This window comes from Bos taurus, chromosome 3 (genome assembly GCF_002263795.3).
Source record: "Bos taurus isolate L1 Dominette 01449 registration number 42190680 breed Hereford chromosome 3, ARS-UCD2.0, whole genome shotgun sequence".
Taxonomy (NCBI): domain Eukaryota; kingdom Metazoa; phylum Chordata; class Mammalia; order Artiodactyla; family Bovidae; genus Bos; species Bos taurus.
Genome location: NC_037330.1, coordinates 102,513,222 through 102,746,850, shown reverse-complemented (window position 1 = coordinate 102,746,850; position 233,629 = coordinate 102,513,222). Strand labels below are relative to the sequence as shown.

Sequence of the window (233,629 nt, the reverse complement as noted above, 5' to 3'; positions counted from 1 at the left end):
ATACTTTGGCCACCTGAGGTGAAGAGCTGACTCACTGGAAAAGCCCCTGATGCTGGGAAAGACTGAAGGCAGGAGGATAAGGGGACAACAGAGGATGAGATGGTTGGATGGCATCACCGACTCCATGGACATGAATTTGAGTAAACTCCGGGAGCTGGTGATGAACAGGGAAGCCTGTTGTGCTGCAGTCCATGGGGTCGCAAAGAGTCGGACACGACTGAGCGACTGAACTGAACTGAACTGAACTGAACAGCAGGTTCTGAGGGGAAGCCTCCCCTACCAACCCTTCTCGGTGCTGGGCTCAGAAATGTGGGTGTTAGGTCACTTCAGTCATGTCCAACTCTTTGTGACACCATGGACTATAGCAGCCAGGTTCCTCTGTCCATGGGGTTCTCCAGGCAACAATACTGGAATGGGTTGCCATTTCCTTCTCCAAAGTTCTAATCTGGGGTTGGGTGCTCACCTCTGCCCACATTTCTCAGAGGTTCAATCAAGGCCCTGAGAAGCTGAGATGCTTCCTGGCCCAGAAGTGCAAGACAGGGCAGCCCCTCTGGGTGGGCCCTGGGGATGTATGAGGGGCAGAGGAAAGACCAACCGGCTCCTCCCCCAGAGGCCAGGACACGCTCAGCTACTCAGCATCCTCTCCGGGGTCTCAGGCTGGGGCAGCCAGCGTTGCTGCCTCCCACACAGGGCCTTCCCCGCCTTCGAGGGTCTGGGGGCTGAGGAACAATGAATAGGGTTGGCTCCCCTCCTCCCTGGCTCGTCCCCAGTCTCTCCTGTCTCCTCCTCCTCCACAGACAAACCCTTAGAGGTCAGTGTTTCCCTGCTCTGTCCTCAGTGCCTCCTCTATGCCACCCCGGCCCTGGTGAGCTGATTCACTCCGGAGGGCCTCAGAGACCCTATTGTCAAGGACTCCCAAGGCCACATCTACAGACCAACCGGACTTCACTCTGTGAATGCAGCTGCCCCAGGCATCTACCCGCTGGAAACCCCATGTCCAGCATTGAATCCTTGCTCCCCGAAAACCTGCTCTTCCTCAAGTGCCCAGCCAGTCAGTCAGAAACCAGGGCCTGACTCCCTACTCCGCATGTCCAGTGGCCAAAAGTCCTGTCAACCATCTCCCCATTCCCCCCACCTCACCCCCGTTCTATCACACCCCTGGGATCTCTGTTCCCTGTGCCACACTTTAGTCACATCTTGGTCTCTCCCCTTCCGTCCATCCCTGCACAGCATCCCCTCTTCAGCTTCATCCCTGGCATGGGCACCCTCAACCCAGCCATCCTTGACCTCTGGCCTTTTCTCATTAGGCACATTAGTCACACATTAGTCAGCCCTCACATTAGTCAGCACTCACCTTTCTCCCCTGGCTCTTTCCTCAAAGGCTAACACTGCATGTGGTGGATACATCTTGGCAGCTGCCTGGTTCCCAACTTCCCCCTGCTTGGCTGGGGCTGAACTGGAGCAAATGGGTGGGCTTCTCAAATCACAAGAGGACTACAGGAGCCTGCCCCCACTGGCCGGAGCTAATCAGACCAGTAGTAGATACTTGACCCAAGCTGGACCAATCAGATTCTATCAACTGGGTACTTGAAACCCAGAATCAAGAGTTTGGGAGTCCCAGGCATGGAACCTCATAAGTGCCCATAAATGACAGAGCACTAGAGGTCCCATGCTCGACCTCAGGCAGCTGGGACCACCTGCTTCCTGCCCTTCTGAATTAGCTATCCCCCTTTAATTCACCCCCCAAACTCCTTTCCATTGCTTGCAACCAAAAAGCTTAACTCAAGCCTCTGCTATCTTGAAACTGTCTCCCTTTCCCCAGACTCACCACTAGCAGTCATGACCCTGTCTTTCTCCTCTCCATCAAGGTTCCACAGTCAACTCCACTCCATCATCTCTCATCCACTCACCCCTAGGCCCATGATAATTCAACGAAGTCAATAAATATTTATTGAGCATCTGCTATGTACGAGACTCTGAGTACACAGAACGAAGTGCAGACTGTGGCCTCAGAGAATACACAGTCTGGCCCAGTAAGGGTACGTGCAAACTGTAACAAAGATGAAAACCAAACATGGTAAGAGACCACTAGAGAAACTCACAGGTCTTATAGGAGGCAGCAGCTCTCAGGTGTCCAAAGGAGGGGATGTCTGAGCACTGTAATAGCATTCAGTGACAAGGGACATTTTTATGCACAAGCCTCAGTTCAGGAAAATAAAAAATGAGAGACTTTAGTTTTAATTAAAATGAAAACAGACGTATTAATATCTGTGAAAAACATAATAGAACTATTTAGATTTCCACTTTATTGACAGGAAAAAAATCTCAGTAAGAAATTTGGCACATTGCATTTCCCCTGCTAAAATGTTATCATCAGGTCACATCTGAAATGCTGGCAGGTAGGCAGACCACCTGGAGTCTCCTGGCTGGTGATTTTCATCACTGTCAGACAGGACTTGGGAGAAGAGAAAGGCATCGAGGCAAAAGAGGAGTGTGAGCAAAGGTCCAGGGAGAAACAGCACGGTAGGAGAGGGAGGAATAACAAAGAATTAGCTAAGCAGGAAGTAAAGAAGGGACAGTCAAGAAGGGAAACCAAAGGCCAACAGAGGCATGATTTCAAAGTCAGGCCCTTGATAAACTTTATTCTGAGAACAGGAGGGAGTCATTGAGAGTCATTGAGTAAAAGAGGGTCATAATCACTTTGGTGACTAGAGTCGAGTAAGGGAGGATTGCTCCACCCCTGGTCAGCCCTTAAGCCCTAACTACCAAGTCCCTGAGGCTTGTGGTTCCCATGAAATATCTGCTCTCCTTAAGCTGTCAAGCATAGGGATGGGGGGTGGGGCAGTCCAAAGATGAAGACTCAAAGGGAGAAGTGGTCCCTGCTTGCCCCTGTCTCCAGCCCACCAAACCCAGGCTGAATGTAATTATCCTCAATGAAGCCATCATCGTCCTCATCTTCAACCACCTCGGGGCGACCTCCCTTCCCTGTTTCAGGCAGTGGGTGGTGCTGGTAGCTGGCACGGTGTTTTCGGCAGAGATGGCATTTGGCAGCAACCGCGATGAGGATAGAGAGGACCACAGCCCCCAGGACGACCCCTACCAGCACAAGCCATGTCTGGATCCCGCTGCCTGGTCCAGAGGATACGGTAGATGTTGTGGGGACCTCGGAGGACCCCACGATGGCTGCAGAGAAAGGGACAGTGTTATGGATGGGGCCCAGGATCGGCTCCCAGGGGAAACTGAGAGACATGAGTGCAAGGTCCTCCCCACAATCCAAGGGGAACCCAACCCCCTCCTCAGTCTCCCTCCCACTGTCACTCACTTTGGTTCGCCTCACTCATGGAGGGGCCAGAAGACACTGGTAGCCTCAGCCTCTGCCAGAAGAGCCCTGGTTCTAAGGAGACCCCCGGATGCCAGGCAGCCCTGGGACAGAGTCCTGGAATATACACACGCAGATAGGGGTCAAGGACAGCCACAGACACTCGTTCCGGGCCACACTCACAGCCACAGGAGGGCACTGCGCGAACTCTGGAGACTGGACAACTGGCCATAACTAGCTATCCACAGGAGCAAAACAAGCTGAGCCATGGACATGGGCTGTTTATAAGGGAACACCAGGAAGTAGCTGGAAACATAACTCAGTGATGTAATTTACTGAGCACAACTTATGATTCACCCATAATGTGAGCATAAGCATTATCCCCACTCTTCAGGTGAGGACATTACAGCCCAGAAAGGTGAACTAACTCAGCCAAAGACCCAGGACTTGAACCCAGGTCTCAGATGCCAGGGCCCAGAGCCCAGGCTGCTCCCCTGCTCCGTAAGCTGAGGGTGGGAAGTGGGGCAGAAGCAGTCTCACCTTCCAGAGGATGGACAACAGCAATTCCTTGAAGCTAATGGGCAAAGCAGAGACCACGATGGAGGATGGTGCTGGTCCCCATCCAGGATCGGAGGCCCCAGATACTGCCAGAACAGCCCTGGCCCTCAGCTCTGGAGTCAGGAGCACTGTGTCCCTACCCTGTGTCCTCTACCCTCAGCCCTTCAGGCACATTCCTTGTTCATTCACCTCTGCCTCAGGGGGCGGGGAGCTGTTTTGGGGGAGTAGCCGAATGTAAATCAACTGGATCAGGAAATTACCTGGCTGAGACCCTAGGGCTGGGAAGGGTCTAGAGGAGTAAGAGCATCTGAAGTAAGGGACTATCTGGAGCAAGATCAGCTAGGCTCAGGATACCTGTAGAGAGAGCATCTGGGCCAAAGGAATGTCTGGGGTCAGGGGGCAGCTAGGGGAGGAGCTAAGGGAAGAGCATCTGGGTTAGAGAAGTACCTGGAGGAACAGGAGCTGGGGCTGGAGGTATCTGAATCAGAAGAGGCCCTGGGAGGAGTGTCCAGGCAGAAAAGCACCTAGGAGAGAAGCACCTGGTTTAGGGAGCACTCGGCCATCGTCTTTAGTATCCATACCTTAACGACGCCTTCCCTCCTCAACACCACCGCACTGCCACCAGGCCCCATGAGTTCTTCCTCTCAGTAGCCCTAGAATGCTGACATCCCTCCTCTGCCCCAGTTCGAGCCACCTTCATCTGGTTCCTCAACTCGCAATAACCTCCTGAGATCTCTCCTTACCTCTCATCCATGTCAGTGATGGGCCTATGGACCAAATCTGACCCCATTACCCTCCAGCTTAAAAGTCCTGCACAAGCTCCCTAGGCCCCTACAGCTTTGTGCAGATGCTTCAAGGCTTTGCAATTCAGCACACGGCCCTCAATTCCCTCCCCATGCTACACACACACACACACACACACACACACACACGTCCTGCCTTGCACTCTTGTTTCTCAGGCACTCCCTCCTCAGTTTTTCGAGTCCCTCATCCCTCAAGGCCAAATCTGACCATACCTGCCTGTGAGGCTGTCCCAAGACCCCCCTCATCATCCCCTTCACTGCCCTGCCCACTCGGCCACCAGTCAGAATTCGCCAGTTACTAAATGTGCAGCTCCCTAGGCAGGGACTAGGCTGACAAATGTGCACCCTGCTGTAGGCAGAGAGAGAGCTTGGCAGTCAGCGGTTCAGTGCATGTTTGTGAGATGAGTGATATAGGGGGTGGAGTGGGGGAGTCATTAGAAAGGAGAAGTAAATCCTTCACTCATCCATTCAGCAGCAAAAGTCCACTGCGTGCCTATCTGGGCCCCATACTAAGTCTTGGGTTCTCAAAAAAACATGTTTTGTTCAGTTGAAATGAGTTGTTCAAGAGGGAAGGAACATATGCACAAATATGGCTAATTCATGTTGATTATGGCAGAAACCAGCACAAAATTGTAAAGGAATTTGCCTGCAATTAAAAAAAAAAAAACTGAAATGAGTTCAATTCAACCTGATGTTTCTAAGATTTTACTCCTATTCCTTTCCTTCCTGCCCTATCCCCAGGGACACACACACACACACACACACACACACACACACACACACACACACCCTCAGGCTATCACCCCACCCCTTCTGGTTAAATTTCTTCCAACGACAAACACACACTCCACCCCAATTTGTAGCTCCTTTCCTGCTCCCAGGAACCTTCAGGGATCTGTGACTTCCCCGCCCAGGCCCCCCAATGCCTTCCCATTTGCACCCCACCTGTAGGAACTGTGCCCAGTCCGCAGAGGAGCTTCCGGTTACAGACAGCAGGACCGGGCCAGGTGGGCGGGCCCGAGCTGTCCCATGACTCACCTGGAGACGCTGAGGGCAGGCGGGGCCGGAGGCGCGGGTGAGAGGAGGGCAGCGCCGCCAACAGGGACGACTAATTCTACATCTTCCCAAGCTTTTGCAGAGAACCTTCAGGCACAGGTCTCACCCCCACCCCCAGTGCTGAGCGGGTGGGGGGTTGGTGCAGCTGGGATCCAGAGAGGGGACAGTCTTCAGCGGGCGGCTGCTCAAGCTGGCGGCCTGATAAACAAGTGAATTTCCGGTGACAGGTACAAAGTCCAGAGTTGAAGAGGGTGCTCTGCAGGCCTGTGAAGGCGGTGAGCCAGAACCAAAGGGGAGAGGGGTGGGCATTCTCCAGGCAAATCCAGAGGGACCTAGCACAATCAAAACTGCCTGCAAAAGTGGATGTAAGCGTGTGTGTGTGTGTGTGTGTGTGTGTGTGTGTGTGTGTGTGTGTGTGCGGATGTGGAAGTCGATGGACAGTGTGAGTTTAGAGGCCTTTTGGGAATGTGATGTGGCCTGGGGGTTTATTCTGTGTTTGTGTGTTTACCTGAACAGAGAGTACAAGCCTCTATCTGGATCTCAAGGGTTCTGTGACCCCCACAAAGCTAGGCTCCCCAGGCTTAGTGTACCTCCTTGTCCTTTCAGACCCTCAGGGAGTCACCTTCCCAGTCTACCCTAGCAAGCCCCGCCCCTACCTTGACAGGCCCCGCCTCCACCCGGAAAGCCCCGCCTCCTCTATGCCCAGAGCTCCGCCTATCAGAGCATTTCCGTCATTATTTTGTAATCATTTCTTCCTCAGCTCTCTCCCCAGCTAGACTAGTTGGGGAGCTCTCCCAGGGTGGAAACAAGTTTGACAGTCTCTAGGTTCCCAGCACCTGACACAGGGCAGGCTCTCAGGAAATAACTAAGGGAGGAAGGGTTCCATGAACTAAGTCATGCAGGCATAGCAGTTCACAGGGACCCACAGGGCAGAGAGGGAGCAACGGCTGCGGTCTGGGCTTGTGAATGGGGCACGATTAGAAACGCGGATGGAAAGCGGATGACCAGTTCATGCAGGACGTTGAAGATCTTGGCACGGAGTCTGAACTCCTGCTGCCAGTGGCCCATTCCTCAGTCTCCCACCCACACCTCATGTTCTCTGCTGCAGTCATGCCAAACGATTTTCCATTCCTAGAATTCACCATGTGCTCATCTCCCCGGCTTTGCATGTGCTGTTCCTGGGACCCCTGCTTTCCTCCAACCTTAATCCTCTCCCCCAACATATCCACCTCCCACCTGGCTGACTGTTCCTCCCAGGCCTCCCATCATGTAGGTCCTAGGTGAGGTCCTCTTGATCTAAATGTACCCTAGCCTAGGTCCCTCCTCCCCACTCTGTGCCCCTAGAAGACCCTGGCCCTTCTCCCTCATGGCCCTGACCACACAGTATTGTGATTTTCTCTTTACTTGGCAGAGTCCCCTATGAGTCTATAAACTCTGAGGATAGGGTCTGTGTCTGTCTTGTTCCCCTTCAAATCCCTAACATCTAGAATGACAACAATCCGCACCCCTGAAATAAACAAATGAGAGGAAAGTGAATATTATCCTGGATGAGGCAGTGAAGATCCAAGGAAGGTTTAGAAGTTTTGGTTGATTTTGAAGCAGGGAAATTTCACAGGATTCAAAAGATATTCATTGAACACCTACCATATGCTGGACACTGTGCCAGCACATGGTACATATGGTTTTGATGTTGTTGTTTTCATTGAGGTATTCACATAGCGTAACTTAGTTCACATAACATCTACAACAAATATCACTCTATTCATCCATTTCAGCACACAATTCAGTGGCTTTTAGTACATTCAGAATGTTGGGCAACCATCATGCAGTGTAGTTCTAAAACCTTTTCATCACACCAAGAGAATTCCCCCTGCTTGTTAAATAATCACACTTCGTTTCCTGATCCCTAGCTTCCAGCAACCTCTAATCTTCTCTTGTCTCTATGGATCTGCCTATCCTGGATATGTCCTACAAGTGTAATCATATTTGTGTCAGCTTTTTAATGAACTGCTTTATTTAATCCTCCTAACTGTACTATGAAATTTATGTTAATTACCCTCTTAACAGATGAATAAAATGAGGCCTTAAGAAGGTAATTTCCATGAAGTCCCACAGAAGAAAACAAGTAAAAGTCTGCCCATCCATCAGTCAGCCATTTATTCAATGAATATTTCCTAAATGCCCACCACAGAGCCACAGCCAGCCCATAGGCAAGCATTGTAAAATAGCAGAAGGCAACCTGCTAAATGCCCCCACAGCACGGAGAGCAGAGAGCTGGCTGGATATTAGCACCTACCAGCCTCTCAGCCAGAAGCTTTGGTGCAGGGAACAACCTTTCCAACCTTCCGTGGCAGCCCTGGCAGCCGTATGGTCAGCTCTGTGCTAGCTACTGCAGAGAGTTCCTGCTGCCATACAGCTTTCATTCTGGTGGTGAAGATAGACAATACACAAGTAAAGACATGAATGTGATCATTTCAGATAATGGTTAGTGCTATGAAGAAAGTAAAATACTTCGAGTCATGGAGCTGTGGAAGGGGCTCCTATTTTATATGAGATGGTCGGAAAAGGGAGGTTGACTGAAGGGGAGGTATTTGAGCTGAGATCTGTATAAGAGAGAGACAGCAGTCATGCCTATATCTGGGTGAAGAACATTCCAGAAAAAGGGAACAGCCAGGACAAAGCAAAAGCAGGACTGGCTTGTTCAAGAAACAGATGGAGGCGGGCTAATGGAGTCCATTAAGTCAGGGGAGATGGGAGAAGACCTGGCGATGCCGTGCCAGGTCCTTCCTGTGAGATGGGGAGCCATTGGTGATCAGAGTTGGGCACCCAGGGACTGACCTTCTTCAGCTTCTATGTGAGGAATGGATGAGAGGATGCCAAGGAAGAGGTAGGTAGGCCAGTTAGAGAGCCATGGCTATCACCCAGGAGAAGGGATGTGGCATTAGGGTAGTTAGGTAGAAATGGAGAAAAGTGCTCCATTCTGGATGTAATTTGAGGGTGAAGCCAACACAATTTGCTGATTGGATATGGGAGTTGAGAAAAAGAAAGGGAGCAAGGATAGCTCCAAACCGTTGACCTGAGCAATTAGAAGGATGTAGCTGTGGGGAGACTCTGGAGGGGACAGATTTGGGAGGGCAATCTGGACCTCAGTTTTCAACATGTGACTTGTGAGATACCCATGATTCATCCAAGTAACATACTAAGTAGGCAGTAGATAAACTAGCCTAAAGGCAGCAGAAGGTAGAGGCTAGATATATAAACTGGGGAACCAGCAAAAGACAGACTTTTTTTAAAAAGCTGGTCATCTAGATGAGACCCCATAGAGAAATGCAGAGAGAAAAGAGGGCTGAGGGCTGAGCCCTGGAGCCCTCAGGGAGCAGAGGTGAAGGAGCAGAGGAGAAGCAGGCAAAGGGACTGGGGAGTGACCAGCATGATGGGAGAGAGGTGTCCTGGAGGTCAGAGAAGAAAGTGTTTCAAAGGCAAGAGCTTGACCAGCTACATCAAATGCTGAGGATAGGTCCGCTAAGATGAATGTGAACTGAAAATTGACATTGAACTTGGCCATGTGGAGGCACTGGTGACCTTGACAAGCACAGTTTCACTGCTAAATCAGAGACAAATGCCCAACTGGATCCATGCCTGGGCATGGGAGCAGAGGAGGTAGGGACAACTCCTTCAAGGAATTTTCTATAAAAGGAGCAGAGAAATGGGGCAGACATGGGAGCAGGTGTGGAAGGATTTTTTCAAGACTTTTTTCATGGCTAGGAGCTTTTAGACCATGTGCATATACTGGTCAGAATAATCCAGGAGAGGGAGGAAAGTGATGATGCAGAAGGAAGAGAGAAGAGACAGTGGAGGGGGGGCATCCTTCTAGAATCAAGGGGTGTGGGAGTTGAGTGGCAGGTGAAGGGCTGGCCTTGGGCAGGAGCAAAGGAAGGCAGAGTGTCAGGTGAGTGATGGGAGTCAGGGGGTTTTCTTCCCATGGCTTCTGCTTTTCCAGAGAAATAAGAAGCAGTGTCCTCAGCTGAGAGTGGGGAAGGGGTGCTGAGGTTTGAGGAGAGAAGACGTGAGTTTATCATCCTGGGGCTTTGGAGAGAGAACTGCATGTGGCAGGCTTGCCAGGCAGCATCAGGACCCCCTTGAAGTGAGCAGCATGAGTTTATAGTGAGGTCAGTCAGGATGGCCGAGTGTTTTGTTTTCTAGCCCCTCCAAGTGCAGGTGGAAAGAAGATGGAGCCTGCAACTTAATCAGGGTTGGGAGACACACCAGGCAAGTCTGATAAAGGGGACTGAGCTGTAGACAAGGCCTGAGATGGGGCCAGGTAAAAAGGGAAGTGTGGACAGAGTTGAGGAGGTGGGAGGGACTCAAAAAGTGGCAGAATTGATGGATTTTAGCAGTGATTACTGGCTAGAGTAGTAAGGTGAAAAAATACAAGTAGTGGGCAGATGACAGCATATAGAAGTGGAGGTTACCCAGGGGGTGCCGTTCTTGATACAGGGAAGTCCTAGGACATGAACCATGGAGTGGTCCTGAGGTAGGATCTACAGACTGATAGTGGTTTTACTATTGCCTGCGGCATATTAACTCCTGAAACAGAGGTCAAATGATTATGTACTATAGTTCAATAAGTAAATGGCAGAGGCAGGATTGAACCTAGGTCTTTTGCCTCTAGGTCCAACATATTTCCAGCCAGCTCCATTATGGCGACCTGCAGCTCCAGCATCGTGATTAGTGATGATGAACCAGGTTATGACCTGGATTTATTCTGTATACCTAATCATTATGCAGAGGATTTGGAAAAGGTGTTTATCCCTCATGGACTGATTATGGACAGAACCGAACGGCTCGCTCGAGACGTGATGCATGTGATGGGAGGCCATCACATCGTGGCCCTCTGTGTGCTGAAGGGGGGCTATAAGTTCTTTGCAGACCTACTGGACTACATCAAAGTACTGAACAGAAATAGTGACAGGTCCATTCCTATGACTGTAGATTTCATCCGACTGAAGAGCTACTATAATGACCAGTCAACAGGCGACATAAAAGTGATTGGTGGAGATGATCTCTCAACTCTGACTGGAAAGAATGTCTTGATTGTGGAAGATATCATTGACACTGGCAAAACGATGCAAGCCTTGCTTTCCCTGGTTAAGCGGCATAATCCAAAGATGGTCAAGGTTGCCAGCTTGCTTGTGAAAAGGACCCCTCGAAGTGTTAGCTATAGACCGGACTTTGTTGGATTTGAAATTCCAGACAAGTTTGTTGTGGGATATGCCCTTGACTACAATGAACACTTCAGGGATTTGAATCATGTTTGTGTCATTAGTGAAACTGGAAAAGCAAAATACAAAGCCTAAGATGAGAGTTCCAGTTGAATTTGGAAACAGCTAGTGTCCCATTGATATCACCAGTAAAATCATCAAATGTTCTAGTTCTGTGACCAGCTGCTTAGTAGAGTTTATTATTGCATGTGTCTTCTAAGGATTGTATCTATTTTGTATTTTAGAAATATTAGTTACTGCATTCCTGAACTCTTTATTTGCACTATGAGCCTGTAAACTATCATTTCCCTTTGGGTAAATTGTTGTTTGACTCATGAATAAAAAAATCTCTTAAACTGTACCACTATTGAATGAAAATATTGAAGTTGTATCTGTAAGAAACATTTAAAGAAAAGAATTTATTCGTTTTTGAATTGGTATTTTAACTTTTACACATTCGGGAAAGAACAGAAGTGATAGAACATTGTCCATCGGCACCACTGTGTTTAGAAAAGTAAGAAGCAGTCAGTTTCAGACCAGTGACAGCTCTGAGAGGTATCATTATGTCAGATAAACCACACATCCTGGAATTATTTTAGTAGGTTTCAGTAGTACTAACTGTATTTTCCCACTTGTTCAGATTCTTTCCAGTGAATCTTTGTCAACAGTTCCTTTTATTTGTTTCCCAAATTTTAAACTTTTTATTTTGCATTGGGGTATAGCCGATTAACAACCAATAGTTCCTTTTAAATACAAATCACTAAGTTCCAAAAACCTACCACTTTTTGAATTCTTCAATATAAAAATCCTTAAACTAAAAGCTGTCTCTTTAACAAATAAAAAGGTGATGAGGTTGATGAAAGCCAGAAAATGCACGTGCACACTCAGTTACAAATATGCTCACAGGCCTGACAGGTAAGAGCTGCTCAATAAAAGTTTGTCAAATGACTGAATGGTCAGAATTTGGGGAGCTCACTTGCTCTCTTGGGGTGAAAGCCTGGAATTAACAGAGTGTGCAGGAACCTCTATTCTATTATAAACAGGTACCGCCTTTGACTAGGCAGAGGACATCTTTTTCCTTGTAAGCCTCTGGAGGGTGACTGCCCATTTCCTGCTCCCAGTCACACCCAGCATCCCAGAGGAGGTGGAGGCCCCACCCTGCACCCTTCCGCCCTCATTCAACCCCCATCTTCCCTGGAGGCTGGCCCCTCCTTATTCCTGCTCAGCCAGGGCTGACTTCCTGGACATGCCCCAACATTCAGAGCATCCCTGATGTGGTCCCAGCAGGGATTGAGCTCTCTGACCTGGTCATCAGTGAAGTAAGATCAAAGTGGTGCATCCCAGCAACACTCGGAGAGCACAGCTTCTTGGCTTTCCCCACTTCCTCAAGGCAGACCAGCCTGTCTGGGGCCATGGTGTTCCGCAAAGCCCTGAGCAAGAGCCTACTAAACCTCCTCTATCCCAACCACACCACCATGAAACTCCAGTGTAGTTGCCTCGGATGGTTGCCACAGCCAACATCCAGGTTCACAGGACAGCTTCTTCCCAAGCTACCAGCTCCACCTTGCCAGGCTGGATTTATAATTAGACATCACAGGTGTCCAGAACAATGAAGCAGCAGTCTGGGATCCCCTGTCATCAGCTCTCTCTAGTAACTGGATTGGGAAGAATAAAACTCAGCGGACCTGCCAGAGGATAACCATTCCCTCTCCTGAGGGATGTTACACCCAGGCAAGTGGCAAGAGGTGACAGGACAGCTGGACAGAGTGGCCCCACAGGCTGTGCCTCCCAGCCCCACCTCCGTGGGCTCCTTGCAATAGGAATAGTCATCTTTTCCACATTCTCGCTTTCTCCTGGGGGCTGGAAAGGAGGAGAGTTGGTCCTATCTGAGCTCCTGGGAGTGTTGGGTCATTCCCAAGTGGAAATCCTCTGGTAGTCAACACCACTCATGCCTGGGGAAAGGCAACTCTTCCCACAATGGCATGAAGCCCACTCCTGCCTGCTGTTGCACTCACAGCAGAACAAACGTCCCTTCCTCAGGGTGGGGGCAAGGATTGAGCACCAACATGTCTTCAGGGGAAAAGGATTTAAAAAAGCAGGGGATGTCCCTGTGACATAGTGAATGAATGGGCTGTGTCGTCACTACCCCTTATTCTCAAATAATATTCGAAGTGAGATTGAACAGCCGGGAAGCTATCCCCATGCTTCAGCCAGGCTGTGGATCTCGCAGGAAATTGTGACTGTGGCCGGTGGTGGCAGCTTTCTCCCATGAAATGTGCTTTGTATTCTAAGTAGCCTTGCTGTTGTTTGAGGCCAAGGACAATGAGTCATTTGTGTCCCGAGCCAGTGGTTCTAGGATTTCAGAGTGGAGATGAAGTAAGGACCTGGTGTACCTTAAAGGCAAGATGCTCTGAAAATTCGTGCCTGCCCAGCTCTACCAGTCACGCTTGCCTTTTAAAGGGCCCCTACTCAATTGTGACACAGCACAGAGAAGACAAATTATTTTTCTGGAGTAAAACATCTAATGCTTTCTGAGTACATGCATGTGTGAGTGCCAAGTCATTTCAATTGTGTCCGACTCTGAGACCCTATGGACTATAGCCTGCCAGGCTCCTCTGTCCATGGGATTCTCCAGGCAAGAATACTGGAGTGGGTTGCCATGCCTTCCTCCAGAGGATCTTCCTGACTGAGGATCGAACCTGCATCTCTTGTGTCTCCTGCGGTGCAGTCAGGTTCTTTACCACTAGTGCCACCTAGGAGGCCCTTCTGAGTGCTTAAGGGTTGACTTTTTTTTTTTTCTGTTTTATTTTTATTTTTTTAATATAAATTTTTTTTTATTTTAATTGGAGGTTAGTTACTTTACAATATTATATTGGTTTTGCCATACATCAAGGGTTGACTTTTTAAAATCATTTTTAAGACTTTGGAGATGATGCATGCAGATGGTAGCCACCTCCCTGTAAATGCTGGCAGAGACTTACTTTTACCCTGCTTGCCATCTGGATGGGACCATTTAGCAGACCTGATCCAGAGTTAAGCTCTCTGGTTCTAGATCAAATTGTCTGGGATCAGAGCTGAGCTCCACCACATGACACTCTTAGGAAGCCTCAGTTTCTTCATCTGTTAAATGGGGTAATTATAATTAAACCTGATTCAAGAGATAAGGAGCTAATGGGGAGGTGTCAGTGTATTTTCCTGGCACTCGTAAATGTTCAATAACCATTTGTCACTCTAATGGAGGTTTGTTGCTGTTCTATGTAAGACCTCTACTTGCAGTACTAGATAAATTTTGTTCTAACCAAGGTCAGATATGCTTTAAGAGGGTCCTGAGCTTTGCACTATCTGAACCCTGTATGCGGTGTTGATTCCAGCTTCTGTTCTCCCAGGGCTCCTCAGGGCCAAATGGCCTTTGTCAAGCAGTTTGTATAAAAGGAACTTCATTCAAGCCTTGTTGGATTAACTGGGGCTTCCTTTAAATAAGGGCTTGTTTTCAGAAGGTTTCTTCTTTCTAACAAGGAAAAGAATACAATGGATTCCAAGTAATCTACAGACCTCATCACAGCTTGTCACAGACACCTGGAACATCTTTTCAGCCCAGAGTGCAAACAGGCAGCTCCCTCACTTGCTAACTTCAGGAACCTAGCCCCAGCCTGTCCCCCAAAGCATTTGCTGACAAACTTCCGCTCACTAAAGTTATTTCCTGGAAGAATAGCAAAAACTGGTTTTGAATTAACAGTATGGCTTTAGTTGCTGCAGAAGCTAAGTGAAATTACCATTGTTACCAATTATTTACCTAAAAAAAAAAACTTTCAAGAATTACTTTCTTTTTTTTTTCTTTACTGATCAACATGAAGAATGATTTACTGGTAAGTCATTTTCAAGCAAAGACAGGACTTAGGAATTGGGTTAATGTGTTATTTCAAAAAAAAGGAAATTTCATAATGTTGGTTGGATACCAGTTTACTTGCTCCTTCAAAGAGCAATTGTGATGAATAGTAGAGAGAGTTAAAGCGTTTATGGAATAGATAGACACCAGCATTTGGGGTTGCACCCAACAAAGAAACATCTGAAATATTTTTCAAAATAGTCTAGAAGCCAAGACACAAGGACACGCTTTAAGAGCACATAGGAATGTGGCAGGGGGAGGGGGGGCGGCAGCGCATATTGGAGCTACCCGTTTCCTTTCAAATCAATGAGGAAAACAAAGCAGCATTCAGCCTCGCATACTGACTTGACACAGCTTATATATAATGGTTTGACTTTAATCCAAGAAGCAAAGATGGAGCGCTCTGTTTATTTTGAAAAATAATTGCATGGACACTCAGGTTATCCCCCCTTGTCTGACAGGTTTCCTTGGGAGAAGTCTGTCTCTGTTACTTAGGAAAGTACCAATTTAGCACCCTTATTTAGATGACCTTGGTATCAATTTTGACAAGGGTTTCCCTGGTAGCTTAGATGGCAAAGAATCAATTTTGAGAGGCAAACTGAAGAGATTCATTTTCTTCCCTCTCTGTTGATCCATCCCTAAATTTCTCAAGCAATTGTGTGTGTGTGTGTGCACATAATTTACATAACAATTTCACCCAGATGGGTCTCAACTCTGCCACCATTTCTGCAAGAAGACAGTGGAACTTGTCTACATAAAACATTAAATCAAATCCATGGGCATTTTCAAAAGAGCCTGTCAAGTGTTTCCACAAATATTTACCTGCAAGCTAAGATCATGGAAGACCATGGAAGGGGTATAACTCAGTTCAGTGTCTGAGCCACTTCTCAAGGAAGACTGATGCAGCTTGGACAGTCTAGTTTTTCTGTTCCTCTTAAATGTGAGGATCACTTGGATAAAGGTGAACCCGGACCCAGTAGGGTGACCACAGACAATGGGATTTTACTTTCATAAAACAAAAGAATAATCAAGAAAACAGTGTTTTGGCTGATTTGCAGCTGAGTACTCCCTCCAAAGCGGTACTTAATACCACAACCATTCATGCTCCTGAGTTCTCTCACCGATGTGTGTATGCTCAGTCATGTCTGACTTTTGGTGACCCCATGGACTGTAGCCCGCCTGGCTCCTCTGTCCATGGAATTCTCCAGTCAAGAGTACTGGGATGGGTTGCCATTTCTTATTCCAAGGGATCTTCCTGACTCAGGGATTGAACCCAAGTCTCTTGCATCTCCTGTATTGGCAGGCGAATTCTTTACCACTGAGCAACCTGGGAAGCCCTCTCTGAAGGGTAGTGGAATGTTTTTTGCCTTTTTTTCTTTTTGACTGTGCTGGGGCTTTGTTGCAGTGCAGGGGCGGATGGAAGGCGGGGGGTGTTGCTCTTGTTTCAGTGTTGCTCAGGCTCAGCATTGCTACGCATGGCCTCACCTCCCAGTGGTACTTGGGATCTTAGTTCCCCAACCAGGGAACAAACCTGCGTCCCCTGCATTGGAAGGCAGATTCTGAGCCACTGGGAAGTCCCTTGCCTTTAAAAAAAAATTATTTCTTTATTTTTGGCTGCACTGGGTCTGCCTTGCTTTGTGAGGGCTTTCTCTAGTTGTGGCAAGTGGGGTCCTACGCTTCATTGCAGTGCACAGGCTTCTCACTGCAGTAGCCTCTCTCGTTGCGGAGTACAGGCTCTGTGCAAATGGGCTCCTGTAGTTGCAGCACATGGGCCCTAGAGGGCTGGATCAGTAGTTGTGGCCCACGGCCTTAGTTGCTCCATGGCTTGTGGAATCTTCCTGGACCAGGGATTGAACCTGTGTCCCCTGCATTGGCAGGTGGATTCTTATCCACTGGGCCACCAGGGAAGTCCTCACTTGCCTTTTTTAAACCAAGGACATAAATATGAAGAGCTGAATTACCATTATTTCAAACTTATTTTATTTTATTCTCAAAAAGATAGTATGAGTCAGAGAACAGAAAAAAGATATACAGTGAAAGTTCTCACTCTCACTGCCCCATTCCTATCTACCTTATTCTTCTCACCCCAAGTAATAACATACTTGCACGAATTCCTGTTGTATCTTTTTACTTTCCTTATACAAATACAAGTGCTATCAATATATATTCTTATTTTCTCCTTTCTTAAGCAAAAGCCAACATACTGTTCTGCATCATCTTTCTTTCACTTATTAATTAGTGTGTCTTAAAGAGCTTTTTCAGAGAAAGCAATGGCACCCCACTCCAGTACTCTTGCCTGGAAAATCCCATGAATGGAGGGGCCTGGTAGGCTGCAGTCCATGGGGTCGCGAACAGTCAGACGTGACTGAGTGACTTCACTTTCACTTTTCACTTTCATGCATTGAAGGAAATGGCAACCCACTCCAGTGTTCTTGCCTGGAGAATCCCAGGGACAGGGGAGCCTGGTCGGCTGCCATCTATGGGGTCGCACAGAGTCAGACACGACTGAAGCAACTTAGCAGCAGCAAAGAGCTTTTTAAAATCAATATATAGACTTAGAGATTTTCTCCAATCATTTTTACGGCTGCACAGTATTCCCTTATGTGGTTACATCAAAATTTATGTAACCAGTCCTGTGTTGATTGACACTTGGGCGATTTCCAATCTTCTACCATAAGATACAGCGCTGCAATGAAACATTTTATGCTGTGCAGGTATATCTACAGGATAAATTCCCAAGAATGTGAGTCAAAGAATAAATGCATTTGTGAATTTGAAAATATTCCCAAATTGCCCTTCATGGGAGTTAGACTAACATGCATTATATGTGAGCATACCTGTTTCCCCACAATTCCATCAAGAATGTGTCTTGTAAAATTTCTGGATTTCTTGCCAAATAATGGGTGAAAATAGTAGTTCAGTAGCTCAGCAATGACCAACTCTTTGTGACCCCATGGACTGCGGCACGCCAGGCCTCCCTGTCCATCACCAACTACCAGAGTTTACCCAGACTCATGTCCATTGAGTCGGTGATGCCATCCAACCATCTCATCCTCTGTCATCCCCTTCTCCTCCTGCCTTCAGTCTTTCCCAGCATCAGGCTCTTTTCCAATGAATCAGCTCTTCGCATCAGGTGGCCAAAGTATTGGAGTTTCAGCTTCAACATCAGTCCTTCCAATGAACACTCAGGACTGATCTTCTTTAGGATGGATTGGTTGGGTCTCCTTGCAGTCCAAGGGACTCTGAAGAGTCTTCTCCAACACCACAGTTCAAAAGCATCGTGAACTCCTTATTGCCAAATTCAGACTTAAATTGAAGAAAGTAGGGAAAACCACTAGACCATTCACGTATGACGTAAATCAAATCCCTTATGATTATACAGTGGAAGTGACAAATAGATTCAAAGGATTAGATCTGATAGACAGAGTGCCTGATGAACTATGGACATTGTACAGGAAACAGGGATCAAGACCATCCCCAAGAAAAAGAAATGCAAAAAAGCAAAATGGCTGTCTGAGGAGGCCTTACAAATAGCTGTGAAAAGAAGAGAAGCAAAAAGCAAAGGAGAAAAGGAAAAGTATACCCATTTCAATGCAGAGTTCCAAAGAATAGCAAGGAGAGATAAGAACGCCTTCCTCAGTAATCAGTGCAAAGAAATAGAGGAAAATAATAGAATGGGAAAGACTAGAGATCTCTTCAAGAAAATTAGAGACACCAAGGGAACATTTCATGAAAAGATAAAGGGCTCAATAAAGGACAGAAATGGTATGGACCTAACAGAAGCAGAAGATATTAAGAAGAGGTGGCGAGAATACACAGAAGAACTGTACAAAAAAGATCTTCATGACCCAGATAATCACGATGGTGTGATCATTCACCTAGAGCCAGACATCCTGGAATGTGAAGTCAAGTGGACCTTAGGAAGCATCACTACAAACAAAGCTAGTGGAGGTGATGGAATTCCAGTTGAGCTATTTCAAATCCTGAAAGATGATGCTGTGAAAGTGCTGCATTCAATATGCCAGCAAATTTGGAAAACTCAGCAGTGGCCACAGGACTAGAAAAAGTCAGTTTTCAGTCCAATCCCAAAGAAAGGCAATGCTAAAGAATGTTCAAACTACCATACAATTGTATTCATCTCACACTAGCAAAGTAATGCTCAAAATTCTCCAAGCCAGGCTTCAACAATACATGAACCCTGAATTCCCAGATGTTCAAGCTGGATTTAGAAAAGGCAGAGGAACCAGAGATCAAATTGCCAACATCCACGGGATCATCGAAAAAGCAAGAGAGTTCCAGAAAAACATCTATTTCTGCTTTATTGACTATGCCAAAGCCTTTGACTGTGTGGATCATAATAAACCGTGGAAAATTCTGAAAGAGATGGGAGTACCAGACCACCTGACCTGCCTCTTGAGAAACCTGTATGCAGGTCAGGAAGCAACAGTTAGAACTGGACATAGAACAACAGACTGGTTCCAAATCGGGAAAGGAGTACATCAAGGCTGTATATTGTCACCCTGCTTATTTAACTTCTATGCAGAGTACATCATGAGAAACACTGCGCTGGATGAAGCACAAGCTGGAATCATGATTGCCGGGAGAAATATCAATAACCTCAGATATACAGATGACACCACCCTCATGGCAGAAAGCAAAGAGGAACTAAAGAGCCTCCTGATGAAAGTGAAAGAGGAGAGTGAAAAAGTTGGCTTAAAGCTCAACATTCAGAAAACTAAGATCATGGCATCTGGTCCCATCACTTCATGGGAAATAGATGGGGAAACAGTGGAAACAGTGCCAGACTTTATCTTTTGGGGCTCCAAAATCACTGCAGATGATGACTGCAGCCATGAAATTAAAAGACACTTACTCCTTGGAAGAAAAGTTATGACCAATTTAGATAGCATATTCAAAAGCAGAGACGTTGCTTTGCCAACAAAGGTCCATCTAGTCAAGGCTATGGTTTTTCCAGTGGTCATGTATGGATGTGAGAGTTAGACTGTGAAGAAAGCTGAGCACCAAAGAATTGATGCCTTTGAACTCTAGTGTTGGAGAAGACTCTTGGGAGTCCCTTGAACTGCAAGGAAATCCAACCAGTCCATTCTAAAGGACATCAGCCCTGGGTGTTCTTTGGAAGGAATGATGCTAAAGCTGAAACTCCAGTTCTTTGGCCACCTCATGCGAAGAGTTGACTCATTGGAAAAGACTCTGATGCCGGGAGGGATTGGGGGCAGGAGGAGAAGGGGACACCAGAGGATGAGATGGCTGGATGGCATCACTGACTCGATGGACGTGAGTTTGAGTGAACTCCGGGAGATGGTGATGGATAGGGAGGCCTGGCATGCTGCGATTCATGGGGTTGCAAAGAGTCGGACATGACTGAGCGACTGAACTGAACTGAACTGAAAGCTCAACATTCAGAAAACCAAGATTGTGGCATCCGGTCCCATCACTTCATGACAAATAGATGGGGAGACAGTGGCTGACTTCATTTTGGGGGCTCCAAAATCACTGCAGATGGTGACTGCAGCCATGAAATTAAAAGACACTTACTCCTTGGAAGGAAAATTATGACCAACCTAGACAGCATATTAAAAAGCAGAGGTCCAACTTAGCCAACTTAGCAGAGGTCCAACTTAGCCAACAAAGGTCCATCTAGTCAAGGCTATGGTTTTTCCAGTAGTCATGTATGGATGTGAGAGTTGGACCATAAAGAAAGCTGAGTGCCAAAGAAAATAGTAGTTAGCGAGACTTTTATTTTGTATTACTTTTACTATGAATGAGGTTGAGCATGCCCTCATAAATTAAAGGGCCATTTGTATTTACTTCTCTATAAACTTTCATAATCATGAAATTGTGTGTTAACATGTTATCCTTTTCGTAATCTCTGCCCATTTATATATTTTATGTGTCTTTATTGATTTCCAATCTGTAATAATGAGTTTAAAATATTTTTGACATTTGTCTTATTTTTGCTTTTCAGGTTATTTTATATTTAGTAAATTTGATTAATGTTTTCTTTTAAGGTCCGAAGATTTTTAAAGCTTAGTTATAAAAGTTACCCAATCCAAAATTATAAGAGAATTTACCCATGTTTTCTTTTAGTTATTTTGTGGGTTTGATTTTTTATGTTTAAATCTTAGGCCTATTTGGAGTTTATTTTGATACATGATATTAATCATAAATCCAACTTTATTTTTCCAGACAGTTATCGTTTATTAAAAAGAAACAAGTTTTCCCAGTGATTCAAAATTCCGCTTCTTAAAATTTATCTATTTTGGCTGCACTGGTCAGCATGGGGGAATCTTAGTTCCCTGACCAGGGATCGAACCTGTGCCCCCTGCAGTGGGCACACAGGGTCCTAAACTCTAGGCCAGCAGAGAATTCCCCGTAACAGCACTTCTTTCTGAAATGCCACTTTTTATGCATACTAATTTCCTGTTTGTATTTGGGTCATTTCTGGATTTTGTCTTCTTTTGGTCTATTTGTGTGCTGACAACACATTGTTTTAATTACTGAGACTTATGTATATAACAAAGGTTTGTTTAGTCAAAGCTATAATTTTTCCACTAGTCATGTATGGATGTGAGACCATAAAGACCATTGGACCGTGAAGACAGCTGAGCACCGAAGAACTGATGCTTTTGAACTGTGGTTTTGGAAAAGACTCTTGAGGGTTCCTTGAACTGCAAGGAGATCCAACCAGTCGATCCCAAAGGAAATCAATCCTGAATATTCATTGAAAGGACTGATGCTGAAGCTGAAACTCCAATACTTTGGCCACCTGAGGCAAAGAGCCAATTCATTGGAAAAGACCCTGATGCTGGGAAAGACAGAAGGCAGGAGGAGAAGGGGATGACAGAGGATGAGATGGTTGGATGGCATCACCAACTCAATGGACATGAGTTTGGGTAAACTCTGGAAGTTGGTGATGGACAGGGAGGCTGGCATGTTGCGAAGAGTTGGTCATGCCTGAGTGACTGAACAGACAACACAATATATTATATGTTACATATAAATAGAAAATATTGATGTGAAACAAATCATCCCTAAACTTAGTCATTTAAAACAACTGTTTTATTATATCTTGCAGTCTATAAGTTAGGAATTTGGGAAAGTGTTGACTGGGTGGTTCTGGCTCATTCAGTTATCAGAAAGTAGCCAGAACTGGACGTGTTGGAGGGGAGGAGCTGGAGCAACTGGGAGCTGGTCAGCCATCTTTTTCTCATGCAGCTTCAAGCCTTCTCTTTTATTTAATTTAAAAAATTAATATATTTATTTTTAATGGAAGAATAATTGCTTTACAATATTTCATTGGTTTCTGCCATACCTCAACATGAATCAGTTATAGATATACATGTCCCCACCCTCTTGAACCTGCCTCCCACATCCCACCCCTTCCCACCGCAGTAGGTTGTTACAGAGCCCTGGCTGCAGTTCCCTGAGTCCAACAGCAAATTTCCATTGGTTATCAATTTTACACATGGTAGTGTATATGCTCCCATGCTATTCTCTCTGTTCATCCCGCTGTCTCCTTCCTACCCACCCTCCACCTCCACAAGTTTGTTCTCTATGTCTGTGTCTCCATTGCTGCCCTGCAAATAGGTTTATCAGTACTGCTGCTGCTGCTGCTAAGTCGTGTCCATCGTGTCCAACTCTGTGCAACCCCATAGATGGCAGCCCAACAGGCTCCTCTCTCCCTGGGATTCTGCAGGCAAGAACACTGGAGTGGGTTGCCATTTCCTTCTCCAATGCATGAAAGTGAAAAGTGAAAGTGAAGTCACTCAGTCATGTCCGACTCTTAGCGACCCCATGAACTGCAGCCTACCAGGCTCCTCTGTCCATGGGATTTTCCAAGCAAGAGTACTGGAGTGGGGTGCCATTGCCTTCTCCGTTATAAGTACTATCTTTCGTTAATATACGATATTTGTTTTTCTCTTTCTGACTTACTTCACTCTGTATAATAGGCTCTGGATTCATCCGCCTCATTAGAACTGACTCAATGCATTCGTTTTTATAGCTCAGTAATAGTCCATGTATATATGTATCACCACTTCTTTACCCATTCAACCTAGACAGCATATTCAAAAGCAGAGATGTTACTTTGCCAACAAAGGTCCGTCTAGTCAAGGCTATGGTTTTTCCAGTGGTCATGTATGGATGTGAGAGTTGGACTATAAAGAAAGCTGAGCACCAAAGAATTGATGTTTTTGAACTGTGGTGTTGGAGAAGACTCTTGAGAGTCCCTTGGACTGCAAGGAGATGCAACCAGTCCATCCTAAAGGAGATCAGTCCTGGGTGTTCATTGGAAGGACTGATGTTGAAGCTGAAACTCCAATACTTTGGCCACCTGATGCAAAGAGCTGATTCACTGGAAAAGACCCTGATGCTGGGAATGATTGAGGGCAGGAGAAGGGGACGACAGAGGATGAGATGGTTGCATGGCATCACTGACTCAATGGACATGGGTTTGGGTGGACTCCAGGAGTTGGTGATGGACAGGGAGGCCTGGCGTGCTATGGTTCATGGGGTTACAAAGAGCTGAACACGACTGAGCGACTGAACTGAACTGAACTTACCCATTCATTCAAATTTTCTGGGTTTTTTTTCTTTCAAGCTTTCTTTATGTGGTCTCTCTGTGAGAGGTAGTTCAATCTTCCTCGCAGCATGGTGGCTTCAGAGAAGAGAAGACAGGCTGTTTACATGGCAACTAGAATTATAGTGAAGTGCTTCCAAGAACAAACTAGAAGCTGCCTTATCTTTCTGACCCAGGCAGCATCATATTCTCTGCAATCCTTTTATTACAAGTGGGTCAATCTCATCCAAATCCAGAGAGGTGAAATGACCCCATCTCTCAGTGGGACAAATGTCAAGGTCACACTGTAAGAAAAACAGATGGAGTGGGCGAAAATACTGTGGTCAATTGGGGAAAATACAATCTACCCCATTTTACTTTCTGATCAGACTGGAATACCCTTCATTAATCTTCTATTTCAGAGTTTTTCTGGCTGTTCTTACCAGGCTGTGCCACCATGCAACTTGTGGGATCCTAGTTCTCGACCAGGGATCAAACCCTGACCCTCTGCAATGGAAGTGTGGGAATCATAACCACTGGACCACCAGGGAAGTCCCTAAGGAGCATTTTTAGAAATCTGATATTTGAGGTGAATACACTGATAATCATGTCTTAAAGTTTTATCATTTTCATAATATACATTTAGTTCTAACTATAAATAAGTTCTCTGAAAATACGCTTTTAAAAATTAAATAATAGAGATGAAAATTGTGTTTGGTCAGAGAGAGGGTGTGTGTAAAATAAAAAGCACTGCTCTTGACTCATGTAATAATGGAGAATTGGAGACATCCTTATGAACTGATGCTTCAGTTCAGTTCAGTCGCTCAGTCGTGTCTGACTCTTTGCGGCCCCATGGACTGCAGCACACCAGGCCTCCCTGTCCATCACCAACTTCCAGAGTTTACCCAAATTTATGTCCATTGAGTCGGTGATGCCATCCAACCATCTCATCCTCTGTCATCCCCTTCTCCTCCTGCCCTCAATCTTTCCCAGCATCAGGGTCTTTTCCAATGAGTCAGCTCTTCGCATCAGGTGGCCAAAGTATAGGAGTTTCAGCTTCAACATCAGTCCTTCCAATGAACACCCAGGACTTGTCTCCTTTAGGATGGAGTTGTATCCTTGCAGTTGGATCTCCTTGCAGTCCAAGGGGCTCTCAAGAGTCTTCTCCTGATGCTTAGTTTAATATAAATATAAATTGCTAAACATAGAAATATTTGTAGATATGTATACATGCATTTACTGGCATAAACACATATATTTCCTTGTTCTGCCAGCTGAGAGGGCCCAGAAGCAATGATATGCCAGGAGTGATAAGCACACCTGGCACCCAGATTTTGTTTTCTAATGCCATTCTTAAATAAAATATTAAAAAAATTAAAAAGACCCAGGGCTCCTCAGAGAGGTGACTCATTCTAGAACTGGAGCAGGAAATATATGAGATGAACCTGAAGCATCTTGTTAGAGCCAGGAAGTAAGGAAGTGGAAAAGAACAAACAAATAATAACCAAAAACATACAAAGCCCTATATTGGTGGGAATATATCAAAGGGACATAGAAGCCAACTGAAGCACTGCCAACAGTCAAAGCTGGAACAACTGAGCAACAAAATAAATAAAGCAGAATTGGATTACAATAACCCAAAATATGAAATAAATACCCATGAGGGCATGTTGTCGTAAACAAATAATTGACTAGATAGAGAAACGGAAGAGAAAAGGGACATATCTCCATTTCAGAAGAATTCTAATTAAAAAGTCTCCCAGAGGGGAAGAGTCCTCCTTAAGTGTAAGCTATATATAGTGACTTCAAAGAGGAGTGTCTGGAAAGGGAGGGAAAAAGTAGTAACTTTTGGGACTTCCCTGACAGTCCAGAGGTTAACACATCATGCTTCCACTTCAGGGGACACAGGTTCAATCTCTGGTCAAGGAACTAAGATCCCACATGCCATGCAGTGTGGCTATAAAACAGGGGGGAAAATAGTGACTTTACAGTGGGAAAATGTGACAAATACCACCTCAGGTAGGTGATCACGTTCAATATCAACAGTGACGGAACATATCGGTGATGTGTATCCTTGTTAAGACCTCTTTGGTCTTCCTCCCTAGCACCTAGAACCTCAGTCTAATAGTAAGAAAACATCAGACAAATTCCAATAGAGGGACATCCCACAAAATTCGTGACCAGTAGACTCCTCAAAATTGTCAAGGTCACCAAAAAGAAGAAAAGTCTGAGACATTATCATACCAAGAAGAGCCTGCTGCTGCTGCTGCTGCTGCTAAGTTGCTTCAGTCATGTCCGACTCTGTGCGACCCCATAGACGGCAGCCCACCAGGCCCTGCCGTCCCTGGGATTCTCTAGGCAAGAACACTGGAGTGGGTTGCCATTTCCTCCCCCAATGCGTGAAAGTGAAAAGTGAAAGTGAAGTCGCTCAGTCTTGCCGACTCTTAGCGACCCCATGGACTGCAGCCTACCAGGCTCCTCCGTCCATGGGATTTTCCAGGCAAGAGCCTAAGGAGACACAAAACTAAATGTAATATAGTATCATGGATGGGATGCTGGAGCAGAAAAGTAAAAACTGAAGATTTTTAAATAAACCATAGTCTTTAGCTAATGATAATGTACTAAGTAAGGTTTCTTAATTATAGCTAATATACCCTATTAATATAAGATGTTAATAAGAGGGGAAACTGGCTATGGGGTATATGGGAACTCTGATTACTATAATATCAATTTTCCTATAAATCTAAAATTGTTCTAAGAAATAAAATCACAAAAAATAAAACAAACAAAAAACCCAAAATGAAAATCAAAAACAAAAAACACTGCCCCGCTCCAGCTCAGGAGAAAAGATTCACAGGTCTCCATGAGCTGGAACTGTAAGCAGTACCAGCTATAGCCCACTCCCTGCCCCTCCTCCTCCCCAACCAATGCCTGGGGACTGAGGTGCCAGCCAGGCACCTCCAGCCCCATTCAGGACTTTTCTTTAGACTCAAAGTGAAAAATCAGGCAGTCTCTAAGATGACAGAAAGGGATGTTTCCCCCAAGACCACCTCCAACCAAAGCACAGACTAAATGGGGCCTTAGCAAGTCAGAGCTCATCCCTAGAGTAAGTTCCCACCTAGCCTCAAGCCCTCTACCCGACATGGTCCGCTGCTCCCTAGTCCCCCAATTCTCCCCCTTCCCCTTCCTGAGCCTTCACTCATGGAAGATGGGGGATAGTTCAACATGGAGAAAAGCAGTCCCCAGACCCAAATAAGCAATACAGCAGGTCTTCCAGGGTTTGGGTTCCTCGGAACACCCTGGGATCAAGTAGGACACCCATTGGTCGGAGGAGGCCAGCATACCACCCTAATTCTGTGGTTTAGTCCCTAAGTCGCGTCCAACTCTTGCGACCCCATGGACAGAGGAGCCTGGCAGGCTACAGTCCATGGGATTCTCCAGGCAAGAATACTGGAGTAGGTTGCCATTTCCTTCTCCAACCCTAATTCTGTCCCATAATTTTATTCTTCAACTTGTTGATATGGTATATCACATTGATTGATTTCTGGATGTTGAAAAATCCTTGCTTCCCTGGGATGAATCCCACTTGGTCACAGTGTATGACCTTTTAAATGTATTGTTGGATAAGAATTGCTAGTATTTTGTTGAGGATTTTTGTATCTATGTTCATCAGTTGATATTGTATTTTTCTTTTTTTGTGCTATCTTTGTCTGGTTTGGTTATCAGGGTGATGGTTGCCTCATAAAGTGAAGTTGGAAGTTTTCCTTCCTCTGCAATGTTTTGGAACAGTTTCAGGATAGGTGTTAACTTCTCTAAATATTTGATAAAATTAGCCTGTGAAGCCATCGGGTCCTGAACTTTCATTTGTTTGCCACCCCATGGACTGTAGCCTGCCAGGTTCCTCTATCCATGGAATTTTTTAGACAAGAATACTGGAGTGGGTTGCCATTCCCTTCTCTAGAGTATCTTCCCAACCCAGAAGTCAAACCTGGGGCCTCTCACATTGCAGGCAGATTCTTTACTGTCTGAGCCACCAGGGAAGCCCCATAAAATGTTTGGAAGTGTTCTTTCCTCTGCAATTTTTTGGGAACAGTTTCAGGACAGGTGTTAACTCTTCTCTAAATGTTTGATAAAATTCGCCTGTGAAGCTGTCAGATCCTGAACTTTTGCTTGTTGGGAGGTTTTTAACCATGGTTTCAATTTCAGAGTTTGGGATTGGTCTGTCCTGTCCCATTGTTTTAGAGGAGATCTGTCCTTCCCATCTCCACTCACAGAGTTTAGAACCACTTGTAGGAAAAACAGAATTGATGCATTACAAACAATGTGCAGAAGGTACACAAATCAAGAAGGCCTGTACTGGAAATGTTCAGTACAGAGTTTTTACACGCCTGCATCTATGTAAAAATACAGTGTGTTCTGAATGACAAGGGTGAAAAGGACCACATCCTTATAGATGACCTTTCCAAACCCCTCTTGGACTTCTTCATCTCCTGTGGCCATCACCTCCTTGCCACTCCTACAGTACCACAGACTCCACCATAAGCCAGAAATGCTCTACGGGTCTCCCCACCATCACAGCGTTCCCATGAAACCTTTAAGCTGAGATGGCATAAAGCAAAGAAGCAATTACCTTAGGACACATCTCGTTAACTAACGGTTGCACAAAATAAATCAAGATTAAGCACAGATGCTCACAAACACAGATCAAAGCTCTGGGGGCTTGACGCTGAGATGTTGAGTATAGTTTCTGGGAAGGAGCTTGGCGGTCTACCTCTCTAGCAGCTCAGGGTACAAGCTGCCTCTGTAACAACTCCCTGCAAAACAAACGATGAATGCTATTTTCACTTTTCACCTTTTTTCATAAAATTGAAAATGCTCCTCGGATCTCTTTTGGTCAGCAAAAACAGGTACTAAGGCAGGTATCTCATAAAAGAGAAAAAGTGGGGGATCCCTGTAACTCTCAAATTCAGACATTTATGACTTGAGCCATCTATCCCTCGACCCTCTTTGTCTGTTACCCATTAGACTAATGCTACTCAAAATGTGGCCAGTGGCCCAGAAGTCTGCCAACTGTTACAAAGACAAGGGCTAGAACCTTAGTCTCATTAATCTGCTCCTAGCAAAGGATGACAGTATGGTCTGAATGTCTGTCCCCCTCCAAAATCCATACATTTAAATCTTACTGTCCAATGTGATGGTCTTAGGAGGTGGAGGCCTTTGGGTGATTAGATCATGAGGGTGAAATTATGGGCATACTTCATCTTATGGTGCTTTGCGTTATCATGCTTTGCAGACCATGCTTTTTTTTTACAGATTGAAGGTTTGTGGCAATTCTGCATTGAGCAAAGCTATCAGTGCCATTTCTCCAACAGCATTTGCTCACTTCCTGCCTCTGTGTTGCATTTAGGTAATTCTCATATTTCAAACGTTTTTATTATTATTACATTTGTTATGATGGTCTGTGATCAGTGATCTTTGATGTTATTGTAATTGTTTGGGGGCAGGTGTCCATATAAGATAGCGAAATTAAACGATAAATGTGTGTTCTGACTGCTCCACCCATTGGTCAGTCCCCTGTCACTCCCCATCTCCTCGGGTTTCTCTGAGACACAATAATATTGAAATTAGGTCAGTTAATAACCCTACAATGGCCTCTAAGTGTTCAAAGGAAAGAAAGAGTTAACTGATACAGACTCAACTGCTGTCTTACTTTAAGAAACTGCCACAACCACCCCTTCCTGTAGCAACCATCAACATCAAGGCAAGACCCTCCACCAGCAAAAAATTACAACTTGCTGAAGGTTCGGATAATGGTTAGCATTTTTTAGCAATAAAATATTGTAAATATTTATCTTTATTTACTTGGCTGCACTAGGTCTTAGTTGCATGCGGGATCTAGTTCCCTGACCAGGGATTGAACCTGGGCCCCCTGCCCTGGGAATGAAGGATCTTAGTCACTGGACCACCAGGGAAGTCCCATGTATTTTTTAATTAAAGTACATATATATTTTAGACATGATGGTATTGTACACTTAATAGATACAGTACAGTAAGCCTAACTTTTATATACGCTGGGAAACCCAAAAATATGTGACTTGCTTTATTGGAGACGTTAGAATAGAGCTCACACTATCTCTTAGGGATGCCTGTAATACATTTATAAAAGAGAACTGAGAGAGCTCCTTTGCCTTTTCACCCTGTGAGGACCTGTGACCTGAAAGGACTGGACCACGCTGGCATCCTGATCTTGGACTTCTAGCCTCTGGAACTGTGAGAAATAAATGTTTACTGTTTAGTAGCTAGCCAGTCTATGGTATTTTGTTATGGCATCCCAAAGGGACCACAACAGACTACTTCTACAAAAGTAGCAGCCCCAAAGCTCAGATTAGCTATGAAAAAATACACGACCATTTTCAGTAGCACTCAGTTGATACCAACAGTTGACACAATCATGCAAACACAGAACTCGAGCTCCACAGCCCCACAGTGGAACATGAGGCTGCCCCCATGGACCTTGGACAGTTCCACAATTTCACGTCCTTTTTCAGTTCTTATGGGCAAAGGATAATTACTTTCATTACCTTTTCAGGTCCAACTGCAGGCTTCTTACTAGCAACATTCTAACTGAAGGTAAGTAAAATCTGGCATTGGGAAAGTAAATTGGCATCGGTTGTTTACCAAAAATCTCTGCTTCAGAGTTCCACAGGAGGCCTGGTTGCCCTTAACACCTGGTGACCTGGCAAAACCCCTATATGTGACCATGTGACAAGAGCTGGCATTCCCACTATTTGCAGGAAGGTGGCTTTTGTAGCAGTGAATCATCAGCCTTGTGTGGAGTTGGTCATGCTGCTATTCTTGCTTTTTTAAAAAATAAGTTATCTTTAGCTCTATTATTATCAGCTTTGTTCTGGATTGGAAGGTTGACCTCACAATATGTAGAACTGCGTATCTGCATTAACATTATTCTTGGTCTGTAACTTTCCAGTGACTTTCCAGTGACTGAGACTTTAAGGCATGCATTATGGTTTAAGTATTCCTATTGCAAGAGCAGATGTACACACAACCCACTCAAAATTTGTTGGTGCACAGATAGTTCATTAGTGACATTCTGTTTGTAAACAGATGGTATTTAAGTTGCTTGCAACGTAATCTCAACACATGTAAAAATACACTTTTACACTTATAGGACATTGTTTTATAATACAAATTCTTGTATACAAACTCTGCAAGATGTGCATTGTGTTCATCTACAGATCATTACTACTGAGTTCTGTTTCTCAGTTGAAAGTGGGGCGGCCAGATGGACCTGTAGTCTTTGCCATGTTATAGAGTCACAGAGCTTTAAACCTCATTCAGAGCAAACACCTGTGCCAGTAGCTGTCATTTTCCACAACAGATGCTGCCCAAGTGCTCTCTGTATATATACAAAATGACATTAGGCCTTTCCAGAAACAAGAGAAAAGTTCTGCCTACAACCCTGCCAGACAAACTGCCCCAGCATTTCCCATCTCCTTTCTTATGCCAGAGTCAAACGTCTTGACACCAAGATAAGCTGAAGACTAAAGCATCAACCACCCCTATTCCCACTAGTGTCTTATCCACAAAAAGCCCTTCCCAGCCTCATACCTAGGAATGAGGAATCTGGGGGCCAACATGGTGGGGGTGGGGTGGGGGGTCTTCCCTGATCCATTTTTCAAACTACACCAGGAGTCAACGTCTCTCCTGGGAGTTTTCAGGGATTTTCAGAAGAGTCCCATGCCTAAACCAGCTCAGCTAGACTGCAGAGGCCCAGCTTCCCCCAGACAGTGAATTAGAGCCTTGTGGGTCCAAAAGGGAGGCCAGCTTTCACCTGGTAACAGATTCTGGAAGATGTCCCAGCCCCAAAGGGAAGGTTGATGTCCCAGCCCCAGAGGGAGGGTATGGACTTCCAAACCAGTCCCCTAACCTAGCACCAGGTCTCACCCCACCCCAACCACTCCATTCGAGGCCAGAGGAGTCACAGATTTCACAAGCGCACCCAGCCATCCAATGGCTCCAGGACAGACCCCACCCCCAGCCTGGCAGGCATTCTATGCCCGTGGATGATGTTCTGCTCTGGCAACTGCCAGTGGAGAGCTGGCACCAGAGCAGGGAGAGATGAGGGGCACAGCAGATCCATGGGACTTCAGAGCCTTTGTCAAGGGCTAGGACTGCCTCCAGGCTGCTGTCAGGCTACAGGCACTCTCTGGGCGGGGCTTCTGCTGCCCCAGTGTCCAAGGATAATGACATCAGTCAGACAGTGTGCTGAAGCCTCTGTTAGTGGCTTAAGCCAAGGATTGTAAATGCAGGATATTCACCCCCTGTGCACTCTGTGGGTTGGCTTAGCATGAGCTCTGAGGAATGGCTAAGTCAGAAGCTCAGGTCCCAGCCTCACCCTAACCTCAGAGAGCCCTCAGGCCCTGCAGGCTCAGGCCTCAGTTTTGCTACCTGTAAACTGAGAGAATAACACAAGATTGAAACAAAGGGCTTTTATCCTGAGGGTGTTGTTTTGTTCCTTTGTGTACATTCCGGATCCTTGTGTTACATGCATGAACTGCTCTCTAGAACACCCATGTAACTGTGTCCTGGGGTGCAAACATAAGGAATCGTGTGTTTGTGCTGGGGGAGGAGAGACCCCAGAACAATATCCTCCCCATCCCTTCTCAATAGGAGGAAGCCACCGACTTCCTCCCTTTCCTGTCTCCTGCCTCCTGCCCGCTGGCAGGACTGAGGACCACGGGGAGAGGAGGGGAAGGGAAACGGCCCAACAGTCCCCAGGTCCGTCCTTACCACAACCCTTCCCCCACCCTAAGTGACCCCACTCCAGGACCTTCCAGGCCACACCCATCCCCAGACTAGGGGGGCCTAGAGGCCCAGAAGCAGGATAAGTCCTCCCCACCCCTCTCCCCAGCCACCCCTCCCACCCAAGCTAACTCATTTCCTCTTCCTCCCAAACACCAACACACCTACTGCACAGGCTGAGCAACCAGACCCAGTGAGTGGCCCTGGGCCCCGCTTGTGCTGGCTGGCGCAGTCAGCCTCCGGAGCATGGTCTGGCTGGAGCCCCCTTTGCTACTCCCCATCTTCTTCCTGGCTTCTCATGTTGGTAAGTCTCCCCTGAACCTCCCTGCCCAGGGTCTTGACTACCCCTGCCCCGGAAAACCCTAGCATCATTGCTATCTCTTTCCTCCACACCCTGATTCACTAGAAAGTGGGATCGGGGCCTGGAAAACCCAGGCAGAAGCTAGGGACTGGGGGAGGGAAGCAGCCACAGACTGTGTTGGATTTGAACATCACTGGGGAGCAGCAGAGTCTCCGGGCCCCCTGAAGTTTTCAGGGGTGCTCATACGGTCAGTGTGTGGGACTCAATTCAGTTATTCATTTGACAAACATTTATCGAGTACCAACAATATTCCAAGAGCTATAAGAGGCAGAGCGCTTCTAGAGCTGTACAACAGATTGAATGACGCTGACCTCCTATGGCTGTAATTGGGTTTCAATGAGGTAATTTACAAAGAGCACTTGCTAAGAGTTTCTGAATATGTGGTAGCCAATTCCTTCAGCGTGCTGCCCAAAGAGGATTAGAACACAAAGTCCACCTTGAGAGGCTCGCAGTCTAGTGGGAGACCCGGGACACTGGGTGAGCACGGAACAGACACAGAGGAGCACTGAAGCCTACTCTACTTCAGGGTAGGAGATGAAAAGGGATCAGGACAGACTTCACTCAGAGGAGTAGTCTTCATTCCAGGGCAATCAGAACAATAGACACAAGTCTCAGAGGCATGGAAGTACAGGGGAGTGAGGGATTCGGGAGGGAACGCACAGCAGGAGGGGCAGTGGGAACAGCAAGGGAGCTCTACAGCAAGCTCTGCATCCTGAAGGGCAATAGGGAGCCATGGAAGGTGTAGGCCAGAGAGTCACAAGGTCTTGGATGGGTCAGTTTGGAGGACAAGCTGAGGGAAGAGTGTGGCTATCAGGATGGTCCGTGGAAGCAAGGATGAGGGTTAGCAAGGGAGACTTGAGGGTGGGGATGAAGTCTATAGAGGTTCTGAGGAAACAGAATTATTTTGTGACTAATTGGGGCAGTCAGGATAGTGCTTCAAAGTGTGGACTTTAGAGTCAGACAACCGGGCTCTGCCAGTTACTAATTGTATGCCCTTGGGTAAGTTATTTCTCTGAGCCTTAATTTTCCAGCTATAAAACTGGGGTAATAATACCCACCTCCCAGGAGAGCTGGGATGATAAAACAAGAGAACATAAGTAAAGGATGTGGCATATAACTGATCTCCGATAGACATTCATTATGATAGCAGCAGTATGAAATGTCTCGGAAGTTTGTATCTCAGGTGGGTTTTGCAGTCTACTGAGGCAGGAAGTCCAGAGAGGAGCAAGTCTGGGGAGAGCCAAGAGGCCTGCCCAGGGTTATTGACTCAGAAGTGATGGTGAAAGCCTGGAGAGGGGATGAGCTTGCTAGAGGAAGCCTGGAGAACAACTTCTATGACCCTCCTCTGGAAAGACACCAACTTCTGCAGAGTGTGAGGATCCAAAGGAAAACAGGTGCTCAGCACAGGACAGTCAGCTTCGCTTACTTGTGGCAAGCTTTCAAAGAATATCCATTGACAAGCAAAGCAGCATCTAAACCAACTAACCACTTGGCAAGGACAGTGTTCTTGCTGGAGAATCTCCAAGGACAGAGGAGCCTGGCGGGCTACAGTCCAGGGGTCGCAAAGAGTCAGACACGACTGAAGCAACAGCATGCAACAAGGCGTTGTCCTCTGCCTAGAAGGTCCTTCCCACCAATGACCTCTCCCTGTCCTCATCCTCAATCCCCACCCTGTATCCTGCTCAGCTTTAAGACCCTCAAGCTGTATCTTCCAGGAGGCACCGCTCCAGCCTCTATCTCCCCCCTGCTAGGTCAGCTGTCCCTTCTCTGTGCTCTCTACAGTTTCATGCATTTGATAGGTGTGTCCAGAGGAAGCTCTGTAAAAGGCAAAGGTCAAGGCCCACCTGGTGTCCCTGCATGTTTCAGCCCCAAGTGGGCCCTAGGGCCTGCCCTCCCTGCTTCTGGCCTTTTGCTGGGACCAGAGCTCTCTTCCCTTCTGCCCCATAACCACCTGGCTGCAGAATGCAGCCTCTCCCGCCTTCAATCCCAGCACAGCAAACCGGTCCAGATTCCGGAGCGACCTGGGGACCAGAGCAACCAGAGGGGTCCCTCCAAGACACTTCTGATCTTTAGCGCTCTCCTAGCCGGCAATCTGGTGTTGCGGGGGGCAGAGTGGAGGGGGGCGGGGAGAGCGGCTCCCCTTTGCGGAGCAGCTGTAGAGACAGGTCAGGAAAGGGCACTGCCAGGAATAGAGTGAGGAAACGGTGATGGGGCGCATAGATCATTCTTTCTTTCCGAAGGCTGGGCTGTAAAGGGAAGCCATCTGGCTGGAGAAAGGAGGGGATGGGGAAGCTAGGGAAGGGGCTTTGTTTTTGTTTTTGTTCTGTTAGGATGAAGAGACTTGAGGGAAAGGGGCCGGTGCACCGGGAAGGGGATAGAGACAGGAAGGGAGGCGGATGGACGTGCCTGATGAAGTGCAGTGCCTGGGGGGGAGGGAAGGAGAGGGGAGAGGCTGCGAGGAGAGGGGCGAGAGGTGGAGGGCGGGGCAGGGGGAGGGCCGGGACCCTGCCAGATCGGAGCCCGGTGTCCCGGCCCAGGGGCGGCGGTGGACCTGACGCTGCTGGCCGACCTGCGTCTGACCGAGCCCCAGCGCTTCTTCCTGACCTGCGTGTCCGGGGAGGCGGGGGCGGGCAGGGGCTCGGACGCCTGGGGGCCCCCACTGCTGCTGGAGAAGGACGACCGCATCGTGCGCACGCCGCGGCCCTGGCAGCCCCCGCACATCGCCCGCAACGGCTCGAGCCGAGTGACCGTGCGCGGCTTCTCGCAGCCCTCCGACCTGGTGGGCGTCTTCTCCTGCGTGGGCGGCGCGGGGACGCGGCGCACGCGCGTCCTCTATGTGCACAACAGCCCCGGGGGTGAGTCCGGCCGCCGGTGAGGGTGGGGGTGGGGGAGGGGAGGAGAGGCTGCCCTTGACCCCTGACCCCGCCCTCCATTCGCCTCGCAGCCCACCTGCTCCCGGACAAGGTCACACACACAGTGAACAAGGGCGACACGGCTGTACTTTCCGCGCGAGTGCGCAAGGAGAAACAGACAGATGTGATCTGGAAGAGCAACGGTAAGGGGGGAGGCGTCTGAACTGGGTGGGCAGGTAAACCCTTATTTCTGACACCCCAGCACCTCCATGGCTCTCGAAGCTCCTAGTGCTGACCCCTGACACAGCCATGACTCCGTACACCTGTTACCCGCTCTGGCCAGCCTCCCCGGGCGTATCCTTTCTCCTGCACCAGATGCATGGGAAGCGCCTGCATCCAACTCGTCTCTGGCTGTGAGATGTCCCCCTACTGTGCCTGGAGGACCAGCGGCCTCATGGGCAGCTGCCTCCTTCCCTGTCACCCCCCAGTTAGCTGTGTTAACCCCTCCCAGTTGGGCTCTCCCAGAAGTTAGCAAGTACTATCACAGCAGGTCTGGCAGGGAGCAGAAACCCCCCTGCTGAAAAGAAGGGGTAACAAAGCCCCAGCACAGGCAAGGGACATTTGGCCTCTTCCAGAGATCTGTCCAGACGGGAGCAGGGGCCAGGGCAGGCCTGGGGATCTTAGTCCGGGCCTGCCCCCACCTGGCCCTGTCATCTCCTCTGGCCACCGCAGAGGAGGAAGCCAGTTTTCTGTATGACCCCAAAGATTCCTGCTTCAGCTCTCACACCCGCAGCCCTTTGGCTGCCTCTTGTATCCCTGGACTCTTGTGCCAAAGGTTTTGCCTCTTGAGCTCCAGGGTCCCTGAACTAATAAGAGACGTGGAGTCAGGTAGACCTGTGTTCTCTAGAATCTCTCTTCCATCCTGAGCAAAGAGGAAGTGGAGAGGGATGCAGAGACGAGAACCCTAATATTAGGGTTCACAGATCCTGGAGGGAGAGGCTCCTGGGAATTAACTGCACAAAGAAGAGGGGAGAAGCATTCCAGGAGGATTGATAAGAGCAAAGGCAGGAAGCTGTGAGACACCACATTGTTTCTGGAAGAGATAGAGCAGTTCAGGAATGCTAGAAGTCAAGATGGGAAGAGGTGTGGGGCTAAAGGGCTGCACTGTAGCCAGACTGGTGAAACTGATGTGTTGAGGAGTCCGATGCTGTCCCTGGGGCAGTAAAGAACTATTGAAGAGCTTAAGCAGGGGAGCTATGGTGGGGTCTATTGGAGGAAAATCTCACTGGTCACCCTGAGTGGAGGACAGACAGGAAGCAGGGGGACTGGAGGCAGAGAGACAGCTTGGAAGGCTGTGGGAGGCTGGGAGCAGGGTAGTGGCAGTGAGCGTGGAGAGAAGCCGGCAGCTGTAGGAGACACGGAGGACGTGGACTGAACAGGGCTTGGTGATTTACTGAGTGGTTGGTGGAGCATGGAAAAGACGCTGCCTCCCACATTCCTGGTTCAGGTCCAGACACTCGCTGGTGCCTTCCCCCGGTCTGTTCACTCTGCCTGACCCACACTAATGTGACTCGGGATAAGGTGGGCAGAGGGAGGGGACACCAGCTCTTGTGTGATGCTGAGGCCCCTATCCCGTGTATGCCCGCAGGATCCTATTTCTACACCCTGGACCGGCACGAGGCCCAGGACGGGCAGTTCTTGCTGCAGCTCCCAAACGTGCAGCCATCGTCGAGCGGCATCTACAGTGCCACATACCTGGAAGCCAGCCCACTGGGCAGTGCCTTCTTTCGACTCATCGTGCGGGGTCAGGAGCAGAGGGCAGAGGTGGTGGGTGATATGGGAGGTTGGGACCCCTGTGCATACTTCCTGTGGATCCCCCTGAGCCCCCAGGGCTGCCCCAGTCCTCAGAGGCAGTGGTCCAGTGGGTGAGGGTCAGCTGCTGAGAGTACATTCCTGCAGGCTGTGAGGCAGGGCGCTGGGGACAAGACTGTACCAAGGAATGCCCAGGCTGCCTGCATGGAGGTGTCTGCCATGACCAGGACGGCGAGTGTGTGTGCCCCCCTGGATTCACTGGGACCCGCTGTGAGCAGGGTAAGGAGGAGGGGGCACCAGGACCTGGGCAGGAGAGGATGCCTGGCTGGGAGAAGACTCGCAAACCACGAGGATGGACTTGGAGGGTGAGGATGTTCCAGCAGGTCTTGAACGCTGAGACCCAACAGAGGCTTCTATACCCACATGCCCTCTTTCTAGCCTGCAGGGAAGGCCGTTTTGGGCAGAGCTGCCAGGAGCAGTGCCCAGGCACATCAGGCTGCCGGGGCCTCACCTTCTGCCTCCCAGACCCCTATGGCTGTTCTTGTGGATCTGGATGGAGAGGAAGCCAGTGCCAGGAAGGTACAGACTAACCCACCCTCTGTAGTCTCTGACCAGACAGCTGGCTGCAAGCCTGGCCCCAACTCTTCCTTCTGGCCCTGCTTCACACACCAAGCCCTCCACCGTCCCCTGCTCACTTGACCAGTGCCCTCTCCACCAAGCCTGGCATTCCCCAGGCCCCAGCTGTGCCCTTGTTGCCCCCCGACCTGTGCCCCTCTAACTATACCCTCTCTGTGCCCAGCCTGCGCCCCAGGTCGTTTTGGAGCTGACTGCCACCTCCAGTGCCAGTGTCAGAATGGTGGTACTTGTGACCGCTTCAGCGGCTGTGTCTGTCCCTCCGGGTGGCATGGGATGCACTGTGAGAAGTCAGGTATGAGCACGGGGGGTGGCTCTGAGGAACAGGTCAGCTTCACCAGATGCATCCCCCTGGCTCAAAGCCCCTCCTCCCCCTGGGGATGGGCAGCAGCCCAGGGTGGGTGGGAGCCCCAAGGGGACCCTGACCAAGCCAAGAGATTCAGGAAGGGCTTCTGGAAAGAGGTGTGATCTCAGATGGGGTATGAAGGATGGGAGAAAGATGGCTAGGGAGAGAGCAGGGCAAAGGCCGGGGGATTGAGGACTCAAGCTTTAATACCGGGACAGTGGCATGAGGAGAGGCTCTGGAAGTGTTCAGAAGAGGTCAGCTCTCGGGGCGTTTGAATGACAGGCTGTAGGGTTTGCGCTGAATATGATAGCCCTGCAGGGAAGGGTTGAAGAGGTCCATCAGAACTGCTGTCAGGTGTGGGTTTGAGAGAGGACCCCAGCTGCTGGGGAGGGAGCGGGAGCAGGAGAGCCCAGAGGATCTGTCACGGGGCCCAGAAATGATAGAGGACTGAACCAGGGTTCTGGCGGTGAGGCTGGCGAGGGGTCTGGTCTCGGTGTGGGAGGGTCTGAGGAGGCGGAGGGCACAAGAGGCAGATTTGGGGGCCTGTAGAGGTGGGCACGAGGGCCTGGAGGTGTTGCCCAGACTTTGCTGGCTTGCAGGCCTGCATGACTGGGATGCTGGTGGTACCTCCTCTAAGATGAAAGACTCAGGGGGCAGGGGGATGGAGGCAGGGGGCTCTGTGGCAGTTGTGTGTCTGCCCTTACAGGGCCTCCAGGATGAGTGTCCCCTCTTTCCCCAGACCGGATCCCCCAGATCTTGGACATGGTCTCAGAACTGGAGTTCAACTTAGACACAATGCCCCGGATCAACTGTGCCGCAGCGGGGAACCCCTTCCCAGTCCGGGGCAGCATGGAGCTCCGCAAGCCGGATGGCACGGTGCTCCTGGTGAGCCCCATGACCCCAGGGCCTCTGGCGGTCCGGGGCCTCTGCCCACCCTCAGGCTTCTCCACCCCTCGGGGCTTTCTGCAGGCTCTGCCCACTGGCCTGATCACAGCTCAAATTGGATCAGGCTGATTGTTGAGGGACCACCTCCCAGTCTCTGTCCCCTCGTCAACTTGGACAAACACACAAACCTCTGCCGCATGGCACACTTTCTCTGAGGCCTGCCCCTCTCCCCTGCCTCTCTCAGTCCACCAAGGCCATTGTGGAGCCAGATAGAACCACAGCCGAGTTTGAGGTGCCCCGCTTGGCTCTTGGGGACAGTGGACTCTGGGAATGCCGCGTGTCCACGTCTGGTGGCCAGGATAGTCGACGCTTCAGGATCAATGTCAAAGGTCAGTGATGTCCCGGATCCATGGAGGATAGATGGCAGACAGAGTGGGTGCTAGCCAAGGCTGCTCAGATAGGAGCAGGAAGGGCAAGAGCATGTAAGGTCACAGCCCAGCACCAGGCAGAGAAGAGGGCTTGTGGTCAGCCTGAGGCCTGGACCGGGCACTCTCCAGGCGGGAGCGTAGCTCAGTCCCCCCTGAAAAGGGAACCCATGTCCCAGAAATGGGGCACTCTCCAGCCTTGCCCCGGGCAATGCTTCCTTTCTATCTCCCCCGCCCCGCAGACACACGGTGCCTTTCTCTCCACTTCTGCGATGCTGTGTTCCCTCCAGCCCCAAGTCACACCACCGGGCACCCAGTGCTACAACAGGGGAGTGCCTGGGGCTGTGGACCTGTTTCATTTCCCAGAAGTGCTTCCTGGTGAATAAGGAGGCAGCTGCCAGTGCCCAGGACTGCTGAGAGCCGAGCACCCCCACCCCCATCTAGGTGTCCCCCACCTTCTGCAGCATCATAAGCATCAGACGTTCACACCCCCTCCCGCCCCCTGGTCCTCTTTCCCTGTGCTCCTGACCCCGCCACCACCTCCCCTGACATGAGCCCAGATCTCTTGTCCCTCTCCCTCTTTCTCATTGTACCACTCTGCTTCCCATCCTATCTCTACTTCTCTGTCGCCCCCTCCACCACCCCAGGGTCCCACCTCCAGCCTTCCTCTTCTCACTCTCCCCAGGCCACTTGGCTTTGAATCTTCACTACAAATTCTAGCTCCATCATCTAAGCGAGTTACCTTGCCCCTCATAGCTTGTTTCTCTCTCTGTAAAATGAGGATATCAGCACTCCCTTGATAGGATTGCTGTGAAGATTAAATTAGATGATGCGTTTAAGCATTTGGCACAGTGCCTGACGCAGGGTATGTGGTCAATGTATATTGACATTTATTGCTATTAGTAGTTATAATGTCACCTATTCCTAAGATTTCAGCCGTTCCCTGGCAACTCCCAGATAACGATCTGCAGCCTGGACCCCTCTCCTGGGTTCCAGACCTCTGTGTAATGGGGGTCTGGTTCTGAAGTCAGTGGGGAAGTCACCCGGTGCACGACTCAGGGGCCCCACTCCAGGTCACCTAATCCTCTGCGTGAGCCGCAGGCCCAGGGGCTCCATAGGATCCAAACTGGACCTTCCTCTCCCTCCAGGCCAGCACTTCTTCTGTACATGTGTGTTCCTGCCTGGCAACATTGTTCTTTCCCACCCCTTCTACCACACCCCTGCATCCTCCTTGACCCTCCTCCCTTCCCCCATCCCTCCATTTATCCATGCTTGCAGTCATCCATACATATATCCATTTTCCTTAGAAAATCCATCTGGGAAATGTTTGGACGAGGCCAGGGAACCAGTTGAGACATTAATGTAATAATCTGGACAGAAGAGCTAAGGCAGGAAAGACAGTGACCATGGGGTGAGGAAGCTAAGCAGGAGCACAAAAGCTGTTTGGGATAAGATGGGCTGATTTTAGATGGCCTGGTCAGACAGACTTTGTTTAAACCCTGGCTGCATGTCCTTAAGCAGGTCATTCCATGTCTCTGAGCCTCAGTTTCTTCATTCTTAAGATAGGGATGATAAGCCCTGCCTGAAGGCAGTTGTCAGAATTGGAGGCCATGCACGTGAAGCATCTGGGTTGAGCAGGTGCTTCATCACCTGCTACTTTTTTTTTAATTAAGAGAGTGATGAATGATGGGGGAGGGGCAGAGAGCAGGGTGACACTACCTTGGGCTTTAGCCTTCTTTGTCCTCCCCCACATTGTATGGCGGAGTGCCCTCCCCCAAACCCCTGTCTGGCCATGTCACTTCCTCACTTAACATCTTCTGGGACACCCTCATCTCCTTGTTTCCGAGTCCCTATGCCCTGAATTGTCCTCCCTAGGCCCTGGCCACTTTGATCATCTGTTGCACCTGGTCTCTCCCCAGCCCAGGGGGGTCCCCAGGCCCAACCTGAGACCCAGAGTTATCTTTAATGCCCAGAGCACAGAGTCTGCCTCTGTGTCTGAGGGCTGGGTGGGCTGTGTGGGCCACGCCTTACCCTGAGTCTCCTGGCAGTGCCACCAGTGCCCCTGACTGCCCCGAGGCTTCTGGCCAAGCAGAGCCGCCAGCTCGTGGTCTCCCCGCTGGTCTCCTTCTCTGGGGACGGACCCATCGCCTCCGTTCGCCTGCACTACAGGCCCCAGGACAGCACCATGGCCTGGTCTACCATCGTGGGTGAGGGGGCAAGAGCTAGGGGCAGGATGGGGTGCCGGACAATGAGGGGTCGGAGGAATGGAAGGGAGTGGGGAGTGTGCGGAGAAGAGAGGGGCTGAGGGAGAGCAGAGGCTTCTGGACGGAGTTGGGACTGAATGCTGCGTGCTGTGCACCCCGCCCCCAGTGGACCCCAGTGAGAACGTGACGTTAATGAACCTGAGGCCGAAGACGGGATACAGTGTCCGTGTGCAGCTGAGCCGGCCGGGGGAAGGGGGGGAGGGGGCCTGGGGGCCTCCCACCCTCATGACCACAGACTGTCCTGGTGAGAGGCCCAGAGTCACCCCTTTCTGTCCCCCAGGGGTCACTGTCCCGTGCGCTCTGGGGTTGTCTCAGCTTGTCGGCCCCGGGGGTCCCTGCCTTTCCCACTGGAGGTTGTCCCTGGGGGTTCAGCATCCCGTCCGGCCCCCAGGACCTACCAGACAGTTCTGACCTCTACCTCTGGCCCCAGAGCCCTTGTTGAAGCCGTGGCTGGAGGGCTGGCATGTGGAGGGCCCCGACCGGTTGCGAGTGAGCTGGTCCTTACCCCCCGTGCCGGGGCCGCTGGTGGGCGATGGTTTCCTGCTGCGCCTGTGGGACGGGGCCCGGGGACAGGAGCGGCGGGAGAACGTCTCGTCCCCCCAGGCCCGCACCGCCCTCCTGACCGGACTCACGCCTGGCACCTACTACCAGCTGGACGTGCGGCTCTACCACTGCACCCTCCTGGGCCCGGCCTCGCCCGCAGCACGTGTGCTTCTGCCCCCCAGCGGTACGCTTGGGAGGGGGTGGCGGGCTCGTGACGAGGGAGGGCAGAGCATGCAGGGAACACACGGGGCCCGAAAGGACATGGGAGGTTACAGGAGCCTGGATGGACAGGCAGAGACCACAGGACGTGGAAATGGGCTCAGGGAGGATCTGGATGTCAGGCAGACAGGAGCACAGGGAGGACAGGACACGGGAGGATCCAGGATGCCAGGGCCTCCAGGAGTGACTAGGACAGAGGCAAGCCCAGGGAGGTCAAGGGAGGGGGTGGGGCGTGAGGAGGACATGGGGCCTGGGGGACATGGGGACACTGTGAGGAAGACTTGGGATGTAAGGGGAAGCAGAAGCTCGTTGGTGAAGGAGGCCACAGCGAGAGGAATATACAGCCCAGGAAGAAACAGAAGTCGGCAGCGGATCTCCCATTTTGGGGTCGGTAGAGCTGCGGGCACAGCTAGAGCGGATCTGTCTGACCCCACAGTCACACAGCCTGGTCCCATCTGAGCCCCACCTTCCCACCCCAATCTCCCCAGGGCCCCCAGCCCCCCGACACCTCCATGCCCAGGCCCTTTCAGACTCTGAGATCCAGCTGATGTGGCAGCGCCCCGAGGCTGCAGCCGGGCCTATATCCAAGTACATCGTGGAGGTGCAGGTGGCAGGGGGCTCCGGAGACCCGCTGTGGATGGACGTGGACAGGCCCGAGGAGACGAGCACCATCGTCCGCGGCCTTAACGCCAGCACGCGCTACCTCTTCCGCGTGCGGGCCAGTGTCCAGGGCCCTGGCGACTGGAGCAACGTGGTAGAACAGTCCACCTTGGGCAACGGTGAGATGAGGGGCTGCCCAGGCCGCGGGGTCGGTCTCAGGTGCTCTCCCTGGCACGTGATCCCCTGCCTTGGCTCCAGGGCCTCCTAGGCCCCTCCCAGAGAGTGATATGACACCTGGCAGTGAGGGCCCTGACCCTTCCCTTCTTTCATTTTTTCCGTTTTTCTTTGATGTGGCTCTTCTTCTTTCTTTTTTTTAAATTAATTTGTTTATTTTTGGCTGCACTGGGTCGTCTTTGCTGTGTGCAGGCTTCCTCTAGTTGTGGTGAGGGGGATGACTCTCTAGTTGCCGTGCTCAGGCTTCTTATTGCAGTGGCTTCTCTCTCTTGTTGCGGAGCACAGGCTTTAGAAGTTGTGGTTCGAGGGCTCTGATGTGCAGGCTCAGTAGTTGTAGCACACAGGCTTTGTTGCCCCGAGGTATGTGGAATCTTCCAGAACCAGGGATCGAACCCCTGTCCCCTGCATTGGCAGGCGGATTCTTAACCACTGGATCACCAGGGGAGTCCGACCCTTCCCTTCTTATGACCCATTGTCCGAGTGCTGGGAAACTCATGACATTCCAGCAACCTGCTGGTCCTAGGTCTGACATCCCCGCTCCCTCCCTGGTACTGGGATCTCTGACCTCCACCTCTGTGTGACCCCGTGGTGGCCTCCAGGTTCCCTGACCCAGGCATCTCTGTGATCTGCCCCTCTTCTGGTGTCTAGGGCTGCAGATTGAGGGCCCAGTCCAAGAGATCCATGCAGCTGAAGAGGGCCTGGATCAACAGCTGGTCCTGGCTGTGGTGGGCTCTGTGTCTGCCACCTGCCTCACCATCCTGGCTGCCCTCCTCACCTTGGCGTGCATCCGCAAAAGCTGCCTGCATCGCAGACGCACCTTCACCTACCAGTCAGGATCGGTCAGTCACCTGTACCCGCCACCAGGCATATGTGTGCAGACCCTGCGTATATATGTGTCCCTGTATACACACAAGTATTTGTTCACTGTGAGTGTGTATGTGTGCACGCATGGATGTTTAGGTGTAAGACTATACTCAAAAGCATACAAGGGCACAATGTGTAATTTTATCCATTTCTACAGAATTGAATGCAGCTCATGAGCCCAGGTATATTAGTGATGAAATATTTAGTATTCCCAGTTCAGAATCATTCAGTTATGTCCATATTGCACCAGGGTCAATTTGGGGTTATCCCCCTTCCCATGAGGGGTGATGGATGCTTGGGAAGCCTGATGAGAACATGGAGAATGCCTGGGCTCCATGAGGACCTCTCTCTGGCCAGGCCGTCCTGCACGCATCTGTGGCTCATGTCCTCAGCCCTTCTGTGACCTCCTTTGGGCCAGAAGGGCATTTGCACTTTGAGTTCCTCATCCCAATCTCCATCTTTGCAAATCCCAAGGCCTCCTTGGACTTAAGAACTCCAAGGGCCTTCCCTGATCCTGCAGAGGGCAGCATATTCTGCAGCCCTCAGACCCATTGCTGCAGCTCCTCCTACAACTGTTTCTACTGCTCTCGAGTTGAGCCGAGCCTGCAGCCTCACCTGTCACTCCTTGCGAGAAGCACAGGCCTCCCTACTCTTGTCTTCCCTGTAAACCTGAGCACCAGGCCCCCACTGAGGGGGTAAGGACTTGGGGAGGGTGCTAACTCCCCTTCAGGGACCCCAGCATCACCCCATCTGTCACCGTCCTCCACCTCTCTCTCCTCTGGAATCTTCCCCACTGTTGTCACTTATGATCCGAACTCTGCCCTGGTCCTCTGTGCCTGGACTCGGTATTTACAAAGAAGTTTTGGCATTTCAAAAAAAAAAAAACCCTCTTCTCTCTCAAGGGCTGATCCTTGTGATAGAAAGCCTAGTGTCCAAGGCTGTTGTCTCTACCATGCCTCTAAAATACTCCCTTCAGAGATTCAATCGGCTTCTTTGTTCCAGGCTGCGTTGGCCTCCCTCTGAGGTCAGTGTGTGCAAAAAGCGGCCTGGCTGTGGTGGGGGAGGGTCAGGGGTATGCATGTGAAGGGAAGGAGCAGGAAAGTAGTCTTAAATGGATGTAGCATCCTAACATATATCAAGACATTCCCCTGCCCCAGGCGCCTATGTGCGGGTATCTGTGTGCATGAACGCGTGGCTGGGCGTGCGTGTGCCCATCTGTGAATGCCCCCATCTGCATGCACCTGTATCCCTGACATATGTGTCCCTCTGCTTGTTCTCCTGTATGAGCACATGTCCACATGTACCTCTCATGGATGCCCTGCCTACTGGCCTCCACTAGAACACGCGTGTGTGCGTGCAGGTGTGCGCTTTCAGTTGTCTACGTTTCATGTGAATCCGTGTGACCTGTGTCCTCAGACCTCTCCCATCAAGCTGGGCTGCGGCTCATATGGGGACCCACACCCCAACAGGTCTATCTTAAGCATTCTTTGTATTCTCACATTGGCGGTGCCCATGGTCCCGCTCAGCTATTTCCTTTCCCTGCTCTCAGCCCTTCCCAGGTGGCCCAGGGCCTACTTGGCTAGGGCAAATGGATGGTCTTCTGTGTTATGTTCTTTCTGTCTTCAGGTCCTGGGTGGTTTGAGAGCTATGGGAGCTGCCAAGTGGGTGGACAGGGGTCATCTCTGCTTCTCTGCTATGGAGAAGAAAACCACTCCACTGGCTGCCCGCTGCTCTAGGCTCAGCATGGAGTAGGTACTCACTAAACATACCCCGATCCACTGCCCAAGGCCAGAATCCACTCCAGAACCTCCCTGGTGACAGCACAGCCTGGTTGGGGGATTGGAAGAATAAGGGGACGCTCGTTGCTCCCACCACAGCTCACTCCAGTGCCTCTTGGTTTTAGGGTTAGGAGTATCAACCTTCTGTTGACTCATGCCATGGCTTCCAGCAATTTTACCTACTCCTTGTTCCTTCAGAGCCCACACACTAGATCTCCAGCCTGCGGTCTCTGCATTTCTCTCTGGACATCTGTCTACCCACTGGCCCACCTGTGGCTCCATCTCATATGATTCTGTCTCAGTATGTGTCCTGTGTCTGTCCATGCCTGGCTGGCCACCAGGGTGCCCTCTGTCTGGGTCTCTGTTTGTTTGTCTGATCACTGTTTTGTCTGCCTGTCCCTGTGTCTTGTGTGGACTGTCTGCCTACTTGTCCCATCCTGTGAAGGGCGAGGAGACCATCCTGCAGTTCAGCTCAGGCACCTTGACACTGACCCGGCGGCCAAAACCTCAGCCCGAGCCCCTAAATTACCCAGTGCTGGAGTGGGAGGACATCACCTTTGAGGATCTCATTGGAGAGGGTAACTTTGGCCAGGTCATCCGGGCCATGATCAAGAAGGATGGACTCAAGATGAACGCCGCTATCAAGATGCTGAAAGGTCCGCTGAGAGCAACCCCTGCCCCAGCCCTGACCCTCTCCTTTCTTCCTCAACCCTAGGCCCCACCTAGCTTCCACCAGCAACTGACCCCAGCCCTCAACAGCCCACACCCTTTCTCCAGGATTATTTCTGGCAAAAGTGATATTGGATTCTTTACACAGAGTATGCCTCTGAAAATGACCATCGTGACTTTGCGGGAGAACTGGAAGTTCTGTGCAAATTGGGGCATCATCCGAACATCATCAACCTCTTGGGGGCCTGTGAGAACCGAGGTGAGCCCCCAACTCATCACCTACCCCTTCTTCCAAACCCTCATCATCAGCCAAGACCTCTAATAGCTTATAGGAAGCTTCAGGACACCAAAACATCACTGTTGGTTCTCCTTCATGCGCCAGGTTCTCTATCTAGTACCGTAAGGTGCCTGCTGCCATCCCGGGTTGTCTGAGTATAAATCACCACCCTGTATTCCTCACCTCCCAGGTTACTTGTATATCGCCATTGAATATGCCCCCTATGGGAATCTGCTGGATTTTCTGCGCAAAAGCCGGGTCCTGGAAACTGACCCAGCTTTTGCCCGGGAACACGGAACAGCCTCCACCCTCAGCTCCCGGCAGCTGCTGCGTTTTGCCAGTGATGCTGCCAATGGCATGCAGTACCTGAGTGAGAAGCAGGTGTGTGTGTGTGTGTGTGTGTGTCTTTGGGGAAGGTGGGCTAGCGGGATGAGGGGAGACCATCAAGCACTTCAGAACATCAAATCAGCAGGCTCTAATTGAATATGGAATTGAGGATAGAGAGGATGTGACCCCAAGTTGCTGGCCTGGGTGAGTGGGTGAGACCACCCCCAAAGCAGGTCTGTGTTTGGGGATGTGGCTTAGCATTTTGCAACTGTCAGCCTAGAACCAAGGAGGGAGGCCTGGACCAGGGACAACAGTCTGGAAGCTGTCACTTCAGAAATAGGGGTGCTGGTGGCCAGGGAGTGGGTGAGACTCACCAGGAGAAGGGTGGAACAGACGGGAAGCCTGAGCCCAAGTCCAAGGACACCCCGCTTGAATGAAAGGAGGGAGGGGACAGTTGGAGGAAGGGATGTGAGACTAAGGGAGGCATTTTGAAGTTGTTAATGTATTGAGTATCTTTGAAAGTAGAGGGCAGGGGGCCAGGGCAGAGGGAGGGATGATAGAGCAAGGTCTCTGAGGAAGGTGGAGGGCCCAGTGAGGAGGATCTGGAACTCAAGGGAGAGATCGCTTTGGGCAAGAGAAGGGCCTTTCCACTCTCATCAGTGGAGCAGGGGTCAGGGAGAGGTCAGGGAGAGACGGGGTCAGGGAGCATTCAAAGAGGAGAAGATGCAGTGTGGTCACTGGGGGAAAGTCAACCGTTGTCCCAGGAGAAGGATACAGCCTGAACTTGGCCATGGCCCAGATCACAAGTAGGAAGGGATGACAGTCCCCACTGTGGTTTTTCCCAGGCACGAGTCTCTGAGTCGCTCTGAGTCTCTGAGTCTCAACCTACCTCAGGTTGAGGCCTGGGGTAGGTGGGCAGAAGAGTAAAGGGCTACTAAAGGCCCAGAGGGCCCAGGAAGCCAGCCATGAGGTGGACCCCCTCCCTGGCCCTGGAGTCCCAGGCTCCATCATCCTCCATCGTCCCTGACTTCTAACCATGCCTGCAGTTCATCCACAGGGACTTGGCTGCCCGAAACGTGCTGGTCGGAGAGAACCTGGCCTCCAAGATTGCAGATTTTGGCCTTTCTCGGGGGGAGGAGGTTTATGTAAAGAAGACTATGGTAAGTCTCCTTCAATCCTCCCCTTCAGGGCCGGTGTCTCGCCCTGCCTCCCAAAACCTGCTGAACAGCCCTTTCTCCTTACCCAACCCCTCAAACCCACTCCCTCCCAGGGGCGTCTCCCGGTGCGCTGGATGGCCATTGAGTCTCTGAACTACAGCGTCTACACCACCAAGAGTGATGTGTGAGTGTGGGAGTGCAGACAAGCAGGAGGGTTTGGTCCTCTAAGGATGCATGTAGGTGTGACCTGGACACACCTCAGAGATGTGTCAGGTTGTCCAAGGCATGACTTGGCTGCCCCTAGGGTATATTCCAGGTATGACACAGATGTGACAGATGTGTCTTAAGCATGCCTTGGTCATGCCCAGCATCTTAATGGGAAGGCGGGGTTGGGCGGCGGGGAAAGTAGCTGGAAGGAAGCTTCATCTTGGAAGGTGTTTCAGGGTAGCATTGGAGTAGGAATGGTTTAGGGCTGTGTTTGACTAAGAGACTGGAGGATGCCTTGGAGAGGTATGGGGCTGCTGGCGGATAACGCCTGGGTAAATGGAGAGACCACTCAAAAGAATGCTCTGACCTTCCTCTCTGAGGGGCACGTCATCCCCACTGGAGAACCTAACCAGAGCATGACCCCCAGAGGCCGCTTCTGTGCTCCCTCCTCCAGACAGCCATCCTGGCACACCTCTGCCCCTCTCTTCAACCTGGCCTGCCCAGCACTCCAGCCCTGGTCCTGGCCCTTCCCCAAGCTCTTTGGCCTGGCCTGCCCAGCTCACTATCTACCACACCAACACCCCTCTAACCACTACTCCCCTACTTCCTACTTCTGCCCCAGGTCCCTTGAAATGCCTCCCCCGACTAGAACTCCTACCCTGGCCTCAGCCACCTCTCATCTGCTCAGCTGCTGTTATAATATAAGAGGCAGCTAAGAGCAAGGGCTTTGGAACCAGACTGCCTGAGTTTGAATCCCAGCTCTGCCACTTGCTAAGTGTGTGACCTTGGTGAGCTAGCTAACCTCTCAGTGCCTCAGTGTCTCTGTAAAATGGGGATAATAATAGTGCCTATATCATAGGGTTGGTGTGAGGGGTAGATGAATTAACATATACATTAAATGATGAGTGCCTGGCCCACAGCAAGTACACAGTAAAAATGTTAGCTGTGATTATGTTGAGCCTGGGAGGCTGTGAAGGAATTTCAGTAGCAGAGACCACACCTGGCCAAGGCCCGACCCTTGCAAAGTAGACATAGGTAGGGGCTGGGAGGGGCTGCACACTTGGGGTAGGTAGACATTAAGCTGCTGGGCCCCAGGGCCTAGAAGGTAACTCAGTGCATCCTCCTCATTTCAGTTGGTCTTTTGGGGTCCTCCTCTGGGAGATCGTGAGCCTTGGTGAGTCCCTGAGCCCTGTTCCCCAGAGGGCCCCCACCTTTCCCTGACCCCCACCCCTCTCCTCCTGGGCCCTGGGCTAAGAGAGCATTGCCCTCCCACAGGGGGCACCCCATACTGCGGCATGACGTGTGCCGAGCTATATGAGAAGCTGCCGCAGGGCTACCGCATGGAACAGCCTCGCAACTGTGACGATGAAGTGTGAGTCCCTCAGCCTCGAGCCCTGGGCCCCCTGTCAGTCACCCCAGCAGGCCCTGACCCTCATCTCATCGATCCCCACCCGCAGGTACGAGCTGATGCGGCAGTGCTGGCGGGACCGTCCATACGAGCGACCCCCCTTTGCCCAGATTGCGCTACAGCTGGGCCGAATGCTGGAAGCCAGGAAGGTGAGGAGAGCACCGGGGTGTGGGGAGAGCTGGGCTCACTGAGCTCACAGGATTGCCCCTCACAGTGCCCATAGGAGCCAGAAGGCAGCAGTCTCCATGGCCCTGTCCCCACCAACAGCTGCACCACAGCTAAACTGGGCCCTGGGGCGTAACGCCCTTTCTAGCTCTCACCAAGTTGGACACTGGGCCTTTCTAAAGCCTTCCAAGACCCCTGATTAGCTTCAGCAGCAAGTCCCTGTCCCAGATCCCATGTCCAGGACTCCCTGCTTTCCTCTGCTGGGGTCATCAGTCCTTTCTTATCTTATCTTATGGACACCTCTTCTCACCTGGCACAGAGCCAGGGTGGAATGCACGAATGGTCAGCTCACCAAATGGATGGATGGATGAGTAACACAGTAACTGAATGAATGAATGTATAGAATTAGTGGATGAATGATATAATAATCATACAAATAAACTAATTAAGGGAATTCCTGAATTCCTTGCTGGTCCAGTGGTCAGGACTCCATGATTCCACTACAGGAGGCACAGGTTTGATCCCTCGTCTGGGAACTAAGATCCTGTAAGCCACATGACAAAAAAACGTGTAATTAAATAACTAAATCTAATATAATAATATCATAAGTAAATGATAATAATAATATAAGTAAATGAATTATCAAATAAATCTAAGTGAAGAAGTACATGAAAATGAGTAATGTGAAAAGAGTTCTTAAATATCAATTAATGACTAAATAGTTTTGGGAATTATTAAACTATCTTAAGAATGAAGGAATAATCAAATAACCATGAAAGCAAAAGTTGCTCAGTCATGTCCTACTTTTTGCAATCCCAAGGACTACATTCCATGGAATTCTCCAGGCTAGAATCCTGGAGTGAGTAGCCATTTCCTTCACCAGGGGATCTTCCCAACCCAGGGATCGAACCAGGTCTCCCACATTGCAGGTGGATTCTTTACCAGCTGAGCCACCAGGGAAGCCCAAGAATACTGGAGTGGGTGGCTTATCCCTTCTCCAGGGGATCTTCCTGACCCAGGAATTGAAGTGGGGTCTCCTGCATTGCAGGCAGATTCTTTACCAACTGAGCTAAGTAGTTATAGAAATTATTAAACTATCTTAAGAATGAAGGAATAGTCAAGCAACCATAAAAATGGGTAAATCAGCAGAAATAGCCTTATGAGTACAAGAATAAGTAAATGAATGGATGAATGCACTATCCATCAATTCATTAGCTAAGGGCATGAAAAAACACCTATCCAACATTGTGTCAAGGGTCTCTCATGTGAGCTTCCCAGCTGTGGTCTGATATTCTTGCTGCTCTGGGCTGGTGAGCACCACCCTTGGCCATGGGGTCATCTTGAGTCTCCAGTACGGATCAGTGTCTCTTCCAGTACCCCAACCATATGGAAGTCGAGGACCTCCAGGGCAGGCATACCCCATCCCTGGCCCCCCACTAAAGCTTTCTCTGCTCCCCAGGCCTATGTGAACATGTCGCTGTTTGAGAACTTCACATATGCAGGCATTGACGCTACAGCTGAGGAGGCCTGAGCGACTGTCCAACCAGATCCTGGCTCTGCTGGCCAGAGCACACTCGGCTCTCCAACCTGTGACTGCTGATCCTTGTCGCCTGAGCTGCCTCAAGGAATTGGTTTTTAACTTAAGGAATAAAAATGGGGATCCAGGGATGGGGTGGGCTCAGGGGTGGGGTGGGTCCTCATCCCTTGCAGTTGCTCCCAGTGCCTCCTGCATCACTGATGGCTACCCTCACATCCTTCCTTCTGGCTCAGCTGCTCCAGAGCTGTTTGCGCTCTTCTGCTCCCTCCACTCAAACCCCTGCTTCAACCCCTCCATTCAAGCCAGCACTCACACCACTAACGTGCCGTTTTCAGCTGCGCCCGACTCCCAGCCTCATAATCAGGAAAAATAAATGCTCTAAGAAGCTCCATCCAATGTCTACCTTTTCCTGCTGGTCAACCCCAGGGAAAATTTAAACCAAAGAGGGAGAAACTGGACTTTCCAAGAAAAGAAATGCTCTCCCTTGTTATACTGTCATTATTTCAAGCTCTCCATGGTGGGAGATGTCCTGAAAGACTCATTTTACACATACACTGCCCCCACATCGGGCTTCCCTGATAGCTCAGTTGGCAAAGAATCTGCCTGCAGTGCAGGAGACCCTGGTTCGATCCCTGGATTGGGAAGAGCTTCTGGAGAAGGGAAAGGCTACCCACTCCAGTGTTCTGGCCTGGAGAATTCCATGGATTGTATAGTCCATGGGGTTGCAAAGAGTCAGACACGACTGAGTGACTTTCACTTCATAATCACTCCCTCACGTCACTATCATAATGAGAAGCCCAGTTTTCCCCTAGTCTCTTCCCTGTTCTCCAGCCTATACTACCAATATGTCTCCCTAAACAGCTGCCAGTCTAGGATTCTCTGCTCTGTCCAAACAGTCCCTCCCCGCATCGGCTCTAGCCCAGCCTCAGTTCAGACTGAGCACCAGCAGAGTCTGGCCTGTCTGGAGCGCCCATATTACTTTTGTCTGCAGGCAACCTTCCCTGGCTTGGTACTGCCCACCTTGTGGGCCCCAAAGGAAGAAGCAGAAGTCATTTCCAGCTTCAGTCAATCATAGCAGGATGCCTGTGCCTTCTTCAGAGTCTCTCGGTGTTTGGGGAGGTGCTCCCTGTCCTGAAAGCTAGGCCCACATCACTACCCTCTGCTGTGTGGGCTTCAGGTTTGCCCACCCTTCTGATCTGTCACTGCTGGCCTCAGGTTTCTCTCCCACTGCTCCTTAAAAAACAAGACATCTTGCTTCTCACATGTTTTCAGAGAATCAGATAAAATCAAAGAAGCCATAACATAGCATGACATTGTGGTTAACAGCATAGTTTGTGGAATCACATAGACCATGTCCAAGCCCTGGTTTTATCACTTACTCTCCATGTGACCTTGGTCAACTCACTTAATCTCTCTGAGCTTCAGCTCTCTCCTCTGAAAAATGGAGTTAGTAATAGGTACCTCCCTGTTGTCAGCACTGAATATGATCACAGCACTGAACCTTGGAAGTAGTATTTAGTAAGTGTCGGCTGATAACATTATATACAAATACAGGAGGTTGGGGGAGGGGTGTACTCCAAAAAGACTTGAGTGCTAACAGAGTGCTAAGAGAGACTTTAAGAAGAAGAAATTCACTGGAGTAAATGGGAGGCTATGCATGCTAGGGGAGATGGCATTTACTTAGATGAAATTCCATTTCTGATCTATTGCAGGGCTATTTCCAGGTCCAGGGTGGAAGGATTAAAACGTTATCTCTGATAGGGACCAACATATAGACAAAGATGCCCTTGTGGGATGACAGATCCTGTAAACAAACTAAAATACAGTGGTGTGTGCTATAGGAGCAGGAGGGGGATCTGGGGGATACATAGAAAGGAGATGCAGTCAGGAAAGCTTTTCCAGAAAAAGTGACATTTTAATATGGGCCGTGAAGAAGAAGCAAGAACTTGACAGAAGAAAACCTCTGGCAGAGGAAACAACACCTGTAATATCTGGTATGTTCAAGAGCTGCAAAGAGTTCCCTGTGGCTGGAACAAAGTGAGAACATTGCTCTGTGAGGGTAATGACCCCAGAGAGGTGACACAAGCCAGCCTGTGCTGAACCTTATAAGCACTATTAAGGATATGGATCTTTATCCTTAGGGCAAAGGTCAGCCATAAAAGAACTGGATGTAGGGGTGTGTCATGATCAGTTTTGCATTTTTTAAAAGATCACTAGCAAATATGTACAGAATGGGTTATAGAGGAACACAGTGAAGACATGCCTATAAATTAGAAACCTTCAATAAAATAGACAAATGGAACTTCGCTTGTGGCCCAGTGGTTAAGATTCCAGGTTTCTACTGTAGGGGACACGGGTTCAGTCCTGGTCCAGGAAGATCCCACTTGTTGTGGGGCAACTGAGAGCCTGAGAGCCACATCTACTGAAGCCTGCTCAGCTAGAGCCTGTGCTTCACAGCAAGAGAAGCCGCCGCAGTGAGAAGTCCGCACCGCTACTAGAGAGTAGCCCCCACTCACCACAACTGAGGAAAGCCCGTGCGCGCAGCATCAAGAACCAGTTAGGCCATACACAAATAATTTTTTTTAAATACACAAACTCCTAGAAAGACAGGAATTACCAAAATTGACTCAAGAAAAAATAGGCATTTTGAATAGACTTAGGACAAGTAATAAAGCAGAGACATTACTTTGCCAACAAAGGTCCGTCTAGTCAAGGCTATGGTTTTTCCAGTAGTCATGTATGGATGTGAGAGTTGGACTGTGAAGAAAGCTGAGCGCCAAAGAATTGATGCTTTTGAACTGTGGTGTTAGAGAAGACTCTTGAGAGTCCCTTGGACTGCAAGGAGATGCAACCACTCCATCCTAAAGGAGATCAGTCCTGGGTGTTCTTTGGAAGGAATGATGCTAAAGCTGAAACTCCAGTACTTTGGCCACCTCATGCGAAGAGTTGACTCACTGGAAAAGACTCTGATGCTTGGGGGGATTGGGGGCAGGAGGAGAAGGGGACGACAGAGGATGAGATGGCTGGATGGCATCACTGACTTGATGGACGTGAGTCTGAGTGAACTCCGGGAGTTGGTGATGGACAGGGAGGCCTGGCATGCTGCGATTCATGGGGTCGCAAAGAGTTGGACACGACTAAGCAACTGAACTGAACTGAGGACAAGTAAAGAGATTAAATTAGTAATAAGAAAGCAACCTACAAAGAAAAGCCCATGCCCAGATAACTTCGCTGCTAAATTCTACCAAATGCTTTAAAAATAAATACAAACTATTCACAAACTCTTCAAAAATAGGAGAAAGAATAGCTCCCAATTCATTCTGTAAGACCAGTGTTACCCTGATACCCAAAGCAGACAAAGATATCACAAGAAAACAGTGAGCCAATATAGCTTATGAATATGGACACAAAAATTCTCAAGAAAATAGTAGCAAACAGAATCTAACAACATATAAAAAGGATTATACAACATAACCAAATGGGCTTTATCCCAGGTCTACAAGCTTGGTTTAGCATCCAAAAATTAGTTAGTATAATATGAATGCATGATCATCTTAATAGGCACAGAAAAAGCATTTGACAAAATCCAACACACTTTCATGTTTAAAAAAAGAAACTAAAACTAAGAGTAAACAGAAACCTCATCAACCTTATAGAGGGTATTTACAAAAATCCACGTCATGCTTAATGAATGCTTTCCCCCTAAGAAAAGGAAGAAACAAGACAAATATATCTCTTTTCCTACTTCTATTCAACACTGTACTGGAGGTTCTAGCCAGAGCAGATGTGCAAGAAAAATAAACAGCATGCGAATTGTAAAGGATGAAGTAAACCTGTCCCTAGTTGAGAATAACATGATCATGTATCCAGGAAATCCTAAGGAATCCAATAAAAAAACTATTAGAACCAATAAATGAGTTGAGTGAGGTTGAAGAACACGAGATTTATATACAAAATGCAGTTTTATTTTATACACTTGCAATGAACAAACTGAAAATGAAAATAAGAAACAATTCAATTCCACCTATACTAGCACTAAAAAGAATAAAATACATAGGAGTAAATTTGGCATGCAAAACATACCCTGAAAACTATAAAACATCACTGAAAGAAATCAAGCCACATCTAAATAAATGGAAAAACATCTCATGTTCATGAATTAGAAGACTTAGTATTGTTAAGATAATAATACTGCCCAAATTGATCTATAGATTCAATGCAATCCCCATCAGAATACTAACTGGCTTCTTAGTAGAAATTGACAAGCTGATTCTAAAATTCATATGAGAACCGCAAGGGACACAGATTAGCAAAAACAATGCTGAAAAAGAACAAATTTGGAGGAATAATTCTTCCTAATTTCTAAAAATTACTACAAAGCAAGAAAAATTAATGGTACTGATGTAAGGATAGACAGATCAACAGAATAGAATTGAGAGTCTAGAAAGTAACTCAGGTGTCTATGGTCAACTAGTTTGGGGTTTTTTTTTTCTTTTTTTGTTGTTTTTGTTTTTTTTTCTCAACTAGTTTTTTAACAAAGGTGCTGAAACTATTCAATAGGGAAAGAAAAATCTTCAACAAATACCATTGGAACAACTGAATCAGATCAGATCAGTCGCTCAGTCGTATCCGACTCTTTGCCACCTCATGAATCGCAGCATGCCAGGCCTCCCTGTCCATCACCAACTCCCGGAGTTCACTCAGACTCACGTCCATCGAGTCAGTGATGCCATCCAGCCATCTCATCCTCTGTCGTCCCCTTCTCCTCCTGCCCCCAATCCCTCCCAGCATCAGAGTCTTTTCCAGTGAGTCAACTCTTCGCGTGAGGTGGCCAAAGTGCTGGAGCTTCAGCTTGAGCATCATTCCTTCCAAAGAAATCCCAGGGCTGATCTCCTTCAGAATGGGCTGGTTGGATCTCCTTGCAGTCCAAGGAACTCTCAAGAGTCTTCTCCAACACCACAGTTCAAAAGCATCAATTCTTCGGTGCTCAGCTTTCTTCACAGTCCAACTCTCACATCCATACATGACCACTGGAAAAACCATAGCCTTGACTAGATGAACCTTTGTTGGCAAAGTAATGTCTCTGCTTTTCAATATGCTATCTAGGTTGGTCATAACTTTCCTTCCAAGTGATAGCCACATGCAAAAGAATGAATTGGACCTATACCCAAACACCATAAACAAACTTAAACTGAATCAAATACCTAAATGCAAGAGCTGAAACTATAAAATCCTTAAAAGAAAACATAGGGGTAAATCTTCATTACCTCAAAAAGTATAAGTAACAAAATTAAAAATAAATAGATTAGACTTTATCAAAGTTGAAAACCTTGGGGTATCAAAGGACGTTATCAAGAAGACAACACACACAATGGTGAAAAATATTAGCAAAGCACATAACTGATAAGGAACTTGTATCTAAAATACATTGGCTTGGTCAAAAAGTTCACTCAGATATTTCCATAAGCTCTTATAGAAAAACCCAAATGAACTTTTTGGCCAACCCAATATAAAGAAGTGTGGAACGCTCAGTCGCTCAGTCATGTCCGACTCTTTGTGACCCCATGGACTGTAGCCCACCAGGCTCCTCTCTCCATGGAATTTTCCAGGCAAGAATACTGGAGTGGGTTGCTGTTTCCTACTCCAGGGGCTCTTCCTGACTCACGGAGTGACCCATGGCTTTTGCGTCTTGTGCATTGGCAGGCAGTTTCTTTACCACTGCCACCTGGGCAGCCCCATAAAGAAGTATTACAACTCAACAATAAAGACAAATATTTCAATTTTTTAAGTGAGCAAAGGCTCTGAATGGACATTTGCACATGAAAATATATTCAACATTATTAGTCATCAGGAAAATTCAAATCAAAACTATAAGGAGAGTTGGTGGGGTAGGGGGAGAGAAGGATTAGGAGTTTGGGATTAGCAGATGTAAACTATTATAAATATATAGGATAGATAAACAATAAAATCTTATGTATAGTGCAAGGAACTATATTCAATATCCTGTGAAAACCATAACGGAAAAATTTGAAAAAGAATATGTGCAACTGAGTCACTTTACAGCAGAAATTAACACAACACTATAAATCAACCACACGACAATAAACCTTTTTTTAAAAGCTATAAGGAGATACCACTTCATATCTACTATGATGGCTATAATCAAAAGTCAAACAATAACAAGTTGGCAAGAAGAAGTCAGAACCCTCATACATTGCTGGTAGAAATGTAAAATGGTGCAGCCTCTTTGGAAAATAGTAGTTCCTCAAATAATTAAGCATAAAATTCCCATAGCACCTGACGCTTCCATTTCTAGGTATACACCCAAGAGAAATGAAACACAGGCCTACATGAAACTGTACATGAATGTTTGTAGAAGCATTATTCATATTAGCCCCAAAGTAGAAACAACCCAAATGCCTATCAGCTGATGAAAGGGTAAACAAAATATGATATATCCATAAAGTTGAATATTATTCAGCCATTAAAAGGGAATGAAGTACTGATGTACTCTATAACATGCATGAATGTTGAAAATACCACACTAAGAGAAACCAGTCACAAAAAGACTAACATTGTATTTATTTGTATTCCATTTATTTGAAGAGTCCAGAACAGATAAGTCTTTAGAGACAGTCAGTAAATTGCAAGTTGCTTAGGACTGGGAGAAAGATGGAAGGATATAAAGGCAAGAGCTAAAAGATACAGAATTTCTTTTTGAGGAGATAAAAATGATCTAAAATTGACTACACTTTCATATAAACACTAAAGTATACTAAAAGTCATTGAACTACACGCTTAGTTGGGCAAATTTTATGGTATGTGAATTATATCCCAATAAAGCTATTAAAAAAGAGAGGGAGAGAGTGGAGATGTGATGGTGTGGTGATGAGCTGGAAGAAATTCTCGGGTGAAAGACCGAGCAGGCGGTGAATAAGGGTGTGGAAGGAAAGGGAAGGAGTCTAGGATGGTTGCCACACTTCTGTTTACATGATTGGGTTACTGGAAGTGCCAGTCACTAAAAGAACAAAAAACAGCTTTAAACTCAACATTAAAAAATAACTAAGGACCATGGCATCCTCTTCTTCACTTTAAGGCAAATAGAAGAGGGGAAAGTAAAAGCAGCAACAGATTTTATTTTCTTGGGCTCCAAAATCACTATGGATGATGACTGCAGCCATGAAATTAAGACACTTGCTGCTCAGAAGGAAAGCTAGAACAAACCTAGACAGCATATTAAAAAGCAGAGGTACACTCAATCAAAAAGTGGGGGAAGACCTAAACAGACTTTTTCCAAAGTAGACATACAGATGGCTAACAAACACATGAAAAGATGCTCAACATCACTAATTATTAGAGAAATGCAAATCAAAACTACAATGAGATATCACCTCACACCCAATCAGAATGGCCATCACCTAAAAGTCTACAAATAATAAATGCTGGAGAGGGTGTGGAGAGAAGGGAACTCTCTTGCACTGTTGGTGGGAATGTAACTGATACAGCTAGTATGGAAGACAGTATGGAGATTCCTTTAAAAACCAGGAATAAAACCACCATATGACCCAGCAATCCCACTACTAGGCATATACCCTGAGGAAACCAAAATTGAAAAAGACACATGTACCCCAGTGTACATCGCAGCACTATTTACAATAGCCAGAACACAGAAGCAACCTAGATGTCCATCAACAGATGAATGTATAAAGAAGCTATGGTGTATGTGTATATATATGTATATATATATATACATGATGGAATATTACTCAGCCATAAAAAGAAACACATTTGAGTCAGTTCTAATGAGGTGGATCTTATTATACAGATAAAGTAAGTCAGAAAGAGAAAAACAAATATTGTATACTAACACAACCCACTCCCATATTCTTGCCTGGAGAATCCCAGGGACGGAGGAGCCTAGTGGGCTGCCGTCTATAGGGCTGCACAGAGTCAGACACAACTGAGCGACTTAGCAGCAGTAGCAGCAACACATATATATGGAATCTAGAAAGATGGTACTGATGAAATTATTTGCAGGGCAGCAATGGAATCAAGATTACCAGGAGAAATATCAATAACCTCAGATATGCAGATGACACCACCCTTATGGCAGAAAGCGAAGAGGAACTCAAAAGCCTCTTGATGAAAGTGAAACAGGAGAGTGAAAAAGTTGGCTTAAAGCTCAACATTCAGAAAACTAAGATCATGGCATCTGGTCCCATCACTTCATGGAAAACAGATGGGGAAACAGTGGAAACAGTGTCAGACTTTATTTTTTTGGGCTCCAAAATCACTGCAGATGGTGATTGCAGCCATGAAATTAAAAGACGCTTACTCCTTGGAAGAAAAGTTATGACCAACCTAGATAGCATATTGAAAAGCAAAGACATTACTTTGCCAACAAAGGTCCGTCTTGTCAAGGCTATGGTTTTTCCAGTGGTCATGTATGGATGTGAGAGTTGGACTGTGAAGAAAGCTGAGCACTGAAGAATTGATGCTTTTGAACTGTGGTGTTGGAGAAGACTCTTGAGAGTCCTTTGGACTGCAAGGAGATCCAACCAGTCCATTCTGAAGGAGATCAGCCCTGGGATATCTTTGGAAGGACTGATGCTGAGGCTCAAACTCCAGTACTTTGGCCACCTCATACAAAGAGTTGACTCATTGGAAAAGACTCTGATGCTGGGAGGGATTGGGGGCAGGAGGAGAAGGGGACACCAGAGGATGAGATGGCTGGATGAAATCACTGACTCGATGGACATGAGTTTGAGTGAACTCTGGGAATTGGTGATGGACAGGGAGGCCTGGTGTGCTGCAATTCATGGGGTCGCAGAGTCGGACACAACTGAGCGACTGAACTGAATTGAATGCAGACATAGACAGAGAGAACAGACTTACGGACACACAGGGGAGCAAGGAAGGAAACTTACATTACCATATGTAAAATAGATAGCCAATGGGAATTTGCTGTATGACTCTAGGAACTGAAACCAGAGCTCTGTAACAACCTAGAGGGGTGTGATGGTAAGGGAGATGGGATGAAGGTTCAGGAGGGAGGGGACATATGTATACTTACATTGATGTTTGGCAAAAACCAACACAATTCTGTAAAGCAATTATCCTTCAATTAAAAAATAAATTAATTTTTTAAAAAAAGAAAGAAATTAAAAAAAAAAAAAGCAGAGATATGACTTTGCCAGCAAAGGTCCATATAGTCAAAACTATGTTTTTTCTGGTAGTCATGTACGGATATGAGTGTTGAAACATAAAGAAGGCTGAGTGTCGAAAAATTGATGCTTTTGAACTGTGGTGTTGGAGAAGACTCTTGAGAGTCCCTTGGACTGCAAGGAGATTAAACCAGTCACTCCTAAAGGAAATCAACTCTGAATATTCATTGGAAGGACTGATGCTCAAGCTGAAGCTCCCATACTTTGACTATTTGATGCAAAGAGCCAACTCATTGGAAAAGACTCTGATGCTGGGAAAGATAGAAAGCAGAAGGAGAAGGGGCTGGCAGAGGATGAGATGGTTAGATAACATCACTGACTCAATGGACATGAATTTGAGCAAACTCTGGGAGACAGTGGAGGACAGAGGAGCCTAGCATGCTGCAGTCCATGGGGTCGCAAAGAGTCCAACACAACTTATTGATTGAACAACAACTTACATGATACTTAGTTGCCAGGCACTGTCCCAAGAACTTGGCATATATTAATTCCTTTAATCTTCAACAACCCTATTAGGTTGGTACTATTATTATCATTCCCATTTAACAGAAAAGACAAGTCTGAGAGGTTAAGTAACTTAACCAGAGTCTGGCAGTTAGTAAATGGCAGAGTTAGGATTCCAACTGAGAATTTTGGATCCAGAATCTTTCTGTTAGCCACAGTACTATGGTGCTTCGCTGGCACAGGAGAAAGGGCCCAGCTGAGGTATGATTGTTGTTGTTGTTGTTGAGTAACTAAGTCATCTCCAACTCTTTGCGATCCCATGGACTGCATGCAGCATGCAGGCCTTCCCTGTCCCCTAATACAAGCTTGCAAATCCAACACCAATACTTTGATTCCATACTGCATACCAGGTCCTGGGCTAAGGGCAGGCCCCAAGGGTATCCTCCCCAGCAGGAGAGCTCACATGTCCACTTGGTACCATAGGACCCAGGATGCCACTGCAAATAAGACCTTCAAGCCAAAGTGCCTGGCTTCGCAGCCCCACCTGCCCCAGTCCTGTCTAGCTGTGGTCCTCACCACCTCTGTCAGCAGCTGCATTCCCACAGAGGCTGGCCGGGGTTAGATAAGCATTGGAGCAAGAGACCAGACCAGCAGCATAAACTTGTTTCCAGGGAAATGATGGAAAGCAGAAGAAGGAAGGCCAAGGCATGCCTCTGGCGGCTACGGGGAAGGCAAACCCAAGCGCTTTGCCCAACAGGCTTCGCTGCAGCCTGCCTGGGCTGCAAAAACGGAACTCCCACCCGTCAGCCCTGAGTCATTCCCCTCTCAGCCCCAAGGAAAGGGTGATTTCCTGCCTAGCCCTCTGGGCAGCTCAGGCGCCTCTCATGGGTTGTGCATCTCTTATCTCACCCCAGGCCCTCTCCCAGAGTCTGGCCGGAGTGGTCTGGTCCTCATGTTTCCTGAGCAGGAAAGATGGATTCAGAAAGAACCCAGCAGCTCAGGAGAACAGAGAGCTAAGCAAACTGGGTCTCTGGAAGCTCTCTCGCTTGGAGTCACTGGTGGGTACCTAGGGATCATTTATCCCTTTACTTGAATTAAGTCTCTCCTGATGCCTATTTTCAACCCAGCCTCATCCTGTGGGAGATTCTGGCCTAGTGTGACCCTGTGCCAGGCACAAAATATTAAATACCGTAAGTCCCCTGCATATGAACAAATTCCTTTCCGAGAACACATTCAGAAGTCCAATTTGTTTGTAAGTCCAACAGAGTTAGCCAAGGTGCCCAAGTAAAGCAACCAGCTATATAGCACTGTACTAGAATAGGTTTATAATACTTTTCACACAAATAATACATAAAAACACAAAAAATAAACATGTTTAATCTTACAACACAGTTCCTTGTTGTACTTTAATCAGTACAACAGCTAAGATGCAGTGATTGGCATCAAGTGAACAGGCAAGAAGAGTGACTGACTGGAGGAGGGAAAGGAGGTGGGAGATGGCAGAGCTGAAGGATGGTCAGCAATAGGAGACAGACGGCAAGCTGCACTTTCACTCACGTCTGACGTTGATGGCACAGGTTCTGGTCCCTTGCTGGCACCAGATGCACGTTTGCATCTTTGAAAGTCCTCAAGTTGAAGTTTCCTATGTAGGGGACTTCCTGTAAGTGAATGAAGTGAAGGAAACAGTAGTCCTCGTCAGAGGTGTCCATGTAGAAGTTATAAGAACAGGCTTTGGAGTCAGACAGACCTGAATTCAAATCTCAGCTCTACCCCTGAATCATGACTTTGGACAACTCAGTTAATCCATTTCAGTTTTGGTTTTCTCTTCTGCCAGGTAAGAAAGCGTGAAAGTGAAAATCGCTCAGTCGTGTCTGACTCTTTGTGACCCCATGGACTATACAGTCCATGGAATTATTCAGGCCAGAATATTGAAGTGGGTAGCATTTCCCTTCTCCAGGGGATCTTCCCAAACTAGGGATCAAACCCAGGTCTCCCACATTGCAGACAGATTCTTTACCAGCTGAGCCACCAGGGAATCCCAAGAATACTGGAGTGGGTAGCCTATCCCATCTTTAGTGGATCTTCCCAACCCAGGAATTGAACCGGGATCTCCTGCATTGCAGGTGCATTCTTTACCAGCTGAGCTATCAGGGAAGTCCAAGAAGAAGGGCATATAATCAATTCCTCATGTGATGTAATGAGACAATGCGTTAGGACAGGGCTGGCAAACAGCAAGCACTCTTTAGTGGTAGCTGGTGAGACAGGGAATTAGAGAGGAAGAGGCTGGCCCACCCCATCCAGCTTTTACCCCAGGAAGCACGAGTATAAAATGATGGTACCCTCTAAGCAGGGTTGACATCTTGTCTAGCAAAGGCAAAGGTATGCATGGCTGTTTATATATAAAACAGCCCAATAGAGGCGCAAAATTCTGGGGAGACTCAGAGGAAGGGAGGAATGTGGGTGTAACCCAAATATCCTCAAGGCGTTCTACCCTTTGAGGTCACCTTTTCCCTTTACATCCGATCAGAACAGCCCTGTCCCTACTCCACATCCTCTGGAAAGTCCATACCTGTCTCTATTTTGACTAGGACTTTAGTACATCCTCATGATTGCCTCTCAGTCTGAATTCCTGCTCTTGCTAAATTTTTCATCACTTTTTGCTCACTTTATGTGGCTGCCATTGTCTCTTGATTCCTCAGATATTGTCACCTTTTTCCCTTTGTTTCTAAAACACCATGTAAGTTTTCGTGGATAGAATGCCTGTACCAATTGTATGCTTTAGGGAAGCTAAGCTTTCACAGAAGAGAGAGTATAAACTTAAAACTGAGTATTAGGCATCATTGTTCTAAAATTTTCCTCCAACAGCTGTTCTACTGAAATTTCTCCCTGGTGAAGACGTCTTTTCCTCGGGCTGCTATCTTTCATTTACTAGCCCTCCTTCTTCCTCTCTGGAGTTACTACTATACACTTCAAAATTCTCACGAATTTCATATTTGGCAAATTAGCTCTCTAAATCCTTCCCAGGCCCAAAGGCTCACGCATTGTTTCTGATCACAGAAGAGTTACCAGGCCTCTGAAAGAAATGTGACACTGCATTTTTCTTTTACAGTTAGACTCCCCCCAAACCCCGCCACCACCCATTACATTTAGTTGGGAGAGAAGAGTCCCCAAAAGTAATGACTCAGGACAAATCTTGAATCACAAAGACAGTTCCAATAGGTTGCGAGGTTCTGAAGGGCTTTGTGCTCAGGGAAGCAAGGGCTTGTGGCAGGAAAGGGGATCGCATTTGGGAAAGAGCGAGGCGGGCATCGCGAAGGAGAGAGTCAGGAATGGGACGAAGAGAGGCAAAGGGCTTCTGCTCCAGCATCAAGAGGTGAGCCTTGGTCCAAAGGATCATGAAAGGGTTTTAAGCAGGGAAAGAATAAAAGCAAATTTGAGCTTCAGAAAAGGTTCTGAGTAAGGAGATATCATTTGTTAACAACGGCAATGGCAAACGTAACACTGAAGAAAATATGGGGAAACACTGCTCTGACACGCTGCCCCAGATGCCAGTGCAACAAGGACTCTAGAGAGAAGCTTGGCAAAGCTGCAAAACAGGCAGGGAGATGGAGAAACCAACTGCCCAAAGCTGCCTCTCCCAGGCTTTCTGACTGGATTAAAATGACAATGTTGGGAAATCTGGGAGGGACAGGGCAGGAGCACATCACAGGAGTAGCTTGAAATTAGCTGTTTTGCAGGTCTTGGGTTTTTTGTTTGTTTTTAACCATGTGGCACATGGGACCTTATTTCCCCAACCAGGGATTGAACTCGCACTCTCTGCATTGGAAGTAACCACTGGACCGCCAGGGAAATCCCTGGAGTATTTATACCACGTGCATGCGTGCTAAGTCGCTTCAGTCTTCTCCAACTCTTTGTGACCAACTGGACCCACTGGACCCACTGGACTTTGTGATCCTCTGTCCATGGGATTCTTCAGGCAAGAATACTGGAATGGATTGCTGTCCCCTCCCTCCTCCAGGGGATCTTCCCAACCCAGGGGTTAAACCTAAGTCTCTTACATCTCCTGCATTGGCAGCTGGGTTTTTTACCACTAGCACCAGCTGGGAAGCCCACTTATACCACAAAGGTCAGCAAATGCTACACAACAGGACTCCCACCACCCACCAAAGAGCAGATCAACAGCACATACCTGCCTGAGCCAATCCTCACACAGCAACCCTTTGAGTTCCCTCAGCAACGGCTGTACAGAGAATAAATACAGTTTTGTAGGCCAGGGCTTTGGCTTGATATCCCAACAGGAAAGTCTAGGCCTGCTGACCTGGGCTGGACCCACTGGACTCTGACCAGAGAGTAGCAGACCTAAATGATCTTTCCCCGAGGGCTACCCCAGTCCTTGTTTGATATTCTACAAAAGCAGAGGGCCCAGGAAGGCATCTTTCTTCAGCTGTGTGGAAGCAGAAAAAAATGGGAAGATGAAAGGGACAGATAATTGGACCTCCTTCCATGAAGGAGCAAACAGGCCCCAACTCAACTCTCTGATGGTCATAAACAAGCCCCTTGTCTGGTGGGCTCTGCACCCCTAACTCTCTCTGTAGAATTCACAGGACTTGGTAAGACCTGCATGCAGGAGTGGAGGCAAAATGAAAATTTGAGGGTAACATTCAGGTTCCAAGCTTACACACCCAGGTTGCCTATGGGGAGATGCAAACCTAGAAAGGGAAGATAGGAGGGAGGTAGGAATAGCTCTGTTTGGGACCCGGTGAGCTGGAAGCACCCATGGGACAACAACTCAAGATGTCTAGTAAGTAACTGAAAACTTGAAGTTCAAGAGTGTTAAGATTTGGAAAGTTACTGGTAGATTTTATAAATGGAACTGAAGCCATGAGGCTACTCAGAAACTAGTAACAAAAAGGGGGAAGCAAGGAGATCTTTAGAACAATAACATTTAAGAGAAGGAGCAAAGAAAGAAAGAAACTGGAAGGGAACATTACAGGAGTGGGAAGAAACCTGGTGAATGTGACATATTGCAGAACCCAAGGAAGGAAAGGAGTGCCAAGCACTGCAGAAAGGTTGAGCATGATGAGAATTCAAATGAGAGATACAATGAGGTTACTGTGACCAATACAGAGAGAAGGAGACAGTGGTAGGAGATAGGATCTAAGTAGGCTGAGGTCAGATCAGACAGGATCTTGTCTTTAGGAGGTATGCTAAGTGCAGTAGGAAGCAATAGGGGTTTTAAGCAAGGGAGTGAAGAAATGTGATATGCATTTGGAACATCTCACTTCATTCTATGGAAGATTTGCTGGAGGGATTAATAGTGGAGGCAGTCAGGAAACTTATCAGTGACTCAAACTGGGACTAAAATGGTAGGGGTACAGGTGGTAAAAAGCATTCAGGTTCAGGGTACATTTTGAAAGACTTTCTGGCAAGAGTTGCTAATGACTTGAATGTAGAGTAAAAGGAAGATAGGAATCGAGGAGTACTGAGATTTGGTGCTTAATCAACTGAGTAGATGGTGACACCACTTACAGAGTAGGTAAGACTAGAGGAAACAAAAAAGGTGTAGGGAGGAAGCCAGACTCAAGAGTTTTATTTTGGCCATCATAAGTATAAGATGTCCATTAGACGTGGAAGTAGAGATTCGAAGTAGGCAGTTGGTGATCCAAATCTGGAGCCCAGGAGGGGGAGTCACAGCTAGAGACATTAATTTTGAAATCATCAACACATCCGCAGCATCAAAGCCATGGGACTCCATGAACATTACAGTTATTTCCCCTCTCACTTGACCCGACAAATTTGGTGCCCCTTGCTTGGGGGCTGGGAGAGGCATCCAACGTCATCTCCATTGGGCAGAGGAAGCTGGTCCCATGGAACCTGAGAGACGGATGGGAATCAGGGCAAATCTGGCCTCAGGGACTTCTTCAGAGAAGTGATGCCAGAGAAGCTAAGACCTCACAGGTGAGGCTGAAGGTTTCACATCCTACAATCCTCCTACCCCTCCCTACAGCACTCTGTTAATAACATTAATTCAGGAGGAAGAAAGAAGGATACTCAGTCTGTAAAGCCAATGAGGGGAGCCCCAGGTGAGGTCGGCGGGGCTAAATGTGGGAAGTTACCATGGCCTGCACTGGCCCCACGCGCTGCCAGAGTCAAAGCTCCTGAGAGTCGGCGCAAAAGCCACCACAGTTACAATAGTCGCAGGAGGGGACTTGGGCTTCAGAGAAGGGATTCCACCAACTCTTCCACCACAAATGTGAAGATGAGCTAGAGTTGGAGAGCTGAGACCAACCATCCCTTGATTCTGAGCCAACCAGATAAACGCACTGAAGCCCAGAGCTTCTCAAACTTTAATATGTACTCACATCATCTGGGGATTTGGGGACAGTGCAGATTCTGCTTTAGAAGGTCTGGGGCGGGGCCCAAGAGTCTGCATTTTAATAAACTTCCAGGTAGTGCATTTGCTGATGGTCCATGGACCACACTCTGAGTAGCAACAGGATGAAAGGTAGCTGTGGAGGCTCCCCACGGTGGAGGGGGCTGTCCAGTTCCAAGGAGAACATGTTTATTTGTGCACAAAGTGACAGAACCTATTAAAGTGGAAACAGCCACCATCTTGTCACCACTGCAAGGCAGACAGTCATTTCTTGGTGGATTTCACCTTCCAGAGGCACTGGCATGGTTGTTAAACACTTAGGTTCTAAGCTTGATGTCCTGAGTTTTGCCTCTTAGGAGGTGCGTCACCTTAGGCAAATGTGCAATTCATCTGCGTCTCCAGCTTCCCCATCACTGTAATGGAAATAATAAGACTATTATGAGGATAGGCTGAATCAGGGGATAAAAAGTGCCTAACACGTGTCAGCAGTGAACAACACTCAGTAAGTGTCGCTCTCCGTGCTCACAATACGCCTTCGCCAGCAGTGAACGCGGACCAACACAGAGGCTTACTCTGCTTCTGGTACGTGGTCAAAAAAAAACCAACGCAATCCCCCATCTCTCTCTTGATGAAAGGCCTGTATCCTCCCTTTCAAATTCCCCCTTCCCTCCTGCCCACTCCCACGCCCCCTCCCCTGGCCCCCAGCCCCAGTGTGGTCTGGATGGGCCCCACAAGGGCAGGGACAGGGACAGGACGTGGGGCTGTATCTGACAGGAACCTGAGGGGCTGGCCTGGGAGGGGACTGGGGCCCAGCTTCCTGAAGGGAGGATGGGCTGAGGCAGGCACACAGTGCCGGAGAAGATGCCCTCCTGGGCCCTCTTGGCGGTCATCTCCTACCTCCTCCCGGTCCCCCAATACCTGGCACAAGTCACCAGCCAAGGTGAGGTGTGTGGAGGGTAGCAAACACCCATACCCAGGAAGATGGAGCCCTGGGCGGGCGGAGTGGGGAGGGAAGTGCAAAGTGGGAGGCCCCCACTGGTCCCCTACTCTTGCCCACAAACATGCCGGGGAGGACCAGGAGCCCAACTCACCAGCTGTTCCTCAGATGTCTCCTCGCTGGCCTCGGACTCAGAGTCCCTGAACTGTTTCTCTCGAACCTTTGAGGACCTCACTTGCTTCTGGGATGAGGAAGAGGGAGCGCCCAGTGAAATGTATCAGCTGCTGTATGCCTATCCGGGGTATGTGTTGTATCATATGTATCACATATGTGTATCGTGTATATACCACTCCCCTGTATTTGTCCTGTGCATACTACAGCTGAGCCCTATTCCAGCAGCTTCCCTGCCTTTGGCCCTGTCAGAGGACTAGTCCAAGTACGAGACCGAAGTAGCCACTTAATGAACAGAGGTGCTTTGGATACAGCCAGCTCCAGCCCCTACATACCCCCTAATCCCACCCATCCCAGGCGCTGAGAAGAGAAATGGCGGTAATGGAAACAGCAGTCGGGCTTGGGCCCAGACCTGGGTCCTCAGGGCTGGACAGGTGAGCGTGTAGGTAGCCCAGACTTCTCCTGTGCCCACAGGGAGCAGCCCCGCACCTGCCCCCTGAGTTCCCAGCATGTGATGCCCTTTAGAACCCGCTACGTGTGCCAGTTTCCGGCCCAGGCTGAAGTTCGCCTCTTCTCTCAACTGCACCTCTGGGTGAAGAACGTGTTTCTGAACCAGAATCTGACCCAGCGGGTGCTCTCTGTGGATGCCGTGGGTAAGCAGCATCCTCCTGTCAACCTGGCCCCTCTGTTTGCCACCCTCGGGCCAGCTCTTGGAATCAGACCGAGCTGTGCTCTTTCAAGATGACACGGGTGCCCCCCAACTACCAGACTCCCAGAGGCACCTCGAGCCCCTCTTTCTCATTCCTCTTAGCCTCGGCGTCCAGAGCTAGACTTCGTTTCACACCAGAGACACCCTGACCTTCCCATCATTAACCTATTCATTGGCTTACTCATTCATCAGTTACAGAATTCCTGCCCTGTGCTAGGCACTGGAAATCAGGACAAGGACGCACAGATGAGGAGGGGTCCCTGCTCTTGAGGAGCACTGAGCCTACCCACTGGTGGTGCAGAACAGGATAAGGAGCCTCCCTGCCCCTGCCCCAGGGGCTGCCCTCACCCCAGCCTCCAGCACCCCTCTCCACAGTCCACGGGCTGAGCTGTAGACTGCAGCACCCAAAGAGTTCTGATGTGCTCTGTCTCTCCCTTAGGCCTGCCAACTCCCCCCAGTCTCATCAAGGCCATGGGTGGGAGCCAGCCAGGGGAACTTCAGATCAGCTGGGAGGCCCCAGCTCCCGAAATCAATGAATTTCTGAGGCATGAACTCCGCTATGGCCCCAAGGACCCCAGGAACTCCAGTGGCGCCACAGTCACACAGCTGCTGTCTGCAGAAACCTGCTGCCCAGCTCAGCGGAGGCCAAACCTAGCGGCAGCCCTGGACCCGTCTCCATGTTCACAGCCCATGATGCCTCAACAGACTGGACCGGAGCAGACCTCCCCAACTAGAGAGGTACCCTGGCCTTCTTCTGCTCCACCTCCTATCTCTTACCCTCAATTTTGCCCCAAGAAAGGACAGGCCATGCTTTGGGCATTCCAGACTGGTTTGGCCCTTGGAGAGCTAGCATAGGCTCCGATTAGTTCTCAGAAGCCATGTTTATTTAGGAATCTCCCACTTTAGGTCATTCAGACCAACACAACTGAGCGCTTCAGGTCCCCAAGTTAGTGGGGGTTTCCCTAAAAAGCCCTGAAAGTGAAAGTATCAGTCACTCAGTCGTATCTGACTCTTTGCAACCCTGTGGGCTATAGCCGACCAGGCTCCACTGTCTGTGGAATTCTCCAGGCAAGAATACTGGAATGGGCTGCCATTTCCTTCTCCAGCGGATCTTCCCTGACCCAGGGATCAAACTTGAGTCTCCCACCTTGCAGGCAGATTCTTTACTGTCTGAGCCACTAGGGAAACCTAAAAAACCCTGAACTCCACCTGAAACCCACAGACCTGGCCCCCAGTCTGTGCACGTATCATATCCAGTGAAGAACTGAGTGTCTCTCCACAGGCATGTTGTGGGGCTTCAAATATAAGAGATGGAGGCTATCTTGGCTGAGAGGCAGACCTAGATTGTGAGGCTGGGATTCTTCTCCCAAGGCTCCATCTCTGACAACGAAGGGTGGCAGCTGCCTCATCTCAGGACTCCAGCCTGGTAACTCCTACTGGCTCCAGCTACGCAGCCAACCTGATGGGGTCTCTCTCCGTGGTTCCTGGGGATCTTGGTCCCTCCCAGTGACTGTGGACCTGCCTGGTGATGCAGGTGAGTCAACAGAGGAGTAGAGGAGGAGATAGAAAAGATCTCTAGAGATGCCTGGGCTAGATATAGAAGCTCAGAGAACCATGGTCCTTCCTGATGATCTCAAACTTGCTACTGCGCAGGATGGACTATATTCAAGGAGAGAAGAAAGGATAGGAGCAAACATTCAAGTTATGTGTGTAAAGATGATCTGGATACCCTATGGAGTAGGAGCACGTGGGCTCTGATAGGGCTTCTTTCTCCACATCCATGCTCAGTCTTTGCGATCCTATGGACTGTAGCCCACCCGGCTCCTCTATTCTCCAGCAAGAATACTGGAGTGGGTTGCCACACCCTCCTCCAGGGGATCTCTCCTTCTCTGATCCCAGGGGAAATTGGACTACAATGCTTTACCTTGGACCTGACGAATGTTACCTGTCAGTGGCAACAACAGGACCATGCCAGCTCCCAAGGTTTCTTCTACCACAGCAGGGCACGGTGCTGCCCCAGAGACAGGTGAGAAGAGAACCGCTGATTGATGTCATGGGAGAGAGGCACAACTCTGCAGAAAGAAAGGAGAGATTGTTCTTGATCCTCTTCAGTCCCCTTCCTTATTCTCCAAACCAAAGGCCCTCCATGCTCTCATCCGCCAATGGGTATTGTATCCTTTCAACATCTCTTCACCCCCTGGGAATGCATTGGTTTGATTTGGTGTAATCATATCACCTGGACCATTACAACAGCCTACATTCTCTATTACTTCCAATTTACCCGCCCCTGCATGCTGTTGACAAACTGAGCTTTCTTAAATGTTGCATGGCTTTCTCCTACTCAAATATGTATTGCTATTTCTGCTGCTGCTACTAAGTCACTTCAGTTGTTTCCAACTCTGTGCAACCCCATAGACGGCAGCCCACCAGGCTCCCCTGTCCCTGGGATTCTCCAGGCAAAACACTGGAGTGGGTTGCCATTTCCTTCTCCAAATATGTACTGCAACTTTTCACTATCTGTTGGATCCAATCAAAACTTCACCTGGTCGTCAAGCATTCCCACCAAACACCTCACTGATCCGTCACCTCCTTCACATCTAATATATAACCAAGTCTTGTTGATTTTACCTATTAAACATCTCTAGGATCTGTCCATGTTTGTTCATCACAGCTATCACCCTAGTACAAGCTGTCTTCTTCTCTGAGTTTGGTTACTGAGAAGACTTACTAACTGATCACCTCTTGGATCCTCCAAAACATTCTCCACACAGGAGCTGAAGTGAGTTTTTGAAAGCAGAAAAATAAATGCAACATTCTCTGCTTAAAACTCATCCAAGATCCATAGCTTTCACTGATCTTAGGACAAAGAAAAGAATTCTATTGTGACTGTGTAAAGTTCTAAAAGACTCAGCCCGTATCTGTGCCTTCAACTTTATCTTATTCCATGCTGCCTTCTGTGCTCTTTGCTCCAATACTGGCCTACTTTCATTCCCTCTCACCTACCACAATCCCTCCTGCCTCTGAATCTTTGCACATGTTGTTTACCCAGCCTGTTTATCTTGACCTAAACTCTACTTATCCTTCAGATCGAAACTCACATGTCACCTCCCCTGACCTGCCTTCTTAGATCCAGTGGCACTATTATATATCCTTGTTGCACCGTGTACCTCTCCTTCTTAAATACTTAACATAGTTATAATTTTACATTTATACCTCACATGGTTATTTGATTGATAACAAAATTCTCTCTCAGAGCTCCGTTGAGAAAGGCTGATCTTAACTAAACATGATCCATCAGGGCAAAGTCAGTGTCTGCTTTTACTCACCAATGTATTCTCACTTACCATGGGGCCTAGAACAGAGTAAGTGCTCAGTTAAAAATAAAAAATGATTGAATGATGAAAAAAAACCATTAACAGTTTTAGTGTATTCTTCCAGTTTTCTATGCATTTACATCCCATGGACGGGGGAGCCTGGTGGGCTGCAGTCCATGGAGTCGCAAAGAGTCGGACATGACTGAGCGACTTCACTTTCACTTTTCACTTTCATGCACTGGAGAAGGAAATGGCGACCCACTCCAGTGTTCTTGCCTGGAGAATCCCAGGGACGGGGGAGCCTGATGGGCTGCCGTCTATGGGGTCGCACAGAGTCAGACACAACTGAAGCGACTTAGCAGCAGCAAACATAATATTTAATTTTCAATATAAATTGGATCACATTATATGTATGATTCATTTTAACTTACTTCTTTTTAACTTACTTTTTTACTTAAAAATATGTCTTGGACATCTGTAATGATGTAACTCATTCTTTCTAATAGCTGTATAGATTTCCATACTATGAAGAGGGCCATGAATGAAAGGGTGGCAAAACTGAATTCACATACTCTCTGTCAAAACCTGCTCCTCCTCTTCTTGTCCATCCTGCCATCAACTCACTTTTCCACCCTGAACTTCTGCCTTTTCTACACCCTCCACATCCAATCAGAAACTCTGGTCATTTCTACCTTTTCAGTACCCTCTTTGAATCCATCTGTTTCTCTCTACCCGCACTGCCACAATCCTGCTTTCAGATCCTCATCACTTTGCATGGAAAATTCCATGACATTGTCCTAATAAATTTCTCTGCTTCTAGTCCATCCTCACAGATCCTTTCTCACAAACTGCAGTTAGAGAGACTTTCCTAAAGTACAAAGCTAGTGATGACAGTTCTCTGCTTAAAATCCTTGAATGTCTCCATCATTGCTGCAAGATTCAGTTCAAGCTCCTTAGAAAGGCATTAAGGCCACCTGTGACCTTGATCTGCCCACACTTACCACTCCCCACCAAGCCCTCTGTGCTAAAAACTTTCTGCACCACTTAGAGTTTCCCCCAAAGTACCATATCTCTTATCTGTGCACAAGCATGTGCCTGGGATGCCTGTTTGTACCCTTTGCTTGTCCTATTTATAGTCCAAGACTCATTCTCAGCACTGCCTTGTACAAGAACTATTTTCTGACCCTCCGCGTTTGGGTTAGATGATCTTCCTTGCTACTCCTAAGCCAGCCTGTGCACATCACAGAAAAATATCATCTGTTTGTTTTTCTCCCTTTCCCAATGAAATGACAGCTCCTTGAAAATTCTTCCTCTGTGTATTCATAGGGTCTATCATAGTACCTAGCACATAGTATAAATTATTTGTTGAATAACCTAGTAAACATAAAAATACATAAAATGGTAAATGATTTTAGTAATAGCTAGCTATTTAGGGGTTATAACCAGGAAGGAGACAGGATTTATTTGTTCAACAAACAACTCTTGAAGGTGACTATGTACCAGGCCCCAGGGATAGAGTGAAAAAACAGAGAAGCTTCCAGCATTGTGGGGACTTACATTTTAGTTGGGGGAGGGGAATGGGGGGAGGCCAACAAGAAAGAAAGGAGCAAGGTTAAATGATAAAAACTAAGTGGAAGGGTGGGGGTGGGTGTTAATTTCATGAGTGGATGGAGAAAGCCTTGCCAAGGAGGTGACAGATGAGCTGAGACCCAAGTGGTGAGAAGAAACGAGTCACGTGAGATCTAGAGGCAGGGCAATCCAGGGCAAGGTGAACTGCACAGACAGTGGATCTGGTATGTTTGCAGCACAGAGAAAAGGCCCGTGTGGGTGAAGGGTCATCACCTTGTGTGAGACTTGTAGGAGATGAGAATGGCAAGGCAGGGAGGAACTCAACCATATGAAGTCCTATAGGCTCTGGGGTGGAGTTTGGGTTTTATTTGGGATGGGGAGCCATGGAAGGATTTAAGCAAGAGTGATATGATATGAGCTTCCCAGGTGGCTCAGTAGGTAAAGAATCCAGCTCCAATGCAGGAGATGCGGGTTTAATCCCTGGGTCAAGAAGATCCCCTGAAGAAGGAAATGGCAACCCACTCCAGTATTCTTGCCTGGGAAACCCTTTGGACAGAAGAGCCGGGTAGGCTGCAGTCCATGGGGCCAGCAAAGAGTCGGACACCACAGCGACTAAACAGCAATGTGACGCCGTACGGTTCACGTTTTTTTCACTTTAAACTTTTTCTTCTGTATTGAGGTACAGCCAATTACTAATGCTGTGATAGTTTCAGGTGAACAGCAAAGGGACTCAGCCGTACGTATATCCAAGTATCCATTCTCCCCCAAACCCTGCTCCCATCCAGGCTGCCCCGTAACACTGAGCAGAGTTCCATGCAGTATACTACAGTTCCTAGTTGGTTACCCATTTTAAACATAGCAGTGTACACATGACCATCCCGAACTCCCTAACAATCCCTTGCCCCTGGCAACCATAAGTTCGTTTTAAAAAATATGAAATGCTTCATGAATTTGCATGTCATCCTTGCCCAGAGACCATGCTAATCTCTGTATCATTCCCATTTTAGCATATGTGCTGCTGAAGTGTTTACATTTTTAAAAGATGTTTCTCTGTGCAATTAAAAAGAAGTAAGAGTGGAAGCAGGATCACCATTTAGAAATATGCCTTAATCCAGGCAGCAGATAATGGTTTCATCTAATGTGGCAAGAATAAAAGTCAAAATAAAGGGATAGCTTTGACATATATTCTGGACATTATCAGATCAACATTTTGGGTCTAAATTCTGATTGCTGTGTGGAGAACAAATTGAAGGGAGTGACAGAAACAGAGGCAGAAAAGCTAGTTAGGAGACTGTCGCAATAATTTGTTAGTAAAATAGCATTTTGAGGTGACTAAGAAGGCTGCCTAATGAGAACAGATTCAGAACATAAATATGTTTTGCTTTACTCTTTGAAACAATCCCATTCAAAGTAGGCATTATTGACACATTTCACAAATGAGGAAACTGAGGAAAAGATGAAAATTAAGTAATTTGCCCAGAGTTTTACACCAATAAGCCAAGACCTGAACTCTGTAGCCCATGTAATTTCCCTATTTCATCTAGCTCTTGCTTTTTTTTGGGGGGGCTGCACTGGGTCTCTGTTGCAGCACTTGGGCTTTTTCTCTATTTGCTCTTCACAGGCTTAGTTGCCGGGTGGCATGTGGGATCTTAGTTCCCCAACCAGGGATCAACGCCCCCACCCCCGGAATTGGAAAGCAGATTCTTAGCCACTGGGCCACCGGGGAAGTCCCTACCTCTTTATTAAAAAGAAGAGGCTGAACTCCAAAGCAAACCTCAGAAAAAAATACATAGCATGAGAGAGAAAGCCCTGGAGGCCTGTCCAAGGAACAAGTTAGATTATAATCGAATTCCCTGTGAGACTGGATTAGTCTCTGAAGCAGGCATTGAATCAAATGACTCTATTTGCCTGATTTGTAGGGACCCCGTCTGGGAGAAGTGTGAAGAGGAGAAAAACTCAGGATCACAGTCCTCCCAGTTCTCCCGCTGCCACTTCAAGTCACAAAATAACAGTGCTATTCACATCCTTGTGGAGGTGACCACAGCCCAGGGTGCTGTTCACAGCTACCTGGGCTCCCCTTTCTGGATCCACCAGGCTGGTAAGGACTTTCTTCCCTTCTCCTCCCACACAGTTCCCACCCCTACCTTGTCTGACCCCATGCCCAGGATCACCAGCTCTGATACTTCTGACCCATGGCCCCGGTGACATGATGTCTCATGCACAGAAGGGCTTAGGCCAGTCCCTGGTGACATCCCTGTAGTGCTCATCCCTACTCCAAACTTGCACTGGAGGGAGGTCTCCAGCGGGCAGCTGGAACTGGAATGGCAGCATCCATCAGCCTGGGCAGCCCAAGAAACCTGCTATCAGCTCCGATACACAGCAGAAGGCCATCAGGACTGGAAGGTACAGTCAAGTTACAAATGACCCCAGACCTCATATTCGGGGTATTTCTGAGTTTCAGGATGTTTGTTATCAGGAGTGATAACCAAGATATCACTGTATACTCATGTGTATCTCTGTCTGGGCTGTTTATCTCTATCTGATTCAACTGGTATCTTAATCTCTCTTTGACATGTGACACTGCTGACTATGCCCATTTAAAATGTTCTCTTCCCTTTGCTTTTGGGACATCATTCTCTCCTGATTCTCCTACCACTTCTCTGACTGAACCTCCTCACTCTTTCCCGGGCTCTTCTTTTCCACACTTCCTTAATAGGTTGTGCTTCCTGCAGTCCCATCCTAGACTCTTTTCTTCTGTGAAAGAGTTAGTCGCTCAGTTGTATCCAACTCTTTGCAATCCCAAGAACGGTAGCCCGACAGGCTCCTCTGTCCATAGAATTCTCCAGGCAATAATACTGGAATGGGTAGCCATTCCCTTCTCCAGGGGATCTTCCTGACCCAGGAATAGAACCCAGGTCTCCTGCATTGAAGGAGATTCTTTACCGACATCTAGCTGTTCTCCCTAGGTGAGTGCTTCGATTCCATGTTTTCAATGACTATACATTAACCATCCCAAACTCATTCCAACACCTATGTGGAAAATAACTTCCATACCATAGGTGAATTACCTAAACTTCTGAAAAGTCTAAGTTTCCTCACTGGTGAAATGGGGATAAAGCTATGTACTTTCCAGAGTTATAGTAAAAATTAAATATATAGATACTTAGCATATTGCCTGGTAGATAGAAGGCACTCAGTAGACATTAAATATTAGTTTCTTTCTCTACTTTTATTCTCATTGACCACAGGTATATATGACTTCTTACTAGACAGTTCTACCTAAAAGCCCCCTAGAACATTTCAGACTCAGTATATCCAAAACTGAACTCATTTTCTTCCCCAGACTTTTTTACTTTTTTATTGAGGTATACATTACATAAAGTAACACAAATCTTAAATATACAATTGGTTAATTTGTACATGTGTATACATCCATGTAACCATTACCCAGATGAAGAGAAAGGTTGTTTCTGGTACCCCAGAAGTATTTTATGCCCTCTGGTCACACATACACACCCTCCGGGGTAACTACAATTCTGACATTACCATTCATAAGTTCTGGCTATTGTTGAACTTAATAAAGTCGAAAAATACAGCATTTTTTCCTCAAACTTACTTCTCCTGTTCCTTGTCCGTGACAATGGCACCAACACTTAACCCAGTTACTTCAGCCTGGAATTATTCTTGACTCTTCTCTCCTTCTCCCTTGCCCCTTCCCTCTATCAACAATTTAGTTGAGTTTATTGTACTAATAGGCCTCACGTCTCTACTACCACTGTTTTATCTTTGACCCTCTAGCCCACCTATGCATGCCCTTGGTACACAGAACACTCTGTAACCCACAATCAAGCAACTCAGTCAGCTTAACACTCTTTTGAGGGCTCTGTGGTACCTTACTTATATTGTTATTACTGCACTCATTACTTCTTGTAACTATTTACTTGTTTGGATGTCTTCTTCATAAGACATGTGAGACCTTGTTTTTCTTTTTCCCCAATGCCTACCCCAAGGCTTGGCTTGTCACAAGCAATTCATAAATGTTTACTACTGATCAAGTTAATAATGTCTTCCTGCTGGTATACGCGATGTTTGTTCCCTCTTCTTGGACTCTCCTCGTACCCCCAGCACCTAGCACAGTGCTGGCATCCTCTACTGAAAGGATGTTATTTGTGGCCTGATTTACATGGCTATGGGCTTCCCTGGTAGCTCGGGCGTGGGAGACCCGGGTTCGATCTCTAGGTCGGGAAGATCCGCTGAAGGAAATGGCAACCCACCCCAGTACTCTTGCCTGGAAAATCCCATGGACCGAAGAGCCCGGTCGGCTACAGTCCATGGGGTAGCAAAGACTCGGACACGACTGAGCAACTTCACTTACACGGCTATGAGTATCTGAGTGTGTCCGGGGTTTCCCTCACCCCCTGGTCAGTGTGTGTGTACCGGATGTCTGCCGATGGATCGTATGTATGTGTCAGGATGAGTAGTTCTGTGTGTAGATGAGTCAGTGTGTCAGGGGTGTACCACGCCAGGCAGGGCGAGGCTCTCCGTCCGAGTGTTCTCTCCAGCCAGTTTCCGCCGGGGATGCGTGTTTTCTGCCAGTGAGGCGCTTTGGAGGAATCCCCGGGGATTCAAGGCGGTAGGATTGGGGTCAAACAGAGGCCGAGTTCTCCCCAACGCCGTCCCACGGGGACCTGACCACCCGCTTGCACCTTTGCGTAGGTGCTGGAGCCACCTCTTGGGGCTCAGGGAGAGACCTTGGAGTTGCGCCCGCGCTCCCGCTACCGCGTACAGCTGCGCGCCAGGCTCCACGGCCCCACCTTCCAAGGTCCCTGGAGCTCTTGGTCCGACCCAGTGAGGGTGGAGACGGCCTCGGAGACGGGTGAGGGCCGGGCAGGGGCAAAGGCTCTCTGCGGCTGCGCGAGTGGAGGGGCGGGGCTCCGACCTCACCAGGCTGAGGTTGTGCAGACCTACCCGGCGCCCCGGGACAGCAAGTGGGTGGGGCTGGTGGACCTGCGGGCAGGGCTCTGGCCAGGCGCCTCCCCCTGAGGGCTGACTGCTTTTTGTCCCTTAGTCTGGATCTTCCTGGTGACTGCTCTGCTCCTGGTCCTGAGCGTCAGCGCCCTCCTGGGCCTGCTGCTGCTGAGGTGGCAATTTCCTGAGCACTACAGGTACCGCTCCGGCCAGGTGGGAGACGGGGGTGTGATCCGGGCAAGGCCGGCGGCCCCTAAAGAAGCATCCTCTGGTCACTCTATGACGCCCGCTCTCCAGGCAATCTCACATCCAGACCTGTGGTATCTGCCGCTCCCCGCACGTCTTCCCTGGGAGTCCCACCGCCTCCTTACACTCGAACGTGTCCACTCTGCGGGACACCTCAAACAGCCCTGCCTTCTGGCTCCTCATCTCAGTAACAAGTCCACCTGTCACCCAAGCCAGACCACTTGGGCGCCTCCCTCCCCATTATCCAGTCTGGTCCTGTCATTCCACCTCCTAAACCTCACTCAAAAACAGCACCCTTTCTCTAGCCCTGCAGGAACTACCGGACTCACCAAAAGGGAGCCCCTTCTGCCTCCAATCTAGCCGCACACAGCCACCAGAATAATCTTTCTAAAACGGCGCACATGAACTTGTCACTCCACTTCCTTAAGTTTCACTGTTAGCTCCCCAGGATAAAGTCCAGGCTCTAGGAAAACAAGCAAGGCTGTGCCCCTGCCAGTGTTTCCAGCTCCCACCCTGCGCATCAGCCTTGCCACACTGCCGGTGATTTCCTCCACAAGTCCAGTGGTTTTACTTCTCAGTGCCTTTGAACATAATGTCCCCACTGCCAGGAATATCCTCCCTGGATGACTAACACCCATTTATCTTTAAATAACTTTCTTCACCAACTCCTAGGAAACCTTTCCTGACCCTCCCCTATTGGCTACTCTCTTCGTGCCCCAATACAGACTTCTTTCATAGTGCAGGAAGCATTTTACTGCATTCATTTCTTTATATGTCTTCCCTGTGCCTTACGTGGTCATCCTTAAATCTTCAGCACAGTGCCTGCCAGATAGCACACCCTTAAATAAATGCTGTTAATAAATGAGTTGTTTATGTGGAGAGACTAAGGCTGAGGATAAATGTCACTGGAAGTTATAAACATAAAGGATAGATTCCATACCACCTCAGTCCTTTGGTAACATCTCTTTATTCTTGAGGACTCAGCTCAGAAGGTGACTCCTCCAGGTGGCCTCTTCTGATGGCCCTAGGCTGGATTAGATGCCCCTCTTTGGGGCTCACATCTCTCCTTGAACTCGTCTTTGAGCTTTTAATCCTCTCTAATGTAGGAGCAGACTGGGATGTAGCCTGTATCCGGATCCAGCTAAAAGGTTGAGGGAGAAGAGGGAGGCTGCACTGCTGGCCCCGGTGTACCCAGTTCCTTTCCCCCAGTTTACCAGATACATCACTCCTCCCCTGGAGAGATAAAAATGTGGTCACAGAAGAGGCTCAATTAAAAAAAAAACAAAGAAGAGGCCCGAAGGTCATTCAGCTAAAATCCTTCCTTGTGGAAATATGAGCCTAAGGAACTGGAGATTCCCCTGGCATACCTTAACCCACATTGTTCTAGGGAGAGCATCTTCCCCAGTAACTTAATAAAAGCCCCCACGAGTTCTCTTCATTCAACTAATTTCTTGAGAATCTATTATGGGTCAGATACTGTTCTATACCCTTTAGATCCAAGAGTTAGCAAATAGACAAACTCTTTGCTCTCATGGATTTACATTATATATATATATATATAAAATAAGATTCTAATAAATATACAATAAGTCAAGTACTATAAAGAATAATAAACAGAGCAGGAGACAAAGAGTGATGGGGAAGGGAGGTGGTTCTATTTTAGACAGGGTAGTCAGAGAAGGCCTCTCTGTCGGGATGACATCTGAGCAGAAACCTAAGTAAAATGAGGAAATGAGTCGATGTTCCAGGCAGAGAGAATACAAAGTGCAAAGACCCTGAGGCAAGAATGTTTGAGGACACTCAAACTGCTTTTTTGAGCCTCCACACCACTGACTTCACCCCACCACCTGAGGGCTCCTCTACCTTCCTCTTACCTCTTCAAGCTTACTCCCGCACCTCACTGCCTCTCCCCACACACCTCAGTGTTCTCTCCCCCCTCCTAATTCACTCCCACAGCCCAGTGTCCTTCTCTTCCTTCTCCTCAAGGAGCCTGAGGCATGCCCTGTGGCCCTCACTTCCAGACCTACACCGGGTCCTTGGCCAGTACCTTAGGGATACTGCAGCCCTGAGTCCGGTGAGTGCACCTCCCCATACCACTGCCCACCACCAGCCCTGCTTAGAGCTCCTTGTCCCATCACACAACTTCTCCAAGGCCCTTGGCCCACAAATATACCATCCCTGGGCCCTACCTCCAGCCCAACCCTCCTTTCTGCACAGTCCAGGTCCTGCTCCCACAGGACCTGCTCTAATCCAGACCCCTTTCCCCCCATCTCTCCCAGCCCAAGGCTGCAGTCTCAGATGTCTATGAGGAAGTGGAACCCAGCCTCCTTGAAATTCTACCTAGATCCTCAGAGAAGGCTCCCTTGCCCCTGTGTTCCTCCCAGGCCCAATTGGACTACCGAGGATTGCAGCCTTCTTGCCTGGGGACCATGCCCCTGTCTGTGTGCCCACCAATGGCTGAGCCAGGGTCCTACTGTGCCACTCACATCGCCAACCATTCCTACTTACCACTCAGCTGCTGGCAGGTCCCTCGCTCCCAGTACCCTGGACAGATCCAAACTCTCTAGCTCTCCCTCCTGAACTCCCTAACCCATCCCATCCCAACAACCATCTCAGATCTCACGTCCTTCCTGTTGTCTGCCCTTCTGGCTGCACTTCATAACACTGATCTTTCACCACTGCTGCTGGCATCCATCTGGGACTCTTTCTCCTCAGGCAAGGCTTACTTGACTAAGCCCCTCTAAATTTCACCTCCTTTCTCTCTGCTCTTTAATGCCAAAGTCCTTGAAAAGGAGTCTCCACTTCCCAACTCCCATTTGCTCTTCAGACTGCTTCAATTTATTCCCCTGCTACCACTCTGCTAATGAAACTACTCAGGCAAAGCTCACCTCAAGCTTTCTCATCACAAGATCCAATCAGATATTGTTAATCCTCAACGTGTTTAATCTCTCTGTTGGCATTTGTCATGGTGACTACTTATTTCGCCTTTAAGTTCTCTCCTCCATGGCTTGCATGCATCACCATCTCTCCTGGCTCTGCTTGGGCTTCTCTGAGTATACTGATAGTTGACAGCATAAACTTTGTGGAGTCAGAGCTAGGTTCAATTCCTATCTTTCCCACTTGCTAGCTGTGTGACCTTGAATAAATAACTCAAAGTCTTTGAGCCTTAATTTTCTCATCTATAAAATAGGGATAATACAGAATGCTATAGAGTTGTAAAGAGTATTTAGTGAGATAGTCTAAGTAAAGCATACTGAAAGAGGGTCCCGGATTGATGTCAGCAGCACTGCCAACATAGTGCCGACTAAGACATAGTGTTTGAGATATCTAGACTAGACTATAGTAATTATTCCTTCCTAATCTCTTATCTTGGCATGTCGTCCACTCCTTAATTATTGCAGTCACTTAAGAGGCAGTTCTTAAGTCTCCAACCCATCTGCTCTCATAGCCTTTCTTACATGCTGACCGTTCTAAAGCTCTTATCTTCAGCCCAGACTTATACTATAGCACCTGTAATGCTTTATGCAAATAACTGTTTACATGTCTGTCTCCTGTTACTAGATTGTGAGCTCCTTCAGGGCAAGGGCTGTGATTCATTTGCCTTCCACCTCCCCTACCCCCTAGCACCTAGAGTAGTGCTTGATTCACGATAGAAGGCCTCCAATAAATGTTTTCTAAATGAAGGAAATCTTTCTGGACAATGCCACCTCATCCCATGCCAACCTCTCTCATCCTCTATGCCATTCATATGCAGTGGTAAATATGCTTAGGCCATTCTGATTATAGATTCCCTGACCCATTCAAATTCTCAAACAAATGGTATTTTTTTGCTGACTCCAAACATACCCACTGTATCAGTCAGAGTCTTGGCAGAAATAGATGACACACACACACTCAACCTGGGTATCTGGATGAGAGTTTAATATAGGGCATATTTACAAAGATGGGGCAGGATTCAGTAAAAACATCAAGGAATAGTGCAGTGTCCTGGGGCTAACAACAACTGGGAGGTGGGGCCCACCCCTCCCCACCCTGGGTATCAAGGGGTCCCGGGAGAGAGTGGTTACAGAGAAGGCTGCCTGGCAGGAGCTGTGGCAGAGAGCTGCAGCCAGCTTGTGGGGATGCAACAGTAATGGAGCCCGGGGAACAAACAGCTCCTGCCTGTTCTCCCCCTCCCTCCAACACCACCCCTTGACCCCCTCTGTATTAGTTTGCAAGCACCCCCCTAACAAAATACCACAAACAACAGACATTTATTGTCTTATAGTTTTGCAGGCTAGAAATTCAAGGTTTTAGCAGGGTTGGTTGCCTCTGAAAGCTGTAAGGAAGAATCTGTTCCATTCCTCTCCCCTAGCTTCTGGGGCTTTCCTGGTGTTCCTAGACTTGTTCCTAGGCCTCTCCTCCATCTCTGCCTTCATCTTCATATGGCGTTCTCCCTTTACCTGTGTGTATGTCCAAACTTCTCCATTTTATAAGGATGAAAGTCATATTGGATTAGGACCCACCCAAATGACCTCATCTTAACTAATTATATTTTGGAGTGACTCTATTTCTAAATAAGGTCACACTCTGAAGTACTGGGACTTAAGTATCCAACATATAAATTTGGGGGTGAGGGACACAATTTAACCCATAACATCCTCCTATTGGTGAAATACAAACAGAAACCAGAGCCCAGGGGAGTCCACTGACGCAGGCCATATAAGTCAGCCTCACAGGGCACAGAGCAGAGCAGGATGAATGTGGCCCTGGACGGGACAAATGATGACACCTAGTATACTCACTTTCCATATTTCCTTCCCCAAGCCACATTCAAGGCTCCAACTCGACTCCTAGGGACTCAAAACTAGGACTAAGAACCAAACCACTGAAACTCTCGCCTCTACACCAATTCAGCCATCATGTCCTTAACCCCTTTTACTTACCAAATTCTGTATCCTCTTCTCCATCTTCACTGAGCTATTATTACAGCCTCTACCAACGGCCTCTGCCTCCAGTCTCTCTCCCTCAATCCAGCCTGTATGTTGCCTCCAAATTGATCTTCCTGTTCATCTCACTCCTTACCTCTAAATCTTTAGTTTGGCTCTTTAGAACCGATCTTATTCTCTTCTACTATTTTGCTATGTGAGAATTAAAAGTGTTAATACAATGCCAAGCACACAGTAAATACTCAGCATTTACAGAGTTATCTTTATTATTATCCCAACTGGACTGTTCCACCCCGTGAATATTACCTATATTTTATTCCCTCCATACCCTCTCCCTCAGGTCCTTTAGGTAAGAGTTCCCTTATCTAAGCAGCTCATCAGGTATCCAGATACTTTGCTCTACCAACAGGCCATTGCCTGTCCTCTTCTATCTCCTCTGGCTCTTTTGCCTTCACCTTCAAAGATTCATAGGCAGGACTTCCCTGTAAGTCCAGTGGATAAGAACCCACCTGCCAATGCAGTTGACACTGATTCGATTCCTGGTCCAGGAAGATCCCTCATGCCTCGAGGCAACTAAGCCTGTGCACCACAACTGCTGAGTCCAAGCACCCTAGAGCCCCTGCTCTTTAGCAAGACTGCTCTTCAGCAAGAGAAGCCACTGCAATGAGAAGCTCAGGTGACCCAACGACGTGTAGCCTCCTCTACAACTAGAGAAAGCCCTTGGGCAACAACAAAGACCCAGCATAGCCAAAAATAAAAATTTTAAATAAAAGATGCATAGGATCTTAGTGCTGGCATTCCCTCCAGCTCCCATGAACTGCCCTCTTTCCCACTCTCAAATTTCTTATACAAGTAGCCCATGCTTGCTGCCTCCATATTCTCCCCACCCTCCTTTCTGCAACCCCTTCCAAAGGAAACCCGAGCACCCCCTCCCCTGATCCCTTTCTCTCCAAGGTCACCCATGATTTATTTCTCAATAGCCAACTCTGACCTTTTCTGTCACCACTCGACTATTTTGCATATTAGAATTCCTCCTACTTCAAGGTCCATGTCAGTACAGTTTCCACTGGCTTCTGCCATTCCTTTGTTTTTATTTTTTAAATTAAAGTCCTTTTTTTAATTGTCTTTTAAAAAAATAATTTTACTTAATTTTTGGGCTGTGGTGGGTCTTTGTTGCTGTGGGGGCTTTTGTGTAGTTGCACAGAGAGGCTACTCTCTAGCTGCAGTGCACGGGCTGCTCATTGTGGCACAGGCTCTAGGACACTCAAGCTTCAGTAATGTGGCGTGTGGGCTCAGTAGCTGCAGCTCCTGGGTTCTGGAGCACAGGCTCAGTAGTTGTGGTGCACAGGCTTAGTTGTTCCATGGCATGTGAGATCTTCCTGCATCAGGGATCAAACCAGTGTCTCCTGCACCAGCAGGCTGATTCTTTACCACTGAGCCACCAAAGAAGCCCTGTCATTCCTTTACTTTTCAAGGTTCAAATTCCCTGAAGTTGTACCCTTATTTACCCTGTTGTTCTTTTCCTCTACGGTGACCCTCCAGAAACTGCAAATTGCTGGCCATGCCTTTAGAGACTCTCATTGACTCCACAATGCCTAGCAGATAAAAGTCCAAACTCCTTAGCTTAACATTTATGGCCCTGACCAGCTTGACTCCTTTTATGTCCTCTAGGGCTCAGGGACGCCCCATTTCCAACCCTAGGACACATAAATCCTTGTTTTCCAAGGTAACTGGAAAGAGATAACATGAATGCTTCAAAATTAAAGATAATAACAATATCATTTGGGTGAAAACTCCAAAATTTTTTCTGTCATCATCAGAACTGATTTTAGGCTAACAATTGATTTTTGTTTTTCCCTAGCCTTTTTCTAGGACAGTGTAGAATATGGTTAGATTCTGAGGTTAGTTAGTTTGGCTCCACTAATTATTATTGGCTGTGTGTCTTTGGGCAAGTTTCGAACATTTCCCTGATCTGGTTTCTTTTTTTTTTTTTGTAAAAAGGGAATAAAGTTTCTGCCTTATGGGATTAAGGATTACCTGCAGTAATGTACGTAAACTCTTTAAACATCATAGTTAGCAGATGGTCAGTAAATGGTGCCCATTATCATTTTTATGATTGCTGCTTCAGCTCTAAGTATGTCATACAATTCACTGAAGTCACTGTTAGAGCACTCTATTGAACAGGAGTCAGATCTGGACTCCCACCAGCATGTGACCTTGCACAAATCCTTCGGGGCTGCGGTTTCTTCATCTGTAAAATACAGGTGCGTTGCTGGGATGGGGAGATGCACCATGCGCAGATTAGACTCGTGGATCTCTAAAAATCCTGACATCTCTTGAGCTCCATAGGGGTCAGCCCCAGTTTCCCTCACAGGGCTATCCAATCTTATCTCCCAGATGGGCAGGTCTGAATCCTGATCTTTTTTCTTGATAAGAAAAAAGGAATTCACCCCTCTTTCAGCCTCATTTTCCTTGTTTCTAAACAACAGCAAACAAAACAGTTTTTGAAAACAAACACAGGCACTTCTTCCTTCTAGTAGTGTTCCCTCAAGCACTAAGCTAACAATGGACGCTCCGGCCTTCTCTCGTCTAAGTTTCTCAATCAACGCCTGCAGCACCCCACTCCCAACCCGCCTGCCTGCCTTCGGTCCGGCTGGTCGGCCACTGCCTTACACTGCCTTCTCTAAACAGGCTAAGTGCTTTAGGGCATTCCACCAAGTTCCGCACTTCGTATCATAAAAACTATCCTCAAGCATGAAGCGTGAAGGACGGGTGCGGGGGAGACTGAGGAATGAATGAAACCAATAGGGGAAAGCAGCCAGCGCAGGCCCCGCCCCCAGGCGCGCCCCATCCCGCCGCGTCTCCCGACACCTGGTGGCGTAGACGCTGCCTTCAAATCCCGCTCGCCTGCTGGACTCTCGTGAGATCTGGAGCTTCCGCCGGAAGACCCGCCCCCTGTGCCGTGGAGGCCAATGGGCTAGGGCGACTGTTGCGACGGTTGGATTTTGAAGGAGCCAATGAGTGCTTGGAGCGGCGAGTTTAAGTTGTCCAAGTCCTCACTGCTAAAGCCGGTCTGGGATCGGAACCTGCTCTAAACTGACGGTGAGAGACGGCTGGACTAAGGGAACCGGTCTGGGACCGCGGCCGAGGGTGCTGCGCCGGGAAGGGCTGCGGCCAGGGTGGTCCTGACTGTGGTCGGCCGCCCCAGAGCACGGTCGCCTATCTTACTCTGGGGCTCAGCAGGCAGCCCCTGCAAGGAACCCTCTCGCTCCAGACGTTCCCATGGCCCAGTTCGTGTTCGAGAGTGACTTGCACTCGCTGCTGCAGCTGGATACACCCATCCCCAATGCACCCCCTGCGCGCTGGCAGCGCAAAGCGAAGGAAGCCGCGGGGCCGGCCCCCTCGCCTATGCGGGCAGCCAACCGATCCCACAGCGCCGGCAGGACCCCAGGCCGAACTCCCGGTCAGTAGGGTGCGGCGGTTCGCGGGGGAGGGGAGGGCAAGGGCTTGAAGCAGCCTTCACGCCTCCTCCCCCTGAGTCGGGTCTGACAGTCTGGCTTCCCTCCCCCTGTCCCAGGCAAATCCAGCTCCAAGCTTCAGACCACTCCCAGCAAACCTGGCGGTGACCGCTATATCCCCCATCGCAATGCTTCCCAGATGGAGGTGGCTAGCTTCCTCCTGAGCAAGGAGAACCAGCCTGACAACAGTGAGACGCCCACCAAGAAGGTATGTGTCCCAGGGGACTTCTGGCAGGAAACTGGTCTGTGAAATCTAGATAATACCGCCACCTCATCCCCACCCTTATGTGCCAGGAACATCAGAAAGCATGGGCTTTGAATCTGAACGGTTTTGACATGGAGGAAGCCAAGATCCTTCGGCTCAGTGGAAAACCACAAAATGCCCCAGAGGGTAAGACGTCATTCTATCCCCAGGGCTCAGGGTGGGTGAGATGGCTGTCTGCCTTTTCCACCTAAGATTGAGGGGAAGGAAGTGCTTATCTGGCCTTCCTGGCTAAAGGCATGCGCAAGTGTCAATCCTCCCGGTGTCTAGACCCACTCTGTTGCCACAGGTTACCAGAACAGACTAAAAGTACTCTATAGCCAGAAGGCCACGCCGGGCTCCAGCAGGAAGACCTGTCGTTACATTCCTTCCCTGCCAGACCGCATCCTGGATGCCCCTGAAATCCGGAATGACTACTGTAAGTGCAGTCTTCTCCTTGTCCGGCGGATGGAGAAAGAGGGAGAGAGAGGGACAAGGCAAACAAGACAGCTCATGCTCTTCCCTTCCCCCTCTGGCAGACCTGAACCTTGTGGATTGGAGCTCTGGGAATGTGCTGGCTGTGGCTTTGGACAACAGTGTATACTTGTGGAGTGCTAGCACTGGTGACATTTTGCAGCTGCTGCAAATGGAGCAGCCTGGGGACTATATATCTTCTGTGGCCTGGATCAAAGAGGGCAACTACCTGGCTGTGGGCACCAGCAGTGCCGAGGTGCAGGTGAGACTTGTCCTGGTGCTGCAGCTCTGTTGTCCCCAGACCCAGGGGGCTTGCCCAGCAGGACGATGTTAATGCCAAGTCCTGATCCTCATGGTCTTCTCTCTCTGTAGCTATGGGATGTGCAACAGCAGAAACGGCTTCGAAACATGACCAGTCATTCTGCCCGAGTGGGCTCCCTCTGTTGGAATAGCTATATCCTGTCCAGGTCAGTGGCTTTGCTAATCTGTTAAAAAATCAGATTTTGGCCCCCTCTCCCTGGACTGTACACTGTGCAGAAGCAGCTCTGGCCTGCCACCTGTTTGGCACTGCTGCAGGACCTGGTTCCCTTCTCTCCTCCGGCAGTGGCTCACGCTCCGGCCACATCCACCACCATGACGTTCGGGTAGCGGAACACCATGTGGCCACGCTGAGTGGCCACAGCCAGGAAGTGTGTGGGTTGCGCTGGGCCCCGGATGGAAGGCATCTAGCCAGTGGCGGCAACGACAATCTGGTCAACGTGTGGCCTAGTGCTCCTGGAGAGGGCGGCTGGGTTCCTCTGCAGACCTTCACCCAGCATCAAGGGGCTGTCAAGGTGAGAGTGGGGCTGGGCCGGGCCTCTGCACTCTCACCTAGAACCTGGGGACTGTTAAGAGGACATGGGATGGTGAAAGTGGACTGAGTTAATCTGTGTGCCCGATAACTCCTTGTCTTGCTCTAGTACCTGCTGACTTCACCTTTATCCCACCTAGGCTGTAGCTTGGTGTCCCTGGCAGTCCAACGTCCTGGCAACTGGCGGGGGCACAAGTGACCGACACATTCGTATCTGGAACGTCTGCTCTGGGGCCTGTCTGAGTGCCGTGGATGCCCATTCCCAGGTAGTTTTCATTATTCCAGCCTCACTCCCAGATGTGTTATTCTGTATAGCTTTCCTGGGCAACCTCCTCCCCTCCAATGGCTTCACCGACGCAATACTGGCATGATCTCCAAGCTCAGATGTCACCCTTGAACTCCAGACACACATTTTCAACAGTCCACAGCCAGTCTGTCTCTAACCCCATGTTCTATAACGTGGCACCACACTAGTATGTCCCAAATTAAACTCGTCGCTTCCCCTTGCCTCCCTGAAATGTGTGTTCCTCCTCTGCTATTTGAAAAGGATACTAAGAAATCAGAACAAGTAAGACTCTTTCATCTTCCTCACCTAGTCACCAAGATAAGTCAGTTTTCCCTCAGAGTATCATTCACATGTGTCCCCTCCCCTCGGCCTCATCCTTCTTCCTGTGGAGACTCACAGCACTGGTCTTTTATCGCTTCCAGTCTGTCCTCTATATTGGTCTGGGTAGTCTATTTTTGTCCTCCGCAAGCCCTGCAAGGGCTCCCAATTACCTACAGTGTATAATCCAAATGTTTTAGAATGATATCTGAGGCCCTAGCTCAAAGGTGGGTCTCCCTACAAGTGCTGCAGCTTCCTCTCCTGACACCCCCCTGCCCAGTACATGCAGACTTTGCTTTATTCGAGCCTCAGGCTCTGGAGCCAGAGTTCAACTTAATTTGTGTGTGAGCTTAGACAACGTACTGAACGTCCTTCCAACTGATTCCTCATCTGTAAAATGGTTAACAATTCTAACTCTCAAAAGGGTTTTGTAAGGACTACAGTCATTCAAGTCTGAGTCTGTAGCTTCTGGGAGTGCCTAACACCGCGGTGGATGCGGTTGTGATTTGAGTAGTCCTGGCTCTGTGTGTGTCATGCCCGTGCCATTTCCTGTACGCAGGTGTGCTCCATCCTCTGGTCTCCCCACTACAAGGAGCTTATCTCAGGCCACGGCTTTGCCCAGAACCAGCTGGTTATTTGGAAGTACCCAACCATGGCCAAGGTGGCTGAGCTGAAAGGTAGGTGCTAAGTGACAAACTCAAAAGGGCACACACTGTATGACTATTTGTATGAAATGTCCAGTAGAAGCAATGCAGAGACAGAAAACGGATTAATGGTTGCCAGAGGCTGGGAGGAGAGAGTACTGAGGAGTGACTGTCTTTATGGAGTGAATTATCATTGTGATGGTTGCACAACTTTGTGAATATACTATAAACCAATAAATTATATGCTTTAAAAGGATGAATTTTATAGTATGTGAATTATTAATTATCTCAATTAACGTTACAAAAACTCTCAAAATTGGAGGGCTTGTAGGTACCTACCATCCTATGTATTGCTCTCACTTTTTTCCTCCTCACATCCCAGGTCACACAGCCCGGGTGCTCAGTCTGACCATGAGCCCAGATGGGGCTACAGTGGCATCCGCAGCAGCAGATGAGACCCTGCGACTGTGGCGCTGCTTTGAGCTGGACCCTGCCCGGCGGCGGGAGCGGGAGAAGGCCAGCGCGGCCAAAAGCAGCCTCATCCACCAAGGCATCCGCTGAGGACCAACTCCTCACAGTGTTTTGTGGGGTTTGTTTTTTGTTGTTTTTTACTTTTCTAATAAAGTCACATCTCCCTCTCTTCTGGCACGACCTCTGTCCCAGCCAGCAGCCTTCCCAGAGGCTCCTCCCTACTATGATCAGAGAGCTAGAAACATCCATCCTGTGGGCACCTTGACCATCCCTCCTGTTTGCAGACAGGCTGGCAGGCTTTGTACCCACTCTTCCATTGACACATGTGCACACACAGCCACCATGCTTTCCTCTGTCACTTTTAATAAAGACATAAAGGAGTGAGCAGCCTCCACAGGCTGTATTCCCAGGCCCCTCACCCACCCTGACCTTTGGCCAAGAAGCTCCTACTTCATTGTGGGGTGGAGAAGTGGGGAGCCTGGGTCCACAGTGACAGATTATTGCTGACCTCTTCAGTGTGAGGAAAAAGGCCACAAGACCCTGGTGGGGGCCAGCCCTGAGTGCTCCTCTCCCAAGTGTAAGGCAGGGAGGGGGAAGTAAGTGTCCAGCCCTTTCAGCCCCCGGCTCTGGAGTGGCAGAGGGCAATGAGGCCACATCCCTGGGGCTGGCCGGGAAAAGTCAGGGAGGAACGGAAGCGGTGGTCTCTGTGTACCAGCTGTGGGAAGCAGAGAGCTGTCTGCTGCTCAGTCCTGACCACATAGCCCTGGTCACAGGTGTAGCTGGGGAGGACAATGACAGCTGCTGCCTAAGGTGCAGTCCTGAGGCACTTAGGTGGGCACCAAGCTAGGCCATGTTTCTCAGTTGGCCTTGACTTTGGTGGTACCTGGAACTCCGTTTTGCTGAGATACACGGGGCAGCCGCTTGCCTTTAGTGTAAGACTGATACCAGAAATTGGAGAAGAGCACGAAGAAGATGGTGCCGTACATCCAGATGAGGTGGATGATGACTGGGTACTGGTAGTTACAACTGGGCAGGAAGTAGTATTGGGAGATGTGCAGCGAGACCAGGACAAACTGGATCTGGGACCAAAAGGCATGGGTCAGAGGACACAGGGAGAGAGGACTGGAGAGCAAGGGGACAGAACACAGTGGGGAGGGCTGGGGTCAAAGGTGAGGTAGGCTGGATAAAGGTAGGGTCCAAACCCGAATGTCGGGGGGACGACTGTGGGTCAGGCTCGGGCCCCTCACCAGCTGGATGGCTGTCATGTGCTTTTTCCACCAAAGGTAGGGCTGAGCCACAGGCCCAAGGGCAGACAATCCATAGTACAGGTACATGACGACGTGCACAGAGGAGTTGATCATGGCGTGGAAAGAGCCCATTCCTCCTGTGAGTGGACAACAGGGTCAGGAGAGTCAAGCCTCTGGTCCCCAGTACCTGTCCCTCCCCCAGGGGCCTTCACCACTCACCTGGGGCTATTTTTACCCCCCACCACCAGCTCCAGGGAAGCACTGAGTGATGGAAGACATGTAGGAAGGTCACCTGTCCGTCTTTCTTCCGGAGAACAAAGATCAGCTGAGAGAATTGTAGGGGGAAGGGGTTTCAGAGCCAAGGCCTCTCACATCTTTCTCCCCACACGTTCTCAAATCTCACGAAATTACTCACTGTATCTATCAGCTCAATGAACTTGGAGAAGAGGAAGAGCCAGGCCACTCGAACCATCTGTAAGAAGTCAGGACATCCTTAGGACTGCCAAGAGCCTCTCTAAACGTGTCTATAAGACAAGGCACATCCAAAGTGCTCTTACCCCTGGCTGTTTGGGGCCTGGCCTCCGCCGCCACTTACCCTCAGTGCCTCCGGGTTGTTGGAAAAGTCCACTGGGTCGCAGCGCCAGGTGTAGGAACTTAGCCAGCCAGACATCAGGAACTATGAAGAAGTGTGGATTAGAGAGCTAGACATCCCTCCCTCCTCCAAATCTCTTTTGTTCTCTAGACCAGCGGTCCCCAATCATGGCCTGGAGGTTGGGCACCCCTGCTCTAGATGGAGAAACAGAGCTGAGCCTCTCTGGAAAGAAGATGCCTCCTCTAGCCCGAGGGCCCACCCATTATCCTGGAGGAATAAAGCTGAGGCATCCCAGGGGCCTACCTCATAGACAATGTAGAGAGAAAGTGCCACCAGTGAGAAGTTGTAGACAACCATGAAGCCACGGAGCTGGAAGGGCTTCCGGTTGGCCATGATGCGAGGGCCCAGTGAGAGGACGAAGTACACGTAGGTCAGGAGGATGGAGGTCATTAGCAGGGGGGACTCCATCAGAGGGTAGCCCTGGACCCGGGGATCTAGGAATAAGGGTCAAAAAAGGAAGGGTCACAGAGTCCAAACAGGCCCCACCAGGTTTGCAGACATGAGGTCAGGTCACAAAGGGTCAAGGGGTCTGTAAGGAGGAAGGGCTAGTAGACAGCATCTCACCTGCATGCTTCATCATCTCCTGGTACAGGTTCACAATAGCCTCCATCCTCGCTAAGGGCTCTGGTGAGGTCAGGATAGGTGTCAGAGAGGGCTGACTGTTCCCCCAACCGCCCCCCCACCCCCAATTTCACCCTTGACCCATAGACAGAACACAGACCAGACAGGACAGTTCCAGACACCTTGCTGCAGAAAGGACAGAGCAGTGAGAGGAAGGAGTTGCTGGGGACCAGAGCGAGGAGGCGGCCATGGGGGGCAGGGATGGGGTGTGTGGGGGATCTGTTTCCCACACATCCTGCATGCCTGGGAAAGGCTGTTCTGCCCTTTCTCTCCACACCTTCCTCTCCCCTCCTCACACTCTGCTCCTCTCCAGGGATTTCTACTTTCTGACTTCCACTCCCTTTTTCTTCCACAAGAGGACTCTCAATTTCTGGTCTCCTTCCATAGAGGCTTACCTCCTACCACCAGGGAATTCATCTCCGGGACGACCCTCCTCTCCCTTCCTCACCAGTCTCTCACCTCTCCAGAGGTCCTCCCCTTTGATTTCTCTTGCCCCATTTTAGGATGCACAGCTCCCAGGATGGTCCCTCCTGTCCCCTCAGGAACTGTCCCTCCCTCCTCCCCCCTGCTGAGACACTCCCTCGGGCTCTCCTCTGCCCTCCTGGGCTCTCACCTCCAGCCTCTCCTCTGTCTCAGACGCTCTCCTCTCACCCTTCCTTTCCAGAAGCCTGGCTCTTTGAGACTCCTGCCCTGGCGGCTCCACCTGTCTGACTAGATCTGGCAGCAGCCCCGCCCTCTGCCCACCCCCACAGCACAGCATCCGAGGTGGAGGGTGGGTCCAGGTCACAGGTCAGTGCTTGGAGGACCCACCAGGATTGAGAAAGCCAAGTAAAGCGCAGGACTCACCACCCACCCAGCCACCCCGGATCAGTCAGATGAACTCTAGGTTTTGAGACAAAAACTTGGACTCCTGCCACAGGCCTAGCCTCTGCCCAAAGAGAACTGCTGAAAACCCATACCCGGGCATCCTCTCCTAAATGAGCCATAAATTCTCAGGCTGTCCTACTTCAGAATGGGTACCATCACCCCCTCTCCCAGGGAGGGGCCGGGAGCCAGTGGCATGTGAAGAGGTGGCGAGTGGGAGAGGTCTCAGGAATCTTCCCCTCCCTCAAGGAGGGCTCATAATTGACTAGGCCCTCTCCCTCTCCAAGCCTGAAGGAATGTCGGGGGAGGGCTCAAAGGGACACAAAAGCCTTGGCCAGGAGGAGAGCCCGGGACTCCAGACAGACAGCCCCCAAGGGGCAAGGCGATCCCCAAACAGCCAGCATAGCAGGTGCTCTGCGAGCTGTGTTAACTTGGGTTGGCCAGGTTCCCTCCACCCAGAGAAGCAACCCTGCAGGTACCAAGTAAAGAACACAACTTCTGACAGTCACGGGGGCTGCACACACATCTCACAGATGCTCCCCCAACCTCTACGCCCACCCACAACTGCCCCACCTCGGTCAGGCCCCCAGCCGTCCCATACACACAGCCCCTGCCACAGCTCTCCCTCCGCCCCTGCGACAACTCGCCAGTGGCAGCACACGCATGCACACACAGAGCCCACCTGCCTCCTGCCGGCTGCAACTGCCCTTGTCTGACACACTACCCGGACAAGTCTTTGTGGACTTTGACATGCACGGTCTCTAATACTCAGGCCTGCTCCTAGCTACGCGCACACTGGCAAACACACCTAAACACACATGCTCCTTCACAGGAGCCGCATTACCATGTGCAAGGGCTTGTGCTCACATGCAGGTTTCCTCTCGCGTCTGTGAGTCTCAGATGAGCGCGGTCACATACACAAACTCACACAGCCCACCTGCAGGTGAATGAAGCCAACATCACCCACACCATGTGCAGACATAGACCTACCCAGGGTCATGCACACCCGCAACTCTCTTTTCACCGATGGCAGTCATCATTCATTCATTCACAGAGTTTTGCTGGCTGCTTATTCCAGGGTAAGGCCTGCCCAGAAGCATGTGCTCTAACACACAGCTCCTCCTCGACCCATGGGAGCTTGCCAGCTTGTTATCTCCCAGTCTCTCTCTGCCACCATCCCCAAGTTCACTCCCCCACCCCACACACGCAGGCACCCTGGAGGTCAGGGGTGGCTCCAGGCTTCTGGAAGGCCCTCTCCCCAAGTTTGAGGAGAGTCTGGGTGTGTCCCCAGTAGGGAAACTCGGTCTGGTCCTTCCTTGCTTTAAGATGGATGGAAGGGAAAAGGAGACAGGCAAAGGGAGCAGCGGGGGTGCAAAAGGGCGCCAAGGGGAGGGAGGAGTAAGAGACGGAGAGGGGCCAGAGTAGGAGGTGGTGGAGGAAGGCCCAGGTTCAAGCAAATGGGGGCCAGGCGCGAGGGAGGCTGCTGGGGAGGCCCAGCCCCGGAGAGCTGGGACCTCCCACCCACTCTCCACAGGCACAGCCTCGCCCACAGCCTGGGCAGGGCAGGGCCGGGCCGGGCCGGGTGGCCCAGCGGGTCAGGGGCCTGGGCACGTGGCGAGCCCGCCCTGGGAGGTCCCGACTCACCAGTGGGGGCCAGGCGGGCAGTCGTGGAGGGCTGGGATGGAGCAAGGCTGGAGAGCAGTCCCCAGGGCCAGCCTGCCTGCCACTTCCTCATCTGCTGGGCCGACTTTCTGTCACCAGAGGGGGAGAGGGCGGGCCGGGTAGGGGGCGCACGCTGATTGGGCCTCTGGTCGAGGCAGGAGGGGCCGGCCAGCCCCGGCTCTGCTGGGCCCGCAGGGCGGAGGCAGGGGCGGGCCGCTGGGCCCCTGGCAGGAAGCGCGCCCAGCCCCAGCTCCCCACCCCTTTCCGCCGCATCGCCTCCCGCCTCGGTCAGCTCGCGCGGCCTGGCCCCGGGCCCTTGCCCGCCCAGGCTGTACCCTGCGCCTTCCTAATGTTTAGCCCCTGCGTGGCCTCCTTCTGGACCCTCTGGGATTCGTCCACCAGCACGACAGCTTCTATTCGTAACCGATCCACCCAACCTGGGACCTTGGAGCAAGTTCCGGGGTCAGCCGTCCCCTCAGAGAGCTCCCTCTCGAGAGAGTGGGACCCGAGGGGTGCAGGCAGCCTCTCTATGACCCGATAGTGGACTCGGTCGGCGGGAAGGTCTCAGCCCAGGGAGCCGCTGTGTGGGGAAAGCTTCCTTACCATCCTATAAACTTGGGTGAGCCCAGCCTTTGGAGTTGTTGAGAGGACCGTGTGGACCGGAGGTGGGAGAATACCAGTAGCCCGGGGCAGGGGAAATTAATGAATCACTGGCTACGCTGGCCTCTTCAAGGTTGTGAAAGGAAAAAGGGGAAATGAAGCCAGCTGTGGCTGAATGTTGAAGGCCAAATGGAGCAGTTTGGTTTATTCTGGAAGCAGAGGAGAAACCAAAGAGTTTTGAGGAGGCTACTATCAGACCTGTGTTAGTAAATATCCACATTATTACTGACCACCTACCACGTGCAAGATGGGGTTAATTGCTGGTGGCACATCAATGAACAAGGCAGATGCTGTCCTCACATGGGGTTTACTGTCTAGCCAAATCACTTCACACTGGCAGCCAGTGAGAGAGGGTACTTGGCGGGTCGGGGGGCGGGGGCAGGTGAGAGAGCACCCTCACCCAAGAAGGTCTGGAAACTGACAGGGTTGGAAAAATAGACACTGGAGGTTTCCCCGAGACAGCTAGTCTTACTCTGTACACTTAGTTGTCTATCCGGCTCCCTGAACCCCCCTCACGCCATACACTCACCAACTCTACAGAACCACTGGGGTTAAGGACTAGGTTTCAGCAAAATGAAATCTGTATCTCCAGCAGCTCCGGGATCAGTGCTAATAACTGCACACAGTGATCAGTAACTGTGCACAGGACTGTCTGACGTACACGTGGAATTCAGAGGAGGTGGCGGTTTGGGAGAAACAATGTGTTCATCAGCAGTGGAATGCAGCTTTGTGGAGGGGCTTCCCTGGTGCTGCAGCAGTAAAGAACCTGCCTGCCAATGCAGGAGATCCTTGGTTAGGAAAGATCTCCTGGAGAAGGAAATGGCAACCCACTCCAGTATTCCTGCCTGGGAAATCCCATGCACAGAGAAGCCTGGTGGGCTACAGTCCATGGGGTCGCAAGAGTCAGACACTTAGCCACTGAACAACAACAAGCTATGTGGAAGTGTAGTCTTAGAGTTAAGAGGTCAGAGCCAAAGTACAGTTCTGATCCAGTCCACAGAGTACCTACCAGTACCTACCCTTGAAAGGAAATGGCAAGAGAATTCAGATATTCAAAAAGCTCAGACTAATTAGCGTTGTACCTGAAGGCCTATCTGATCTGGTCCTCAGCCTCCCCGCATTCTCCTGGGCCACATCTTATGCTTTAACTGTTCCCCAAGGATATCAGCATCTTTCATATACACCCACACCTCCAAGCCCTGTCTCCTAACTCAAGATAAAAGCAGCTTTTCCAGGCAATAAAGCAGTCCCTCCCTTCGCTTTCACAATCTCCTGCAATGCAATTATCTGCATACCCCTTCACTGTAAGTTCTTCTCAGCAAGGACCAATATTTTGGTTGTCTCTGTACCTCTAGTATCTGACCAATGTTGGACTCATCTGCCCCTCCACAGTGTTTGCAGAGTATTAGAGTGAATGAGAAATGAGAAGGGGAAGAGAGGTCGAGGGACCCAGAGTCAAGTGGGGAAGACAGTAAGAATTCAAAAGCTTTTCTACTTGCCTTGGGATGACAGTATCAGTTGAGTCAATAAATATTTATTGTTTTAGGTATACTTCAGTAGCCCTGGGGGTCACACCTAACTCCAAAGACCTGATTTTAAATCTCCAGTTAGTACTTACATGACTTAATGTTAAGTGGCTGAACCTCCAACAGCACCTATCTCATTAGATTGTGAAGATTAAAGGAGATGACCCAGGTAAAGTACTCAGCACTGTTTCTACCTCGACATTTCATAGCCAAGGGGTGAAGCAAGAAGGTATATTCTTGTATGTCGATTAATGAGCATTCGTTCAACAAATACTTCCTAAATAAACTGTGCAAAGCACTGTTTGGAGAGCACTATTGAGAGGTTTAGACTAAGTGTCCATCTAGAGACAAACAAAGCAGACTGTTATAAATGATGAAACAGTTCCTGAGGTTAAATATGGTAGAGATGTGTGTGTGGGTGCTGTGCTCAATTCTGTCCAACTCTTTCCGACCCCATGGACTGTCACTCACCAGGCTCCTCTGTCCATGGAACTTTCTAGACAAAAAACTGGAGTGGGCTGCCCTTTCCTACTCCAGGGGATCTTCCCAACCCAGGACTCAAACCCACATCTCTCGCATCTCTTGCCTTGGCAGGAGGATTCTTTACCACTGTGCCACCTGGCACAGAGAGAGATCTTCCACTATCCATTAGTCACCTGGACCACACTGGTATTGATGAATGACCATAGCAAGCCCTCAGGAAATGCCCACTGACTACATGAACATGCCCAAAGACTCACTTCCTTCAGTTCCAGTCCTAGTCCTAGGAGAAAACACCTTCAAATATCTGATACAGACCACCAAACCAGGTCCTACCAAATGGCTTCTCCAAGGCACTGGGGTTCCTGAAAAATATTCACAGTCTAGAAAAGAAGACAGATAGATAAATTAACAGTTACAATAGCAAGTGGTGAGTTAAACCAAGAGGGTTAAGAGAGCAGCAGGGGTTGGGGGGGGCACCTTACTCCAAGGTGGGGGTTAGTTCTTGAAGGCTTCATAGAAATTACACCAAAGCTGGGTGTTAAAGAAGGCAGGGAAACGTTTTCAGGCGGATGGAAGCATGTGTGTGAAGGTATGGAAGCAGGAGATATGGCCCGCATGGGGAGTTCTGGGGAGTCTCCAGTCCAGAGGGCGAATGGGTAAGGGGGGAACGTCGGCAGGAGTCAGTCATGAAGAGCTCTGTATGGCCTGCTACAAAGTCTGGATTTAGCTGTTTATCTTTTTTAGCCCTGGCTGCACACCAGAATCATCTGGAGAGTTTTAAAAATATCAGTGCCTGACTCTCACCTCCAGATTGATTCTAAAGGTTTTGACTTTGTTTTTTCACATATATGCCTTTACTGTGAGCAGCAGGTAGGATACTTCCAGCAATAGTAGAAACAAAAACCAAAAATTAATTTACCAAAGGAAGGACTCAGTGAGGACCCTTGGTTGAAACCCTTGGGAGCTCAGACATAAGACACTGACCCAGAGCAGCAGGCAGAGGACTCCAAAGCCCATGAAGAGTGAGGCCACCAAAGAGATGAGGAGTTCTTTGTAGATATGCCAAGTGTACTTGGTGGAGGTGACCTTATAAACAAAGAACCAGGAGGTGAAGAACATGTCAGCGGCCAACAGCACCACAGTCATACGGGGAAAGATAGCTGGGTTCACTGGACGGGGATATCTACTCATGGCCTCTAGCTCCATTTTGCTGGGCTCAGGGTAATCCACTGCTCCTCTAAGGGTTGTTTTTAATGGAAAGAGGCTTAAGCGTGTTTATGTGCTGTGTAGAAGACAATGAGATACGGCACACACAGGGTTTAGACTTTGGCTCAGGAAAACAGCTTATAGGCTGAAATATACAGAAAAGAAGGGTAAGTCTGTCAATGCACTGCTAGGAAATGGGACCACTTAGAACCTGCAGGGAAGCTGGTGGAAGATCTTGGAGGTAAGAGGGTCCATGGGACGCTACCTACACTGGAGGCAGGCTGATAAACTGGAGAAGCTGAAAGAGTCCAGGAAGTCGTTCTTGATAAGGATAAAGGCCAGATGTGTATGTGGGTAGGGAAGAATACCAAGTCCAACAGCTGAAACTCCCCCTGAAATTCATGGAGCCTTCCTGACTAAAGGGAAGTGAGGTGACAACTTCCCCTGGGCCCCACCCTCTCTGACTCACACCTCACTCACATGGGCCTTTCTCCATTCTCTCTCCCCAGAAGATAAACTACTGATTTACCTTCTCCAAGGGTTCAGTCTGAAAACCACCATCTGTATGAACTGAACTCTAACAACTCTTATTTCCATGATCATGTGGTTTTATGTGTTTCTGGGGGAAAAAAAATCTAAAGGGAAACCGGATCAAAGAAGCAGAAAAAGAAAAAATGGTAAAAGGTATTATCTGTATGCGCCTGCAAGGGAGCCGGTGGAGCAGTGGAGGGAACAGGGTATGGGGGCGACAGGCGAAATGGCTGAGAACAACAGGTACTGAGGGTCAGAGGCTGAGAGGCCACAGGAGTGGCAGGTAGAAATGGAAGCAGTCTCCTGGGGCCTATGTCGAGCTTCTCCCTTCCCCACCTGTAAGGGACAAAGGGCACTTTCTAACTGTATCCGCACAGAGGAGCTGAGGGGAGGGCTGCAACCTGAGGACAGAGGAATGAAGATGAGGGGAAGGGCTTGTCGGTTAATGATTCTGCATGTCCATGGGCCTCAGTCAGCTCGCTGGTGTCCTCTGCCTAAGGTTGGGACCTTGGCTGAAGGAAGGACATCCAGCCAGCAGAAGAGAGAGACTGCATGCAAACACTCATCATACTATCTGAACTGGGGGGCTGCCTGAACCCGTGAGAGGTCAGGGAGACAAAGCCTGATCTGTTGTAGGTAGCCAGTGCCAACACCCTATGAGTATTGTTCAGTGTTCACTGAACTGAGGTTTAAAAAAAAATTCAGTTTGGGGGAAAGGGCTGTGATAAAATGTGCTAGAAGAGTTCTGGAGAGAGAAAAGGGAAGGCTTTTGGTGAGGGGACAAACCAGGGGAGGTTATCAAGGTGGACGAAAGAGAGTTAGCAAGATCTGGAAGATGTGAGAGAAAGGCCAAAAGGGGGAGAGAGAAAATACAACACTTTCCCTGGCAAGCATGGGGCCAGCTGCTTCCCATATGCTCTTATGGTTCAGTTCTCTAAGGCAAGTACTGTGATCACTGCTGAACAGATGGGGAAAGGATGGAATCAGAAAGGGCGAAGGATTTTTTCTCAAGGTGACACAGCAAGTGAGGTGGAAGTAACATAGATGGTTCAAGCTGAGGAAAAAGCATGGACAAAGGGGTGGATGGAGGGAAGAAAAGGACAGGAGCAGGGAACTGGAAGCAGTTCTATTTGGTGAAAGGATCCAGTGAATGAAAGGCCTTCATATGCTAGGTTAAAAAGTAGATGGCTCCAAATCATGAAGTGTTTTGAATGAAAGAAAGAGGAGTTTTGTTTGTACTGAGATGTCCCTGGAGATTTTTAACGGGTTGGTATGATCCCCATTGTTATTTACAAAGAAAAACCTGGTGACAGTGAGATTATCAAGAGGAAGGCAGAGGAAGGGAGGCCAGCAAAGAGACCAGCTCAGAGGCACAGGTGTGACACGGTGAGGGCCTAACCTAGGGCAATGGAGCAAGAAGGGAGAAGAGGGGATGGGACCAGAACTGACAGCCAGGTTGGCAAGCTGGATAACCCTGTGGAGCAGGATGGAGGGAGTGAATGCAGTTTGGGATATCCTGAGTTTGAGGAAAGATGGCCCCTTCCACAGGCAATCTGAAACACAGTACTGTAAGTTTAGGAGAAAGGATGGGGTTTGGTTGTGGTGGGGGCTGGGGCGTGGGGGACAATATCTGTGAATTGTCTGCAGAGATAAAACCACACACAGTGGACTGTTGTAGCTTTAAGTCCGGTTGCATTCAGATACTTTCCCATCCCCCTGCTTTCATTTCCTTTATGGAATTTCTGCCCAGCCCCACTGGTGCTTTAGTCATGGTGTTCTCTCCATTTCCCTCCGTGCTTCTAATGGCACAGAATCCAAGCAACAGGAGAGTTCTTCCACAAGATGAGCTATATGTAGTAGAGTGGAGAAATGCAGAGACAGAGCTGAGACAACACCGAGCCCCTGACCTGCCTGGAGCCAGTCACCCTTCAACTCCCCATCTGTATAACCCAAATCCATTGGGTCTCTCTTTTTTTTTCAGTTAAGCTAGTTTAATTGTACTATGTTGTAATCAAAATAGTCTAACATGCTATGTGATAAACACAAGATTTCTCAGGAGAGTGTAAGGGATTGCTCAGGGGAAGGAGAACAGTGTTGGCATTTCAGTGCTGACTATATGCCTGGCAGGCCTTGTATATGCCCTTCTAAGAAGCTTGGACTTTATCCTATAGTAAAGTAAGAGCTACTTAAGTTGAATTTTAAATATGCTAAGTGGAAGGTACCTTTCACTGAGCATATTATGGGATTATAGCACCAATTTAGGAGGTAGAAATCAAGGGTCTTGGAAGTAAAGTAATCTGCCTAAGGTCACATAATGGATAAATGTCCAGTTCAGTTCAGTCACTCAGTCATGTCCAACTCTTTGTGACCCCATGGACCGCAGCACGCCAGGCCTTCCTGTCCATCACCAACTCCCAGAGTTTACCCAAACTCATGTCCATTGAGTCGGTGATTCCATCCAACCATCTCATCCTGTCATCGCCTTCTCCTCCCGCCTTTCCCAGCATCAGGGTCTTTTCAAATGAGTCAGCTCTTCACATCAGGTGGCCAAAGTACTGGAGTTTCAGCTTCAACATCAGTCCTTCCAATGAACACCCAGGACCAATCTCCTTTAGGATGGACTGGTTCGATATCCTTGCAGTCCAAGGGACTCTCAAGAGTCTTCTCCAACACCACAGGTCAAAAGTGTCAATTCTTCATCGCTCAGCTTTCTTTACAGTCCAACTCTCACATCCATACATGATCATTGGAAAAACCATAGCCTTGACTAGACAGACCTTTGTTGGCAAAGTAATGTCTCTGCTTTTTAATATGCTGTCTAGGTTGGTCATAACTTTCCTTCCAAGGAGTAAGTGTCTTTTAATTTCATGGCTGCAGTCACCATCTCCAGGTCGGGTATAATTTAAGAATGGTCAACTGTAAAAGGGAGGAAGTGATAAAGACTTCACAGGAGTAGGTGCTATTGGGAGGACGAATTGTTCCCTAGGTGAACAGGAGGTTGGAGCAAGAAAAAGAGAGGGCAGACACACCAAGGAGAGAGCAAAGCATGTTTAAGGCATGGAGGTGTGAGACAGCACCTAGTCCGCAGGTATTGGCCATAGCTTAGAGTATAGTGACAAGAACCATGGAGTTGCCATGGCAAAACAAGGCCTAAAGGACTGGTGGTGACTGTGAAGGGAAGAGAGCAAGCATGGAGCTCTGGTGTGCGATAACCAGTGGATCACACAGCCACCGGTGAAGACCTAAGCCTGGACTGAGTGAGCAGGGACAGAGAAGAACACATCCCAGCTGCACAGGGAGACCTCTGAATGGTGAAGGCCCCCCTTTAGATGAGATGTGGGCAGACTGGAACTGGGTCTTCAAATGGTGTGGACAGGGAACAGATAGAACTTAGAAGGGGTGAAAAGGAACACTGCCAGTGAGGAAGCCTGTCATATGGTCTCAACTCAAAATCACAGTTTAGGAGACCAAACTGGGCTTTAATAGACAACTAAGAGGGAGAAAGAAAGTTCGCACAACTAGATCTGGAAATGACTCATTGCATCAGGCAAGCCAATGCAGAAATGTTCCAGTGTCTGCTCTGCACACAGTGGGGGATTAAATGTGCATGGAGAGTCTCTCCTAGTGTGAACGTAGCTATGAGCACAGATGAGCTACAGAGGGAGGAAGAGTTACCTCCGCACAGAGGGACTGGTCAATGATTGATTGAAGCAACAATTGCTGACAGCAGACTTTCAGACACTACCCTGAGGATAGTTAATATTTACTGAGCTTCTACTATTGTCAGGCACACTATCCTAAGTGCTTTGTATGTATTAATATATTTAAACTTCACAGAAGCCTTGTGAAATAGCCACTAGTATTATCATCCCTAGAAATAAGGAATCTGAGGCAGAGAGAGGTAAAGTAACTCGCTGAAGGCCACACAGCTAGTAGGTGGCACAGCTAGAATTTGAACCTAAAGGAAATCAACCCTGAATATTCATTGGAAGGACTGATGCTGAAGCTGAAGCTCCAACACTTTGGCCAGCTGATGTGAAGAGCTGATTCACTGGAAAAGACCCTGATTCTGGGAAAGATTGAGAGTAGGAAGAGAAGGGGGCTGTAGAAGATGAGATGGTTAGATAGCATCACTAACTCAATGGACATGAATTTGGGCAAACTCTGGAAGATACTGAAGGACAGGGAAACCTGGCATGCTGCAGTCCATGGGGTTGCAAAGAGTCAGACACGACTAAGCAACTGAACAACCCGGCACTAGAAAATGCTCTTTTAACCAAAATGCTAGATTATACTCTCTCTCCAAGGTCAACCAAATAACAACAGTAATAGCAGCAGCGACCACTTAAAGTGTTTACAGTGGGCCAGATGCCATGTATGCCAGGCATGCACATTTCTTGCAGAAGAAAATATAGCTCTCAGATAGAAGAACTGGATTCACCCTTTGACAGTGCAGGGTGCTTGAACTTGGGGGGGCAATAAAGAGCAGCAGGAGCTAGGATAAGTTTGTACAAGGTACAAATGTACAGCATAAAAGAGCAGGTCATTGACCACACCTAGTGGAAATGGCACTGGGCTATGGACAGACAGCTTTCTCAGAAAGCTTCAGAGTGTGACCTGTGAGCTGAATTTCGAAAGAAAATTGGATATTCATCACCGAACGATGGGACAAAATGTTCTGTGCGGAGGGAACAGTGGGAATAAAGGTATGGGAGGCCAAAGAGAGTTACATTCAGGAAACATCAAGCAATTTGTACAACATGGGAATAGATTGGGTGGCAGGACAGTACACAAATTAAGTTGGGAGAAGTCAGGGAGCTAGATGACAAAAATCTCGACTTGCTTTTCCAGGAAATTTAAGCTGTTTTTCAAACTTGTCTGCTGCAGTAAATGTAAAAAAAAGAATAAATATCCCCAGAGAATTTAGCAGCTTAGTATGAAACCCTTCGGACTAGTGGTAATTCCCCAAAGTCTGCTTACTCCTTACTGCATGCCTGATAATTCTGCATTTTGTTTAAGTTACTTAGCCTCGAGTAAAATGGGCAGCTAGGATGAGCTCTACCCTATAACATTCAGTATGCCTGGCTCACTGCCCCTACCAACCTGCCCAGTATGTGGACCCCAGTTTGAGAACCATAAGAAGGAAACTATCAAAAGGACTTTAATCAAGGGAGTAATGTGATCAGTAATGTGAGAAATCTGTATGCAGGTCAGGAAGCAACAGTTAGAACTGGACATGGAACAACAGACTGGTTCCAAATAGGAAAAGGAGTACGTCAAGGCTGTATATTGTCACCCTGCTTATTTAACTTCTATGCAGAGTACATCATGAGAAATGCTGGACTGGAAGAAACACAAGCTGGAATCAAGATTGCCGGGAGAAATATCAATAACCTCAGATATGCAGATGACACCACCCTTATGGCAGAAAGTGAAGAGGAACTCAAAAGCCTCTTGATGAAAGTGAAAGTGAAGAGTGAAAAAATTGGCTTAAAGCTCAACATTCAGAAAACGAAGATCATGGCATCCGGTCCCATCACTTCATGGGAAATAGATGGAGAAACAGTGGAAACAGTGTCAAACTTTATTTCTGGGGGCTTCAAAATCACTGCAGATGGTGACTGCAGCCATGAAACTAAAAGACACTTACTCCTTGGAAGGAAAGTTATGACCAACCTAGATAGCATATTCAAAAGCAGAGACATTACTTTGCAAACAAATGTCCGTCTAGTCAAGGCTATGGTTTTTCCTGTGGTCATGTATGGATGTGAGAGTTGGACTGTGAAGAAGGCTGAGCACCGAAGAATTGATGCTTTTGACCTGTGGTGTTGGAGAAGACTCTTGAGAGTCCCTTGGACTGCAAGGAGATCCAACCAGTCCATTCTGAAGGAGATCAGCCCTGGGATTTCTTTGGAAGGAATGATGCTCAAGCTGAAACTCCAGTACTTTGGCCACCTCATGCAAAGAGTTGACTCATTGGAAAAGACTCTGAAGCTGGGACGGATTGGGGGCAGGAGGAGAAGGGGATGACAGAGGATGAGATGGCTGGATGGCATCACTGACTCGATGGATGTGAGTCTGAGTGAACTCCGGAGTTGGTGATGGACAGGGAGGCCTGGCGTGCTGCGATTCATGGGGTCGCAAAGAGTCAAACACGACTGAGCGACTGAACTGAACTGAACTGAACTGAATGTGATCAGATCTGCACAAATCTCTGGCAGCCACATGGAAGATGAGTTGGAGTGGGCAAGCCTGGATGCAGGGCATCCAAACAATACTTTTAAGGCGAGGCTCCAGGCCTAAACTACAAGGCAGGATGGATGGATCTTGGGGAGGCAGAATTGACAGGATTTGTATCTGACTGAGTGGGGGGTGGGGCGGTGCTGGGACACAGAGTGGGGAAGTGTTTAGGACAGTTTCCATAGACCTGGCTTAGGTCACACCTAGGATACTAGAAAAGAAACAGGTTGGAAGGGAAAGATGATTGGACTGACACATTCAGAACCTGAGGTATTTGTGGATCATAGGGGCAGAAATACGCAATAGGCATCTGCATGTCAGCAAAGAGGTCTGGGCTGTCTGATAAAACTTGTTTGAGTTATGTACATAAAGGTGGTGGTCACAGAGACAGCAAGTAGAATTAGAAAAGAAGGTTAACAACAGAGTCCTGGAGAATAACAACATTCAAGAAGCAGGCAGAGGGACAGAAGGCCAAAACCTGCAGAGAAGGGATGGTCAGAGAAGTGGGAGTCAGTGAAGGGGAAAAGGTGGAAGAGCAATGGCCAGCACTGTTTAAAACCATGGAGATAAGTAAGAGACAGAAGGACTGAAAAAAGTCTGGATTTAGCTCTCAGGTCAACAGTGATCTGAGACAGGCTAGTTCCTGAGGAAGAGTGGAAGTGGGGCTAAAGAGTGAGTACAGGGCGTGAAGGAAGATGGTGGTGGTAGCCTCTGTATTTCAAGAGCATGGCCGAGAGTCAAGTGAGTGGTGACGTGGGCTCAAGGATTAACACGGAAGGATACTAACCAGGGTCATGAAAATGTGTGCAGCCTAGAGAAATGAGTACAAAAGAACAAGGATGGTCTACACATGGGTTGTGGGCCACGGAAGATTAATTATCAAAATGACCATGAAGGAGGGAAATTTGGGCAACAGCAGGGAAGGGAATGACATGGCAGAGGAAACACAGGAAGGGGAGCAGCCCGTGGTGCCTTGGATTCAATTCCATGGGGAAGGTTATCATGTGGAAAAGTATAATTTGCTGTCTTTAGGTGGGGGAATCTCTGGTACATTTATCTTGCCCAGAGGAGAGAAAGAGATGCCTGAGTGGGAAGGTGACCTCTGGCATTCAATGCATTTATCTCTGTTGTAACTTTTACTAAAGAACTAGTGCAAGTTAGGAAATAATTTTAGGGAAGTGGTCCAGAGGGAGGTCTGTATTTTAAGCTGCAGGTGACAGGGAACTTTAGGAACAGTTTGGAGGGGTTCAAGGGATTGGCAGGCTAGTCTAAGAAAAACTTTGCCTATCATAACATAGTCATATGATGAGGAAAATGAAAAAATGCCTGGGGATATACAGGCTTCAGAATCATTGCCAGAGACTTGAAAGCTAGGAAGTATCACTGGGAGCACCCAGGTGAGAAAACTGAGGCCCAGGGAAGTCAGGGGCCTTGTCCATTGTGTACTTGGGGGAACTGCCATGTACATATGGTAGGTGATATCTTGAGAGCATGTGAGCTGATCAAGAGGTGACAACAGAGAGCCAGAACCTGCCTCAGTAGAAAGTAAGAGACAGAAGCTAAAGGGAAGAAGAGAGGAAATTTGTCCCGTAGGACAAAATACATCTTGAAGCAATGACTGGAGTTTCAGTTAGAAAGCCCCACCTGCAGGGTGGTAAACTCTTTCCAAATGTTAGCCTCTGTGTGTTCAAGGCTGTCAGGCCAGAGCCACATTGAGCCTCCATAAGTTGGTACAGTGAACCCTCCAGACTGAATCACAAAGGGACCACAGCCCCCAGCCTTACTCCTGGCCTACTGCTAAACTTCAATAGGCTAACCCCCACAACTTGGAACAGATGGAAGAAAACGTACATCCCTTGGCGGTTTCTCTAGACAGTAATCAGGAGCTGATCTAAAGTGGCCTTTGGATGGATTCCGCCCCCGTCCTGCCTGGTGCTGGGATCAGCTCACACGGCTCCTGTGTCCACAAGGCACAGAGAATACATTGTCCATAAGGAGGATTATTCTGTACAAGAAGTTTAGACAAAGGGAGAGGTTGTTCCCAGCTGCCTGGGGGAGGTGGGAAGGGGGTGGGAAAGGGACTGGCCTTGCACTAGGGCATTCCTGCAGAGATCAGCTTCTTCCCTTCAACAGCAGGACAGGAGGTGGGCACTATACCGGCTCTGGTTCAGTCCAAACACCAGGACTGATTATGGAGTTTGAAGGAGCACTTAGCTGAAACCTATCTACCTTGACTGTTTCCCAAGAAAGTGCAAGGTCAAGTTACATGACCTAACTAGGTAGGGCAGCAATAGACATCAGCAGAGGAAGAAAACAGGGTGACTGGGGCAACGTGCAAAAGAGAGGTTCAGCAATGAGAGTCCCAGCCTCAGGGCAGAGCTGGAGAGGGGGCGGTCCTAGCAATGGGTGTCATGCAAATACCGATGCAGTAAGCCTCCACCTTCAACAGGATGACCTCTGTGCTGCACTTAAGTTTAACAGCTGCTGCTTCTTTCGCCATCCCAGACACACACCTGGGAGACAATGGTGTGTCCTAATCTCATTTGCCCCGGTTCCCCAAGAGTAGAAGCAAGCACAGGCCCCAGGCAAAAAAGAAACATCAGAAACTGGACAACACTACCAGAGGGGAGGAAGAGTGCCATCTTTTTATCTTAAACCTGAGCAAGGGGGCAGCAGGTCAATGCGCTCTTCTTGAAACTCTGTAGTATTCTCTCTATACCCTCCGTTAGGGATGAGTGTTAGGGGTGGGAGATGCTCTCCACTGAGACACTTGTTGGGCTGTATGAGCCCCACAGTTGGTGACGCTGCTAGGTTTGTGCACTCCAGAGGACCCGGGGTTGGGACGCTGGGAACGAGAGCATGTCCTCTCAGAGGGAATACAGACGTAAGGACGGTTTGCTTAAGGGCATGAGATGGAGGTGGGGTCCCGAGTATGCTCCTCTTGGGACAGGAGGGCACTTCAACTCTGGGAGGGCAAGGAATCCATTTCAAATAGTACTTTGGGAATGACATTGCTATTAGTCTGAGACAACAAAGACACTTGGGGTTGGTTTCAATAGGTTTGAAAGTTTTTAAGAAACTTTCAACAGGAAGGAATCTTTGGGTGGAATAAAGGACAGTGGTCACCAAGCTACTCCAGGGGTTTTGGAGACACACACCTTGAATCCTATCCAATGTGACAGTGAGCTCGGGTATTTCCAGTGCAAACGGAAGAGAGGAGAAGGAACAGGTGAGCAGGCTGACAGATCGCTAAGGCAGCCCTGCTGTAGTGGGGAAAACCCCTGACACTGCCTCAGAGCTGACGGCAGGACTCTCCATGCTCTGTGTACTATGATCAGTGAGCTGTGTGGACACATTTCTGGTCGTGATGGAACTAGAATGGATGTGACATCTGTGACTGCTTTTCCAGTCCTTTGCTGCCACAGCCTGGCAGAGTCCTGCCTGGCACTGAACAAATACCTAAGTACTAATACGTGACAGAAGAGAACAGAAAAAAGGCAGCTGGGAGGAATGAGCAGGCCATTTTATTACCTCTCAGGACTTTTAGATCAAACCTACAGATAAGAGAATAAAAAAACAAAAAACCTAAGAAAACTTTTTATTGGAGAACAAACAAGAATTGCCTTGGGACTTGGTGGTCCAGTGGTTAAGACTTTGAGCTCCCATTGTAAGGGGCCTGGGTTTGCTCCCTGGTTGGGGAACTAGATCCGATATGCTGCAATTAAGAGTTCACCTGCTGCAACCAAAAATCCTGCAGGCTGCAACTAAGACCCAGGACAGCCAAATAAATAAGTAAAATTTTTACAAATATTGCCTTGCAGCAACCTTGAAAGTCTCTGACATGTAGTCTCCAATCCCCACATAGCTCTCTCAATTTACCTGCTGTAGATAACCCTGACACAGTGGTCATCAACTTAAATAACTTTATTCAGAGCAGTCCTTTGGTCCACTTCTGCTGACTCAACTCCTGCCCTTGCTTGCAAAGGAGAGCCAAGAAAGGCAGCTTAAGCTGGTGACCCAAGCCCACTCTCCTCTCCAGCTTTATAGAAGCAGGCAAAAGTGCTGGCGGCTGCCACCTCCCACCATCCACTTGACCCTTATTGGAACTACTGGCTCTATGGACTGGAGAAAAGCCATGCTAACTGAGCCCAGGAACCAGGCATACTTTGAGGATGACTCAACCATGACGAGAGACGGTGTGAGGTGCAATTCCTCTTTCCCTCCAAAATATGAAAGAAAAAAAAAAGGTCTGGAGAACAAGGGATATTTTCACATGCTCACAAAACCCTTTCTCATGTAGCCCTGCCTGGCAGAGCCACTTCCTGAGGAAGCTCCCATCTACTGGGACTTCAACATCTTCCCTCACAGGCCCAGGGTTGGGTAAAGGATAGGGGACTCTGACTATTTCCCAGATGAGAGCTGAACTGGCTTCTGAGAGGATGGAGAGTAGAGCAGGCCCAAGCTTCTCCAGACTTGTAAGTGGATGGTCTGTCTCAGCCCAGAGGCCTCGTCACCTGCAGCCTGGAGAGATGGCCAGGCTGGAATCTGGGAAGCCAGGCCTGTGGAGGCAGTGGGCCTCTAGGGACACAGAAGCTGTCACCATCTCTGGCAGCACAGAATAAGCACAGGATTTCAAACAAAGCTGAGCGGTCCACGATCTTGTGTCCATCAGCTCACCACAGACATGAAGCAGTCTCAGATCAGGGCAAGTTCTGGATCGAGGACTGAGGAGGGGACAGTGGGAAGAAGTGGCTGGAGAAACTCTCATTTATTGAATACTCATTATTTCATAGATTGTGCTAAGTGTTTTACATCGTTTTCCCATTTTAATCCTCACAACAACCCTATGAGGTAGGTATTATCATCATTTATAAACCAGAAAACAGGCTCAGAAAAAGTAGGTCACTTGCCCAAGGTGACACAGCTAGTTGGCAGTGGAGATGGGATCTGTCTGTGGCCGAAAGCCTGTGTTCTTTTCACTGTACCCATCCAGGTCAGCTTTGGGCAAAAGGCAGTTTCACTGCCCAACTCCGAAAAGAACACCTGGGAGTGGAGGTTGCCACTCACACTCACCGCTGGTAGGGATGCATGGAAGCCGACTTGATGTTGGTTTTTATCCCACTTGGCATTTTCCCTAAAAAAAACATGAAGAAAGATACCTGAAGCATAGTCAGATGTTCATCATAAATCAAAAGTGCTGCCTCCCAGGTTCCCTTCTGTCACCTCCTCCATCAGCTCAGAATCTGTGGCATCTGACCTTGGGTGACAAGGCTGAGGTACGGCTCCCTGCCCAGCCCTCTACCTGAAGATGGTCAGGACGAGGAATAGTGGGAAGGGCTGGAACACATCCCTGGAGGTTCCTGCTCCTCCCCTAATAGAAAAAGAGAGCTTGTCCCTTTGCCTAGACAGCTTGGAAGAAAATATTTCTTCTAGCTGCTTATATCCAAACTCCTCCAGACTGTTCTTATAATTACTAAGAGTGAGCAGAAGAGACAGTATACAGAGCAAGGAATACGCATAGCACTGGAAAACCTGCCTGCTTGTCAACTCCTAACACACCTACCCAATGATCCTAATACCTAGGGTGAGACACTGACAATACACCTACCCAAAGTTAAAGGGGACAGAAGGGTAGCTAAGGGCAATTTCAGTCAAAGTTCTTTCTCATTGTCTGGTGTCTGTTAACAGAGTTTCAAATGGGACTTTCACTCTCAAGAGTTTTTTTCCAGGTCACAGTCCAAGGGAGAAAAGGAGAATCTCTCCAGCCCTGGGGATGGGGTAAGGGGGAAGTGTGGCAGATAACCCAGTTTATTTTCACATCCCTGCTCAAGGTCTGTCACCAAGCCAATCTTTGTCACCTTACCTGGCTGACCTGCTTGGGCCATCTGCACCCCACTGAGCATTGGCTGCTGCTGATTTGGAGCTCCTGCCATCTGCACCTGCTGTAATCCTGAGGCTCCTGCGAGGACTGTTCCAGCTCCCGGCTGGCCTGGCTGGCTAGGACCACTGCTGCCTGCAGGCCTCCAGTTAGAAAGCCCCTTTCCAAAGGCAACAGCTGCTACTAAGGCGTTGGTATCTGCTGGGTTAAAGGTCTGCTTATTCGGCCGGAGACCTGAAAGGCAAGGTAAGTGGAGACCCTGAGGTATGCCTCTGGCCCTGGACTTCATTTAGCACCAGTATGAGTGCCAGGGCTTGGAGTTCTGACTTCGGTAGCATCCAGACTTCCTGGCAACCCAGAGGAAGAGCCAGAGGACCCCCATGACCATCTCAGAATTCGCCCTTCTCCCTTTGCTCCTTTCTCCACCTGCCCCAGCGCTGGCCTGACATATAGAAGGCCAACAGAATAGATGCATACCCTTGGCTAAACAGCACATCCCTGCATCCTCATTTCACCACTACCTACACCACCCTTCCTATTCCAATGATCTTATCCCTCATTCCCCCACCACTTTGCCACCAATCCCTCCATACCTCCACTCTCTGATTCTCGTTCCTCTTTGCTGATTTTCTCCAGAAGGTTTGAGCACATTTTGTTCAAGCTCTGGATCTGTTTCTGTAACACATGTAAGTTTGTACAGAAATTAGGGCAAGCAAGAAATGATTACAGGAAAGTTTCTTCTTTGAGCTATTTCAGGGGCAATGGAGGCATAACCAACTGCCATACCCTACAATACAGGAGTGGGAATACTCAGCTTCTCATGGTAAAACTCGAGGGTGTAGGGCAGCAGGGCAGTGACTCAGTCCAACCTGCGCTGCATCAGCACCAATGCGAGCAGCATCTGTGGTCAGCTGCTTCTCTTGCTCTTCAACCTCAGGGTCAGGCTTGGTTCTCAGATGATCAGGGACCACCTCGTGGCTGAAAACAGGTACCCGTCCTTCAGTCTGCCTCTGTAACACACAGATTTTATTGATCCTACTGTGGACTCCAAGAAGATTCAATTCTGGCCTGATATACACATAGTTCCTTCCACAGGCAAACACTGCATTTTCAGGGAAAACACAACCTGAGACTAATAATATCTGGCTTCCTAAGACACCATTCCCCTCATTCCATCCTTCAACTCTATCTACTCACACCCCATCTCTACCAGATCTAAGGATAAACCCCTCTCTGCCACATTTTAATCAAAGATTGAACTAGGAAAGGTTACAAAAAACAAACGTTTTGCTCGAGACAGGAGGTGGAGGAAAGAGGGAAAAGGTCTTTATCTTGGTGCTGTAGGCCTCAGGTTAATTTAGCACTCTTTGGGAGTGGTTCTCCCAAACTCCAGAAGGACAAAAAGCAAGGCCTCCAAAATGTAGCCCCCACTTATTGCCATACATTATTGCATATTCAAAATTTCTAGAATAGAAACCAACCACTGTGCTGTCAGTCCTCACGTAAGAACGTTGTTTCCTAAGCTGCATCCCTCTCCTCCTCTTACCATGAGATCTTCATCTCGGTCTGGGGACAACACCAGAGGGATGATGACTTGGTTGCGGAACAGTGGTGTCTTTTCATGCTTCAAGACCTTGTTCAGAGTGTTCAGCTGTCCAGAAAGCAAGGCAAAGCTGTCCAGGACAGATGGCCTGGTGGTGGTAAGAAGATGTCAGAATGTTCCTGGTAAAGGAGCCTCAAAAGGGTCCCTTGGACTAGGAATAACCAGACTTACCCCCAAAACACTCACAGCCCTACACTGGCCTGGGCAAGAACTAGACTGGCTCACAGGGATTATGGGGTTAAAAAGAGGGATACACTTTGAATTTCTGACACAGATGCAGAAAAAAGACAGGTTATTATAGCAGTCCCCACTTATCCTAAGTTTCACTTTCTGAGGTTTCACCTACCTGTGGTCAACCACAGTCCAAAAATATTAAATGATAAATCCAGGAAATAAACAATCCATGTTTTTAAACTGGGAGGTGTTCTGAGGAGCATGATGAGATCTTGCTTCATCCCACTCTGTCCCACCCGGGATGTTGATCATCCCTTTGTCCAGCATATCCATATTGTATACGCTACCCACACAAGTTGTATAGGAAAAAAAAGAAAAAACCCACAGTATATACAGAAAAGGATTCAGTATTATCATAGTTTCGGGAACCCACAGTGCATCTTAGAACTTATCCCTGGACAATGGCAAAATAGGAATGATGGCTACACTATTAATCACTAGAACTTCAGAAACTGGGTGAAAGATCCCTTTCCAGATCCAAACTTTCTGAGTAGATTGGACCTAAAAGACTTGGCAACACCCGTGCAAGAAATCCAGTATGAATACTGCAGTGGGAGGACCCACTGCAGGAGGACCTCATCCTGGAGAAGTCAAACAGGGAGAATCAAAAGCTAGAAAGAACCTGGGTTGAGAAATTGGGCATTTCTCTACTTCCCATACAATTGGGGCCCAAGGCCAAATTCAGTGTTAAATGTTGGGAAACCCAGCTCTTTCTAAATCAAAAGATGTTGGCAAAGTGATACATGCTGGAGATACCCTATCCAGCAGGGGGCCTAGCCCACCCATGGAGCCCTCCCCAGCTTGCCCTGGCAACTCTTACCAGGTCAGCCGGTCATACTCGTTCTCCAGCTTGTAAATGAAACTCCCCAGTGAGTTCTTCAGATCAGCCACTTGACTCAGCAGTGCGTCTAATGATGCCTCAAGCTGTTTTTCCTCCCTCTGAGCCAACAGTAATAGGTTGGTTACTCAGATAAGTGTAAGGATGATGCATATAGAAGAAGGCTGAAAAGCTAGGGTGACAGTGTGCAACACCAGTACAGTGACACAGAATCTCATTGGCACAGGGAGAGTCAGGTTGTTTACTGTATTTGGTGTTAGGATCACAGATAGCATCAACCCTTAGACCTTTAAACCCATTCATCTGACTGCAATTCCTCTTACCTACTGATTCCTTCCTCTCATTGCTTTTAATCCAGGCGTGACTGTTTCCCTATATTAGGCTTGGTTTTTCTCTGTTCTCCCTCATTGGACAATTTTCACCAGATGTAATACCTGGGATTTATTATGTTTGGGACACCTCAGCAGCATACATCCTCTGGCGTCCTCTGTTCTAGAACCTGCCTTGTGAACCTGGCTCTCCTTGGCAATGACATAATCTCTGAAAACCTACCTACACAGGAAGGCTCCTCTGAATACTGCCACGGTCACCACCTCTGCCACCCCCACCTTCCTCTTCCCTCAGCATTTGCTGTTTCAACCTCTTCCTTGCTAAATCAACCTGCACTCACTTTATTGCTGTACCAATATTCCTGTGCCCCTTTCTCAAGCTTGCTGCTGCTGCTGCTAAGTCACTTCAGTCGTGTCTGACTCTGTGCGACCCCATAGATGGTAGCCCACCGGGCTCCCCCGTCCCTGGGATTCTCCAGGCAAGAACACTGGAGTGGGTTGCCATTTCCTTCTCCAATGCATGAAAGTGAGAAGTCAAAGTGAAGTCGCTCAGTCGTGTCCGACTCTTGGCGACCCCATGGACTGCAGCCTACTAGGCTCCTCGGTCCATGGGATTTTCCAGACAAAGAGTACTGGAGTGGGGTGCCACTGATGTACTGACAACTACTCTTGTGCAACAAACAGTGACAAATGAAAACCGAAACAAAACAACAACAAAGCTGCACAGGCCCCTAAGCACTAGGCAAACTATATTAAAAGCGGAGGGGTCTTCATGGCATTTCCTTTACGTCTACGATCTCCAGTTTTATCTCATTTCACCCTTTAACTACTAGGGGTACACACTAGGAAGAATGAAGCAAAACTGCAAAACCCCGAACGTGCAGGACAGGAGCCGGGTTCCACCCACGGTCTCAGATTATTTAGTCTGGCTTCTGGCCACCACGGTCCCACAATTCCTTCCACCCTCGGGCTTCTCTCCAATTACAGATTCTCTGTTCTGTCGACATCCAACAGCCTAGGCTGGGGCCTGAGCCCGAGCCCAATCCACCTCTTTCTTCAGCCATCTTTCTTGGACTGCACCTTCCCAAATTACAACTTGATCCTTTTCCACACCCTAGCAAGACAGTGCTGCCTTCTCCGTCCCAACTTAACTGCAGTTTCTGTCTCCTGTCAGCCGGGCTCCACCCCATCCCTCTCTAAAGGTCCTCGCCCCCATCGCGCGTCCCCTTATCTCACAGTCGCGGTCTCGACCCCGTCCTCTCAGCCCTAACTCCTCACTCTCTCCTCGGCCAGCCCACTTTCTGTCTCGTTACCCAAAGCTAGTTAGCGGTCACTAGCTCCAAACCCGTCCTCACCTGCATTGCGGCGGCGGGGGGGCGGTGTCAATCACTTCCTCTTCCGGTTCCCAAGTCAGCCAATTAGAAAGCCAGAACTCGACCCTCCCACTTACTTCCGGCCCCGCCAGTCTCGAGACCTCCGGGTCAGGGGTCAGGAGCGGAGCACCGTCTCTGGCCCGGGCCGGCGCGGGAGGGCTGTGTGATGGCCTCGGAGCGCCCGGAGCCGGAGGTGAGGGGCGGGCGGGCGCAGCGCTGGGCCTGGAGATCCGAGGGGGAGGGTCCGGCGGCCAGGCGTGGCCGTGGCCTCCTCCGGGTCTGGGGGCCGCCTGGCCCTACTGAAGGCCCAACAGTAGCATCTCCTCACCCCTACTTTCCTCGCGGGGGCTAGAGGAGGAACTCGTGGCTCAGTTTTGTTTGCCGAAATTTAATCCACGACTCTCAACTCTACGGCTCTTGGGTTCTTTGACCTCGTAATGGCATTCAGAAAATCTGTATTTTGATCTTCTGTTGCAGTTTCAGTGGACAGGTTTGCCGGTTGCTGCATCTTTCAAATATTATTGGAATGCCATAAACAGCATAAATTAATTAGGTTCTAGCGGAATCCCAGGGACAGAGGAGCCTAGTGGGTTGCTGTCTCTGGGGTCGCACAGAGTCGGGCACGACTGAAGCGACTTAGCAGCAGCAGCAGCAGCGCTCACGCTTTTGGAGAGCAGCTTAGATTTCATGAAAAAACGCTGGATTCAGAGTGAAACCTCGTTCTAGTATTGGCGCTGCCCTGTAGCTATCTGTGCAACTTTGGGCAAATCTTGACTTCCCTGATCCTGTTTTCTTCTTTGTAAAATACCTATCTTCTGGTCTGTTGTGAGGATCACACGTTTCAAATCGGAAAATGCAAATGAAGCATCCATTAAGTAGGAAGGACCGTGCAAGGAACTTTTGTATACATTGTGTGGTTCAGACTTGTGCAAGGAAGATGACAATAGCCATTTTCATTTACAGACAAACTAAAAATCAAGAGAAGTGAAGTACCTTACCCAAGTGCTACTCTGAGCTGGGGAGTAGCAGAGCTTTGGAATTAGAAGTGTAAAATGTCAGATTTGGAAAGAAAACATCACTAGGAGAGGTACCCAATGTTACAGGAGAACATGTGAGTGGATGGGAAAGGTGAGAGGTGTATAATCATGAAATGAGTCCTTACCTATTGAATGCTTACTGTGTGCCAGAGACCATCTTAGCGCTTTACCAGTGTCAAAGGTTACTCTCAACCCTACGAAGTAGACACTGTTATCCCCATTTTTTAGTTGAGGAAACTGAGGCACAGAGATTTTAAGAGTAACAAAGTTGCACAGCTAGTAAGTGGCAGAGCCAGGACTCCAAAACAGGTGGTCTCTTGTAGATCTTGTGTTCTTAGCCGTAATGTTTACAGTGCAAAAAGAAAGTGGCCACAGGATGGTAAGTCTCCAGTATTAGGATTTGATGTGATGAGACCCAAGATTAAATACAACTATAGGAAACTACCCTATTAAAAAGGATCAAATGTGCTCACAGGGCTGGTGGAGTAGCCTATGCATCAGAAATACCATTACTGAGGAATACTCAAGGGATTTGAAGCATGTTTTGTGGATTAAAATGAGAAGACATGGAGGGATGTTGTGAAATACAACAGACCTTTCATGCATATAGTCTAAAACAGCATTATCCAATGGAAACCCAATGCAGGCCGTATATGCCAGTTTTCTGGTAGCTGCTTAAAGAGGTTAAAAAAAATAGGTAAAATTAATTTATAATAATATATTTTCTTTAACCCCATATTTCCAAAATAGTGTCATTTCAACATGTGATGAATATTAAAAATTACAAGATATTTAATGTTCTTTTGTACCAAGTCTTTAAAATCCAGAGTGTATTTTACATTTAAGCATATGGCACTTGGTGCTAGCAGTATCGCAAGTGCTCAGTAGCCACAGACGGTAATGGCTACCGTACTGAGCAATGCAAACCTAAAATAACTTGAATCAACACACGTTCCTGGCAGTCTCACTCAGCCACAAGTCCATTTGTTAAATCCTTGATTTGCATTTCTGAAAATCTTACCCCAGAAAGTAAAGGGAATGAAGAGTTCTGCCCCTTGGCAGAAAAGTGACTGACAGAGGTTATTATAATCCCAAGAGAGAAAGATTGAGCCTAGTCAGATTTAAGACGTCATCATTCCTCAGATACTTAAATGATGTGTGCTGTTATGGACTTGGAATTGTGCTAAGTATCAGGGTGGATAGGAAGCAGTGTAAGACACTCCCTATTTTAATGGGGTGAACAAACATTGGATTATGATAATAAGTGCCTCAAAGGAAAAGTACAGAGCGAGTGAATGTTTAACAAGGGTTCTTAACCTAGTTGTTAAGTGAAGTGGGTGGATCCTACAGCCTTCTCAGAGGAATGACATTTAAGCATGGAGGAGTGGAGGGTGGCAGTGAGGAGAGGCGGAATACATTGCAGGCAAAGGGAAATTGACAGTCTGGAGGGAAGGAGGAGGAAAAGGCAATGGCAACCCACTCCAGTACTCTTGCCTGGAGAATCCCATGGACGGAGGAGCCTGGTAGGCTGCAGTCCATGGGGTTGCCAAGAGTCGGACACAACTGAGCGACTTCACTTTCACTTTTCACTTTCATGCATCACTGGAGAAGGAAATGGCAACCCACTCCAGTGTTCTTGCCTGGAGAATCCCAGGGACGGGGGAGCCTGGTGGGCTGCCGTCTGTGGGGTCGCACAGAGTCGGACACGACTGAAGCGACTTAGCAGCAGCAGCAGAGAAGGAGGAGCTGTGAGCCTTCAGAGAACTTAGAGGAAGCAGCTGCTCATGTGGGCTCTGTGACAGAATAGCTAACACAAGTGCTTCCTGAGTTACCATCTAATACTTGGGAAATCCCGGTGAAATCGGCACAGTTGTTATCCCTCTTTCACAGGTGAGGAAACTCAGGCACAGAGAGTTTAAGTAACTTCACCAAGGCCTTATTCTAATAAGCAGTGGAACCAGTGTGTGATCTTAGGTGCTCAGACCCAGGGGGAGGTGGGTGAGAGATAAGACTGGTGAAGAAGATCCAGGTTGAAGCCATGCTTGAGGTTCAGACTTTGGCATATGTACAGTGGTTCAAGGGCAGGTGAAAATTCTTGTGGAACTCTGTTAACAGAAAACAGCTCAGGGTTGGAAAAGGCTTCAAGAATAATTTGTACCTTAACCACCAAGGGACAGGGGCAACAAACAAAAAACAAATTAATGAGATGGACATGGTTTCCTTCATGCTAGCGTACATAGTGTGCAGCACATGCCTCATGTCTTATTCAGCTTGCTGTCAATGAATGTTCCAGAATGATAGGCTTTCTCTGTCATTGTCTTATTCTCCTGGTTAATTGCCACAGCATCCTTCTGAAATAGACATTCTTATTCACATATTACAGAAGAAACTGAGGCCTGGAAAAACTGACTTGTCCAAGCTCAGTTGGATACCAAGTAGTAGAGCGTATTTGAATCCAGGTCTCTGCCTTCAAAACCCTGCTTTCTTTTTGCCAGACAACTCCAATGTACTTCAAACTCAGGAGGATTCAGTGCTATGCTATGCTATGCTAAGTCACTTCAGTCGTGTCCGACTCTGTGTGACCCCATAGACAGCAGCCATCAGGCTCCCCGTCCCTGGGATTCTCCAGGCAAGAACACTGGAGTGGGTTGCCATTTCCTTCTCCAATGCATGAAAGTGAAAAGTGAAAGCGAAGTCGCTCAGTCCTGTCCGATTCTTAGCGATCCCATGGACTGCAGCCTACCAGGCTCCTCCATCCATGGGATTTTCCAGGCAAAAGTACTGGAGTGGGGTGCCATTGCCTTCTCCGCAGGAGGATTCAGTATCAGGGATTAAATCTCCACGTAAGTGTCAGTGCTGTGAGAACACAGCTAACTCAGGAATTCTCAACCAGTGCAGTGGAAGAGTGACTTGGGGGAGCTCATGAAGTGTAGACTCCTGAGCCTTCTCAACTCTTAATTCATGTGGTCTCAGGTGGTGCCCAGGTTTCTGCAGTTTAACAAGCACCTCAGGTGGTTCTGATGCCACTGGGTCCTTGGATCACACTTGGAAAAATACCACTCTAGCTGCCTGAATTAATTCTTGAATCTTTTGGTTTCGATAAATTGCATCTTGAAAGTGAAGAAAACTTAGAGCTGATGTTTGTGAAAATGTAGTTGTTGACTTTGAAGGATACATACAAGGGGGAATGTTGCAAGAAGGCTCCAGTTAGGAAATGTTCCTGGTTTCAAGAGTGTGGATTCTGTAAGAACCGATTAATGAACTAGACTTCAGTTTGGCCTTGAAGAGTTAGTCTGTCATTCAAAATAACCTTTGAAACAAGGTGGAGAAACGGAAGCTACACAGTACTCGAATTAAGCAGCTTACTAACAAATAGTCTGAAGAAAGTCTTCTAATGGGACAATGCTTGTCTGTACCCTCCATCTGCTGTATCCCCCTTTTCCTCCTCACTTAGTCAACTCTGTTCAACCTTCAGAGTCACTTTCTCTTAAGGCCCACCTCTGAGTCAGGTTACTTTGTTACATGCTCTCATAAAACCACATTCTTATCCTTAGGCACACCTAGTTTGTATTAATATAATAATTAGAGTGATTATCTAACTGGTTTTTTTTTTCATTATAGGGTAAATTCTGTGAGAGCAGAGAATGCCAATTTTTGCTTTCCATCGTATCCTTAGGACCTAGCCCCATGTTGGCACATAGCAGACTCTCCATAAATTTGTTAAGTGACAGATGGATGCATACTCAGCTTACCTTTGTCCTCTTTGGACTTGGATAAGGACTTGATGGCATCATGATTGAATCAGCAGGGAAATTTAGCTGTAAAGAGATTTACTAGAAGACAAAACAGCAGCCTAAGCTTCACAATAGAATAATAGGCTGGGTTTATCCAATGTAATAGGACAAATTGAATAATTGTGTGTGTCCAAAAAAAGCCAGCTGCATTAGGACAGAATAGGGGATGTGTCTAAGCAGCAGAAGCAAGAAAGTCATAGAGATTTCTTGGGTCAACAGCATGGTAAAGCTTTCCCCAAAGTAAATAGAATGTGGGATACTCTGAATCTGTGCCTTCACCTGGGTCTTATACTCCATTTTGGCGTCCACATTTTAAGTTGAAAAGTAGACCAGCCAGAGTTCGTTCATGGGCTTGTGATCTAAGATATAAAATAGGAAACTCAAACCATGCTGTTAGAGATGCACTTAAGGAACCTGGAGATGATTATTGTGGAGCAGCAAAGACTCAGAACCATCATCAGATATCTGATAGATTCTCCTTTGGCAGAGGGTCAGATTTTCCCTCTATGGCCTCAGGAGGTAAAACCCAAAGTGATTTATGTATTTTCAAGAGAGCAGATTTCCAGAGCAGGTCAATGTAATATCAAGAAGACAGATTCTGGCTCAGTGTGAAGAAATTTCTAATTCTGCCAACCAAGTGAGGGTGAGCACAAAAAGCTGAAGTGAGTGGCTGTGCAGGACTTCCTCTAGACTCAAAGCAGCAGCACCTTGTTACCATTAACACATGCATTTATGTGGCACTTTTAACTTTACAATGTGCTTTCACCCATCGTTGGGATAGGTGATGATATTTTATAGAGGAGGAAACTAAGGGTCAAGGCCAGAGTCTCAGCTGTCAATACTGTCATTGCATCTAAAACAAATCTATTAAGAGTCTACACCAGAACCACCCCCCGCCCCCATTCCAGAATTGTACAGAAGAACATAATATCAATAAAGAACATACTAGTAGGGGGAAAAAAAAACTTGGTAAAAACAACTTTCATGGAGGCAAAGGAAAAATCCAAACAGTAGTTTTTCGACAAAGCAGATGAGGAAGGATAGGAGTTCTTAAATAGCAAAAGCCAGATGTTGATAAAGGTGAAAAATTTGGAATCACTGGTAAGATACTAAGAACATAGCTTAAAACAGAGAAGAGAGTGAATATAACTTGTCGGAGGTATTTCTCTCATTCATACATTCATTCAACAAATATTCCATCCCTTAGTGTCTTGGCACTGTGCTGGTTGCCAGAGAGACAGCAAAGAACAATACAATGTAGACAGCCCCACCTCCCCGCGGTCTCTACACTTGTTGGGGAAATCAACATTTAAAAGTATTTTTTACAAATTTTTCAGTATTAACTCTGGTGGGTGCTATGAAGAAATCCAGGCCACTTTGCGAATGCCTAACAAGATACCAAACAGTACAGGGAATCATGGAAAGAAAGGTTCGTTTATTAAGCCCAGAGTGGCCAAGATTTTAGTCCTAGAAGATGAAGTGACCAGGTGTCCCCAACTCTCCTTATGGTGCTGACACATAGACCTGTGCTCTCCCTTCTTTAACCCTGGCCCAGTATGGGCCACAAAACCCTTTCCTGGCTATTTCCTTGCACAGCTGAAACAAACTGGCATTTTAAAAAAAATATATCTTTACTCACCACCAAAGAAGAACAAAAGGAAAATAGCATGGAGACTAATGTTATGATGACCTCACCTTGAGAAGAGTTGTACTGCCTATGATTGGTTTTAAATGTTGCATTTGCTTTGCTTAGAACATAGAGTGAATTCACTTATTCAGCAAAATTGTATAGCGCATCCTATTGCCAGGCCGTGCACCAGACTCCGGGGATAGAGTGATAAACAGAAAGGGCTGCTGAACTGGGATATCCTTCTTATTCTGATAATTCTGAACCCAACCCAGCCTTTTTCAAGATAAGAACCGTGGCACAGTCAACATGTATACAAGAGAGGTCACTAAGGCCACACAGCCAATCCAGAGGGAGAGGTTGCCTAGTTTGTAAAAGTAACTCATTCTGAGACCAGGGATCAGAGAAAGAGGGCATGTAATTGCCGCTATTTCCTTTCAAGCCAATTAGACCCCGTTTGCCTTTTTAAGAGTTTGGCAATAAGAGCATTCGATTTGATGGGACCTTCTGAGGGGAATGATGGTTAGAAATGATAGGAAATAACTATACCTGATTTCTCTAGCTACCAGAAATCATCCTGCAACCTACTGGTTTTTGTGGTGTTACCTTAAGCATCCTTGACACCTTTTTTTTTTTTTTGGTTACTTTGGACTTCCCTGGTGACTCAGATGATAAAAGAGTCTGCCCACAGTGTGGGAGACCTGAGTTTGACTCTTAGATTGGGAAGGTCTCCTGTAGAAGGAAATGGCAACCCACTGCAATACTCTTGCCTAGAGTATCCCATGGATGGAGGAGCCTGGCGGGCTACAGTCCATGGAGTCACAAAGAGTTGTAGACACTGAGCGACTTCACTTCTCTTCCCTACTTTGATTAATCATCAGTTCTTGTCCATCTTAATATAAAGATTCCTTAAAGTGCAACTGAGCTCACTTGTCTTAAAGGTTAGTTCAACTGACTTTTCCCAAGACCGTCAGTGAAAGGCAGTGGTGGTTTTACATTCTAGTACAGCTCCTTGTCTCAGCAGGGAACAGGCTCAAACACTCACAGAATGGCTACTTTGAGTAGCTGTGCTGTAGGCCATTGTCATCTCTCCTGGTTATTAGGAGAGCTTTCTAAATCCTGTGGTAGCCAGGGGGGGATTCTTTTAAATTCAGATACAATAATACTGCCCTGCTGAAAAAAGATTTAGGTAGCTTGACCTAATTCTTAGATAAAATCCAGACTCCTAGCCAGGGCCTACCTCAGGCCCATGCAGGATAACAGTATAACAGTGGTATTTCCCAAAGTGTGATTTTAGACAGTATAGAGACAACACAGAGTAATACTGAATCGCATCACATTGATGTTTAAATTGTCTTTTTGAATTATGTCACAGCATCCTTTATAAACCTCCATCATGTTCCTTCTTGTAACCATTTTAAAACTTTTCTGCTCCTAAGCCCCAGTTTGATCCATATGTTAAGCTCAGTAGATGGGCTTTCAGCTCATCAGGCATGGGCTTGACTTCTGACCCTGTGCCTACAAATTCTAGACCACTAGACCATTCAGGTATGACCTAAATCAAATCACTTACAATTATACAGTGGAGGTGACAAATAGATTCAAGGGATTAGATCTGATAGAGTGCCTGAGGAACTATGGATGGAAATTCATGACATTGTACAGAAGGCAATGATCAAGACCATCCCCAAGGAAAAGAAATGCAAAAAGGCAAAATGGTTGTCTGAAGAGGCCTTACAAATAGCTGAGAAAAGAAGAGAAGCTAAAGGCAAAGAACAGGAAAGATATACCCAATACCCACCTGAATGCAGAGTTCCAAAGAATAGCAAGGAGAGATAAGAAAGCCTTGCTCAGTGATCAATGCAAAGAAGTAGGGGAAAACAATAGAATGGGAAAGACTAGAGATCTCTTCAAGAAAATTAGATACCAAGGGAACATTTCATGCAAAGATGGGCACAGTAAAGGACAGAAATGGTGTGTACCTAACAGAAGCAGAAGATATTAAGAGAGGTGGCAAGAATACACAGAAGAACTGTACAAAAAAGATCTTCATGACCCAGATAATCACGATGGTGTGATCACTGACCTAGAGCCAGACATCCTGGAATGTGAAGTCAAGTGGGCCTTAGAAAGCATCACTATGAACAAAGCTAGTGGAGGTGATGGAATTCCAGCTGAGCTATTTCAAATCCTAGAAGATGATGCTGTGAAAGTGCTGCACTCAATATGCCAGCAAATTTGGAAAACTTAGCAACGGCCACAGGACTGGAAAAGATCGGTTTTCATTCCAATTCCAAAGAAAGGCAATGCCAAAGAATGTTCAAACTACTGCACAATTGCGCTCATCTCACATGCTAGCAAAGTAATGCTCAAAATTCTCCAAGCCAAGCTTCAATAGTATGTGAACCATGAACTTCCAGATGTTCAGGGTGGATTTAGGAAAGGCAGAGGAACCAGAGATCAAATTGCCAACATCCATTGGATCATTGAAAAAGCAAGAGAGTTGTAGAAAAACATCTGCTTTATTGACTATGCCAAAGCCTTTGACTGTGTGGATCACAACAAACTGTGGAAAATTCTGAAAGAGATGGGAATAGCAGACCACCTGACCTCCCTCCTGAGAAATCTGTATGCAGGTCAAGAAGCAACAGTTAGAACTGGGCATGGAACAGCAGACTGGTTTCAAATAGGGAAAGGAGTATGTCAAGGCTGTATGTTGTCACCCTGCTTATTTAACTTACATGCAGAGTACATAATGCAAAATGCTGGGCTGGGTAAAGCACAAGCTGGAATCAAGATTGCCAGGAGAAATGTCAATAACCTCAGATATGCAGATGACACCACCCTTATGGCAGAAAGCAAAGAAGATCTAAAGAGCCTCTTAATGAAAGTCAAAAAGCTAGCTTGAAGCTCAACATTCAAAAAACTAAGATCATGGCATCCGGTCCCATCACTTTATAGCAAATAGATGGGGAAACAATGGAAACAGTGAGAGACTACTTTTTTGGGGTTCCAAAATCACTGCAGATGGTGACCATAGCCATGAAATTAAAAGATGCTTGCTCCTTGGAAGAAAAGCTATGACCAACCTATACAGCATACTAAAAAGCAGAGACATTACTTTGCTGACAAAGGTCTGACAAAAGTCAAAGCTAGGGTTTTTCCAGTAGTCATATATGGATGTGAGAGTTGGACTATAAAGAAAGCTGAGCACCGAAGAATTGATGCTTTTGAACTGTGGTGCTGGAGAAGACTCTTGAAAGTCCCTTGGACTGCAAGGAGATCCAACCAGTCAACCCTAAAGAAAATTCTGAATATTCATTGGAAGGACTGATGCTGAAACTCCAATACTTTGGCCACCTGATGCGAAGAACTGACTCATTGGAAGAGACCCTGATGCTTGGAAAGATTGAAGGCAGGAGGAGAAGGGGACAACAGAGAATGAGATGGTTGGATGGCATCACTGACTTGATGGACGGGAGTTTGAGCAAGCTCCGGGAGTTGGTGATGGACAGGGAAGCCTGGCATGCTGCAGCCCATGGGGTCGCAAAGAGGTGGACACGACTGAACGACTGAACTGAACTACAAATTCTGCTAAGCCGCCTAACTTTTTTGGATCTCCACTTAACTTCTGTTAAATGTTTTGTGTGAAGACTGAATGTGGTTAACGTAGGTAAAGGGCCTAGTGTTGAGCCTGGTCATAATCTGTAATAGTTAACTTCTATTGTGTTCTAACTAAGTGCCACGCACTCTGCTGACGACTTCATATACATAGTTTTCCTTCATCCGCAGAACAGCGCAATTCAATTGGTATTAGGATTGGTGCTGGTTAATCTAATACCAGTACTATCTTCATTTTATAGATGAGGACACTAAGACTTATATAGGTTAAGTACCTTTTCCACAATCTCACTGCTAATAGGAGGCTGAATTGGGATTCAAACCCAGGCTGTCCGAATCTGAAGTTCTTATACTTAACCTCTCCAGTGTTCTATTGAATGTATTTTAGGTACTCAATAAAGATGTGTTTCTTCCCTCTTCCTACTCCTACTCTCATCCCTGCCATTTTCCAGTGTCCCTTTCTGTATCTCTTTCCCCAAACTTTAAACTTTTTATTTTGTATTGGGATATAGCTGATTAAAAATGTTGTGGTAATTCCAGGTGAACAGTGAAAGCACTCAGCCATATACTTGTACGTGTATCCGTTGCTTCTGTATCTCTTTATGCTTGCCTTCTGTCTTGGAGAGAAAGGTCTTTCTTCATCATTAGTCGTTGCATCTCTGCTCTCCAAACTCTTCTCCAGCATCAGATATCCATCATTATTGCTTTTCCAGGACTTTTTCCATCTCTTCTCCATGGGTATTTCCCCATTATTGGAGAAAAAAAAAATCTTCATTTCAGCATCCCATTTCTCAACAGGATATCACTGACTTCTGCTCACTTCCTCGTAGCCTGGCATTTCCCCCCTCACTAGGAACATGGGAAGAGAAATTTGCAGTTTGTCTAAGTAGGAGAGGAGAGTAAGCTTTTCATCTGAGGCAAGAGTAAGGGAGTAAAGGATGTTACTGATAAGGGTTAATCTTGAGGAAACATTGAAGAGTTCAGGCCAGCTGACCCTTATTTCTCTGCAAAACTGTAGGCAGGTTCATCTGCTGGGACCACGGGAGTAGGCAGATTGTAAAACCTGAGGGGACTAAGGAAGGGTTGCTGAGCAGGAAAAGGTGAGATGATTGGTGACGTTCTCTAGAAGTGGCACCACTGGCAAGGTGGGAAGCTTCTTTCCATCAGAGTGTACAGCCGGTGCAGTGTATGTGTGGATAAGGAAGAAAGTTAAATTCATCCTAAGTCAAGAGTTGGCTGGGCTTTTGTCGCGACAGGTGAGGACACAGGCAACGGAACAGATGGTCGTTAGGACACAGTTGAACTGACTGCCTGTGAGGCAACGGAAGGAAGGAACTGGAGCGTTGACAGCTGAGAAGGATGGGGAGGGAGACTGTGACCCACAGAAGTTGGGCTTTGAGGTCTTCAGTAGGCTTGCCATTCACCCAGTGAAGAGCTCTCACTCCCTGCTGTTGTCAAGACTTAGTAGGAGAAACTGCCGGGCATTATTGAGTGTCTGTTCTGTTTTAAGCGATTTGCTAAGCACAGGGACACAAAAATAGAGCAAGATGCAATCCCTGCCCTCAAAGAACTTAGAGTTTATAGGAGAAACTCACATATCCATTGAAGTGTACAAAGGTCACTTGATCTGCATAGATGTCTTTAGAGGAGAAATGGGAACCAAGAGATGAGAATTGAATCCTTGGGAAGCCCATTGCACTGAAGTGGGGGTAACCATTTCACCTCTGCTGCCTCGCCTCTCGGTAATGGATTCCGAGCTTTTTGGACAAGTTACTTGCACTGTGATCTATATGTACTGGCAACTAGTGGATTTTAAAAAAATACTTATTTGGCTGTGCCAGGTCTCAGTTGTGGCCACACGAATCTTTAGTTGCAGCATGTGAACCCTTAGTTGAGACACATGGGATCCAGTTCCCTGCGTGCATGCTGAGTCACTTCAGTCATGCCCAATTCTTTGTGACCCCATGAACCGTAGCCCACCAGGTTCCTCTGTCCATGGGATTCTCCCAGCAAGGATACTGGAGAGGGTTGCAATGTCCTCCTCCAGGGGATCTTCCTGACCCAGGGATCAAACCTGTGTCTCCTGCATTGCAGGCAGATTCTTTACCCATGGAGCCACCTGGCAAGCCCCTAGTTCCCTGACCAGGGATCAGACCCAGGCCGCCTGCTTGGGGAGCATGGAGTCTTAGCTGCTGTACCACCAGGGAAGTCCCTGGGACTAGTGAGTTTTTATAGATTTTTAAAATATCTCTTTATCTCTAGGTGGAAGAAGCTGGGCAGGTGTTCCTGTTGATGAAAAAGGATTATCGAATCTCCCGAAATGTTCGCCTGGCTTGGTTCCTCAATCACCTGCACCAGACTGTGCAGGCCACACCCCAAGAGACGCTGGTGAGGCCCAGAAGCATGCGCAACATGAGGGCTGACCCCGAGGATCTGGTTTTTTTTTAGGAGACTGCTGGAAACAGGAGGGGAGACTAACTCTTGAGGGGTCCAATTCGAGGAGGGGCAAGTGACCTTGCCCACAAAATTTCACAGGGGAAATTTTGTCTAGTCATTTTTCCAGCTTGGAGAAGTACTTGGTTGGGTTGTGGGAGGTAGAGCCAGTGGTGTGTCATTTTGGGTCTGGAAGTCAGGTCCTGGAGAGAAAGGGGCGACTTCCCTGACTCTTCCCTCTTCTCTCCATCATCAGCTTCAGTCTGAGCAGGAGCTGGAAGTCCTCAGTGTCCTGCCTCCTGGGTGGCAGCCAGATGAGCCGGTGGTGCCCAGGCCCTTCCTCCTTGTACCATCCACCCGGGTCACCTTCCTGGCCTGGCAGTATCGGTTTGTCATTGAGCTGGACCTCAGCCCATCTACCGGCATTGTGGTAAGGGGTTGGTTGAGGGGAGGCAGTGGGAAGAAAGGATTGGGTAGGAAGTGAGAAGTAAGAAGAGGTAGCCTGAGATAAGTGAAGAATGATCCCACAGTGGTACCACGGTGAAAAGGAGACAGGTGTGTGAAGGAATGGTGGGTGTTTGAAGACAGAGCCCGTCCCATCTGTGCACTGTGTTGGGGGGTATGATCAACCTTAAGAATCTCAACCCCAGAAGCTGCTTATATCTGCCTTCTGCTCGGGGCTGTGTTTGGTTACCCTTGAGAGACCTTTCTTTGCATTGCCCTCAGGATGATTCCACAGGGGAGATCTTGTTTGATGAAGTTTTCCATGCCCTCTCCCGCTGCCTAGGCGGGCTGCTCCGGCCCTTCCGAGTGCCTGGATCTTGTATCGACTTCCAGCCTGAGATCTACGTCACTATCCAGGCCTACTCCTCCATCATTGGCCTGCAGTCCCATCAGGTATTGCATCCTCTCTCCATGTCTGTATCCTCAGACCTCATTTTGGGTAGTCCACTGACCAAGTCCTTATCCTGTCTCTACTCTCCATGCCCAAAGTCCCCAGCCCTCCTCAAACCTATTCCTAGTCATCTCTGCAAGTCTCTCTCCTCTTTAAAAGTGTCTGTTGCTCTGGCCTTAAAGGGCCTTCCCATAAGCATCAGGTGCGTTGGCACTGACTGGACAAATGCCTCTCTCGTGGCTCCTGTCAGTCTCTGGTTCTGCTCCTGGACGTCTCTTCTCTCCCCTGCCCCTTTTAGTTCCATCGGAAGACTTGATACTGTCCTAACTCCTTGCACTGCCTCTAGGAGATGGTCTTTTGGCACAGTTTTGTGGTTTTGAAATATAACAAAGACCCAGAAACATAATTTATTCCAAGGAGAGAGGAGGGTCATTTTTCTTCTGAGCCCTGCGAGCTGTCGGGTGTTAATGCTGACCATACAGATAATTACAGGCTTATCCGACACCCAGACAGGCTATCAGAAGGCACTCCTTTTGGAGAATGGCCAAGTCTGTTACTGGAATATCTGTTTTGGGCTTAGATAAGTATTGGCCCAGTTTCCCCTCATCTGCTTGTAACCACCCTTAACTCATTGGTAGGGGCTTACCCTGAAACTGTTCCTGATGGCTGCATTGTCAGCTTAGCTATCAAACTGGCTTTGAGAGAGGAGGATGCAAGAAACAGCATCTGAGGAGCTGAAATATGCATATGGCATTGGGTACATGCCTGGGTCCCAGCCCTCTACCCAGGATTCAAGTATTCTCCTAGTGCTGGTGTTAGGACTGTTGGTGGTGGACTACATCCCCAGGCAGAGATCAGGCTTTGCAGGTACTCATGGTCAAGGTGAGAAAAGTTTAGATGTTAGGTAATCACTCAACACTTGGTTCACCTTGATAAACACTTAGTGAAGCCCAATCGATGCCAGGCCTGGGCTAGGTCCCGGATGAATCAGACCCTGTTCCTGTCCTACTGGGAGGGGTTGAGAGCTTAGTGGGGTAGACAGATATTGAAAGAGATCATTTCAGTTGAAAGTGATAAGGGCACTGATAAGTTATGACTCAGGTGCTGTGGGAGCACCCAGCCAGCCTGGAGTAGCAGCAGGAGAGACTTTTGGACCAAGACATTTGAACTGAGTCTTGAAGGATGAATTGATGTTAATTATTGAAAACAGAGGAAATGGGCTTTCCAGGCAGAGGGGCCAGCAGAAGCAAAGACATAGAGCTGTGAAACTGTGCTGTCAGTCACTGGGGTTCTAGGGAGCCACATGTTACTCAGCTGGCCACAATGAAGATTGAGTGATGGGAGGGTTAGGAGGGTGGTAAAGGGGAGACTAGAGAGAGAAGCGGGGGCAGAATTAGGAAACGCCTTGGATGTCATGGCTAAGAACTTGCACTTTATTCTACAGGGGAGTTTGGTGGTAAAGAGCATCTGTATCTGCAGATGCCTCATGTGCTTCCTGGCTGTACCCCTTCCCAGCTATGTGTTCTTATGCAAGTTACTTAACCTCTCTGTGCATCTGGGTCTTTTCTCCAAAATGGGGATGTCACCAATATTGCATGGTTACTGAATTAATACATATCAAGCATTTGTTAATAAAACAATGCCTGTCACACAGAAAACGTGCAAATGTTAGCTACTGAAATTATTAGTCACAGGTAGTAGAGAACTCTTGGAGGTTTGGAATGTCAGTGACAGGATCAGATGTGTACATTAGGAAGATGACACTTGTTTGTGGCCAATGAGAAGAATTGCGGGCAAATTCTGGACTAGGGAGAACAGGCGGAAGATTATTGCAGCATGGCAGAGGAGGTGAGTTCTGAACAAGGACAACCACTGTGGAGAAGATGAGGACTGAGAGCTTAGGTAAGCCTCCAGGGCCACTTGTTACTAAGTCAGCTAAGAAGTGAGGCAACTTCCTCAAGATGCATCCTGCTGTTTTTCAAAACAAAAAGTTGTCACGTTTATACTATATGCCCTTTGAAGGAGATTTGGAAAATATAGAAAATATTTTTTTTTAAAACCTACAGAACTTGCTTGTAATAAACCTCTCAGAAATAGCTATTTTTGACATGTTATGGAATGTCTTTCTTCTCTTTGAGTATGCGTTTATTTCCCTCATCACCTCTACTCAGTCCAGAGATAGAAGAAATATCAGGCTTATTCCAAACACCCAGTGGTACCCCTGCTTTTTTAACATATGATATGGGCATTTTTTCCACATCACTAAATATTTTTTGAAAGTGCAGTTTTAAATGACTGCCTCTCTTAATATTTTATCGTGTTTTTGTCATTATATATTTAGCCAGACTTTTGTTGTTGGATCCTTAGGTTGACTCAGTTTTCACTCTTCTGAACAATACAGCTCTGAACATTTTGCTCATCTTTTCACAGCCCCAGTTCCCAGTCTTCCTCTCCTCAGTCAGGCCTTTAGTCGTCCTAAGTCCCGCTCTGCCCTCTTCTGGCTGTCCCCACGCACTGGCCCAGTTCTGAATGGAGAGTGAAGCAGTAGCTGTTGGGTGGGAGGGCAGGGGTTGGGGAGAAGTGGGCAGATTGGAGGAGTCTGATGAGAACAGGGAGAGAGGAGAGATCCCAAGGCCACCACAGGGGCTGCCAGGTCTGTATCAAATTTTTAGGATGGGAGAACTTACTCACGTTGAAAGTAGAAGGAAGGAAACCCCATGGAGAGAGAACCAAGATGTTAGACAAAAGATCCAAGATTAGATGGAGATATTAGCTTTGGGGAGAAAAAAGAGGAAGAGGAATCTTCTTCGGAGCCTGAAAGGAAGAACAAGAACACAGGTAGATCCAAATGCCTGGCAAATGCTGAGGGCGTTTTCGGTGGGTCAGAGAGTAGTCACCCTGAAGGTTAGGGTGAGTGGGGAGTTCCTGTTGACTGGTTTCCTTTCTCTGTGAAAATGGTGGGTGGGAGTTATCTGCTAAGGGTAAAGAGAAGGAAGGAACACTCATTGGGGGAATAAGATTCTAAGCTTAAGAAATAGAAAAGATCCAGAGCAGCTTGGTGTGCAATGCTTGGAAATCAACAAGAATAAGAAAGTATGAGTCAAATTCCTGGCCAGATAGGGCAGCTTGTAGACGATGTCCTGGAGGCCAAGATGGAGGAAACTGGAAGACGTTAGTGGCGCCCACATGCGCGAGCTTGGGGCAGCCCAGTATGGCAAATAAATAGGGAGGCCAGAGGGGTACTGCCCGGCGTCCCCCTGCCCTTCATGTCTCGCTCTTGCCCTTGTGCTTCTCAGGTGCTGGTCCAGGGCTGCCTTTTGGACCCTTCCCAGCAGGAGGTGTTCTTGCAGCAGGTGTATGCGCAGCTCTGTCTCTTTGAGGATAAGGTGGCCACCATGCTACAGCAGCAGTATGACCCCCAGAACCAGGTATGTGGGAGAGAAAGCACGTAGAGGCCACTTAGAAGGAAGAGCTGTTAAGGAACAGAGGAAGGACAAGCCAAATGTCATAGAGGGAAGAGACAGCAGGAAAAAAGGGCTAAAAGCCAGGGGCAGAGGGCGCCAAGGAAAGAAGTGCCAGTGAGTGCACACAGCAGTTCCCTGTTGGAAGAGGGCTTATTAGACTCCCCAAGACACACACTGCTGCTGGGAGAAAATGTGGAGGCTGTTTGCTTGTGTTTTTTCAGTCTTGAATCTTCTCCCCCAGTGGATCTGAGAAGGTGATCATGGGTGACTTTGATTTCCACTATTTTGTATAATCTGGGATAAAGCTGCTTGGGTTCACCACAGTGCACTCTCTTGTTCTTTTAGATATCTGAGAAGTAGCCAGGCAGATGGCAGGTCTGTGTGTCTGAAGACTTAATCTGATTGATGTATTAATATATATCGTAATGGCAATGGAAGAATACGTAAAGGGGGCCTTACTGGCAAAAGGTGGGGAAGGCCTGCTCCAGGCCAGTGAGGTGCTTCACCTGGTGCTGGACGCCCTGCTCATCTGAGGATCAGCCTCCAAGCACACAGCCGGGGAAGGAGCACAGTCAGGACTTGGCCACACAGTGGGGGAACTGGAGGGCTCATGGGATTAGGCCTGTCTGGCCTGGGCAATGCTAGACTATCAATTCTGGCTTTGCTGTGGATGGGGTGGCAGCGCCATCTGTCCCATTCAGTCTTTTCTGTAACTTGGGCCAGACCGAGGACCAGTCCCCAGACTCAGGGGAGCCCTCAGGCCGGAAAGTGGGCGTTTCCATGGTGACAGCTGATCTTGGACTGGTCAGTATGATTCGTCAGGGCATCCTGGCACTGCAGCTGCTGCCCTCCAACTCCAGTGCAGGTCAGTAGGAGGAATGTTGGTGAGATTGGGGAAAGGGGGATACAGGAAGGGTGGGTGGTATTATCAGCAAAGATAGAAGTTCCAAAGGATTGGTGGGCCGCAGGGAAGTGCGTCTGTTTCCTTGTTTGTGAAAGGTAAGTGTTCAGTAGTGTGTATCTCGAGTACCCCCGGCTCTGACAACCAGCAGGGACCCTGGTGGGAAGGAACAGAGCTCCAAGATCACCTCTTGGGAGGAGTTTGGGACCCAGCCCTCAAGAGGTTGGAGCAGGAGGGAAGGGGAGAAGGAAAGGTATTGGAGGATTATAAAACACAGTGGTTGGTGGACACTGAGGTCCTGTCCCTTCGGCGCCTCCCTGTGACTCTGATCTGGAGGGACCCCAGGTCTGAGTCTGATGCTTCCTGCTCCAGGTATCATTGTGATCACGGATGGAGTGACCAGCGTCCCCGATGTTGCTGTCTGTGAGACGCTGCTGAACCAGCTTCGCAGTGGCACTGTGGCCTGTTCTTTTGTGCAGGTAAGGACTTTCTGGGAAGGAGGAGAGGAAAGTATCACACCTTACCAGGTGGAATGTGGCTGGTTACTTTCTTGTAGGCAGTGGTTTCCCAGGTAAAGCCAATAGCATAGTTCTGGAGGGATGGTGGGGATGGGGAGGGAGCATCATGTCTAGAACAGGATAGTAAATTGGTGGGAGAGGATTCTCATCTTTGTTCTTTCCTTAGGATGTGAGAGACAGCATGTTATAGTAAGAAGAATCCAGAATTTGCTGTCTGGCAGTCAGTTCCAGTCCCACCTCCCTCATTAGATTAGTTATTCCTGTTTCAGTTGCAAGGGTCAGAAAACCCAGCTCAAACTAGCTTAAGCAGAGGAGGGAGTGCATATATTCAGGGACCTGCAGCCAGTTTGGATTGACAGGCTATAGGATAGAAGGCAGAGAGCTGTGGAAAGTGAGGCTAGAGGGTAGGCATAGGCCAGAGCATGGAAAGGTGCTTCTGCTGTGTTAGAGGAGTTCCAGCATAATTGTGTGGGTGATGCTGATAGAGGGAACGAAAGTCACTTACTGGGTTTATGTTTTATAAATGTCACTCATTGCTGGGGGAGGGACAAGAGTGGAGGCGAGGAGGCTGTTAATTGCAGTGGTCAGGTGAGAGGATCAGGACTTAAACTAGGGGAATTCAGGGTAAGAGAGAATGGGGGTTAGCATTAAGGAAATGAAGGGGCGGCATCAACATGACTTATGATTAGCGAGGTGGGAGGGGTGAACAAGAAAGAGGGGCTAAGGGTGTCTCCAGGTTTCTGACTTCACTGATGACTGGGAGCCAGCAGAGTCAACAGAGCAGCAGCTGGGGTAGAGTGCGGACAGTACGATGAGGCCAGGCGTGTGCACATTGTTCCAGGGGGCTCTGTGTCACCTTTGGAGTCAGGCATGCCTGGCCGGAATCCTGGCTCCACTTACTGGCTGTGTGATGTGGACACATCATTTCACTTCTTGGGTGGATTCATTTGTAAACGGAGATTGTAACAGTACCTTCCTCAGTGGGTGAGGTGATGCATTTGAAGGGTTTAGCATAGTGCAGAATTGCATAGTGAATGACTGCTATTCGTAGCCGTTAGCAGTCGGACATGTAGCTCAGACACTCAGGAGTCCACACTAACTGAGAGGGAGTTAGGATTTGGGCAGCCTACACACGGCATTTGAGAATAGATAAGCGTCCCCAAAGAACCTGGGGGCTACTGGGGTTTAAAGACCGTTCATAGAGAGGGGGCCCAGCAAAGAATGAAGAGGAAATAATCAGACAAAAACCAGAAGGCTCTGGTGTCAAGAATTTCAGGGTTTGGGGGGAAAAAGGAGTACTTCACAGCATGAGAGGCAATAGAGAGATCTTGTACAATGAGGAATGAAAAGTGCCCTTTGGGTTTGGCAATTAGGAGGTTATGGAAATTTTTTTCGAGGCTGCTACAGTCAAGAGGCGGTGAGAGAAATGATTGCAGTGTGTGGAAGAGTGGATAGAAGGGAAGGATGTAGAGACAAGTGACATGTGGAATCTGGTTGTTCAGAACAAGGGAGGAGCAAGCGTGCTCAAGAGAGAGAACGGCAGCCTGAGGGGAGGATAGTGTGGAAAGAGAGGGCTGTTCTGATTTGTGTTTTAAGCTAGAGACTTCATGTTTCCAAAGGGTCATGGTGGAGCAGAGTTTGAAAATAAAGGAAAGGAAGCTGAAGTTCCTAAATTAACAGGAGGGCGGTGGCTCAAAAAATAAATTGAGGGATTCTTGAAGCAGAAGGGTGTCCTTGCTTCTCTGAGACTAGGATAGAAGTGAAGACATGTGCTGTGAGAGAGGGAGGCAGAGCTGAGGAGGAGGAATGACGCTGAAGACCAGCCTGAAGGACCAGCTGCATTGGGTGTCATACGTTTTGGTGTGGCGCCACCCTACACAACTGTGCAGTTTTTCTTCCATTTGGGATCCAACCAGTCCATCCTAAAGCAGACCATCCCGGGTGTTCATTGGAAGGACTGATGCCGAGGCTGAAACTCCAATACTTTGGCCACCTCATGCGAAGAGTTGACTCATTGGAAAAGACCCTGATGCTGGGAGGGATTGGGGGCAGGAGAAGAAGGGGACGACAGAGGACGAGATGGCTGGATGGCATCACCAACTTGATGAACATGAGTTTGGGTGAACTCTGGGAGTTGGTGATGGACAGGGAGGCCTGGCGTGCTGCGATTCATGGTGTTGCAAAGAGTCGGACACGACTGAGAGACTGAACTGAACTGAAGATCTCATTTGGGATCTGGGTATAGAGCTTGTGATCTTAGTTGGGGTTTCCAGGTGGAAGCAGAAAAATGGTGAGGAGGGCCTGGGAGTTGGGAATGTTGCATAAGAAGTTGTTTGAACATGTGGTCCAGGCTAGGTTGTAAAAAGAGGCCCAGGAGGACGTGGATAGATTTGAAAAGAGCAAAGGTTCAAGGCCTGGGAGTCTTAATGGGATCAGAGAGCAGCAGGAGGAGGAGGATGAAAGGAACTTAAAAATGGGACAGAGTTATGTGTAATCAGGGATGTGGCAATTGAGTTCACAAAGAGGAAGTAGTTCCAGGTGAAGCCAGGGGCCAGTGTGTAGCTAGGGGGCAGGTGAGTGGAATAAAGTTCCTGGAGATGAGGGTTAAGGAGCTGAGTGGCCAGGAAATTGAATGAACCATCTGTAGGTGTCCCCATCTCTGATCCCTAAAGCCTGATGATCTGAGGTAGAGCTGATGGAATAATAATAATAATAGAAATAACTTGCACAGTAAATGTAATACAGTTGAATCATCCTGAAACCATCCCCCTCAACCCTGGTTCATGGGATAATCATCTTCCATGAAATTGGTCGCTGGTGCCAAAAAGGTTAGGGACTACTAAATTCTAGAGTATACCTCCAAAGGACCAAGTAGTAAACATTTTCAGCTTTGTGGGCCGTATGGTTGTCCCAGCTACTCAGCTGTGCTCTTGTAGCCTGAAAGCAGGCATGGACAGTAGGAAGATGAATGGGCGTGCTGTGTTCCAATAAAAGTTTATTTACAAAAATAGATGCTAGACTAGAGTTGACTGCAGGTTGTATGTGGTTTGCTAGTCTCTGATCTATAGGTTTAGTGCTCAAACTACGGTCCACAGACCAGCAGCCTTGGCATTGCCAGGGAGCTTGTTAGAAATGCAAAATCTCAGGCTCCCACCCCAGACCTCAGGTGCTTTGTGTGCACCCTGAAGTTTGAGAAGCACCCTGTCAGACACTGCAGTCTTAAGATGATGATAGGAATTTGGTGAGCCATTGGCCAAAATCTTAGTGAATGGGGTCAGGCTGGTATTTGATGTAGGGTGAGAGGGGTGTGGCCAGCTGGCGTTGGCTTCAGACAGAAGGGCTCAGGGAAGGAAAGCTGCCGCTGTGCGGGCCAGGGATGGGAGCTGCCACCCAGCCCAGTCTCTTCTTGCACCACCTTCTCCGTTGCCTCTCCTGGAGCTAGGTCTCTACTTGCTTACTTTCTTCAGGTGGGAGGAGTTTACTCTTATGACTGCAGTTTTGGCCACGTACCCAACGTGGAATTGATGAAGTTTATCGCCATGGCAACATTCGGCTCCTACCTGTCCACTTGTCCTGAGCCCGAACCAGGCAACCTGGGTCTGACTGTCTACCACCGGGCATTTCTCCTCTACTCCTTCCTGCGCAGCGGGGAAGCCCTGAACCCTGAATATTACTGCGGTGAGGGGCAGACTGGGGCAGGTGTGGGGACCGGGGGATCCTAGTGTGGACCCAGAGATGATACAGGGATCTGTCTAGGGCTCGAGTCCCCGGGCAGTGTAACTGGGCTGATGACTTCACCCTGTTCTCCTCCATCAGCTGACAGGTAACACTGTCCCCTGCCCCTCCCCTCGGCCCCTAGGCTCTCAGCACCGCCTGTTTAATGAGCACCTGGTCTCCGCAAGCAGCAACCCTGCCTTGGCCCTGCGCCGGAAAAAGCACACTGAGAAGGAGGTTCCCGCTGACTTGGTCAGCACCGTGTCTGTGCGGCTTCGAGAGGGCTACAGCGTCCGAGAGGTCACACTGGCCAAAGGTAAGGTCTAGGCCCTGCTGTATCCCACACATCTAAACAGAGCAGGAGACCCCCGTGTACCATGCATGGCAGACTCTGCCTGTCAGTTGAGCTGGGCTTCTCTTTGCATTTAGCTTCCCAGTTTCATCTCCTTCTGTTCCAGGTGAGTCAGCTGAGAGTGGTGTAGTGTCCTGGACTTAGCTTGTTTTCAGATTTTGCCTGCGAACTTCAGTTTGTGTCTGTTGGCGGGCTCTTGGCCTGCACTCTGTGGAACCAGGCTTGGAACCTTTGGCCAGGCTAGAGTTGCATGCTGTAGGTGGAGGTTGCGGACAGGACCCAGTCCCAGGCCCTCCTCCCCTCCTGCTTCCCCTGAAGGCGGGTCCCAGCTGGAGGTGAAGCTGGTGCTGCTGTGGAAACACAACATGCGCATTGAGTACGTGGCTACTGCACCCTGGCCCCTGGAGCCTGAGGGCCCTCGAGGCACCCGGGTGGAAGTGACAATGGAAGGCGGTTATGACATCCTGCATGACGTGTCCTGCGCGCTGAGACAACCCATTCGCTCGCTGTATCGGACCCACGTTATCCGGCGGTTCTGGAACACGCTGCAGAGGTAAGCAGGGTCGCCGCTCAGTGACGGAGGCCCCACTCGCTGTGTGGAGGGGCGGAGGTGTGAAAGTGGGGCTGGAGAGAGTCACCCTGAGCACTCGGGCTTGTGTCCAGACTCCCACGTGCCCCGGGGCTCCCCTCCCCTGACTCCCCAGAGGCCGGGGAGGCTCAGGGTGGCCCTTGTTGTGCAGCATTAACCAGACGGATCAGATGCTCGCCCACCTGCAGTCCTTCTCCTCCGTCCCGGAACACTTCACGCTGCCCGACAGCACCAAGAGCGGAGTGCCTCTCTTCTACATCCCACCCGGCTCCACCACCCCGGTGAGGGGGCCCTGACGCGCGTTCTCCCTATCCTGTGCTCTCCCTCTGGAGCCCAGAACCACGTTCATTTTCCTCACCTCTCAAATCTGAGGCCCCCAAACCAGGACCCTGAACTTTAGCCATCAGAGCCCCCTCCTCCCCACCCCCACCCCCTGCCCCAGGGGAGGAAAGAGTCTCTAGAGAAAGCTGACCCTCCACGGATCACTGGAGTCCAGGGTCAAGAGTAGCAGAATGTCTCCGAAGTGGTCTCCCAGCCAGCTACAAGCCCTTTCGCCATCTCCACACGCGCCCTCCAGCCTGCCCCGCACTTCCCGCCAACCGCGACTGCTGTGCTTCTCAAGGACTGTGGCTCCGTTTGTCTTTTGCCTTCTCCACACTTGGCCCCAGCTGTCAGCCTAGCACTGAGGGGCTGGGGGCTTATTCTACCCTCATGAGGGTATGAATCATACCCTCTTCCTGAGGTCCTGCCATCACTCAGAGGCTTTCCCCCAAAGTCAGTGATGGAAGTTCCATCCTGGATGGATTCAGCTTTAAGAGGCCACGCTGCCTGTCCCTGGGCCCATTTGTCTTAATCTAGCCAGTGGTCCCCAACCTTTCTGGCACCAGGGACTGGTTTTGTGGGACAATTTTTCCACAGACTGGGGTTTGAGGGAGTCGTTTTGGAATGATTCAAGTGCACTACATTTATTGCGCATTTTATTTCTTACTATTATTTCAACATTTCCAGCTCAGACCCTTAGGCATGAGATTCTAGAGGCTGGGGGCCCCTGACCTAGCCTTCCTATTGGAGGCAGTTTCTGCCTCTGTCCCAGGCGGGGCTTAGCCCTACACCACTGCCGCCTCTGACCCCCCCGCCACCCCAGGCTCTGATGCCCTGCAGAGGTCATTCATGACCTCTTCGTGCCCCAGGTGCTGTCGCTTCAGCACAGTGGCTCCGACTCCTCCCATGCCCAGTTTGCTGCCTACTGGAAGCCGGTGCTGTCCATGGACGCGAACTCGTGGCAGCGCTGGCTGCACATGCATCGCCTGGTGCTCGTCCTGGAGCACGACACGTGGGTATCCCTGGTCGGGCCACAGCTGGGGTGGAGGAGCAGGGCGTGGGGGGGACGCGGAGTGACGGGGAAGGGAGGCAGTGGATGAGCCCGTACCGACTTGGGGAAGGAAAGCTCCAGCTGTCCTAGCCCTCCTGCTCTTGAGCCTCCAGACCCTCAGACAGGGCCTGGAAGAGAGAAGTAGCAGCCTGTCCCCCTCCCCCACCCTGGGGCCGGGCCGGCTGACCTCACCGCACACCCTCTCCCCAGGCCCATCCCCAAGCACCTGCACACTCCGGGCAGCAACGGCCGCTACAGCACCATCCAGTGCAGGATCTCGCACTCCTCGCTGACCTCCCTGCTCCGTGACTGGAGCAGCTTCGTGCTAGTTGAGGGCTATTCCTATGTGAAGCTGCTCTCCAGGTGGGCGCGGTGATGTCCCCTCCTCCCCCCATCCCGTGTCTCTTCCTCTCACCCCAGACCCTCTCCCTCCTTCCTCCTAAACCCATCTTCTCCCAGCCGAGGGCTGCTCATGGATCCTCCATTTCTCCCCAGTGCCCCAGACCAGCCCCCCTCCTCCTTCTACATGGTCCGCATCATCTCCAAGGCCCCGTGCATGGTGCTCCGCCTGGGTTTCCTCATCGGCACACCAGCACAGGCTCGGCACAAGGTGAGCGGGGCCCCAGCTCACTCTCCGACCCACAAGCCCTGGAGTGTCAACAGGCTCCTTCTCCCCAGCACTCCCGGGGCCAGTCGAAGGAGGAGCCCCCCAGACCAATAAGCCGTGGGGCACCAGGCTCTCCCGCCTCGTCTGTGGACCCCTTCTGCATGTCCACAGCAGATGGGAGCAGGAGGTTGTGATCACAGTTTCCCCTCAGATTGTGTCGGACTTGCGGGAAGAAATCCTGCGCCTGCGTTTCCCCCACCGGGTTCAAAGCAAGGAGCCAACACCCAAGGTGAAACGAAAAGGGCTGGGGGGCACCGGTGGAGGCAACTCTCCCTCCAAGTCCCCCCCAGCGCTGGGGCCACAGCAGGCCCTGTCTGACCGGCCCTGCCTTGTGGTCCTGCATAAGCCACTGGACAAGCTGCTCATCAGGTTCGTAGAGAGGGTGAGGACAGGCCAGGAACATGAGCTGGGCATGAGTAGAGGTCAATTGGGAATTGCCCTTGTTGCCCAGGTATGAGAAGCTGCCCCTGGACTACCGGGCACCCTTCTTGCTGACCCTGGAGCCACCGGGGCCACTGCCCTTGGTGTCAGGCCGCTCAGCCTCTTCTAGCCTGGCATCACTGTCCCGCTACCTGTACCACCAGCGCTGGCTCTGGAGCGTCCCGTCAGGACTGGCCCCTGCGCTGCCGCTCAGCGCCATCGCCCAGCTCCTTTCCATCCTCACTGAGTACGTCACTCAACCTACCGGGCCACGGGGGGCAGGGAGGGAGCAAGCATCAACGCTGGGCTTTGGATGCTGGCAGAGAGCCTAAGCCAGACATGGTCCCTCTCTCTGCCCTCATCTCTGAGGCCCCAGCTCTGCAGAAGAGCCAGCACAGAGCTGGCACGCTGCTCCCCTGCCTACCATCTTTCCCCACAACTTGGTGACTTTGGCCCCTAGTTCTCATTGGACCTGCTGCCCCAAAGGACCAGTGGTTTGAACAGGGCCACCAGCAGACAAGTCTGCCTGGATGGCCACTGGAAAGTGGGCGTCTTAAGTGGCATCGGAAGCCAGGGGTTGTATGCTGAATGTCTCTCCCCATCTCATCCCGTCCCACTGCTGCTTCTCTGGGGCCTCAGAGTTCGGCTCTCGGAAGGGTTCCATTTCGCCTGCAGTGGGGAAGGCATCATCACCATGGTCCTGGAGCTCCCGATTCAGGTACGTGCCATCCCTCATATCCCACCAAGGTCCATCGTCATCTCAGGGCTACTCACCTCTGAGCGGGTTCGGCGCTGATGGAAACACTGCCTCACTGGGACCCTGTGGCCTGAGGCCAATCCCAGGAGTGTGGCGAGGGGCCTAAAGTTCTGAAGGCCAGGGCTGGGGTGGGTCTAAACTCTCCCCTCCTGTCTCAGAACGAGCCCCCGGGGCAGGCTGCGGCCGAGGAGAGGCACACGTGCGTGGTCCAGTACATCCTCTTCCCGCCTCATTCAACCTCCACCAAGGACAGGTGAGGCCCGACCCCCGGAGCCACTTTGCTCCAGTTCCCCTTCCCCCTACTGCGCCCTGAAGGTCTGTCTCCCAACCTTGAAAGTCAGGGCAGGGGATACTGTCTTTAGACGCTTCATGGGGCAGATACAGTGACAGAAGGCTGTGTGTGAATTGTGGCTGTCCCGTGAGCCCTGGCCTTCCCACCCTCTGTAGACCAACTCCTGACCAGGTGGTAGTGGGTTGGACTCTCCTTTCTTCCAGGCTTAGAGTCCTTCCTCCTTTAGCTTCTCAACAGATGATGACAACGATGTGGAGGTGGAGGCCCTGGAGGGGGACTCGGAACTCAACCTGGTCACCGAGGTGTGGGTGGAGCCACAGCATGGACGGGTGGGACCCGGCCCTGAGAGCTGGAGGCACCTCCAGGACTTGACGTACTGTGAGATCCCTCGAGCTGTGAGTGGCCTCGGAGGACCCCACCGCTCCCTAGTCCCTTGGGAGTAGCACAGCCTGATGGCTTCCTGGTCCCTCTCAGTCTCTGTGTTCTGAATGTCTGTGTTGGTGGGGCTTCCTTGAGAGCTGGAAGCTGGGGTTCACCCCTGCCCTCTGCTACTCCTCCCCTAGCTCCACCCTCGGGACGCTGCCTGCATAGGCTCCATGCTGAGCTTCGAGTACCTGATACAGCTCTGCCAGAGCAAGGAGTGGAGTCCCCTGCCCCTGGAGCCAAGGGTCTCTGCCGGTCAGTGGGGAGGGGCCTCTGGGCAGGAGCAGGGGAGGAGTGGGGAGAAGCCAGCTGCAGACGGGAACTCCAGGCCTCCCTGCGCTCGTCTCCCCCGCCCTCACCGCCCTCCCAGGATTGGACCAGGGAAGAGACGCCTGCGTCCACGAGATCCCTTTCCGTTTTGACCTCATGGGACTGTTGCCTCAGTGCCAGCAGCTCCAGATGTTCTTCCTCCTGCTTTCCAGAGGTGGGTGAACCTTGTGCCTAGAGAGCCGGCCAGCCAAGGGGTATTAGAGCACAGAAAGCAGATGAGTCTGCGAAGGAGCAGAGGGTGTCAGGGGCGGCGGCTGCAGGAGGGCCGGGCTGGCCGGGGCGGAGCCGGGGGCGCTGGGCAGCAGGAGGCCCTGGGTGCTGAGTGGAGTGTGTGTTGGGCAGAGCCAGAGGGCGTCCCTCCCGCCGAGGGGCCCTGTCCCGCCAATGACATGGTGCTGTGCCTGCTGCATGGCTGCCTGGGCCAGGAGCTGAGTGACCGGGAGCTCCCGCTGCCCGCCGCCGACCAGGCAGCCTTCCTGCGCGAGGTGCTTCGGCGGACCCGCCACAGTCCAGGTGAGCCCCCGCCTCTTTCCAGGCACCAGACTCTACAGAGCGGTTCCCGTCTGGGTTCTGGCCTCCCGTTTCCTGCATCTCAGAGCTCTGCTCTCCCATCCACCTCTACCTTCATTGTAGGTCCAGAGGGGCCACCAGTGGGGGACCCTGGGATCCTAAAGGATCAAGCAGGCAGCAGCGCCCAGGCCATCGGAGACCCCGGTCTTCCCAACCTGGTCAGCACTGGTGCATCGGGCCTTTCATCATGGTGACCTCCTGCCGTCCCCACATGTTCCTCCCCAGCTTTCTAAGTCTGGGCAGGCTCAGTGCCGCCCGCCACTGACAGGGTGCCATCGTTCCTCTTGGTCGCCAGTGTTGCAAGCTGTCCCTGAGCGTGGAGTCTCAGGCAGAGGAAGGAAGTGGGCACTGGGTGGTCCCTTCAGGCGGCTCTGATTTTGCTTCTCTTGTACAGAGTCCAGGCCCTCCTGAAACTCCCGGGCCCGTCAGCCCTGCCCAGCCCCCTCAGTGGCGCTGCTATGCAAGGCTTGTGACCCCCCAGCATGTTTTTCTGACTTTCCTCCCCGCGACCTTCTCAGGTACTGACTGTTGACCTCTCCCACGCATCCCCTCAGCTCCCTCACTGGCCCGCCAGGCGGCTCTGAGTTATGTCTCACTTTTCTTCTGCAGATGTCCTACATCTGGCTTCATATGGCCTAGAGGGACCCCCTCAAGAGGAGATGAGGCCTAAGTTTGAAGATTGGAACGGGGCCCCCAGCCCGAAAGATCTGGCAGGAACTGGGGTCACGGTGACAAAGTCCCAGGTCCCCACCCTCAGTGTCACCCCAGCCAGTGGTAAGTCTGCTGACTCTTAAGTCAGCTAAGCAGCAGTGGGAACGGGAACAGAGGGCTGGATGCCATGGGCTACCTCTTGCCCACAGACAGTGCCCAGAATCCAGGAGAGCTGAGCCCACCCTTCCGTCAGGACGTACCAGCTTACCCTGGGCGCCAGGCTTCACAGACAGAGGGTGCAGATGGGCCCCGGACCCGGTGTCCTGTCTACATCTATAGCTGTTCTCTGGAAGCATTGAGGGAGCAGATGATTGGCATGCAGCCCCCTCAGCCACCCCGAGATCTCGTCTTCCGGTGAGTGCCCTCTGTGTTGACCTGGGTCCTTTCCCCGCCCCCAGCCAACCATGGCCCCCAGCCATGGCTCAAGGGGAGAGACACACAAGTTGATGATCAGTGTCAGGAGCTCAGCTTCTTGGCCATGTCCTGCCTGCCCAGTGCTAGACTTCCTTCAGTGCATCAGCTGAAGTCTCTGGGCCGTCACTGCCTTTGGTAGGGACCTAGGGACAATCCACTGGAAGGTGGGGATGGTTGAGTGTGGGCTGTCACTGAGGGGAGCTGGCCAAGCCCTCTCTTTCCTTCCATTCCTAGGACTCAGTTCCTCGACCAGCCTTCCCTCTCCTCAGCCTGGATGGAGCCCAGGCACAAGGGGGCAGCCAGCCACTGTGCCTTGCTACAGGAGCACGCACAGCGATGCTACGTCCGCGGTGAGCGTGACGCTGCGGCAAGGAGGAGCCCACTTTGCAGATGACGGCCATGGGGACTGGAGAGGTCCTCGCAGAGCTTGACCTCGTGGCCCCTTCTGCTTCCCCCAGGGCTGTTCCGGAGCTTGCAGCAAGCACAGAGCGTGACCTCGCAGGACCTGCTGATAGCAGTGGATGCCTGTGAGGAGCTGCTGCAGGAAATAGACATCACCCCCTTTCTGCTCGCACTGTGTGGCCACACTCGGGGTTTGCCTCATGCACCCCCAAGCCCTGGTCCTCTCAGCCCAGGGCTCTTCAGCAGCAGCATGGAGGAGGGCCCCGAGCCTCGGGAACGAGCTGTCCTGGCTTCTGAGTCCAGGTTGGGATGGTTCTTGAATGATGTATAAGGGGGCACACAGACGAAGCCCCTATAGCCCGGGGCCTCTTGCCCTGGGGAAGCGACCAGACATGCTTGGTCACTGGTTTCCCACCTCCTGCCCAGGCTTCTGTCTCCCATTCAACATGGGCAGCAGTCTCCCCATCTTACTCTCCTGGTTCTCCCAGCTTTCCTGTTTTGGTGTGGAGTGTTGAGCTAGGTTAGTGGTGGGGAGTTGCCAGTGGCCATCAGAGAAAGCAGAAGCTTGTCCGAGGACATCCAGATTGTAGTGATAATCCCCTAAACTGCTGAGTCTCACACAGACAGAAACTGTTGAGTGAGAGAGGCAGGCAGGCAGACAGCTGTGTGTCTGGTGTCTGCAGGGGTCAGCACTGGGGGAACGGAAGGAGCAGAGGACTGAGTACACTGGTGGTGCCCAGTTCCCTCTCTGGAGGTCTGCATCTCCCACCTTTCATGCCCCCCAGATGAGTGCACTTTTCCCACCAAACCTTGCTTCTCCACCTGGGTCTCTCTTCCACAATGAATGACCTCTCCCTCCACCTGCTGAAAGCCAGGAATCAGCCTTACTCATTCTGTTGCACAGAAATGTCCAGCCACCAAGCAATATGGCGGTTAGAGCAGAGACGGGTGGGTGGGTTCTCCTGGCCTCTCCTGCGAGCGTCCTGTGCTCAGCACCCTTCTGAGAGGCGGAGGCAGACCATCGTGTGCTGCTCCCACTTGGGAAGCAGGCTCCTCTAGGACGCGATGCTTCCTAACACTTCACTACCCCCCACCCTGCTCAGCATAGAGACCGAGGACCTAAGCGAGCCTGAGTTTCAGAGCACCCGTGTCCCTGGGCATCCAGACCCGGGCCTGGAGATCTCTCTGACAGATGTCTGCCAGCTCAGAGGAGAGGCCCATGATGCTCTTCACAGCCTCATCCAGGTGAGGGCAGAGAGACAGAGCCCTGGCTGGGCAGTGGTCCCTCATGGTTGGGGGTGTGTAGGCTCAGCCAAATAGCAGCTGACATCGTAGCCTTCTAACCCCAAACAGGAGAAGTTCCTGGAGATCAGCAGTCTCCACTTCCGCACCGTGCCCTCCAACCCCCACTACTTCTTCTATTGCCCTCCATCCAGCAGGCGTGAGGTGAGCAACCATCTCCCTTACCTCCCTCCCTCCCTCCCCACAGCCTGTAGCCCCTGAAAGCCTGCTTGGCCCACCCAGATCCTCCTGATCCCTGATGCTTGGTCCCCTGAGGCCCCACCTCAGGTCAAGCTGTCCCTTTCTCTTGCCCAGGATGAGGGCCCCCGGGACACAGTCGACAGAAAAGTCAGTGACTTGGAGTTTTCAGAGGCTGAGCTCATGGGAGAGGAAGGTACATAGGCCAGTGGGTACGGGGTAAAGGCTGCTTCCAGCCAGCATCCAGGGCCTCCGCCGCCAGCCTCTCCTGTTGACCACGTGACATGTGTCTCCAGGAGATGCATCTGCCTGCTGCGTGGTCACCGAGAGTGACCCAGAGCTGGAAGTGGAGTACCGCGAGAGCCGTGAACCAGACCTGGGGCCTGCTGGGCTGGACTGTGCCTCGCTGTCAGATGCAGACACCGTGAACCCGGACGAAGACTCCTTCAGTATCCTGGGGGGCGACTCCCCCACGGGGCCTGAGAGCCTGGCGCATGACCTACCGCCGCTCTTCCTGCACCTCACGTGCTCCGTGCGGCTGCGTGGCCAGCACAGCTCAGTACCTGTGTGCAGCCTGCCCACCTGCCTGGGTGAGTCTAGAGGTCCCCAGGGGAGGGCCATAGGACCTGGTCCAGCCTGCCTGCCTGTCTGGGGGTGGGAGAGAGCCTCTGGGTATAACTCTTTAGCCCTAGACACTTGGAATCTGTGCTTGTCCCAGGGCTCCAGTGACCCCTAACCTCCCCCCTCTCCCAGGCCAGGTGCTTTCTAGCCTAGAGGGCCCCCCTATTGGAGGCCGAGTTGCTCTGCGGGACCTCAGTGTCACTCTGGACGTCTTTGTGCTGACCTTGCCCCTGGAAGTGGAGCTTCCCCCGACCTCAGATCCTCAGCACCACCGGTGTGGCAGCAAGTTTGGTGGGGGATCTGGGGCCTTGGGATCCTTAATGGGAACCATTAAGGAGTTTAGGGGTGCCTGGGGACCAAAGGTACCTTAAGGATTCCAAGAAAGCATTGCGGAGGAGGCCTTGGGAGGATGATAGGTGCTGACCTTTGATCTTTGCTCCTGTTCTGTTCAGGTCAACTTCTGAAAGCAGTGCGTCCTTCCCACGGTCCCCAGGGCAGCCATCCGATGATGGGCTGGGGCCCCCACTTCCACCTCCAGGAGAAGACAGGTATTTCCTATCTCCCTCTTAGACTTCCTTGCTCCCCATTGGTTTTTGTCCTCTGGAAACCAGTATGTAAACCTTTCTTCCAATTAGGCACCCAGGACTGTCTAATTTGGCCACACCCCACAGACTGGCTGTTGAGACGACCATGAGTGAGGTGAGGGCCTTCCCTCCCCCAGCCTAAGTAACCACCCCTCAGCACTGTAACTGACACCCTTTCCATCAGATGGTGACATAAGACACCCCCTTTATTCTGGGGTCCAGTGAGGCCTGTCCCAGTCTGTGAGGCAGAGTCTCTTCCAGTGTCTTCTGATAGAGGAGTACAGTGATGCCCCAGTCGGCGTGGGGGGTGCCCCTCACCACTCCCTGCATTGCTCTCTGACTGTAGATCCGCTGGCTGCTGGAGGATGAGATGGTGGGGGCGCTCCGAAGAGGGGGCATCCCCCAGAGCCCGGCCCTGCACCGCGCAGCCGCCCACATCCACAGCTCACCCGGACGCTCCACCTGCCTGCGCCAAACGCTGCCCCTGAGTTTTGTGTTTGGGCCAGAGCGTTCTCTCACACAGTTTAAGGAGGTATGCTGCCCTCGAGATGCTCCCTGGTCACCCTGGGGCCCGTCCTTCCCCAGGCTGCATGGATAGAACCAGAAGGCCCTCGGTTGGAGTCCACCTCCTCACCCTGTGGTCTGACTCTGACCCCATGCCTGGCAGCTCACCCTTGCCCCCGGGCCTGTTGAGTCTTGGGCGAGTCACTGAGCCTTTTCATAACAATGGGGATGCTAGCTTGTGCTTCACCGGCTACTTGTGAGGGGTCTGATGAGGAAGTGTGGGGCCCACCAGTAGGGAGAGCTGCTCCTGCCTAACCTCTGCCCTTGGCTCCTGCTCCCTAGGAGTTCCGCCGCCTCCACCTCCCTGGTCATGTTCTTCTTGAGGACCCTGACAGTGGCTTCTTCTTTGTGGCAGTGGGCCAACAGCCAGGTGGGTCCCACAGGGAGCTTGGGACTTCCCCGGCCTGGGCTTGGCGCAGCCAGGAGGACAGGGCTGAAGGCCTTGAAGGGGAGGTGAGTCTTGCCTGGGCTGACCTGCGAAAGGAGCGGGTGGTGGTGGAAGTATGGGGCTGTGCTCCAACCTGACCTCCTGACCCTCAGGCCCTGACAGCCAGCCCCCAAGCCCCTGGCTCCCCAGAGGATTCTCAGAGCCCCCTGCTCATCAGTCTGCCCAACCTGCCCCAGGGAGGTAAGAGGACTTGCACCTCCCTGGCCCTGCACCCATGTTCAGAAAGCGTCCTTGGCAGGATCGAGAGAGGCTCCAGGCTTTCCCTTCTCTTCCCAGGGAGCCAGCCTGGGCCCAGCCGGGGACTCAGTCTCATGTCCAGTCAGGGCAGTGTGGACTCGGACCACCTAGGTAAGTTGGAGCAGAGCAGGGAAGACCAAGCTGATGGGAAGTGGACTCAGGGCCGCATAGTGAAAGGTCTGGGCAGGTCTATCAGTAGGGACTAACCCAGGGGGGCCCACCAAGCTGATGCATTTGGGGCTCACATGAGCCTAAGGGTAAGGTCGAACTTGAGCATGTTTGACACAGGTTACGATGGTGGCAGCAGTGGCTCAGACAGTGAGGGTCCCAGTGAGACCCCAGGTGAGAAGCCCCCTTTCATGTTGCGGACCCCGCCCGGGCCTCCACCTCCACAGCCTTCGCTCGTAGGCCTCCCTGGACCCTGCCTGCCTGACTTCTGGCTCATTGTCCGGGTGCTGCAGGACCGTGTGGAAGTGTACGCACATGCGAGGTAAGGAAAAGCTGGGCCTGCACCCTGACGCCGACGTTAGCCTCTCCCTGGTCCCACAACTCCCCTCTTCAGTGTTGTTAGAAGGCTAGACTTGGGACTTAGGTTTTGGGTAGGGATCTGACTTGTGCTCTGAGGTTGGGGGCTCCTGACCACTTCCCACAGGTTGTAACAAAGCGTATCACTCTGCTCTTCTAATGGAGTTGAAAAGCTGATGAGGATTTTGGCTCCTAGCCAAGCATTATGAGAATCTATAGTTGACAGCAGCTCAGGAGCTATAGGCATATAAAAATAAGGGATAATAGGTAGTATTTAGCAAGTACTTGCTATGTGGCACGCACTGTGCTGCTTGTTATATGGATCACTCATTTGATCTGTAACATACCTGCGAAGTATTATTATCCTTATGGTCAGAATGAAGAAACTCCAGCACACATAGGCTATATTATGCTTGCTCAAGATCCCAGTTAGTAAGCAGCAGCGTCATACTTAGACATTTCTAATCATGGGGGTGGGCATGTTAAGAGAAGGGAGGCCCACCATTCTGACAAAGAAGATCGGAGGATAAAGAAGAGGTGAACTGCATGAGGGAAACCTCAGGTGGTACCTACGTGGAGGCTGTGAGGCCAGCCTGGAGCCCAGACTTCCAGAATTGCTGTTGAGAATTCCATCTTTCCTAGTTCCCTTCACGTTTACTTCCCCTTGTCCAGTCCTCCTTCCTTTCCCTCCTCTTGGTCCTTCCTCCCATGACCCCCTCCCGCCTCTCCCGCCCCACTGCAATTCTGTGTCTGATGTATCCTCCCCAGGAGCCTGATTCGGGAGGATGGGGGGCCAGGCACCGAGTGTCGCCACCTGCAGCAGCTCCTGGTGAGGCGAGTTGGGGAGATCTGCAGGGAGGTCAACCAGGTAAGGGGCAGGGCTCTCCAGGCATGGGATGCAGCCCAGATGAGGAAGGAGTTTCTAGGAACTTGACTTTCGGAGGCTGTTGATCCAACTTGGACATTTTCTTTGACCCTTAGTTACTGGGATGCTATTACTCCCCAGTGTCCTTACAACCTGAGGAGCTCTCCCAACCCACCCCCAGAGTGGGTTACTCTCTCATTCCCTTCCAGTGACTATGAGATGCTCCCTCTCATTGCACTCAGCTAGCATTAGGGATGAGATAATGAATTAAGACAGAGGGAAGCTTATGTCAAATGGGGAGAGATGGATATGAAACCACTAAAGCACACAAATTATTTCCGCTGCAATTGTGAAGGCTTCTGCAGAGGAAAAGCAGAGACTGTGAGAACACTTAACAGGGATCTGACCATCTGCAGTGTCAGGGAAAGCTGGGAAGAAGAGATTTTTAAGCTGAGATCTGAAGGGCAGTAAATAGATTCTGGCAAAGAGGAGGGACAGATGTCCTTCACTGGCTGCAGCGCCCAGAGCCCAGTGACTGTCAGACACCATCTCTGAGCTCCCAGTGATTACTGATGCTCTTTTTGACCTCCGACCCCCAGTGATAATGGGCATTCTCTCTAGCCTTTGATCACCCCCTCCACCACCAGCAGTGTATGCGGGAGTATTTCAGTTCCCTGAGAGCTGGTTCCTTCTTCTCTCAGCGGCTGCTTCTTCAGGACCTGCACGACAGTCATGTGTGCAACTCTCTTCTGGTGGCTGAGAGCGAAGAAGACCTGTGGCGTAGCGAGACCCCCTTCCACTCCCGTCAGCGGGTACCACTGCCCAGCGATGGTGAGTCCCACTCAGGAGCCTTCCTTTACCGAAGACTGCTGAGAAGCTGGGGGAGGACCAAGTCACTCACCATTACTTGGTCCTCGGTGCCAGGTAATACAGTGGAGAAGAGGACCGAAAAGGATCACCAGGTTTGGCTGCCACGGGGTCATCAGTGGCTAGTGAAAGTGCTTTCAGTGGAGACAGGAGTAGGAAACCAGAGAAAGTGGAAACATGAAAGGATATTAGGCTGGAGGAGCCGGGAGGCACTCCTCTTTCAAGTCGCCTGGCAGTGAAGGGAGAAGCAAATAGATCCGGCAGAAACTAAAGGAAGGTGGGAGGCAAGGCAGGAATTTAAAATAAGGTAGAGACTTGAACATGTTTCTGTTCCATGGGAAAGAGCCAGCAGAGGGGGCACCGTTGAAGAATACAGGAGAGAAGGGACACGGAGCAGGCGCCGCTGTGGCCTGTCTTCCTAAGGGCATGCTCTACTGGCCCTGCCTTGTTTTCTGAAATGACCATCTCGCCCCTGCTGGGTGATGGCCGGGGCCAAGGAAAGGGCAGGGGATGGTGGACAAGTAGGCCAGCTCACAGACGAGAAGCCCGGAGGGGTGGAGCCTGAGTGCCCATAGGATTTTCCCTCTGATTGGCTGTCCCTCCAGACAGGCAGGCACAGAAACCTTTGGGGTTAGAAAACACACGATCATCTACTTGAGATGGGAATCAAAATCTCCACACTTCTGCTCCCTTCTCTTATTCCTCATGACCTCTCACCCCAGCTCACAGCAAAAAACCAGATTGTGCCATTCCTTTGCCGTTTTCCCTCAGTTCTAAAAGTCATGTCAGATCACTCCTTATCTTTAACATGCTTGGCAAGTCTGTAGACAAATGTTCCTAACAGCTACGGGAGAGCGCGTCTCTCAGCACGTCCTGGGATGTGTTCCATATCAAAGCAGAATCCCCGTAATTGATGGACTTCCCAGGGTTTAGAAGACATCTTCTGCAAATTGAGTATGAGCTGCAACCGCCAAGCACTCCTTCCCAGTGGCTCCCAGCAGCCCAGGATGTGAGACTAGTCGGAGCCCAGACCCAGCCCTTCCTCATTTTAGTCTTTCCATATGGTTTCACTGAAACCCTTAGCAACCAGCATTCCAGTCCAGACTCTGCAGCCCCCTGGGTGTCCTGTACGCTGCTCACATCTTAGAGCAGCTTCTGTGGGAAACCAGATTGCCACCTTGACCTACTGGAAGGTTCCTCATCAACCTGGAAGGGGTCGGTCAAGGCCGTGGGCTGCAGCCACAGTCTTGCAAAGAGCCACCCAACCCTTCGGGTTTTCTGGGCTAGCTGTCCTCCAGAGCAAAGGGCGTAGTGTCACCCCTGCCGTAGGGGTATGTGAGCAGTCACACACGTTCTGTTTTAGTGGGGTGTGTATTATTATTGCACTGCCCAATGAGTACATGAGTAGGATATGTTCTATATTAGATTCCGACAGGCTCAGAGTGTCCTGGCAGCATCCCCAGGACTATGCTTTGCCTTTCCTGATACCTCTTCTTAGCTCCTTCTCCATGTCTTCCTGAGATAGTTCTGAAAACCTCTGTGCTATGACCTGTCTTCCTAAGAGCTTATCTTAATACCCAAAGTGACCGTCTTTCCCTCCACAGAGCGATCGGCCAGAGGAGTCATGGGTTGAGGACAGGTAGGCCAGTTCACAGGTGAGAAGTCTGAGGGCAGAGGGCTGTGTCCTGTTTCTGATCCACCATCTCCCGTCCCCCAGATTATGCTGCCGATGAGAGCTGTGGGCCCCGAGGGTACCTGGCCGCCACGATGCAGTTTGTCCCTGGCCATTTCTCCTGTGATGTCGTATGGGGAACCGTGATTCGAGTCCACTCACGCCTCAAAATGGGACCCAGCATGGGCGTCTCTCGGGGTATGTGATTGGCATGAGAGGGCAGGTGGAGTGTAGCGGGGTCAGGGGTGGGGGTGGGGAATCTGGAGAAAAGAGTTTTCTAAACCCAGGTTCCCCCTACAGCCATCCAGGCCCTACGCTCTGTGCTTAATGCCTTCTCTGTGGTGAACCGGAAGAACATGTTTGTTTATCAGGAGCGAGCAACAAAAGCTGTGTACTACCTGCGGTATGTGGGTCCTGGGAAGCCGGGCTACAGCCTGGGGCAGTGGAGGAGCTGTGGTCCAAAGCCCTCCCGTGCCACTCTCTCCCAGGCTCCTGGAGACGTCCTGCAGTGAGCGGCCATGGGACAGTGATGCCCTGCCCCCGTCCCTTGCTCTGTCCCGAAGCCAGGAGCCCATCTGTTCCGAGGAAGCCTCGGCATGTATCCCCCACTCCCCGATTGCCCCGTGCTCCTGCAGACTTTGCTCCCTGGAGCCAGGCCCTGACCACAGTGTCCCTGCAGGGTCCTCGTTCTCCCCTGGACATGGCGTCCAGCCGCAGTTCCGATGCTGCTCGTCCTGTGGGCCAAGTGGACAGACATATCCAGCTGCTGGTGCATGGCGTGGGGCAGGCAGGTGAGGGGAGTGGCCAGATGTGGTTCCACAGTTGTCTGGGACTTCTTACACTAGCTCCGGGCATCTCTCGAGCAGGAGCTGGGTGGGAAAGGACAGGCTCCTGGGATGTTGAAGGGTAGGACCTATAGCTGGCTAAAATGCAGCCAGACGTCTAAACTGACTGAATATGTGGATAGATGGTGGTCCCATTGGCCAGATACTGGGGCGGGTTTGGGATACACTGAACCCAAGGTATCCAGTAGGCAACTGGCTCATTTATTTATGGCTCAATAAATGTATACTAGCCTTGGGCTAAGAATGTTACTGATGAGATAGATGCTATTATTATTCCCACTGTATTGAGGGGGGCACCGAGGCTTTGAGAGGTAAGACTCGCCTGTCAAACGCTGAGTAGCTTGGCAGAACTAGAAATTAGTGCTGGCAGCTTCTGATGTATGGCAGCCTGTTTGAGTCTGGGGTTAAGGGATGAGATGGGGTGGCTGGATCTTCTGCCAGTGTCTCCACCTCCCCACCATGGCCGTGTCCAGGTCCTGAGATCACGGATGAGCTCGTACGGGTTCTGCGTCGGCGCCTGGATGAGGCCACACTAGACGTCATCACGGTCATGCTCGTGCGGAACTGCAAGCTGACGCCAGCTGACGTGGAGGTCAGCTCCCTCCCAGGCTCCCTGCGTGACTCCACCGCAGCCGCCGGGACAGTCGCAGCCAGAACCTCTTTCTTCAGCTCTGACTCCCCTTCCTTCCCTCTCTGCAGTTCATCCAGCCCCCAGGGAGTCTGCCCTCAGAGGTGCTGCAGCTGGGCCTGCCACCCTGCTGCCAGCCCTGGCTTCCCGCCCTGGCCTGGTACCTGCGGCAGAACCTGCTCATCTTCCTGCACTCCCCCAAGTATACGGACAGCAACAGCCGGAACCACTTCCAGGTGAGGCTGCACCCCCCGTCCACACTTGCGTGCATGCTTGCTGAAGTAGCTGTTTTCTGCAGATTCCCACCCGGGTACCTTTGTGCGCCCGTGGACCTCTGTACACCCGGCCCGTAACACCTACCTGTGTCTCCCTTTGCTCTTGTGTGTGCCTGTTCCCCACTCTCCCCGTGGATACCTGTTCCCTGAAGCCTGTGTCCATCTGCCTGGTCTTAGTGCTCAGAGGCTCTTCTCTCCGCAGCATCCACTCCCGCCGCAGGGTGGCCTCCCCGACTTGGACATCTACTTGTACAACAAGCCTGGAGGACAGGGCACTGGGGGCAAAGGTACAGCGCAGCCCCTGGGCCCGTGGTGCCACGGGGTGTGGGAAAGCCTGTTCCTGTCCCGAAGCTGGATGGGGGGTGGGGAGGGCAGGGCCCAGAAGTCGCAGAGCTGAGCTTTCCTTTTGGATTTCTACCCAGGGGTCGCCTGCATCACTCTAGCTTTTGTGGATGAGGAGGGAGCCCCCATCTCGCTGGCATCATGGCCCACTTCTTCTCCGGGGCCCCCAGACCCACTGCAGGAGGAAGAGTTCGAGCAGCTGACTCAAGTCACTCGCTGCCCAGTCCTGCCGGGCAGTTCTTCAGGTGGGGCGGTTTGGTCAGAGGAGGGGGTGTTCATTTAATGCTGTGGAAACCAGGGACACACTCAAGTGGCCCCTGTTCTTCCAGCTCCAAGCGGGGCCCCACGGCTTCGACTGGATGTGTGGGAAAAGGGCAACATCAGCATTGTGCAGCTGGAGGAGAAGCTCCGAACAGCAGCTCGCCAGGCCCTGGCGGATGCCATCATGGAGCTCTGGCTGCTGCCAGCGCCGCTGTGTACAGAGGATACATCCGCAGGTATGTGGAGTCCTGCTGTGGGGAGTCACAGGTTCGCCAGGGCCAGGGCTGAGGGGAGAACCCCAGAGATCCAGGTGAGACGGTGTTCCAGGTCAGGGTGCAAGGAGAGTCTGGGGAGATGTGGCAGAGGCTGCATCTAAGATACACATTCTCGGCTGTCCATCACCTTCTCCGCATCAGCACGGTGACACACCTGATGGAAGTGCCTGTGTGCAGCTGTCACTCGCTGAGATTGGGGGTCTGTCACCAGGAACTCCCTACACACACTCACAACCAGGAACTCCCTACACACACACAGGACCAGGAACTCCCTACATACACACACAACCAGGAACTCCCTACACACACACACAACCAGGAACTCCCTGCACACACACACACACACACACACACACACACACACACACACACACAGACGACCAGGAACTCCCTACACACACTCACGACCAGGAACTCCCTACACACACACAGGACCAGGAACTCCCTACACACACACACACGACCAGGAACTCCCTACACACACTCATGACCAGGAACTCCCTACACACACACAGGACCAGGAACTCCCTACATACACACACGACCAGGAACTCCCTGCACACACACACACACACACACACACACACACAACCAGGAACTCCCTACACACACACACAACCAGGAACTCCCTACACACACATACACAACCAGGAACTCCCTACACACACACACACACACACACACACACACACAAACAGGAACTCCATACACACACACAGGACCAGGAACTCCCTATATACACACACAACCAGGAACTCCCTACACACACACAGGACCAGGAACTCCCTATATACACACACAACCAGGAACTCCCTACACACACACAACCAGGAACTCCTTGCACACACACACACACACACACACACACACACACAACCAGGAACTCCCTACACACACTCACGACCAGGAACTCCCTACACACACACAGGACCAGGAACTCCCTACACACACACACACGACCAGGAACTCCCTACACACACTCATGACCAGGAACTCCCTATACACACACACACAGACGACCAGGAACTCCCTACACACACTCACCACCAGGAACTCCCTACACACACATACACAACCAGGAACTCCCTACACACACACACACACACACACACAACCAGGAACTCCATACACACACACAGGACCAGGAACTCCCTATATACACACACAACCAGGAACTCCCTACACACACACAACCAGGAACTCCCTACACACACTCACGACCAGGAACTCCCTACACACAGACAGGACCAGGAACTCCCTACACACACACACACGACCAGGAACTCCCTACACACACTCATGACCAGGAACTCCCTATACACACACACACAGACGACCAGGAACTCCCTACACACACTCACCACCAGGAACTCCCTACACACACATACACAACCAGGAACTCCCTACACACACACACACACACACACAACCAGGAACTCCATACACACACTCACGACCAAGAACCCCCTACACACACACACAACCAGGAACTCCCTACACACACACACACACACACACACACGACCAGGAACTCCCTACACACACACACGACCAGGAACTCCCTCCACACACTCACGACCAAGAACTCCCTACACACACACACGACCAGGAACTCCCTCCACACACTCACGACCAAGAACTCCCTACACACACTCACGACCAAGAACTCCCTACACACACTCACGACCAAGAACTCCCTACACACACACACACAATCAGGAACTCCCTACACACACACACACACACACACACACAACCAGGAACTCCATACACACACACACACACACACACACACACACACTCTGCCATTCAGAAACAGGTATAGTATGTAAATACATGTCTGTCTCTTACCAGTCTTGGGGCTGGCTGGGTTGCAGGAACAGGTAGAGTAAGTAAATGGCATGTCTGTCTCTTACCAGTCTTGGGGCTGGCTGGGTTGTCTGAAAGAGGGTTGACGGTCAGTGACAAGAGTCTGTAATGCCTGCTGCTCACAGGGAGTCTCAGGAGTGGGTCGCTGGACACCAAGAGCCCTGCAGGCCGAGCCAGCACCTTTCCCCCCAGCCCTGGCCCTGGCGAACCTGTGACTCCCCCCAGCAAAGCTGGCCGGCGTAGCTTCTGGGATATGCTGGTAATGGAATAAAGGGAGGTGGTGAGGTTGACCTCTGCCTTCTTGCCCGCCTCCTGTCTCCCCTCTCTACTCCCTGGAGGCCCTGCCTCAGAGCTCTGTCCCTTAGACAGGAGTATACAGAACATGGCACGTTCCCACTTATACACAGATAGCCTCAGCTTAAGTGTTTTCATTTCCACTTTCCTTGTCAGATCCTCACAGCCTGCAAGATTTCAGCAGGCCTGTTACTAGCGAGGCCACTGAGGATCTGGAAAGTTGAGTAGCCTGCTCAAGGCTGCTCGGTTAGCCTCCAGCTCTTCTGGGTTCTTGTAACTATTCTTGGGTGCCTCCATCCTCCACCACATTCCCCTTCCCAGTAGCCCCTCCTCATTCACTGCATTGCCCCCAGAGTAAAACAGAATGTGGGGACTTGGGTTCCCCCAAAACAACTGACGACATTGTCCTGGATCGGCCAGAAGACACTCGGGGCCGGAGGCGTCACAAAACGGAAAGCGTTCGGACTCCGGGTGGGACTGAGCGGGCAGCGGGCCCAGAGTCTGGGGCCCAGAGACAAAGGTATGTGTGTTGTCATGGAAAATGTGCTGTGAGGTCACAGGGGTTGTTGAGTGCGTGTGACCATACAGGTCTTGTGTGTGGGTGTGAGGCTCTTATTCCTGCTGTGTCTTCAGACGGAGGACCACACAGCTGGAAGAGGGCGAGGCGGGCACCCTGCAGCCTGTGTTTGCTCGTGTTGCTCAGCACTGGATGGAGTTCATGGTTCAGATTGGTGAGACCCTTCTCCCACCCCCGAGCCTGTGGCCCAGTCCCCAGCCCCCAGCCCCCAGCCCCACCACAACCTCTGTGCCCGGGATCCAGGATGCGCCTCGGTGTCCAGGAGCTCCACTCACATGGTGTCCCGCTTCCTCCTCCCATCTGTCCTGTCTGAGTTCACCACTCTGGTCACCTCAATGGCTGGCGACACCAGTGTCCGCATCTTTGAGCAACATTTGTGAGTTTGGGATCTCACGGAAGCTGAGGTGGGAGAGGCGATGGCCAGGGAATGGGGCCGTGGATGGTCTGCTTTCTGTCCGTCCCTCCCTCCCACTAGGACTCCTGAGCCAGAGCTCTTCAGTCCGTGTTCCCTTGGACAGCTGGGCCCACCGCCCCGCCCGGCAGCTGAACGGCACCTGCTGCTTCTGGGCAGGAACTTCTCACAGTGGAGGAGACCCACCCAGCAGGGTGAGGCCACAGCCTGCAGTGGGGGTGGGGGGGGGTCTCAGAATGACTGATCCTGTAGCCTCTGACCCTCTGGGGGTCAGTGAGGGATTGAGAGGGATCAGTCCCAAGACCTTCATTTTGTCCCTTGACCCCATAGCTGCCAAAGCCGTGCAGCGCTTTGAGCCGGGAGGTGACGGGAGCATGGGGCGAAATGCTCCCCGGCAGAGGTTTCTGCTGCTAGAGGTCGTGGACAAAAAGGTAGGCGTGGGGCCAGGGGCCGGGTGGTAGGAGGGGCTCTGTGATCCCACTGACGCTGAGCCCTGACTTCCAGCTCCAGCTACTGACCTACAACTGGGCTCCAGACCTGGGCGCAGCCTTGGGCCGTGCTCTGGTTCGCCTCGTGCAGTGGCAGAACGCACGCGCCCACCTCATCTTCTGCCTCCTCAGCCAGAAGCTGGGGCTCTTCCACCACTACGGCCAGTTGGACTTCCCAGTGCGGGATGAAAAGGTGCCTGCCGTCTGGGCCCCTCCTCTCCTGGGTGGTCAGCTAAAGGAAGCTGCCGTCCGGAAACAGGAGAGGGGACAGACTGAGAGCAGAGGTCGCAGGGAGGGCGAGTCAGAGAGGCAGCCACGGGGTAGGAGAGGAGGTCTGAGGGCAGAGGCCCTGGACCCATTGTGAGACTTCATCTCTCTCAGGAGCCAAACCCATTCCTGCTGCCGACCGTAGAAGCAGAGACCCTCATCCGGAGTGCAAGTCCCCCGCTGAGCCGTGAGCAGGGCCGGCTGAGTGGGTCCTCGCGGGGCGGGGGCCCCCTTCCCCTGGACACATTCCCCTTCGATGAGGCCCTGCGGGATATCACGGCCGCCCGCCCCACCTCCTCCCTCGGCCCTGTGCCCAGACCGCCCGATCCTGTCACCTACCATGGACAACAGTTCCTGGAGATCAAGATGGCAGAGCGCAGAGGTGAGTGTGCTGGGCCGGGCGGCAGGCAGGGCCAGCTGTGGAGCCCGGCAGGAAGAGGGGTGGCTGCTCCTGGGATCTGCCAGTAAAAGCCTTCAACCCCTAGAGCTGGAGCGCCAGATGAAGATGGAGAACCTGTTTGTCACGTGGCAGCAGCGCTCTGCCCCAGCCAGCATGCCCATCAGTGTGAGTGCCCCGCCCTTGTCCTCCGGACCGCCCCGTGACCCTTGCCCTGGCCCCCCACCCAGCGCTCACTCTATTTCTCCAGGCTGGGGAGCTGGAGACCCTGAAACAGTCATCCCGCCTGGTGCATTACTGTGCGACGGCCCTGCTCTTTGACCCTGCAGCCTGGCTGCATGGGCCCCCAGAGACCTCGGGGCCCCTGGAGGGACAGGTGAGGCTCCAGACTCTGGATTTCTCCGGGAGAACCTCTCTTCCTTCACCCCTGATAGGGTGGTTGCCGGTGGGTAGAGTCTCTCTTAACCTCCACTCCCACAGCGGCGCCATCGCCCTGAGTCGGCCTCTGGAAGTCGAGAATCCCCTGCCAACTGCGACTCCTCGGACGGGCCTCCGCTGGGCGCCCGGGAGGAGCCTTGGTTGAAGGAGCTGAGCTTGGCCTTCCTGCAGCAGTACGTGCAGTATCTGCAGAGCATGGGCTTTGTGCTGGTGCCGCTGCGGCCCCCCTCGCCTGCCCGCAGGTGAGCCCCTCTCGTCTCCCTGTTCTCCTCTCCTCCTCCATGGCAGGTGAGGGCCCACACTCCCTTCCCCTTGGGTCCTGTTTGGGTAATTAGGGCCATGTGCACATTCAGCTCACCAGGCCCATGCTATGACAGTTCATTTCATGTATCCAGATATGTGAGTTTGTTTTCTCCCTCCTGTTTTCAGTTTGATGCCTTTTCAAAGTAGTAAATGTAAGTCATGCTTTCTTACTCAAGATGCCCCCTAGGCCCAGAAAGCCATTTCCCACCTCCTTAGTGTTTCTGTAGCCAGCTCTCCATCTCCCCGGCCTCCCGTTCTCTCCCCGGTCTTAGGAGGAGGACAAGCCTGCGCCTCCAGGATGTTTCATTCAGTTGCCCCTCTCATTTCTCCGGGACAGACCCCAGGAGGAACTCAGCTTATTGCCCTCCACAGCCAGGTCCCAGCGGCAGGGATTTCTCTGGTGTTCACGTCCTTCCTATTCAGCTATGTTCTTCCCAAAAGTCAGAATGCCCTTTTAAAACCAAAGACACTAAGGTTAAATATATGTTTCTAGAGGAAAATTTTAAATCAGACCTTCCTCCCTCTCAAGTCTCTCCAATCAATAGGCCTGGTCCCTATTTCCTTGAGAATTAAGTGGGACATTTCTTCTTGCCAAAGGCTTTGACCACTGCCCACCCCGCCACCCCCAGCAACAGTTCCAGGAGTTTGTAGTCCTGAGTATGATAAGTGGGTCTCGTTGGCTGTTTCTATTTTGTCCTCATTCACAGTACTTCTCTTTTTCCCCTTTGTCTCTGAGTTGAGAAAGGAAGGACAGTAGGCTTTAGATCACTGAAACTGACCTTCCCAGCTCAAAAGAGAACCCCTTTTCCCTCTCAGAGGAACTGTCCTTACCAGGGCATCAAGCATCCACTTGAGCTTTCCCCGTGAAGTCTCAAGATGGACATCACCCACTCCCCTCCCACCCTCCCCTGCTGCCTCCAACAAGCAGGTACTGCCATATCCCACCGGGGTCTCCCCTTAGTCATGGCAGCCTCGCCGGCCCCACACTCATCCTCTCGCTGGAAGAGAGGGGCCTGTCTCCACCTCCCCTTAGAGCAGCACCTGCTGTGGAGAGAGCCCCGCACCACAGTCTAGCCCCGGACTCCAGTCTCAGCCTGCCCACTGACCTACCGTGGGACCCAAGCAGGTTACCTCTGAGCCTGTCTCCTTGCCTCCACAGTGACTCCATGTGAACTGGTTCTGGGTCTGATAGCAGGGACCCTTCACCCCACAAGCCTGCCTCACCCCCTTGTCCCTCTTCCTTTTCTGCAGCACCAGTCGGCTTCGGGCCATGGCTATCCTTGGAACAGAAGGACGGGGTTCCTTCTCCTGCCCGAAAACCAAGGCTGAAGGGAGCCCCAAGGTAAACACATTGTCATGTGCCTTCCCCAGCAGTGAAATCAGCGATGCCTCAGACACCAGCATCACTAAGCCTGAATTATTTGCCCAAGGCCTAAAGTCAGGGGCCCTGGATAATGACTGAGGTCATTGATCCCAGCCTGACACCACTAAAGTCATTGGCCCAGGGGCCTGCTTCCCCAAGAGCCCCGATACTTGCCCCTAACCCCAGTCTTTCTCCTTTTGCAGAGCACGGGCTCTCCAGTCACCACATACCACCTGCAGCGGGCACTGCCTGGGGGCATCATCCTCATGGAGCTGGCTTTTCAGGTAAACAGGAGGAGCACCATGTGAGGAGAGCCAGGCCCTCCTGTCTCTTGCCCTCCTGACCTCATCTTTGTCTTCTCTCCAGGGCTGTTATTTCTGTGTCAAACAGTTTGCCCTGGAATGTTCCCGAATCCCCATGGGGCAAGCTGTCAACTCTCAGGTAAGTGGTGGGGACAGAGGGCTGTGGGGCCTAAGTGTAACCCCAGCAATGATTTGCTGCTGTGGGTAGCTGGGTCATTCCAGTGCCATGACTGGCCCATCTACCAGTCACATTGTGATAGTCCAGAGCTGTGTTCAGGCATGGCACTGGGGGCAGAAGGCAGTGCAGCACAGGGGCCAGTCTGGCCCTGGAGTCATTCTGGCACTGACCGTAGATGGGTGGACAGTGAGGACATTTGAGCTGAATGGTGATATGACACATGGGTGGGCCAGTGCCAGTCCTGGCTTAGAGGGGGGGCAGCCTGGCACTGTTCATATAGTCACTAACACTTAGAGTGTGGACTAGAGTCCCCACCCATACAGCATACCCCCACACTTGGTTTTATTTCTAGCCCTGTCTGATTGCCTGAAGGCAGGGCCTCTGTACCCCATGAGGGCTGAGCACTCAGGAGGGCTCAGAATGAATGAATGAGTCAGGACCGAGTGTGGTCAGGGACCTGAAGCCCTCCAGCCTTGAGCGAGTTTGGCCCCTTTGGGTTGTCAGGCTTGTCGTGCAAGGGCCTCTGCCTTCCTTGTACCTCAAGTTGAGTTTCTAAGAGATCAGGGTCTGACTGGGCACAGGCTGTCACTCTCCAGGACAGACGGCATAGACTCTTCCCAAATCTGGACAGCTTCAGATCCAGCTCGTAGGTGGTGGGCTCTGACTCGGGTATGGATGCCTCGTCTAGTCATCACAGGAGAGTGAGATCCAGGAAAGTTTGGTGACTTCGGTGCAGGAACCTACCTGGCCTAGGGCACAGCAGGGAGATTGGACGGGCAGGTACTCTTCCACACTTTGCTGTAGTATTGGCAGGACGGACCCACTTCATTATTCTCTTGAGCTTCCTGAAGTCCTGACTTCCCTGACCCCTGATCTCTGTCCAGCTTGGTTCTCTCTGCCCCTGCATATCTAATCTGTATTCCTACTTAGATTTCTAAGATGCTTTATTATTGCTATTAGTTAGTAAGTGTTTAGTATACATTCTAAGCAAAGAGAATTTTATTCCTGCTGTACAGATGGGGAAACTGAGGTTCACAGAGGTTAAGTGGTGTGCCCCAGGGACACAGCTAGTTGGTGGCAGTACTGGGGCTGCAATCTGAGGCTCATCCTTGGCGACTGCAGTGTTTATCACACTGCTTCAAATTTATGAGGGCCTTTCCTTTATTTCCATAGTGGATGGGGAAACGGAAGCAGAGAGGTTGTGACTTACCCAGGGTCCTGCAGCTACTCTGACTCCTAGGCAATTGCCTCATTTACAGTCACTGACTTCCTTTCCTACTAGTTTTTTGCCCAGTGCCACCAAGGGGCATGCTCATGTAGATTCTGCCATTCCAGCCTCACTTATCCAACTGTTAATACACTCTCAGTAATGCTGATTTCCTCCAAGAGAAGCCCAGCTCCGTGTCTCTGCCTTCCTTTCTTCCTGCATCAGTGGTTTGTTCATTCATTCATTCCTTCGCAGATCAACTAGAGAAGGCCTACCCTGGGCTGGGAGAAGGCAATGGCAACCCACTCCAGTGCTCTTGCCTGGAAAATCCCATGGACAGAGGAGCCTGGTAGGCTGCAGTCCATGGGGTCGAGAAGAGTCGGACACGACTGAGCGACTTCACTTTCACTTTTCACTTTCATGCATTGGAGAAGGAAATGGCAACCCACTCCAGTGTTCTTACCTGGAGAATCCCAGGGACGGGGGAGCCTGGTGGGCTGCCGTCTCTGGGGTCCCACAGAGTCAGACACGACTGAAGTGACTCAGCAGCACCCTGGGCTAGCCTTGACAGGATGTCCCAGATGAAGCTTTACAAATGAGTGGGAGTTAGCCAGCTTTGGGGGTCAGTGGGAGCAGCATTCAGGCAAAGAGAATGGCCGGTACAAAAGTGTAGAGAAAATATGTGATATATACTTGGGGACAGCAAGTAATTTGATGAGAAGATAAAGCTGGAGAAATGGGAAGTGCCCAGAAAAACCTTTCTAATAGTAATTACACACCTGGCCTACCCAGCCCACCCTGTTTAAAACCACACCTGCTTTACCACCTGATTTTCCATAACAATCTACTAATCTGCTGTGTATTCATTTACTGTGATGTTTATTATCCTGTCCCCACTGCTAGACTGTAAGCTCCTTGAGGGCAAGGGTGTGTATCCCCAACACCTAGAACAGTACCAGGTAGGCAGGTGGTAGGCACTCAGCAAGTATTTATTACATGAGTAAATCTGTGCTGGATTTGAGTGGACTCTGGGATACAGAGTTCAGAGGTTCATCTCTCAAAATGGTCAGTTTCATGTCAACAGTTACAACACAGTTGAATGTCATGAGGAGGGCTTCTCACAGAAGCGTTTCTGGCAGAGGGACCCACAGGACAGGGTGAATTGTGAGCGGCGTTTTCCCAGGCAGGAGGAGGGAAGTGGGGGTGCGCTGGGCCGCCTGCCGTCGTCCCCTGACCTGGCCCCCCGCGCCTCCCCAGCTGTCCATGCTGTTCACGGAGGAGTGCGACCGGGTGCGGGACCTGATGCACGTGCACTCGTTCAGCTACGACTTCCACCTGCGCCTCGTGCACCAGCACGTGCTGGGCGCCCACCTGGCGCTACGGCACGGCTACCAGCTGACCACCTTCCTGCGACACTTCCTGGCCCACCACCCAGATGGGCCCCACTTCGGCCGCAATCACATTTACCAAGGTCAGTGCCCAAGGGCCAGCCAGGGAGCCCGGAAAAGAACAGGCCGCGAGCCGGGACCGAAGGGACCACTTCGGGGGCCAGACCTTGTCTCTTGTCCCCCGTCTCCTGTGTCGTCAGTCGCCTTGCGTCACCTGGACCCTGTCCTCACCTTTCTGTCTTAAGTAACTCCCAGTCTGTTTCATAAGCTTAGGTCCTGTACCCCGTGTGCCCTGAGCCGCTTTGTCCCACCCCCATGTCCCACAGGAGCTCCCCAGAAAGAATCAGTCTGCTTGTCAGTCAGAGCCTCAGGGACTCTTGTCCTCCAGCCCACAGATCCTTGAGTCTGTCTGGGGCTCAGTGTCTACTGTAACTCGCCTCTCAGGGACCCTGGAGCTGCCCACCCCGCTCATCGCTGCCCACCAGCTGTACAACTACGTAGCCGACCATGCCAGCTCCTACCACATGAAGCCGCTTCGGATGGCCCGGCCAGGAGGCCCGGAACACAATGAGTATGCCCTGGTGTCGGCATGGCATAGGTAAGGCGGGATGGGGACAGGTGGAGCTGGAGCCAGGGCCATCCTTGCAGTAGGGGGACCCGTGTTCTCTTAGGCTGAAAGGGTGGGCCTGGCTTCATCAGAACCTCAGGTTTGACGTCTCCCCCACCCCCACTGCTCAGCTCTGGCTCCTACCTCGACTCTGAGGGACTTCGTCACCAGGACGACTTTGACGTGTCTCTGCTTGTCTGTCACTGTGCTGCACCCTTTGAGGAGCAAGGAGAGGCCGAGCGGCACGTTCTTCGGTCAGCAGATCCCCTACCTTGAACGTGGCTCTTGCCCTGAAATGGCCGTCTCCCCTACTGTGACCACCACGCTCCTACCTCCTCCCCACCCTAGGCTACAGTTCTTCGTGGTGCTCACCAGCCAACGAGAGCTGTTCCCCAGACTCACTGTGGACATGCGCCGGCTCCGGAAGCCGCCCAGACTGACGCCGGAGCCAGAGGCTCCTGGGAGCTCAGCCAGTAGCCCTGGGGAGGCCTCTGGGGCCAATTTGGCCCCCGGACCAGCTCCCCTCTTCCCCCCACTGGCTGCAGAGGTGGGCGAGGCACGCGCACGGCTGGCTCAGTTGGTCCGGCTGGCTGGAGGGCACTGCCGTCGGGACACCCTTTGGAAGCGCCTCTTCTTGCTGGAACCACCAGGACCTGATCGGCTGAGGCTAGGGGGGCGCCTGGCCCTGGCCGAGCTGGAGGAGCTCCTAGAAGCAGTCCATGCCAAATCCATTGGGGACATTGACCCGCAGCTGGTAAGGGGCTGGGGTGGGTGCTTGGAATGCCACCAGCAGCCAGGGTAAAGGTTTCGGGAGTCTCAGAGGCGGCTCTGGGACAGCAGATCCATGCCTGTGGACCTTTCCCCCAGGACTGCTTCCTGTCTATGACAGTCTCCTGGTACCAAAGCCTGATCAAGGTTCTCCTGAGCCGCTTTCCCCAGAGCTGTCGCCATTTCCAGAGCCCAGACTTGGGGACTCAGTACCTGGTAAGTTTCCTTGGCCTTCCTCTGAAAGAAATCCTCATTAGAGGGAGGACAGGGTCCCCCTCAAGGAGCCCCAGCCTGACTACATAGGCTCTGGGGGGAGGCTGAGAGGGAGTGATGACACAGGTAGATAGGAGGAAAACTCTTCAAGCACCAAGCCATAGCCTGCGACTCACTGAGAAGAACCTAGAGCTATGCTCTCAGGACCCTCAAAGGCACAAACCTTGGCTAGTGATCCCAGGGGCCAAGCTCTGGAACCTCATAAGTGGTTAGTTCATGTAGGTTCAAGTCCCAGAAAGGACTTCTTGGGCTTTCAGGACTCTTGACCAAAGTGTGGTCCTCGAACCAGCAGCATCAGCCCCACTTGGGAGCTGGCTGAGTGCAGGTCCAAGGCCCCACCCCCAACCTGCTGGCCCAGCAGCTGTTTTTCCACCATCTCCAGAGAAGGCAATGGCACCCCACTGCAGTACTCTTGCTTGGAAAATCCCATGGATGGAGGAGCCTGGTGGGCTGCAGTCCATGGGGTCGAGAAGAGTCGGACACGACTGAGCGACTTCACTTTCACTTTCATGCATTGGAGAAGGAAATGGCAACCCACTCCAGTGTTCTTGCCTGCAGAATCCCAGGGACAGGGGAGCCTGGTGGGCTGCCGTCTATGGGGTCGCACAGAGTTGGACACGACTGAAGCGACTTAGCAGCAGCAGCCAAAGTGATTGATGTGCACATTAGAGATTGACAGGTTGCTGGGAAGGGCAGTGGAGAGAAGAGAGTTACGGCAGTGGGCACTGGGGACTGCAAGACTCAAGGATGGCCCAGTTGAGAGCAGCAGTTTAGGAGGGGTAAGGTTCAAAAGATTTCTGAAAAAATAGTACTTGGCCCATGGTGAGGGGTCCTGCCACATGGTGCTTGTGGGGAAGACTTAGTTTCAAGGTGTGACAAAGCATCACCCAGAAGCTGAGGTTAGTTAGGGTAAGGCTGCGGGAGTGCGGGCGAGTGTGAGCAGATGGGGGTGCTTCTGTGGATGGCAAGAATGCTGGAGCAGGAACGGGTTTGGGGGAAGGGCGATGAGTTGAGTCTGAGGCCCAAGAGGACCTTGCAGGACCACAGTCTGGAAGGTCTGTGGACATCGGGGATTGGAGCTCAGGAGAGGGGTGTAGGCAGCACTTATATGAACAGGAGGTCACTGAAGCCCCGGGCATAGAAGAAACTGCTTGGGGAGAGATTACAAAGCTGAGCTACAGGGACAGACATCCGGGAGGCCAGAGACACAAAACCCAGGAGGCAAGGAGGATTCTCGTCGAGGGGAGAGAGCCTCCCTTTGTTGATGGGCTTCAGGTGTTGATGCCAGCTTGTGTAGGGCCTTCCAGTCAAGGACCACTCCCCTCATCCTGACGTCCTGCACAGGCTGACTGGGAGCCAATACGGATGAGAAGCAAGGCTGCAGCGCAAGGGGGGTCAGGTGGTGATGAAAGCCGGCCTTCCTCATGCTGGCCCCACCTCCAGGACGCGCTCGTGGAGGTCTGTCTGCCGCACTGTCCGTCTCGTTGTGTCTGTGTCTTTAGGTCGTGCTGAATCAGAAGTTCACGGACTGTTTTGTGCTAGTGTTTCTGGACTCCCACTTGGGAAAGACGGTGAGAACAGGGGTGGGGGCTGTTGAGGGGCTTTGTGTCAGCCCTAGTGGGAGGCTATACCCCAAATGCTCCACCCCAGAGCCTGCTGAGGTTGGGGAGCCCAGCTTCCTGGGCCCAGCCTGCCCGCCTCTCACCACTGCACCCACTCCCTGTTCTTAGTCTCTGACAGTGGTTTTCCGAGAGCCCTTCCCTGTGCAGCCCCAGGACAGCGAGAGCCCCCCCGCCCAGCTGGTCTCCACCTACCACCACCTGGAGTCCGTCATCAACACAGCCTGCTTCACCCTCTGGACCCGCCTCCTCTGAGGGACGGGCCACTGAATGTCCTCGAATCATGGGTCTAGAAGGTTGCCCTCTTGAAATCTTGGCCAGCCCTTCCAGGTCCCTGGGCAAGACTGGACACTGAGGGACGCCAGAGGTCGTGTGAATGTGTCTTGGGGGCCTGTAGCAGGAGCTATGCTCCCTAAACACTTGCTGCCACTGACCAGCACAGGGCTCCAGAGGGTCCACTCACCTCCTGAGATGCCCATGTCCTCTCAGGTCCCCGGGCCCTTCCAGAAGGAGACTCCTTTCTGCTCACCTGGCTGAGTCTGGGAATTCTTCATATCAGGTGGCAGGTAGACCCCTTAGAGCTGCTCTGCCTGAATCCTGTCCAACACCCACCTCCCCCACCCCCATCTCGAGTCCTCTGATCATCAGTTCCCACTGGGACATCATTGCCAAACCATTGCCATTGAGATAAGACACCTCCGTTCGAATCCCAGCTCTGCCTCTGAAGCAGCTGTGACCGTGGGCAAGTCCCTTGGCCGTCGCACCCTTGGTTTCTCATCTGTACACAGGGAGCACGGACACAGCCACACCGGCCCAGACTGGAGGACTTGAACAGGAGCTGTATGGCCCTTCTCTGCAGGAGGAAGCGACCCAAAGAAACTGAAGAGTTAGACACTGTGTGTCCTCCCCTCCCCTCCAATAACACACACGTGGAAACGTTCAGCAGGTTGTCTTTAATTAGAGGAGACTCAGTCGTGCTGCTCACCGTCCCAGAGGCGTGTGGCTGGAGCACAGGACCTCACTGGCCAGCCTGTGGGCGGCCCCTCATCTCCCAGTATGAACGCAGCCAACTCAGGCCCTCTGCTGTGTCTCCTGAGGGGAGCAGGGCGCGCAGCATCTCAGCCCATGAGGAGGACGACAGCCCCGGTCCGACACTGTCCCTCCAGAGGCCTTCCCTGGGGCCAGGCTCAGCCCACCCTCACCTCGAGGCTGGTACTCGCAGCCCACGAAGCCTGTGTAGCCTTCATCTTCCAGCAGTTGGAACAGATAGGAGAAGTTGAGCTCTCCGGGGCTATCGGGTTCCCCCCGACCCGGGACCTGTGCCACCTGCACATGCCCTGGGGGTAGATGTTGGGGTAGAGGGAGTGGAAGGACAGAGGAAGCCTCATCGCAGACCAGGAAGAAGCCAAGAAAGGGGCCCTCACCAACAATGGGCAGGAACTCTCGCACGTTCCCTGTCAGGTTCCCGTCCATGATCTGCCAGTGGAATAAGTCCTGGGGCAGAGATTCCCACAGTCAGACCCTGCAGCCCACACCACTGTCCCCAGCTTTGGAGAACACGGCCCTCTGAGAAGCACGCCCTCTCCCCCACTTACCATCTGTAGCTGGAGGTTGGGTCTTCCCACCTTCTGTAAGATGGCAGCCGCTGGGAGAGAAACCAGGGAGGGGGGTCATGAGACTCAAGGAGGGCTGGAGAATCAATGGACAGGAGGCGGCAGGGGGCCGGGGGCCTACCCTGCTGGGGCGTGTCCAGGAAGTACCGGGGGTCCGTGATGCGGGTGTTGATGGGCTCCAGCAGTCCCACGAGGTTCTCCTAGCACCAGGCCAGATCCATGAGTAGAGCTCTCCCCAAGTCGACCCCCTCAGTTAGTCACTGCTCAAGCCGATCTCCAGCCCTTCTGGCCTGGGCCAGGGCCCAGCCTTGCACCTCACTGCTCTCCCTACTGTGTTTCCCCTCCACATACATACATGCATGGAGTATGTGTGTCTGTGTGTTTTCACTGTCTCGTGTGCGTGCTCAGCCATGTCCAACTCTGTGACCCCAGGCTCCTCTGTCCATGGGATTTCCCAGGCAAGAATACTGGAGTGGGTTGCCATTTCCTCCTCCAGAGGACGTTCCTGACCCAGGGATCAAACCCACATCTCCTGCATTGGTAGGCAGATTCTTTACCACTGTGCCATCTGAGAAGTCCCTTTCACTGTCTCACCTGAGCCAAAACCTCAGCTGCATGCCTGAGGTTCTCCAGGAAAACTATCTCCATTTCACTCCTGACTGCGGCTCTGTCAGCCCCCTTGGGCACTCGGCCAGCCATCAGGTGAATCCTGTGGGGAAAATGGGACTGGAGGGGGCTGTGGAGTCCATCCTCCTGGAAGAAGCCTTCACGCCCACGCTCCCTGGGGACTTCTCTTCCAGCTGCCCTCCAACTGCACCAGCCTCCCGTCTCCCCAGGTCTCCAGCTGGGACCTGGCTGTGGTGCTCAGGCCTCCCGGTGCCCTCAGATACTTGTGTCAACCTAAGACCAAGACCTTTCCCAGATTCCTTCTGAAGGCCCACCATCCTCCTGCTTCAGAGACCACAGGCCTTCATGCAGCCGGTCCTGTACATCCAGATTCTCCTTTTCCATGGCCCTTCTCCTCAAGCCTCACCTTTAAAAAATTACTTTGACCCTTACGCTCAGTTATTCCATGCTGCTTGTCTCTCCTCCTTGCATCTGTTTCTTAGTTGCTCCCCATCTGTTTTCTGCACACACACTCCTCCCTCTGCCCCATAACTGCTTGTTGCCAGTTCCTTCTCAGCCTGGTTGCCCTGTGCAGGATTTGACATTCACCTTATCAGCCCCACTCTGAGTCCCGCACCTTCTCCCTTCACCACCTCATCTTTCTCAGTCACCTCCAAAGCAGATAGGCTTCACCTCCAGCCTCATAATCTCTGCAGAATACACCAAGCCCCCAGGGGCGTGTGGCTACTGCATCCCTGCCTGGAATGCTCCTTTGGTCAAGAAAGCACCCACCACGGAGACCCAGTTCAACATCACTACCTGTTAAGAAGCTTTCTCTGACCCCAGACCGAGTTAGTACCTGCTCTGCTCCCAAGGTCTCCTTGAACTGACCAGTCCTCTTAATGGATCACTGCTTTGTTGACTGTGTTATGTCCTAGGTCATACTGAGTTCCCAGCATGAGGTGAGCAAGAAAGAGTTGCAAACTGAGAGTGACGTACACACAGATGAAATGCAAAAGGCAATTTACAAGGGCCCAGGCCTGAAGAGGCAGAGACGGGAGTACCCCTGAGCCTCTTCTCTCGCGGATTATGGAGGCGGGGGAATGGAGAGGGGAGGTCACCTGGAACAGCCCAGAGCCTTAGCGTACAGCACCGCCTGCTCCAGCCCTTCTCGGAAGGCCGCCTGCCTCCCGGGAACAGCCCCGAGCCCATTCTCCCCCTTCTCTCTGTCTCCTGCGGAAAGAATGGGCTTCAGCTCCCTGCTCCTTCCCCCCTGCCCCACCCTGTCCCGGCCCGGGCCCTCCCGGCGCACCCGGGGGCGTGTTGATCAGCACGACTCGTAGCCCGGCTTCCTGCGCCGCGCGCGCCAGCGCCTCCGGCGGCTCCGCATACGGCCAGCCGATCTCGGCCGCTTCGAAGCCTGAACTACCCGCGGCCCGGAGCCGCGCGGGAAAGCCCGACAGCTCCGGGAACAGCCACGACAGGTTGGCCGAGAAGCGGAGCGGAGCCATGGCTTCTCGAGAGCGCGCGCGGGGCGGAGTCTCCGCAGCTAGAAGGCTGCAATGGCGGGCAGGGTTGAGCGGGGGACTTCACGGCCCAGGCTGCATGCAGGGCCGGGTTAAAGACTGGAGGGCCGCACTTGCCGGCAGCGGCGGGGCGGGGCGTGGAGGACCCGGAAGTGGTGGAGGAACCCGGCCCGGCCGCGCGGGGGCGCGCTGGCGCCGCGAGTTGGGTGCCGGCCCTCTCCGGCTGGGAGACCCGTGGGTGGTAAGGGCCGAGGACCTGCCAGGAAAGTGCACTTTTCCGGACGCGAGAGGAAGGCATGGGGAGGGGGCGCGGGCCCAGTTAGGGTGAAGGAACGTGGATGCTAGCAAATGCTTGGTGTTTACCTTCATCATAACCGGAGTATCTTGTTCATTAAAGAACTTTTGAAAGCCGTGTGCCGCACCACGCAGCCGTTAACTTTCCTGTACAGGGCAAAAACTCAACATGTGCAGTCTTGTCTTAGAAAACCCTGATCACAGTGTATATGAGGTCTTATAGCATATTATTTCGTTTTCCCCGAGAAAACCTTGAATTAGCTGCTCGTTCCACACCTGAACAGCCTAGAACTGATCATGTTACAGGGGTTTCAAAGTGTGTGTGTGTGTGTGTGTGTGTGTGTGTGTGCGCGCGCGTGCGCGCATGTGCTATGAAAGCTCTTTAATGCACCTTTTGGTTCCATCTCTGAATCGTTTTCTCAGGTTCCTCTTGTAGGTACAAAGTTCAAAGTCCCTTGTAAGGAAAACTGCCCCTACCCCCTGGACTCCGCACCGAGCGGCTGTGGGCGGGCTGTCCCCTCTCAGCCCCAGCTGATTGGGCCACGGAAAGACATCTGATCCAAGCGCAGCCGATCGGCCCCGAGACCCTTGTCCAGTTTGTAAAGCTAATCTGGCCAATTAGATTCCCTCTTGGAGAGTTCAAACAAGGAAATCCTGAGAGCCAAGTAAGCGGTGGGTTTGGCAGATGGTTTTGGCTGTAGAAACTAAATAAACTGGAGTCAGGTGGTGACGAAAATTAGAACAGAGAAGGAGAATAACCGAACACTACGAGTAGGCGTAGCACATTGAGATACCGCTGCTTTAGAGTTCCCAGGACTGACCAAACCCACGGCAGCTCCCAGGTCTACGCTTCCCCAGGCCAGGATATTTAGACTTTCCCTGGTTTCTGTGTCTGTAGTCTCCTGGTGTTTGTTCAGATCATCCGAATAAATTTATTTCAGCCCCACTAACCCAATTGAATAGGCAGATTCCAGGTTGGGATTACATGGTGAAAAAGTAGGGCCATGCTTAAGTTTTTTATGACTGTGCTAATGTGCTGCAGGCGCTAAGTTGCTTCTGTCGTGTCCAACTCTGTGCGACCCTATGGACTGCAGCCTGCCAGGCTCCTCTGTCCATGTCCATGGGATTATCCAGGGGAGAAACCTGGAGTGGGTTACCGTTCCCTCCTGCAGGGAATCTTCCCGACCCAGGGATCGAACCCGTCCCAAATCTATCTACATTGGCAGGCCGGATTTTTACCACTAGCACCACCTGGGAATGGCTTCTCAAAAATGTGATTTTACGCTCAGATGACACATGCACAGAAGTCATCCTGATCTGCTTCCTGTGCTAACTTTGACAAAAGGCAGCTTGAAGTGCAACATCAGGAGAACCCAGTGTCCACTGTCTTCTGTCACTGCTCACTTGCAACTCAAGTCAGGCTCACCCAGCCACCCCGGGTCCAGGCTGAGAGTTAAAATTAATCCAAGTTCCTGTCAGGTACTATTTCTTCAGCACTGCCTCCACGAACAGACGGATGTCAGCTCACCTGAAATCAAATCACTTTATTTCTTGCCCCTCTGCATTATGCTTGGAACTCTGACTCCTCCAGGAACATGTTTCTTGGAAGAAAGTGAAAATGAAAGTCACTCAGTCGTGTTCGACTCCTTGCGACCCCATTCACTATACAGTCCGTGGAATTCTCCAGGCCAGAATACTGGAGTGGGAACCTTCTCCAGGGGCTCTTCCCAACTCAGGGATCAAACCCAGGTCTGCAGGCGGATTCTTTACCAGCTGAGCTATCAGGGAAGCCTTTCATGTTTCTTGGGCACTGTCCAATCAGGATATGGCCTCACTAAGTTTAACATTTTAATCAATCTCAAGTTCAGCATGTTTATGATCCACTGTTGACAATGTGGAGTAACATCTAAGGTAAGTAATTCCTTATCAACAGTTCAGTTCAGTCACTCAGTCGTGTCCGACTCTTTGCGACCCCATGAATCGCAGCACGCCAGGCCTCCCTGTCCATACCAACTCCTGGAGTTCACCCAAACTCATGTCCATCAAGTTGGTGATGCCATCCAGCCATCTCATCCTCTGTTGTCCCCTTCTCCTCCTGCCCCCAATCCCTCCCAGCATCAGTGTCTTTTCCAATGAGTCAACTCTTCGCATGATGTGGCCAAAGTATTGCTTCACTATAAATCTCTGAGTATGCAAATTCTATATTAGACTTTAAAAACACCACCATCTTCTTGGGTCTTCACCAGGAAAAAGATTTGTCCAGGCTCCAATGGTCTACTTGTTTTTTGCTTGTGTACCCTTTTTAGGGCAGCAGAGATAATGTATAAACTAGATGTTCATGGCTCGCTTTTCTCCTTATATCCACCTTCACATAATGTATCAAAGCATATACAAGAGGAGAATAATGTCCAGGAAAATTATTTTCTTTAGTCATCATTTGCCATTACCTTATCCCACTTTGCAAAATAAGCATTACACTAAGTAATTATTACAAATCTTGATTCTTTGCATTTAACTTTTCTTTTGAATGTATTTAGTTATTTTTGGCTGCACTGAGTCTTCATAGCTACACATGGACTTCTCATTTCAGTGGCTTTTTGCTGCCCAACACCAGCTCTAGGGCACTTGGGCTTCCGTAGCAAGCGGAGCGTGAGCTCAGTAGCAGCAGCTCCCCGGCTTAGCAAGCTATGGCATGTGGGATCTTCCCAGAGCAGTGATTGAATCGGTTTTCCCTGCGTTGCAAGGTAGACTTTTAACCACGGGCCCACCAGGGAGGCCCTGCATTTAACTTTAATCACAGAATGTGTACAGGTATGATGATCAGTTAAGAGAACAAGAGCTTGTAAATAAGTATGTGGATAATGGCTGAAACTTGCACGTAGAGTTCAGAGTCTCATTTGATCACTGATTGCACTTGCCAAGGTCATAAAAAATATTACAGCTCATATGTGAAATGCAAACCAAAGCCTTAATGAAATTTCAGTTTATACTTTCCAGATTGGCAAAAAAAAAAACAAAACACCTTAAAAGGTAGACAATAGCAAGTATTGGAAGGGATTTGAAACAACTGGAACATTTAATCACTGCTGATAGGAGTATGAATTACTACAACCACTTTGGAAATTAATTTGGCATTCTCTCTTAAAACTGAACATTCATATACCTTTGATCCAGCAGTTCCATGCCCAGGTTTATCCCCTGGAGAACTTTGTGGAGAAGAGTACCCAGAATAATTCAGTAATGTTCATAACAGCACTATTTACACAGCAAAAATAAGGAACTAACTCAAATGTCCATTGATACATATATAGATGAGATGTAGTATGGCCCTGCAGTGTTGTTTATAAAAGTGAAGGGAAAACAGGTGACTTAAATGATAAAATTGAGTTGCTCTTGGATTAGAGTAATGCATGAAGACTTAGTGACTTTGGATCAAACTGAAAACATCAGTATGAACACATCAAATGGATAAATCTCAGAAACGTAATTGTGAGTGAAAGAAGCAAATCACAGAGAAATATATACAGTGTGATTCCACTAACATGAAGTTGAAAGCAGGGAAAACCAAGCAACACCTTGTGTAGGGATACAAACATCTGTGGTAAAACTATAAAGAAAAGCAAGTGATCATGACCACAAAATCCAAGATGATGGCGACTTCTGGAGGGGGAGAGAAGGGGGTGGTGTTGGAAACTTCAAGATTAAGGGTCGTCCCCTTTTTCTGGTGTGTTGTGATCACATACCTTTCTTTATCACATTCTCTGTATCTTACATATATTTTATAAATATTTTGTATCTGTTTTATATTTAAAATGATAGCATTTTAAAACTTTTGATATGCTTTATTACCACTTGTTGGCACATTTTATATTCATATCTTCATTTCACTATCATGAGAATCTCAGGGTTTTTCTACAGACTCAGCTTGTTTGTGTTAGACTATAATTGCTACTTTTTAGATTCAGCATGTCTCTGCTCAGGCAAGTGGTCCTTTTCTGTACTACCTGCTCAGAACCTGTGGGAGGCAGCCTGTAAAGTGATCCCTGGTGATCTCCACCTCCTGGTCGTCATGTCCCCTCCCCTTGAATATGGGCTGGTCCTTGCAATTCACTTCAAACAAATAGAATACAGCAAAAATAGTACAATGTCACCTCGGAGATTAGGTTACAAAAAGGCTTTAGCTTATGTCTTGGGTATCCTCTTTCACTCACTTGCTCTGAAGAAAACCAGATGCCGTATTGTGAGCTGTCCTATGGAAAGACCTATGTCTAAGAGTCTTTCCAAGTGACTAAGAACTGGCCACAACTTAGCAACTAGGAGCCAATGCCTCTGGCTGGCAACCTGTGAATGAGGTTGGAAGCATGTCCACTCCCACTGAGCCTTAAGATAACTGTATTCTGACCAACACCTTGACTGCCTCATGACAGACCAGATTTGAGTCAGAGAGATCCAACTAAGCCACACCCAGATTCCTGGCTACAGAACCTCTTTGGTAGTAAACATTTGTCGTTTAAGTCCCTGAGTTTGGGGTAATTTGTTAGCAGCAATCAATATCTAATAGAGGTTCTCTTTCTTCTCTTGTTTGGGAGAATTATATCACTTTCACCACTTCTTCATCTTAAGTGTGAATAGGTTCTACCGTCTTCTTACAAGTTTCTCTCTCGACCCAGCCACAGTGACTGGTCAGTGAGTGGACGCCTGACCCAAGCTAGACCAACCAGAGTACCTGTTATAGACATTGTTGGTTGCCTACCCAATGTCTGTTCCCTCTTTTCTCCTTAGTTGAACCATACCTCATCAGGACACTTCGTTCAGTTGCTAGGTCCTGTCTGACCCTTTGCGACCCCACGGACTGCAGCATACCAGGCTTCCCTGTCCCTTTACCATCTCCCAGAGTTTGCTCAAACTCATGGCCATTGAGTCAGTGATGCCATCCAACCATCTCATCCTCTGTTGTCCCCTTCTCCTCCTGCCTGCAATCTTTCCCAGATCAGGGTCTTTTAGAATGAGTCCACTCTTCACATCAGGTGGCTAAAGTATTGGGGCTTTAGCTTCAGCATCAGTCCTTTGAACATTCAGGGTTGATTTCCTTTAGGAGTGACTGGTTTGATCTACTTGCAGTCCAAGGAACTCTCAACAGTCTTCTCCAACAGCACAGTTCAAAAGCCTCAATTCGTTGGCATTCAGTCTTCTTTATGGCCCAACTCTTACACCCATACATGACTACTGGAAAAACCATAGCTTTGACTAGATGCACCTTGGTCGGCAAAGTGATGTCACTGGTTTTTAACACACTGTCTAGGTTTGTCATAGCTTTCCTTCCAGGGAACAAGCATCTTTTAATTTCATAGCTGCAGTCACAGTCTGCAGTGATTTTGGAGCCCAAGAAAAGAAAATCTGTCACTGATTTCACTTTTTCCCCTTCTAGTTGCCATGAAGTGATGGGACTGGATGCCATAATCTTAGTTTTTTGGATGTTGAGTTTTAAGCCAGCTTTTTCACTCTCCTTTTTCATCCTCAGCAAGAGGCTCTTCAGTTCCTCTTCACTCTCTACCATTAGAGTGGTATCATCTGCATATCTGAGGTTGTTGGTATCTCTCCCAGCAATCTTGATTCCAGCTTGTGATTTATCCAGTCCGGCATTTCACATGATGTACTCTGCATATAAATAAAATAAGCAGGATGACACTTGGCCAGAGAGAATAAAGTTGATGTACAGAGCGCTTCCCAGGTGGCTCAGTGGTGAAGACTCCACCTACCATGCTGGAGATACATGTTCAATCACTAAGTCAGGAAGATCCCCTGGAAAAGTAAATGGCAACCCACTCCAGTATTCTTGCTTGGGAAATCCCATGAACGAGGAGCCTGGTGGGCTCCAGCTCATAGGGTCACAAAAGAGGGCTCACAACTTAGCAACTAAGCAACAACAGAGAAACGTGGCAAGAAAAACTGAGAGAGGCATTGTGTTCACTTCTGTAAGGGAATCAATCAGGATAGTCTTCTTGCTTCATCTTACCTCTTCCCCAGAAAGAGATGTCTCAGAACTAACTTGCTTTTCCCATCACCAAACCAAGAATTGTGCACATTTCAAAAAACACTTGGTTCTTTTGGTAAAAAAAAATTTGAAGACTTGGACCATGGGCACTTGGGCTATGTATTTGCATAATTTTATGAATTTATATAATTTCATATAGCTGGTAGCAGTAAGCTAAATGACTCACAGCAACTTAGGGATCTCAGTGTCTATGAGAGAATCTTTATCTTTCAAAGTAATGAATTTATGCTCATGATTTTTATTTCACCCAATCTTCATTAAGCTCTTTCTTACCTTGCTTTAATACAAGAGCATCTTCCTTTCTATTTTAACTTTCTTATTTGAGCTCCCAGTCTTTTTTATCATTTTTATATGGCATGTTCAAATCAGGCTCCATATATCATGTTAGGTATTTTCACATCCAGCCATGTGTTCAGTTACAGCTGCCTGCATTTAAGAATCTAGTGTCACTCTATTATTATTATTTGTCTGAGCCATTGAGTTTGCATTTCCAAGGCTTCGGAATTTAACTTTCTACTTTACTCAATTTTACCAGTAATAGTCCGTATCACATGGATTCATGATCGCTTGTAACTGTGTCAAAAAGGAAACTAAATCTTTGGTAAAGTTTTTCTTTCATAGGTTTCTGTTGTATCCAAGTATGTCCTAGAGGAGTACCCATGGTACATCTACATTAGGACTGTACAACTAAAATTTCAGCACATTTAAACAGAGTCATCTCACTCACACAGTACATTGAATAATAATATCATTATGTGAAACAGCATTGAATCACTCTACAAAATTTGTACTTGCATGAACAATCCTTATATTCTGGGAAGAATATAATAATATTTGCTGTTCCATGTTATACACCCTTATCTTTAAAAGGAGGCTCCTATAACTGGGCCTTTATCTTTAGTTTCTAAATGCTATTACTGAGTGGCTGGATCGTGTCCAGAAACGCTTCTGTGCCCCTCCCCTACATATGCATGTTGTTCTCGGCAGTATTGTTAATGGAGTGTTAGCTCATTACACACCCATCCACATGCAATCTTTAAACTTTGTTAAATATAACCAGTGTGCGTATGACTCAAAGGGTGCGAGTGTGAATAACTGCATTTTATTCCAGAATACAAAGTTTTTATCCTTCCCCTATTGATGGACAAAAAGATTGCTTCCAAGCGATCACTATTACAACAATAATACGACATCTTTGTGGACGCCTTTTTGTATGTAGGTACAAATATGAATATTGTTCCAGTATATGTCTCTGAAAGTAGACTTGCTTGGTCAAAGGATGAGCGCATTTAAAGTTCTCATTCACTGCCAAAGCACCCTTCAGAACACTTGATCAGTTTACATTCGTTCTGACAGCCTCTGAGCGCCTGTTTCCCCACATCTTCATCAACGCTGGATTTTTGCCAATCTGACGCAGGAAAAAACATTTTAAAAAATCAAGTCCTTCCTTATTACTGAAGTTGAACATCTTTTCAGATGTTTATTTGCCATGAACATTCCCTTTTCTGTGAATTGCTTATTTGCAGCCTTTGTCCGCTTTTCAGTAGGATTCTTAATTAGTTTATAGATGTTCTTTATGGAAATTCTGGATGTTAAGTCTTTGGCTGTTTTACTTATCTTTGTCTTTAGTATTTGCTGTTCAGAGTGTTGGGGCAGTGCTGCCTTTCCTCCAGGCTTCATGTTCCCAATATGAAGGAAGTTTGCCCAGTATAGAAGGCTCTGGGCACCTGCCCGGCCTTCCCGGTCTTCCCCAGGGAAGCAGAGTGACTCTTTTGGCGGAGAGGAGCCTAAATGCTCAGCTGAGTTCCATCCTCCCCTCTCTGTGTGAAAAAGTACCTTTCTGGTCCACTCCCCCCACTGTAAGGTTTACAGGGCTGAGCCCTCATGTGGCTGACCTCGGGGTGAAGTCTCAGCCACCTGCTTGCCTAGCAGACCTAAGCCATATTGTCCAGTGTCAGTTGTAGTGGTAATAAAGGTAATATTTGTATCTCCATCTGCCACACTCCAGTGCCTATCTCCTAATAGGTTCTTGTATCAGTCAGAGTCCAAACAGAAAACAGATGGCACATTCAAATTAGGATAATTCGGAAGATTGAATAAAGGGACTATTTATGAAGGCGTGGGCAGGGCATGGGGGGGGATCCATGAGATAGTGAAGCACCCTAGGGCTGTCACAGCAGAGCTGCTCCTCCTCCCAAGCTTGAAAGGGTGAAGGGGGTGCAGGGCTGAAATCCAGGAGGAAAGGGTTCTATAGCAAGGAGCAGAAGCCCTCACTTGCAGGACACAGGCAGCTTAAGGCAGCCTGTATGGAGGAAGCCTGAGAAATAAATACCCTACCTGACTCTTCTCCCCTCTAGTCTCCTGATGGGCCTCCCACTAGATAAACCAGTCAAAGCCCGAGGGAAAGGGAACCTGTTGATGGAGCCAACACTGGTCCATCTATTCGGACAGAGAGCAAGGAGTAGAATACAATGAGAGACACACAGAAAATATCCATCAGAGTTCTCCTCTCTTTCCTCGGTGTGCACTTTCATTCCTCATCTGGGTAAAAAATTCGTGTTCTCGTCAACGAGATGCACTGACTACCATTTCATCAAGAGATGCTCTCAATCTGCATAATCCCCCCCCCCCCCCCCGATACCGTGGCTTTACTGCCACTGATGTTCTTCAAATAAGGAATCAGGTTAAAGTGAGGAGAGGGATGGTAGGCAGAATCCAGAGACAGTCTCTCCAAATTCCTGCTCTTGGTGTACACGCCCCGTCTCCCAGTCACTCAATCCAACGCTAGTCTAGATAATTGCTATGAAAGGATTTTGCAGATGCAATTAAGGTCCCAATCAGGTATGAAAGCGAGATGAAGCTGGATGAGACTGACCTAATTAGGTGAGCCCTTAAAAGGGCCAGAGCTCTTCCTACTGAAAGAGATTTGGAGTTAGTGCATGAGAAATTGTCCAGCGGTGGCTTTGGAGATGGAGAAGGAATGTGGGTGGCTTTGAGGACTTCACACTTCTTATGCTATAAATCATGTCCCCTTGTCAGAGGTGATGGTATAGCATTTGGTAGCATGGTTAAGGATAAGGCATTCTGTAACTCTACAAATGATCTTGGAAGAAGAACTTCAGGCAGAGAAGACAATCGGAATATGTATTTACTCCCTGAGAACCAACCTCTGCTCCCTCCAAGATGGAGGGGTCCACAGTGGCCTCCCTCCAACCTCAGTGTGTCTCTTGCTTTGTGGTGTGAAATTCAAGAGACAGCAACTTGTCTCTTCCTTCAGAAGGATGCTCCAGACCACAGAACCCCTAGATACTTCCCCTGTATGGTGGGTCAGGTTGCCTCAGGGACGCATTTAACTTACAAAGGCCTCTAGAGTGTGAGACACTTCCTACTCACAGATCAGTTGATCATAATACCATCAATGGGAATGTCCTGTCAGAGACAGAAATGCTTAATTTTCCATCACATAATATTATGGCAGGGAGGACGAGACATGACATTGTCATGGTAAAGATGGTAAAGTTATACTATTTTCCCTGCTGTATAAATTCAAATTGCTTCAGCTTTTCCTGGAAAGAAAATATTTTCCAGCTGAAATGGAAAATGGTGAAGGTGAAAGCCAGGTGCCATGGGCTGTATTGAATTGCCACAGCAAAGATTTCCTCTTTGGTGCTCTAGTCATGATTGGCATCACTATCTAAGTTTGCAGAGATTTATTCTCTTTCTGTGTGCCCCACCTGGTTCACGCACTAGCCAGTTAAGTGAGTTAAATGGGGATGTGCTGGGAACCACTAGCCTTGCACATCTTAAGTTTAATGGTAGCACTAATCTCTGTAATTTCCCCAGGGTGAAAGTGCTGCTTCTGACTGACTTTCTTGGTGCGGTGGGCATGTAAATGGGGGGGATCATTTTAAGAGCTTACACTTTGCCCTTTTCATCATAATAGCCTTCATTTCATGGGTGAAAAGACTAATATAAGAATTCTACCTGTTATTAACATCTTTCTTTTCACCATCTATTCTGGGAGCTGGGGTGGGGGAAACACAGTGCGTCCATGACCCCAAGGACACTGTCTTAGACTTGGGCTAGGACTCCATACACCATCTGCTTCTCATTAGTTCTCAGTCTCACTAGTGGATCACGGTGGCACTTCAGGGCTCTGGGGATCAGCGTGAATTCAGAGCCAATGTCTATTAACCTCTGGAAGATCTAGTATGTGCCTTTCACTAGTGCACAGTTACCTTGGCTAATGATAGCAGGTCATCTGGATACAGTGGGCTTCCCCGGTGCCAATGCAGGAGACAGCAGAAACACAGGTTCAATCCCTGGGTTGGGAAGATCCCCAGGAGGAGGAAATGGCAACCCACTTAAGTGTTCTTACCTGGGAAATCCCAGGGATAGAGGAGCCTGGTGGGCTACAGACCACAGGGTTGCAAAAGAGTCAGACATAACGACTAAACAACAACATTCAGGGACAGCACACAGTACCTATCTGCAGCCGCATTGCAGGGTTCTTCCTCAGCTGAGGGTCTCTGAGTCTGTGAACTGCCTTGCTGCTGCTGCTGCTGCTGCTGCTAAGTCACTTCAGTCGTGTCCGACTCTGTGCGACCCCATAGACGGCAGCCCACCAGGCTCCCCCGTCCCTGGGATTCTCCAGGCAAGAACACTGGAGTAGGTTGCCATTTCCTTCTCCAATGCATGAAAGTGAAAAGTGAAAGTGAAGTCGCTCAGTCGTGTCTGACTCTTAGGGACCCCATGGACTGCAGCCCACCAGGCTCCTCTGTCCATGGGATTTTCCAGGCAAGAGTACTGGAGTGGGGTGCCGTTGCCTTCTCTGGTGAACTGTCTTAATTAGGTCTAAACTCAAAGTGAAAGTCGCTCAGACATGTCCACCTCTTTGCGACCTCATGGACTGTAGCCTGCAAGGCTCCTTTGTCCATGGAATTCTCCAGGCCAGAATACCGAAGTGGGTAGCCTTTCCCTTCTCCAGGGGATCTTCCCAACCCAGAGATTGAACCCAGGTCCTCTCACATTGCAGGTGGATTCTTTACTGTTTGAGCCACCAGAGAAGCCCAAGAATACTGGAGTGGGTAGCCTATCCATTCTTCAGGGGATCTTCCCAACCCACAAATCAAACCAGGGTCTCCTGCATTGCAGGCGGATTCTTTACCAGCTAAGCTACCAGGGGCCTAGCAATGGGGTAAAAAGCCAGGAATACCCTCCCCTCAGTTTCTGTGCAGAAATCTAGAATTTTTCACCTGTGTTTGTCAAGCAGTACCTTCACAGGCTACCCAACTATTTCATTTCTAAAAATTTTTGCCACAGTTATCTAGAGATCAAAGCACTCCTATTGCCATTATATATCTGTGACTTATTGTGGGCTTAACTGGTCTCTGACAGGTAAGCGTGGCCACCTTGACCTTTCTACTCTGGGATCCCATTATTACTGCTGAGATCAAGGGACAGGATTCCCTTGCATTATCCCTAAACCTCATCTCCAGTCTATAGATGTCAGTCCAGTGACTGCAAGCTCTTCAAAGACTTCTCACTGCCTTTATGAGGGGAGTGTCTTCCAGGCCTTCCCGAGGGCTGTGGCTGGGGAGAAGTGATCAGGTTTATCCAGGACCATTGTCCTCAAAGTATGATAATTCTGATACATGCTAAAGTTTGAGAACCATTACTATAGAACAGGGCTTCTCAAACTTCGATGTGCATGCAGATCACCTGGAGAGCTTTTTAAATGCAGAATCTGATTCTGTGTGTCTTGTGTAGAGCCCAAACTTCTGCAATTTCTAACAAGCTCCTAGATGATACCAGCATTTCTTATCCAATACCACTTCTTTGAGCAGTAATGCCATAGAGGAGGATGTCTGATGAGCTAGGAAATGGGAGTGTAATGGATCTGTTCTATCAGTGGTACTCAAACTTTGGGGGTATATCAGAGTCCCCTGAGAACTTGTTAAAACATAGATTTCTGATCCTACCCCCCACAACCAAAGTTTATGACTATAGATCTGAGGTGAAGCCCAAGAATTGACATTTCTAACACATTCAAGATGTTGCCAGTGCTGTTGGTACAGGGACTACACCTTGAGAACCTCTTGTCTAACATCCTTAGAATCCACTACCACACTTTTTTGCTTGACCCTTGATTCTACACCTTGGCAAGGTTCTATAGCTTGTTAAGTACATAGGCCATCTTCTTCTGGAACAGGCACACACCTCTCCATCTGGGTTCTGCATGGGCCTGAAAGTGATAAGAGATAAGGAGATGGGACCTAAAGAAAATTGACCTCAGCTTATGAAGCAATTGTCCTGCATGCAATTATTGTAAGGCTTTTATAGAAAGAAGAGCTAGTTTTTTCAGCCAGCAGAAGAGATTTGAAGGAGTATGAAGGGCCAGAATTTTCTGCCCTTTGGGCATCATGCTTTCCCTCCTAGGTGTCAGAGTTTTACTCTTTCCACCAATAACCTTGACCAGATGTAAGAGACTTGGCATTTAATTGGCACTGCAAATCTATGACCTTTACAGTCATACCCTAGGATTCTTTCTTAGCCACATTTCCTCTGCAGTTACTGGAAACAAGAGACTCCTTCACTGCTGCCGTGGAGGTATTCTGGTTTTCCATATGTTTCTTTTATTGTATTTCTGTAGCTTTATTTTCTTTCTGCCTGTATATACTTTTCAGAGTGGTAAAAAGAATCCAGTTGGTTCCACTATTTTATAACCACTGTTCTTGCCATAGTAATGAAGTGTTAGAGCCACTTGATCTCTTAATGCCTTGTCGTCCATCTGCATGTCGTCTCATTCTGCCACCATTGATAACTTGAGTAATGATGATGCCACCACATGCCATGGATTGTTTATTTCCTAAGTCTTTGCCAGCAAGGTCATAATAGTAATCCTTAAATATCTGAGCAACTGAATTCCAGGGTTTCATTTTGAGGGACTGTTTCCTGATTCTACAATTACTGTATTATTCCCAAGTCTGAATGGGAAACAGATGGCTCACTGAAATTAGTAATTCAAGGAAGGTTTTATAAAGGGACAATTTATTAAGGTTTGGGTAGTGTAAGTGCAAGGGGACCCACAAGGGATAATGTGTTAATCCGGAACTAAGAAGAGCAGAATAATTAATATCCCCAGGCCTGAAGGGATGAAGAGAGGGAGTGGTTTCTGAGATCCATAAGAAAATTCTGATAGAGCAGGTCAGTTGGAAAGAAGCAATGACTTTTGACCACAGGACACAGCAGTCCAAGTGGACTTCTAAGGGATATGTCTTGCTGGGTATCTGCATTGGCTGAACCCAACAAGAAGTCAGAAGGTGAAGAATTCACTGACGTAGTCCATGTGGGTCGGCCCCAAGGCAAAGCACAGGGTGGAAAAATGTACACAGTGGATCTGGAGAGGTGAACATCCTACTAGTTTTTCCCTGACACTCTTACTGTTTCTTTTTCTTTGCATTCAAACCTGCCATTTTGTTCTTTGTTTTCTACTTGTTTCATCACAGTTTTGTTCCTTTATTTCTCCTTTCTTGCCATCTTTGGGACTAATTTTTTTCCCCATTTTTCCCCTCCATTACCTTATCAATTTTACATTTTCTTGTTCTTTTAGTGGTTACCATAGAGACTGAATATATGTCCTTACATCTATATGAACTCATATTTAGCTTAATATGGATACAGAGGTAGAAATATATACTTATAAATATTTATGCCCACACACACATACCTGCATATGTGTGTGCACAGTCTAGTATATGCACATTTGCTTCATTACTCTGTCAGCTGAGAGGGCCTGGACATTATGACACCTCATTAACGGCAAACACAGCTATCACTTGTACCTTGGTTTCTAACGCCATTCTCAAAGAAACCAGGGGCCCTTAGAGAAATGGCTAACTAAAATTGGGACACAAAATATACAAGATAAGTCTACATCATCTTGTAGTGCCATAAAGTGAAGAAGCTCTTTTAAAAAAAAAAAGATTAAGGTATGTCAAAAGGATGCAAGAATCAAATGAAAAGCTCCCCATGGCCAAAGCTGGATCAACTTGAGCAAAGGAAAATAAAGTAAAAGACTACTGTATAACCCAAAGTGTAAAATAAATACCCATGAGCCCATAGGTAAATAATAGAATAAATAAATAAAGGAGAAGACAGAAATCCCCCTTGTACAAGAATTCCGAATAATTTATATAAATACTCTGCCTTCAGGCAGGTAAAACATAACTTCCCACTCCTTGGGTATAAACCTGCAATGCTGTGCTTCCAACTGGAATTATTTTACTTCAGCTTGAAACCCCCTTTAATAGTTTTTAATGTTGCTCTGATAGTGACAAATTCTCCCAGCTTTTGTTTGTTGGGAAACAACTTCATTTTCATTCTTGAAGGATATTTACACTGGGTATAGAGTCTAGATTGACAGGCATTCCATTGTCTTATGGCCTCCATTGTTTCTGTTAAAGAATCAGCTATAAGTCATAATGTTCCTTCTATGAAAGTAATGTGTTTTCCTCTCCCTAGCCATTTTAAATATGTTTTCTGTCTTTGGTTTTTATTAATTTGACTCTAATGTGCCTGAGCATGGTTTTGTGTGTATTTAGCTCATAGAATCTTAAAAAGTCTCTTGAATTTGTGTTTTTATGCCTGTCCCATTTGCTTCTGTTTCATTTTCTCTCTCCTGGGAATCTTACTATTCATATATTAAACTTTTCCACTGTATCTCCACGTCTCTTATGGGTTTTTAAAGATCCTTTTCTTCTGTCTTTTAAAATCTTTTTTTAAATCTCTCAGTGCTTCAATCTATGTAGTCTTTTCTAGACTGTCTTCCAGTTTATAAATCCTCTGTGTCTAGTTACCTTTTAAACCTTTCTATTGAATTTCTGGGATTTAACTTAACCGTTTCGTATAGATTCCAGGTTTCTGGTTAAATATACTATGTATGTTCTTGACTATATTAATAACAGCTATTTTCAGGCCCCTGTCTGGTAACCCCAATATCTAAATCATGTATGGATCTATTTTTATCTTGATTTTTAAGCATTTGGCTCTGTTTCAATCATACTTCATAATTTTTATTGATGCCTGTCATTGTGTATGAAAAATTGTTGAGGATTTGATGATGTTGTCTTTCTACAAAGATAATTAAAGTTTCTTCTGGAGGCTAGTTCAGTTCAGTTCAGTCACTCAGTCATGTCTGACTCTGCAATCCCATGGACTGCAGCACACCAGGCTTCCTTGTCCATCATCACCTCCCAGAGCTTGCTCAAATTTCATGTCTATCAAGTCAGTGATGCCATCCAACCATCTCATCCTCTGCCGTCCCCTTCTCCTCCTGCCTTCAATCTTTTCAAGCATCACGGTCTTTTCCAATGAGTCAGTTCTTCGCATCAGGTGGCCAAAGTATTGAAGTTTGAGCTTCAGCATCAGTCCTTCCAATGAATATTCAAGGTTTTTTTCCTTTAGGATTGACTGGTTGGATCTCCTTGCAGTCCAAGGTACTCTCAAGAGTCCTCTCCAGCTCCACAGTTCAAAAGCATTGATTCTTTGGCACTCAGCTTTCTCTATAGCCCAACTATAAGAAGGATACTCTGGAGTGTAGAGTACTGGGCAAATACCTCAATCCTTTTGAGGGTTGGACTTACCCTTGGAGCAGAGCCCTGTTCCAAGGTCATAGAACTTCCTCTTAATGTGTGGACCTTAACCCAAGGATGGCTTTTCTGGGGTCACAACTAAAAGCCTAAATTTTATGAAGGCCCTTTCACCCTGGCAGTATTTGAACTCCAACTTCTGTCTTCTCAACAGCATGCATTAGTTGAAATCCCTGCTCAAACTTTTACTTTATCAGCTATTCTTTTCTAAGCTTCTTGGAGTCTTACTGCGTGTATGTGCATCTTAGGAGTTGGCCAAGATTTGAAGAGATATTGGATGCAAAATATCCAATACAAGCTATTCTCAACTGCCTTTTATTACAGTTAGATGATTATCTTTGTTAAATTATGAAATATATAATACATTCAAAAGAGTATTATAATAATATGCAAAATTTTAAGAATAACAAACCTGTTATTAACAAATCTGTTTATTAACTCAAGTGAGGTTAATAAACAGAACAACAACAAAACCTCTGAAGCTTTTTATATGCTCCTCTCCAAATTCAAATGCATCCTCCTCCCTGAACCCAAAGATAACCATCATCCCAAATTGGTCTTGATCACTTTTGTTGCTTTTCCTTATAGCTTTATCACACACATATATATATATACCATATATTGTTTAGTTTTGCCTGTGATGTTCAGTTCAGTTCAGTCACTCAGTCGTGTCTGACTCTTTGCGACCCCATGAATCGCAGCACGCCAGGCCTCCCTGTCCATCACCAAATCCTGGAGTTCACCCAGACTCACGTTCATTGAGTCAGTGATGCCATCCAGCCATTTCATCCTTTGTCGTCCCCTTCTCCTCCTGCCCCCAATCCCTCCCAGCATCAGGGTCTTTTCCAATGAGTCAACTCTTCACATGAGGTGGCCAAAGTACTGGAGTTTCAGCTTTAGCATCATTCCTTCCAAAGAAATCCCAGGGCCGATCTCCTTCAGAATGGACTGGTTGGATCTCCTTGCAGTCCAAGGGACTCTCAAGAGTCTTCTCCAACACCATAGTTCAAGAGCATCAATTCTTCGGTGCTCAGCCTTCTTCACAGTCCAACTCTCACATCCATACATGACCACAGGAAAAACCATAGCCTTGACAAGACGGACCTTTGTTGGGAAAGTAATGTCTTTGCTTTTGAATATGCTATCTAGGTTGGTCATAACTTTTCTTCCAAGGAGTAAGCGTCTTTTAATTTCATGGCTGCAGTCACCATCTGCAGTGATTTTGGAGCCCCCCAAAAATAAAGTCTGACACTGTTTCCACTGTTTCCCCATCTATTTCCCATGAAGTGATGGGACCGGATGCCATTATCTTTGTGTTGAACAGTGCTATGAAGACCTACAAGACCTTTTAGAACTAACACCCAAAAAATGCAAAAGTAGGAAGTCAAGAAACACCTGGAGTAACAGGCAAATTTGGCCTTGGAATACGGAATGAAGCAGGGCAAAGACTAATAGAGTTTTGCCAAGAAAATGCACTGGTCATAGCAAACACCCTCTTCCAACAACACAAGAGAAGACTCTATACATGGACATCACCAGATGGTCAACACCGAAATCAGATTGATTATATTCTTTGCAGCCAAATATGGAGAAGCTCTATACAGTCAGCAAAAACAAGATCAGGAGCTGACTGAGGCTCAGACCATGAACTCCTTACTGCCAAATTCAGACTTAAATTGAAGAAAGTAGGGAAAACCACTAGACCATTCAGGTATGACCTAAATCAAATCCCTTATGATTATACAGTGGAAGTGAGAAATAGACTTAAGGGCCTAGATCTGATAGATAGAGTGCCTGATGAACTATGAAATGAGGTTTGTGACATTGTATAGGAGACAGGGATCAAGACCATCCCCATGGAAAAGAAATGCAAAAAAGCAAAATGGCTGTCTGGGGAGGCCTTACAAATAGCTGTGAAAAGAAGAGAGGTGAAAAGCAAAGGAGAAAAGGGAAGATATAAGCATCTGAATGCAGAGTTCCAAAGAATAGCAAGAAGAGATAAGAAAGCCTTCTTCAGCGATCAATGCAAAGAAATAGAAGAAAACAACAGAATGGGAAAGACTAGAGATCTCTTCAAGAAAATCAGAGATACCAAGGGAACATTTCATGCAAAGATGGGCTCGATAAAGGACAGAAATGGTATGGACCTAACAGAAGCAGAAGATATTAAGAAGAGATGGCAAGAATACACAGAAGAACTGTACAAAAAAGATCTTCACGACCCAGATAATAACAATGGTGTGATCACTGACCTGGAGCCAGACATCCTGGAATGTGAGGTCAAGTGGGCCTTAGAAAGCATCACTACGAACAAAGCTAGTGGAGGTGATGGAATTCCAGTTGAGCTATTTCAAATCCTGAAAGATGATGCTGTGAAAGTGCTGCATTCAATATGCCAGCAAATTTGGAAAACTCAGCAGTGGCCACAGGCCTGGAAAAGGTCAGTTTTCATTCCAATCCCAAAGAAAGGCAATGCCAAAGAATGCTCAAACTACCGCACAATTGCACTCATCTCACACGCTAGTAAAGTAATGCTCAAAATTCTCCAAGCCAGGCTTCAGCAATATGTGAACCATGAACTTCCTGATGTTTAAGCTGGTTTTAGAAAAGGCAGAGGAACCAGAGATCAAATTGCCAACATCTGCTGGATCATGGAAAAAGCAAGAGAGTTCCAGAAAAACATCTATTTCTGCTTTATTGACTATGCCAAAGCCTTTGACTGTGTGGATCACAATAAACTGTGGAAAATTCTGAAAGAGATGGGAATACCAGACCACCCCTTCTCCTTAATACAGTATAAATTAGAGTATTTTTCATTTTGTGATTTGCTCTCTATTCTCAGCATTAATCTTTGAGATTCATTCCTGTTAATGTATGTTGCTAGTTATTTTCATTGCTATAATATGTTGTATTAAGTAGTATTACAATGTTTGGATGTATTATAGTTTGTTTACTCACAAACATGAATATTTGGGTTTCCAGATTTATGCAATTATGAATAAAGTTCATTTGTATATGGTTGGTTTATTTGTTTGTTTATTTGGTTTATTTGTTTCAATGTTTATTTGTATATGGTTCGGGAGATTTTTTGCCTTTTTAATATTTGGGGGCTGTGCTGAGTCTGCATCATTGCGTGTGGGTTTTCTTTGGTTGCAGCGAGCAGGGGCTAGTCTTTAGTTACAGTGCACAGGCTTCTCATTGAAGCGGCTTCTCTTGTTGTGGAGCACGGGCTCAGGGAATGCAGGCTTCAGTAGTTGCAGTGCGTGGGCTTAGTTGCCATGCAGCATGTGGGATTTTCCCTGGCCAGGGATCAAACGAGTGTCCCTGCATTGCAAGGCAGATCCTTCACCACTGGACTACCAAGGAAACCCTGTATACAGGTTTTAGTGCGAACATAAGTTTTTATTTCTCTTGGGTAAATACCTAGGAGTGTGATTACTGGATCATAGGCAAATATATATTTAACTTATAATGAGCTGTGAAACTGTTTCCCAAAGCAGCTGTATCCTTTTTGCATTCCCACCAGCAATGTATGAGAGTTCCAGTGCTCCATGTCTTCATCAATGCCTGGTTTTGTCTGTTTCTGTTTGCTTCTTTGTATCCTTAACCACCCTAACAGGTGTGTAGTAGTGTCACGCTGTAATTTTATTTTGCACCTGCCTAATATCAAATGATGTTGAGAATCTTTTCACATGCTTATTTCCTGTCCAAATATCTTCTGAGGTAAACTGTATGTTTAAAATGATTGCTTATTTTTAAATAGAACTATCTTCTTATTACCAAATTTTGGGAATTAAAAAATTTACTCTGTACACGTATTTTTTGACAGATATGTGCTTTGCAAATATTTTCTTTCAAGCTATGATTTATCTGTTCATTCTTTAACAGTGTCCTCCACAGAAAATTTTAATTTTGATGAAGTTTATTTTTTTTCTAGTGGATCTAGATTTTGTTTGTCATATATAAAAAATCTTTGCCTACTCTAAGGACATGGTGATTTTCTTTTATGTTTTCTTCAAGAAGCTTTAGAGTGTTGGATTTTACTGTAGTCTATAATCATTTTGAGTTAATTTTTGTGTAAAGCGAAAGGTATGGGTCAAGGTTCAGTTTTTTACATGAAAGTGCGATAGTTCCAGCACTGTTTATTGAAAAGAGTATCCTTCTCCAAATTTGTATTTGCATCTTTGTACAAAATAAGTTTATCACATATGTGTCAGTCAATTTCTGGATTCTATTCTTTTCCATTGGTCTATATGCCTACCTTTGTGCCATTACTACACAAACTTGAACGCAGTACCTTTGAATAGGTCTTGAAATGAAGTGGTGAACTCCTCCAACGTGCTTTTTATTATCATTTTTAAAGAACAATGTTTCAGCCTTCTTGATTTTTTCAATTATATCGTTGTTTTCTTTATCATAATTTTGGCTCTTTTCCTTCTTCTCCATTAGGCTTATTCTGTTGTCCTTTTTTCTAATTTCTAAATTAAATAGTTAGCACATGTATTTTTAGATTTTCTTCTTTCCTTGTACAAGTTTCTGAATAAAATATGTCAATGTCTCTCCAAATTTCTGTTTAGCAGCATCCCACAAGTTTTGATATGTTGTATTTCTTTTATATTTTGATCTAAATATCTCCTTTAAAAATTATTATTATTATTATCATTTTTAATTTACTTTTATTTGGCTGTCCCAGGTCCTGGTCATGGCAAGTGGAATCTTTATTCACAGCACGAGGATCTAGTTCCCTGACCAGAGACTGAACCTGAGCCGCTGCATTGGGAGCATGAAGCCTTAAATACTGAACCAAAGGAAAGTCCCTAAATATTTCCTGATTTACATTTTCATCTCTTCTTTGGCCCAGGAATCATTCTGATAGTATGCATTTAAATCTTCAAATTTATAGAATTTTAAAGCTTTTTATGTAATTGCATTATGATCAAAGAATGTGGCTTGAATGGCATTAATTCTCTGAAATATATTGACTTAGTATATGATTTAGCACATGATCAGTCTTATGAATGTCCCATGTATGCTTCAAAATAATTTATATGTTTGTATTCTTCAGTTGCTGGGTGTAATGCTACAATTGTGTTCATAAGATCAAACTATTAGTTGATCTATTAAATCTTCTATATCCTTACTGATTTTCTGAATGTTCAGTCTTTAAAATTTTAATAGGTTTGTGTTGAAAATTTTCCACATGAATAAAAAAATTAAGTAGTAATACATTATAGCCCAAAGTATAAAATAAATATCCTTAAGTCCATACTAATATAAATGATTGAATAAATAAACAGATGGGGGAGAAGAGAGAAATCTCCCTTGCAGAATTCTAAATAATTTATGTAGATACTCTGCCCTCAGAAAAGGGGAGTATAATTCCTTACTCCTTTAGCTTGAGCTGCGCATAATGACTTCATTCCAAAGAGTAGAGAATTGAAAGAAAAACTTTACAGTGGAGAAACCTAACACTAACTCAGCCCAGTGGTTGAAGTCGACACCCACAGTTACATAAGTCATGTGGATACTCTGTACCTTTGATGTGATATGATAGGATATGATGGGAATAGTACTTTACTTCTGTTGGCTTCCGCTCCAAAACATTACCAGTGTGTACTAATCATGAGAAAATATTAGATAAATTCCAATAGAGGTGTACCCTGCAAAGTACTTGACTGATGCTTCCAAAAACAATTAAGATCATCAAAAACAGGGAAAGTCTGAGAAACTGTTACAGCCAAGAACTTACCTAAGGAGACATGATGACTAATGTAATGTGTTTCTTGGATGGGATTCTGGAACAGAAAAAGGATATTAGGTAAAAAACTAAGGAAATATGAATAAACTATTTTATTTAATAATATTATATCAATATTGGGCTTCCCTGGTTGCTCAGATGGTAAAAAATCTGCCTGCATTGCAGGAGACCGAGTTTGATCCCTGAGTCAGGAGGTTTCCTGGGAGAAGAGAATAGCTACCCACTATAGCTTACTCCTTGGAAGGAAAGTTATGACCAACCTAGATAGCATATTGAAAAGCAGAGATATTACTTTGCCAACAAAGGGCCGTCTAGTCAAGGCTATGGTTTTTCCTGTGGTCATGTATGGATGTGAGAGTTGGACTGTGAAGAAAGCTGAGCACCGAAGAATTGATGCTCTTGAACTGTGGTGTTGGAGAAGACTCTTGAGAGTCCCTTGGACTGCAAGGAGATCCAACCAGTCCATTCTGAAGGAGATCAGCCCTGGGATTTCTTTGGAAGGAATGATGCTAAAGCTGAAACTCCAGTACTTTGGCCACCTCATGTGAAGAGTTGACTCATTGGAAAAGACCCTGATGCTGGGAGGGATTGGGGGCAGGAGGAGAAGGGGACGACAGAGGATGAGATGGCTGGATGGCATCACTGACTCGATGGACGTGAGTCTGAATGAACTCTGGGAGTTGGTGATGGACAGGGAGGCCTAGCATGCTTCGATTCATGGGGTCGAAAAGAGTTGGACACGACTGAGTGACTGAACTCAACTCAACTCAGTCTTCTTGCCTGCAGAATTCCATGAAGAGAGGAGCCTAGCAGGTTACCGTCCATAGTGTCACAAGGAATTGGACATGACTGAGCAACTAACACTTTTACTTTATCAATATTGGTTCATTAATTATAAGAAATGCATCATACTAGTATAAGATGCTAATAACAAGGGAGGTTGGGTGAGGAGGTATAGGAAAAATCTCCATACTGTCTTCTCAATTTTTCTGTAAATATAAATCTGTTCTACAAAATAAAGTCTATTTTGAAAAAAATACTTCCACAATTATAATAGATACATTGATTCTTTCTGGTAGTTTTGTTGATTTTTGCTTAATGTAATTCAAAGTTTTATATATATAATGTATATATATTTAGAAATGTATCCAAATATATATGCATTGAGAAATGTGAGCTCTGGTAGGTTTAATATTTTATCATCTTTATCTGATTGTTTTTATGCTTGGCATGTTTTTTGCCCTAAGGTCTGCTTTGATTGATATTAATCTAGCTATGCCAGTTTGCTTTGTTTGTTACATGCTTTCCCATCTTATTACTTCCAACTTTTCTTTGTCCTTATGCTTTAGGTCCTTATATCTACTACTGTGGGCAAGAATCCCATAGAAGAAAAGGATTAGGCCTCATAATCAACAAAAGAGTCCAAAATGCAGTACTTGGGTACAACCTCAAAAATGACAGAATGATCTTTGTTTGTTTCCAAGGCAAGTCATTCACCATCACAGTAACCCAAGTCTATGTCCCTACCACCGATGCTGAAGAAGCTGAAGTTGACCAGTTCTATGAAGGCCTAGAAGATCTCCTAGAACTAACACCAAAAAAAAAAAAAAAAAATGTTCTATTCATCACTGGGGATTGGAATGCAAAAGGAGAAAGTCAGAGATACCTGGAGTAACAGGCAAGTTTGGCCTTGGAGAACAAAATGAAGCAGGGAAAAGGCTAACTGAATTCTGCCAAGAGAATGCATTGGTCATAGCAAATACCCTTTTTCAACAACACAAGAGACAACTTTACACATCAGATCAGATCAGATCAGATCAGTCGCTCAGTCGTGTCCTACTCTTCACGACCCCATGAATCGCAGCACGCCAGGCCTCCCTATCCATCACCAACTCCCGGAGTTCACCCAGACTCATGTCCATCGAGTCAGTGATGCCATCCAGCCATCTCATCCTCTGTCGTCCCCTTCTCCTCCTGCCCCCAATCCCTCCCAGCATCAGGGTCTTTTCCAATGAGTCAACTCTTCACATGAGGTGGCCAAAGTACTGGAGTTTCAGCTTTAGCATCATTCCTTCCAAAGAAATCCCAGGGCTGATCTCCTTCAGAATGGACTGGTTGGATCTCCTTGCAGTCCAAGGGACTCTCAAGAGTCTTCTCCAACACCACACTTCAAAAGCATCAATTCTTCGGTGCTCAGCTTTCTTCACAGTCCAACTCTCACATCCATACATGACCACTGGAAAAACCATACCCTTGACTAGACGAACTTTTGTTGGCAAAGTAATGTCTCTGCTTATCAATATGCTATCTGGGTTGGTCATAACTTTCCTTCCAAGGAGTAAGCGTCTTTTAATTTCATGGCTGCAGTCACCATCTGTAGTGATTTTGGAGCCCAGAAAAATAAAGTTTGACACTGTTTCCACTGTTTCCCCATCTATTTCCCATGAAGTGGTGGGACTGGATGCCATGATCTTCGTTTTTTAAATGGCCAATACTGAAATCAAATTGATTACATTCTTTGTAGGTGAAAATGAAGAAGATGTATACAGCCAGCAAAAACACTGACTGTGGCTCAGATCATCAGCTTCTCGTAGCAAAATTCAGGCTTAAACTAAAAAAGTGGGGAAAACCACTAGGTCAGCCAGGTATGACTTAAGTCAAATCCCTTATGAATATGCAATAGAGGTATATTGGAGATATCAAGGGAATATCTTGCCCAAAGACGGACACAATAAAGGACATAAATTGTAAAGGCCTAGCAGACACTGAAGAGATCAAGAAGAGATGGAAAGAATACATGAAAGAACTGTATAAAAAAGATTCGATGACTATGATGGTGTGATCAGCCACCCAGAGCCAGACATTCTGGAGCGTGAAGTCAAGAGGGCCTTAGGAAGCACTGTTATTAATAAAACTAGCGGATGCAATGAAATTCCAATAGAACTATTCAAAACCCTAAAGGATGATGCCATCAAGGCATTGCATTCAATATGTCAGCAAATCTGGAAGACTCAGCAGTGGCCACAGGACTGAAAAAGGTTAATCCTCATTCCAATTCCCAAGGAGGATGGTACCAAAGAATGTTCTAACCATCAGAAAATTGCCCTTATCGCTCTTGCTAGTAAGGTCATGCTTAAAATCTTGCATGCTAGACTTCAGTATTATGCGAACCAAGAACTTTCAGATGTCCAAGCTGGATTTAGAAAAGGAAGAAGAACCAGAGATCAAATAGCCTACATTTGCTAAATCATAGAGAAAGTCAGGGAATTCCAAAAAACATCTACCTCTGTTTCATCAGTGATGCCAAAGCCTTTGACTGTGTGGATCATAATAAACTGTAGAAAGCTCTTAACGAGATGGGAATACCAGACCATCTTACCTGTCTCCTGAGATACCTGTGTGTGGGTCAAGAAACAAGAGTTAGAACCCTGTGTGGAACAACTGATTGGTTCAAGATTGAGAAAGAAGTACGACAGGGCTTTTTGCTGTCACCCTGTTTATTTAATCTATGTGCGGAACACATCATGAGAAATGCTGGGCTGGATGAGTTACAAGCTGGAATCAAAATAGGTGGGAGAAACATCAACAACCTCAGATATGCAGATGATACCACTCTAATGGCAGAAAGCAAAGAGGAACTAAAGACCATCTTGATGAGGGTGAAGGAGGAGAGTGAAAGAGCTGGCTGAAAACTAAATATTAAAAAAAAAAAAAAAAAAAAGATCATGGCATCCAGCCCCATTCAGTTCAGTTCAATTCAGTCGCTCAGTCATGTCCAACTCTTTGAGACTGAGAGAGTCATTTCCTAGGCAAGTTGATAAGGAGTCTAGGGGTCCCCAAGGAGAAAGGGGTCTGGAATTCTCAAGGAGGAAGAAAGGACAAACTTTTTTTTTTTTTTCCTTCTCTACATTCCTTAGGATTATATAACAATAATGTATCCTACCTGAGGACAGTCTCTGGATTAAACCTTCTGGCTAATTCTGTTATCTTAAAATGTAAATTATGGGAGTAGGTCTGATGAGGTCTTTACAACCTCCAGACATTCTTTGGAAATATAACTTCATTGTTAACACTAGCAAGCAGGTATTCTTTCTGCCCCCTTCTGATGCCTATGTCAGAAGCTTTCTCTATCTCCTTTATACTTTAATAAAACTTTATTACACAAAAGCTCTGAGCGATCAAGCCTCGTCTCTGGCCCCAGATTGAATTCTTCTCCTCTGGGGGCCAAGAATCCTATGTCTTTGAGTGATTCAACAACAACCTTTCACAACCCCGTGAATCGAAGCACGCCAGGCCTCCCTGTCCATCACCAACTCCCGGAGTTCACCCAGACTCATGTCGATCGAGTCAGTGATGCCATCCAGCCATCTCATCCTCTGTCGTCCCCTTCTCCTCCTGCCCCCAATCCCTCCCAGCATCAGGGTCTTTTCCAATGAGTCAACTCTTCACATGAGGTGGCCAAAGTTCTGGAGTTTCAGCTTTAGCATCATTCCTTCCAAAGAAATCCCAGGGCTGATCTCCTTCAGAATGGACTGGTTGGATCTCCTTGCAGTCCAAGGGACTCTCAAGAGTCTTCTCCAACACCACACTTCAAAAGCATCAATTCTTTGGTGCTCAGCCTTCTTCACAGTCCAACTCTCACATCCATACATGACCACAGGAAAAACCATAGCCTTGACTAGACGGACCTTTGTTGGCAAAGTAATGTCTCTGCTTTTGAATATGCTATCTAGGTTGGTCATAACTTCCCTTCCAAGGAGTAAGTGTCTTTTAGTTTCATGGCTAAATAGAGGGGGTAAAAGCAGAAGTGGTGACAGATATCCTCCTCTTGGGCTCTAAAATCACTGCAGATGGTGACTGCAGCCATGAAATCAGAAGACGTTTGCTTCTTGGCAGGAAAGCTATGACAAACCTAGACAGTGTGTTGAAAAGCAGAGACGTTACTCTGCTGACAAACGTCCATATAGTCAAGGCTATGGTCTTCCCAGTTGTCACATACAGTTGTGAGAGCTGGACCATAAAGAAGGCGGAGAGCTGAAGAATTGATGCCTTTGAACTATGGTGCTGGAGAAGACTCATGAGAGTCCCTTGGACAGCAAGGAGATCAAACCAGTCAATCTTAAGGGAAATCACCCTGAATACTCATTGGAAGGACTGATACTGAAGCTGAAGCTCCGGTATTTTGGTCATCTGATGAGAAAAGCTGACTCATTGGAAAAGTCCAATGACTGGGAAAATTAAGGGCAGAAAGAGAAGAGGGAGTCAGAGGATGAGATGGCTGGATGGCATCACCAATGCAATGGACATGAACTTTTGTAAACTTCAGGAGATGGTGAGGGACAGAGAGGCCTGGTGTGCTGCAGTCCTTGGGGTTGCAAAGAGTCGGACACGACAGGGAGACTTAACAACAACAACAGTGTTTTAGGTGTGTCTCTTGTGAACAATGTATAACTGAGTTTAATTGGGTTTTGCTTGTTTGTTTCTTAACATAGGCTGACTAATCCTTTACATTCATGTGGCTGTGGAAATAGTTGAAATAATTTCTACTCTTATCTTGTGCTTTCACTTTGACCTGCTACCTGCACATACATACACACACACACACCCCCCTCCTAACAGTGGTGAACTAGAAAAAGTTTAATCAACAGCTCTCTAAGTGTGCTTCTGCCATCGATGTTGGTTTATATTTTTGTTTACATTAATAAGAACATCTTCTTTGCTGAGCTAGATAATAGCCTCAAATATTAAAAGAATATCCTCTGAATATTTTGTGCTATGCCCAATATAAAGATTGCAGACACAACATACTTTGAAGTTTAACCTGTGTTAACATTTTTCTTCCGGAGAAGGCAATGGCACCCCACTCCAGTACTCTTGCCTGGAAAATCCCATGGATGGAGGAACCTGGTAGGCTGCAGTCCATGGGGTCGCTAGGAGTCGGACACAACTGAGCGACTTCACTTTCACCTTTCACTTTCATGCATTGGAGAAGGAAATGGCAACCCACTCCAGTGTTCTTGCCTGGAGAATCCCAGGGATGGCGGAGCCTGGTGGGCTGCGGTCTATGGGGTCGCACAGAGTCGGACAGACTGAAGTGACTTAGCAGCAGCAACATTTTTCTTCATCACTTTCTTGAGTCTAGATTATCAACAAAACAAGTAACCAAGCCCTGACTTGTACTGTTTCCAGATTTCTGAGTGTAATCACCCCTATCATGGCTCATTTCAAACTACCAACTTGATATCACTAATTACAGAGTTTGGGAAAATGAGCAATAGCACGCAGTATTTCCACCAGACGGATAGAATAGACATGAATAACTTCAAGAGCACAGATAATAGTAAAATGTCTGTGAAGTGATGTATTTTGAGTATTTATTACCTCTTTTTAGCAAACCTTGTATATTTAATTGTAAGTTGCCATTTTAATTTCTAATCATAGATACGGTTAACAGCTGATTCACATAATACCTGAAAATTTACCAATTAGCTCTCAGGAATCAGCACAAGATGTCTCCAGCACACCACTTCTTGCCTTCTTTTGGATTTAATTAAGAGTTTTCCCTCATAGAAATTTTTTCCTCTTTTGAAAGTATACTTCACTTATATGCTTTTAGTAGCTGCTCTAAACATTTTAACATTTGTATTTAACCTTAAAAGTCTACAGTTAATATCTGTGTCCTCCTCCCAATCAATTCATGAGTCTTGGGATCTTTCAACTTCAGTCACCCTATTTCAGACAATATGTGCTATTATTCGGAGAAGGCAATGGCACCCCACTCCAGTACTCCTGCCTGGAAAATCCCATGGATGGAGGAGCCTGGAAGGCTGCAGTCCATGGGGTCGCTGAGGGTCGGACACGACTGAGCGACTTCACTTTCACTTTTCAGTTTCATGCATTGGAGAAGGAAAGGGCAACCCACTCCAGTGTTCTTGCCTGGAGAATCCCAGGGATGGCGGAGCCTGGTGGGCTGCCGTCTATGGGGTCGCACAGAGTCGGACACGACTGAAGCGACTTAGCAGCAGCAGTGCTATTATTGTTCTGTATGTTAGATCTACCTCATTGTCTGTAACCCCATGAAGTAGATAATATTAACAAATTTTTACATTTTATTTTTAAACTTATTCACAGGTTTTTCATGTTTTTGCCCACATTTTTCCCCCTTTCTAGGATTGGTTTTGTCCTGCCAGTGTACATGCGGTGGCTGGGAGTCGCTGGGGTCAGGCGGATCCCTGATTCGTAGTGAATGTCCTCTCACCATCTTCTGTTTCCAGCTACCGATGTAACATCACTGACTGTGGATGTGGAAAAAGATGGTCGGATTCTGCAGGCTCCAGCACACCACTGAATTCAGTTTTTCTTTTCCCTTCTTCCTCCTTTCTTCTCTTCTTCCTTCCTTCCTTCCTTGCTCCCTCCCATCCTCTTACCATTTTTCACAGCTTTATTGAGGTATAATTGACAGGCAATGAACTGTGTATATTTGAAGTGTGCAGTTGGCAAGTTCTCACATCACCGTCACCACAATCAAGACAGTGAACTACCCATTCCCCACGAATGTTTCCTCATGACCCTTGGTGGTCACCACCTCCCACCCCTACTTGCCCTTGCCCCAACCCCAGACAGGCGCTAATCCGTTTTTCTGTCACTAAAGATCAGCGTACATAGTCTAGAGTTTTCTGTAAAAGGAATGATACTGTACTTTGGACTGGTTTCTTTCAGCACCTATCATATTGTGAACATTCATTCTGTGTGCATCAGCAGCTCATTCTGTTTCATTGCTAGATGGTATTCCACTGTAAGCCTATCCACAGTTTATGTATCCATTCACCTGTTTGTGAATTTTGGATCGTTTTAAGGTTTCTGTTTTGGTTTTGTTGTTTTGCTATTGCAAACAAAGCTGCTGTAAACACTAGTACAAGTCTTTGTATGGACATATATTTGCTTTTCTCTTCTGTAAATACCAAGGAATGGGATGGCTGGATTGTATGGTAGGTATGTGTTTAACTTTTAAAGAAACTGCCAAATTGTTCCCCAAGGTAGTTGTACCACTTTACTTTTTCCATGAGCAGTGAACGAGCATTTCAGTTGCTCCAACTTCTCATCAATGCTTGACGTGGTCGGTCAGTCTTTTTAAATTGTACGCTTCTAGTGGGTCTGTAGTTGTAGCATTGTGGCTTTAATTTACATTTCCCTCGACTACTGAAGATGAGTATTTCATCGAAAGGTGCTTTATCTTTAGCATCTTCTTTAGTCCATTGAAGGTAAATTCCTCTGTTTTTGTTTGTCCTTTATTTTACCTTTATTTTGCCCTCTCATTTGACAGAAATTTTACTGAGCTTATAATTCAACAACAATTACTTTCTCCCAGAACTTTGCAGATATAATCCTCCCATCTTTTGAGTTCCATTGTAGATGCTGAAAAGAGATTTCAGTCAAATTCTTGTCCCCTTATAATGATCTGTTCTTGCTCTTTCTTCATCTTATACAGATGTATATTTCTTTTTATTTATCCTGTTTGAGAATTGTTTGTCTTTTTTAATTTTATACTGAAAATTGACACCTCTCATCTGTTTTCGAAATTCTCAATGATAATTTCTGAATATTGCAACTCCCCTTCCTTCTAGAACTCCTATTAGGTTTATGGTAGTCTTCTCATTTGCTCCTTATCTCTTCAGTTCACTTCAGTTCAGTCACTCAGTCATGTCCAACTCTTTGTGACCCCATGAATCACAGCACGCCAGGCCTCCCTGTCCATCAGCGACTTCTGGAGTTCACTCAGACTCACATCCATCGAGTCAGTGATGCCATTCAGCCATCTCATCCTCTGTCGTCCCCTTCTCCTCCTGCCCCCAATCCCTCCCAGCATCAGGGTCTTTTCCAATGAGTCAACTGTTCGCATGAGGTGGCCAAAGTATTGTTTCAGCTTCAACATCACTCCTTCCAATGAACACCCAGGACTCATCTCCTTTAGGATGGAGTGGTTGAATCTCCTTGCAGTCCAAGGGACTCTCAAGAGTCTTCTCCAACACCACAGTTCAAAAGCATCAATTCTTCAGCACTCAGCTTTCTTCACAGTCCAACTCTCACATCCATACATGACCACTGGAAAAACCATAGCCTTGACTAGATGGACCTTTGTTGGCAAAGTAATATCTCTGCTTTTCAATATGCTATCTAGGTTGGTCATAACTTTCCTTCCAAGGAGTAAGCGTCTCTTAATTTCATGGCTGCAATCACCATCTGCAGTGATTTGGGAGCCCCCGAAAATAAAGTCTGACACTGTTTCCACTGTGTCCCCATCTATCTGCCATGAAGTGATGGGACCAGATGCCATGATCTTCGTTTTCTGAATGTTGAGCTTTAAGCCAACTTTTTCACTCTCCTCTTTCACTTTCATCAACAGGCTTTTTAGCTCCTCTTCGGTTTCTGCCATAAGGGTGGTGTCATCTGCATATCTGAGGTTACTGATATTTCTCCCGGCAGTCTTGATTCCAGCTTGTGCTTCTTTCAGCCCAGCTTTCTCTTATCTCTTAATCCATCACATATTTGCTGCCTTTGTCTCTTCTTAGTGCATTCTGGGCAATTTCCTAGCTATATCTTCTCCTTCCACCTGTGTATAATCTCCCATTTAAGCTCTTTATTTTTTTCCCATTTTATTTTTAATTTCCAGAAGTTCTATTTGGTTTGTTTTTATTGTTGTTCTTCAGTCACTCAGTTGTGTCCAACTCTCTGCAACCCCATGGACTGTAGCACGCCATGCTTCCCTGTCTTTCACCACCTCCTGGAGCTTGCTCAAACTCATGTCCATTGAGTTGATGATGCCATCCAACCAGCTCATCCTCTGTCATCCCCTTCTCCTCCTGCCTTCAATCTTTCCCAGCATCAGGGTCTTTTCTAATGAGTTGGCTCTTCACATCAGGTGGCCAAAGTATTCTAACTTCAGCTTCAGCATCAGTCCTTCTAATAGATATTCAGGATTGATTTCCTTTAGGATTGACTGGTTTGATCTCCTTGCTGTCCAAGAGGCTCTCAAGAGTCTTCTCCACCAAGACAGCTCAAAAGGATCAATTCTTCAGTGTTCAGCCTTCTTTATGGTCCAACTCTCACACCCATACATGACTACTGGAAAAACCATAGCTTCGAGACATAGCAATGTCTCTGCTTTTCAATACTCTGTCTAGGTTTGTCATAGCTTTTTTCCAAGGAGCAAGGGTCGTTTTTAATTCTGCCTAATTCCTCTTGATGGTCCATTGCTACTTTGTCAAACTTTTGGTGTCTTTTGTAGTTCTTTAAACATAGTTAATGGTCTCTGGGCTTCCCTTGTGGCTCAGCTGGTAAAGAATCTGCCTGCAATTCTGGAGACCTGAGTTCAATCCCTGGATTGGGAAGATCCCCTGAAGAAGGGAAAAGCTACCCACTCCAATGTGTCTCTTGTATTCTGTAACTGATCATTCTAAGTAGCTATCATATTTACAGGTCAGATCCTTCGAGGTATTGTTTCTGCTGATTCACACGCGTAGTGTCATATTATCTCCTGTGTTTGAGGATTCTTCAAATGTGTGTAAACTCATATACTTTGAAAATTTATCTGTGGCAATTGAGGCCCAGGTGAAAATGTGTTCCTTTGCAGAAAATTTCACATGTTTGCTTCTGCCAGGCAGTTAGGGCACTACAAACCCAGAATCATTTTAAGTTTTGGGCTTGAAGTTTTTTTTATGCACATGTATGAGACATCATTTCCGAGTGAGCACAGCCCCAGATTGGAGATGGGTGTCCACCTTGCCTTTTTCTGTTGGTGGCATTTTTTCAGTTCAGTCACTTTTCTAGTTCAGCCTCAGGAAATCCCAGCTTTATGTATTTTCAACCCAAACTCCCTGCCCTCTTACACTCAACCCCTATCCTCTGCTCTTTGCTAAGCCACCAGGGATTGGCAGATGTCACCAGGCAAACACCAACTCCAGCTGGAATTTTTCTGGAGTGGAGCTTTCTTCTTCTTTCTGACAATTTCCCTTCCTTTTCTGACATTGCCATGTCTTTAAAAAGAACGATGCTTTTTGTATTTCATCCAGCATTTTAAGCACTCTGTACTGGGTGGTTTCTCCAGACAGCTATTGCTAGAAATAGACTATTTATATTTTTACCCATCTGGAATTTATTTTTATATGTGGTGTGAGGCAGAGGTCTGAGAACTCTACTTCCATTTTCTACTGTTCCTCCTTTTTCTTCAGAAGTGGTATCTTTAAATCAACTTTTAAAACAATATTTCTTCCCTGTTATTCATTGCCAGCTGACTATCTAAAAGAGTCATAGAAACCTACTTACACATGAAATATTTCTAAAATAAAAACTATAATACTATTATTAGCTCCTCTAGTGACTCTGTGTTTTTACTCCCATATCTTGCTTTATGAAAAATCCAAATTCTACATAACAAAGTTTTTCCTAACAATCCCATTTCATCATCTAAACAGAGGGAAAGGGAACTAGGGCTCCTGATATACATATAGATAAGCCAATGCAGGTCAACATTTTGCATTAAAAAAAATCACAAATTTGAAAGAAGAAAAATTCAAAACTTGGACTCTCAAAATTAAGAATCATACTGCAACAAAATTTAACATCAGTTTAAAGACCAAATCAACTTTCTATCAGTTAAATTCATACCAATGGATGGAAAACAGAAGATGTTGCAAAATAATTTGCCACATGTTTTTTCATGTAAGTGGAGAAAATACACTGCTAAACCCCAATCACATATAGACAGATAAACATTGGAAAGAGAGCATCTGTTGCAGTTTTCACAACATAAATTTATATTTTCAATCATGCTAAATTGTTAGTTGGGAAGCATAATCCCAAGGAAACAATTTCTGAAGCTCTATAAAACCTGTTTTTTATTTGATGAGCTCTCAGTCAAGCTAAAAATTTCAAAGAAGACCTCTAGAACAAAGTTCTTTATTCAAAATATCAATCCCACTTAGAAGGAAAGATATGAGGGGGAAATTTTAAACATATTTTTAAAAGATGCTTTTTTAATTTAATCAATGAATGCAGCTTATGGTGGGGAAAAGACCTCCTGGTTCTTCAATTAAGGTAAAATTTATGTACAATAAAATGCTCAGATTTCAATGAGTTTTGACATCCAAGTAATCATCACAATCAAAACAGCAAACATTTCCATTACACAGGAACGTTCATCTGTGCCCTGTCCCCGTCATGCTCCCATCTTATCCGAAAGGTAAACACGGCTCTCATTTGTATTACCATTGCTTTGTTTGTCTCAATCAACCCTTAGAAAACTTTTCTGTAAAAAGACAGACAGTAAGCATTTCAGTCTTTGCGGGGCACATACAATTTCTGTCACTACTATTTCTCCTCCCCCTTCTCCTTTACCATCCTCTAAAAAAATGTAAAAACCATTCTTAACTCAAGATTATATAAAAACAGGCATTGGGCTGCATTTGATCAGTGGGCCACTATCTAGAACCTCAGATAAATGGAATCCTACTCTTTTGACTGGCTTCTTTCACTTAACATGCTTTTAAGCCAATCTGTTATTGCATATATCAATAATTTGTTATTTTTATTGATTTTTGGATTTGTTGATTTTCTGTATTTATCTGTTTCTCTTTCCTTTGTTTCTACTCTTATTTCTATTATTTCCTGTATCCTCCTTATTTTGAGTTTAATTTTCTCTTCTTTGTTAAAGTTTTAAGGTTGAAGAATTGATAATTGATTTTAACACTGGTCTTTTCTAATATTAGTACTTAAAGCATAAATTTCCTTGTAAGTGTTGCTTTAGCTGCATCCTCCAGATTTTGGTATAAGCTCATTACCATTCAATTCAAAATAGTTTTGAATATCCCTTGTAATTCCTTATTGACCTATGGATTTAAATGTTGTTCTTCAATACCCAAATACTTGGGAATTTTCCACTTTTTAAATTTATTTTTGTTTGTTTCTCATTTAATTCCATGATGATCACTGAACATACGGTGTATGGTTTCAGTCCTTTGAAATTAATTGAGATTTGTCTTAATGCCCAGTGTATGGTCTACCTTGGTAAATGTTCCTTGTATATTTTAAAATATTCCTGAGTTGTTGCATCAATGTTATATAAATGTCCATTAGGTCAAATTGGTTGATAATGTTCAAATTTCCTATATCCTTACTACTTTTGTGTACTTGTTTTATCAGTTACTAAGAGGACATAGCAATGTATATGCACCTGTATCAGCCAGCTTGGGCTGCCATAGCAAAATGCCACAGACTGAGTGGCTTAAACAATAGAAATGTATGTCTCACAGTTCTGGAGGCTGGCAAGTCCAGTATCAAAGTGCTAGCAGTTCATAATGAGACTCCTCTTCCTGGCTTGTAGATAGGCAGCCTTCTCCCTGTATCCCCACATACTAGAGAGGGAGAGTTCTGGTTTCTTCCTCTTCTTATAAAAACACTAATCCCATCATGGGGGCCCTACTCATGACCTCATCTAAACCTAACTACCAAAATGCCCTACCTCCAAATACCAATACTTTGGGAATTAAGACTTCAACATACAAATTTGGGGGATACACAAACATTTAGTCCATAACCGCACCTAATAATAGAACTTCAAAATACATAAAGCAAAAATTGACAGACTTATCAGGAGAACTAGTCAAATTCACAATCATTGGAGATTTCAGTGCCATCTTTCTTGAAAAGTGGATCCTCATCATTAAGAGATGACATCTTTATCTCTGATAATATTTTTTGTCTTAAAGTTTACTTTTTCTAATATTAAAATGGCCACACCACCAGCTTTCTTATACCTCCAGCCAAGATAGAGTACCAGGAATCAGATTTATTCCCTCACCCAAAACAGAGAAAAAACATGACAAGTTTTCAAGATACAGTACATCAGACACAAAGATCCGTCTAGTCAAGACTATGGTTTTTCCAGTGGTCATGTATGGATGTGAGAGTTGGACTATAAAGAAAGCTGAGCACTGAAGAATTGATGCTTTTGACCTGTGGTGTTGGAGAAGACTCTTGAGAGTCCCTTGGACCGCAAGGAGATCCAACCAGTCCATCCTAAAGGAGATCAGTCCTGGGTGTTCATTGGTAGGACTGATGTTGAAGCTGAAGTTCCAATACTTTGGCCACCTGATGTGAAGAGTTGACTCATTTGAAAAGACCCTGATGCTGGGAAAAATTGAGGGCAGGAGGAGAAGGGGACGACAGAGGATGGATGGCTGGATGGCATCACCGACTCAATGGACATGGGTTTGGGTGGACTCTGGGAGTTGGTGATGGACAGGGAGGCCTGGCGTGCTGCAGTTCATGGGGTCGCAAAGAGTTGTACACGACTGAGCAACTGAACTGAACTGAACTGATCCTTGAGACTGGGAACAAATGAGGTAAGTCCCATGATTTCCCAAACTTGCTCCCTTGAAAGAGTTTCTAGGTCATGGAATAAGTAAGGGGAACTTTGGCAGAATCTACAGATGTCCTGAGTTGAGAGGATGGAACTGAGAGTCTGGAGACAAGGCAACTAGTTTAGATAGGGAAGAACACAAAAGAGTGGAGAACTGCATGGAGAGAGAACCCTGAAGGTTTGCAGAGGATCCCACTCCAGTATTCAACAGAAATACTAGTGTATGTGTGTGACGAAACTTTCTGAGACTGGAGAAAGGCCCATCCAAAAGGATTAGAGGGAGCTGCACCTGGCACTCACACAGGACCAGAAAAACCCTCAATTCACCAGACATGGGGCAGAGTACTCAAGCATTGTATAGAATGCCTCGGGAGCAGGGAAAAATGAGTCTTGAACTGAGCAGTACTGCAGACCCACCTAAAAAATCATAAAACCAAGACCTAAAAGTCTCAAACTGCTTAAAAGTAACTTGGTTGCATCTCAGAACAAAGTTCAGGAAGAATTAAAGGGTCCTGTTTTTTCAAATCCAGTCTGTCAATTTCCTTCTTTTAATTGGGATATTTAGCCCGTTTACAGGCTTCCCTGGTAAAGGAATTCTTCACCCAGTAAAGAATCTGACTACAATGCAGGAGACCCAGGTTCGATCCCTGGATTGGGGAGATCCCCTGGAGAATGGCAACCCATTCCAATATTCTTGCCTGAAGAATTCCATGGGCAGAGGAGCCTGGTGGTGTACAGTCCTTGGGGTCACAAGAGTCAGACATGACTGAGCAGCTAGCACTTTCACTTTCAGTCTATTTGCACCTAATATAATTACAGACACGGCTGGGCTTTAGTCAACCATTCTGTTAGTTGTTTTCTGTTTATTCCCTGTGTTCTCTGTTTCATTGTTTTCTTTTCTGCCTTCTTTTGGCTTAATCAAGTATTTTTAGTATTCCATTTTCATCTTCTCTATTGGTATTTTTTAGAGTTTTATTGATATCTAATTCACATGCCATACAACGTTAGCTATTTAAGTATCGTTAACCCTTGAACAACATGGGTTTGAACTGTGCAGGTCCTCTTATATGCAGATTTTTTCCACGATCCCTCCTCACTGGTTGAATCCACGGATGTGGAACCATGGATTCCGAGGGCCGAATGTAAATTTGCACGTGGATTTTTGACTGTGTAGGAATCAGTGTCCCTAACCCTTGTGCTGTTCACAGATCAACTGTATACAATTCAGTAATTTTTAGAATATTCATAGGGTTGTGCAACCATCAGCACAAACAATTTTACTCCCACTAAAAATACCCATGTATCATTTAGCTCCCTTCCCTCTGCTGCCAGCCCACTTCTAGCCTTGGTCTACAAATAAACCACTTTCTGTCTCTAGAATTGCCTGTGTTGGACATTTTATATAAATGGAATCATATAATTTGTGGTCTTTGTGGCTGACTTCTTCCACTTAGCATGATGGTTTCAAGATTCATCCATGTTGTAGCATGGATGAATATTTCATTCTTTTTTATGGTGAAATAATATTCCATTGTATGTATAAGCCAAGTTTTATTTATCCATTCTTCAGTTGATGAACATAAGTTGTTTCCACATTTTGGCTATAAGGAATAATACTGCTATGAGCATTTGTGCATAAATTTTTGTATGTATATACGTTTTCATTTCTCTTGGGCATACACCTAGGAGTTTAAGTATTAGGCCATGTGGGAATCTTGTGTTTAAACTTTTGAAAAATTGCCGGATTGGTTTCCAAGGTGACACATTTTACATTACTAGTGACATATAAGGGTTTCAATTTCTCACATCCTCACCAATACTTATTACTATTGTTTTTTTTTATTATTATTATAGCCATTCTAGTGAGTGTAAAGTGCTGTCTCAATAGGGTTTTGATTTGCATTTTCCTGACAGTTAAGGATATTGAGATCTTTCCATGTGCTTATGGGACCATTCATATATCTTCTTTGAAGTCTTTTGGCTTTTTACCTTCTTTATGTTATTATCTGTGGCTCCTCTAGGGATTACAACATTCATCCATAACTTACCCTAATCTATGCTGAATTAATATTATACAACATCATATAAGATAGTATACAATGGTATAATTCCATTTTGCACCTCACCCTATCTTCTGTGCTGTATTTCACAAGAACAACATTTCCTAAGCCCCACAGTGCATTGCCACCATTTGCTTTAAACAGACAACTGAATTTTTAAACTAAAAATAGTTATTTTATTTTTAAACATGTATATTCCCTTTCCAGTACTCTTTATTCCTCCCTGTGGATCCAGTTTTCCATCTAATAACACTTTCTTTCCTCCTGAAGACCTTCCTTTAGCAGTTCTCACAGTACAGTTTGAGGCAATGCATTCTTTCAGCTTTTGCTTATCTGAAAATATCTTTATTTCATTTTATTTTAAAAAATATATTTCACTCAATATAAAATTCTACTTTGGCCATCTTTTTCTTCCAGCACTTCAAAAATATCATTTCGTTGTCTTCCGGACTTCTTTTTTTGATGAGAAGTCAGCTGACATTCTTATAATTGTTCCCCTGTGTCCTTTTTCTCTGGCTGCTTTTAAGATTTTTTTTGTTTGTTTATTCTCCCTCAAACTCCCCCTCTCCCCCATTCAGGCTACCACCTAATGTTGAGCAGAGTTCCCTGTGCTATACAGTAGGGTCTTGTTGGTTATGCTTTTTAAATATAGCCGTGTGTACATGTCAATCCCAAACACCCCAACTATTTCTAATTTTATTTCATTGTGCCTGGAGAACTTGCACTGTATGAGTTCAATTCTTTCAAACTTATTAAGTCTTGTCTTATTGCCTAACATATGGTCTTCTCTGGGGAATAATCCATATGCACTGGAGAAGGATGCACACTTAGTTGGTACTGAGTAGAATATTCTATAGATGTATGCCAGATCAACTTGATTTATAGTGTTGTTTAATTCGCCCATTTCTTTTTTTATCTTCTAATTGTCAGTTTTTGCTTTTATAATTTGAAGCTATCTTTGAGTTCACTGACTATGTCTTCTGCCTACTCAAATTTGCTGATGAAGACCTCTAGTGAATTTTCCATTCTAATTATATTTTTCAACTCCAGAATTTCCATTTGGGTATTTTTTTATAATTGTCTCTTTTTTTATATTCTCTAAATGATGATACATCATTTTCATAATTTTCTTTATTTCTTTAGACATGGTTTCTTCAGTGCTTCGAATATATTTAAAATAGTCCATTTTAAATCTTGGTCTAGCAGGTTTAACATCTGGGCTTCTTCAGGGACAGTTTTTATCAATTCCCTTTTTCCTGTGACAACATTTTTTGTATTCACATAAAGAGAATAATAATTTTTCGTTAAAACTAGGCATTTAAAATACTATGATGTGGTCCTTGGAAATCACACCTCCCCCCAGTGCTGGTGTTATTGTTACTTGTAGTTGTGTAGAGTTTTATTTGTTTTTGTTTTCAGTAACTTCTCTGAATTAATCCTTTAAATCTTCCCTGATGACTCAGATGGAAAAGAATCTGCCTGCAGTGCGGGAGACCTGGGTTCAATCCCTGGGTCGGGAAGATCCCCTGGAGAAGGGAATGGCTACCCACTACAGTATTCTTGCCTGGAGAATTCCATGGACAGAGGAGCCATGGGGTCACAAAGAGTCAGACATGACTGAGCTACTCATACACACAAAGCCTATATTCTTTATTGTGTATGGCCAATAGGTTTTTAGTTGGTTAGCTTGTTGATTAACAAACAACTGGACAGAGAGAGATTTTCTTAAACAACAGAACCGATAAGTCATTGTCAAGGGGTTCTGCATGTGTGTTGGGGTGTACCTTCCACACTACTCAGGCAGTCTACTACTCCACCTAAGCCTATACTTCCTATTTGCACAAATCCTCAAGGCCAGCCATAAGTGAGAGCTTAGGTCTTTCTCTAGTCTTGCTGAGCATGTGCAAGCCCTACACATGTATGTGACCTTGTAGACTGCCAAGAATATGACTGGACTTTTCAAGATCCCATGGTCATCGCATTCCTGAGATTTTCCTTTTATGCTTTTTGGCTAGTTTTTGCTACCCTCAGCTGTTATTTATTGCCTCAGGTAGTCATGAAGTTGAAACATGTGCCTGTAATGTTTTTCAACCAACACCACCCTCCACCTCCCCTAAGGATGAGGTTGCTTGTATAAGCTAGCTTCAAACGAGTCTTGTAATTGCAATCTTTTAGGCACAGGCCAACTAATGACACTTCTTGGGAACAAGTCTTTGAAAAAGCTCCAGCTCCATTTTATTCCCACCAGTGACTGCCAAGAGGGCTTCCCAAGAGGGAATTGGGCTATTATCCTTCAGGGCTACTGAAGGACTAGAAAGTGAGACATGAGACTAGAGCAAGTTTAAATGCCACAAAACTTGCTGCTGTAACTGAGACTTAACCATTTTTCTTAAATACACACTCCCCAGGTTGCTCCAAGCTTCTGGTTAATTTCCATAGTTCTGCATATGTTACTCATATCGATTGTTTTCCAGTTTTTTTGTTGTTTTACGGAGGAATGAATTTTTGGAGGATCATACTCTGCCATTTTCCCAAACTGCTTTTAATCTTATTCAATGGGTGTTTTATTTCAGTTAGTATATTTTTTAGTTCAAGGATTTCCACTGACAATTTTAAATATATGTAACAATTTTATTCAGATATAATTTATATAACATACACTTCATCCAGTTACAGCACACAATTCAATAAACATTCACAGAGTTGGGGGTTTTGTTTTTGTGTTTTTACAGTTTTTGTATCTCTACTGAGGTTCTCCGTTTCTAAACACATTATTTACATTTTCCTGTGGGTTCTTTAACCCAGTTATCTTGTCTGTTAATTCCAACATTGAATTATCTAAGGGTTTGTTTTTATTGCCTTATTTTTTCTCTCAGTTCAGTTCAGTTCAGTTGCTCAGTCGTGTCCGACTCTTTGCCACCCCATGAATCGCAGCATGCCAGGCCTCCCTGTCCATCACCAACTCCCAGAGTTCACTCAGACTCACGTCCATCGAGTCAGTGATGCCATCCAGCCATCTCATCCTCTGTCGTCTCCTTCTCCTCCTGCCCCCAATCCCTCCCAGCATCAGAGTCTTTTCCAATGAGTCAACTCTTCAATTTTTTCTCTACTGAGTCACATTTTCCTGTTTGTTCATGTGTCTATAACTTTTTTGGAGAAGGCAATGACACCCCACTCCAGTACTCCTGCCTGGAAAATCCCATGGATGGAGGAGCCTGGTAGGCTGCAGTCCATGGGCTCACTGAGAGTCGGACATGGCTGAGCGACTTCCCTTTCACTTTTCACTTTCATGCATTGGAGAAGGAAATGGCAACCCACTCCGGTGTTCTTGCCTGGAGAATCCCAGGGATGGGGGAGCCTGGTAGGCTGCCGTCCATGGGGTCACACAGAGTCGGACACGACTGAAGTGACTTAGCAGTAGCAGCTATAACTTTTTATTGTATACTGAGCATTGTAGGTAAAAAAACATTGTGGAGATTCTGGATTCTGTTATCTTTCTCTGAGGGGGGTTAAGTTTTGTTATAGTAGGCAGTAAATTATTGGTGTATCACCTTGAGCTTGTGGAACCTTGGTTTTATGCTTTACTATAAATCATTTCTTTTAATTTTGGCCTTATTAGGGAGAATTCCTTGGGCTGGTCACTGTCCTTCTGGAATTTCAATGGAATGCCTGTGTTATTCACCAAGCTCCCCTAACATGATAACACTCAAACTCCAGGTACTGCTTCCCTTGAAGTGAAGAGCTATGGAAGTTGCTGCTCAACTCTTTCAGGCTTCAGGAAGTTATTTTCCCTATTTCCTTTGGAGTCTCTCTACGCATATAGCTTAGAAGTCTGCCAAGGATTTGAGGACATTTTATGAATAGATTTGGTGCTTCCGCCTTCTGTAGCTCCCTCCTTCCTGGTTTCCCTTCCTCAAGTTCCAGTTCTCTGACAGCCCTAATTTCTGCCCCCTGACTCCTCAGGCTACAGCTTGCTGCTGTCTTCTATCCTCATGCTTTGCAGGATCTGGGAAGTATTCTCTGAGGAGAAACCATACAAGCATGGATCTCATCCAGCATATTCTATTCCTTCAAGCATTGAATTCCCTCACGTTTCTTCCTATTTTTTGGTCATTCTCCAGTAATTTCAAGTCATTTAAAAAATATTTTGGCCAGAGTTTATAAATTTTTCTTCAAGAGGACAAATCTGACACAAACTATGCTGCCAATACCAAAAGTCTGGAACTTGTTCTTAAATTGTTACCCTCTTAATATTAATTCCCTGGTGGCTCAGACAATAAAGCATCTGCCCACAATGTGGGAGACCCAGGTTCGATCCCTGGGTCAGGAAGATACCTTGAAGAAGGAAATGGCAACCCACTCCAGTATTCTTGCCTAGAAAGTTCCATGGAAGGAGGAGCCCGGTGGGCTCCAGTTCATGGGGTCGCAAAGAGTCGGACATGACTCTTAATATTAGTTATAAAAATTATTCATTTGTTATCTATTTTATTATACTACAAATACATACTCTTCTGTAAAATAATATGAATAAGACAGGAGTATACAGATGAAAAATTAATTTTTAAGTGATTAAAAAATAAATCACTTCAATTACCCCATCCCATTTTCTTCCCCACATAGTTTGATATTTTTTCTTTATTCCTCTTACACACAAACACACATATATTATTTTCACATGAATAATATGATACTATATATGTTATTTGGCAATTCGCTTTTTTTCACTTATGTATTTAAGGGTTTTTCTATGAGTACATGTTTATTCTTTCAGCAAGTATTCACAGGGCACTTGCTACATATCAGGCACTGTTCTAGGTCCTGGGGATAAATGAGTGAACCAAACATACAAAAGATTTGCTTTCATGAAGCTTACCTTCTAGTGAGGGTGGGAGAAGGTGGATTAGAAATGAGCGATAAACACAATAAATAAGTGATAAATGAGAAAGGCAATGGGGAGTGCCAACGTGTGGAAGGGGAAGAGGTTCGTAATTTTTCAAATGATGAACAAGGAAGGCCCCACTCAAAGCGTAATGTTTGAGCAGACTTGTAAGAAGTGAGGCGAAATAAGAAAAGAGCTTTCCAGGCAAAGTGAGACCAAAGACTTGACAAGAACCTGCTAGCATGTTTAGGGAACAATAAAGAGGCTTAGACCAGACCAAGGGAGGCAGCAGTAATTGGAGATGAGGTCAGATTGCTATAGAGAGCCAGGTAACACCATGGCGTGTCAGCCATGATGGTTACCCATCTGTACATGACAGTCCATGGAAGGGGGTCAGCGTGACCCTCTTGAGTCACTAGTATTTCTCCTTCAGTTGACTTCACAGGGTGTTCCTGTTCAACCTGGGCCCCACAACCCAGTGAATGCTCTTCTACTCTGATGCTGACATTGTTGACCCGGGTCTTTCTTAAGAGAGTTGCAACTTGACTATAGTTTCCCCAAAACATTACCATGCTGCGGTGCCCTGACCTAAAGGCACAGCTTTCCCTATGAGCTCTTAGATACCTGTTTCGAGCCCAGACTCCCACTTTCTTCATGATGATTTCTATATTGGAATCCATTGTGTTCTCCTTACCAGCAGATCTACATTAGGATGTTAGTGTTCCACCTGATCAGGGCTCCTTAACTTCAAATGTCAGCGAAGAGAGGCAATAACTGCCATCGCTTCCTTCTCAGAGGACTTGTGCTTCTCATGCAAATCAGTTTACCTGCTCCTCAAAGACCAAACCTCCACAGCAAGGGCATCTGTAAGAATCCTGCTTTGATGAAGCCACAGAAACCTTTATTTTGCCATTTTCTCAGGGCAAGGGGTACACTGCCATAAATAATGGATACCACAAAAGCTATCCTTCCCTGAATGGAGAAGGTTTGTTTCAAGGTGAAATGTTAAAATCACCTAAGCAGAGAAGAGGGGCAGCTGCGTGGCCCTCTCCTACATATGGATATATTGTAATTTAATTGGTCGTTCCTCTACTTTTAGATATTTGTTTCCCTCCTTTTTTATTATTATAAATAATTCTGCAATGAGTATCTTGGCATGAGTGCAGATATTTCTGTAGAATAGATTCTTGAAAGCAGAACTGCTGGGTCAAAAGACACATGCATTTAAATTTAAAGCATTCCCAAATTGTCCTACAAAAATGCTTTACTGATGTTTATTCCTGTGAGAATGTGCTTCCCCACTCCATCCCCATCACTACATATTAAGGACCATTTTTTGCTTTGGGTATTAATATTGTTTCAATTTCCATATCTCTGATTACCAATGAGGTTGAACTTGTTTTTATGTCTGCTGGACCATTTTTATTTTTCCATGAACTGACTGTTCATGACCTTTGCTTATTTTTCTATTGGATAATTTGTCATTTCCTTATCTTCCACCCATTGTTTTAAGTTATTCCTAGGTATTTGAAGTTGTTGTTAATTGTTTACTGTGGAGAAATAACAGAGCTATTGGTTTTGGTGTGTTGATCTTATTTCTGGCATCCTTCCTGAATATTTTTTTTAATTTTCATGGTTTTACAGTTGATTATCATTTCTTTGCTGGGGAGACCATCCTATCATTTGAAACTGAAGGTTTACTGTGACTACTGATGTGTTTGGACTCATGCATACTATTTTAGTCTATATTTTCTATTGATCATGCTCTGATTTCCTTTTTCTCTTTATGCCTTTTGAGGTTTGATAGTATATCTTTGACCCACTTCAGTACTCTTGCCTGGAAAATCCCACGGACGGAGGAGCCTGGTAGGCTGCAGTCCACGGGGTTGCTAAGAGTTGGACACGACTGAGCGGCTTCACTTTCACTTTTCACTTTCCTGCATTGGAGAAGGAAATGGCAACCCACTCCAGTCTTGCCTGGAGAATCCCAGGAATGGGGGAGCCCGGTGGGCTGCCATCTCTGGGGTCACACAGAGTCAGACACGACTGAAGTGACTTAGCAGCAGCAGCGGCAGCAGTCTATCTTTGTTCCTTTTGTGGTCTGGAAGGTTTGAATTCTGTTTCTCCACTTCTAGTGGTTGTCCTTGTATAGTTTGTTAAATATTGAAAAAGATTTTTCTGTCAATGTCAAGAATCAAATCAGCTAATAAATTCCCTCCAAATAAGATCATTAACTGTACTCCACTCCTCACCCTTGTTTTTTTGAAGTTACTTGAAATCTTAGTATCAGATTATTTTTTACGATCTTTCTACACATTGTGTCTCTATTACTTAGGAATCCTTTACTTTCTGCTTTTTGCTATATAACATGTTTTATTTTGTCACCTCCCATGATTTAAAAGGTAGAGCCAGACATCCTGGAATGTGAAGTCAAGTGGGCCTTAGAAAGCATCACTACGAACAAAGCTAGTGGAAGTGATGGAATTCCAGTTGAGCTATTTCAAATCCTGAAAGATGATGCTGTGAAAGTGCTGCATTCAATATGCCAGCAAATTTGGAAAACTCAGCAGTGGCCACAGGCCTGGAAAAGGTCAGTTTTCATTCCAATCCCAAAGAAAGGCAATGCCAAAGAATGCTCAAACTACCGCACAATTGCACTCATCTCACACGCTAGTAAAGTAATGCTCAAAATTCTCCAAGCCAGGCTTCAGCAATACGTGAACCGTGAACTTCCTGATGTTCAAGCTGGTTTTAGAAAAGGCAGAGGAACCAGAGATCAAATTGCCAACATCCGCTGGATCATGGAAAAAGCAAGAGAGTTCCAGAAAAACATCTATTTCTGCTTTATTGATTATGCCAAAGCCTTTGACTGTGTGGATCACAATAAACTGTGGAAAATTCTGAAAGAGTTGGGAATACCAGACCACCTGACCTGCCTCTTGAGAAATTTGTATGCAGGTCAGGAAGCAACAGTTAGAACTGGACATGGAACAACAGACTGGTTCCAAATAGGAAAAGGAGTACCTCAAGGCTGTATATTGTCACCCTATTTATTTAATTTCTATGCAGAGTACATCATGAAAAACGCTGGACTGGAAGAAACACAAGCTGGAATCAAGATTGCCGGGAGAAATATCAATAACCTCAGATATGCAGATGACACCACCCTTATGGCAGAAAGTGAAGAGGAACTCAAAAGCCTCTTGAGGAAAGTGAAAGTGGAGAGTGAAAAAGTTGGCTTAAAGCTCAACATTCAGAAAACGAAGATCATGGCATCCGGTCCCATCACTTCATGGGAAATAGATGGGGAAACAGTAGAAACAGTGTCAGACTTTATTTTTTGGGGCTCCCAAATCACTGCAGATGGTGACTGCAGCCATGAAATGAAAAGACGCTTACTCCTTGGAAGGAAAGTTATGACCAACCTAGATAGCATATTCAAAAGCAGAGACATTACTTTACCAACAAAGGTCCGTCTAGTCAAGGCTATGATTTTTCCTGTGGTCATGTATGAATGTGAGAGTTGGACTGTGAAGAAGGCTGAGCGCCGAAGAATTGATGCTCTTGAACTGTGGTGTTGGAGAAGACTCTTGAGAGTCCCTTGGACTGCAAGGAGATCCAATCAGTCCATCCTGAAGGAGATCGGCCCTGGGATTTCTTTGGAAGGAATGATGCTAAAGCTGAAACTCCAGTACTTTGGCCATCTCATGTGAAGAGTTGACTCATTGGAAAAGACTCTGATGCTGGGAGGGATTGGGGGCAGGAGGAGAAGGGGACGACAGAGGATGAGATGTCTGAATGGCATCACTGACTCGATGAACGTGAGTCTGGGTGAACTCCAGGATTTGGTGATGGACAGGGAGGCCTGGCGTGCTGCGATTCATGGGGTGGCAGAGTCGGACACGACTGAGCAACTGATCTGATCTGAATCCTGTTTTTAATTTAACTGGTAATCAACTTTTATATTTACCAAATATATTCTTAAACACCCATTTCTCTGATTAGGAAAGTAAAGAACAGTCCATATCTCCTAACTCCCTTATGTTTTATTTTATGTCAAATAGAGATTTTAGTGTGTATACTTACCTGTCTTGCCCTCTGCTCTCTCATTTCCCTGTCTTTTAAAATGTACTGTGGGTTTATAAATCCAACTTGCTTTTCAACCCTATATATTTTGTTGTTGTTGTTCAAGTCTTATGATATATTTAGTTGGTTTTAATGCTTGCAACCAAACCTTTATATTACAGTGTTCCCGTCTTCAAGTTCTTAATTTTAATTCATCTCGAGCCACTGAAGTATGTCTGCAGGTTGTTTACTTAGGGAGAACGCATGAATGATACATTTTCTACATCCTTCTCTGTAACTCTGGAATATGTTTCTATTGTTTTTGCACGTGAATGACAACTGGTTGGGTACAGAATTCTCGTATCACCATCTTTTTCATCCAAAACTAATAATCATTTCTCCCTATTGTCTAGCATTTAGAAATGCTGAGGTAAAACCTAAGACCAATCTAAAACTTCCCCCTTTGTAACCTCACTTAATCTGAGGAGCCGTGCAATATTTTCCCTTCATCGTAAAAAGAAATTTTTTTCATGGCCAGGATATATCATGGTATATAATTCTTTTATCAATTTTCCCTGAAACTCATTGATTTATTTACTCAATCATTTTCCAGCTCAGGAAATCATTTCCCATTGGGTATGTGAATATTATTTCCGCTCATTTGATGGTAATCATTGTAAATATCTTGGCTATGCCCTCTTTTCCATCATCTCTCATCTCTCACCAGGGTGAAGGCAACCCTTGGTTTTGCTCAGGCCTTACTCCCTTTTCATTCTCTACTTCCATTTAAGACCCAAGGACTCTGACTGCTCTGTTCTTTGCTCTAACGCTAGCTTCCCACTGCCTTGGGACTGTGGTCCAGATCCCGAATGTGGCCGCTGCAGACTCCAGTGAGGCCCCCCGCCTCAGCTTCCTCTCCTACTGCACACCCCGGTTCTCCCTACACCCAATGCCACAGCCTCCTCTTACTCCTTCAGTTAGGCCTGCTCCCTCCCACCCCCCATGATTTATGCCCCCTCTGCTCTTATGTCCTGGCCAACTCCTCCCTGTTCTTTATTTTTATTCTTAATTTTTATTAGAGTATAGTTGCCTTACAATATTGTGCTAGTTTCTTCTGTACTGCAAAGTGAGTTATACATGTATGTGTATCTGTGTGTGTGTGTGTGTGTGTGTGTATGTTAGTCGTTCAGTCACATCTGACTCTTTGCAACCCTACGGACTGTAGCCCGCCAGGCTCCTCCATCCATGGCATTCTCCAGGCAAGAATACTGGAGTGGGTTACCATGCCCTTCAGGGGATCTTCCCGACCCAGGAATTGAACCCACGTCTCTTACATCTCCTTCATTGGCAGGTGGGTTCTTTACCACTAGTGCCCACCTAGGAAGACTATATATGTATATATATCCCCTCTTCTTGAAATTTCCTTCCCATTTAGGTTTCCCTGTTCTTTAGATCTCAGCTTAAATGTTGCTGCCTGGAAAAACTCCCTGACCCTCGTACCTCCCTGCTGTTACGTCTGGAATTTTGTCTTTTGTTCATATTTTTTTAAGCGGTATTTTTGCTGCTGCTGCTGCTAAGTTGCTTCAGCTCACGCCCTATGTGCCGCAGGATACATCAATGAGTGAAAGAATGGAGGCTCTGCCCTCACAGAGCTTCATTCTACAGGTTTTCCCGCATTCTCTAGGCACTTCTTAAAATTCGTATATAAAATAATTGATTGTGAGATTCTTTTTATTCTGCCTCTTCCCACAACAGTAAGCTCTCTGAGGGCAGGATCAAATCCACCGGTTAACAGTTGTGGCTCTAGGATATAAGACACTGCCTGGTATGTGTTCGACACTCAATAAGTGTTTGATGAATGAATTAATGAATTCATGCTATTTGTAGAAGTCAGGACTCTCAGCTACAATCCATCTCAAACTAACTTCAGCAAAAAAAAAAAAAAGGAAGTAAAAGAAAAAAAAGAGAAAAAATGAAAAGAAGAAAAAGGGGAGCTGTGGCTTAGAGGCTCACCGCAGGGGGAGGCCACAGGCAGCGCTAGAGCAGTGTGCACGGTGGATCCAGCACCTCCCTGATCTCACAGGGCTCTCTCTGCTTCCCTCCACGTGTTGATCTTCTCCTCTCCGGCTCTAGACGGATTTCCTCCATGTTGCCAGGGGAGATAGGTGCTGACAGCTCCAAAGTCACATATTCTCAGCTTAGCAACACAAAAGAAAAAAGCCTTTGTTTCTCACAGCGTCTGTACATTTGCAGGGCCCAGAAAACCAGTGATTGGTCCAGCACAGATCACATGCCTTCTCTGGCCTGATCTCTGTGTCCTAGGGAATGGGGCATTCTGATTGGCCAGGCCTGGGTGGCACACCTCTCCCTGAGAGTCTGGGGGAAGTCAGGTGGGCAGGACACTGTGACCTTCACACCAAGATATCTCAAAGTTCAGGAGATAGTCCCCCAAGGAATAACAGGAGTCACTGACAGGAAGAAAGCAGCATGCCACTAGAACGAATGCGACAATGGCTCCAAATCACAGGACAGGTTCTCTTGCATTCTTTATTTTTTTTGCAGCCAGTGCTTTTGCATCTCTCTCTCCCTCTCATTCTATTCATTCTGTCTTCTTATTTGCAGCTCTTTCCAGGGGTGCTGTCCTCATGCTCAGCACAGGCAGTGGAGGAGTCCAGGGAACTTTGCAACTGCTATACACAAAGCTACCTTTGGAAGGCAGTGGCTTTAGATGGCCCTTTCATATTCTGGGGACCCTTGTCCCAGAGTGATTGATAGTCCACTGGAGAAAGGCCACTTGGACCCAGTCAAGTAATTTTGCACTAGAACTGGGGCTAGAGGTTCTTGTTATTAGGCCTGCTCGTTGGATTTCGTGTGTCAAGGAGCCAGCTCTTCATCTGGAGGGGGCTGTCCATGTGTCCTGTTCCCTAACTGTGTTCAAGGGTCGAGCCCAGACTGAAGCTCCCCTTTGTTCATGGGCAGAGCCCTCAGCATTTGCTGCATCAGTTTACAGGCTAACAGCACACTTTGCTGTCCTGTAACACAGAGATAAGGTCTAGGTTTTCCCTTGTGGCTCAGCTGGTAAAGAATCCACCTGCAATGTGAGAGACCTGCGTTCGATCCCAGGGTTGGGAAGATCCCCTGGAGAAGGGAAAGGCTACCCACTCCAGTATTCTGGTCTGGAGAATTTCATGGACTGCATAGTCCATGGGGTTGCAGAGTCGGACATGACTGAGAGACTTTAACTTTCAGATCATTATACACAGGGTATTTACTTACATGAAAGTCCAGTGAGCTATTCCTAAGTCAGTCAGGATAAGGGACAATGGTTCACTGTCCTGAGTTCATGCAGAGCAGCCAGCATCCCCTTCAAGGATATGTTACATGTATAAGTATGTGTTATGTGTGACAGAGTTGAGAACAACCAGTCCAGAAGTTTGGCAGATGTCAACAACTAAAAGGAATACTTTTCTGTTCAGAATGATCTTACTTGCCTTAAAAACAGACCCACAGGGACTTCCCTGGTGGCACAGTGGATAAGAATCTGCCTGCCAGTGCAGGGGACACAGGTTCAGTCCCTGGTCTGGGAGGATTCCACATGCCACAGAGCAACTAAGCCCAAGAGCTACAACCACCGAAGCCCGTGCGCCTGCAGCCCACGCGCTACAACGAGGGAAGCCACGGCAGTGAGAAGGCTGTGCACCGCAACGAAGAGAAGTCCCTGCTCGCTGCAACCGGAGAAAGCCCACACACAGCAAGAAGATCCAGCACAACCAAAAATAAATAAATTTTTTTTTTTAATAATAAATTAAAAAAAAAAAAAAAAACAGACCCACAGTATAGGGGTAAACTGCCTTTTGCCAGGCTTATCAGCCTTTGATATTAGTGGTGTCCCAACAGCAGCTATAATTCAAATTTCACCACTTGCCCCCCTCACAAGCATCACGTCTAGACACCCCTGCTCCCTGAAAGCCAGCCCTGGGGGTGAGCACCCCTGCAGTGACAAACTCACATGACATTGGAGACAGGGTCCCTCGTTGACTCACTATGGCCTGTATCACCTGCTTCAGCCTATGCTTTCCATGAGGTCTCACCAAGTCCCTCAATTTTTTCTGGAGCCCCTGAAGTTCTGAAGGAGTCACACCTCAAATTCAAGAATCAAATTCAAGGCAGGTACTGTGGGCTCCCCAAACCCTCTTTCCCCCTGGCACATTGTGCCCTGAAATATCCCCTGGGCAGGGCAGTTTTGGTATCAGGATCTGGCCAATGGGATTGATCAGCAGCAAACTCCTCCGTCGTCTTCCTCCTGGAGCGGGGAGCTCTCTGTGTCCTGAAGCCATTCTTCCCACTAACCTCCCTCTCTAGGGCTGCAGGAGCAGTGTTTGTCCTGGGAAAGGGAGGAGCAGAGACAGGAGATCTTCATTTGGATTCTGAGCACAGCGGCCTCTCTCACGCCTTCACTTGAACCTTCTCCGGATTTCATTGGCTTATCCTGTCACCTGTGTATGAGTGGGCCACCCAGGGCTGTGCCAGCTCTCCTTGGACAGCCCTGAGGCCAGAACCCGTATGTGGCTGCATCCCAGATAAACAGAATTCCAGCTCTAAAGGCCTCAATAGATAGTGTGGGTTTTCCTGAGGGTTTGTGAGAAGACAGGGAAGTCCAGTGCTCCCCACAGGCTCTCCCCAAGTCCTTCCATCCACAGCAGCTGCACGTCTGTCCCCCCTCCCCAACCTTTCTTCCTTGTTCTCTCTCTGTGGTGGCTCCAGCCTCTCCATGCCTCTCTCTCAAAAGCAGCATGTAAAACCCCCTTCATCCTTATCCAGATAGAGGCCACCACCAGCTGGCCAGTCCCCAGCACCCCTGGGAAGGCCGTGCTTCATCTCCCCCCTCTCCTGCTCAAGAGGTGCTTCTGGTCTTTGGCAGAGCAGTAGATGTGCTATTTGCTTGTGCCCAGGCATTTCCTCTGGCTCAAGCCCCGTGCGCCGCCCCCTCCTCCCTTCCCACCACGTCCTTGCCTTCATTGCTGAAGCTTTGCTCATGGACTTGCCTGCCAGTCCCAGCTTGGCTCTTTAGGACTGTCAACTCCAGGGTCTCTCCTGTGACCCCTGCTGGCCTGCAGGGGACTCTTGTTGGTTACCAAAACCTGTGGTGATGCCCTGGATCTGAGGAATGTGTGATGGCTGTGGAGGCAAACCCATGGGTCCTGGGATTCACCCGAAGCTGAGTCGGAAGCTGGTTACTCTGCCAGGGGCTATTGCCCTGCATCTCCTGCTCCTCGCTTTCCTGGGTGCTGCTCTGCCCACTTCAGTCTCCCTTCCCCAGGAGTAATGCTGGGTTCACCAAGCTCTTTTCCTGCAGGCATGGTGTGCTATAACATACCCTTCACTGCCACGATCTGTACACATTTTCAGAGCAGAAGAATGTGGAGGGTTTCATGACACAAAGCCCTGGATTGTCCTGGCTTGTCCCCAAGGCTGTCTGCTTTTTTCTGGGCTCTCTGGGTAGACATAAGAGCCAGGAATCTCCATGCACCAAACTTAGGAGTGGTGTCTACCCTGGTCTGGAGCCTGTCTGAGGGGCCCTCAGACTAGGGGCTCATCTCCCCCTCCCCTAGGCCTCATCTTTTGAGAATCTGACTTACCTCTCCCAACCTCCCTCTCTTCCTCCCTCACTAAGAGCTGGAAAGCAGGTGGCCCATCCAGGTTCTGGAGGGTCTAAAATTGTTCAGGAAAACCTGGCCAAATTGTCCCCAGGCTGACTGGCTTCGGCCATTCTATATACTCAAAACTGGACTTGTGCACCGTGGAAACAGCTCACACCAAATGTTTCTGGGATCCGTGCACATGTGTGAAAGCACCTTCCCCTTCCCAATTACCTGGGGTCACCACCTCAACCCTGGGACCAGACGCCTTGTCTGCTTGCTCTGTGCTGTCACAACTGACAGTTCACAGGACCACAGAGATTTGGGCTGGTTCCCCAGAAGCAAACCCTGAAAGGAGAGTTTGTATGCTGGAGACTTAAGAAAGTGAAAGTGAAGTCGCCCAGTCGTGTCCGACTCTGTGACCACATGGACTGTAGCCTACCAGGCTCCTCCACCCATGGGCTTTCCCAGGCAAGAATACTGGAGTGGATTGCCATTTGCTTCTCCAGTGGATCTTCCCAACCCAGGGATCGAACCTGGGTCTGCAGGCAGACGCTTTAACATCTGAGCTACCAGGGAAGCCCTGGTGGCTTAAGACTTAAGAATTCCTGGGAAAATCAGTAACAGAGTGGGAAGTGGGGTCACCAGGCACGGAGTGGGTCTAGTGAGGATGGGATACTGAGCAAAGTCCCACGGAGGGTAAACTTGGCTCCATTCCACATAGGGACTTTGAGGGCTGCTTGAATGCAGAAGACTCGGTTCAATCCCTGCATTGGGAAGCTCCAACCCACTCGAGTATTCTTGCCTGGAGAATTCCACAGACAGAGGACCCTGGTGGGCCACAGTCCATGGGGTCATAAAGAGTCAGACACGACTGAGTGACTAATGCTACTACTTTGGGTCATCTGACCAGGGAGTCCCACAGTCACTGGTAAAGGCTGCCCCTGCTCCGTATCAGTTCCCTGGCCCTTGTCTGAGCTCAGCATCTGACAAAGGTAGAGTGCACATTCTTGAGTGTGAAAGTGCTCTGGAGCTGGTATGCAAAAAATCATCCAGGGGGAATACAGGCGGAACCCTGACAGCCTCCTCTAGTCTCTCTGTAATTACTTCTGAATGCAAACTCTTCCTATCTGAAACCTGCCACTCTAGGTCATCTCCCATCCCAGGAGCAGAGTGCCTTTTTGCCCCATCCTGTCCCTTGGCATCTGCTCAGCCAGCAGGTAAAGTAAGACCAGACCCCAAATCAGTCCAGGTATATGGGCTCCCAACTCCTTTCTGTTCCAGGGAAAGAAAGACTGACCCCCTTAAGGAACTGAATATCTGTTGAGGCTGGAGTTTCCTATTTCCTCATAAAGGGGGATTCAAATCCCTTCCACGCAAAGGGCAGCAAGGGCTTGGGGCATCCACATGCCCCACAGAGGAGGCAGCCCCTGGACAGGTGGGGGTGCCCATCTTAGGCAAAATCATCCTCTAATCCATCAGTCAAGTGACTGGTAAGTTTCCCCTTGATCCTCCGCTCCAGTTCCCAGCTCTCCACCCACCACCCTCCCTTCATTACTTGCTTTTCTTTTTCCTTATCATTTGCCATCCCCAGATTAACTGTTGTGAAGAGGGCTGTCATATCCCCACAGAGAGGAGTAGGTGTCTGGGATCAAGGTGTCACTAGGCTCCCACTCCATGTGGTCATCAGGCATCCTTCCCCACTTGTCCTCCTCTTCAGCATTCATCTCCTCCCACTCCCCACCAAGAGAGAGGGCTGACTTCTCCTCGGCCTCACTGGGGCATTTCCTGTTCCACTGATCATGCGGTTATGGTCAGTGTCCTCAGACAGGTAGATGCCCACTCTTCCAGGTCTCCATTGCATGGAATTTTGCTTGGATGTACACTCTTAACAGCCCTGCCTCTCTGGCTGCATGTTATGAACAGTCAGGCATCCTGATCAGTCCCCTATCAGATATAAGGTTTCCCTTAGGGCAAAGCTGTCTCCTGCCTGCTTGGGGTTGCCAAATCCATTGTGAAACCCCCTCTCTAGTCTGCAAGCCTGGTTCTATACCTGGGTAAATTAGTAAGAAAGCTTTTCATTGTATTGATAAGAATACCAACTCAATTTGCTTTAAGTAAAAGGAGAATGCACTGGTTCATTAACTGAAAAATCCCAAGGGCAATTGGCTTCAGGCTCAGCTGGATCCAGATACTTAAAAAGGATTGATAAACTACAGCCTATAAGTCACATGGAACCTGCCTCTCTTTTGTAAATACCTTTGTATTGGAACACAGCCATGCTTAATTGTTTACATGTTATCTATGGCTGATTTCACCCTATGACCACAGAGTGGAGTAGTCGCAACAGAGATCTAAGGACCACAAAACTGAAAATATTTACTACTGGCCCTTGTAGAAAACTTTACCAACCCTGGCTTAAACAATTTCATCAGGAATCTACCTTTATGTCTTGCCTGATGGTTGTCGTGGGTTCCCCGAGTGCCTGACCCCTAAACGACACAGACTGAGAGCGGCTGAGGTGTGGTTTCCTAAGCAAAAAGTGGAGTGTGGTCACCGAAGGAAGGATAAATAGCTTCTGAGCAGGCCAAAACAACAGATGTCTGCTCCTCAGGCTCTCATCTTGTTTTCTGTGCACCGTTCCACCGAGCCTCCATGGTGATGAACCATCAGTCACCTGAAGTTTATCCTTCAGCGTGGTGGCATACTGAGTGAGACTGTCCCTGGGTGTTCCCTGTTGTCAAGCCCAAAATTAGATCAATCAGTGGCCATGGCTCTCTATCATGCCAGAGAGCCGTCAGCAGCGCTGTTCCCAGGGCGTGGCGTGGATTAGAGCATCTGCACGCCGGCGTCACTGCCACTGTCGATTTGGAGAGAGCCTCCCATGCGTGTTTAATAACATTCTATGGAATTCCTTGGGTTAGGGTCCATTTTAGGGAATGGTCCTAGCCTTGCCAATTATAAGTCTGCTGGCAAAATGATTCTTAAAAAAACTCACAATTTTTTGGTGAGGGTTTATAAAGACAGGAGATCCATAAACTGAGAACCTCTCCCTCCACACCCCTACTGTGGAGGATGCTTCTTGACCCCTGGTCATGGGAGGAGCTGTGCCTTCCTGATTTGGACTCTCTGGTTTCAGAAGACCACATTCAGGGCACGCTGTACCTAAGAGCCGCTCTGAGTTCTCCCCACATAGGCTGGTCGGGAAGCAGTGCTGTCCACATAACGCACGGGGCGCAGGTGTCCCACTTTATTTGGATGTCCTCTGCCGTCGTGGGCCAGAGGAGCCATGCCCTAATTAACCCCAGCATCTGTTCCCTCCCCAAGGCCCAAAGTCATCATGCATGGACCTCAGTGCTGCAGGGCAGCCTTTTTGAAACTGTACCAACTGCTTCCGCAGTCCATTTACAGGGCACACAGGGTCCTATGTAATCAGGGTCCTGATAATCAGGGCAATCGTTGTGGTTCTAGGGCAGGAGGTTTGGGCCTCAAGAGGTGCTCCGTACCCTCCCAGCCCATTGGACCCACTTCTTCCCCTTCACTGTCAACCATTGCTCACTCGCAGGTAAAGCACTCTGCAGACTCCTCATCTCCATCTGGGACCGCGAGGCAGAGTTGGGTTATGTCATTCAAGGGCATAAGTGCAGCTTCTGAAGGTTGCCCCAGGCTGTCAGCCAAGCCTCTTTTCCAGACCCCTTTGCCATTCCAAATGGCCTACCCTCCCTCATTAAAGATGTTCTCAGAGACATGAGGACCTGACCTTTCTAATGCAGCAGCTGCATCTTCAGAGCAGATGATAACAATGCTGGAATTGCAGGCCACTGGAGCTAACATCCAGCATGCTTCTTAATACCCAATTCAGCACTGGGAAGTAAGGCAGGTAGCAACCCATGCCAGGAAGGCTGTGCCACACCCAAGTCCCTTAAATGTGTTCTCGATAATCCACTTCGGCATTAAAAACTCTATAGTCTGTTAATGGGTCTTTGGGTCTCACTGCCAGTCAGGCTTTGACAAGCAATGTCACAATTTTATTATTGCCACTGACCCAATGTAACATCACCTTCCACATTTTTGGCCTAGCCTGAGGTTGCCTGCCTGGCATCCCTTCCTGGAAGGAATATCCCTCTGTAATTCTATGTTTAGGTGGCACTGAGCCCCACTCAGTCCCCAGCCCCAGAACCTAGGGGCGGGTATGCAACACAGGCCTGCAGATCATTCCATTTCACTAGCCCTAGTGACTAGTTCAGGGCTGGGTCTGTGGCCAAGCTGGGCCAAACTGACTCTTCCCTGGGAGTTTCCTGTCAACTGCATCAAGAAAATGCTCCCTCCTTTCCTGAGCGTTCAAACTGGAGCCACCTGAGGCTAGTTCACCGTCCCCATGAAGGAAAAATTCTACAATAGGAGAAAATGAGGCCAACAAGCCAAGTGAACCAGAGATCAAGTAGAGATGAGAGATGGAGAGAGACACAGACAGATACAGAGAAGGAGAGAACTTTGATGTCTGAGCCCCTGGACCCAGCCTTGTCTGAGTATCCATCCTTGGAGGAAATGAAATATTATATTTAATATCATTTATATCATCATTTAATATCAATCTTATTTCATGTGTATTTGAAAATGTAGTTTAAACAATAAATAAGAAATCTTGCGAGAATGAGAAGTTATTGCTATGAGGGCTTTTGAGAATGCAAAGCATCCGGCTGAATATAATTTTTTGTATGGCAAAGACTAGGAGTAAGTTGGAAGGTACAAGGAATAGGAAGAGAGAGAATATTAACCATATGGAGTTAAGATCTTATTTCAAATTACATTTATTCTTATTTTGTATCTTGTCATGATGATATTGAGTAGTTTGTATGCAAGAAGCTCTCCTATAAAATTCTATTCTAACTACAATCGTTTATTGTTTTATAACCCTTAACCTTGAGACTATGATGCCTGTTTATTGTAGGAAATTGTATTTACTTATTGTAAGTTTGTTATAGAAAATTGAACTTTCCATCAACCTTGTAATATTTAACCCGCTGAGTATAAGTTCAGTGCTTTTGTTTTATTTAAACCAACCAGCAAATGTAAGTGTGGTAGAATTTCTTGGCATTTGGAAAAAGTATTTGTAAGTTCTTTCCCCCTTGTAGAAATTATACAAGGAAAACAAGTATTAATTATAGCTGACTCACATTAAAAGCACAATGCAGAATTTAAACTTTTTCTGCCACACCTTGGACTTTTCAGTTACACAGAAGACCAACACATTGTCCTTTCTCTGCCATGTGCAACAAAGAATCCTAATTAAAATACCTTCCAAGGAGGAGTGGTGAGGGAGGTGGGTTAGGTGGATTGGCGGGGTCATACAGGAGCACAGATTAGCCAATCTGTGGGCTTCTGCATGCCCTGTCCTCATTCAGGGCCTGTGATTACCCTAGACATCTTAGAGACCACTGGGCATCAAAGCTGATCTAACGTTGATTCCCAGAGATCCAGATGCCAATAAACTCCAATAGAGTGGGAGTGTGTGGCATTGGGGGCAAATAAAGATCTGAACCTGAATCCACATCACAAAGGTCCAGTGAGGCCCAAGCTCTACCCTGTGATCATTCCCCAGTTTGTGAGGTGTAGCCAGAACTCACAGCTCCAGCTGCTTCTGATCCCCGCCTGTATGGGTGAAGAGGTCTTTTTTCAAGGGAAAGACCTAGTGTGAGCCCCTGGAGTCTCCCTCTCCATCTAAACAAAATAAAAGGTATCCTATCTCCCTGGGACAATTGCATATGTTGGCAAAACCACTAACAATGTGAAATATACAGGATTAGTGACTCCCATCGCATATCAATACTTCCTCATTTCTTTTGGCCACAGCCTTGGAGAACGGCAGTGGATCATCACACGCTTCCTTAGTGACGACTGTTTGCATCTGTTACTCCAGATGTGCTCAGATCATACATGTCCACACAGCTCCCTGCACGGCTGCCTCCCCTCCATGTTGTCTGGCGCTGCTTGATCAAACCATCCGTTTTCAATAATTACACCTTCCAGCTGCTCCAGAGCCACGTGTGACTGTAACCTCCCGTGCCCTCCCGCCCTGCACTGTCACCGCCGCCCCCCTGCCCCCCCGCCCCCATCTCTCTTCTTCTTCCATCCATTGCTGGATGCTCTTTGCTCCTCAGTATATTCCTTATCGTTCCTAGTGGGATGATGGGGTTGCCAGCCTCGGTCAATACTTCCAGGCAGTTTTTACTGACACTACTCACCATGACTCTGTGATTGTGGAAGTGAGGGAGAAGCAGAGTTTACTATAAATAACTGTAATATTAGTCAGAAAAAAACACACACCTAAAGCGCTAAAATCACTGTTGACTTCTTTTTTAATATTTACTTTTATTTATTGACTTATTTGACTGTGCCAGTTCTTAATTGTGGCATGCAGGATTTTTTTTTAATAGTTGTGGCATGTGAACCCTTAGTTGCAGCATATGGGAGCTAGTTCCTCGACCAGGGGTTGAACCCCGAGCCCCCTGCACTGGGAGCATGTAGTCTTAGCCACTGGACCAGCAGGGAAGTCCCCATTGTTGATTTTTGACTTGAGGTTTTCTTCCAATCTATACAGAATGTATCCAGAGAATTTTCAAGGATAACTGGACCCTAACAGCACCACAGTCTACAAGGGCCTTTTCATGCAGGCTCTCAGTGTAGTCAAAACCACCACCCTCTGACACTGGGATGAACAAAACCCTCACCTGAACCCTCTCACTCTCATCTCTGGCTTGACCTGTCCGTGTCTGGCCATTCCTTCCGTCCTACAGAAGCTCCCTCCTTGGGCTCTGGTTCAAGCTGTCAGTTGCTCAGTTCCATCTGGTTTCACTCTAGATATTGAGGGATGGGGATGAAGACGAGGGCTGTTGGCTGGGAGAATATCAAGAAAGACAAACTCTTCCTACCACCGTCACAATCTCCTCTTGGCACCTGGCCAATGTGTTGTTATGTACAAAGAGCTCTTGTCTCTGTGGTCAGGAGTCACATGGCCATGTGCCCTTTTGGTCACTCTGGCCTTTGTGTA

General features: G+C 48.2%; 9 protein-coding genes and 1 non-coding gene across 22 annotated transcripts; 5 read left to right on the top strand and 5 right to left on the bottom strand.

Annotated features, from left to right (window-relative positions):
- Nucleotides 1-2,286: 2,286 nt before the first annotated feature.
- Nucleotides 2,287-5,947, bottom strand: C3H1orf210 (chromosome 3 C1orf210 homolog). Of its 3 annotated transcripts, NM_001081517.1 has the most exon segments (5): nt 2,615-3,183; nt 3,323-3,436; nt 4,138-4,246; nt 4,325-4,401; nt 5,626-5,668. In NM_001081517.1, coding segments are annotated over 2 exon segments (342 nt in total). In that variant the 5' UTR covers nt 3,342-3,436; nt 4,138-4,246; nt 4,325-4,401; nt 5,626-5,668; the 3' UTR covers nt 2,615-2,860.
- On the top strand, nt 5,496-11,358 carry LOC510369 (hypoxanthine-guanine phosphoribosyltransferase). 3 transcript variants are annotated; one of them, XM_005204906.5, is made up of 2 exons: nt 5,496-5,835; nt 10,409-11,358. In XM_005204906.5, the coding sequence occupies exon 2, from the start codon at nt 10,437-10,439 to the stop codon at nt 11,091-11,093; it is 657 nt and encodes a 218-aa protein (XP_005204963.1). In that variant the 5' UTR covers nt 5,496-5,835; nt 10,409-10,436; the 3' UTR covers nt 11,094-11,358. The 3 variants fall into 3 exon arrangements, with proteins under 3 accessions (XP_005204963.1, XP_002686487.1, XP_002686486.1); XM_002686441.6 differs by having other exon boundaries at nt 5,758-5,963; XM_002686440.6 differs by having other exon boundaries at nt 5,758-6,011.
- Nucleotides 11,359-32,483: 21,125 nt separating this feature from the next.
- Nucleotides 32,484-52,015, top strand: TIE1 (tyrosine kinase with immunoglobulin like and EGF like domains 1). The gene is given in 23 exon segments (NM_173965.2): nt 32,484-32,585; nt 35,180-35,497; nt 35,587-35,697; nt 37,143-37,298; nt 37,454-37,585; nt 37,745-37,885; nt 38,106-38,234; nt 39,025-39,170; nt 39,415-39,559; nt 41,644-41,802; nt 41,966-42,103; nt 42,290-42,586; nt 43,110-43,400; nt 44,104-44,294; nt 46,543-46,753; nt 46,915-47,025; nt 47,234-47,424; nt 48,417-48,530; nt 48,641-48,711; nt 49,868-49,908; nt 50,010-50,106; nt 50,192-50,291; nt 51,767-52,015. Coding segments are annotated over 23 exon segments (3,420 nt in total). The 5' UTR covers nt 32,484-32,527; the 3' UTR covers nt 51,839-52,015.
- Nucleotides 52,016-68,746: 16,731 nt separating this feature from the next.
- On the top strand, nt 68,747-82,511 carry MPL (MPL proto-oncogene, thrombopoietin receptor). Its single transcript, NM_001192663.1, has 12 exons — nt 68,747-68,825; nt 68,991-69,123; nt 69,468-69,646; nt 70,142-70,440; nt 71,074-71,236; nt 71,602-71,728; nt 76,505-76,683; nt 76,846-76,988; nt 79,302-79,461; nt 79,654-79,750; nt 81,786-81,873; nt 82,079-82,511. The coding sequence occupies exons 1-12, from the start codon at nt 68,747-68,749 to the stop codon at nt 82,364-82,366; spliced, it is 1,935 nt and encodes a 644-aa protein (NP_001179592.1). The 3' UTR covers nt 82,367-82,511.
- LOC112446077 (U6 spliceosomal RNA) lies at nt 75,513-75,616 on the bottom strand. The gene has a single exon (XR_003034155.1). It is a non-coding gene; the product is annotated as a U6 spliceosomal RNA (small nuclear RNA).
- A 5,223-nt stretch (nt 82,512-87,734) lies between the features above and the next one.
- On the top strand, nt 87,735-91,698 carry CDC20 (cell division cycle 20). Of its 2 annotated transcripts, XM_005204731.5 has the most exons (11): nt 87,735-87,829; nt 88,002-88,190; nt 88,305-88,453; nt 88,540-88,636; nt 88,797-88,925; nt 89,026-89,222; nt 89,333-89,427; nt 89,565-89,793; nt 89,951-90,076; nt 90,974-91,091; nt 91,441-91,698. In XM_005204731.5, exons 2-11 carry the CDS (start codon nt 88,010-88,012, stop codon nt 91,617-91,619), a joined length of 1,500 nt encoding a protein of 499 aa, XP_005204788.1. In that variant the 5' UTR covers nt 87,735-87,829; nt 88,002-88,009; the 3' UTR covers nt 91,620-91,698.
- A 174-nt stretch (nt 91,699-91,872) lies between these two features.
- On the bottom strand, nt 91,873-117,498 carry ELOVL1 (ELOVL fatty acid elongase 1). Of its 4 annotated transcripts, XM_010803685.4 has the most exons (15): nt 117,459-117,498; nt 115,757-115,875; nt 114,646-114,790; nt 113,969-114,109; nt 113,693-113,774; nt 113,085-113,333; nt 112,295-112,355; nt 96,558-96,664; nt 93,993-94,052; nt 93,672-93,862; nt 93,372-93,452; nt 93,192-93,248; nt 92,996-93,101; nt 92,777-92,913; nt 91,873-92,608 (listed from the first exon to the last, which is right to left on the bottom strand). In XM_010803685.4, exons 1-15 carry the CDS (start codon nt 117,462-117,464, stop codon nt 92,387-92,389), a joined length of 1,764 nt encoding a protein of 587 aa, XP_010801987.1. In that variant the 5' UTR covers nt 117,465-117,498; the 3' UTR covers nt 91,873-92,386. The 4 variants fall into 4 exon arrangements, with proteins under 4 accessions (XP_010801987.1, XP_059740786.1, XP_059740785.1 ...); XM_059884803.1 differs by lacking the exons at nt 96,558-96,664; nt 112,295-112,355; nt 113,085-113,333; ... (3 more) ...; nt 115,757-115,875; nt 117,459-117,498 and adding an exon at nt 95,781-95,854; XM_059884802.1 differs by lacking the exons at nt 96,558-96,664; nt 112,295-112,355; nt 113,085-113,333; ... (3 more) ...; nt 115,757-115,875; nt 117,459-117,498 and adding an exon at nt 95,758-95,791.
- On the bottom strand, nt 96,672-111,519 carry LOC100335822 (transmembrane protein 258). 2 transcript variants are annotated; one of them, XM_005204829.5, is made up of 3 exons: nt 100,229-111,519; nt 99,578-99,624; nt 96,672-98,005 (listed from the first exon to the last, which is right to left on the bottom strand). In XM_005204829.5, exons 1-3 carry the CDS (start codon nt 100,448-100,450, stop codon nt 97,906-97,908), a joined length of 369 nt encoding a protein of 122 aa, XP_005204886.1. In that variant the 5' UTR covers nt 100,451-111,519; the 3' UTR covers nt 96,672-97,905. The 2 variants fall into 2 exon arrangements, with proteins under 2 accessions (XP_005204886.1, XP_010802064.1); XM_010803762.4 differs by having other exon boundaries at nt 96,672-97,384.
- Nucleotides 117,499-117,566: 68 nt separating the features above from the next.
- SZT2 (SZT2 subunit of KICSTOR complex) lies at nt 117,567-170,959 on the top strand. Of its 2 annotated transcripts, XM_002686517.7 has the most exons (72): nt 117,567-117,669; nt 129,818-129,943; nt 130,245-130,418; nt 130,715-130,885; nt 134,180-134,311; nt 135,071-135,212; nt 135,621-135,727; nt 139,234-139,444; nt 139,626-139,796; nt 140,151-140,385; nt 140,573-140,702; nt 141,612-141,754; nt 142,004-142,156; nt 142,289-142,403; nt 142,612-142,829; nt 142,912-143,127; nt 143,520-143,598; nt 143,796-143,890; nt 144,156-144,324; nt 144,493-144,607; nt 144,723-144,836; nt 145,025-145,195; nt 145,316-145,410; nt 145,647-145,770; nt 145,862-146,026; nt 146,113-146,317; nt 146,612-146,727; nt 146,836-147,082; nt 147,883-148,024; nt 148,133-148,225; nt 148,376-148,454; nt 148,555-148,848; nt 149,012-149,153; nt 149,332-149,427; nt 149,515-149,578; nt 149,810-149,995; nt 150,310-150,480; nt 150,568-150,655; nt 150,752-150,823; nt 151,001-151,202; nt 152,006-152,105; nt 152,804-152,933; nt 154,687-154,839; nt 154,942-155,044; nt 155,130-155,235; nt 155,321-155,432; nt 155,960-156,078; nt 156,186-156,350; nt 156,592-156,676; nt 156,812-156,976; nt 157,061-157,228; nt 159,262-159,395; nt 159,784-159,950; nt 160,064-160,161; nt 160,251-160,383; nt 160,483-160,613; nt 160,750-160,850; nt 160,924-161,100; nt 161,289-161,556; nt 161,660-161,739; nt 161,822-161,947; nt 162,052-162,251; nt 163,564-163,654; nt 163,879-163,959; nt 164,042-164,116; nt 166,620-166,833; nt 167,195-167,348; nt 167,489-167,611; nt 167,706-168,111; nt 168,225-168,341; nt 169,901-169,969; nt 170,129-170,959. In XM_002686517.7, exons 1-72 carry the CDS (start codon nt 117,643-117,645, stop codon nt 170,270-170,272), a joined length of 10,290 nt encoding a protein of 3,429 aa, XP_002686563.3. In that variant the 5' UTR covers nt 117,567-117,642; the 3' UTR covers nt 170,273-170,959. The 2 variants fall into 2 exon arrangements, with proteins under 2 accessions (XP_002686563.3, XP_010802062.1); XM_010803760.4 differs by lacking the exons at nt 117,567-117,669; nt 129,818-129,943; nt 130,245-130,418; nt 130,715-130,885 and adding an exon at nt 131,262-133,721.
- HYI (hydroxypyruvate isomerase (putative)) lies at nt 170,952-173,863 on the bottom strand. Of its 3 annotated transcripts, none has more exons than XM_024990183.2 (8): nt 173,549-173,863; nt 173,358-173,469; nt 172,225-172,339; nt 171,752-171,830; nt 171,613-171,662; nt 171,442-171,511; nt 171,220-171,354; nt 170,952-171,109 (listed from the first exon to the last, which is right to left on the bottom strand). In XM_024990183.2, exons 1-8 carry the CDS (start codon nt 173,745-173,747, stop codon nt 171,036-171,038), a joined length of 834 nt encoding a protein of 277 aa, XP_024845951.1. In that variant the 5' UTR covers nt 173,748-173,863; the 3' UTR covers nt 170,952-171,035. The 3 variants fall into 3 exon arrangements, with proteins under 3 accessions (XP_024845951.1, XP_024845952.1, XP_024845950.1); XM_024990184.2 differs by having other exon boundaries at nt 171,220-171,264; XM_024990182.2 differs by having other exon boundaries at nt 171,220-171,511.
- Between the last annotated feature and the right edge of the window lie 59,766 nt (nt 173,864-233,629).

Coding starts and splice junctions, on each gene's coding strand:
- LOC510369 (XM_005204906.5), top strand. CDS start 10,437: ATGGCGACCTGCAGCTCCAGCATCGTGATTAGTGATGATGAACCAGGT.
- MPL (NM_001192663.1), top strand. CDS start 68,747: ATGCCCTCCTGGGCCCTCTTGGCGGTCATCTCCTACCTCCTCCCGGTC. Junction 68,826..68,990: donor GGCACAAGTCACCAGCCAAG/GTGAGGTGTGTG, acceptor GCTGTTCCTCAG/ATGTCTCCTCGCTGGCCTCG. Junction 69,124..69,467: donor CTGCTGTATGCCTATCCGGG/GTATGTGTTGTA, acceptor CTGTGCCCACAG/GGAGCAGCCCCGCACCTGCC.
- CDC20 (XM_005204731.5), top strand. CDS start 88,010: ATGGCCCAGTTCGTGTTCGAGAGTGACTTGCACTCGCTGCTGCAGCTG. Junction 88,637..88,796: donor ACCACAAAATGCCCCAGAGG/GTAAGACGTCAT, acceptor CTGTTGCCACAG/GTTACCAGAACAGACTAAAA. Junction 88,926..89,025: donor TGAAATCCGGAATGACTACT/GTAAGTGCAGTC, acceptor CCCCTCTGGCAG/ACCTGAACCTTGTGGATTGG.
- LOC100335822 (XM_005204829.5), bottom strand. CDS start 100,450: ATGGAGCTAGAGGCCATGAGTAGATATCCCCGTCCAGTGAACCCAGCT. Junction 99,625..100,228: donor TCCTCTGCCTGCTGCTCTGG/GTCAGTGTCTTA, acceptor CTTCTTTTCTAG/ACTGTGAATATTTTTCAGGA. Junction 98,006..99,577: donor TGCCTTGGAGAAGCCATTTG/GTAGGACCTGGT, acceptor CTGCATTGGCAG/GCAGGTTCTTTACTGCTGCA.
- ELOVL1 (XM_010803685.4), bottom strand. Junction 114,791..115,756: donor GAGTATGACCGGCTGACCTG/GTAAGAGTTGCC, acceptor TACCACCACCAG/GCCATCTGTCCTGGACAGCT. Junction 93,453..93,671: donor CTCTCTACATTGTCTATGAG/GTAGGCCCCTGG, acceptor ACTTCTTCATAG/TTCCTGATGTCTGGCTGGCT.
- SZT2 (XM_002686517.7), top strand. CDS start 117,643: ATGGCCTCGGAGCGCCCGGAGCCGGAG. Junction 148,226..148,375: donor CTCCATCCAGCAGGCGTGAG/GTGAGCAACCAT, acceptor TCTCTTGCCCAG/GATGAGGGCCCCCGGGACAC. Junction 149,579..149,809: donor TTGAGACGACCATGAGTGAG/GTGAGGGCCTTC, acceptor CTCTGACTGTAG/ATCCGCTGGCTGCTGGAGGA.
- HYI (XM_024990182.2), bottom strand. CDS start 173,747: ATGGCTCCGCTCCGCTTCTCGGCCAACCTGTCGTGGCTGTTCCCGGAG. Junction 171,663..171,751: donor CCTGGACACGCCCCAGCAGG/GTAGGCCCCCGG, acceptor TTTCTCTCCCAG/CGGCTGCCATCTTACAGAAG. Junction 171,512..171,612: donor CCAACCTCCAGCTACAGATG/GTAAGTGGGGGA, acceptor TCTCTGCCCCAG/GACTTATTCCACTGGCAGAT.